We start from the raw sequence: 288,358 nt of genomic DNA, 5'->3' as shown, positions 1-288,358 counted from the left end.
ATCCCGGGATATGGCAAACCCAAAAACCGGACGTGTATTCCCGCGAAGAAGATACGACGTCAGCTAGCGAATACCCAAGAAACCTCGTGACGTCATAAAAACAAGATTCGAGATAACGGTTCCTCCCATTCATTTGCGTCCACCAGTCATTGTTTTTTTTAAATTCTTCATTCGCATGTTATTCAACTCGTGAAAATTATCAATAAAATTTCTCTCCATTTTACACAGAACCCAAATCTCCTCACCCAGAGGTCGAAGTCATTCTTCATCAAAGTTCGCGGCCATCCCAATAAGTCAAAATAATTGTCAACAAATTCTTGATATAATTCAGCACGCAGTTTATTAATAAATTGCGCAGGCCATTTATAAATAAAAATCGATATTTATTTTATGTTTGTATTCATACTCATAACTCTTAAAACAATAAACAAGGAAAAAAATAAAATTTTACAGCACTAATTGCACATACAATATTTTTATTGACAATGTGAGTTATTACCTTAGTTTTTTAACCCTGGATTACAAGGACTCGTTTAGAATCTGCACATGTAGATAACCATGCAGCCAATGTTCACTTTTGTCTGTTGGGAAAAACCCATTGTTTGATCCGTCGAATGACGCGTCTGCTATTGTATTGTTTGCCAGTGTGACAATAAACGAAATTGTCCTGCTGACTAACACCCAAGGTCCTAAAAATAATAATTATTATTTTAAAACCTATTCCGCAATTATATATATTTTATAACTTAATAATCATAATTGTCCAATTGTTGATAATTTGCCATGTGGCCTAACACTTCTGCTTGCATATTTATCATATATAGAATTATGTCATACATGTTTGAGCAAACATTTATCTACATTTAATAAAAATATATTATGAAATTAAAAATCAATAAATATTTATCGATTTTCGGAACCTTATCGATCTTTATGTTTATATATTTATTGACTGAACACATCATCGGGATTAACCACCAGAATAATTAATATTAAATAATAAAGTCTTCCTACTCTCGCCAAATTTCCCAGAATGAGTCGCGAATATCCGCAGAGTGGGGATAGAATAGGATAGAAGTCTGGCAGATTATAAAAAGGGAACCGGCTTGTGTTGCTCGTATTTAACTTGAGTTTACGATCACGTGCGTTTCTTACGCTGCTCTGCATCAGCAATTTGTTTACTAACAGTATTTTTTATTCATCACCATCAGTTTGAATTTTCCATCTTGGAATCTACTCCAGGCGTTTAATTTAAATTCAAAAATTCTACAAAATGGTAAAAATTATTTTTAAAAATTATAAATTTACTACTCAATAAATAAAACTTGATACTGATAAATATAAATTTAATTTTCAGAACAAATATATAGCAGTATTAGCAATGTCTATTGTGATTGTTAACTCACAAAGGCCACCATATGCTGGTTCAAGTGATCGTCTGCCAGCTGTACTCCCGCAGTATTTACAATCCAGCCAGAATCCGAATCAGGGCCAGGGACAAAGCACCAGCTCTTCAGTAGATAACAGAATAAATATCCAACAAGGAAATAATCCTTCAACAGTTAAGCCGCAGATGTTAAATCTACCGGTAGATGCTCACGGAGACATTGATCTAATTAACAGGATCCAATCCTGGCCCAAAGAGTCTCAGCCTTTCTGGTACCTCAACTGGAAGCAAATCGAACAACATCGCGGCGGATCTAGTTCTAATCCCGCATCTTCTACTGTCAGAAATAATTAACCATAAATAATAATAATTGTTACTGTTATTGAAAGTACTTAATTTTAAATTGATCTTTTTGTAATTTAAATAAAAATACTTCTGCAAACCCATGGATCGTAACCGGTTTCTCATGCCCTTACACATATGAGATTATTCAAATCATTTGTACCACCTGGTCATAAATCATTACACAGTAATAATAATAACAATAAAAATTAAATTAAACTCAAGATGTCTCTCAAATAAATAATTCAAACTTTCTTACCCTTAAGTTCACAGCATTTGTAGAATTTGAATTTAAATCTATAATCACAGTAGCGGCAAATGACATCAAAGACATTATTTATTGATCAGTTTCTGCCAATGAGCTGAGCTTTATCAGGATTTGGATTAGACGAAAGCTGGCTTGCTAATTAATTTATTATTATGGAATTTTTTGAATTTGAATTAACGTGGGCACCTCGTGTTCCTCAGAGAAAGAGAGAGAGAGAGAGAAAGAGGCAGGGCTTGATCACCGGCGTGCGACATTTAAAGCCATGATGGTCATGCCACAAGCGCTTCTGGCGGTTGATACACGAGTGTAGTCCAGTACTCATTCATTCATCCTGCATATATGTACATATATACTTGAGACATATATATGTACATATATATCGGACAGTTGAGTAGTCTGAGTACTTACATCTACATAGGACAGATAGCGAGATCATCACATCTAAGCCTAAAAGTATTTAGCAGTGGGGCTCGCACACCAACACAGCAGCGGCGCATCTGCACACGGGCACTACACTCACACAGCGAGAGCTTACACGGACTTATATATTAGTGCCGCGGTAATGTCGGGAAGTGACAGCCCAACGTTTTTTCACGGCCAACCTTGGTCCAGCTGGATCGAAAGAATCGGCAGAGACAAGCCACTGAGTATGTACTTTGTTTATTACTAAGTGATATATATTTATTTTATTGTTTAGATGAACATTAAAGACTCGGTGGCACTGAAAACTGGATCGGGCGTCGAGCGAACATAACCTAAACCGGGCTGGCTCTTTGTCATGATTCACAATTTACCAATACATTGGTTTTTTTTTTTATTTTACTTTAGTTTTTTTTTCTTTTAATTTTATTTTATTTGTTGCTGTCAGTGTGTCATTTTATTTTTAAATTTCATCTGTGATTTTAATTGTTATGTAATATTTTTTTTTCAAGTTTTTATTGCACTTTTTTTTAAAAAATTAAATTTTCATGTAAGATTTATTTATTTTTTTTATTTATTTATGATTGGATAATTTAATTATTTGAATATTGAATATATTTTTGAAATAATTATTGAGTGATGACGTGTTTTTAAAATAGAACAGTGTTTATATATTGAAATACTTTGCGAAGTTAAAACTTTAGTAACTTAATAATAGATTTAGGTTGGAAAAAGTGTCATTGATTTGAATGTGAGCACGAGACTGGGTGACTGCTGATAAATTTTTAAATTTGTTAGTAACGCGGGTTTATTTTGATATTTATTAATTTTTTTGAATTGTCATGTTCCAGGTGATGAGGAACCAGAAGCTGAACCAGCGAGCTCCGTTACTCGCCTCTCGGCAGATGGTAACGGTCTTATTTATTTTATTAAATAGTAAAAATAATAATAATGATAAATATAAAGGCTAGAAAAAAAAAATCATATAGTTGTATGTATAAATTAAAAGAATTGAAAGAGATTTAAATTATTTAAAAATATAAAACAAGTGCCTGCACATCGTACGAGTTCGACAGTGGCCCAAGATATTGTTTATAACTTTCAGACATTGATCTCTATGGATTCTGCCCGGAGAGAGACACATTCTATGGCGTCGTCTGCGAAATTTGCAATGCTATCGTCAAACCTCAGGCTCTCATTCAACATATGGGTAATTATTTATTTTATATTTTATAAACGAGGATTATTCCTGATATTCATAATTTTATAGAGAGCCGACATTCCTCGGGAACAGTCAACTTACCACCACCATCAACACCAGCGTCTAAAACCCCCGTGAAAACCCCATATTGCAAAGTCTCGAAGCTCACAAAAAAGGGCCAACCTACGACGCCCTCCTCGGCAGGGACCGCCGCTGGCGGGGGGACTAGCTCAAACACGAGCAATTCGAAAATCAACCACTCGTCTGTCAAAAGAAACGCCGAGCAAGCGAATCTCCAGCAGCCGGCGTTGGCAAACGCGTCGCCGCGGTCTCCGCTCGAGCCGATTGGGATCTCCGGGAACTCATCAGTCAGCGGGGTGCCCTCCAGTCCCGTCAAAAGCCCCGGCAGCAATGGGAACAGCAACAGCAGCAACAACGGCGCGGCAAACTCGATCGGCACAACGTCTGCGTCCGCGACAGGACCTGGACAGAGGCGGAAACGCCTCAAAGCAGATCGCGGACTCGTCAAAGACCGCGAGTACGACCCGGACAGGCACTGTGGTGTCTGGATCGAAGACTCGGGGAAAACCTGCACCAGGTCCCTCACCTGCAAGGCTCACACGGTCTCGTTGCGCAGAACAGTCATCGGTCGGAGCAAAAGCTTCGACAAGCTCCTCGCCGATCATCGGGCTTCGAAGGAGCTCCCGAATAGGACACCGAAAGTAACCGTCACTGGGACCGTCACCGTATCCACGGCTTCTGTTTCTGCATTGACCGGAAGTTCCGGGGTGACTGCTGGTGTTGGTGCTGTTGGAACCACCACTGACACAGATGCTCCTGGTTCACCGCCTGTTTTATCTCTGCCGGACACTTATCCACTGCCAAAGGTAGGGATTTCTCAATCTCTTTGTCCCAAACGTTTGACTGTAGTTCTTCAGAAATTAATTATCAATCAATTCTTCTTTTGATAAATAATATTTTTATGGTCAAACCTTTAATGTTACCACCACCATTATTACTACTGCTATAAATATTATTATATTTAGTTATTTTCTAAGTACCAAGTTGATTAGGTCACAAATATTTATTGTCAAAGATAGAGTATATTTTTTGTAACGACTGTTTATTGATGATAATATTTATTGAGTAGGATTATAGGAGAGTTTAAAAAAACGTTCATTAGATATTGTTATATAAATTTAGTTAATTAATTATAAAAAAAATAATTGGTGATTAATAAAAAGCCGAGTGTGTTGATTTTTGTATATAGAAAGAAAAAAAATCTAAATTATTTTTAAACCGAGGGGTTTAATCAAGTCCAAATTATGATCTATTGTTACGCTTTTATCAGCGTTTATTGTTATCTTTTTTGTTGTATTGTACATATCACCACCAGTAAATTTAAATTTTCTGTTGAAAAATTATTTTAGTTATCATGGGGAGTTGGAATTAAAAAATCAATTCAATCGTCACAGGCTTGTTACTTATTGAGCACTTTTATTATTATTATTTTTTTTTTTTTTTATTGGCGGAATGAAAAGTACAAATCGGCTCAATATTCACTGGAGCCATTTGGAGCGCCGTGTTTTAATATAAAAAAATAAAATAAAGGACAATAATTAAGAAAAAAAAAAAATGAAGAAAGTAAATCCGAGTGTCACACAGTTGATACTTGTTTTTGTTTTTGTCATTACAGGCTGTTGATTTGCTTTATCGGTGTCTGGCCCCGCATGGCTCCACTAAACCTGTAAGGCATGGTTCCTTTTTGGGTCATACTTTACGACCCGCCAATATAAGATACTTAAGCCACCGTCACTCAACAGAATCCACGTATCTCAACTCTGCAAAATCGCTCGTTTCTTATTTTTTAGACTAAGCTGGAAGAGGATTTTGCAAATGAGGAATTAAGACTGGAGGCCTCAAGGTCAGCTGCTGCCACTGCTGCCACGGCATCCTCATCCCCGTCAACTGCCCCATCATCAGCGTCAACCACATCCAAGTCAATGCTGCCGCCAATATCCGTGGTCCTGCCGTCCCTGTCGCCGATAGCCAACGACACGCCTCAGCACATAGCAACACTCATTCCCGTCACCTCGAGTCTCTCCTCGGTTGTTTCAGCGTCGCTGGCGGCTCCCCAAGCTCAACTACCCAGTACCGTGCTCGAGGGAGAGACCACTGGAGACGACGAGTCCGAGAGCATGACTCTCTACTCGCCAGTCTCCATTTTCAAAGACACAAAGTCCCAAGTTGTCATGCAAGTCCCTCGATCCAACAACACCATCACCGCCAACAACTCAATCAGTAACAGCAACAGCTTGCTCCAGTCGCCTGTGCAACACCAGTCATCAGCAGCAACAGCATCATCATCCAGAAACAGTTATCAAGGCTCGTCGATGCCCAGTCTTGCATTCGATGACCAACTGGAGCATCCTAAGCTCGCCAATGGCAAAAGGCTCAACAATAACAGCAACATCAACACAAACCATAATAATTCTCTTCTTCTCAGTCCCATTGGCAGTAGCAGCAGCAGCAGCAGGTCCTCCAAGCGTAGCAAGCATGACTACCAGGCGGAATTCCCTAGAGCTATCCAGGTAGAAGCAACCACAACTTCTACGCCCTTTTCATCACACTTCAGTGATATCGCCTGGTCAAATTGCCATCCGGAACCTCTCGCGGTCAGCCGCTGGCTCCGTATCACCTCCAGCCGTAAGCAGTACAACTTCAATATTCACTGACATAAGATCCCACCCACTCCGGGCTGAGGACTCGAACATGCAGCTGCTGATAATGATGACCGTATGCCTTGTTTGCTTCTTCGCCAGTTACTGCAGTGCCGAGTCCAAAGCCCGTCGAGTGGGGTCACTAACATTCGTCATAATCATAACAATCATCAACTCTAGCTTTTTTTTTTTTCTCAATTATCACTATCGCTACTATCAATATTCAAGAGTTTTAAATTCAAATTAAAATAACTTTTTAACAAATGACGATTGAATTGATTTCTTCCGGGCTTTTTTTAAAATGATTATTGGGATTTAGTGACTTTTAATTCGCAAAAAAAAAAAAATTATTTTAAATGTGCATGACTGCTGTATATAATCACGGCTTAGATTGTTTTTTAATACTGTAAATATTTATTATTATTATTATTATTATTTTTTATTAAATTGACACTAGGAGTTAGCTACAAGTAAAAATTACGTCGCGAAACATTCGTATTAAATGTTTATATTTTTTTATTATTAATGTGATCTCTTTGTTTTTTTTGTCTCTGTCATTAATTATGCACGCGAATTAGTATAAATTAATAATATTAAATTTTTTTTACTTTAAATGAGTACGGGTATTAAATAATTAACAAAAACACTCCATTTTTAAAAATACTTACATATAATTTAATAAAAATTGCATTTACGTTAGACAATTATTATTATTTAATTATTAAAAATAATTGCATCGAATTAATAATTAATCGCCTAAAAATGTTAACACTTTTAATTTATAAATTACGCATAACAAAAATAAATAATTAGATATAATTATACATAAATTAAATATTCGAGGCTATTTGTTTGTAATTAAATTAAATTAAATATTAATAATAATGTATAATTATATTTAGTTATTAATCAGTCTAATTAATATTAAGGCATCTTAATATTAATCACAAATAAATCGAACAAACAATTAAAAAAAAATAAGTCCATTCATAATTAACGAGTATTAGTTATTGCTAGTATTCATTTAATAAATATGTCCCGTGTGAGTTGTTATTATTATTATTATTATTATTATATTTAATTATAAATGCTCAATAAAAATAGACGAATGGCAATAACGTCAAACATATAAATAAATATATCCCACACGTTAAGTCAAGTCAGTTATGTATGTAAAATAATTTATAATAACAGTAGTGTTTGTAATTATTGTTAATCTAAGACTGCTCCTGTCCGTGTTTTTTTTTTTTTTTAATTGCAAAGACACTTATTTTCATTCGTACGCTTAAAAATATGTGTATACTCTTTTATCAAAGTTATAATGATATTATATTTGATTTATTATTTAGTTATTTTAATTATTATATGTATAGATATGTAATGTGTGTTAAATTTAATCTGAGACCTTTGGGTTTTTACAAATACCTCGATAAATCTTTGCCTCATAATAAATAATTTTTTATTTCGCGTGAATGAAAAGAGATGGAAAAGTTATTAAAACAAGTAACTTTTTAAAAGTCGAGTTCTAATTATTTAATTTTTGGTGTAAAAGCTGATTAAAATGGCAGGGTTTTAAAACTTGCAAACAATCCGCCAGAGTCGGAAATGGCGTTAGCATTGAAAAGCTATAACTTTTAACCTCAAAATTTTTGAATTACTTTTGGAAAAGTAGAGCGCGACTTTTAAATTTATTTCACGTGAATGATAAGCGATGAAAAAGTTAGTAAAAAAGTAATTATGTAAGAGTCAGGCTCTAATTGTTTAATGTTTCGTGTAAATGCGTGTTGTAAAAAAATGGCGGGGTTTCAAAACTTGGAAACAATCCGCCAGAGTTAAAAATGGCGTTAGCGGTAAAAAGTTTTAACTTTAAACCTAAAAATTTATAAAATAATTTTGGAAAAGTGGAGCTAGACTTTTATATGATTGAAAAAAAGGTATGACCGAGTAGTTTCCTCATAGATTGTGATATTTATGCGTAATGTAGGATACTGAGGAAAAATAGGCTAAAAAATGTCCCTGCTGTTGATTTTTCAGAGTTATGTGCTTCCTTGTATACTTTTATTAATTTAATTAAACAACTAATTCCTTTTGTTTAAAATCTAAACTGACTCTCTGAAAATCAACAAGGTTTAAAATTTTAAAAATTGCTAAACTTGCCATTTAAAAGTATATTTATGAGCAGTTGGGCAGCTTTACTTAAAAATTAAAGTGTTCAGTGACATTTTTATTTATAAAACTTTGTAAATCCGGTGTAAATTACAAGACTCGTCGGTTTAATTATTTTATTAAACTTAAAAAAAAAAAAAATATGCTTGTGTTAAATTTAATCGGCGAGTTTTGTATATTTGTTTACTAATTACTTTGTTTGTTATAAAAAGTACAATTAAGATGAGTGAGATATTCCAAATAATTGTGCATCTGTAGTCTAATCGTATTGGTAGTACATGTAGAATTATTATTATTATTAAAAATAAATAATTAAATAAAAAGAAAATAATAGATTGCGTGATTAAGTTGTTAGGCGACTAGTTATAAAAAACGATTGATAAACAATGAGATGACGTATTGTTCACATGTATTAGATTTAATTATTAAAAGTGTATGTACATATAGAAAGAAAAAGTAAAAAAAAACAAACTGACGTAAGATTGTAAAATAAATTACAATTACCTATAGTCTGTTTTTGTGGAGAGTAAACGCGGATTGTTGTAGATAATCTACGTAATAAAAATAAAAACAAACAAAAAAAATATTAATTATTATTAATATTGATAATTATAATAGAACATAATAGTAAATAATGTCATTTATTTTTTTACATGTCGTAGAAAGCTCTTCCGTAATTATAAAAAAAAAACACTACCATTTTTATTATTATTTTTATTTTATTATACCGCGGAATGTGAAATGAATAAGTCAAGTCATTATGGTAATTTTAGCGACTTGCGTTTTCTCGGTTATTCAAATACTTAGAAGTTTGCCGTTTGAATTATTACCTTTGCTATTTATTGTAACTATTTGTTTTGTTTTTTTATATTAATGTACTTAGATAACTAGGCGTCAGTTAAATACTAGAATTAACACTTGAATAAATAAATTTTATTCGCGTAATGACTTGGGTTCATTTCATGATCCATCAATAATTTTTTAAATTTTAACAAAACGTTTGTGGCATTTAATTAAAATATATGTTTTATATTTATTTATATATTAAGTCTTTTTTTTCCTTTTTCCTTAGGCACTAATTTATTAACACTTTTTTTAAATTTATTTATTTAAATAATTGAAAATTGTTAAGAAATAATCGAAAAGTGGTGAAAAATAAAAATTAATTAAATTTCTGGGATTATAATACAAAAACAGGATTAATTTAAAATTACTAATAATTAATAATAAATAGGCTTCATATATATGAAATGATAAAATAAATATGGCGACTTAACCTTATTTAGCCGCCATTTTGTCGACAAGTAACTCCATTTTGTGTTCGTCTACTTGTCTGCTCTTTTAAAAATAAAAAACAAATTAATCCATGAAATAAATGTAGACCACAAAAAAAGGACACTTCCTTAATTCTTTTATAAATAGTATTACTACAATAACATAAAATATATACGACATTAATAGAAAAAACATAAAAACTAAGCCAAATCTTTAATTTATAATTAAAACTAATGGATTTTTTATAAATTAATCATTTTCATAATTAATATTTATATCTTACATAAATAATCAACAAATTTATACAGATAATTAACTACAGATACATAATTTAGACTGAATTATTAATCTCTAAAGTTAATTAATTATCTACTTATAATATAAATAAAATTAATCATTGTAAATTAACGTATATATTGTAAATTGTCACGGCGTTTGTATGCCGATTACCTCAAAATCAATCATTATATCAATTAATAAATAATTGTTATACATGTGATCATTATATCTACGGTTATAAAACTATGCACTGGAGCTTTTTAAAAATAATTAAAACAATTCCATGTAAATTGTTATCTTCCTTCTTCTAAATATAATCTATTTAAAAAAAAAATATCAATAAAATTAATTAAATGGATTATTTTAAAACCAATCATGCTCATAATCATGATCACGTTCATGTTCATGTCCATGTTGTGTATTTGAAGTATACATAAAACTCTGAATGAACTGGCAGTGAGGTCCAGATCTTCCGACACAAACAGGTCCACCCACAGCAAATTCCTTTTGTACTATTGACCATTGACGTACGTGTCTCTCAGGTAAATGGTCGCTGTTAATATCACCCAGCATCTGAGCATCAGAACACACGCATGCTAAATGTATACATATATAAATATATATGCATTTAACTAAATGACATAATCCGTTAAAAATATATCTCTTGATATTTTTTCATCAATCATTTAATTTATCACAATAAATTTTAAATAAAAATAATTTCTTTTATTCTGACAACAGCCGACTTTTGATTGAGTAAGTGCTTTTTAATGTACGAATTATCCAATTTAATCATTTCATATGATAAAAGTGTTTTTTTTTCTCTAGGGTTGCAGTCAGGGTTAAGAACGCCAATAAATCTTGGTGATGAGCTAACGATAATTGGTTTTATATTTAAATAAAATATTTATTTACAAGTGGGTCTAGAAATATAACAGTAAATCTGGCAGTTGCCACCGAAATACACCAGCTGGTACACTCTCTTTGTACCAGAAAATTTACTTTCGCACTCGACAAAGCGATAACGTTGAATCATCAACTCAAATACTTTATTAGACATCCTAAATCCATGCTTTATAATCATAATATTTATATTTTAGCTCTTACACATCTTTATCTTCATGATTATTTTTTATTACTCGGATTGTTAATTTGACAAACAAAATTCGTAATATGAAAAACTGCTGATACGAAGTCGTAATTCCCAAATATCACAGCGGGAAACCATAACATCTGCCAGCATAAATTTCCGACCAATAAAAAAAGCAGATATTTAATAAAAAAAAGTCTTCAACAGTTGACCCTTTGGAGTGACCCGAAACTTCCCGCTGTTTTTCAGCTCACTCGAAAACTTTATTATTTGTAAAGTTTTCGGGTCGAAAAAACGCTTGGGCCAGAAGAAAATACATTTCGCTGAAAAAAATTTAGAGGCAAGTCGGTCAACCGGTTTCGAGTTATCCAACAAAAACTCGATTTTTAAAAATTTTACCAAAAGCAATAACTTCCTTTTTTGAAAATTTCCAATTTCATAGCGGGAAGTTTGAAATAAAACGTCTAGGAATTTATAACAGCTCAGGCTTTCTTGTGTCTCCAGACATTACTATTTCATAGCAATGGCAATAGCAATAGCAACTGAGTACACTGTTATCTTGATGACATTCTACTACAGTTAGCCGTTAAATAAAATTAAAAAAAAAAAAAAAAAAAAAATGTAGGTTTATGTCCTCTACGTGCTGGATAACAAAGTGGGCGTATATGGATGTTCTATCAAATCTCAAATAAGTGTACGTATACCCATCAACTATTTTAATAATTTATAAGTTAAAATAAATATTATTTATTACAAATTATTTAAAAATATATCAGGTTTGAAAAATTGTTATAAGGGTCCAGTATGAAGAGTAACTCAGTTTCCAGAACGTTTTCAAGTCCTCAATAACCCGAGACTATACCTGACCATCAGGAACTTGGTGTAGACCTTGGACCCCCTGAAGCCTTATTCTTCCTTTCTCTATCCCGTAAATTCTTAAGTTCTTATCCTTATTATTATTGTTATAGGTACTCTTATTCCCGTCTTGCTTTATCTTATTCTCAAAGCAACCTGCCGACTGTGTTGTAGCCACGCAGCCTCCCGCGTCCTCGTGGTATGAGATGAGGTGAGCAAGTGGGAGCCTTCTTTCTCTCTCACACTCGTAACTTATCTGTCTAGTATCGGTACTCGTTCTCCCTCGCTCTCCAGTCTCTCGATTTAGTCGCTTTTTCTTATTCGCGTTTCAAGAAGAGGGGACAGGCTTAACAGCGACAGAGTAGTCGGGAGTCGCGCACCGGATCTCACAGAATCCGCTGCAGTCACCTCTCTACAGTTAAATAATACCGTTTAAATTTTACGATACCAGTGGGGAATTGTGTACATCTATTGTGTTGTCTGCTGCACCAATAAATACATTTTTTTATAGCAAAAAAAATTTTTATTTTCCAAAACTCCGGATTATGGCGCTCAGTTACCGCCGACTTGCAGGTAATTTTTTTAAATTATTACTACAACTAATGCGTATTGCAAATTTATAATTATTACATATTTAAATAAACATTAGATTGCCAAGATAGTATGGTAATAAATGGTCATGATGTCAGATTTCTGTCAAGGTAATCTAATAATTGTATTAGATTATTAATTATTTATTTACTGAGGTCCCGCCGACGTCGGGACATTTTAATAAATATTTAATCAACAAATATATATTATATATATTTATTTAAAATACAACTTGATGACATTTATCAAGACGTCATCAGCAATACAAGGAAATATAACATTTAGTTTGCCTTGATATTTATTGTCTACACTCTACTTGTATTTGACACACAATGGGCGCGTGGGCTAGAGAAAATTTCATTTTTCTATTATTTGTTCACTTGTTAAAAAATTTTAATACAAATAGTAATAGTTAAATACATATATATGAAAATTAAAAGACATTGTGCAATAGAATTTTTTCCTTGAGAAAAAATAACAGATCTAATGGAGCTGGTTTAATTTTTATCACCAACAAATCACGTTGCGGAAATTTTTTTTTTGAAAACTACATACAAGTGGGCTGTGTACTAGCACTAGTACTATTACTATGTACCAGAACTATTTATGTGCTCGACTGAATCATTGTTCGCTGAGTATGTAGACCCATGTGGGTTATTGCTGGCCAGAGACCCAACATTGCAGGCTGCTCTGCTTCTATTATATCCGATAACTCAGCAAAATTCAACACCGTGACATATCGAGACCGATTATTCTTATCGCCTTTTTTATTGCTTTATATACATAATAACTTAATTCTCCCCTGACCTCCCCCACTCGCTATCAAGCGAAAGTTCATCAGTCTATTTTATTTAATAATAAACTAATTTTGTTATCTTCCTTTTTACTTAAATTAAATTTTATCTAATTCTATTCAATTTATATTCTAAAAAAAAAATCTTACGTAATTTAAATAAATTATTTATTTTATTTTTAAAATTAAATTTAATTAACTAAATATAATATTCAATAATAATTGAATTTAAATAAATAAATTAATATAAAATAACATACACAATAAATTTAAATAACTACAGATGTTCCGGCAATAACTTTTAAATTGGTCTTGTATTATAGAAGTACTTGTATACATTGTACGCATATGTTGCATAATTGTAAACAATAAACTCCCGATTGCTGTTGCATAGAACTTACGACTGCAATGGCCACGCTGATATATTTTTAAAATTATTTTACTATACTGTGAAAAATCCACAATTTATTCGAATACAGTCAAAATAAAATTCCTTTGGAGTAAATTTCCCTCCGGGGATTAAATAAATAAAAAATTTACTCCGGATTTAATCCGCAATTTACTTTACAGTAATTGCAATAATAAGATAAAAAAAAAACATAATAATACTTAAAATATATAGTTGATAATGTGAAACATATCGGCGGAAGTACTAGTTGTTTTAACACTACACATAACAACGTCCTTAGCTCTGCTCAAAACCCAGGAAATGTAACATAAGTAAACCGATAAGAAGGCTGTAGTACTATTCGCAGGTGCGGCTCGTACAAATTCTCTTCTTAAACATTTATTTTATTTAATGTTTTTTATTTTTAATTCTTTACCTATTGGAGTCACTCGGCTGGTTTAACAACGCGGCAAGACTTTATTTCTGACCCAGGTTAATTCTTCTCTTTTTTCTATCGTTTGTTCGCCGCACGTACCGTACATTCGTCTCATCTGTCGGTCCTTCCTCGGATTATACACACCGGGGTTTTGTAAAACGTTTTATCTGCACGTGCGTTCTCATATTGTACTTTTATTTTTTCCTGAAAAAAAAAAAATGTATAATCATTCGGAATACATTAAAGTACAAAAAAAAAAAATACTTTCCTTGAAAAAATAATAGAAAATTTTAATAAATTGCGCGGTTTTAGTGATAGTGGGCTTGAGACATATATAAAATATAATATATGTATGTGATATGTTTTAGTAGACCGCACGGCTGCTGAAAAAATATACAAAACTCAAACACCTGAGTCTGAGTACATATTTAAATAGATTAAAGTCTATTGCTTTGATATACGAGTCTTATCATTGCAATTTAAATTAATGCTCAGTCTTAACTAATTAAAGCGACGATGACTACAATTAATTACTGACATACATGTGACCAAGTTTATTAATTTAATTCTACAAAAAATTTATAGTTTTAGTTAATTGATTCAATAACTCAGCTATATTTTTTATTTCTACTATTAATTATTTATATATTTAATTGCCAAAGTGATTAATTATTTATGTCATTTAAATTTTAACTTCAACGTTCGTTTGATAGAATATATATTTCATATTTATTAAAATTAAAAATGGTTATTTTGAATAATGGGAAAAGTAAAATTGCTATTATGCATTTAAATGTGAGCATTTATCAGGATTATGTTATACGCATACATAGATGTATACATATATATATATATATATATATATATATATATATATATATATATAAAGCTTTCTCTTTATCATTAGCATTTTTTCGCGTAATCGATGCACCAGGAAATCGGTGTGAGTTAATTATTAATTATTGTCAAGTCCATGACTTTAAAGGAAATTAAATTAAATAAATATGAGTAATTGGCTTTTTGAATTACTACACATTGTAATTATATATTTATGTAATTTATTTGCGCAATTATAATTTTTTGTAACCCGCGAAAAAAGCTAATGTGTTTTTTTTTAAATCGTTGTGATTTATAATTAATGACGGGTCAAATAAATTTCCTGCTAAAATTATAAATGACAAAATATTTAATCCCGCCCATTTGTAAAATAAAAATTACTTACATACTAGGTCGGATATTTTTTACAAATTTTTTTGCCGCAATAAATAATTTATAAAGACGATGCTCATTGGCTTATGTGCGAGTGGTTTTATGACGTAGGAGTGACATTATAAATAAGCAATAAAGGTAAAATATACAACTCGTGAGCCATTTACTCCTCAATATTTTTTTTTTATTTAAAAACACGTATTCCAATTCACGGTCATATTTGCGCAATTCATTCAATTCACGTGTTATAGCATTTTTATTTAACATTTCTCATTATATTATGTACGTACAACACTATAAGGACTTTTATTACTACTTTTATCCATAAACTTTAACATCCTACTCATTAAAAAAAATATATATGCATGTTTAAATTCATATACATATTTATTATTCTCAAAAATAATTTCGGAGTAAATGGGGATTAAATTCGTGCAAATTTTTTTTTATTTAAAAACTCCTACTCACAATAAATTTTACTCTAAGGGAAGAGGAGGGGGTGACTTCATAAATAAAAAAAAAATTCTATATTTAAATTCGTACAGAAAAAATATTCCTCAGTGCAAAAAATTTTTTCTCGCCCGAAAAGTGGACGTAGACAAAAAGCTCAGGTAGTAAACACAAGGCCGAAATTTGGTCAAAATCCATTGCGCCTAAAAATGGCCGACAAGGCCTAAAAATTATCATAAGACCAAAAATCAAATTTAAAAATTTAAGTTGAATTTTTTTTTGTGCGCAAATAGTGTTAAATAAGTTGACACTTGACACGGTCGTCGACTTTGTCTGAGTTTGTCTGATGATTGGAATAAAATGTAATTCTATTTAACAGAAAATAGTTTTCTTTACCTACATGCCATTTCAGGTAATGTCTATAGAATCCAGCTATGACTGTTAGTTGTAAACCTGTGAGTTAACATAATGTGTAACTGATGAACTAAATGTTTTTCTTACACACATAACTTTTATCGTTTTATTTATATTACCTTACTAATACCTTTAGTTTCTATACAAACTCACACACTCAACTTTACTCAATAACGTTCACTCAATATATGTATATAATACCAATGGCAATGAACGCATCATTTTATCGCAATAAACATACGTACACAATATACACACGCACATCAGCATCCATTTGATCTACTGACAATTTATGCAAATTACAAATAAGGCAAAACCCAGCAATTTTCTGTTCTCTCCACATCCACAAGAGCAATTTAATGTCAATTATTATAACAAACTATCAAATCCATTTAAATAATTACCCTGTTAATTATAAAAAATTTTAAATTGCAGATAAATCTTTTATATGTATGAGCGATCGCATTAATCGATTTAATTATATGACAAGTACTTGAATTCGCTCTTAATCCCATGAACGGGTTAAACGTCTCGGGTTAATCGGAGTAGAGAACGTGACGTTTAAATGTAAATAAGATGTCTTTTAAGATAATACAGATGTCGTGGAAATATATATACACATACATATATATCACGAGTTTATTTTTATTTATAAAATTAAAATTTATTGATCCAGTTCTTAAAAGTTATTAATTTCAGTCGACTTACTATTGATATTTTATTGACAGTTAAATTTAATCTGGATTAAAAAATAAGTGACATTTTGAATTTAAATAACGAGTTGGATAAATTTTTATGACAACTTTGTATAGACAATGAGAGTGGAGTTTAAAGAGGTCGAAGAAAGTTTCCTAATTATAAAAGTACAGTGCAGTCAATGGAGTCTGTACAGCTGTAAATATATATGTATATATAGTGCTCCGGAAACTCCTACGACCACCCTCTCCTTTGGCTGACAGTTTAAGTTTGTCTTGTTTTCTCATGTGTGACTCTCCTCTCAACTCTCCGTGTATGGGAAAACGTGTAGTGCTAAAAACCAGTTCGACGTATTATATGTTCATGCTCACCGTTCCTATCCGGGCAGTTATAAGTTATTATCTGCCAGCTGAAGAAAGGAACAGAGTGTCTGACAAAACTTAAATCAAACAATTAAATTAATATTTTTGTATTTTAGTCAACAAAATATTTAACAAATTTTTTTTTTGCGTACAAATTCAAGAGAAAAGATCCCAACCCTTGAGAAAAATCACATTGTCCCTAATTGCTAAATAATTAAATTTTAATTTTTGAGTTGCGTTGATAATCTTTAACTCTAGAGTTAATATTATTAATAAATCCTAATTTATATTTAATGACTATCTCATAAATGAAATATTTTATTTAAATTAATTGATAAATTAAACGTGGGCTTAAGCTGTTTTCTTTTCCATATATTTATTAACGTACCACACAAGTTAAAATAAAAACATGTCAAAGTGTACTCTGACAAGTTTAGTTTTAAACACGAGCTAGCTCTGGCTCTACTGTAGTTTAGTAATTTTACTACGATCCAATTAAATGTATTGCCAGACTGAGTGTTACCTCAATAAACGGTTGCAATATTAAATTACTTATTATTAGTTATGGAGCATTAATTCCACCGCACAGGTGCTGATATTATATTTTAAAAGCGTATTTTTATTGACCAGTAGCTTACAGCATGGAAAGTAAAAATGAAATTTAAGCTTCAAATAAACTAGTACGCTGTATTAATGTTTAGTATTTATTGTAAACGTATTCAGTACTCGCGACAAATAAAACGCCTTCGCTTAGCGGTTAGTTCGCGAAGCAGCCTCGGGCCCCGTTTTGTTGCATCAGAGCGCAGACCACTCGCTCATGACACCAGTAGGCCCCTTTTATTTTATCCGAACCCATAATTTTGTACATATGTTATTATTTATTGTATGTATATGTGTGCTACGTACCAAGGTGCAAATTGTCGGAAAGATTATCCAGGAGGTGATCCTGAGAAAAGTGAGACGATGATGGAACTGACGGACTCTTTTATCTCAACTTCATCTCACGTCATGTGTAAACGCACAACTCACCGCGACCAAATATGGTCGCGTGTCAAAACTCATTTCGAGAAGAAAATGTCGCTGACAGAATTCTGTAATGATATATATATGTATTAATTGATATATATGCACACAAGTTATAATTTTAAAAAAAATAATTCATTGAAAATATGATACAGATCGATTGTGTAAAACTTGTCGGCTTAGACTTGATATTCTCGAGTACAAGGTCACTGCCTCCACATATTTTTCTTCTCGATACCAAAAGGAAGAGTTTTTTTTTTTTTTTTTTATAAAAAATATACAATGAAACCCACGAGATATTATTTTTTAAAAATTTTATGCATATACAATATTTTACTATCACACATTTAAATACACAATAGCAATAAAAAATTTTCTTTTCTTATTTTATCTGCCGCAACATGAGCGGCGTGTGGTGTTTGAGGTCTAATAAAAAAACGTCTGACCGAGACTACATGTTTAATATTTAATAGAATAAATTTATTTTTAAAATCTAAAATTAAAATTTATAATTTTTTTTTTTTTATTATGAATAGTAAATTAAGCGAGCTATTGGTTAATTATTTACTCAACTGTAAATTAATTTAAAATAAAAATTGCACCATGTACTTTTTATTATTACGACATTTGAATATAATTATCGGATGGATGAGCAGCAAATGTCTATTGTTATACGCTCAGTAATTTAACATCGAGACTATTGATTGCCTCTTAAATTAATTATAATTATATATTATACTTATATATTTATTACAAGATTTATGTGAAGATAAATGATGGGCTTGTGCACATGGAAAAATATTAATTAGTCGGTTGCCGGAATTAATTAGTGAGATTCAAATTTTCAAATTTCTCAGTAAAACCGAGCAGGTAAATTTTTAATAATTTAAAACATAATGATAATAATATAAGCAGTGGATTCCGTGACTCGAATACTAAAATAAAATAATCGGTAAATATGAAATTTGTTTATTTTTTATATTTTATAAATAGTGATTGTAATAAAAATGTTAAAAGGGTCACGGCATCAATCAGCCAACCCTTTTTGAGGCTTAATATTAACTGCTCTAAGCGCTGGTTATTTTAAAAATAAAAATATAAATATATATATAAGTGTATTATATATTTAGCTTAAGAAATTCTTCGTGACACCTCAAAAATCATCTTGCCCTCCTTGTGTATCTTCTTTTATTCCATTCGTTTTTCTCTTAAATTTTTTATCCACAAAAACTACTTCCGCTGTTTTTTTTTTTTTTTTTTTTTCATATTTTTATTTAAATATTAGATCGCCATTTTTATTTAACATGTGTGAAGAATAAGAGAAATATCTAAAAACTTTATCACTTCCGGACGGAAAAACTTTAAAGAGATTAAATATTTTAATATATATATAAATAAAAGGAAAAAAGTCTGTAGATTTTATTTTTAAAAAATATAAATACAAATTTTGAAATATGGGACATTAAGTATTTTACAAAATTATAAAAAATAAATCTTAAAGTTTTGTATCTTCTATTTTAGTGGCTCTGCGACTCATTAAAATCTCTCTTCTCTTTAGACGTCTCAAACTAGTGCCAAGACGCTCGACAAGGAAAATAATATACACCTTGTATATAATTTTCCTAGTTCTCATCACTCTAATATATATTATTTATATTTATATACCAACTGTAGAGTGAAGACAGCAAGACAACTATTATAAAACATAAATGTATATTTAAACATATTGTCCGTCAACTTTAATTCAACGAGCCTTCATTTCTATATTTTTAAAAATAAAAGATAACAAATTTTTTTCATCATCACCTTGGCTGCTATCGCGTTTGTCAACCGCGATACGCGATATCGCGGTCATATTGAATCTATTGATGCGCAATACCTGTGATTACAGCAAAATATCAAACTGACAATTGCCATAAAAATATATAACATCGCAGTATAAATTGACATCAGTGTAGTGGAGATTTTTAACCCAACTGGTTTCACGATCAAAAGACACTCACGATTGCGGACTTGAGCTCGTGTCGCTCTGCCATCCGACATATTTTATTTTAAAAAATATATAAGAGACTTTTAAATAAAACAATAAACGTGCCGACGTCTCGGACTGTCATCATTGGAATAAAAGAGGCCCGAACCAGGCCATGGTTTTCCGTCAGTCGTCACGACGCTCTTTACTTTCCATTCGATAGCCATAGCCGCCTTCATCTCCAGCACGACATCAACCAACGAGCAACTTGATACTAAGACACGTCCAAGAGTTGATGTACGTGAGCCGATTGCAACTAACTAGCTAAAATATATATATATATTTATATACATCGGGTATAACTTTGTCGGGTTGATGGGGATAAAACTTCAAGATGATGACCCATCTTAAAGTTTAAGTGCTGTTTAGCTCAACCCGTTACTCAATTTGTTGTAAGTGAGTACGTGACGGTTGTTTACATTTTTTATGCTCATGGGAATTTCGCATATAAAAATAAACAATTATAGTGTAGTGTAAATAAATATTTTTAGAATTTTTTGCTGATGCGTAATGAAAGAATAACACACGCACAAAGGAAAATTAAAAAGCTCGTCAGACCTTAAATCCGGGTACGGAATTAGATATGTAGGATTCATAAGACTGAGGGTTAATTTTAATCGTCACAATTTTCTTAAGACTTTTGTGTGTTGCTGTGCAGTTCTTTTATTCATCAGCAACCGCCGGCTGGATGGATGGATGGATAGATGGATGGATGGATGAGTGTGGAGAGTAATGAGAAATAGGAAGCTGCTCTCGGGATTTTAGAGTGCTCTGAGTGGTTAAAAGCGTATGGAAAAGAGTAAGAGGGAATTTAAGGAATACGGTATACAGATAGCACATGTCACATGTAACGCATGTTAAATATATGACAATTTAAAAATTTCACTCGTGGTAATTGCTCGGCATTCTTCGACTAATTGAAAGCATCCAAAATATATTTTTTACATGTCCATGGAAAATAGAAAAATTGCTAATTATTTAAAAATTTATTTTTAATGTAATTAATATTTTACAGGAAACAAGGGATGAATTGGTAACGAGGAAGCGTGAGACCCTGAAGAAATGGCACTGACCGTATCCTCACCCCGCGTTTTCAACGGAAACGGTTAGTAAATTACTGTGACTAATTCAATTTTCCTCTTGGCGAAATCGCGGACATTTTTACTTTTTAATTTTTTTTTTTTTTTTAACTGCTAAGTAATTCCTAGAGTAGATTATAAATAAATTTATATTTAAATATTTGAAATAAATTATTTTCGGTTGAGGGATTTTGGTATGACATAAAAGAATTATAATGCCAGTAAAAGAACAAATAAGATGGGTAAGAAGTAAGAACCGGCAGCCGTGACGTGTAAGCCAACGTCTTCTCCTCGCGGTGCACGCGAATTACTCTACATCTATACGGCTAACGAACTTTCATACGGATTATTATTACACCAGAATCTTAAGCTGGACACTAGCCAATGGTTACAACATATTTTGCTTTATTACGCACCCCCATTGGTCATTAACCCCGGGCTGAATTTTTTTATTGCTTTCTATTTAATTACATTGAGCGAAATAAAATTTAAAAATTTATTTCAGTGGGAAAGCAGGCTTATGGATCCACTGAATCAACCTCAGGCAGCAAGTGCGTTTGTTGTCCTTATGGATACCACATTGACTTGGACTTTGTCGAGTACTGCGAAGCAGTTGCTGCCGGAAACATCGACAAAAACACCATCGAGAGACGTAAAAAACGTGAGAGACGAAGACAATGTCAGTCTATGGAAATTTTGCTCGGCTTGGTAATTATGATTTTGTGTAAAATCTTACTGACCTTTTAAATAAACAAATAAATTAATAAATTGAAATGTCTGCAGGTGAGCCCGACATTCGGCGAACTCGAAAGCGAGCTGTCAAAAATATCAAACGAACATGGGGATGTTATTTCAAATGGAGTAACGACCTTACCGAGGTCAGGTCACCTCACCAGCCGACCCGGAGGTAACAATGCCTACCAGCATCACCATCAGCACTCGGCGGCCATGGACTTGAGTGACGTAGTCGGTGATTTTGAGGCGACCCTGCAGCGGCTGTCCAAACCGCACAAGAATCATGATCGCAGGAATCAGACCGAAACCGGTAGGTGTCACGTGACCGCCACATTTCTCTTACTTTTTGTTTTTAAAATAAAATTATTTATCACCACTCGATTTCCTTGTAAGAGAAATATCTTAATCTTAATAATCTTCTTCAGTGAAAAAAAAATTATTGTAAATTATAAATCATTTTTTAGCTCACTGTCGTTGGAAATTTAATTGGATGTGATTTAAAATATATGTCTATGTATAGTAATCTTATATTTGTTATAAATTAGCATCAGCAAAAATTTAAATACCCATTTTATCATTTAAATTTGATGCTTTCTCTCTTAATAAGACGATTACTGACTTCTGTGTCTTGATAAATGTATACATAAATATATATATATATATATATATATATATACGAAAGTATATAATAAAGTGTCACGATTTGCTTGACTTCGCTTCAGTGAAACAAATCCTCTGAGAAGATCTCACACCAACGGAAATATATACAATTAAATTAGACGAAAAGACTTTGATATCTGTATCTATATATTTGTATTTATATATATAGATACATAAATCAGGCAACAATAAGTGAACGCTCCGTATATCTTAATTTAAACTCATTTTCTCAAGAAAGTTTACTGCATATATGTATAGATATGTATACTGATGCGCATCTTCTCGTGATATTATAAACTTATTCAGTTATTTTTAAAACAATAACAAGCGGTAGTACATAAATAATTATTCACTTAAGGTCTATATATACCGTAGTGTGAGCTTCCGTTCTCAGGAACAATTTAAACAATTGGTTACTTACTAATTTTGCAACCTTATTATTCTATCGTGGTGTGAAAATCATTGCGATAATTATTTATCTTTTTTTTTAAAATAAATTACGACTTTCTTTTTAAACCGTCAAGGGATGATAGTTTCACGAGGAGGTGGCGGTTCAAAAATATGTGAGCGCATTTAAATTTTCGAAGTTGACTCGTGACCGGCAGTGCGTGTCTGGAACCACCTGCTTCCGCTTATAGCTTCACTGATTATTCTTTCGGTTTGTTTCAAGTATTTCCAGTTTATTCACTGGCCATTTTTAAACTCTTTAACACGTTAAATTAATACTTGTCAAATTAATTTTATAATAAATAAACATGTTTTAATTTTTAAAATAGAAATTAATGAAATCATGTAGAATTTCACTTTATCCAATTGAATTGATAGCTTTCGAATTATTGCAGGTTCAATAAGTGGCTTTGTCATTTCAATTTCTCTGACTGTAAATTTTTAAATTAAAATTATTTTGTCATATTTGTTAAAAAGACATATATTTATATGTATTTTTGAGAATAAATTATCTGCAGGTTGAAAGATCGGGATTGTTAAATATTTTGAGGTACATGGAGGTACTGAATATTCAGTTCTTGTCCATTGATGAGAGATTGGGAAGCGCAAGGTGAAGTTATAAACTCTAGTGTTGCCGGAACAGCTGCAAGCACCTGCTATTAAATGAACTGTACTGCCACCATTCGAATGGGACTGATATTATCTTTTACTGTCACCAGTTACAGTACCAGCATAACTTGGGGTCCTAATAATTAGCATGCGCAGTCTTTAAACTTTAAATAGCACGTGACAATAACACACCAAATGCTGGGTAAAATTCTCACGCCTGATGATACCTACTACTTGTCCTTCTATCTTTTCTTATTTCTATTCCATTGAAACAGGTACCAGCTACCAGAAAATTTTCATAACTTTTATATATTTATTTTAGAGATTTTATATTTTCAAACACCCGCCTTTATTTTCAAAAATTATTATACGGTTGTTTTTATTTTTATTACTTTTTTTTTTTATTTAATAAATTTTTAAACAATTTCTAATTAAAAAAAAAAAAAAAATCATAAAATATATTTAAAATTAAAAACTTTCTAAAAAAAATTTTCCAATTAATTTTTAGATTTTTATTTAAAAATGCCTAATTATTTAAACGGCTTATAAATATTAATGAACTATAACTACAATTGAGATGATAAAATAAATAAAAAAATGTATGTTTTAAAATGTGAGAAAGTGAAAAAGAGCTGAACAAAAACGATAATGGTTTAAAAGTATAGAGGACAAGTAAATAAGTATGGAATAAATGATCAACATCTGGTGGTAATTGCAATGACCATTATAACAAAAACGACAACGAGTTTGCAGGTCTATTAGAGATATCGAAGCTGACAATTTTGGTGCAACCTTGCTTGCCAGCAGCCACTGGCTATCACATATGGCGCGTTCTCCGATCCACCTGTCCTGGCACTACATCCGTTTCTGGCAAACAACTGCTACACTTAATAACTCCAGCTCTTTAAATGCGATCACACACTTCGAACCACCATAGCAACATCTAAATATTTAAATAAATAAATAAATAAATAAATTGTCAACAAAATCACTAATTTCGAAAAATAAAACAACCGCGAAATTTGTCACTTGAAAAAACAATCGCGGGTCAGTCGATGAGAGTTTAATTAATAAACAAACTGATTAGCTTATCAATGTCATAATTAAAGTGAAAAATATATAATTTATTGATAAATAAAATAATTTAACGGAATTAACGGAAGCAAAGAGCAGTTCCCCCTCTATTTCACCACCATAATAATAATATAATAGAATTTTTCTCTTCGTCGGTAGTTTGTTGTCCCCGGTAGCCTTTTCTCTGTCGGTCTTTCTCTTTGTCCCTCTTCGAGTCTTAGAGGTACTTGCTCGGGTACTCGTAATGTAGATTTACCGGCGAAACATAACAGTCAAACGCGGTCTCGCGGCGGCAAAACACGCATCCTCTACTAACTCAAATTTTATTCAAACCAACTTTTTTTTTTTTTTCTACTTTTACATTTGAAATGTCAAACTCAAAGACAATTATATATTTAAAAGTTGTGTAATTTATTATTTTAGTGTTATTACGAAATTTTATTATTTTTACGTAATTGTTATTTTAAATCCTTGAAAAAATATTGTGATAAAATTAAGCAGTGATCAAGTGAGAGTGAGAACAAGACGTCAGAATTAATTTATTTATTATTAAATTTTAATTTAAATTTTCAAATTTTAAAAATGGGTGTGAAAAATTTTTTTATGAAGAGATTACCCTTCTGCAAATTAAAGAAAAAAAAGTATCGTAAGTTTTACTATTAAAAAAATATGTAAAAATTTAAATGTGTAATTAAATTTATGTTGTTGAGAACATACATATATTATGAATGATAAGATAAAGTGATAAATTAATAAAAAAAATTTGAATTGCGATGAATATAAATAAATTTAATAAGTATCGTTGTAAATATTATTACACATTTTTACATTTAAATTATGGGTATTTTTGTCATTGCTCAAGTGCGATAGGGAGGTGCTATTGACCGTCTGTAAGTCTTTCCATTCACGTCAATTGCGGGGGCAAAGTTAATATAACTATACATATTATATATACATATATATGTGTATAGTTGCTCTACTCTTTTATCTCCGAGAGCCAAACAAGTTGAATTCATTATCAAGCTTTGCACTAATCCACAAGTGTATCGGACTTGAGTATATTATATATTAATATATATGTGTAATACCCTCACGCACAAATAAATTATTAATTTTTATTATTATCATTAGGTTGTTATATTTATGATTTATGGTCATGATCTCCTACTCGACTTATTCAATCTTCCATCTCATAAATTTTCATCCAACTCTGCTTACAATTACTTATGAAAAACAATCTCTTGGCCTCTTTATTGCAACAATTAATCAGGGCTGAGAATTTAACTTTTTAAAAAATTATTTAAATGGTCAATTCTTAATTAAAAAACTTTCCATTTCTAAAGCGCGTTAATTTAAATTGTGTCAAGTACCGAATTTAAAAAAAAATAGACGGAAGATTTTTTAAAAATGAATATTTTTAGATCTAACAGGATAAAAATAAAATATATTAATTTTGATGAGTTTAATGTAAAAAATACCGTTTCACATAAAGGAAAACGTTGCTAACTACTTTCACGGTAAGCTACTGATGCAAAAAAAAAATAAGAAAGAGACGTTAAATATTTAGCAAAACTCTAGACAAGAGAGATCCCCGTAAATCATTAAGTCGACTATTTTTTGCTCGCACTTTTAACTGGAGTCTCATCGCGTGATAACTCAGAGCATATCACCTATCGGAGTACTTTTACGGAGGTTATTATTCATGTATCATGCTTACAATGCTAATTAGTGGGAAAAAATATTTTTACAAACTGGGGATGAATAAACCATCCTGTATTTTATTTACATACTTACGTTACATTTTTATTTTTCCTCCCACGGAAAATTACGCAACCTTAGTTATTTAACGTACAACTATAATTACAATTACTTATTACATTATTAACTAATTAATTATTTTATTAACATTAAATAAAATGAAATTATTGTCTTTAGATGGAGCGCATATTGGGCACGCGATTCAACACACGATCCACGCGGATCAGACCACGGATTTCGATGCCGCGAGTGTTGGAAGCGGAAATTCAAATCTCAGTGCCGGGGCACTTCAGGTAAAAAGAACCGTATATTTATTTTTTTTCTTACAATACTTTAAAACCCACAATCGCAATTACAATACAGATTTGACACTAAGATACGAACATGGAGTGATAAGATCTGTGAAAACAATTAGTGAGATCTATATTTCAAAACCTTATCTCTGTTCCATCGGGTTTTTATTTTTTGACATTAATGAGCCAATATTTTAAAAAATTGCAGAATATCCGAGAGCAAATGGCGATGTCGCTCGAGCGAATGAGAGAACTTGAAGAGCAAGTAAAGGCGATCCCAATGCTACAGGTATACTTATTGTAAAATGATCCTCAATATCTATATATGCCTATTTCCGGATGAATGCCATAAGTTTTCAGCCTCAGTACTTGTAAACTCACTAACAAAAACTACGTCTCCGTCATTTCAACACTTGAATTTTTTTTTATTTTTTTAACGTATACCTGATATCCGTTTTACGGTACTCCAAACTCGGAACTATGACGTTTTAGAGCTAAAATATTTAGAATAATATACTGAGACTAGAATTAAAAAATAAAAAAATACTTGATTTCATTGTCAGACAGATAATTTAAATATTTTTGGTCATAAAATCCCTTTGGGTAAATCCCCGATTGAATTTACTCAGTCCTAGTCCAAGTATTTGATTATAAGATCCGTCTATTGTCTAATCTCTCACCTCGAGGGTCGAAGATATTAAAATACTATAGTAATAACATAAAGTACACTCTGTTAAGTAAACTCCAAGTAGTTTAAAAATATTTAAACCGCTCGGCACATTCAGTCACTCGGGAAACTTTTTACAGACAGCATCGTTTTTTTTTTTTTTTTTTTTTTTTTTTTCGTTTCGTTTTCGTAAACTATAAATATTTTTTTGAAAGTTATAAATAAATTAGCTGACAAGATGAGAATAATGAATTTTTATCACAATAATTATAAAATAACTCTGCAGGCACAGATGACAGTGCTCAAGGAAGAGAAGAAAAAACTCGAAAAGACGGTGGATGATTTCAATAGATCGCGTTCTGTGAAAAATATTGAAAACTCAGAGACCCAGAGATCGAGGAGCCAGTCATTTTCCTCGGAAAAACAGGGGAAAAAACTTTTCAATGTTCACACGAGGGATATGGGGACCATGTGTGGTGTTATGACGCGGGACGTGGGAATTTCACACCAGCAGGTAATTTTTTTTACTGTCTCAGGTGTCTTATTGTTAATTATCGGTGGTTAATTTAAAAAAAGTATTTATTGTTTAATTATTATAATAATAATTAATTGGAATTTTCTAGTTAACGAAAGAGTTTAAAAATTTTCGCTCTAATAGCTATCGCGTATATTTTGTACTTTCTAAACTTTCATGACGTAAATTACGTATTTTATTTAATATACTCTGATGTTTATTGTTATTAAAATTACATAAATATAATGATAATAATAATGATGATTTCAAAGGTTCGGACACGGGACGTTGGAATGACCACTAGCACGCCGATCCAGGTAATCGGCCGGCCGACAGAATTCACGACCGTTAAATTGGACGATATGGACATCGAGCCGAGCAAAGCCTTTGGATCTCCAACGGCTAAGAGAAGTCTCCAGAAATATCAGTCAAGAGAAAACATAACTTCCTTTTTTAACAACAAAGACTCGTCGAGTTTATCGAATTTGTCACGAAGCAGCGAATCCAGTTGGACACCGGAAATGAAACGTAAAAACTCACTGTCAAAAATTCCTTCGTACCATAGTTTGTCTTCGCCGAAACAATTGAAGGACTCGGGGACCAACACCGACAGTACGATGGAAAATTCTAAATACCAGTCACTGTCTCAACAGAAAAACCTGACCCGCAGCGACCTGTTTTTCGAGCAGATATCACCAGAGATTATTTCTAAAGACCCGGAAGTGCGTAAAACCCGCAGTTGTGGTACGGAGACGACATTTAATATGACACAAGTTTATACTTCAGAGGAAGTCGCCCGCATGATTGAGGAAGCTGTAAATAAATACCGCGATTCGGTTAAAAAAATAACATCAACAAAAGGTACCCAGTGCTTGTCAGTATTGCCGAAAAAATTGCCAATAAGACATCAAGAGATCCAGACCTCTGAGCCTTTTAAAATGAGGGCGCACGTTGGGGTGACTGTAAAACCCCGGACATCTGAAGTTGGAACTTCAATAGGACTATCAAGCCCTGGAACAAAATCAATAGCCACCGGACCAGATCCCGTTTCAATTCAGCCGATCTCCCTCAGTTCACTGAATGCCCGAAGTCATTCGTTTAATTACGGTGACACTAAACCCAAAAGAAAAACCACCAGAACCGTTGGCTCTAGTGTCGAGGGGTTGATAAAAACTGCGCCCAAGAGTACTGACACCCTAGGTCTCTCGCCAAAAAGCCGTGAGTTCGGCACATCGCCCATAAAAAAGAAGTTCGTTGATGTGTCGGTGGGTGATTCATTGAAACCACACATTTCAATATCCTGTACTGCCAACTACTGCGACAACTGCAAAGAGACAATAAAAACTCTTGCCAAACAAATTTCAAATAATAACGAAAATATGTACAAAAATATCGAGAACAATTCTAACCAGACAACCAACGGAGTGTCTAGGATACCAAGGCCAGCAAATATTAATTTAAATAACAGTGATTTGAAAAAACAGTTCAAGAGACAAGACACCTACACTAAGATTCCCATCGGCATCATACGTTACGACGCCGACAACAAAGAGACGTATGATTGTAATAAGTACGTATCTATTTTTATTATTTTTAATGCTAGGGATCAAGTTTTTTTTTTTAAATTATTTTTAACACAAAAGAAAATGTGTAATAAAGTAAGGGATGAAAAAGCGCGTGCGTGTCCAACAGCTGCATGTTCCCCACGTACTTTTCACCCCTTGCAAGCTTAGTGGTTCTGGTGTAGGCTGCCAGGATTCGCGCGTGCGTCATGCTTTGCTAACTGGTTTTATTTGTTGTATTCGTTATTTATCCTCAGTCTCCGCGGCCCACGGGTTGAGTATCAGATTATTTTTTTATCATCGCTTTAAATTATACGTCTAGTTGTTTTTTAATTCGCCTTTGCGCTGATGCGTTTTTTCAACGCGGGTTTTTATATTTTTCCCTCTCGCCAAATTACTCAGTCGCTTATTTTCGGGGGTAATGGTGCATATTAATTAGTATTTGGTTATTGGTTATTGAAATCAATGCTTCAACAACAATATATGAGTATTGAAAATGATATGGAATTTTGCAGAATTAATTCCCCGCGCTTTCAACGGTAATCATTTTTCAATAATTTATCTAATACTTTATTTATTTATTTATTTGGTTATTAGTAAATTTAGTCTGTAATATTTTAATAAAATTTATAAATAGACGAATAATCCTTGAACCTATTGATTTAAAAAAATATTTATATATATTATAATTTATAAAAATAATTACAGGCATGAGATGGTGACCGAGGACATAAAGAACGACGCCAAGGAGTCTAAAGAATTAATATCTCCGGAAAAAGAATTAAACAATGAAGAAAAAACGAGTTTACCAGACTCAGCGCTGTTTGAGCCGATACGTGACAAGTCCCGGGTGAAAAAGGAACCGTCTAAGGAGATGCGTGCCGCTTTGAAAGTATTGAATGACAACTTGAAAAAGTCTCCAAGCAAGAATTTGTCCCATCAAACGAAGAACGCGACGAACGTCATCCAGCAAGAGTGGTTTAAAATTTCTAGTATCGTGACCGCGAATCCCCTGGATGTCGAGGATTACTTGGACTGCTTTGAAGAGCACTCCAGTATCTTGCTGGAGCACATCGTCAATATGGTTGACACAAACGGGAACACGGCAATGCATTACTCCGTTTCTCACGGTAATTATGACGTAGTCTCAATACTCCTGGACTCAAAAGTCTGCGACATTAATAAACCAAATGCCGCTGGCTACACTCCGGTGATGCTGACAGCCCTCGTTGACATTAAAAACTCAACCCACGCTTCGGTTATTACAAGACTTTTCCAGTTGGCTGATGTCAATACTCGAGCTAAAATTGTAAGTAAAAATTTATTGATCAATTCATCCATCTGTTAATTAATTGGTTGGTTAATTGACTGATTAATTTATTCTAGCATGGACAGACAGCGCTGATGCTCGCAGTTTCCCATGGAAGGACAGACATGACCCGGCTGCTGCTGGACGCTGGAGCAGCCGTCAACATCCAGGACGAAGACGGAAGTTCCGCGCTGATGTGTGCCGCCGAGCACGGACACGTCGACATCGTGAAACTCCTTCTAGAACATCCGGACTGCGACCCGTCGATCGTCGACGTGGACGGCAACACGGCTCTGACCATCGCCGTTCATGCGGGCAACCGCGACATCGGGATGCTCCTCTACGCTCATGGCCAAGTCCACAGAGGTACCAGTCCCTACTCATCCATGAGAAGAAGTCGACGCGGATCCAAACCCACGACTCCCACGGGACCTTCTCCATCCTTACCAGCCAGTCCTGCTCCTTCAAGAAGATTCACTCCCACGTCAAAATACTCCGGGAAGTAGTAACTTTGCATTTGTTTTTTTGTTTTGTTAAACGCTATCAGACATCATCTTCAAGATGTTCGTTATTTCGACTTATATTTTTCTATTTATATTTATATTTCTCTATCAATTATTTCAGAACAATCTAGAGAAGACTAGTCATTTTAAATATTTCAATCTACATATTTATTATAATTATTATTTTTATTATTTTTTTTTTCTTCATATTATTGATTAATAAAATATCAAAGGGGAGATTAGTTTTCTCAGGTGCTCCTTAGGAACTCGGTGCTCTACAATCATAAAATCAAATAAATTTATGAAAATAATGTTCAACATTCCCCTCCTCTTTTTCTCAACGACTTGATATTTTATATTTTTCCATGTACCTTTTTATTGTTATATCGTCTTGGTACACAAAGTGTTGATCGATAGTTTGTCATGTCTTCCAAAGTTTTAACTATTTATTGGAACTCAATTAATTAAGTAGCACTAGACATTCCAGATACGGGGTTCAAATTAAATAACAGGCCTAAGTCATTTTAAAACCATCGGGAACAATAATTAAATTTTTCTAGCATTTGATTAAATGCTTTTAAATTTAAATTTTAAAAAATATGAAGACTAGATTGTGCTACTCAATAAAAATTTTGAATGTTAGTAAAAAAAATATGTCTGACTAGATTTATTAAATGTTGATTGTCGTACTTTAAAAATATATATAAATAATGTATCAGACTGATTGGAACTTGCAGTAGTATGAAATTTATAGAATATATATATTAATACTTGGGTAGATAAATGTCTGGATATAAATTTATAAATCGTTAGAGAAAAAAAAAGAGGAAAAAAAAATGATCGTGCAAAATTAATGTGTAATTATTTTTTATTTTATTATAATTTTATTTTTATATGAAAATTGAATCACGGACAAATGTAATGACGTTAGACTGGTACTTAAATGATGAAGGAACAAAATGAGAGGGTTTTTTATTATTTAAAATAAATTTAGAGGGTTGTGAATAGTCGAAGACGAATTAAGTTATTTAATTTTAAAAATCGGACGTTATATTAAACAAAAGTTTTATCGTGACATATGATGTTGTATGTATTTAAATAAATTGTATAAATATTTAAAAAGTAAGTAAGTTTTAGAATGGAGTAGACGAATATTAAATCTATTGTAATGTTAATGATAATAAATAATTAATGAATACTATTGATGTAAATGTGATTAAAAAATGATGTTTAGGAGTTTTAGATGATACATATATATTATAGAACATGATAATTAAATGTTTTTAATTGTTTGTGCCTTTGAATGTAACATATTAAATATTAATAAATATTCGAGTAATTTAATTTATTGTTCTAGTTATTAAATTAATTTTAATGTCACTATAAGTTTGACTGGTGAATGGTTTGTTTTTTAAGAGCTTACGTTTTCTATATTAATTTAAAATTTAAATAAATAAATATCTTTAATGTTGGCGGGTAATTTCATAAGGTTAATTGGTGGAGATGCGAGTAGATGGTTGATGTTCAATTTTTTTTTTTTTAATTTAAGTACATTAATAGCTATCTATTCGTTTCAGAAGAACTATGGATCCTACTAATATTTGTTTTTTTATCGACATTGACGCTGATTTATCATGATGGCGCCGCATATTCTCTTCCCGAGCTCCCAGTGATCCTCAATTATTCCTAAACTTTTGCATTTTGATTTCTAGGCGGAAATTCACTCACTCACATACGAGAAGAAGATTTAGTTATGCTACTCAAACTCAAGGTTATTAGAATATTTTAGTGATCTTGATGGTATTGAAAGTAACAGACAATAAAAAAATTCATTTCTCTTAAATAAACAACTAAAATACTTAATAATATAGAAAAAATTTTTAATAATTGCAAATCAAAAACTTTAGGAAATCTTTTTGTGCACATCTGAAAATTTGTATTTTACTTACAAGTAACTTATAAAAATTACGAAATTCTCTGAAGTCCGCTACTCTCCATTAGAGGTGGGTAGTTCCGGGAACATTCCGGATTGAACCTGGAACATTTCCGGAGCGAAAAGGAACTAGTTCCTGGAATCATATCCGTGGAACTATTTAATGTTTTTAATTCTCATGAAGGTTATTTGTGAAAAAGGATCACTTGAAATTGAGCTACCAAGAGAGTAAACTTTATCGAATTTTTGAGATACAAAAATCTGTACTTTGGGAAAATAAAGATAAAAATTTACCCAACAATAGTTTGACAGTGTGTCTAGACCTTACTGAGTATGACGACCCCATTACATTTTACAGTGAACTTAATTTAAAAATTTCAAAATGTCAACCAGCTGATGATTATAAACAACTTTATGAAACAAAAATGGGTAGTGATATTCTGATAAATGTCGGTGGTAAAGAATTCCAGGGTCACAAATTCATGTTAATGGTACGGAGTCCTGTTCTGACTGCAATGTTTTCTCATGATATGATTGAGAAAAAAACTAATGAAATATCTATACCAGACATTACTCCAGAGATATTCGAAAAGATCTTAGAGTATTTCTACACTGATGAAATCACTGATCTGGATGCATATGCTGAGTGTTTATTAAAAGCCGCAGACAAATACCAGATACAATCACTTAAAGACATTTGCCAAGAATCACTCAGTAAAACTTTAACTGTTGAAAATTCATTGAAAATGATAGATACAGCTAATCTTTACAACGCCAACGAGTTATTGGCATTCACAAATGATTTCATTGCATCGAACATCAAAAATTTTACTAATACATCTACAATAGTATGAATCTTTTTAAATTTTGTACTCAACGTTATTTCAATTTATTTATTTTATTTTTTATATTTTCAGATAAACTAACAACAAACACTGAAATTAAACGCAACAACTTGGTGCTCAACAGTATATCATAATACATAATTAAAAAACTAATTCAATATCTTTAAAAATGTTTAATAATTATTACTTCTTTTATATTTTTTAGCTAAAAATATCAGTTCAATTTACGAGCTATCAATTGTTTATCTACTTAAGAAATGATTACTCATTATTGTTAAAAAAACTTTTATATTTTTCTATCAATAAATCAAATTTATTATAATCGTTAATTATTCACTTCTCCGACTAAATTCAATCCCGACATTTCCAATAAAAAGTGGTGCCAATGTGGATTTTTTTAAACCTCAAATCTATCAATGATGAAATGTCGGCAATACATTTAAACAATTTAATTCATTGTTATAAAGTTGCAATCAATTAAATTTTTAATTTTTTATGTGTGTATGAACTTAATTATTGAATAATTTCTTTATCTGATAATTATATTACTTCATATTAATTCACAAATTAGATAAATCTATCGTTAGAGTAGGATGATAATTTTGTAGTTAATTAGTAAAATGACCGGACTGTGATCTAAATACGCATTTTTAAATTTTCATTTTACTTACATTTTATTTACTTACTTAAAAATTTGAAAAACTACCAATCGTTAACTACATTCACACTCATTATTAATTTTGTATTTTTCTGTCTTATAAAATCTGTAATTTTATAAAATAAAATAAAGATTTTTCTTTTCAAAATTATTTTACTTCTGTCACTTATTCGAATATAATTTTTAAAATGTCGCCACCCGCGCGCCTACAGCGCCGCCAATTCAAATTTACTAAACTAAATTCTATGGACTTGTCAATAACCAATAAATTTAAAATCACATGGATTATTTTTTGTTGTTTATTTGACGTGTCTCCTATGTCATATTATTCATAAAATGACGTGACAAATTCAATTAATCAACAAAAATTAATCGACGAGGTATTTTCAATTACTACCCTAATTATTTAAATTTAAATAAAATAACTCTCTATTATTTCATCATTTAATTATTTTTTACTAACATGATGACGTGTCATTTCATTTGTTACAACAATATATTGCAGATAACTGGATAAAATAATCCCAGGAAATGTTATTAAGGTCTATATATTTATTCTGAAGACTATTTTTTTTTCTGTTCATCAAAAGAGAAGTAAAAAATATTAAAAATGAGGCGATCACATTCTGGTGAGAGGGGTGAGACATTTACTAATTAAAATCATGTTATTCGATGTACTTATCATGTAAAATTATTCTTTTCAGCTGGTTACAGTTACGAGCCCCTGCCAACTTCATCGCGTACTCACCTGGAGCACGAGAATGACCAACTGGAAGATGATCTTAGTGATAAAATTCATGCGCTTAAAACTTTGTCTATTGATATTGGAACTGAAGTTAAATATCAAGATAAAATTCTCAGAGATATGGTAGCGATCATTTACTCATAATTATTATTTTTTAAATTTAATTTGAACCTTAAAATATCAGATACTCGACAACTTTTTTTTTTTTTTTTTAATTTATTACCAGTCTCTGCTGCTCCAATATTTTTTTACAATTTAATTATTTCTACTTTTATATTTTTTTAATATGATATTTTATCAATAAACAGTAAATATGACAATAAAGTTTCATTTTTATAAATCTGAAAAAAATTTCAGACATTTTTGTAGTACAGAAATTTATATAAATAATTTTTAAATAGAGCTGGAGACTGGGTATTGAGCTCTGCGTCTTAGAGAACGTGCAGTCAAAAATTTTCAAAAGGCTGTCGTACAGAAAAAAAAAATTTGTCTCTTGATAGTTTGCTATCATAATTAAACACTAATTATTTTTTTTTTGTTCCAGGATGATGATTTCGAACGAACAAGTGGTTCGCTGACGTCCTCCGTAGCTCGAGTGATCAGAATGGCCAAAGCTGGACACAATTACTACATAATATATTTATTTTTATTCGCTATTTTTGTCTTTTTCGTTTTATGGATCGTATTAAAATTCCGCGGGTAAATTAATTATTTAAATAAAATAATAAATATAACCAGTACTGTAATTTTTAATCAAATAAGCCAATTTTTATGATAGATATTTGTAATTTAAATATAATGTATATATAAATTATTTTTCTCTCAATTAAATTTACGTTTCCTTTATTTATTTCAGTAAATCATTACCAGATAAATTTCTCACCAAAAAAATTCCATACTCCATAATAAAATTCCTATTTTTTCCAGTGCCCGTATCGTAACTTATCAATTATCAGAAAACTGAACTCTATTCTCATTTTCTCATGAACGTTATCTCCAATTACTTCCTACTGCAATTACCACTCGCTCGACTGCTTAGTAATAACAATTAAATTTAAAAACTCAAAATAACAACGCAATAAAATTTCCTTTCTCTTTTTATTTCAATTATCAATTATTTCATTCATACATTGCAGGTCAATATATATATATCTATAAATAAAATATGCGACTTGTGCGTAAATTAATAATCGGCAACTGAATAATTAATTAATTAATAATCAATTACTAATTTCCATAAAAATTGAGTCATAATTTTAAAAGTCATATTAAATATTACATTTTTTTTTCGTATAAATTTATTTTAAATCAACATGTAAGCGCGTATAGTAAATGATATAAAGTAACAGTAACTTTTAATTTTATTTATAAACAGAATTTAAGATGATAATATAATAATAATAACATACCAACGTATTTATTAATAATTATAATTAATAATAATAATTAAATTATTATATTGTTTTTTTTTTTTTTCAGTTTTTAATGTAACGAAATATTAGGCCTTTGTTAGCGTTGTAATTTATCTTTATGATACGTAATATCAAAAAAGAATAGCTATCACTCGAGCTATGTACTTTATATATTTAATTTAATTGCAACACAAAAGCCAAGTTAAGACTCATGGTGGGCTACATACATCAATTTTCTTCATTTTACTGTCATAACAATATTTATAATCACATTTTAAAATAATAATAATAATTAAAGATACGCTGTGTTAATTAATAATAAATTACACGCTAAAATTACCGAGTAAAAATAGATATAAAAAAAAAGAAAAAAAATTATTAATTTTCATTCCGCTTGTCCGTACATAAAAAAGTACAAAATTTATTATTATTACACTACGACAAAATAGTTTTTTTTCAACTATTGAAATCGTTATGGTGATGAGCAACTTATGGGACAGAAACGGATACTATAATACGTTAAGTAATTAATAATTATAATTATAATTAATATTAATAGTAATAGTTAATGGAGTAATAATTATTATCAGATATTATACATGTATAATAATTTTTATAAGCTAATAATGACATGAATGGCAACAGAATGGCATATGAAAATCAAGTCAATTTTATTTTTTTTTATTTTATAATTTTTTTGTTTTTCCGCAACTTTATTTTTCCTCAAGTTCTTTTTCCTCTTGAAAAATAAAAAGTAGCCCACGCGATGAGAAAATAATGTATGATTATTTTAGCAGCTTATCTGATTCTGTCTGTACATGATAGAGGCGATTATGGTCCGTTATGGATGTTGACAACAATAATCTATAAATTTGTTATCAATTATTGATTATTAATTGATTATAATTATTATTATTCAATTAATTAATTACCTAAGAATGATAAGGTGTAACATAAGTTGAAGGAAATAATCCTCGTCTATTTCCGATTTCCCCATGCCACCAGTGCTGATCCGTGCGATCTGTAACGGTGATAACGTCACCTCTCCGGAACTCAAGTTCACCGGGTTCTTGTGGCGTAAAATCATACAGCGCTTGTACTAAACACTAAAAATGATATAACAAAATAAAATAAAATAATTTATCAGTGACACGTCAATATCGAAGCTATAAATCGTTAATGGGTTGATTAATTACCTCTTCTGGTATCATGTCACGCAGCTTAACGTCCTGAGAACGTGACACCGATGCCGTGCGGTGATATTCAACTAATTCGTTAAGGCTACTGAACTTTACGACCCACAAAAAAAATTTACCCTGCGCGTCTCTCAGGACTTTGAAGTGTTGGACTCCGTCAGAGCATCTATCATTTAAATACCATAAATTACTAATCAATTTCAATTATGGCATCAATGATAATAAAAAAAAGTAAATAAAATTAAACTTACTTGACAGATAATGAAAAGTCTCCGGGAGAACTCTCGCTGATTCTTATCAGAAAGGCACCCTCGTGTTTATTAGAGAGCAGTCTTTCTGCATCAGCTCTCGTTATCCGACCATAGTACCAACTAAAATATAAATTTACTCATAAATTACTTGGATTTAAGCACAAGCGTAAGGTAAGAGACCTAGTACCCGATCTATGAACTAGTACCTGATCTCTCCAGGTATTTGTATATCTATATTTAGTAAAAATTTAGTATATAAATAAATGAGAGATCGAGTACTAGGACTCATACCTTAAATATAAATAACAATATATAATTTCTTACTCATGATTTTTCATCTCAATGTAATTACTAGGTATCAAACCTTCCTTTGAATCCAACTCAGCTCTGTACCAATTCATATCATCTTCCATATTAAGAATCTGTAAATAATCAATTGACCTTAATTAGTCCCAATTTTAATACCAAAAAATAAAAAAAGAATTAAAAATAAACTATCGATAAATACTGGATATAAATTCCAATCCAGAGTAATAAAAGTCACTTGTAGTGACACCCAAGTAGAAACAGTATCACGGTATCATGTGATTATCACAAACAAAACGATAGCATATGATCTTATGTTTAAATTTATAAATAAACCCATACATCTATAGATAATATTTAAACAAACCTTTAAAACTTGATTTCTACGAAAACTCAACTCGTCCTCAGCTGTTGCTGTAAAATCATGTTTTGCCGTAGCCTCCATTCTTGATGTCAAAAATAGCAATTAAATGGATCCGGAATTTTACTGGCTATTAACTTTTGAATAAATAATTACCACAATAAATAAAACCTTGAAAAGTCTTTTTAAAATACTCGGTCACCACGATCGCGATCACGTTTCACTTATCGCTGGCAATTAAAATCCAGCAGAACAAATAACCACAGTTTAAATAAAATCTAAACGTTTTTTTAAAATTAAAATAAAGGTTATTAGTTGTGCTGCAGACAATAGACAAGGTTGATAGATTTTCTCTTGACTTATTTAGCCTCCCCCCAGGCTCCAAAGCACTTCTTTTCAGAACAAGTGTACACTGGCTATAACAATCTTGCTTATACTTAATATCTATACTTTTAACTCGTGTGTGTCCTATTTTAAAACTCGTCTACTAAATAATCACAACAATTATTTTAATTAATCCACTGGTCTATCAGTATGTAAAAAATAATTATTTATATTCAAATTATTTTGTGTACTTACTTAAAAAAAAAAAATAGTAATTTACATTAAACTGTCACTTGTAATGCAATACGCATATATTATGTATGTATATATATATATATGTATATGTATATATATATATTAATACTTATGAGCACCCATGATGGTGTTTGTCTTATTATCAGACATAAAATAATCTCTCTCGTTTGGTCTCGCGAGTTATCCTGATCTATAATCCGTGATGTCCTGATATTAATAAAATATAATAATAATAATAATAATAACAATAATAATATCAATAATAATAATAAATTGGTGTAAGATACGAGGATGAGGATGACGAGGACGACAACGACGACGACGGCGGATGCCTCGACCACCTCCTCAAATTAAATTCCTCTGCGCAGGCACCTTTGCGTCGGCACCCTCTCTCTCTTTCTCTCTCGCTCCCTCTGGATCTCCGTTCCTCAGACTCAGACTTTAACCAACTACTATATGGTTATATGGCTTATGTGTATTAACACTGACGTCACATTCGAGATTATTCCACACACACTCACCAGCGCACTAAATATATACACTACATTCGACAAAACACTTGTTTTTTTTTTTTTTTTTTTTTTATTTTAAATATCTGCTTATAAATAAACGTCACTTTTTTAAAACCATCGATACGTCATAGAATTTATGACTAGTGTGCTATGATACTTTTTATTATCATTCACGAATAATTATTTATCAAATGTAAAATTTATTTTTAAAACACGCGGTATATTATTTATTTAATTGTTGATTATTATTTTTATCGGGACTATTTTTTTTGACGTATTGATACGCATGCGCGTTCGCCGCCATTTTTCATTGCGCCATCTTATTTTTTGATATTTAGATTTTAATTATCTTTTAATTTATAATCATTTATTTTTAATTACTTTTATCAGACGTCTAGCTGTCAACTCTGAAATGAGCGCGCTGATAATTTGAATTTAAAATTTCAAAATTTAAATTTTATTATTAATATAGAGATAGAGGTATGAGTTTTTGTGTGGATGTGAGGTAATTGATGTCGGACAATAATATTTATACATGATACATATAAAAGTATATACTGGCGTAGTAATACACGTGCAGTAGCGCGGAAATTAAATTATTTGTGATACCGATGTCAGTTTGCTGCTGCGAATAACTTGTTGCCATAAATAATAAAGATAACGAGGTTTGTTATGAAATAAACAATTATTTAGCAGCAATGACGCATTGACTTTTATTTTTATTTAAATAAATAAAAAAAAATCTGTGACTATGATTTATTTAAATAATTATAAATTTGTCTTTTTGATCGGCCCCCCGGTAAACCCATGAATAATTGCGTGTTCACTTCCTGTTCTCTATATCCGCTTTACTGTTGATGCCAGACAACTTCCGCCCACACTCAATAAAAAAATAGTGAATTGTGTGCAATTCGATTAAGATGACTATCCTGCTGTCATTATTTTATTTAATTCACTTATTTATTAAATAATAAAATTCAACGAGGCGTAAGTCGTAAAAAAAATGTATTCAAATTTTTGGCGCTAGTCTTGTGGAAACAATTTTAAATTTATGTCAGAAACTGACGTCAACCTTGCGCTGGCATTAACAATCCTCATTGTAATTACCATGTACAAGTACATTACATTTACACTTTACAGCTCTTTTGCAACAGATCTCGTACTCGTGATTAGATACTCGGGTGTTAAAAAAAAAAAATGAAAGCTATGAAAAATTTTTTACTCAAGATTACTTGGTATTGGGCGCCGTAAATCTCAAGGTAGATGGAAATATCGATTGGGTCTTTGAGAAAACCTCTAAGAGAAATTAAGAAAGGTGATATAAAAAATAAAAAAAGGTACAATCGAGCTGTCAGATGATGAAAGGTATTCATGAGATACTTTACAGTTTTAAAATTTTTTAGTTGTCGATCGTAAATAAAATACAGCGTAAAAACTACGAAAAGTGATAAACACTTTTTTTCCACGTGTGCTGAAATATTACGCGTGAGTTATTTTACCTTAGGGTCAGCGATCTTACAATTTCACGTGAACTCATGTTTCCACCTTTACTTTATATTTATATATATATATATATTCATATGTATATGTATCTATATGTCTAGATATATATATAACTGATCGATTGCTCCAACAAATATTCCATGAGTTGAGATGCTCGAGTGACTCACGTGTCTTCCCCACTAGTCAGTGTCATGTTGCCCTGAAGCTAAACTCAAGATCTACAGATACCTCTCTCATATAATATGAATATGAGTAGACAACTTTTATTTTTTTCTATTTATTTCTGAAATTAAAAAAATAAATCATTATTTTTACCTGAAAATACTCAAAAAAATAAACAAGTCAATAAAATGGTGCAAATTTCTGGGTAACGGAATTTATGTCACTTTTTATGCGTCAACGAAACCCGAAGCAAAGGCACCAGACAAAAGTGACTGTTTAAACATTTTGTACGTGTAGTATAAGTTAATGGTTGGTACAGTTTAGCTTTAGCTACCTAACATAACAGCAACTAAACATAACTCAGCTACAGCTACACAGGAACATTCTGAGCTGACTCGATAAGAGTGAGACCGTAAATGGAGTTTTGCTACCTGAGAAACTGAGAAAGAGACTGAGAAATTTGTGCCAGAACCCTGACGTCATCTTCTGACGCAGGATGGAGAGTTTATAGCACAGTGGGTTGTTATCCAACGAGCAGAAACCATCAGCATCAGCCATATTCTTCACTGCTTATACTTTTTGCTGCTGATGCTGCTGCTGTATATATATTTATATATTATTCTAGATGACTTGATAGCAAATCTATAATAATATTCAGACTACAAGAGACATCGCTCATTTACATAATTCCTTTTTTCTCTTAATTTTTTTCGTGTATTTTTAAACTCCCTCAGTATTTTTATCTCGTTATTTTTTATTTCAGAATATATAACAACCGCAACAATAACAATAATAATTATTATTATTATTATCAACAAATGTTTGGTAATTTGGAGTGAAATCGAGGCAAGAAAGTGCTGCCACCTAGAATAATGAGACAGTTGATACAAGAGAAACCTGTGCGGGTTTACCTCGACATAAAGATTAAAATAGACACATATGTTGTGTTGCTGGTGGGTCTGGTGTAGACTCTGCTCTGGGAACTCAACTCGAGTGTACACTGTACGAAAATCAACAGATACTTAAATGCAAACGTCTCTGCTCACATAAATGGATCGTTGTAACAGGTGTTTTTAGCTGACAGAGAGGGGGTTTTCACAGGTGGCCCTCAACTCACTCGGCTTTCATCTGTATAAAGTATAAATGTAAACACACTATCATCACACATACATCTATATATATATTTTTATACATAAAGAAATTAAAAGCACAAAGCCCCGTACGAGTGAGAGCAAGAATTATCGCGGTACGTATTGCAATATTTTTTAAAAATAATTTTAGCTCCAAAGAATTTTTTAACTTCATGTACATAAAAATTGTTGGAAAGAGAATTCTCTTAGGATCATTAGCGTGAACCACGAAGCATGGAATTCTTGACCACTAAGAACCATCCGGTTGAGTCTACTCAACCGATCTCAGCATTTGGCCTGGCCGCAATCTGCGGCCGCTGGTTTTCCCGATCTTTCTGCTGAATTGCATTAGACATTGCTGAAGTCCAAGTATCAGCATCAACAATAACCTCATCATCAGAAGCAACAGCAGCAGCAGCAGCTAAAGACGGCTTATAGCAAATGTCCTTTGATGAATTTAATTATTATAATCACCAGTCCATATTCAAATTTATATTAAAAACATCAGCAGTCAGAGACAATTTAAATATCCTCTGATGTCTGGTATATACATAAATATATTTATCGGGCTTGGCAGTCAATCGGATTAACTGACCAGTCAAAAATAATTTCGACATATCTCATACTCTCTCACTGGACTATTTTACATTCCGTGCACATGTATATATATGTATACGCAGCCCGAAATAGAATAGAATAGGATATTGGAGTCGACTGAACCGAACTGGACTGGACTGGATGATAGAACTGGAGAATGTGTTGGTTGACATGTACATCCATATATTTCGGATACATAATTGTGTAGTTATATAACACATATGCGAGTGTATATATTTGGGCTGGACACGTTGTCAATGTTTGAGTGTTATCGACGTGCAATTGAAGCAAGGAAAGGCAATTAGTAACAGCAATGATTAATTAATCAAGTACATTTCCATGTTCCATCACGTTCATATGTCCATCCACTATATGTTTGTATGCATATATCTCTCATTCCATATATATCACCCACCCTCAATATTACTATTGACATTTTATATACATTTTCATTATTATTTCAATATACTCCTGTCATTAATAATCTCCATATTCATTTTCCTCGTTACTATTTATCAAATTATAATATTAATAGCAACGAACCAGCTACATATACTTGTATAAAAAATGGTGAAAGTGACAAATAGGCGAAAATTTAGGCTCTGCAATGGCTAATTCGGATGATAAATCAAAGTCCAGCCTCCGACTCACCTCAACTAATATAATGTACATTACATATGTGTTGTATTATATGTAATGTTAAGTGTATATATGTATATATAGGTGAAGAGCACCGTACCGTTTATCCACTGGCAGATCCCGCTATTTCATGGGAATCGAGAGGGGATGAGAAACGTTGTTGTCGCGGACTACTCGACCCATATAAACGATGCGAACAGAACAGTGAACGAACCACGCGTGGCTGATGCGACACACATATACATATATACATACATACATACATACATACTTACAATATATAAACAGAGGAGAGGAAGACAAGAGTCATCTCTCTGGTGGTATAGTAGTATCTGGCAAACGGGAGCAGCACGTGCGCGTTTACGTGTATCATAGTAGCGACTCTTATAGTATCCATGGTATGGGGATCGGGGACTGGGGATGGGTATAATGTGTTTAGTCGGATTGACCGATCATCCAGCCTGCTGATGTACAATAACTCAAAACAACTGTCTCTGCTATTATATATCTGCCTCTACTCAACTCATATCACCAAAGTGACAACAACTCTATCCCTACTACCCAATTATTTTCTTCTTACTCTGTCTCCCTCTTTCTCTCACTCCATTATAATAATAAACATTCGGCTTCGGGTTCTTTAATAACAAACTCTCTTGTTCCCTCTCTCGCTTACACAAATTCCCTCCTTGTCCTGGTGGTATCGTCGATGATTCGCCAACCAGTGTAGTATCGGTAGTCTACTACTGCCATGAGCAGGCCATTAATTTAATGTCTCACGGCCATTCACCTAGAATTATTATACTACAACACAACACAACACAGAAAACCAATACGACAACGACGCCAGGAATCATCGTATTACTATTACTACTATTATATATTATTATTATGTTCATTCATAAATTCTTATCTCACAAGTTTATTAAACGGTCGATAGAAAAATAACGTGGATCGTGGGCGAGTCATTGTTTTGCGTTTACATATTATTAGGTAGCATGCACGGATATACCATTTGCTTGTGTACATGTGTTACACATATGCACTTACGTACATTTATATATAAAAGTGTGTGTGTGTGTGTTGCTGATGTTTAATATACGAATATATAGATGTAGTACGTAGTACATGCGAGTAGCTCGAGTGATCCGAGACGTCACGTGCTCTCTTATGTTTACACTGAGCCAAGTGGTGTTGCTGACCTGGGTCAAGGTTGCCCCAATGGCTTTCGTAATCTTTGATTTAGATAACATGCTCTTTACAGTTATTGTATATCTTTACTCTTGCATATAATTTACGTGTGTATATAAAATTTAAGCCGACTGCTCAATAACGACAACCTCCAAATCAACATCAACGTCATCATCGTCGGTAATAAACACACTTGTGCCATTTACTACTCACTGTATTGATCAATTACTATCTCAAAATAAAACCCAAGTATTATTGATCACTGATCCAATTAATTGGTAATTAACCGCGAGGTATTTAATTAGCTGTATCAATACCTGTGCAATCTGATTGATTGAGTTTATGATTTGATAATAAATTAAAACGAATTATCAATGAGAATTAATTTTCAGAGAACTGATTTACTCCAAGGACAAAAGCACGTTTGTTGTGTGTCTCTGCAGACTCTGTCACTGTCACTGTCATATATCTTAATAGTTTAAGTTCCCTCAAGTTATTTATATCACATCGGCTTAAGCTCAAGCTCATTAGTAGAGTCATCAATCTGAGCGGTACCGACGGTCTCAGCCGCGACGGTGGCATATATTACACCACTCGTATACATAATACTATCGAATCCGCAGTACGATACCACCGCGACGACGACTACTACTACTACTACTACAAAAACAAGTGTACTCCACTTTCATTCAGTAATTCTAAAAATAAGCTGCTGCCGATTCACAACGCATGAATGACAATCGAGTTGTAGGGAATGGAAGGACGTAGTGCGGATACGGGGAATTGAATTCTTCGTCCTCTACACTATACATATATATACTGCTACACTCCATCCATCCATATATATATATATATATATATATATATATATATATATATATATATCTATATATCTTTTCCCTATCCCTCTCACTCTAGCTTTCTCCTTTCGTCGTTGGTTGACCCTGAAATTTTGCGAAAATCGATTAACATAGACTGTTACATAAATCTGTGTTACACCAGCTATCTATCTCACCCATTCTCTAGCTCTTGGATGCTAATTCTCAATTGGGTTATAGTAAGGGCAGTGTGTACTGTCATGGTAACTTAAATTTGAATTGTTCCAAGTAATGACTTATTTTTGAGGTAACTTTTAAGCCTTTCCCGACGGTCGCTGCGCTTGGTGCTGATGACGATGACGGAAAATGTGATAGTTTTTGCTTGAGATAACTCAGATATCGATCTCATCGAGATCCCCTTGGTACAACCATGACAAGTGAAGTAGTTCAGCGTGAGTATGACAGCACCAGCAGGGGCGGATCATCCGATAAAAAACATTTCCCGGATAGGACGTTGCTACGCTTACAACATCAGCTCATACTTGGGTCCTTCTATCTTTATATAATCGATATACACATACATCGATATATACACACTCACCCACACTTTTATTTATTTTGTATACAATAAGTTATAAAATATGTGGCGGTTCAATACATCTTTTAGTTGTTGCCTAATATATATACATATATAATACATAAATCCAATAACTTTACTCTTCCTCTTTCGCTTTACAATATATATTTTAGTTGGTTCTCGTGAAAGAATTTTTAATAAACGCATATTTTAGCCTTTATTAGACGGATAAAAAAAAATTTTACTTGATTTGCATAAAAAAATATTTAGTTGTAAGTTTTAAGAGAAAAATTGATAAAATTATAAACAATTTTTTCTATTATGGTTATTGGAGGTAATTTATTTCAAGTATGACCGTAACATTAATTTAAAAAAAAAAAAAATCGCTTCAAAGTAACGAGATTTATTAATAAAACGCCAAGTAATTTCCGCAGATCAATAATTGATAACAACTTTAATGTCATGAATTACTTTTTTTATCAATTAACTTCAAAAATATCCGAGTTCTTTTATTGATAATTTTGGCGGGTGACAGCCCTAGGAGGACGTCATTAGAAGGACAAGTCAAATTGATTGATAGAATATGAAGGACATAAAAAAAACCCGCTCATAAGTCTATACAATAATAATTTCTTTATATATGTATATATTAAAAGTTTCATATTTTTACCTGCGACAAAAATTTGAATTATTAGAAAAATATTACAATTTTAAGTCATTCGAAAAAAATTTTGGAGTTATTCGTAAATTTTCAAATAATTCGAAGTTTGAATTATTCGCACACCCCTAATATATATATATATATATATGTATATATTTATGGTAATAATAATAGTAATAGTAAGTAATAATAAATAAATAACGATTGACATTTGACACAAGTTGTTTTAATATCAAGGTCATCGTATTCTTTGTGACAATAAAATATAAAAAATGAAATAAAATAAAACAGTATCACATACAATTGGATTTCGTAGAATAATAGAGACGCAAAGCGAATGACCTGTTGCTGAGACAATAAACCATTCAACGATCAATAGCTTTATTTTTTAATTTTTATTAGATTACATCCGCGTACTACAGACTAATAATATTTATTTATCTAATTATAATTATCTATAAATATATACAGCTTTTTATAGTGCAAGTGTTTTAATAACTTTTAGTAAATTTAATTATGAGTAATGAAAATTAATCACTGTAATTTTTGAAGCGTCAGCAGCAAGAGCTTTGAAGAGTAAAGACCAAATACGAGGAACAAGTTGAAAATCACTGGCGTACTTTATCAAGCCCAGCTGCAGCGATATTAATATCTACAGATAAAAATTACTGGCTTTAAACAAGTTATAAAAATAATGACAAAAATATTAGACAAAAGTCAAGACTTTTTTTTTTTTTTTTTAACAAAAGACAACGGGTAAAAAAATGAATAAAGATAAATTCCAATTAAAAAGTATAAGTTAAAAAAATAATGAGCTGAGCCAGTGGATATGGAAGTTGTTAAATGTACCCAGTGATTCTCATGATAATTAAAAAATCACAGTATATATTTAAATCTATAAAAGTACGTGGAATATACGCGTTGGAATGAAGTCTGGCAACCCTGCGCGGAGTTTAACTTGCGGGGTTGAATTTCAAACGTTTGCAGCAGCAGCAGCAATGATACGAGGGGCTCACGCTCACAACCAGCAGGCAGCAGCACACATCTACACTCTCTACATACAATGCACACACAACACACACACATTTATGGAGACGTGGTGTGCAAAGCATTACATGTAGAGGGGAGCAAGTAAAGTGAAGGTTTCGTATTGTGTCGGTGGTGGTGTGCTGCCTTAGCTCAGCTCGTTCTTGCTCACTCAGTATATGCTGTAGCTGGTTGGTTCTATACTTACATTACTCGGTATATAATATAACGGTGCCGTCGACGGCAGTGGTGTGCTGTAGAGCTGTACTCTGTATAGGAGACGACGGCCATGCTGCGGGCTTATGGACGCCTGGTAGGCGGACAAACAGAGTGGAAAACTGACGGCCCCTTCCTTTACTTATATTACTTGCCAGGTTGGGTTCAAGTTCCGTCACCGGTTCGACGATTTTACCGTCGCACGAATATCCATACCCAACACCAGCAAGGCCTAAAAATATTATTCATCCTTACGGTGTTCCGAAAAAAATTTACCTAAAAAAAAAAAAAAATACATTTATAAAATTTAATGAATATTCTATAGCCCGCTACAAATTTATGTATCCGGGGATTAATAGTTTTCTTTCCAAGAGATGCATAATTAACTAGGGCTGACCTGTGATCTTTAACCCTTTGTTATCTATATCGGTTTATCCCAAAATACTTATTGCAGCGCATAGTAATGACTCTCTACCTGAAAATAATTCGAAAACGAACCGACTGCTATGCGAGAATACCGAAAATACCGAGTGGAGTATAGGGCTCGGATTTAAATTTAAAACCACTTAAAATAATTACTGGGCAAAAAAAAACCTTAAGTGATTTTATTTTTTCCTCAGTAAAACTATTTTAGCATTTCCTAATTGCTTAAGTAATTAAATAAATATTAGAGTAATATCTTTATGCATTTATTTTGAATGACAACAATAAAACACACATATATATATATATAGGTATATGTATATATAAAAGCAACTGTTGTACATATTTATCTATTCTATAAACGTAAAGTTAGTTGGGTGTATAGCATGATTCGTTCAGCACTTTCCATCAGTATGCCTGGCTCAAGTTAACCGATGGATAGGAGGCGAGCGGAACGCGAGGATGTTAGTCTTGGTCTTATGGCAGCAGCACAGAATACCGTCGCCGTGGTGTGCTGCCGTGTGTGTAAGTCTCCATGTACATATAGACGGGCTGTCATGCCAGCGAGGACTGAGGACTTTCAAGCAGAGAGGGACGGAGCTGAGTGTAAGATAGAATAGATAAGAAAGACGACAGCGAGGGTCCGGGTGAGAGAGTGAGCACGTAGCAGCCCGATGGTGGTGGTGTTCCTCGTCGGCTGTCACGGTGTTGGTAGAGCGCCATTGGTGTAGAGATAAAAGACTGGGGTGTGCAGTAGTGTGCAGTGGGATTACCACCGACACGGACAGCACACCATCAACCGACGAGGAGCCGTCCCACGGACAACTGCCGAGTACTTGCCGTTCGCACACTCCTAAACTCTATATATACCTCGTCCATGCGCGCGCATAACTTTGCCATCTGTGTACTTGTACATAATGTTGATCCACATCCACATGTGTACCAACACACTCTGCATCCTACATACTGAAGACTGTAGACTATAGACTATAGACCGGCATCATCATCCTACACCTACATGACGTTATATTACACTGGATAGAAGCTATACTCGGTACTCTGCTGTATGGTACTCGATGTGTCATGATCATGATATTCTTCTACATCTATTATATCTACTCTACTCTTATCTTGTCTACTTTGTTAGATGCTGATCACATGTGAAACTGGAGTATAGGAAGGATGGCGTCGCGATGTCGACGTCTAATATCATCCTGACTCAATACTACAGTTGTGTCATGTACATCCACGTCTCAAATGCTGACATACGTCAAGATATCTGGTATTAGTATGTAACAGTAGCAGCAGCAGCAGATGTAGATGATGTAGAAATAGGAGCTGACAAAGTAAAGCCAGATAGATGTGTGTATCTACAATATGTATAAAGCAAATTTACGAGGACATATCAGTGGACATTCGCACACCAGGATTGGATGGTATTTGAAATTTAACGGCAATATATATCTGGTAGAAGCAGGATCGGAGCAGCAGCAGCAGCAACCCCTGTTGTGTGGTGGCACTGGTGCTATGCTTCAATACCAACGTGTGGTGATGGAGATTGTACGGCCTATACGGGTGCAGCAGCTGAATCCCCCAGTGCCAGGACCCAGCACATACTGCTGTACGAATGAGGCTACAAGCGAAAGCTCTCTCACGTGTATTGTGCTGTATTAAGGCTGTTTGTTCCACTCGTACATGCTGGCTACCACTACAGACTACTCTAGCCTTACATTCTGCTTTATGCTTGGCTTTGTACTTGTATGTATTCATCGGTGTATTTATACAAAAGCAGTAGCGTGCACTCGCGCATATCCTTTACGTGCATTTAACATCCATCATATGTATTTATGTATTAATATATATATATATACAAGTAGAGTGGATAGGACTGGAGTCTGGAGTAGTCAAAAGGATCGAGTCCAGCAGCGTAACGAGCATGAGAGCCAGCAGAGAGCGAGTTGAAGCAAGCGATGCCAGGCATCGGTTCGGTACGGGGCTACGGCACTGGGTTGTACCTCCCAGGCAGCTTCAACATCGATTTCTAGTCGCTTACCCAGCAGCACGATCGAGCGAGAGAACGCTAACTCTACAACTACACTCTACCGACGACTACCACCAAGACTAGACTACACCAACCAGCCAACCAACCAAAGCCTTCCTATGCCGATACAACGCACACTACTCGTGTAGATAGATAACAAAATATATATATGCCCAGATATTATTATTCTCCACTAACAAATAGAGAATCCGGTTTTCATATTTCATATATTTTTTTAGGAACATACGTTTATATATAAATTGTACTGAGAGTACTCGGGCTCGGGGTCTGACGGAAAAATTTCAATTGGACCCGAAGGCTCCAACAAGGGTGCAAAGCATTAAAAGTAGTTTTGTAAGATTCTGTCTATTCTGTGTGCGTTTGTGTGAAGCAGAAGTAGTAGGGAGCGTAGAAGGAGAGTTGAGTCGGACGTTGTCGAGGTTCGCGGGGTCTGGGGGGACGGGGACGAGGGACAGTTGGCGTGGAAGGTCGGTTGCGCGAGCAACGTGATACGTGAGCAAATGTGTGTGTGTGTGTGTGTGTCGGCTTCGGCTGGCTCTTTACTTGGGGAATTATTTAAAATGATGATGCCACGGTGGGGAGACCCAGTTGGTATCGACTTTGGTGCCCTCGTTCGGGTGATGGGCAAACTATTCCCAACGCAAATGGACTTTGCTGGTGCTTTATACTCGTAGGCACTGTCGAGCATTGAGAGTTACATCCAACTCTCTCCTCATTCTCTGTACGTCTATACTAATCCGAGATCTCCGTGCTGTTCTGTTCTCGTTTCGCGAGCGAGCCGTATTATCATCAGCGCGCTTACAATAATACTAAACCAACAGCCAGCGTGCGAGCGTGTGAGTGAGAGTGTGAATATTATTATCATCGTCGGCGTGTATGCGCGTGTCTTTAAACGAACCCCGCACCTACATCACTGACTCTGATTGTCACAACCAATACAACTTTTGTGTACAATAAAAAATAAAAAAATATTATTTCACGTATACCGTAGACGCACCGAAGTGCATCGTGGCTCCAACTCTGATAACTACTGGTGAGCAATCGGTACCTACATACATTTAAATAGAAAAAAATTAAAAAATAAGCAATTGACTTTTTACTGATTCTGTTCCCATTGCTGTCGTTGTTTACAATATTTTTATAATAATAATAATTATTATTATTATTGTTGTTGCTAGTGAGATTCTGAGCAAATATTTTTTTTATTGCTATTTTTTGCTCACTCACTACTTACTACTTGTAGACTTGTTCACTTTGTCATTATCCACACACACGCACACACCTCGTTGTCATCATCGTCATGGTCGTCGTCGCGGTTGTGTGTCGTGTGTGGTGACGATGGGAACGTGAGAAACAGTATTTCAAATAACAAACATATATATATACATGTATATATATATGAATAATTACATTTATCAATAAAATTAAAAATATTTTAATTACAATATATTAAATTTTATTTATTATAATTTTTATTATTTGTTTGTTTTTTTTTGTTATTTTTAAAAAAAAGTTACCACCAGCCGTGGGAATGCTGTTGCTGCTGCTGACATACGTTCAAGTGGAGCGTAAATGGAACGAGTGACATCGCACTGAGAGACAAGGACAAGCGACTTCTACGTCGAGCAGTGGAGAAAAGTATACTGGCTTTGTGGTGATAAGCACTGACTTTAAAAACTTTAAATTTTGTGTTAACTTTTTTTTTATTTTATTCATTTTTGTAATTTTTACTCCGATACGAGTAATCATCAGTGGCTGGGAGTAGCTGTTGAAAAGTAATTGTCTCGAACGGCTGAAAGTGCGGGTAATACTGCAGAGAGAAGTATCCGCATTTTGTAATTTTTAAATTTTCCCGGACGTACGCCCGAGCGAGATTGTCGTTTACAGTTGAGGTCGGTGGCAGTTGCCACGAGTGACACAGTCGAAAATTTTATATACATATATATATATATATACATATATACATACATACATATTTATCTGGGCAATATATATATATATAAAAAAAGCAGGACGCGTGTGTGCGATTGCGACGCGCCGAGAGGAAAGGGAACGTCGAGCAAGAAGAGAGGGGGAAAAGAGGAGGCGGCATTTGCTCCGTGAAGTGGCGCCCCCTATTGGTCGAGGCTCCCCCACCAGAAGCAAGACGGCAAGGGGACAGTGAGTGTGGGGCTGATCGCACGATTTTCTCCCACCATCGGCACATAGAATTTCGCAAGGACTGAGTATCGCGCCCTATGAAGTCGTAGCGAGATTACATTTGAGTCCGTAGTGATCGGTACATCAGCGGGCTTACACTGAGGCTCTTTAAAAAAAGTATTTGAGTTTAAATCCAAAACGGCGGAGTGAGTTTGGGTATTTTTTGAAATAAAATACCCAGAGCCTGGTAGAGTAACCAGTGGTGTTTCTGATTGGTCATAGTCGAGGGAATAGTGGGTTTCACTGGTGGAAGAGAAACCAGTCGTGTCGTGAACGGCTTCGTGTTAACATTAAAGTCGTTTGTGCTGAATTAAAAATAATAAATTTATTTAAAATAATAATAATATTATTTAGTATTATTATTATTCTGTTATTATATTATCGTGGTTGTCCTAGATCTTGTGATATCAGTAACCGCGTGGATCGTACGCACTGTATGTCCATGCTGTTTGGTTGTTCCGTCACCGGCTGCATACGAGTTTACTCGTAACTGGTAGTTGTGAGTACCATACATACACATCTACATCACATTCACATCCAAACACAATCACTGAGGGATTAAAAGGAGACAGAAGGAAGAGACAGGGTGAAATACAATCCATCTCACTCACTCACTCTCTCACGCGGCGGTTAAAACGCTCACGGACACCAAGAGAAGAGGGGGAATTATTTTATTGGAGTAATAAGAACAAGAGGAACAAGCGCAGACCTACTGCTAGGAGATAAAAAGAGACAGAGACATATATTGTCTGTCCATCGCGTCACTGGCGCCCTCTATACGTCGTAAAATAAATTACAGTTTTCACAATGGCTTCCGTGAGAGATACGGCGACTTTCTTTGCCGAGGGTACGGCGAGCCAATTCGAACATGTTATTAAATTGTATCCCCAGGCATTGAGACTCAAGGCCGATAGGAAAACCAAGAAACCCGAGGAACTCATTAAATTGGACAATTGGTAAGTTGCTACTCATCTAACGCCACCATATCTAGACTACATATTTCCCCACATATATAGATATACGTACATTTATATAGAGTTTAATATATATATTAAAAATAATATTTAACACACATGGAGCTTTTGAGAGCTGTCGTGTTGTCTTGAACAGGAGTCTTCTGGTAAGTCGTATGTGTATGGTATCCATCCATCCTCTGCCTGGTTTTATATTACGAAGAGTACATACATGTACTTGAGCAAAAGTATCAGCAGCAGCAGAATAAACGGCAGACGGGTTTAGCTTTTACAAGACACAGCACACACGGGACAATGAACCCGTACCGTGCCGTGGGTACTCGTCCGCTTGCCAGCACGTAGCACACTGTGCCCGTGTGTTTAAACGCACAACTTCCAATCTCAATCTGTTTCCCCTCGTTTATCCGACACCACCCCCCGCGATCCACCGACAGATCTCTATTAACAACACACTCACTCGCCTTTACTTATGTTATAGACTTTGACAATTTGGCAGCCTTTAAATACACACACACACACACACACACTTACACATGGAGAACACACGCACGAGAGCTATCTACGTCATCAGTAATTGCTTTCCTTTCCTCATCATTATCATCACCACGAGTTTTATCCAATATACACAACTGTCACGTGCTCGTTCACCCTCTTCTTTATTTATTTATTTATTTTTTTTTTTTATTACATATTTAAATCTTTTGTCTTTGCCGCGTTTTTATTTTTTAAAATTTTATTTACTTGATCAAAAACAGCTGGCTCATGCACTCAAGCTCTCGTTCCTTTTATCAATAAAGTTTTTTTATGTTCCTTTAATTTTCTTCTTCTAATCGCAATAAAAAATTCAATAAATCACTTTGTCGCTATAAAAAATTTATGTCCACATGACATTTTAATAGAAGCGCTTTAAATACTTTTAGATCTTGTTAAATATTTAATTAATAAAATTAATTATCCGATAGATAATTTATTTAAAATATAAAATATAAATTTATTGATATAATTAACTCAATTTTATTTAATATAATTATTGATTATTATAATTATTATAACTTTATAGACTCTAGTTTATTATTAAATCAATTGATGACATTTTATTAGATGAAAAAAAAAAAAAAAAAAAATTACGGACATTTATAAAAGTACAGAGCTCGCATTTTTTTTTTATTCCGGCATCTGAAAAAATTAATAGCGACGGCTATTGATCGGGAGGTTTTTTTTTTTTTTAAATCCAACTCTATTGATTCAAGTAAATTTCAAATTTATTATTTCAATAAAATAATTATTATTACAGATTTTTTATTAATTGAAAATAAAAAGTTTTGTTGTTTGGTGTTGAGTTTAATCGATAAACGATACTGAGTTTTAATTTCTCGTTGCTTTTATTATTTAAATTCTGTAATACACATTCGCAATTAGTATTTACTAAATCCTATTCAACAGTTAATTAACTAATTACGAATCTATTGATTAAATACTGATAGATAAAATAAATTCGTGCTCGTAAAGTAACGGAGTATTATTGAACATCGAGAGCCAGATGAAAGTTTAAAGTTTAATGCTATAAAGTTTGAGTAGTTTTCGTGTACAATGCTGATGACTAGTACACAGCTAAGTACATACTCTTAGTACTAGACGTATGTCAGTATCACAAGAAAAAAATCTACTCAACTTTTAAATTTTTGTTTGCTGATCAATCAATTTTTTTTTTTTTTTTTTTTTTTTTTTTCAAAAAATTTGTCATTCAACTCCAGTTTTTATGCATTTGTTTGCTTACATAAATTTATTGACTCCAAAATTTTTTAAAAATTACTCGGGATTATTGTAACTTTTACATGATACTGAAGTTAGCCGTCTAATAATTTTTTTAAACTGATAAATTAAAACAAAAACAAAATATTTGAAAAAATTTCACTTATAGTTTTTTAAATTTTCTACATGTGCATATTTTTACTTTATTTTTTTTTTTAATTAAAGTTGAAAAACAAATTCAAAAATTTTTAAATCTGCTAACCAGGATCGTATTTTTAATTGGGCTTGAGTTTTTGCTCCATTTTTTTTTTTTTTTATGTGGTATAAAATTGTTGTGATATTTATTTATGAGTTATGAGCAATAAGTTTTGTAGAGAAGAATAGATATAATAAATGAAATATATAAAGAAGCGTATAACGAGTGATTGTGTCAAGGCTGTTTTTGTTGGAGCGCGTTGCGTGCTGAGAGCGGCTCTCAAAATGGACGCAAGCATGCTGACGCAGCATGCTCAAATGTAACTCTTTCCTCATCGTACATCCTATACCAATTACTGAATGCCTTAAATTAATTTATAAGTGGTAAAAAAAATATTTTTTTTTATTATTCGCCAAAAAAGAACAAAAAAATATCCACAATAGCTTTTAATCGAAATAATTTAACTTATCTATTAATTAATTAATTGTTAATTGTGTGTTTAATTGCTTTTTTTTAAGGTACCAAAATGAGCTGCCAAAAAAAATAAAATCCCGCGGCAAAGACGCCCATCTTAATCACGAAGAGTTGGTTCAAACAATGAAATGGAAACAGACAGTAAGTTTTATTATTGGAGAGAGACGAAACTGGATATTTATTTGACCATTAATGATTTTTTTTGTTGTAATTTTTTTATTTCAGCGCGGCAAGTTTTATCCGCAGCTATCGTATTTGGTAAAAGTAAACACTCCCCGAGCAGTGATGGCTGAGACGAAAAAAGCCTTCAAAAAACTTCCAAACTTGGAGCAAGCTATTACCGCACTATCGAATCTCAAAGGAGTTGGCACGACGATGGCATCAGCACTGCTTGCTGCCGCATCACCGGAGAACGCGCCCTTCATGGCTGATGAGTGTCTGATGGCGATACCTGAAATCGAGGGCATTGATTACACGACCAAGGAGTACCTTAATTTTGTTCAACACATCCAGACTACCGTTGAGAGGCTTAACAAACAAAGTAAGTATTTTTTCTTGTCTTGATACCCTCCGAGTTATATAAAAAACTTTTTTTTTCTTTTTTTAATCCTATTACTTGAGATATTTTAGTACTCGAGCTATTGATTTTAGACTTCAGATCAATAAGAAATTAAATTCTTTTTTTTTTTATTTGATGCATAAAATCAATAGAGTTGACTTTTGAGATGAGAAATAAAGAGTCTAGTCCATCTTTTATTTAATATAAAATATAAGTCGCGTTAATAAAAATTGAGGACCGAGCATGACTGAATTAATAAAATTACAGCGTCGAATGGAAAGACTTGGAGCCCTCATCGAGTAGAATTGGCCTTGTGGACTCACTATATCGCATCAGAGATGAAACCAGAGTTGCTCGACGGAATACCCGGAGTGACGGAAAACGGTAAAACTCACTCAGCGAGCAACGGAGACGCGACTGAACCCTCAGATGACAGCAACCAAGACACAGCAGTTGTTAATGGAAAAGAACCGGCAACAATTGATCCAGCAGCGATCGACGAGAACAGCACGACCACCTCCTTCACCGAGGACTCGATGGACAAACCGGCGACCCCAATAACCGCAGCGGTTGCCAGTGAGGACACAAATGACTCGTTAACAACAAACGAAAATGAAGATTGTAGCAACACATCACGGCCGACTGACAGCGAAGACACTGAAGATTCGCAGGACGCTCAGGAACCACCAACTAAAAAAATTAAAAAGTGACCTCAAAGCCTTAATTCATCATTAACTCAACAACACAACAACCAACACCACCACCACCACCCTGTCCACCATAGCCTCGTGTCGGCCAACATGACTCCGATCACTGCGAGACGTTTTTAATCGCGGGAGTTGCCACCAACTACTAAATTTAATTAAGAAAAATAAAATACATTCATTATTAAATAATTATCACCATCACCTCAGGGTCGCGAAAGTAATATCCGAACTAAAACTTTCCCAATTTTACATTATTAATAATTAATAAATAAAAAAAAAAAATATTCTCCTTCGTTTTCTCATCCTATTTAGGATCGCATATTTAATTATTATTAAATATAATTATAAATAAAAAAAAAATTGATACAAATAAAAAAAGGCCAATGTTCTTTCGTTTTAAAAATAAACTTTTGGCTTGTGCTCTTCTGTGTCTTTGTAATTTTATTATTATAAAATTATATGAGATTAACATCACGCTAATTAAAATGAATTATTTATAAAAACAATCTGTATATTTAATAATATTTTTTTGACTTATTTGTCTGAGTTTGTATTGAAGACACCGATAGTTTGTTGCGTGATCGGAGGGCTTGTCGACGCTGCTTAGATCCAAGCACGAACAAAAAAAATAATGCGTTATTTAATATAAATATAATTTATTTTTATTATTATATAACTTTCTTTACTTAACTTTTTTTTTCCTCGTTCTTTTAAATGGTCTACGGACCAGTTTATAACTTTTTTCTTATGTCATCGATATCGATAAATAAATTTATTGTATTATTTGTAATAAAAAAAAAAAAAAAATCGACCCAGCGTGACCACGATAAATAATTGTTTTTAAAAAACATAAACTCCCGCGGCTTATTTGACAGTGGCGTTATTAATAATAATTATTAATTAATTAATCTATTATTATTATAATTATAATTATAATTATTAATTATCGAATCATTACCATAATTTATAGTTGAAAAAAATAAATAAATAAATAAATAAAAAACTGCATGAGTGATGCATAAAGCAAACCAAATACCTTATAAGTACATTAAGGGAAAATAAAATGTTAGCTTTCAGTCCACTTGATCATAAACAACAACAACAACAACATTTAATAAATAATTAAATTAATTAACATGAAGTTAAATGAATAAGGAGAGAGATAATTGCAGATAAAAAAAAATTAACTCCACACACTGCACTGAGATTTTTTTGTACAGGGATATTAAAATAAACTAGTATTTTTGCATAATAATACAATGTGGAAATAATAATAATAATAATAATAATAATAATAATAATGATAATGATAATAGTAATTATTGAAGTAACAGGAAAAAAATTAAAATCACATGAGTACATTGATAATAATAATTAATAGTAAAAAAAAGAGTGAGTTGAAGTGCAAGAATGGGGTGAGTTTTATGTGTGAATATATATGATGATACTTTTGTATGATTGGAGAATATATGAGGGATATTGTGAGAAATAATTAATCAATAAGTTTTGCCATTGATGATAAATAATATTTCGTTATTCAGTTTATTATTATTATTATTGTTGTTATTATTATTATTACTAAAGAAACTGTTCCCATGTTACATATATATATTACTTATTGTAATTAAAATATAAAAAGAAATTACATCTAAAGGTCGAAATTAAATGCAGTTTTATTATTAATTATTTAAATAAAATAAATATACGGACTCTAAAGAGTTAATAAAGTAGAAAAAAAAAACTAAATATTCGATTAATTTTTTTTTCCAATCTTTTGTATTTTAGTAATTAATGAATTATGTGTTAATTCATTTTTTTTTATTATTATTAATTGTACAATTAATAAATTTGTGGCGGTTTTATTAAAGTAGTTAGTGTAGTTAATAAAATGTATTTATTTAGAAGTAAATAAACCCGAGAGTCGATCGTTATGTGATTTTTCATCATTAATGACAAGGTAAAATTAATATGACTTTATTTTATATATTAATAATAAACTAATTATATAATTTATAAATTTGTGTATGATTAGCGCTGACATTCCATAAATTTAATAGACATCAAGACAAGTCATTAATTTATCTATTTTATTCATTTACTGTCATTAATTAATTAACACTTTATTATACATTAAATATATAAATATATATATATATATATCTATAATTGTGTAAATGCGGTATTATTTTTTAAGTCCGTTGTCGCTATCGACTCATTCGCACTTAACTCATTTATTAAAATTTTATATCTTTACGTTTATTAAATAATTATACACAATTACTGTCTAATTAAATTTGTTTAAAAAAAAAAAAAATCTTGAAAAAAAAAAATAAATTGTATAATTAAATTTAGATCCTCGTTTAATTGTAAGCTTTTTTTTTGTATAAACAATTTATAAATAAACTAGCCAATAATTAAAAATGAAACATTAATTAATAATAATAATAATAATAATAATAAATAAATTAATTAAATGAAACTGTCAGCGATGTTTTGAATAAAAATAATAAATAAAATTTACAACCAGCGTAAATTTTTAATTTTAATAATTTGTCACAACATTTAAAATTTTATAAATTAACCGCGCGCTTTATGTAATAAATGGGATGTAAAGAAGGAGCCTTTGAGTAATTAATTATTAATTATTAGTAATAATAAGAATTAAAAATTAAAACAAATGAAATAAAACGTGCGGAGCACTGCCATGGAGCGACTCGCCGACACTTAGATCTATATTAATTATTATTATTATTATATATATACATTTTAGAGCACTTATTAATAATAACTTGCATGTAAAACGTAAGTCCAGGATATGTTTAGTAAATAATTATTATTTAATTTAAAATAAAGACCGAGATATGGATTAGTAGTAAGAAAATAAATAAAAATTAAAAAAATAAAGACTTGTCTTATTGTACCTAGGATCCTGGAACAATTAACATTAATGATAATAATAATAAATAATTAATAATAAACATCCTAGCGCTGGATATATAAATTTAGATATTTCACTTATGGCCTTAACTTGCAGTTAACAAACAAACAAAAAATAAATATACCGATTCACAATTATTTATTTATAATTATTAAATATATACTAAGTATGAATAAGGGTTGATGTAAGGACTAATTATTATTATTATTGTCAGTAACTTGTATTAGTTTTAACAGAACGGATGAGAAAGCGAGTTGATTAATGGAGAATATAAATAATCATCCCTTCGGTGGTGAAACCGCGTGATTTAAATCCACGAGCGCACTTGTATTTTAAATTTAAATTATTTTACGCCGATTGATAAGACGGCTTATGGCGGCAAAGGTAACAGCGATTAAAAAATAATAATAATAATAATAATAAATGATTGTAATTATCGGAGCGAATATTATGTACTGTAGTGAATGATTATTTAAAAATAATAATAAAAGTATCAGTGAATCTTATAAGACTTATTTAAATTTATGACCCAGAGTTGTGTAATTATTTATTGCAAGGAAGTAAATGGGCTGATACGATGACCTAATAATATCTAGAGCGACCAACACTTTAAATAAACTGGTAGGAGTGTCTAGACCTGCAGACGTATCAGAGACATATATATATATTTTATTATAAAGGATAAAGTCGGTGGTATTCCCCGAGACGTGTGGGGTAAGGGCGGTTACACTCAATACACTCACATGTACGGCCAACAATAATATATATATTTATATACTTATATATATGCAAGAGAGTAAGAGTGAGAGTACAAGAGTACGGAATTGTGAAACAGAGTATCACGTCTAGTCATGTAATAACGTGGTACTGACAACAGCAGACCGAGTGAGATGCTAAATTCTACAAGGGACATTATTGTATATATATATAGATTGTGTAGTAAGAAGGAATAGAAGTAAAACTAAAAGTATGGCATGAGGAGCGAAGGGAGAGATGATCGGATGAGAGAAGAGGAAGGAAGAGATAGAGAGGGTGGTATCGGGGAAACGTTATGTTCCGACAGGTCGTAGTGTGATACTCTGGATTACGTCACAGACGAAACAACTGGTTGTGGATCTCTGGGTGTGGGGGGCTGAGGGATGCGGGCTGCGGGAAGAGGGACTCTTCCAAAGGGGGTTTCCCGAGGTTCGCGGGATGTAATCCGAGGTTCTGGTGGTACTGCTGTTGCTGCTGCTGATGCTACTGCTGTTGTATTATATATGTATGTACACAGTGCGGCGGATAAAAGAGAGAACAGGAGACAGACACCCGGTGAGACCGAGAGTGACTGAGAAGAAAGAGATCCGCGGATGGGTAGCAGTGGGGTAAAGGGATGCTGGTTAGTGTGTACCAGACAGATGATATATACAAAACACAAGGTCACGAGTAAGGCCTTTAGTTGTATTAGTACCACACTATAACTACTCTACACGTAACACCGGTTTCTCGATGTATCTGTAAACATTTTGTGACGTAACACGTGCGACCTACCGACTTTGCCGTACACACAAATGTTTCACTTCTCTATTCTATCTCTTTCTCTCTCTCTATATATACACATATATATATATATACTTGTCCTGTAGACCTAAACCCGGACGGTACTGACCAACAACGTTGCTGATGGATACTTGGGAATGTGTGCTGTGGCCCAATGAAACCGCTAACACCCTAGTGCCCTTCATCTCTCTTTCTCCTGCTCCTCATTCCACCCCCTATCAATACTCTACATCTACTATATATATATATATATATATATCTACATACACTACTTATTCCTGTGACCTACTGAATGCCGTCAATAACTTATTCGCGGTTCCGCATCACAATCGACCACTTTATCAATAAAGTTTATGTTTCCTTTTAAAATATTTTTGACAGATGACGTGGCTCATTTTTCGGTGATAAAATATTGAGGGTAAAATAATAAGAGCATAAATAATAAAAAAAGTAATTAAAAATTTTCCAAGGAATAAAGAGCTCGAGTCCAAGGAGTGCTAGGTAAAGAGAAAGGTTTTCAAAAAAAAAATTCAAGGACGTTAATTTTTCATAGGGCCGTCTAATGCATTCCATTGAAAGTTTACTCCGAAGTTGAGTGAAAAGATACCCGGCTGTAAATATACTTTGTAGCTATAAATTTTTACTACCTGGGTAGAGCTCCGAATAGAAACGAATAGAAACCCGGGCCAGTTCCTTTGTAGCCTACAGATCCTACGGATTTATGCTACGGCTGAAATACAAATACATATATCGTTTTGTATGGATAGGATAGGAGGAATATAACTGATGGGCGATGGGTCTTCTCGTTGTTGAAGCAGTAGGTATAAGCCGGGCGTCCCTCAAGGGTCAAAGTTTCCCTTTGTCGTTCTATGCTGCTTCTCAACTAAACTAAACTCAACTCAACTGGCTACGGCTATACCATGGCTATGGCTCTTTATATTAGGCTTTGAGCGGACTGTCTCTGAACAGCTTTGAACAGTTCGTAGTTTCTAGCCCCTAGCATATCATGAAATAGCTGCTAGAGTATAGTCCTTGGCCCCAAGCTGCTGCTAATGCTGCTGATGCAGATTGCTGATGTGTCCGTACCTTTCCTTGTACGGTGTTGCCACGGCAGCTGGGTTATTTCACAACTGCCACTATATATACATATATATATAAGTTGTACACAGTGGGGTTGCTGGTAGCAATACTCTTTTTCCGAATTTCTCTCCCCTGCTAACGACACTGCGGGCTTTCAGAGCCAGGGGCGTAACAGGGCGTAGTCATTTCGTACAGTAAACTAAAACTCCAATCTACTCTGCACTGCTCGCAGCTCGTTATTTTAGCAATATGCTGGGAGAAATCTCTGTTGAGATCATGTTTAAATATTGCTGATGCCAGCGGGCCAAAATCCCAGCCAACTTCCTCTGCTACATTTTTAAGGCTTTTTAATTTCAAACTTTATCGACTCGTTTGACTTAAAAAATTTTTATCAATTCAATCAACTCGATCTGTCAATCATAATAATAATGATGGCTATTTAAATCATGGATAAATTTATTTTGTAATAAATATATCGCCTGAATTACTTGGGTCCCTGGGGTATAAAAAAATTTTGTTTATTATTAGATCTAGATATAAAAGACTGATGAATTATAAACTCGGTAGTACAGGCAGTAAGTAAACCAACCGTACAGCGGATCGTTATTTCCGCGTATATAAAGCTGCAATACTGTAAAATCAATATATGATTTTATTATTATTATCAGTTGGCTGATAATTTTATCGCTACTAAATTTTAAATTTCACTGTGGTCTTCCTTCTTCAATTAAATCTTACATCAGCTCACAAATATTTACCAGGATCAAATCTAAAAATATAAATTTATAATTAAATGAAAATACTACGGTATTGCTCAAATTGATGGGGGTTTATAAAATAATGCTGATGATATTTATCATTGATGTCAATGAATTGATATGGCCATGACAGTTAACAAGTGCAATGACATGAATACTGTTCAGGTTGCTGTAGTATTCATAATTCACAACTTGGTATTAATACACCACGAGGAAGGTAACAAATAAAGTAAACTTGGGCTTGCAACATCGTGTGCTGATCGTGTTGATACAACACGTCCACCAATAAATTAATACAACCTGTATAGATGTATATAAATATAAATATATGTGTACTACATCAGCAGTAGCAGGAACGTAGCGCGTACCAAGTGTAGTATATATATGTATGTATGTATATATATAGAGATATATGTATACAATACGAACCATTGACCAGGGATATCGTCTGTCTCGGGATGAATGAACCGTTACGTCACGCACTTGCACTCTCAATGTCCCCACGTTTCCTCCTCTTTCTCTTCCTACTCCTCCTTCTCTTCTCCCAACCACCTCATCCTCATCCTCTGACTCTGACTGACTCTGGCTCTTGTTCTACTCTTTATACTCTTGTTGCCTCTCTCCCCTTGGCTGCTTTCCTCGTCGTTCTCTATCGCAATAATTTTCATCAGCTTGCTAAGTCCCCTTGCTCTTCTTTTGGTCTCTATCAACCCGGTGCTGGTACTCTCTTCTTATTCTTCCCGCACTTTTGCTAGGCTTAAGTTGCTGTGTTATTGTGACCGCGGTGGAGTTCTCGCATCGATTGGCCCTGCATCAGCTGGAGATAATACCGCGGGTCCTGTTTGCTGTATAGGGGTCAATGTATCCATCCTTTTATATATAAATATATACTAATATAGTATGTATGTGTTTTGTCATGCAGACAGCCACTAGACGCACGCGATTAAAATAAAATATTTAATGGAAAAAATCACGCAGACTTTTTCCCTCTATTTTAATCATTTATTTTTTCCTGGTTTTTATTTTTTTATTTTATTTATCTCGACGTCAAATTTAATCACGCGCATATTTCTGGATAAATTATGATAATTAATTTTAAAAAATACTAGAGGTAATTTAAATTTTAAAAAAATTTAAGGTGATTGTCAAAAAATATTATGTATTTACAAGATAAATGATTAGTAGCTGGGGATTATTTTGGTACATATATTTAAAACTAGGTCTCGACGAGAGTTTCGCGAGGCTCCCTGCCAGTTTCTTTTAAATTAGGGTACAATTTAGCTCGCGGTCCGTCGCTGTTGAGTCGACCGTGGAACTCGGGTCGGCGATCTTTTGGTGCACTTCGTTGTAGCCAAATGTCCAAGAGACTCTTGGAGATGCTGGGCTTACGCTCTTGTTTTATCGGAGTCGCCGTGCACGCGGGCGGCGACATCGGGGAGTCGGTTGTCGCACGGATTACACTTGCCCGTGCCGTGGTTTCCTCTTTCCCGATTCTGTCAAACAAAATTAAATTATTATTATTATTATTATTATTATTATTTTTATTACTATTATTTTAAATTAAATAATAAATTAATTTATTTAAATAAATACCCGTCTAATTTACGAATCGCTGTATCAAGTTCAACTTTATCTTTGTCATCCTTGTTCCTGACTTCAAGAAGACAATTGAGTACCTCAGAGTGCATTGGAGAGTTATTGGCATGTGCTTTCAAAAAAGTTTCAAGTTCTTCCCACAGCAGACGATAATGTTCTTCTCGACGGATCGTACTTTTGCCTCCACGTCCGCCCCCGAGGTTCGGCAACGCCAGAGTCTCGTGCTTGGACTCCAACTGCAGTAAACTGAATATCAACTGCTTGCATTTGACCAGTTCTTCTTTAGTTATTTCTTCTTTGACCATCAGCTCCGGAAGTGGATCAATTATCTGTTTCAAATTGAACATCAACGTGCTTGATATCGACATCGGCCAGTAGCGCGTGTGCCGATCGAGTCTTGCTCTCATTTTAGGAACCAGTTCGTCTTCCTCATTGTTACTAGCGCGTTTTAGCGGCGCCAATATGTTGGCACGCATCAAAAGACCGAAGTCAGTGATCCGGTAGTCGGTGACGCGGCCGCCGCAGCCCTCGCTAATTGACGGCGGGTCTTCGAGGACACTGCGCGCAGTCGATAACGTATGAATAAATATCTCACCACCGTGTGATGCTAATAAGTGTGATATTGTTTTGCCGCCGCTCTTGCGGACCATTTCCAGCATCACCGATCTACCGTTAAGCAAAAAATTTATCAGGCAAGAGGAGGGACGACTATTTACGTCCACTGGAGTTATTCGGTGCATCGCCGTACAGTTTTGCATTTCCGATGCACTGCATCCCCGGGGTGTGCACCATTTTAACGTCACTGTCTCGTATTCTGATCCTTCCTCGAACCTACGGAATGTTTTCAGCAGCGCAGAGTCTTGGGGGTTGCCTACAAAATTAATTACTCGTCATTAGTTATTGCAATCAATACGAGACAAATAAATTATTTTAGAGTTAGTACCGTTTAAAATAGAGGAATGCGCATTGACTGAATGGAAAATTTCAACGTCATAATTAGCAGACGAACTGGCATTCTGTTCCTCCTTCATAGGTATTCCCGTCACTGTCGTACTCGATAAATCGTAGTGTGATAAAATTAAGTGGGATAACTTTGAATGAAGTGCCGTTGCTTTCATAGAATGAACTTCCATTGTCAGTAAAGGTGACAGCTATAAATAATTACAATATTTATTAAAAAATAACTATATAGATAAAAATAATTTGACATTTACCTCTCGGGGATTTTGATTAGTAACTTGAGATTCAATATTGATGGGAAATATATTCAAAATAACCAGATGACAATGATGAATAGGCATCAAACTGCAATCAATAATAAATTACCAATATAATAATAATAACAATAATAATTTAAGTGACTTACTGGTCGGAGCCCATGGCGACTTTATTTTGCTGGGCGAGCTGATTTAAAAAAATATTCTCCAGACTCTTCATATTTATGTCATCTCGCGCGCTGGTGATGCAAACAATGCGTCCGCGGTTCAATAATTTATTGTCATTTTCATTCAACGAAGTTCTGATAGAGTGCTGGACCTCTGAACACTCGGTCAGAGCTTCGATCGCGACTCTCAGCCCGTGGATCACCGAGTAGTCAACACCTGGCTGATGATTTCTTGGCGGTATTCCAATGATTGCCATCCCGTTCATTATCTACATAAAAAAAAAAAGCTTTAATTGAAGATCTTAAACTTGTGATGAAAAAATGAAATCCTTACGTGAGATAGATTCTGCTGAGTAGGACTCCAGGTGTTTAGAATATGCGCCGCATGATCGCTCACCACAAACCTCACCTACAATTTGAAATTACGTTTAAATGTAAGCCAATAAGAAAAATTATTGATGATTATTGATAAAATTACCAGTTTGCCAGAGGGAAATAAATCCCAGACGATGCGGCAATACTCCATTGACGATTCTACACTTGTAGTCCATAGTGATTTGCAAATTGGGGCCAGAGGTATATGATTGGGTCCGCGACTCTTCAGACATTCAAACTCCAGTGGACTTTCTGTTGATATTCCAAAGTATGGAGTGTGGTCTAACACGAAAATTGTCTTGTGATTCGCTGGATACATTTTTTTATCATAGTCCTCTCGTTATTTATTTTGATTTATAATTAAAATTAATTACTATTAATTAATTACACGTCCATTTTTATCTGAAATTTTTAAATTAATAAAATATCTACTGACATTAATGTAAATATAACCTCTAAATATATGACATTAAAAATATAATAAACTTACCAAAATTTTAAGTTTCATATAAAAATAAAAATTGAACAGCTGTCATAATTTTTTAAAACGTTTTTAAAACTAAAACATTTAAATGTTTAAATTTAAATTTGGAAGGTAATTGACTTTAGTTTGAAAAATTTATGACACATGAGCAGCAGCTGACAATAAATAACTATTTTAAATAAACTGTCATATGACCAGATTTTACTTATCATTATTATAAAAATTTAAATCACGTGACAGCGATTTAAATGAATCTGATTCGTCGACTTAATTACTGTTTTAAAAATCAATTGGTTAAAATATTATCCTCCATATTTGTTTTTCATCATGTGACAGTACCACCGCTCTCGCACTTCCGGTCAAATAAATTTATTTTACTCAGTAAAATTTAAAATTAATTACAAAAATGAATAAAAATAATTTTTATAATTAATTTTTAAAAAATACGAGTATTAGTTGCAATTTGTAGAAATAAAATTAAAAAATTGGTAACTATTTTGAATTGTAGGTCCTGAAGTATTCCCACAACATGGCTGATGGCTTTCCTTCTTTTTCGCCAGGGCTTCCAACTGGCTTCAGCAAACGTAGGTTACTTTCATTATTTTTAATTATTTACAACACAATAATAATCTTTGCCGCAAATAAAACAATAAATAATTATTTTTAAATAAGTGGTAATTATAAATATCAATACAGTTTTATTTTTATTCCTCGAAATATTTAATTTTGAATAAAACAAAAGTGAGTGCCGGACAAACGCACGTGGCACCATTTTATTTAATATTTTACTGTAATTTAAATATTCATAGTGATTAATAATTATCTTTAAATTAATATTTCAATAACAAATTTCTCTTTATTTATTTTAAATATTTTATTTATCGAAATTGTAATTTGTGTTGGATGCTTAATTTTTTTTTTTTTGGTTACGTTTAATTGCGGTGTTGATTATTTTTTAAATTTAATTTAAATTGTATATATAATTAAAATATTTGAATATTTATAGGTTCGGTTGTAAATCGATGTAAAAATGTCAGGAAGCAACGACGTCTTGGGCCTCAAGGAGGATGATACAACTAAATTATTGGCTGCTGGTGCTCACTTAGCCAGCGACAATGTTAATTATCAAATGGACCAGTACGTTTTCAAACGTCGTCCTGACGGTAATTATTTTATTTTTTATCTTATATTTAAATACTCTAAGAATTTATTGGTACTAAGTTTGAAAACTTGATCAGGTATCGCTGTCATAAATTTACGGCGCACATGGGAGAAGCTTTTGTTGGCTGCCCGTGCCATCGTCTCGATTGAACACCCTAGCGAAGTGTTCGTTATCAGCTCACGTTCCTTTGGTCAACGTGCTGTTTTGAAATTCGCAGCTCACACTGGAGCAACACCTATTGCTGGTCGTTTCACTCCTGGTGCATTCACCAATCAGATTCAGGTATTGATATAACATTCATTTACTTATTTACTTTGATGGGAAGTTATGTTGTTTAGATGATGATAAACTTACTGACTTAATCACCATGTGTTGATTTTTAATGGCTTAATCTTTTCTGAAAAATAATTTAAATACTTGAATTGTGATGGAGATGTGGGAATTTAAATTAATGCTGTTGGTTTTATTTATTTTTCAGGCTGCTTTCCGCGAGCCGAGATTATTGATCGTCACTGACCCAGCAGCTGATCACCAGCCAATTACCGAAGCTAGCTATGTTAATATTCCTGTCATTGCTTTTTGTAATACCGACTCTCCACTTCGGTTTGTCGATATTGCGATCCCCTGCAACAACAAAAGCATAAACAGCATCGGGTTAATGTGGTGGCTGTTGGCACGTGAAGTGCTCCGACTTCGAGGATCAATCCCACGTGATGTCAAGTGGGACGTTGTGGTAGATCTTTTCTTCTGGAGAGACCCTGAAGAGGTAAATTTACTAAACCGATTCACTAAATGTTACTTGATTTAATTTATTAGGATAGTTGACTAATTATTTTTAAAAAATCAGGCAGAGAAAGAGGAACAGGCGGCGAAAGAAATCGCACCAGCCCCCGTGAAAGAATTCACCCAACCGGAATCAACCGCTGACCAAGGATGGGGAAATGAAGTAGACGCCGTGGCACCAGCCACTGAAAACTGGGCTGACGATGTTGCTGGAGCACCAGCAGCTGTACAGGTACCAGCTGGAAACGTTCAGACATTCGCTTCGTCTGGTGACTGGGCAACTCAAGTCCAAGACGAGTGGTCCGCAAGTGCCACCACCCAACCACAAGCTCCACAACAAAACTGGGGTGGATCTGCTGCCGACAAGTGGACATAAATGAATTTTAAAACATCTCATTAAGACCTTGGTTACACTTTGTACATTTTTACTGTAATAAAGTGTGTTGACAGAATTTTTTATTTTTATTCATTTTGTCAAACAATAAATTTTATATTATTTTATAATTTATAATTATTAATTATTATGGGAAATTGGGTCTGGGAAAAATTTGATATTTATAAAATACTTTCGTTAAATGAGTAAATTTTATTAATTATCAGTACTCATGTCAAAAATAAACCACTAAATAATTTTTATCTAAAAAAAATTCAAAAAATCCTTAAAATAAATTTCGCGCCTAAAATTTAAAAAAGATGAGGTTTTTAAAATGAATAATGATTATCAATAATATATTTATATTTAATAACATAATTTTACAATATACAATGAATTAATTAAATAAATATATTACAATTATTTTAGTAAAATGAACAAATAATAGGTCAAGTACGTGTCCGGCTTAAGACTAAAATAAATTAGGTATCGTACAGTGCGTAGCATTGAAGCAGAATAGATCTTGGATCTATTAATCAAGCATTTAATTAATATACATCATTAAAATAATAATAAACTTATGGATATATTTGTTGAGCAAAAGACTTGAGAATTTCAAAAGTCTTAGAATAATTTTACCAACAACAATTAGGCAGCTCAAGAACCGCTTTCAGAGTCCGCTGTCGAGTTGTCGTGGTTCTTGTAAGCAGAAAAGAACGCCAGTGCTTTCATCAACTGGTAGCTTTTGCTGATAGGAATGTTACTGTCATACAAACTCTTTGATGATTTACAGTCGACGTAGAACCACCAGTTGCATTTGAGAATCGTCTGGTCGAATAGCGTCGACTCGGGACACAGGAAACTCTTCATGATCAGACCCTGGTCCGTTAATGCGCAGACATGGAAGACCATGCAGCCGAGATCTTCATCGGCGTAGAGACCAGGAAAGTGTTTCTGGTCCCCGCAGTAAAAACTTGTGTCTGGTAAATCGACTCTGCTGGCGAAGTTGTCGTCGAAGTTTTTGTCGTAGCTCATTGGATAGTACTCGCGTGGCGCGTTCATAACTTTTGTTGTACCGGAATTGGTGTAGCTACTGAAAAAAAATGAAACAATAAATTAAAATCTGATGGTTGTTTAATTATTGAACAAAAGAAAAGATTTTTAAGCTCGAAAATAGCGGGGAAATTTTGAATTTAGTCTGCAAAGTAACCGTATTCAAGATTTTTTTAGAGAAATTGGAGGGAATGAGGATGATACTGTCTGGGTAATTTTATGATGAGTAGCCCGTAACTTTGCTCCTGTTGGGAATAACTCTATACAATATAAACGTTTTTTGTTCCTTACGATGTTCCCTAGTAGAAAAAATCCAAAAAGGTCCCGAGAAAATTTTTATTTTTCACTTATGACCCATATAAGGATAGATGAGAATGACGACGCGTGTACGTTCAAGTGGAAAGGGGCCCGTAGATTCACTTCGGATAGAAATAATTCTTCATAACATAAAAATTTTTTGTTCTTTCTAGTGTCCTCTAGTAGGGAAAAATATAAAATCTACTCAGAGAGTTAAGAAACAAGAATATTTAAAGTAATTTAATTTACGTTTTAATTGGAGCTTGCGTAGTTGTCGAGCTCGTCGTAGTAGTTCCCTGCTGCTTCTCCAGCAGCTGCTGTTGTCTGAGTAAAATGGCCGCTTCGAGAGCTTCAAGAGTGATGTTGCTAGCTTCTGCAAGAGCCTTCAGCGAGGTCTCCATTCCTTGAATTGGCGCCAGTGATGGCAATGACTGACGTTTTTCATTCTGCTGCTTCGATGACTCGAGAGCTTCCGCCGTGCTCGCTGGATTGAGAGACTGCAGAGTCATTTCATTAACCGACGCAATCATTTCATCATTCGGCAGTGGTAGCTATCGTGATAATCATCAATTAATTTACAAATAAATAAATACAAATATTAATTATCAAGTACCTGGATATAGTTGTCTTTGGATAACTGATTGTCCGACTCCTGACTAACAGCCGGGCTATGACTGATCCGATCAGTCAATTGGGCAGAAGACTCAGGCATCGCAATAAAAGGAAGCCCACTATTGCTAACTGACAATACACTTGTCAGAGGTTTTGAATCAGTGGCGATTCTGTTGTTCATGTTGACGACGCTCCCTGCTGGAGGTATCGCAGCAACGATATGCGGTAACGGTTGGCTGTATGAGACGTCATTGCTATTCACTACAATCGTCTGTGGTACCTACAAAGCATTTAAAAGCATGACGGAATAAGAAAGGAGAAGAAAATTGTCGAGTTTAATTTAAACTCGAGATAAGGCCGCGTCATCTTTAGAAAGTTTAAACCGGCAGAACTTATTGACGCTGCGCGACACGACCCGATAGTTAAAATATTAACATAGCGGATGGTTCATTTAAATATTTCATTATACAGGTTCATTATTTTAGTTGATTTAGCTAGACATGAATAATAAACCGCCGCGTGACTTAATTAAAGAAGACTATTCACCTGGACGCGCTTGGTCTGGAGACCTAGTGACTGAGGCATGACCTGCTGATGTTGGAGAGACAATTTCTGATATTGAGCAAGAGCTTCTTGCTGTTGCTGCCGTTGCTCTTTCAGAACTTTTAGAGCTACTGCTTCTTGTTGGAGCCTCTGTTGCTGACGTAGTTTGGCTTCGTACTGAGCACGTTGTTGCTGCTGTTGTTGGAGCTGCTGCTGTTGGAGTTGCTGTTGTTGCTGAAGCTGCTTCTGTTGGAGTTGCTGCTGCTGGTGCTGTTGTTGCATCGCCAGTTTCTGCTGCTGTTGCAATTTCTGTTGACGCAGTGCCGCAGCCTCTTGCATCAACGTCAAAGACGGAGCTGGAATAGTTCTCAAGGCCGTCGAGTTTTTCTGGACAACTAGTCGCTGATGTTCAGGTTGCGGAGCCATTGGCCTCGACGCACCTGGAGGCAGTGGTTTGAACGGCGGTACTATTTTCGCGTTAGTTCTCGCGTCATCTCTTTTGATGAACTAGAAATTTGAAATTTAAAATTAACCGCCGAATTAAATCACTGGCCTATAATTTAAAGTTCGTTAACTTGTTTAAATAAATCAAATATATTTATATAAATTATATGTAATCATAATTTTAAGCCAACTGACCCATGAGACATGTTATGTTTCGAAAAAAAAAAATAATATTTCATTGCAAAATTTAATATTTTTATTACCAGTAAAAAGGTAATTTAGTACTTTCATAAATATTGCTGAAATAAAAAATAAATAAATAGCATCTATAATTTATATTACGAAATATTTTATCGAAAAAAAAAGCTGTATAAATTAAATAACCAGTCAATAATTAAATTAAAGTCAACTTACCCCATTACCTATACCAACATTATTTCCGGCATCGTTTTGCACACTCCGTCTCTTGCTGATGTCCAAGTTGGATAGTGACTCCCGGAACCCGAGTTCATCGCCGACAGAAAAACCTGAAATTTATTATTCCAAGTCACGTGTCCGTACAAAGATCAAGTTATTACTTTTTAGCTCAACTAATTATTTTTACGAGACTAAACAATTGTGCAATGGATTTATGTCAATAGCATATATAAGGATAATGTATGTTTTATATTAATAGATATTTATATTAATTTACATACAAGCAAAACACTTTTTATGGCAATGAGACATTTTTTACACACATCTTTTATATTACTGATATGATGAGTTTTAATGTTTTATGAATTATTCATATCAATAAATACTGAAGATATATATATATATATTTTTTAATATTATATGAGATGAAAGATATCTAGGTCGAAGAGCTGTACCTGTCGTAATCTTTGTACACGGTGTAGATATTTACTTATTATTATGAAATATTTAACAAAAAAATTTTTTTAGTGTGAAAAAAATTTGTTTATTTATAGAAAAATATAAAAAGTGTTAGAAGATTTAATTGTTTGTGCAATCAATAGTATTTATTATACAAAGTATATTTACATGCAGCAAAGATGAATTATTTAAAAATTAGTGTGAAAATTTTAAATAAATAAATTTAAAGTTAAAAGTTTTTCAAAATCCGCGGGAATTTTTTTTACATTCAAAACTGTATGGAATTTTGAAAGTGCCCTCGAATTATTTCAAGGTCACTTGCAATGACCTAATTTAGTGATACTTAGTCATATATTCATGTGGTTAATTACAAATTTACACTGTAAAAAATCAGGAGTGAATGCGGATTTTATATAAATTCAAATTCAAGTTCCGGAGTTTTTTTAAAGATCATTTCAAATACGGAGTTTTTTCGGTTATCTGGATTTTAATTAAGCCCACATTCGCTCCGGAATTTTAATATTAAAATTACCAGAGGGAATTAAATAAATATACAACCATCCACTCTGGATTTAATCCGCGTTCACTCCGTGAATTTTTTACAGTAAACAGAGAAAAAAAATCTAAATTCTTCGTCGGACACTCACCGAGGCCGACGTAGCCTTTGACACCGCCAAGATTTCTTACTCGAAAGAGGGATGATTTTTTGAAGACACAGTTAAGCATGAAACCAAAGTCTGATTCCAGTACACAGGTACTTATTGTTTCTCTCCATGTACATCCTAAAACACCAAACCGCCATTTCGTTTTTTTTTTCCACATTTCTCTACATCTGCTACTGGTTTATCTGTTATTTATACTACTCTGTGCTATGATCTTTATTATAATTTAAAATTTTTAAATCCACAATCAAATAAATATATTTTTATTAGGAAATAATTAATTGCAGCTAAATGTAAGTTTTATTAATTACGTATCGCAATATTAGTACTTAAATAATCAATCAACACGTACTATTATATTTATTAGTAATCAATATAATTATAAGAGAAAGTAAATTTTCCCTTTCATCATAAGGCCACAATGATAATAACAATTATTGCAAGTACTAAGTGCCAATAACTATTTAGCAATTTAGCTACTTGTACTTTAACGTCTACATACATACATATATATGTATATATATTTAGTAAATAGCTTTGCATGTGTTTAATAATGTGTAATGATGCGAGTTACTCATATATGTTATTTGTATGATCATTAAATATAATTCTATGAGTAAGATCAGTAGACGACAAGCTCAGTAAATTTTTCTCATCGAGCGCAAATTACCGTTACTCGAAATTCATCATTTAATATTTTACCTGATACTTTAAATCAAAACCCAAGCTACCAATTGACGTCTTATAATTTTTATTTTAGAGTAAGTAATTTTAATTGCAGAAACTATCGCAGATTTATAAAAACTCGGCAAAAAAATCTATATATATTTATATACAAAACGGCGATTTACAATAAAACAGAGGTGTGCCATTGGCCATAGCCTAGTGACCTACTTGATGTGATTGTACTCCGATGACCTGACGACAATCTCGATGACCTGACAATGACCACCAACTAATTTTTTATTTAGAAATTTTATTTTAAAAATTTTTAATTTGCCGCGGAAATTTAAATATTAAATAATTGCCGCGTTAAATTTAAATTGTAAAATAATTTAATTATCAGTTATTTTTAGATGTCATTGACACTAGGATGGAAGTAAGTGAAATTAAATGACAGTATCTAATTAAGGGTAAGGATAAAGTTGACATGATATTTCCGGATATATATGACAACGTTTTAAATACCTTTCTATTTCATCTACGTATCACGCGATCGTCAATAAGTTTAAATATTTAATTCTTTAAAAATTTCATTGCGATTCCATTACGTTGACATTGTTTGTAATTATATATTTATATGTATATTATTATGTAGTTTAAATCACCCATAGAATATTTTTTTTTGCAGCCAACTTGATATAATTATTTATATATTTTTTTTACATGACCAATACAAACTATTAATTTCCACTTTCTAGTATGAGCCCCTGGCAATCTAGTTCGTGAAATGGACAGTTTTAATTTTATATTAAAAAAAAAATAAAATAGAAGCTTTGGTTTCTTTTTAGTTGTAAAAAATGAAAGTCCTTAGATATTTATTTGAAAGATTTTTGTGATATTATCAGTTATTATTATTTATATATTTATATACAGACTATTGAGAGATGTGTGAAATAGACGGACGTGTTAGTAATCAGAAAAGTAAGAATGTGTTTTTTTTTTTAGATATAAATTAAATGTAAAATAATTGTAGTCTGAGAAAATGTTTGACAGATTATAGCACAGAATAAAATATATATACATTTTACAGAAGAATAATTATTTTTTTTTTTACCGTTGATCAAATATTTAAATTTTCTTGTCGATGAGTTTTAAATAAATAATTAATTTTTTTTCTGAATTCGAGGACATTCTAGCGTACATTCTAGATCTTACGGTAATAAAACTCTTAGAGTTCTCATTTTTTTTTAAATTAACAATAATATATGTGCAATTTAATGTTATTTAGTGTGTGACTGATTATTTAAATGTAATTTACAAAGTAACAACGTTTAACCAACGGTAAAAAAAAATTTTCTTTTACAAAATTTAAAAAATAAATTTGATAAATAATCAATAATTAAATTTTTTACATACCAATCATCAGTAGTAATAAATAAGCCGTGAACTTCATATTTAAATTTAATTCACAATTTAAATAATCATAAATTTTTTTTTAAAATCAAATTAAATAAAAAAATATATATGCAGTTGATTATTAATATCACAAATAAAAAATATGTTGTTGAACAAGTGTTTGGTAATTTAGTAGGCGAATAAAAAGTACGTGCGACAGGTATCTCGTGTTCCCGATCACTAATATCGCTCAATGCCCAGTGAGAAGACAAGCACGCGTTGTACTTTGATACTAAAAAGGCCCCACCAGGTCCCACTTGAATTTATACACACTCAATAATGGCTGTTGGTGATGATATTGGTGCTGCATGTACACGTCGATGGAGTAAATAAGTCCCGCTGACCCACTCAACGTCTTATAAAAACTATAACGGGACAGTGGTGGCAGTGGCATGTGTGATGATGGCATATTATACACCAGCTCATTCAGAAAATATATAAAATATCTGGAGAGAGATCAAATAGTGGCCCAAAGATCATCGATCATCGGTCCTCGATCTTGGATCCTCAATTTTATTTGAATTATTATTTTAGAACACGCAAAATTATTAAAACCGCAGCGATTCTTTCTCATGGTTATAAAATTTCCTGACGTAATTTGATTATTGTTTAATTTAAAATAGTAAAATAATAAAAATTATGTGGCGGTTTTAAAATTTGTGGTGAATGTGAAATGAGATTAAGGACTAATTGCAGTATTGAGATTAGATATTCAGAGAAAGTATATATCCTCTGATGCATATTAATTTAATAATAATACTTGAATTGGAAACAACAAAAATTAGGGACTTTCTGATAAGCGAAATTTAAATAATAATAATATTTTTTTAAAAATAAAATACCTTTGCTCTGCTAGAAAGTTTTTTTTATTTTTTATTTTACTTACAAATTTTTTTTAATCGGGTTCCTTGTTACTCGTGATATTAAATGACTGATGTATTACATAAATAATTTAATGAGTATGAAAAAAATTAAGTTATTGATACGTCTAGGTAATTTACTATTTCAATTGATTGTATAAATTATCTTTCATTGTTACAAATGTATTAGTATAAAATAAATTATTTCTTCCGCTTCCCATCCTGTAACCACCAAAAAATATAAATAAATAAAATAATGAAATCAAAGGGTAATAAATTTTATTATCTAGTAACTTAGTACCTTTCCCTTCTTCTTTTTTGCTGGACAGCTATTACTTTTGTCGTCACTAGTATTTGGTTTTGAGTCATCGCTATTATTTTTAATTTCCCCATCGTCTGTTTCGGGAACTTTATTTACTTCAATGTCAGTACTTGCGTTTGTATGACTTTCTGTATCAGTACTTTTAATTATTGAGCATGAATTAACGCTATCGTCATTATTTTTTTGAGCTTCTATATTTAAATTACTATTTGATGAATTTATTGACTGAGATACTGGAAGAGGTTCATTATTATTTAATATTAAATTATTATCAATTGGTTTTACTTCATTTTCATTTGTAATTGATACTATTTCAGTACTTGATGATGATGTACTTTCTTTTATTTGACTTTCCATTACATTTTCTTCGATTTTACTTTCTTCTGCTCCATTTTCTATTTTTATTTCTACGATTTCATTTTTTCCATCAACTTGTAAATCTTTTGACTCTGAAGTTGCTTCCTCTTTATTATCATCATCAATATCAGTCGTTTCAGTTTTTATTTCCTCATTGGTCTCGACAATAGTCTCCGATAAATTATCTTGTAAATGCGCCAAGTCGTCTTTGAGCTGCTGGCAATCTTTGGACAATTCCTCCACCTGTTTGATGTCCACTTTGTCCAGCTTGGTGTTATGGACACTGGAAGCTGCGGTACCATTTACTGCTCTTAGTTGGGCCAGGAGTTCCGTCCGCTCGCGCTGAAACGCTTTGCATAACTCTTGGAGCAGCGACAACTTGTGATTCAATTTAGACATCTCGGTATCCCGGTTCTGCTTGTCCGCAGCCATTTCCAGCAGCGACGCGTGACTTTTTTCCCACCTTTGCTTCCATAAACTCGTTTCTTTTTCTAGTTTTATTATTTTTTTAGACATCTGTAATATTTATTAAATATATTAATAACATAGCAATCGATAATTGATAATAATTAGTTGTTGTATAATTACTTTCTCCATTTCTTCGTTGAATCCGCTGAAGACTTGATTACTTTTAGCTAACGCGTTTTGGAAATCGTCATATTTTTCAGTATACATGCTTATTTGACTTCTCAATCCTACTTCTGTTGCTTGTAATTCACTTATTCGTACTTGATATTCTGTTAATTTCTAAAAAAAAAAAAATTTAATCAAAATTTTAGAAATATAAAATTAAGATTTTAATTTTTACACAATAATGATTTTTCATTTAAAATTACTTGGTATTTTAAAGTAATCGCGGGATAATTTTAAATAAATAATAAAAAAAAAAAGTATTTAAAAAAATTGTACTTATAGTTTTTTAAATTTTCTACATGTGCATATTTTTAGTTTTTATTTTTTCGTAATCGATTTATTGAAAAAAAATCGAAAAATTGTTAATTGTCTGTTAATTTCAGGATCATATTTTTTAAATAATTATGGAAAGGATTTTCATAAGTTTTTTGTCAAAAAAAATTACTATCTGTAATTGAAATATTTTTCTACTGAAATCCAGTTTGAAAAAATAAAAAAAAAAAACTTACTAATAATAATTGTTGTTTTTCTTTCAGCAAAGTTTCTTTTTCTGCAGTCATTTCCATTTTGGAAGCAGCCATTTTAGCTTCTGCTAATTCTATTTCTAATTGAGCTTGCTGACGTACTTTTTCCAACTGCTGTTCACTCAACTCAATCCTTTCGCGTACTGACTTTATTTTTTCCCGCATTTCCAAGTTTTCCTCTCGCATTTTGCTGTTTTTTTCGGTATTCTGATTAGTAAGAGTGCTCATTTCAGCAAACGCACTTTGAAATGTCGCCGAAATTTCTTTTCTCTTTTCCTCCTCAAGACGTAGCTTCAAATCAATTTCTTCTTTTTGCGCCTTGTTGAGTTTCTGCAATTCGCGACAGAGATTTTCTAATCGCGAACGTGCCAACACAGCTTTTGATCGTTGCTGCTGACTCTGTTCATTTTCCTGCTGCAATTTATTCGCTCGTCCTTCAGATATTTTATACGCAACCATTAATTTACGATTCGCATGCATTATTTCTGAATACTTATTGCATACTAATTGTAATTTTTCGTCTAATGAGCTGTTTGATTTAAGTATTTCCGTTAAATCGTTACCGTGATTCAATGACGAATCTTTTTTCTTTGGTTTGCTGTGTTTTTTTCCATGCGTTCCTCCGCCCCCACTCAGCTGTCAAACAAAAAATCCAATAAATTTATTTAAATATTTGCTGAAAAATAGATTTACTAAATAACATACAGCAGAGGTTAATTAAAGTCATTCAAAAACATGTACTCACATCTTCATCAGGAATTGATGGCGGGTTATTTAAAACAGTATTCAAAACTGATAAACTCTCTTTGTCCAGTTCCATTGTTTTCTATTTAAAATACAATAAATAAATAAATGTTTACCCAAAGTTTTGTCGTTAATAAACTGCAGTATATATGCATCCGGTATTTCAATATATATATAGATATATTATTTTAGTTTTTAGTTCGTATTATCAACACGAGTATTTTTAAATTTAACTCTGGTGATATTTCATTTCTCTTATTTATTTACTGCTGATAATATCTTTCATCGATAATATTTATTTCTGCACATATATGTTTATAAATATATGTATAATATATATATTTATTTATGTTTATATCCATAAATAATTGTTATTTTTAAATTACGACCAAATATCACGAAAATTTATAATTTAAAAAAAAAAAAATTTTTGTTTTGAGAATTTTAATTTTAATTAAAAATTAATTAACGAGATTATTTTAAGTATTTCTAAGTATTTTAATTACAATTTATATAAAATTACTGGAAATATTAATTAAAGTAATTAAAATGTGTGAGGTAATGAAGCAAAGATTAAAAATGAAATGAAATTATGAAACAATGATAATAATAACAATAAAATACTTACGGGCGAAATTTGAAACTTGATATCAAAATATTAATTATGGGAATTTAATATATATGTATGGTAATTTTTAATTGAGGAAAAAACGTAAAAAATGAATGTAATGAATAATTGTATAAAGAACGTAATCGACTAAATGTGACTAAGTGAAGTAAAGAAGCATGAGTTGAAAGCCAAATCCATATAGTTATTTTGGGAATAGGCATATACATTTAAAGTTAGATTCGTCGAGGTTTAAAATCAAGTAGGGGCAGCGGGATCCACGCTGCCAAAACACTATCTTTCAATAACATTTAATGCGCAACAAGGGTAAATTTTATTTTCCCCATAAATAAAAGTTAAATTCAAAAACAAGGGTGGAATTTTCTACTCGAGTCGAAAAATTTTATTTCAATTTTACTTCTTATTTGTATTTAACTAACATGTTAAATTTTATTAAGTTTTCTCTGTACTTTTCCTTATTTCAGATTTACATGGAAAAAAGAATAGTGGAAAAATTACAGATTCAAATATTGGCAGTCCCTCTACTTTGAAACTGTAAAAATTACATTATTTTTGAGACTTAGTAATTATCAAATTTGAATAATTTTAGTAAAGAATGAGTCGAAATTTTGTCGTTTTCTTCAATGAATTTCTACAATAAGTCAAAGGTTCTAATAGATGACTTGTAATTCAATTCAAATCCTGCGTGCTCATTATTGTGAATTGAATAATTTGCTCCACAAAAAGTCACAGAATTCAGGTGGGTAAATTTGAATATTTATTCATACGAAGTTATTTTTAGAACATTGTTTCTGTCCGAATAAATTAATTGCAATTAAATGTGTAAGAAATATTATTATGCAAGTATGATTTTGACTTATCACATTATTTGAATTCATTTCCTCGTCATATTTGTAAATCTCTATTGTATTTTCATTATTAAATATTCAAAATTTTTAAAATAATCATAACAGATCCAGACATGCATACAGACAATTATTTATATTTTTAAATTACGATTCAATGGCCTACTAACAATACCTCATTAAATATGTTAATTAATAAATTATATTACACAGATATATTTAACCGCATACTTTTGTAATTAATAATTAATTATTATCGCTCCTTAGTTTTCTTGGTTCCCATGTGAAAGATAAAACAGGCTCCCTAAAATATTTCATACACAGAAAAGGATTTTTGCCGCCAAATTAATTTGCATTATGAATTAAAAATAATTAATTTCTTGTGTAAGTGACAAATGTTTTTTAGGGCCAGTAAAATGAGAGGCAAAATGGACATAACACAGTTCGGATCACTTAGAATTTAAAAAAAATATAAATTGGATTTCCAATAACTTGATATTAATTTTTTTTGAAAAATAATTTAATTGATAGTAAAAATTTTAGCTGACATTGAATTTATGATAAACTACCTTGAACTCACGATATTTATTTAATTTCTTTGTTTCTTTGTACCCAATAGTCATATATATGCATACATATTTATATATGAAATTATATATGACCATCAATGATGACAATCAGGTGCATATGTAGTCAGGTAAGAGAGTTGATGGACGCATGACAAAACTAATGCAATGCAGCAGGCGCCTTACGTGCTCTGCATTATTTAATAGATTAAATACAATGTGATTTATTAATAATAATTTGAACGCTCATGCACTCGTATTCTATAAATAATAATAATATAATATTCAAAACAAGGGATGTGTGATATGCGTGGAAATAAATGCGCATTGGTACAATAATTTCGCTTGTATCATGCTCACATGGATTATGATAGGCCAGCAAGATCGAATGTAATTGAAATGTAATAAAACTCGCGCGGTTTTAACACCAGGCATCAGTAAGGCACCAACTGTGTTTAAGAAATCATGAGATAACGTTTTTACGAAATTTTATATTTATCGCAGTAACGTTAATTCTGATTTTTTATTTTATTACAAATCTATTTACGTATTTTTTTTAAAGTAGTGACGTTAATTCTAATTACTTAATTATTACTTCAACAAAATTCAATATTCAAAGAATCAATTATTGTTTTTTATCTACGAATTTCGCTCTGAGCGATGGAAAAAATTTTAGAATAATGAGACTGTAATGTAAAATTTTAAACTTACCATTCATTTACTTGAATCACTACGAACGAAACCAGTCAAATAGTTCTGAGATGCGTTGGTAAAACTCAAAAGTGCGGAAACTAATTTAAAAAGTGTTATTTCATGTATACCAGCTGGTATATATTTAAGTAAATAGTAAATATTTTGAATAAATAATTAAAATGACGAGCACATTGGAACCATGGAACAATTCATTGCCCACATGGGATGTAAACACGACGATGACAACATTAACCGAAATCATGTCCACACAAAAACGTTTAACTTCTGTTCAATTAATAATTTTAACTCTTGTATTTTTTTTGGGTATTGTGGGCAATATATCTGCTCTGATTATACTTTTTTATAAAGACAAGGTATTTATATTCATATTTATATAATTTTTAAATATACATCCATGCAAAAATAAATTACTGCCCGAGTCAAAAAATTATGACAGTTTTTGTCCTTATATTCAAAAATTTTCCTTCAAATTCAAATCAGTCATAAATATAATTTTACAATTAACTTATTTATATAATTTTAAATTTACAAGTGATAAATGTCATAAAAACCAAAATTTATTTTAAAATACAAAAAAAAGAAAAAGATTTATTGGCGCTAAGAAATTTATGAATTTTTAAATTTTTTGTATCAAGTAAAAATTTATGTCTGAGTAGTCTCCTTGTATTTATATTAAAAATTATTAAATTTTTGACAATTATTTTTGAAAATTTATATATGTATATATATTAATATTATATATTTTATATAGAGACGAAATCATAAGCATTTGCTGATGCTGCGATGCCTGGCAGTAAATGATTTAGTCGCTCTTTTGGGACAACTGATTCAAATGTATGTGGCAACTTTTGCATCTTCAATAGCAACACAACAATATTTTTGTGCATTGAGAATACTCTGGCGTACATTTGGTCTTTTTAGCGGCGGTGTTGCTATCGTAATGGCTGTTGAAAGATGGCTCGCTTTAACTCGCCCGTTTGTTTATCAGAAGGTAAAATTAATTGTTTTTTTTTTTAATTAGAAAAAACACTTAGTCTACTATAATTATTCCTTCGAGTACGTGATTTTTGTTGTGGTTAATTATTATTATTTATTACGTTTTAAAAATACTTTACTGATTATTTATCAGTAGTGCTCGGGTCATTAATGAAGCATTAAACCATTTTAAGTCTCGTATTGTTCGAATAATTACAGTTATTAAAAATAATATTATGAAAATCAACTAATAAGACAATTTATACAACTTCTGTCATTATCATTATTATTTTTATTTTATTAACTGGGTTATCATTATCAATTGTTTAATAATAAATGCGCATGGGCATTAAAGTAATGACCTATTTGAATAATTGTTTTCGTATTTATTTTTTGTAAATACATAAATATGTAAGTAGCAATCTGTCAATGAACTATAAATATGTGGATGAATTCTATAAATATGTAGGGTAATAATAATAAATAATAATAATGTAAATGAATGTTAAGCCGATTGAAAATTTGCCAACGTAAACACTGGGGACGTTTTGAGAAATCATGTGGGTCCATAAATGATTCAACAAATATCATATATATTTTTTATTGTTTTACATTTTATTTAGCACGTGACGTATCCAAGGATTGTGCAGTTTATGGTAATATTTTGGATCGCTGCTTTAACATTAACGAGTCTGCCATTATTTGGGTTTGGACTATGGTATGATAATGGACAGTGTGCTCGTTATCGCGAGGCCAAACAGCCAGTAGATATTGCCTATGCGTATCTATCATTCTTTTTTGGTAAATTTTTTTTTTTATTAATGGTGTAAGATTACACTGTAAACAATTTGGAGTTAATTCTCAGTTAATGTGGATTTAAAATCAAATAAACTTCCCTTCGAAGTCAATTTCACTCTGAGAGAATTAAAATCCACTCAGTATTTAAGCTGCGAATTTTTTACAGTGTATTCATTTTAGTGACTTAGTAATTAATGTATTTGCTGATATTTAAATTTAATTGTTTTAGGAACTGTATTATGCTTGTCGATTGTTTGGTTCAATTTGGCGGTGTCAAGAGTGCTGGGTAAATTCAGTCAGAAAAATAAATTACTGCGAAGATGTTCGCGAGCAGCTTCACACAATAAAGCTTTTTCGTCTTCGAAATCATTTACGTTGGGAGAAATAGGAACGACTAGTGAAGAACGAGCATTTGCTAAATTGATGGCTGTACTTTCGACGTCATTCGTTATTTGCTGGATGCCTCATATGGTAAAAAATAATTAATTAAAAAAACGGAAGACATTTAATATCTTAAATAAATTAACCCGCGGTCTGATCAATTTATACCTATTGTAGTAATTTGTGAAAAGAAAAAAGAAGAAAAATTAAACGTAGTAATTTATCTCTTTTATTAAATGTTGAAATAAATAGATACCCTATGGTGAAATTGATAACAAGGTACAACAAGTATTATTGTTTTTATTATTATTGTCACGTTGTATTTACGTGATTAGTTTATTGAGCCGATGTCAATATTACTAAATACAATAAAAAATTTTTTGTTTTACCGGATGTTTAAATAGTAAATATTTAGATAGTGTAGACTTACATTGTAAAAAATCAGTAGTAAATTCGGAGTGATTACGGTTTATATTTAAATCCGCGTTTACTTCAATTTGGAGTTTTAACATTAAAATGAGCTTCTCCTCAGAGTAAACTTCACTCCAGGGGATTAAATGATTAAACATCGCTCTGCATTCACTCTGGATTTAACTGGCAAATTTTTTACAGTGTAGATAAAAGAAGCCTATGATTTAAATAAATTTTTACCTTTTACAGATTACTATACCTGTGGCTCAATATTATTTGAGTTTAAAAGAGGCAACAAATTTCATTAAAAAAAGTGTTAAAGTATTTTTTCAAACGGCTGATATACTACTCGGTGTCCACTTTACTCTGGATCCATATTTCTATGTCTTATTACGCGTACCGAGTAATAAATTTTCATTATTGAAACATTTGTGCCATATTTGCTGGCCAGCACGAAGCCGCTCAAGCTCTTCAAGTGGTAAAAAATTTAATATTTATTTTTATATAAATAATACTCCAACTCTGTTATTATTATCAAATACTCATCGTAAAAAAAGATATTTATCAAATTGAATCCTTCTATTTTTCCCTACAGATCATCATGATCATGGAGAGGATCCTCCGACGCCAATTACCGAAGTACCACTCACTTCAATTATCGTCGAACATCAAGATTTACTTCACTGTGATAAAGTAACGCTGTAGATTTCAATTTATTTATTTATTATTAAATCAACGGATTTTTTTTTTTTTTTTTTTTATTATTTAAGAGACTCGAAATTTGTTTCTTACGAATGATCTTTAGGCTGTCAATTTGCTGGCGCTATTATTTTAAATGTTAACTAAAATAATTTATTTATTAAGACTGAGGCAAAATCGACATTTAAAAACAATCTACTGCTGACTTGTGATTTTAATCGTTAATTAACTTTAGTTAAAATTATAAATGTTTAGTTTTTTTTTATATAAAAATTAAGACTCCGTTTTGTCTTTTCGATCTATCCTACATAAATTTCAGGAGTTATTAAATTCTACTACTGTATAATTTAATTTTCAAGTATCTATTAAAGGTCAATGTTCCTCTAAGTGCTAATCTAGTCATAAAAAAAAAATTAATTAATCATAAATTAAGAAAATTGTAATTTGTCTAGAGACAAATATATGTACTTATTAATAATTAAAAACAAATAAATAAATGATGTAAATAAAAAATAATACACTGATACATAATCTTATAATTATAAATATATTTTATTTTTTATTAACTAATTAATAAATAAAGTTAATAACGTAAATGATACACGTAAATAATCTATATATCGTTTTTGTGTCGGATTATTTTTTTTTATTTATTTATCAACCGTACGTCAATTGTATGATAATTATTATTATACGTATTTATTTATAATTTATAATTATAATGTACGTTTTTATTTTTTATAATTTAAATTATAATAATAATAATAATAAAAATGATTAAAAATACTGCCAATGCATATATAATTTTTTACAATATCACGCTTTAAATTATTTTTAAAAAATATAAATTTGAGATTCATATTATTGGCAAGCATTTTGGCTGGTTAAATTTAAAAAACAAATATTTTCCACCCCTTATCGCTCAGCCGATTTATTAAATTTAAATCCAGTAATTAAACTGTTAAATAAATATTTATAAGTGATTACTGCACTTACGTTAACATTCTTGGACTTTACTTTTAATATATTGCCGTAAGATGGTTTAAAACAAACCCCAGCGCGTCCTCGCTCGATCCCGCTTGCCGATCGAGCCTAAACTTTCTCAGTTATGCGACCCCGCGGCCGCATTAACTGACGAAGAAAAATTTGTTAATTAAATTCCCAGAGCTCATCATTGAGCTTTTTTTATTGAGGTTATCAGACCTTCCACAGTAATAAATGATTGGTTGAGTCTTCACGACCTGCCTGAAGTTCTGCGGATGCTTGAGGACCGCGGAAGTCCTCGTACCCGTCGCCGCCTGAAATAACCAGCAGCTTTGTGCGGATTATGCTGCTTGTCTGCTGGGTCTTACCGATTTTCAATGAGTAGCGATTTATTTTAGAGTGGGTGTCGACTTTGGTGGGCGATGGCGCTTCTACGCATGTGAGGAAACGAACGTGTCCTGTATGGCCGTGAGGTATTCCTAGAAAATTTTCATTTTTATTGAGGGCAAATAGAAGTATTAAATGGATCAGTAAATGGAATTATCTATTTAAATTACCGGTAACTGATGGAGCTTGGGGTAATCTCTGTGTGGATGCTTTTATGTGCGGAATGGGTACGGTCAAAAGGACACCCGCACTCGTTCCTATCCATAAGAGATCATTGCACGCCAGAAGTGCAGTAACACGTAAGCAAGCTGCTTTATGCTGTCTTATTATGTCATCGCAACCTGCAACAAGTTTAATATTTTCGTTAAAATAAATTTCTAATTACTTAATTATATATTTTTTTAATCCTTATGGGGTTCACAATCATGGTCAATTTTAAACCCAAAATATCTTGATAACTATTGAGTTTTTTGAAAAATTATAAGATATCTTTTTTGTAGATAATTTAAAGCTCTACAAAAAAAGTTTCTTGTAATTTTTCAAAAAACTCAATATTTACAGATATATTTGCAAAAAACCAATCTTACTTTTCCGTTTTTTTGTCATAATTATTTTTTTTTTGAAATTTAAAAAATTTTCAAGAATTTAATACTTACTGGCAAGCATTTTGGTAACAGCAGGCGCAATATTTATGTCCGATAGACACTCATACGAAGTCGCATGATACAATTTAAGTACTGCGCTGTTATGAAGAGAAATCCATACACCCAAAGAACCTGACGCGGCGATACAAGATACCGGCCGCGCATTATCGCCCCCGACATTGAAAGTGTGCTCTATCTCCAAAGTCACAATATTTATTATCTTAACAGTGTTATGGCAGCTACACCACAGCTTGTTATTCACCGAAACTGGGACCATTTTGGTGACTGGGGACTCGGTGGTGCCGACTGACACAGTAAGCGGGTCCAGCGTATTCCACCCATTTTGATCGCGACTGTACACGACGATGTCTCCATTGGATAGCGCGACGAATACTTTGTTATCCAAGTAAATAATCGAGTGGACGCTGCTCCCATGCTGAATTTTTATTTTGTTCTTCTTTATTCTAATGTTGTCACTGCAATTGTAAACGTGAATGCAACCGTCTTCGGTACCCAGCCACATTGTCGGCTGGTTGGTGTCCTCGTCAGCCCCATCGATGCTTGATAAGTCGCTGTACATTGATCCCGCAGCTGTTTCAATTGTTCGAGTTATTTCGTCCGAGTCTGAGTCATCAGAACTTGAACTACTGTCCAATTCAATGTTTCTGCCACTGGCATCGGTGTCTTGGATCGAAATACTTATCCCACTTTTACTTCCCGTTAATGAACTATCATCATCCATACTATTATTATTATTATTATTGTTATTATTATTATTATTATTATTATTATTATTATTATTATTGTTTTTGCTGTTTGATTTTATCGTACTTGTGACAGAACCAGACAATTTTGCAGGAATACCGGCGACACAAAGTATCCTGGCATTGCAGACACCGTTGCAGGAAGTAACTTGAGGAGGTTCCGGACTCAAGCTCAGAACACATACCTGTCCAACATATCCATCACTGTTGCATACCCAAACGTCTGAGGAACCTTGACCGGTAGTGATCGTGGGCGCGGCGCACGTAAATTGCAATCCCGCTCGCGTTTTACGAATCGGCAAGGGTCCAACGAATTCTGGACACGGCCTTCTGTCTGAGGAGAGGGCGAGCTTCTGCTTGGCCTCGTTGAAGCTCTCTTCCCAGCTGGCACGTTTGTCTGGTTTCGTAAATATTATCGAAATATTCTCCATTCCTGACTGAGTGTTCAGAGTAAATTCCAGACAAGCAAGTTGGGAGTGGGCGGTATTACGGTCCGCGAGTTGACGCTGAGTTTGGCTCAGCATTTCTTTTATGAGATCTTCCAACTGATGTTTGGTTCCGTGCAGAGTAGCGGCAAGTTCTTGCAGTTGACTCAGAGTCGCGCAGTCTTCGCGTAAATGATCTACTTCACGAGCCATTTTTCGTAAATTTTCGTCTTTGGCTGGAGTAAAAAAAATTTTAGTATTTATTATAAAAAAATAATTAACACTCATTAATTATCATTATTAATTACCTTTCATTACTTCTAAATCATCTAAAGGAACTCTCATAAGTAACTTGTACTTGTTGGCTTCAAGAAGTCCAACTAAACTATTTGGACATGAGCTCCTAGATAATTAAAATTTTTTGAATTAATATATGAATACAAATAAACAAATATATACGTAAAAGTCTGCTTACGTCAATGGTTTTCTGATGGTCCCACTCCTACGTTTAATGCTAGTGATAACCAAAAGATCGGAAAATAAAAAAAGTGCTCTTTCTTTCCGTGTTCCTTGATTGGAAGCGATCGTGACCAAGTCATGACGAATGAACGCTCTGTAATAAAAAATTGTAATTAAAAAAATCTTGTATAAAACAATGAATATTTGTATTAATAGTACCTATCATTGGTAACAATTCCCGCGAGACCTTCGACCAGGGATTGGACCTCTCTCAAGGTAGTTTGCTGCTGTTCCCACTCTAGAGACTCGCGCTCGGTACAGTTAATCTTAACGACCAACTCGTGGACCTCCTTCTGAGCGGCAATTAATAGCTCATAATCTGGATGGGATGTGTCTGTGTGTTTCAATAGTCTCTGAATAAGCAGCTCATACCTCGGTATTTTCTGTACTGGTTTTATAAGCAACTGATCCAGTCCAAGTTTTCCCTTGTGCTCGCGCTCCATTGTCTCGAGAAATCGTGCAAATGCTGGCTTAGATTGACAAGTCGCTTTGATGGCTTTCTTAGCAGACTTCCAATTGTCGAGGAACAAAGTGTAAGTTTCCAAAACCGCTGGCTTTGTAAACTGAAGACGTATTAATAGGATTAATGATAATGATAACATAAATAATTATCGTGATAAAAAAAAAACCGAAATTTACTTACGACATCAAGAAAAATATCACCAATTGTTTGACTAACTTCCCAAGTGTCTAATCGTTTTCTAAGTTGCTGTAAAAAAATTTCATGATGACTAAGAATTGCTGGCACCTATAAATAAATAAATAAAAAAATTAGTTAATTAAATAATTGTATAATTAATAGATAAATAAAATTACCTGGTAAAATATTTCATCAACAGTTGCTGAGTCAACAAGTCCAGCATTTTCGGAACTTTTTAGAGTTTGCAGATATTTCTGAAACAATTATTTTATTTATTAATTAATATAATAAATTATTCCGGGGCGCAGAGTGATTTTTTAATAAACTCCACAATTTCAAGTGACGGAGTTAATTAGGATTTAAAATAAACGTAATTTTTCACAGCATATATGCATATACTTATATGTAACAACTACTTACATTGACTAGTATTTGCAAGGCCTCCACATATGATTTTTCAGTATCGTAAAGCTCCACTACAACGTGCGTTCTCGTGTCCTGTAATAAAATAAATATTATATTTTGAATTAAATAAATTATACGAGTGACTGATAAATAAAACTTTCAGCTGTTCACTGTCAAAAATTTTCAGAGTTAACGCAGATTAAATCCGGAGTGGACGATTTATTATTTATTTAAATTCCTCCGAGTGAAATTGACTTCGAAAGGGAGTTTATTTTATCACCAAAACTCCGGATCCAAGCGCATGCGAAGTCAAATAAAGTCTACAGCACTCCTAAATCACTCCGCTGAATAAAAACTCGATATTTGATCCTTAGCGGAGTGATTTGTTTAAAACTTGGAAACTCCGAGTGACGGAGTAAGCTCAGACTTGAATAAAATCCATATTCACTCCAAATTAACTCCTAATTTTTTACAGTAAAATCACACAAATTAATAACCACTATGATAAATATAATGAATACCAAAGCTAGGCGCATGATTGGCTCAATGTCTTGTATGATATCGTCATTAATATTCAGACGACTATCGAGGGAAGTTTTTATGACGAAATTAAGTGGAAGCAATGATGACATAAATTTTTTAAAGACATTCAGTATGTGAAAAGGCATCTCTTTAGATTGCCTTTAGATTTTAATTTGTAGTATAAATTTTTAATTGTCGATTGATAACAAGATTATTGTTTGATTGTTTGGTTATTTGTCATCAGTATAAAAACTTTGATTAAATAAAACACAGTCACAAATTCCGACAGCAATGAAAACAGATATAAAAAATCTTATGATCAGGAGGTACTGTCAACCTGTTATGGCCCACGCAGTCGAACGGAATGATATGATATGAAGTGATATTACTTTGCCCGAATTCGTACGCTTAATTGAGAGGATTTACGTCACTGCCCCGGCACGTGTTTCACGTGAATGAACAGCATTCACGGGTTGACAACTCCACGTGCTATTATTTTCCTAAGTAATTGTGCGTATGCTCAGAAAAGGGGTTTGTAATTGAACTTTTGTCTTATTTTATACAAGCATTTGTTATTAGCTTGTCTTTATTATTAATAGATTCTATAGGGGAGAGTTCGGACACAATAAATACTATGTAAGTAATCTACATTTCTTTCCTGGAACGTAATCTCTTACTATTCAGTGGATTTTTTTAAAGTTTTTTATAACAATTAAATAAAAAAATGTATTTTTACTTGTCTGCATTATTATTTTTATTTAATTAATGATTTTGAAATTAATTATTAAGTAATTTAGAGGATTAATTTGCCAGCGAATCACTCAACAGAGGTCATTTTTTTCGAATACTTAAATTTTTTATATAATGGCCGATGGCTTTTCAATATGATATTAATAGACTTGTAAATTGTTTCTTAATTACTTATTATTAAATAACATTATTAATACATTTTCGAACGCCGCATGTAATAAAGAGTACAAGTGACTGCTCGAGTCTTCAAATAGAAGGGCCGATCTTGTTCTATTTGTGTTGTTCAATTGCAATTACACCGTTACTTTTATTGCTATTATTAGTATTTTCATTAATATGAAGAAGCAAGATTTTATTACATATATGTATTTATACTCTTTATTAATAACGTATCGACATATAACAATAAGTCTGATCTTATTTCTTTTTATAGGTTTTACTCAATTTATATCTGTTGAGATTTGACATTAATCTTCTTTAATAATTTTTTATTATTTAAACAGAGCATTTACTGGGATTTTATCCATTTGCTGATAGTATTACTTTTTGTGTCATTTTCTTTATTTTTGTAACTTCTCGCTTTGAAAATTTTAAATTTGAAAAAAAGGAAGTCATAAAAAGTTCTAGAAAAAATTTATTTTTTGAGTTGAGACTCATATAAGGGTTGGTGGAGATAAGTGTACATGGGAGGAAATGATTTTCTTTGAAGAGTAGCCCGTAACTTTGCTCCTGTTGGGAATAACCCATCACACCATAAACGTTTTTTGATCATTATGATGTCCCCTAATAGAAGAAGCTCAAAAAAGTTCTAGAAAAAATTTATTTTTTGAGTTGAGACTTATACAAGGGTTGGTGGAGATGGGTGGACATGGGTGGAAATGATTTTCTTTGAAGAGTAGCCCGTAACTTTGCTCCTGTTGGGAATAACCCATCACACCATAAACGTTTTTTGTTCATTATGATGTCCACTAATAGAAGAAGTTCAAAAAAGTTCTAGAAAAAATTTATTTTTTGAGTTGAGACTTATACAAGGGTTGGTGGAGATGGGTGGACATGGGTGGAAATGATTTTCTTTGAAGAGTAGCCCGTAACTTTGCTCCTGTTGGGAATAACCCATCACACCATAAACGTTTTTTGTTCATTATGATGTCCACTAATAGAAGAAGTTCAAAAAAGTTCTAGAAAAAATTTATTTTTTGAGTTGAGACTTATACAAGGGTTGGTGGAGATGGGTGGACATGGGTGGAAATGATTTTCTTTGAAGAGTAGCCCGTAACTTTGCTCCTGTTGGGAATAACCCATCACACCATAAACGTTTTTTGTTCATTATGATGTCCACTAATAGAAGAAGTTCAAAAAAGTTCTAGAAAAAATTTATTTTTTGAGTTGAGACTTATACAAGGGTTGGTGGAGATGGGTGGACATGGGTGGAAATGATTTTCTTTGAAGAGTAGCCCGTAACTTTGCTCCTGTTGGGAATAACCCATCACACCATAAACGTTTTTTGTTCATTATGATGCCCTCTAGTAGAAAAAGCCATAAAAAGTTCTAGGAATAATTCATTTTTTGAGTAATCGACGTCGGGCGGATACAGGCCGATGCGGGCAGATGACACTCTCTATGCAATATTATAAGAAGTGGCCCATAACTTTGCTCCTGTTGGGAATAACCCATCACACCATAAACGTTTTTTGTTCATTATGATGCCCTTTAGTAGGAACAGCCATAAAAAGTTCCAGGAATAATTTATTTTTTTTGTAATCGACGTCGGGCGGATACAGGCCGATGCGGGCAGATGACACTCTATGCAATATTATAAGAAGTGGCCCATAACTTTGCTCCTGTTGGGAATAACCCATCACACCATAAACGTTTTTTGTTCATTATGATGCCCTTTAGTAGGAACAGCCATAAAAAGTTCCAGGAATAATTTATTTTTTGAGTTGAGACTCATATAAGGGTTGGTGGAGATGGGTGGATATGGGTGGAAATGATTTTCTTTGAAGAGTAGCCCATAACTTTGCTCCTGTTGGGAATAACCCATCACACCATAAACGTTTTTTGTTCATTATGATGCCCTTTAGTAGGAACAGCCATAAAAAGTTCTAGGAATAATTTATTTTTTGAGTTGAGACTCATATAAGGGTTGGTGGAGATGGGTGGAGATGATTTTCTTTGAAGAGTAGCCCGTAACTTTGCTCCTGTTGGGAATAACCCATCACAACACAAACGTTTTTTGTTCATTATGATGTCCTCGCGTGGGAACAGCCATAAAAAGTCCGGGGAATAATTTATTTTTAAACTTTTGATGATCAACAGAGAAAATATTATTCTTTCTTGAATTAAATTGTAATCACGCGGCAAAACTAGGTGATACAGTAGCATACTATAAATAAAAAAATTTCGCGTCTGTATGTCTACAAGAAAGAACAAGAAGCAAAAAAAGAGTAAGAGGGAATAAAAAATGTTGTGTGTTGTATTGGTGGTCTAGCAGCAATCCCTGTGGGCGACAGGAAATCCTTACCTGAGCCAACACGGATATGACGTTAAGTATAGTTTCCGGTTAGTACTATTTAGTCTGCACAACATAGTAGTCCGATGCCCGTTTGGTGGACCGTAAAAGGAGTAAGTAAGTTAAGTAGAGAGTAAGAATTATTATAAGAATCATTTATTCATTCATGTGTTGTTACGTTTAAATACTCATCCGCTGACGTCAATCCGCGACTAGCAGAGGCCAATTCATTCATCTCTAGCCGATTTGTTTTGTTATTCAAAGGTTAAATTATCATTTTTTATTTTTCTTGTTTTTGAAATTACTATTTATCCAGACGTACGTCAGAATGTAATTGGTGCGTAAAAAACCGTTGGTTAGCGCTTTGATTAAACGCTCGAGTGATTGCGGTAATTTTTAAATAAAATCCACGCTAATGTGGTTATTTTTTCGCCCACTCGTTTGTTGCCTCCAAGATCTGTACACAGTCGAGTCAAAGTCTGTTTACGATTTACAATCATAAACCGCAAAACAATCTCCGACATGTATCACCCGGATATTTATAGATCTCGATGCCTATGAGTGTTCACCCAAAGATTCTTATGTCACATTCATACGGAATAGAAGAAAAAAAAAATATATATATTTAAAAAAAATATATAAGTGTGTTATTGTTTTTGTTGAACGGCATAAATTATTTTATATTTAATATACTGTTATTTTTATTATTTTATTTTCTAGCGTCGTATTCAGTAGTTTATAAACTACTCAACATTCCACCGGAATGTTTAACGTTTTATAAATAACTTAAACTATCAACTATCTTGAAGCAAGACATAGAAACTTACGTTTCGATGAGTGGTAGGCGCCCGTGCTACCCGTTCAGAGGAACCACGGAGAAGCTGGGCCAGTAGTTCCGGGCTGGGTCCTGGGAGACCCTCGAGTTTGCTTGGACTGGAAGTCGCTCGGTGGTGACACGGAGTCGGGGGCTCGGAGTTGCTGTTACTTCCTGCGCTGTAAGACAGATTTGCAGATACTTTTCTCTTTGGTCCAAGACTGTCTGACAGGCTCGTATCAGCGATACGGGGCTTTGCCATTTCAGCTTCTAACATTTGCCCGTACGGTCCGCGAAGTGGTCTCTTACTGTATCTAATAATACCCACCGGTTGTTATTAATATTAAATATACATTTTTTTATAAATATGTCCGAGTATATATTTACCTTCGAGGTACATGACCTTCACAGTCTGAAACATCACTCAAGGTAGCCGGTAAGTCATCCTTGTCTTCCTTCTCCTCTTTACTATTATCGTCTTTGTCGTCTCTCTCTTCGCTGCTTTGAGCAGACAATTTGTTTCTGTCATTTTCTGAGGGTTCCGGCCACTGGGTTATGTACACGCCTTTTCTGCGTTTACTCGTGTCACCGCGATATCTGCGAACTTTACCCGCAGGCGCTACCACCTCAGGTATCTTTTCACTTGGCACTTTGACCGATTCGTTGGCTGCCTGACTCACCCGCGATTCTTCAGTCGGTGGAGTGATTATTACCTGATGTAACTCTAACCGATCTGCAGATAAACAATTTCTCAAACAAAAGCTAAAAAAAAAATAAAAAAAAAAAAAAAACAATAATAAATACCTTTAGATTCATTATCATCAGTTTCTTTAGTATGAGCTTTATCTTCCTTGTCATCAACACTCAGTTCAGGTTGGCCCGAATTCACAGGCGAGGGTTCTCGGCACTCCAGCACCGGAGGTTCGGGACTAGTCAGGGCACTGGAGGTTGCCAGGCTGTCGGACCCGTCGCTCCGGGGTCTGACCTCCTCACCGGGAGTCTGAGTTACCCCTAGACCCTCGGTGGAGCCAACGGCGCTGTCGACGCTCGCTATCGAGGCCCTCGGACTCTGGGGGTTCGGGCTGTTTTGCGAGGCAGCTCCTGGACTCGTTGCGCCAGATCTTCTTCGTGGCAACGTACTCGCTCTTACATCCTTCAGCTGAACTCGATTTACATTTGAAATTGGTTGCGTTCTATGACGATTACCTAATAGAGAACACACGCTCTTATACATAATAAGCTTATGCAATTATTTTAATTGTCTCTGGCTATTACAGAGGCTAGCAATCGATAATTGGTAACAATGCGCAGATAAGGGCATCAGTAATTTTATTAATAATAAAAATAATGAAGAATTTTTTTCTGTATTTATAAAAGAGATTATTCAAGTGTAAATAAATATCTGTCTATATATATAGTTAAGTAAGTAGTAGATGTATTAAAGTGACGGGCGCATCGGCTTCAAGGTTTCCACCCAAACACGTCGTATGTGCCAACGTTGTTATTTTGAAAGCGTCTATACTTGATAGTGTCGAGAGGTGAATTTTCATATCTATCATCGCGATGGCTACTGACTATTGCGCGACAAATATTTTAATATACAATATTATGTAAATATATCCGTAAAATAAATAAATAACAAAAAATATCAATATTTAAATTTTATTTTTGTTTAATAGATAAATGGGTCAATGACCCTCTGCTCGGGTAAACACACAAGCTGTCAGAGTAAAAGAGTATCAGTTACCTTGATTGAAGTCCACTTGGCCGAAGGATGCGCTCCTAAAGGGCACACCAGTTCGGTGAAAAGTCAGGAGAGACGTACGAGGCTCCAACGTGGTCACTGCGTCTCTGGCCTCGCTCTCGCTGCTACCGCCAGATACTGATGGATTTGTTGTTATTGTTGATGTAAAATCGTAAAGATTATCTTTACACTTAGCACTATCAACCACCAAAGAATCACTGTACTGCCTTAAGTGTTTTGGCTCACTGTAGTACGCGTCTGACGACAGTCGTCTTACTTCGTCATTATCACCACTTTTTTTGTTAATCGCACTGACGGACGAGGGCTTTGACCACGAGCTTCTCAGTGACCATGTGCTGGGTTTATCATCAATCACTTGATTAACAGACGAACACTCTTGGTAATCATCACCGTCTACACTCGTGCTTCTCTCTAATAAAGTCCTTTCGTTACTGTCATTTTTATTACTCTCGACGAACCCTGGCTCGTGGATTGAACGATCTTCACTGTAGATGTAATTTCGCGGTGTCGATCGATTGGTTATCGACTGAAAAGAAAAAGCAAACATTAGATTTTATTTGATGGACACGGGAGAGTTTCAGTTAGTGAGGGTTCAGAGCAACACGAACCTGAGGGTACTGATGATAGTGGTGATGATGGTGGTGGTGATTATTGTGGTTGACTTGCTGACCAGGAAGCGAAGGTTGAGGCGGCGGTGGCGAGGCATGGAGACGTGAAGGTTTTCGCGGCGGTGGTACTGGCGCCGTTGTGTTTTTTAATTTCTCCGTCAACTCGCGAAGACGCTCGGCTTTGTCGGTGCGGGGGCCGGAAGAGGACTTTTTCCCATTTCCTCCTCCGCCCCCACTCCATCTGAATCTGTGCAGCCGGTCCACCGCTGGTATGTTTTGTTCCTAAGATTTTTAATAAATATGAATAATAGAATATAATTTATGATGTTGTTAAGGTGTTATGGAAGAAATAGAAAAATTTTAAACGAGTGATTCACTTGAGACGGATATTTATCGTCTATTCGGTAAGCCCATCATCGTAATCCAAAAGTCAGGGATAGCACACTGAAAGCACACAGCTATGTCGTGAAAACACACATATTATATCCTCTTGCTCTTACTCTTTTCTCTCTCGACGATAAAAATAGGCCATCAGTTGGTCTCGGCTTAAATACAGACGCGAGTTTAGAGAGCGACGCTAATGTTTAAGCTAGTGGATATGTTGATACCGTACGCGCATTATTGTCGGCTCACTATTTTTTACCATCAACTATTAATTATAGATGTGATTTAAAAGCTTTACAACAAAATGCTTTTTTTCCCGAAAAAAATATTTGAAAAAAACATATATACAGATTTTTATTTTAGTAGCTTTTAAAAACACTGTGACAAATACTTTTTAATAACAATGACGTCCACTGAATGTTGTCATCCTTTAATGTCTATCGACATTGTTTTTATTTTTTATTTTTTTTTTTTTTAATTTATTTATAATTTTGACATCAAAATGATGTTTAGCGAGCAAGTAAACAAATAAATGGATGGACAGAGAGTGTTGTTGAGTATATAATTAAAAAATATATGAGAATGTAAGCGGATAAGAGTACCTGTAGTTTGAAGGAATGATGTTTGGTCCAGTGAGCAATTTGTCGCGGCACAGAGACAGCGTTAATTGTCGGAGCAAAAGCACAAGTGGGCAGGACGGCGTTGGCAGAGTTGGTGTAAGCTTTAGCTGCTGGTTTGGCGGCGGGAGTTGTCGACGACGACGACGACGATGACGAGGATGATTGCAACTGGGAGCCGTGGCTTCCCATTAGCTGCAGCCCCCCGCAGTTATTATTAGCATTTGAGTTTGACGGTAGTCGGTTGGACTGGGTTGTTGTTCTGGTGGGAGGCGGCGAAGATTGTCCTCCTACTCTTACTACTCCTCGTGCACGATCGACGGCAGCGTTGCCGATGCTTCCGCCCGAGCTATAACTGCCTCCACTGGTACTGATGTTGCCGGCGTTGTTACCTCCACTGCGTTCTCCACTTGCTGATGAGCATACACTTGGACTTGATGATAGTCCGGTGACTGTTCGCGGCAGAGGGAGCCGCGAACGTGGCCCGATGCAGCAGCAGTCGCCGATTCCGGTGATCGGCTGTGCCTTCTCCGAGGCCGGCGCTTTAATGCTCGTCAGCAGACTAGTGTCTGTCAGACGTTCACGAGAGTCACTTTTGCGACAGCAGTATTTTCTTTGACAGCTCTCGGACGAGGTGTCTGTCGGTATTGGTGACACTGCCGGTGTCGGTACTCTCTCCTGAACAAATATATATAAAAATTACAAGTGTAAAGCATACTTTTGTTTATTAAATTAAATTATTTACCTGAGAAAGACGTATCGCATATTTGGTACCACCTAAAACGACGTACGCACTTCCAGTATTTCCGGTCATAGTTCGAGTTGCTCCACCTGTATACCATCCCGCCAATCCACCGCTCTGCCTCTCGTTCTCGCCACCACCATCCCCTTCTCCGCCGACGCGGGGCATTCTTCATCCTTCTTTCAACCTTTAATTTATAAATTTACTTAGCGTTAACAAAAAATATAATAAAACAATCATAGATCCGCGTAACTAAGTAGACAAAATTATCTAAATAAATTTATGAGTCTGGATAAAAATGAATGGGCAGAGGCTTAAAATTATTGGTGATAAAAATAATTTAAAAACACATGAGTGACTTTAAAACTCGGATGCTCGGTAAATTTGTTTGTGTGCGTGTGTGTTGTACGTCTAAAAATAAATATTATCCGCAAGTCGCGAGTGGACGAGCAATTTAATTGGCCGAATGGAAGAGACAACCATTTATCTGCTGGAATCCCACTGGTTTATAAAAGACATAGGTATCCAAACACACGTGCCAGCAGTTTACTGGTCATTCTTTGCACTCAACTGTGCAACCGAGTTATTATTGCGAAATACTTATACTTTTATCCATCCTATTTGCTCATGGATATCACAGTCTTTTCATACTGCTAAGTGTCCACTCAATCAATTTAATCTACTCATTACCCTATTTATATATTTATGTCACAACAGTAATCCCGTTATAATAGCTAAGGCTCATTGTTGTTAATTTAATTGGGCACAGTCCTACTCCGGAATATTTTTCTACTCGTCTACTTATTTGTTAACTGATTAAGATAAATTGTTCCGTGATAGTCTAATTCAAAAGTATTTTGGCCTGAAATTTTGTCTGAGTCTTTACCCATAGAAAATCTTACGTATGTAGACATAATAATATTCACTGCGCCTGCGTGCAAATCAACTATTTTTCAAAAACGACATTCAAAGATTTTAAATTTTCTTAATACGGTTTTTAACTATGATTTCTGTACATCAAATATTAATTCCTTTGATTGGAGTGGATGCTAAAATGTCAAAATTTTGACATCGTTTTCCTAAAAATTTATATCAAAAGCTTATGCTATTTGTAATTTATAAAATAATCAAGAGTTGCTTAAACTTTTTTAAAAATTTTTAAGCGACAACTCCACGCGCGTGTTGAAGATTGCGACCAAGACAACAAACAATTATTTCAGATTAATATAATACTAAAGATTAAGTAAGCCGTTAAAAAGATCTATCCTCAATCATAATCCGTTTTAAGTATTTAAACATCCCGCCCGAGACCTTGAAACACATATATATATATATATTACGTCTCAAAATATCTTATTGTGTGTCGCAGATAAAAAAAACACCGATGATTCAAACAAACGCCTAAATACACATCTCGAAATTTGTTATAAAAAATATTAATAATTATTATAAAAACTTTTAGTGAGTAAAAATACAACCGAGTGATTAATAATAGATGCGATTAACGGAAAATAATTTGGAGTCGCTCCAAAAATTTCTAGTGATATCCAGTTAGTGGCACATGAGACAATACACACACACGCACACTAGTTTAAGAGAGCCCGTGAATTAAGATAATAAATAGACGTTTGTACTGAAGAAAAACAATTATATGGCGTTTTACTATCAAGCACTTTGTCATTGAAGATTTATTGCAGTCGATAAGAATCCGTTTACCTGGCAGTTGGACAACATTTAACATTTTAGTGTCTATATATAAATGACGTATTTTTTTAGCGTTACACCTCGAGTTATGCTGGGGAACACGTGAGCAAGGTCTTTCAAGGCTGCTGTTATAATTATGATTATAATTATGGTAATGTATGTTTGTTCTTTAGGACTTTATTTAAATCGGCAGCAAGACAATGACGCGGTGAGTGAACAGAAGTAACTGGCACCGGTAGTTGTCTGGTTGTTTTTATGAGCAGAGGAGCAGTAGTGTCTCGTGAGCAGGATGGGACGATCATCAACGTCAACCTACACGTTAAAAGGTGTAGGTATATTAGCCGTGTACATACCAAGTTACCAACTACCCAACTAAACTCTATCTGAGTGCTCAGTGGTGTATTAGCACAGCTGTGGGCAGCTGTGGGGCCACCTCGGTGAAAGTAACTACAAGACAAGACTATATGATCAAAAGAGTCACATTACTCTCTAGCCGTGTCGGCGCAATGACTGACTCGAAAACTTAATGTATAATAAATAATAATATAATACAATAAATCATAACTTTTGATATTAATATCAAGCTGAGACTCAAAGACTTTTTGACGTGAGTCATCTTTTTTCTAAATAGACTTGCTGGTATCCAGTTATAATATTTGGTGATGCGATGACTTTGCTCCGATCTTATATATATACCGCTGGCTACTAATATATATATAGATTTATAGATATATATATATATATATATATATATATATATATATATATATATATATATATATATAACTACTCTAGACTAAGTAGTTGTGTGTGGGCTCAGACGGACAACAGATATCGCGTGACGATATCTTGCGGTCAATCATGTCAGTGATTGCTGTTTTGTGTAAGAAGAGTCATTTTATTTACACTAGATTTATGAGCTTGTTGTTGTTATTATTTAGATTTTTATTGAATAACTTACTTTCAGCAATAATTGGTCATACGCTGAATAAAGTGGGTGATGAACTAATTACTATGATCATCTTGACCACCTATTAAGCCTTCGCCCTATAAAAATATATATAGATAATTTTTTAATGTCGGTGGTATTGTGCCGGTAAACAAAAATAAAAATATTAAATTCGCGTCAAGACAGTAATCATACCGTAATGCTATCACGCACTATCGCATCTTATTTCAACCACGCACACGTTTTTGATACCCGAGTTCGAGTTATGACTTATATATCGTATATATATATGTATATACTTATAAGTGGAGAATGCAGCGGTTACCATTCAATTGGAACGCGCCTTCTTGGCGTACCTTTCTTTTCTCTGTATCACTTTTTACAATCTCGATTGTTTTTATCACTCGTTATTCATAAATTGTAATTTTATTATTATTTATCTTGATAACAGCAGTACTGCACATGTGTGTTGAATTAAAATTTAAAACATTGTTATAGTTACCAATTATAAAGTCTTGATTCGATGTCACTGCAGGCCAATTGTTCATGTTTATTTGTTGTTGACGTTTTATTTTATCAAATAATTCACATTATGCAGAATAGTTTTGCGGGCAAAGTCGGGCCTCGGTGGTATCAAGTTGTCGCACTAATGTATGCTATGGTATGGTATGTATGATATATATGTATATGTATATGTATTATTAACGGTCAAGAGTTTTAAAATCGGTCGTAACTATTTTGGTGGAGTTGGAGTGACTATACCTGGGCCGAACCTCGATGTCAACTGGACAACTGACGTGTGTAAATGTAACCACGCAGTTTAAGTATTGCAATAAAAGCTAAGCAAACCAAAGTTAAGGCGATATGCCAGACAGTACGGGTTTTTTAACCGGACACGATCAAGAAGTAGAAGAATACGAATAAGAATAAGAACAAGTTGAAGAATAAGAAGAAGAATAAGGAGAATAACAAGTAGAAGGGGGTTACATTAGCTAATTCAGGCTTCGTACGATGAATATTTAAGTTTATTAATATGAAACAATGTGTGTTGTAGGCACATTGTATGCGTGTGTATGTGTGTGTGTATGGATGTGCGAGTATCACAAAATATTAAGTTGAGCAAATAAAGTAGACAGGCGACACTGATTTTGATGATATTTTATGTTGTCGAGTGTACTTCTGGTTAAACTTGTAGAGACAAGACACACTGAGCTGAATAAACGGGGATAATGTCATCGTCCGAAACAACCAGAGATTAAACTGATAAAAGTCGCGGTGTCATTATTAAAAAACAACTCCGAGTAATTTTTTAAGTTAATTATAGTAACAATAATGATAATGGTACTGAAAATAATGATAATGGAATGTACTAATACTAATAATGATGATAATAGTAATGAAATATTGTTGCACACAGGTGGTTGATGATGTTTTCTTCGAGTTTATGGGTAAAAACAAGAGAGCGCGAATTAAAACGCGGGGAATTATTATTATTTAACTTTTTAATTTGTTTATTTAACGAACGGGCTAAACGAGTGACGTGAGAAGAGCTTCGCGGTTTTAAAACACACCGGTCCCTGTTCAACGACACAATGAAATCAAACTCGTTGTTGCAACGACCACGGGAAAAAGAGAAAGAGAGAGAGAGAAAGATAACTGGTTCTGGATGCCAAGAATATGTATATATATATATGTATACTTATATATTCTTCATTGTATTACATATGTGTATATATGTACAAATATTGTGAGAGTAGATCCTCTGGTTCTCCAATTGACTGCAGAGTCATCTAGGCCCCGGGTCTCAGAACTCCGGATATTGATACTGTGATCCAGGATCTCTGTCTGCTGGATCAATTAATTGGATCATTATTTATTTGCCATTCATTAATTTTGATAGAAATGTAGAAAATTCAAATTTTAACGTTACGTAGCTGAAAAAATTTGGTGATACTGACAGACAATTTGAAAATTTTCTCAATTATCTACGATGATATTTATCAGATCTAGGAATTTCTTGTCATATTTTGTAAATAATTAAATCTCCAATAAATGGTTGTAGCTAAAATATTATCCTTAGTTTAAAAGTCGAACTCTCGATTCGAGATCTTATTATTTAAAAAATTCAGCTTGAGTATAAATTTCCCGCGCTGGTCGATGATAGCGCTGCGGCGGAGTCTTAGTAAACTAATCTGGGGAAATAGTGATAAAAAAAAAATAACTATGTTGTAGAGTTAACGTTAATAAAGTTGGTAGCAGTATTGTATGTAATCGAATTACTCGACAGAGTGGGTGCGGTTAGGGTTTGACCACATTTTCAATAATTTTATTGTCAACTATTAGTTTAAATTTGAAAATAAACCGTCAAAATGACGATTTTGGAATCGTGTTGGTCGCCCATTATTTGGACAAATAATATAAAAACTGGGAGTAAAGCGATAGCTTTTTACACTGTGGTAAGTTTTCATAAATTTTATTTAAAAAATATATAAACAATATTTTCGGTTTTTATTATTATTTATTTTTATTGTCATAGGCAATGAGTGTTGTTATGATCACACTTATTGTTTATCAAATGTGCGGAGGAGATTCCACCCAACTTTATAATCCACTTTTCGAAGCAGATGTGAGGCTCTGTAAGTTATTTTTTTTAAATTGATGACACATTCCTATGACATCAACTGACATTATCATTCCAAATTATATTAATTCCAAAAATATTCATTTCCAATGTGATATTTTTTTTTTTTCAGCTTTACAAGCCGTCGGAGGATTTTTTATCGTCTACTTTTTTTTGATGATTGTTTCTGCAAGGTGTATTTTGATCGGCATCAATGAACGTGTCAGAGGGTGGTTACTACCTTGGCTCATCACCTGGTTCATTTTTTGTGCCTTTCAATTAGTTTTCGGGCTGTGGTTATTAGGAGGATATTATATCTATGTAAGTGCCATTTTTATTTTGAATACAGTCGACTATCCGTCATAAGTCTGGTATAGGGGACGTAGGGGAAATTTTTCTTGGAATTTCAATTTTCCACTACCATGAGTTTAGTTTTGTCCTCGACTACTCGTTATAAGCCTGTTTTATTCTATAATACATTTTAAACGTCATATTTATGTTCCGTCATAAGTCGTTATCTCAATTTTTTTAGTGCTTGTGTGCTAAATTTCGACGAAAATTAGATAGTAAATTTTCCTTATTAATTTGACTGTTTTTCCCGATTTTCGGTTTGCAATTTTGAAAATATCAATGGAGGCTTATAAGGGGCCGCTTGGTACTAATTTAATAAAGTCGTTAAGTGGGGGATGTTTTGGACTCAGTTACGGCCAAATGAGTTGACTATATATATATTATAATTGATAAATTTTTTCTGCAGCTTCAAGTTGTCTTGCCGACGCTCATTAACTGGCTTTGGATGGGATACAATGTAAGTTTTAGAAAAATAGTTTTAATTCAAGTTTTCTATTCCGCGTCTAACATTTTCAATGACTTTTTTTTACAGTTTTACTGCTGGCTATGTGTACTGTCAGTATACAAATTATTCCAGGAAATACAGTCACCCAATATCGAATTACTGTGGCCGTAAATTAAAATTTTGCAATTATTTACAAGTGACCTTATGAAATTTTCTTTTTTTTTTACTATTTTTCTCAAAGTATTTGAAGCTTAGGTTAATTTAGCGGTTAAGTAATCAATTTTTACAGTGCAAAAGTGACAATTGTTTTTTAATGTTTATAGTGTTAGTTTTTATTTTATTATACTTTTTGTTCAGTGACGATCAAAGACTGAAAATGGTTAGAAAACCATCCGTCCAAATTTGATCTGTCGCCATTTGTAATTTAGATTTAGGAAGTAATTTTTTAACATTGTATGAAAAAGTTTGATATTATTTAGAGATATATAAGCAATGAAATTTTTAATGAACAGTGCACTTACATTTTTTTTTTTAACGAATTTTTATAATCACTGTTAAGATAATAATTAGACGATATTTTTTATAAATAAACTTTTTAAAATTTATAAGTATTTATTACCATTACTTTCAAAGTTTGGAAAAATATAAATGTTGATAATATGAAAATTTCCATATTTTTTTGACCTCCACAATTTTGTGTCAATACATTTATTTATTTTTAAATTCTTTTATTTTATTAGTACATTTTAAAAATCAAAATTAAGAATTTAGAATTACCCATTGAAATTCTCTTGAAATTTTTCAGAGCACTATTGTATGTTAGCATCGTCGGTACTTTCTATAGTGCACTTAGAAACAAAATATGGTCTTACTGTAAAAAAATAATGAATAGTCAAAATTTGTAAAATTTTCCAAGCGTTCTATTTTATAATCAAGTAAGTATACATACTCAGTTTTCAATGCATTTGCCATAAGATTTAAGTTCCGAAGGAAAATTACATTGACAAATATTACTTCTACAAGTAGAGAATCTAGGCCCGCATTGATTGTCGTTAAAACAATAATCGCCCAAAGCTTGCAAACAAGTTACTCCGTCTGATGCCAGAAAATCACTTTCGCAAACACATTTGTTATCTAGTGAACACTTTGTTTGTCTATGAATTGATTTGCAATCATAGTGACTGTTACAGGACCATCCTATGGAAGCTAAAACAAATTATAAATAAAAACTTTTAGTATCTTCAATATATCGATTTTATTATTGATGGAATGAACATGACTTACATTCCCTACATTCATTATTGGATATAGGAACATAGTTTTTTTTGCATTGACATTCATTATCAGCACAAATGGAGTTATTTGCCGCACATAGTTCGTTACGCCAACAAAATTCACCTAAAAGTGGACTACATGTATTTCCGTTTACTTCAACATATTTGTCTCTACAAACACATATCTTATCTTTTGAACATTTAGCATGAATTATATCTGCACACTCGTCATTATTTCTACAAAACTTCCCTAGTGGAGCTAAAAACGATATTTTGTTGTAAAATAATAGATTCTAATTTTTAATTGTTAACTACACGTACTTGGCACACATTCATTATTAGAATTGGATACGTAATTCTTGTTGCATTGACATTTAGAATCAACGCAAGCAGAATTAGGGGATCCACAATAGCCATCTTTGCTACAAAGTTGGCCTACAAGTGGTAAACATGCAGTCGTGCCTGCGGCAATATAATTTGGCAAACATTGACATTTGTGATCATAGCACTCTGTGTAGTCAACTTGTAAACAGTCTAAATTGTATTGACAGTCTTCGTTTAATTTTGATTGTTTAACACACATATAGAGATCATTAGATGCCCCCCATCCCATTCTTCTGCATATATTATCCTTTTCGCAACATGGTTTACGAAGAAAGCGATTACACTAGAAAAAAAATAATTATATAAAAATAAGAAATGAAAATAATAACGAACTTTTTTATCGATACTCACTCGGTTTCCATAATCAGCGCATTCATGAATTGGAACCTTTTCTTCAATCGTTTCATTTAATAGTTTGAAAATACTAGCTTCCGTTAAGGTAAATATCAGGAGTAAAAATGTTATCATCATTATTTCTTAACTTTTTCAAGAAATAGATTCTGAACAGTAGCTGCAATATAAATTAAAATAAAATACAGAGGACCGAGGGAAGAGAATTTCACGCCAAAAAAATAATATAATTTCGGTGTATTTTCGGCCAACTTTTTTTTACTCAAGTAATTGTGAATAATTTCAAGAGTTAAAATTTTTATTACCTTTATTGGACTTCAATAAAAATTTTTTCAGCTCAACCAAATAATTACTAATGGATAAATTATCTTAAACTCTTATATTACTCGAATCTTCATATATTTAATTACATATCATTAGTGCCACAAATGTTAATAATTATTTCGTAAAAAATATCGATTTAGAAATTATATCAGTTATTTGCCTAACGGGAGCGGATGTAATTAGTAACATTTTGATAAAATTTTTTTTATGAAATGTAAGTAGCATATCTCATTAAAGTAAGTTATAGCTGCCTGTTACAAAAAAATATTCATTATTCGCGCATACATTTCTTTTCCTTAACTAATTCTTATAATCACTGTTAGGAAAATTATTAGATAATATTTTTTATAAATAAACTTTTTAAAATTTATAAGTATTTATTTGCATGACTTTCAAAGTTTGAAAAAATATAAATTTTGAAAATACCTTAATTTTTATATTTTTTTGACCTCTACAATTTTTTTTTTTTTTTTTTTAAGAGTCAATACATTTATTTAGTTATAATTTTTTTCTTTTAATTAATACATTTTTATAATAAAATTGAGAATCAATAAAACGAAATAATTAAAAATTGTCTTAAAAATATAAGTTTTACTAAATCTTTTTACACTATTATATTTAAGCATCGTCAGTACTTGAGCATTTTCCGTAGTGTATTTGCAACAAATAAAACTTCTTCCTGTGAAAAAATAATAAATTGTCAATTCCAAAAAATTTTCATGATTTCCGAAGCGCTTTTATTTATAATTAAATAAATACTTACTCAATGTATACTGCATTTATTATAAGATTCAGCTTTGAAATAAAAATTACATTGACAAACATTACATTTACAGGCAGACAATCTAGGCCCGCATTGATTGTCGTAAAAACAATAATCGCCCAAAGCTTGCAAACAAGTTACTCCGTCTGATGCCAGAAAATCACTTTCGCAAACACATTTGTTATCTAGTGAACATTTTGTTGGTCTTTGTATTGAATTACAATCAGAGTTTCCATTACAAGGCTGTCCTATGGAAGCTAGAACAAATTATAAATAAAAACTTTTAGTATCTTCAATATATCGATTTTATTATTTATGGAATGAACACGACTTACATTCTCTACATTCATTATTGGATATAGGAACATAGTTTTTTTTGCATTGACATTCATTATCAGCACAAATGGAATTATTTGCCGCACATAATTCGTTTTGCCAACAATATTCACCTAAAAGTGGACTACATGCAATACCATTTACTTCAACATATTTGCCTCTACAAACACATATCTTATCTTTTGAACATTTCGTATGAAATAAATCTGCACAGTCGTCGTTATTTATACAAGACTTTCCTAATGGCGCTAAAAACAATATTTTGCTGTAAAGTAATAGATTCTTATTTCAAATTGTTAATTACACTTACTTGGTACACATTCATGGTTAGATTTGGATATGTAATTATTCTTGCATTGACACACGGAATCTGTGCAAATAGAATTATGGGTTCCGCAATCGTTATCTTTCTTACAAAATTCTCCCAAAAGTCCTACACATGTGGAATTATTTGACACAACATAATTTTTTTTACAAACGCATTTATAATCTGCAGAGCATTTTGAAAATTCTACTAGATCGCAATCAAAATCTGTCATACAATTTTTTCCCAAAGGCGCTATAAGAAAATTTAAATAAATTAAATTAATCGTAGATGAGGGAATTTTATAAATCCGGAATATTTTATTTACTTGGTACACATTTATGATCTGATTCTGGAACAAATGAAGGTTGGCATTGGCATTTGTGATCAATGCAAACTGAATTGTCTGCTATACATTGTCTATCGTTTTTACAAAATCGGCCTAAAAGAGGTAAACATGCAGTCGTGCCTGCGGCAATATAATTTGGCAAACATTTACATTTGTGATCATAGCACTCTGTGTAGTCAACTTGTAAACAGTCTAAATTGTATTGACAGTCTTCGTTTAATTTTGATAGTTTAACACACATATAGAGATCATTAAATGCCCCCCATCCCATTCTTCTGCATATATTATCCTTTTCGCAACATGGTTTACGAAGAAAGCGATTACACTAGAAAAAAAATAATTATATAAAAATAAGAAATGAAAATAATAACGAACTTTTTTATCGATACTCACTCGGTTTCCATAATTAGCGCATTCATAAATTGGAACCTTTTCTTCAATCGTTTCATTTAATAGTTTGAAAATATTAGCTTCCGTTAAGGTAAATATCAGGAGTAAAAATGTAATCATCATTATTTCTTAACTTTTTCAAGAAATAGATTCTGAACAGTAGCTGCAATATAAATTAAAATGAAATACAGAGGACAGAGGGTAGAAAGTTTCATGCTAAAAAAATATTAATATTTTTCTCGGCTGAAGAGTGACCGACAAAAGTGAACACAAAACCGAAATTTAGCCGACTAGACCTAAGAATGGTCAAAAACTTGAAAATTTTCCATTTTATAAAATTTTTCAGAGTTCTAAAATTTTATTTAAAATAAAAAATACTATTGTCGAAATTAGGCCGACTCAGTCTACCAGCCGGTTTATTATGAATAATAAAACTTCGGTGTGTTTTCGGTCAACTTTCGATCTTTTCCAATGAAATTCAACGGTTTTGGCGTAATTTCAGCGAAATATTTTTACCCAGGGGATTGTTTATAATTTTAAAAGTTAAAAATTTGATTACCTTTATTATATTTCGATCTGAATCTTGTGACCAGTTCAACCAAACAAACACTAATGAAAAAATGATCTAAAAATGTTTTGTCAGCTGAGTCCTCAGATATTAATCTTATATAATTAGTGTCATGGGCATTAATTTTTATACTGTTTCAAAATAACTATAGATTTAGGAGAAACAACAATTTGCCTGAAGGTAAGGATGTAACTAATGATATTTCGAAAACATTTTTCTTATCAAATTTGAGTAGCTCATACAAATAAAGTAAATTGTGGCTGCATGTTACGACAAATTTTCATTTGTTTCAATTAAATTTGAATATCGACTGAATCAAATTCAGGAGAACTTTTTCAAAAATTAATGATTTGTCCCTTTAAATCCATACACTTCCAAAAATCAACCCTAGGACATTCAAAATTTTTCCATGTAATTTTGCGTATACCCTAGAAATTTTTTCAGAAACAGTTTAAAATATTTGAGGTATAACTGTAGAAGTAAAAAATTCATTTTATCAACAAACGTAAGTTGGTGTTTCTTCATTACTAACAGCAGGTTGAGCAGAAAATATTTCCCATTGATTTTTAACATAAAGTCTATTACTGCGCAATATTATTTCAGTAAATATTGTTATATTTTATTTATATCACAACTTGTTTGATTATTTAATCAAAAATCTTGTAACAATTTATTGAAATAATTACTCATATTTTTTTTCTTCAACGTAAAAAAAAAAAAGAACAATATTTGCATACGAATAATATTTGCTCAAGACTTACGTGTGAAATTTTTAAAAAAACGACAAAGAATGTATGTTATGTATATACATTATTACATAATATCGTATTGGAATTAATTGATATTTTTATTTTTAATACTTAATTTCCTAGTGTGCGTTTCTTTACTTTTTTTTGTGTTAATAAATTAACAAGCACAAAAATTAGCTCAATTGCTCGAATGATATCCATAACATAACATAACATAACAGTACATAGGGATATGTAACATGCAACCACAATGATTCCGCGGCTCGGCATTTCAATTTTATCATGTTACTTGATCTCGCGTAATTAACGTCATTGTCGCCGTTAAAGCAATCGTTTTTTTTAGCACGCTCCAAGTGTACTAAAGGGAATTAAAATACTTAATAATAAATAGAGGCATTTATTAAAATTTTAATCGTTTAAAAAGACCGTCCGGTCGAGCTAAACGATCGATTTGTCTTAATGAATGACGTAATGGCCTTAAGGATATATTTTTCGTAAAATAAATCTTCGGCGGTATATCCACTCAACCAGACGGCACTAATTCGATTCCCAAAGGAATGGAAGCACCAGCAGCACCATCACCAGCATGTATATACCAGATCTGAACCAAGCCGAAACGAAATAAAAATAAAAATAAAAGTATATGCCTATTGGTATTGGTTACAGAGACCCGAAACTCTCGAGAATATTAATCCTGTGAAATATTTCGTTGCACCTGAACAGCAACGCACGCGGCTATCGGCCCAATGCTTGAATTAACATAAGCCTTTATAGGTATTTATTGATGAAATCAAACCACTACGACCATGTAGTCAGTATATATATATATATATATATATTCACAACACATATATATTACAAAGCCAGACAGTCCTCGAATAGTATTTCTCGCGAAATTTATCCCTCGGTAATTATTCGATTGTCGAACCCTCATAAATAAAAGCTCTCTACAATTATGCGTCTATTATACTCTATAAAAAAATTTATCTCCAAAAGTAATCTAGGGACTTGTTAAACTATCGCCTTATTTAACTTCTTTATTCATAATAATTTAAGAGTGTCGCAATCAGCTGAAAAAATAATAAAAAAAAAAAAAAAGACACTGACAGATATTTATTCAAAATTAAAAGCTAAGTGTAATTTTTCATGCTTATTAACTCCGTTAAATGTAAGTCGAAATTATTTAAATATATATAAATACTTATATTAAATGGGGGTTTTAATTTTCCAGACAAAACTTTCATTAATCCATTAATCGGCTGGGAAAAAGAAAAAGAGGCTTTAATTTATTTAAAAATTGAATTAAACATTTAAATCGGTGATTGATGATTTGTAATAAATAATAAAGGTTTTTGGGAATATCAATGATTTATGGCGCGTAAAAGATCACGGACATATCCATGACTCAAGATCCGTTCCTCAGCCGCAACTATTAAGTTACTGCTACAGTTAAAGTCTCTGTCATCGTGTTGGGTTCAACACACACATATATACATATGTATGTAACATTGGAGCGTCACGGGTCTATAAATGTATAAATATAGTATTAGTATACAACATAAAACATACAGCGAACTGTTGATTTTTTTGTGTCTATTTTTTTCGAACCCGTACTTGTGGTAACATCTGGCTAAGTCTTAACCGTTGACACCGAGGTCATGGCGCAATGCGTGGGACTAACGAATATGCGGGTATTACAGTAGGCAATAATTTATAAAATAATGCGTACATTACTTAAAAAAATTTTCCCTCCATTATCATCGTAATAATTTTATTTATTTTAAAAAAACTCTGGCAACTTTAGATCGCGCCATTATTTATAATACCCGAGAGCTACCAGAGTCGAGGAATAGGAAGTAAACACCAAGCTCATTAGAGTGACGTAATGCGTGTGCGAGCTTCGTAGCTTGAACAACAACAATATTTTTAATTTTTATTTTTTTGTTGTTTTTATGTATGGCAGTTTAAATTGGGCTTGTAGTGCAAGGAAAGGAAAAGGAACTCGTTATTTCGAACAACATCCGTCTCACATGGTACATTGGACTCCAATAGACTCGAATCCACTCACTAGACCTCTGTTCTGAGCTCACGTCCTGCATTTAAAGACGTCAAGACGACTCCTGTTCTCCAATTCTTCCTATCCTGTATAACTAACAGACCAGAGAGTCTCCCAAGACCAGAACGAGAACCAGAATGAGAACCAGAACCAGAACCAGAGACCAGAGTCCAGAGTTTCTTTCATTTGTACTGTTGAGAGGACGCAATGCCGAATAGAACCTCTTGAAGACGATAAAAATAATAATAAAGGACAGCGAGAAGGAGAAATAAGCAAAAGAAAGAGAAGAAGCCTCGAGACTCTGTTTAGTTGTATGGTTTGTCAATGTAACAGAATAAGAACCAATGGGTCTTATTCTTTGTCGGGCTTTGGTGTACTCGGGCGCGGGTTCCTTCAACTTTTATCCCTGGTGATTTTTCATGATGCAAGTGTACGAGGATGTCATTGTCGATCGGTCCACGTTCTCGAGTCCGACGCTAGGCTTGCATATTAAGTGATCTGTCCGAGCAATGCTACAGAATGAAAAAGTTTTTAAAAATAATAATAAAAACAGGCGGTTATTTAACTTGCCGTCAGTATCTTTGTCTCTTTCTGTTCAAACTTCGGGCACTTGTGGCCTGACATTTTTCGGTAAAAAATTTATCTGCTTTTAAATAATTACAATAACGGTTTGTAAACGAGTTTCCATTGAGACTTTTTAGTCACTGGTGGAAAAAAAAAAAAAAAAAACAAAAAAACAAATTTTAATAAAACATTTAAACTTAATGGTTAACGTTTTTATTAATTTAAGCCTACAATAACGCGGGTAAAAGGTTAAACAGTTAGTTCACGTAAAACCGTTTATGGCTGGTGTTTAGTTGGGGAATAATAAAAAAAGGACAATAGAGAGTGGCTACAATAGTTAGCTTTTGCGTCCTCTCCTAGCACTGTGACGAATCGTGTAAATTGTTGGAGGAGAAATTGGTCCGTGATATCGCTAACGTCTTCAGGTGCAGTTAAATACATATATATATGTATGTACATATACATATATGTATATATAATACAGTCTATCTTATACATGGTTTTGCTTCCCACGTATATCCAGCTAAGTCTAAAGCTAATTTCTCTCTGTTCTCGTAATGTCCGCGTCCCGACATTTAAACCTCCGGTTAGAGACTTAAACTCAGCTCTTAAACACTCTACTGTGTATAGAATTAAACATAACCAACTTTGGTGTCCTCTTTTATTTCACGCTGCTAAATGTAGTGTAGTGTAATGCAAGGAAACTTGACAATGGCTTAAGTCCCGGGTATGCAGTCGCGTGTTATTGTAAATGTCGTGAAAGCCGGCCCCACAAAGTCTCTCTATTATTTATTTATATAACCCGACATGGACAATTTCAAATTATGCAGATTAATGGTAGCCATTGTAATGCAGGCGAAAAATATTTTAAACCCATACCAACTAGGTTCTGTTTCAGTTTAATTAATACGACAATTGACATCAAAAATGATTCGGTCAATTTTTAAAAAAATATTTTTCTAGACAATGGGAACTGGCGGTAAATTTTTTGATGGTAAATTGACATCAATTGTCTGACAATTTCTCTGCCTTACATTACTAGTAATAAGTAAAGCGTATGTACAAATGATATGGAAGGCATGATTCTGATAAAATTGACTGTATACAAACGCGTTCAGAAACTCGTTGATGCTGATGCTGATGCTGATGTGAGTTTGTTTTCCTTTGGATGTATCAACATCTCGGATTCATTCACCAAGTACGTGTCCCATTGACAACCGAGTTATTTCTTTGAGCATGTAGAGAAAATGGGTAAGCTGGTGTGGGTTTTACTCTGGTTGAAGGTACTCGTCTGTTGGTTGATCCGAGTAGTCGGATCGAACGATCGATTAAAAAAGTAACCGATCCAATGGAGGAACTCGACTCGTACGGCTGGTGAATCGACAAGGGAGATCTTGACTTGCCGAGACGTGTCATCGGATAGCTGCGAGCTGATGCTCATTCAATGCACCGAGTAAAGAATTCGAATCATCTCTTGTTTATTTTATTCTCCTTCTCTTGGTACTCAGTCACATTGCCATGGTCTTATCTTATTATTTGTCTGTTGGTTTCTTCTCCCGTCTTATCCTCAGTCTCCAGCAAACCAACAATTAATCGGTTGGTATTTTATAAAAATTAAACAATGCACGTAAGACAAACAGCCACAGGTACATATGGAGGATAATTTAATAATAGTAAGGGAATATTTGTCATGGTTATTTGTTTTATTCCTTCTCAATGACATCCAATACGCGGAGAAGCAACAAAAGCTTCAGGTTTCACTCTCATTGCTCATCGGTCGTTTCGACGAATAAAGAAATTCAATTTAACGAGATCGTGTCGCAAAAACTGGTAAGATTGTCCAGCGTGAGCTGAGTTTACGTTAAAATTTTTTCAGCAACAAACCACACAACAATAATGACAAAATGAATTTAAAGTTTAAATCGTGCGTTGCAGTACAACTAACAATCCCCATTAACTTTATTCTTCTGTATAATATGTTTTTTTTTATCCAACAATCACAAAGTCAAATTACATAAAAATTTATCGTATAAATGTAAGTATGGATTTAAATAAAAAATTTTATTTTTAATAACAAAAATTATTTTTATTGAAAGTTACTTAAACGAGTATCAACGGAAGTTGAAAAACAGCGTCCAGTTTTTATCTGAAACTCCAATCGATCTTCGTGGAATCGGATGTGATGCCAGAGATCGCGCGGCGGATTGGCGGCAAATCGATAATTTTAAAATATAAATTTTAAAATCGGAAAATTGCTAGTGGGTGTCAAGGGGTGAGAAATTATTTTATGTGAAAAACAGGATAAGTATATGTATTTATATTTGTATTTGTATTTATATATACATCGGGTATAAAGAAGAGTCATGTGGGCATATGAAGCGTGACGGCGAGTGGAGCCATCAGAAATCCATTAGATCCTTTCACCGTGTGGGCACACTTGCGGGTTGTGTCGGTGCAGTTACACCCACATTATTATCCTTCAGTTGTATACAAACTAGAGTGTATGTACTTGTTGTCTTGCCATCAAACCCATCCGCAGTGTATTAGCATAAGACATGAACTGTGTCTCTCTGGTTATTATTACAGATATAATATACGAGCACATTGAGTCGAGTCGAGTCGTAAGTTTGCAGAGTACGTGCCAATGCTTAATCTTTTATCTCAGAGTTTACTCTCATTCAAGCTCATTTCTTTAATTTACTCACTCCACAAAGTCAACACAGTTTACTCGAATCACAACCAAACAACTTTTATCTCTTTTAATTTGTAAGTGTAAATAACTTTTATCGAGTTTCGATATTTATCAATAGAGGCCTGATTAATTTCATTAGCTCAGTAGGATGGGATGACCTCAGACTCATATGGATATGGGAAAAGAAGCGGCGGTGGCCCTTATATTAGGAAATTGTGAGAAAGTGACCCTTCAGGTCATTTTCAAAACTTCCCGCTGTTTCGATTAAACTTTCCATTGAAATTGTGATTCCTCTGCTTTCTAAGCTACCCCCTATTTCAAATGTCTACTAAAAGTCGGACACTCGATTAAATTTCTGTTCCAAATAAGAAATTTTACTTGTAAGCCAATTAAATTGTCATCAATTTATCAGCGAATAATTTACAAGCGATCATTTTTTGAATTTAATTCTGGTTCCCGCGCTAGTTTCAAGCTGCCCAGAAAAATTTCAAAAAAAATTCACTGAATCATTTTTGACATCAATTGACAGCCAATTACTCACGATTTGAAGACTTGAATTGAGTGACCGAAAAATTTAATTCAATAGTTCAACAAAATATTTTTTTGTGTGATCTCTATATATATAATTATATATATATTTGTATATATGTGTATACAATAACTATAGAAATGTTTTAAATTTACCGCCATTGTTAAAACTGACATGATAGCAGACTTGATTCACCGTGATTGCGAAAAAATTTTAATGTTTATCCATAAAAGGCAGTCGTGAGTTTATATATATATATAAATGTATGTATATAGATTGGCGGTGTTGAAAGAAAGATGAATTACAGCTCGAATGTGATTCATAGTACGTGAAACCCGAGTGTCAAAGATAAAAAAAATTTTCGATTGTTTTGTTGTGCATTAAAAGTGTACAGATAGGTCTACACGCGAAAGAGGGTGTAGAGAAGGGGTAGGGGGGGAAGGATCTGTGAAACTCGAAGAAATAAATCGTCTTTCCGGCTTCATTAAGGTGAGGCGCCGAGCGATTCGCTTTATAAATCAATTCGTTCGACATCGACACCGACAAGTTTGCGAGTAACGAGAAGAATGTCCAGTTCACGCCTGTACGCTTGTTTCATGCCAACTTCTAGTTACATTATTCTATTTTATCATCACCCATTCCCATTCAAATATATACATGCTCCATTTACAATAACATAAATAATAATAACAGCAACAAATTATAATATATGTACATATATTTTTTAGTCTGGTTCAATTAATTGCCGGATTGTCTGAGGAACATACATTGATGACTATTCAAGGAAGCTTGTTAGGACATTGACACTCTTGTTGATCTTGACGCTAAAAAAAAAAAAAAAACATTTAATCTCAACCTGTTTAATAAAAATCGCCTTGAATTATCGTTAACACAAGAAAATAATAAATATATAATTAAATTTACCTTTAAGACCAAAAAATATATTTAATTATGATAATGTACACTATAAAAACTTATACCATTATTCAAACTTTTATTTTCCTCAAACGAGTGATTCATTCTAATGGATATACACGTATATATGTATATATATATATAAATCGACTTTGACCCCGACTACAAGATTATTTCTAGAAATTCGATTATCGTTTCCACCGATGATGCATCTTAGCTTCTGTACTATTCAATGTATATATATATATATATATATGTGTGTTTTTTATAGATGTGTGTGATACTGATGGTTGGGAATAATATAAAAAGTTGATAACGTGTTCAGCCATCTGGGTAAACCCGATAATCGACAGCGAGATTTAGTTTACGAGCTGTTACTTGGGAGTCGCTAGAGGAAGTTGATAAGACACTTATTTGTAATCAGTAATCATTAATCACAAAATATATATATTTATATAAATTTTTTTATTGTATTCGATGAATATATTTTTTCTGATACATTAATAATAATTTATAATTCAAATTACGATTCCTGACGGGTTCGAGATTCAAATACGGCAATCATACGCATTAATAAAATTATAATTATGGTAAAAAATGTAAAAGGTGAGTGTTGAATGAATATTTGTTGAGGTGTATAGAACGTTAGACAGGTTGTTACGAGCTGTCGACGTCGTATGCTGCGCTGGTTAAACTGTAAAATGAATAAAATAATAATTAAATGCGGATAGGAGCATATGTTTCGATAGACTGACGTTTGATATCATGCGTGACGTGTGTGTTGACCGAGCGGGCCATACGTTGTATGTGCCATCACATCACATATTATATATATTATATTGTAGTATAATGAAACCTTCGATCGTCGGACTGATGACGATGCCAGATGAGATCTCTGCTATCTAGCTGCTACGCTGGACTTAACGTTGACGTATCTTATGACGTAAACGATAAATGATACCTAGATCGAATGTACATCATTTTACTTTATAAAACTTGTTCAAGTATCAGTTATTTATGGGCATGGGCAAAATGGTCACAAAAAAATGTCTACTATTTCAAAAAAAATTTTTTTGTCATCAATTATTTTCATATTTTATATAAATATCACTAGAAAAAGTTAGGTGAGGTAAAATGGGTCAGCTGAATTTTTTTTTAACTGATTTGGAAATAAAAAAATCTTAATGGGGTAATTTGGTCAGTTACTTGATATATTGTTGATAATTAAATAGAGCATCTCTGGTAATTTGTTGAGTTAAGAATGAAAATTTGCCCTTTCTGATTGAATGATAAGCCGAGTGACCGCAGCAGCTGCTACCATATGTATGACTAACGTCTGCAGTTATTAATTTCACGGATAATTGGTTAATCGTTGTCTGGTATAACAATACATCTTACTGAACAATTGTTCTCATTTATGATCTCAGCTCTCCCTTGCTTCATTGTATTCACTGACTGATAAATAATTTAAAACAATAAACATAAATATTTAATTTAATTATTAATTAAATGTGTCCTTGTTATTACAAACTTAACAATTTAAAATAACCGCACGGTTATTTTCGATTTCACATAAACTTGCGGTCATTAGTCACGGTCTTTAGCGTCGTTAATAAACCTCCATATTATGAATTTCTTTTTCTCAATCTTGGGAATTCGCTCCCGACTAACAATTTAAGTCTCACTGCATACACTTGACGTTAAGGTAAATACCCAACAACCACAGCAATAATAGTTAATACTCGACACCATTTTCTACGCACATATTTTTTTAATTTGTCTTCTGATTAAGCGACCCGTCGACTAATAACATTTAATTCGCTTTATAATTACCAGCAAAAAAAACTTACATTAAAAAACATTACTTTTTTTTTTGTATTGTGTCTCTATATAATCACCGGATATTGTACTCGTACAGGATATACGTTCGTTAGGCATCTATTGCGTTATATCAATCTTCTATATATATATACATATAAGTACGTATGGTGTTTAAATAGAGCCATATACAGTAATAATGTCAAACGTGATAACTGTCGTTAAAATATTTTTTTTCTTTGTCGGTTTTTGAACTCGATAAGAATTAGCATAAATAAAAGCGAGTTTTTTTTTTTTGTTAAAGTTACCGTGAGATAAAATTAGTGGATTATGTTATCTAATAATTAGTTTTAAATATTGGAGTAAATGTTTAAGAGCTGAGTGGAAATAAAATAAAAAATGTATCGGGTGAGTAAGTATTTTGTGCAGCAATAAAGTTTTCGTGCGCATGTGTGTATATTATTATTATAAGTGCAAGCGGAAATATTATGTAAGAGAACGGTGGTGAGATTATGGTGGTATTAGTAAGTAGTATCGTGAGTTTGTCGAGTTGGTTGGGTGAACATTGGCCACCGCACACGCGCAAGTAATCAACAATGTTTTATGTTAAACGGTCCATGTAAAATAAGAATGAAGCCGCTATACATAAGCTATAGATATATGTATAGGAGGTAAATATATGTATGTGCTTCGACAAAGCTTGTCTGGTTTCTGCATCGCCGGATGCGGTCAGTAAGAATGCGCGGATACACAACGGGTGAAATCTACAATGAGCTACCGCAATCTCATTGCAAGATACTTTTTAAACGTATATCTATAAATGATTAGAATATCAACTGACTTTTAAGCGATAGTCGACTCGAACATAGACTGGGTCTTTGAACTTTTTATCCCTTGTCATGTTGGATTAATTAAATAGTAACTGTTTCACTAAATTCATTTCATTACATCACTGGAAATTAAAAAAAAAATTATTTTCAATTATTCTACTGGAAAATTCAAATTAATCATTTTATAGAAAAAAAAAAAAAAAAAAAAAAAACTATAAACAAGTATAATAATGACAGCTAGTCCTGAGTAGACATGCGGGTTAACCCTTATACTTAGTCATGACTTATTTTCTCACAGTTATTGTCATTCGTCACTCATTTCACAATTTATTTAATCAACTGGTTAATTGACTTGTGCATGATGTTATTTTACAGCCAGTAAAACAATACCGTGAGATTATTATTGTTGTTATGATTTAATATTGATGTAAAAAAAATAAAACTCGGAATTAAAAAAACAAAAAAAAAAGATATATGTATGTAAGAGAATTGAATGTACGGAGTCTGGTTGTGAGACAATATATAATACAAGTGCAATGAGCATAACTTTAATCAATGTACGTAATGTCGATTTGATTTGATTCTCAATCGATTGAATTCAATACAGTTGCTGATGATAAATAACTACAATGCACCAGTGAGTGTAAAGTGTGATGGTTATTATTCACATTATTGGCTATTAAACAGCATTAACATTTGCATTTATATTTAATAGCTCGGGAAATTACTTATTCATTAGCATCGGGCCCGGTAATTTTTAAACAGTTATATTACTGTCGCTATTATTGTTTTATCTGACGGCGCTGCGGAGTAAAAATGATATTTTTCCCTTCACTGGGACACGTTAATGACGAGAAAGAATGTGGTAGCAGAGAAATCATCAATGACTCGGATTTACGATCGGGTCGTTCTGGAGTTCCTGAATAGGTTTTCTATTGGCAGTAAGACCGCCACTGGCGGATAACTTATATGTCTTCCGTGATATCCTCGTCCTCATCATCCTCGTATACTATGCTCGTCTAGTTGTCGTTATCTCACCGACCACCACGAAGAGTTTCTACTCTCATCTGGTTAAAAAAGAGTGCGAGCAAAGACATTCTAACTTTTCAATCCTATCCTATCTACGGGCACTTATACTAGACTCTCTGATGACAAGTGTTCGCGTTGACCCAATTCTCGCTAACTGCTACTATACAAACAACTGACTCTTATTGCCAGTTTAGTTAATAGATTGTTTGCTTGCTTACTTGCTTTCATTTTTATTTACAGCACTTTCGAAAAATTATTTCCTTTTTATTACAATTATCCACTTTGATAATTTAATGACAACAAACTATTTTAAATTCATTATTCATGAGAAGGAGGGGCAAGAAATAGACCGCCTGCGGCTAAACAAACTCCTTATTTGTCTTAATAATTTTTAAATAAGGCAAAATAAACATGTGGGGTAATTCGGACAATTTCGAATAAAAGAAAAAAAATTTCACTCGAAATTTTTGATTAATTTTTTTATCACTGATCAAAATTTTGAGTAAAATTAATTTATTGATACTTTTAATATATCGCGTTACTAAAACCAAAAGGGCGTATCTCAAAATATACGCCCTTTTGGTTCTGCAGAACCAAAAGGGCGTATAAAATTTTTTTTTTTGCTCCAATCAATGTAAAAATATTGAAAACATTAAAATCTATGGAAAAAACGAAAAAAAATTTTTTTTTGTTTTACGCCCTTTTGGTTTTAAGCAAAAATTTTTTTAAAGTCATAAGGGCGTATCCTATTTTTTCGGTTTATTATTAATTATAGGTCAGAGTAAGAAAAAAAATTGCAAGGGTAATAAGAATTATCACTCCACAACTTGATTTATCTGAACAAATATTTATTTGAATAAAAAACCAAATTTCTTTATTTAATTTTGATCGAATCTTAAGTTTGTCACAATTTTTTTAATTCAACAATTAATGTAAAAAATATGTATAATTCGGGAACGAAAAAATTCTAAATTCTATGAGTGCTGTGAAATTTAATTTAATCAAATTAAAAAAATGCACATTTAGATTGTCCAATTTTTCAAAGGTGCATTTTTTCATTTTTCAATCAAAGTTTCATTTTCTGTTTCCTGTTTTTTTTTTCTTTTTATTTTCAAAAATCAATTACCGTTGTTCTTGAGAATTGTTATGGCTCTAGAATACCAATATATCAAAGCAAGTTTAATGACCTAAATCATTTTTGTGCATCAGGCACCGTCCCACAAAAATATTATCAATATTATTAAAGATTAATTTTCAGCGATGGTAATAGTTTATAAATTTTTTTATTATTGTCAAGTTATGTTCTAAAAAAAATTAAAAAAATTTTTTTCATACTCTTAGGTACAGATGATTCTGACGATGGAGATGGTATAGGACTAATACCCTGATGAATTTATTTTTTCTCTATTTTTTATTTGTTTTTTCACTTAAATAAATATTTGTTCATATAAATTAAATTGTGGAGTGATAATTTTTATTACGCTGGCAATTTTTTTTCTTACTCTTACCTATAATTGATAATAAATCGAAAAAACATGATACGCCCTTATGATTTTAAAAAAATTTTTTCTTAAAACCAAAAAGGCGTAAAACAAAAAAAAAATTTCTTTCGTTTTTTCAATAGATTCTAATGTTGTCAACATTTTTACATTGATTGAAGCAAAAAAGTTTTTTTATACGCCCTTTTGGTTCTGCAGAACCAAAAGGGCGTATATTTTGAGATACGCCCTTATGGTTTTAGTAACGCGATATTTAGTCTATAGGTATAAAAATTTTTTTGTAAATTTTTGAGCAGTCAGAGATTAGTCTCAGAATTTATTTTTCATAATGATCTCATTGATATAAAATATATGAGATCTTTTAGTCAACTAAAAGCTTCCTTTATTTATTAACATATTTATTTGTGTACTAATTGATACGTGGATACAACTAGGCGTATTTATAAACATTTTAATCGAATGTATAATATTATTAATTAATTGATAGTTGCTTATAAATAGGCGTGATAAAAAATATTTACAATCGTGAGTATTAAAAGTCAGAGTCCGGTGATGACTCACAATACACGTTTGACAATTTACATAAGCACATATATATATATGTATATGGATAATATAAAACATCCATTAATATGCAAGACCGAGTGCGGGAAGTGAAGAAACTTTTGAAGGGGATGAATCATGTCTCAAATATCTCGATGACATTTAAAAGAAAAACTTTTCCAACAAAGCCGGTTACAATGAAAAAAAAAAACTAAACAAAAAATGAAATAATTGTTTATTTAATTTTAAATAATTATATTTTTCTATGAACACCCATTAATTATTCATAATTCAATATTTTGCTAGAGGAAGAAAATAATGATAAAAAAAAAAAAAAAAAAAAAAAATTACAATTTATAATCGGCTGTTATTACAGAGAAGTCTGAATTGACTCATCGCTATTGAGAATAAAGCACGTGTGTCTTGACGTCTTGGCGTGACCATCTGCTCTTATCAAAGTTTTAATTCAATGAGGTACATATATTTATATATGTATATATTTATACTTTTTATCCATATTTTTAATTAGTCATAGTTAAACTTTCCTTCATGGCCGCGCTGCATTATCCCCAAACTTTTGTTCATTTATACGAAGTGAAACCTACTCTGTCACAACGCCGAGCATAAATTTTAATTTAAAAAAAAAAAAAAAAAAAAAAAAAAAGAAAATAATAAATAATTATCCGATTGAATAATTTGTCGATTTATTTTGTTTATGAAGTTGTGTTTTCCTCTATTCGTTTATGCAAATAAAGTTTTTTAAATACGAGATGATGATTGATAAATTACTTAGGCCTCGGCTCGTCACCAGCCGGATTATATTAATAATATACAAGAGATTATTTAACTTAAGAGGAGAATACGATTATGAAGATGAAGATGAAGTAGTAAGGATCGGCTATTGAATTTAATATTTTGATATTTATTAACACCAATATCACACACCGAGTTTTTATTTTATGTGAACCAGGAGAGCCACATACCTAACTGTTATGCACGATACGAGGAGTAGGAAAACTAGGCAGCCTTGAGGGGTCCGGTTGCGAATTCAATCCAGGTATACCCACCAACCTTAAGAATACCATTCTTTCTTTATATATATTTAAACTCCTGGTCAATCGTGTCATTGATTTGCATATATGTATATCTGCTATTGCGATCTTCTGTACATCTCAACATCTTAAGTTTATACTCACTCACTTATTTACTCACACGCGAATAAAATATTTATGTCTACTAGACTGCGTCATTCTGAAACTTTTTTACGCACTGTCCAAAAATTCTGATATTCTCTAAATAAAATCCTCGATTACATTTTTTTATCGAAATTTTGTTTTTTTATGATCTATAAAAATTTTTTCCCGTCTTAGTATTCATATGCTAAAGAGACTTGGACAGAATCAAATTTAAATCTTTTAAAAATTATGTTAATTTTTTTTTTATTTTTCTGAGCTCAAAACTTTGGAAATTTTGAATTTTAGCTTTGGGCAACCGATTTTTTTAGAGAATGGAATTTTCAAAAAATATGTTTTGTATTTTTTTGTGTCATTAAAAATTTGAGCAGAGACGAGTGATTTTGAAGAATTTTTTTGAAAGAATAATTTCACCCTCGGCGGCTCAAAAATTATCTGGGGCACAGGTTTTACTCAATAGGCCTTTTTTGTAAATATTTTTTACGCTTTATAGCGCGTTATGATTGACAAGGCCGATAATTATTTTATTACAAAAAATAACGGTAAATAAAAAAAAAAATTTGTTTTTTTTTGAATGACAAATTTTAGAAAATTCCCGCCTTTTTTTTTGACATAAATATGCAGGTATAATAAATAAAAATCATGTTCTCTCGCTTTTGAAATTGTAGTAACGTGATTAGACACGCATTAATTAACTCGAATAAGATGATTATAATTTAAAATTTCCTCGCATCGATTGCAACATCTGTACATTAATAATTAATAAACAAAAAAAAAAAAAATTAATATTTTATTGGCAGAATAAAATTATAATAAATGTTTAGTTTATAGTTCGCGCAACCGATTCGGCTAAAAAAAAATCTAAATAATTGTTAAACTATTAGTGGTAATATGAGCTCATCTACAACGCGCAGGTATTGCAATACAGCGGTACTTTTGTTTATGCTGATAAAATGCCATTGATAAGCGTAATGTGTTACGGCGACTGCGGTTATAATAATCAAAGATGCGCTGCGTTGGCATGTATTTCATTGAATTATTTTATTTTTTTTTTTTACAGTTATCTTTTCATTGTAAATTAAATAATATGTAATTAATTCTCCTCTTTATTGTAGCTGTCTTTTAAATAAATTAATTGTTTGTAAATAAGTGAGATTAGGTACTTGGAGTGTTAACATTTATTGCAATAAGTAAATAAATATGTTTTTATCTATACATATATATGCTTGTAGATAGATGTAAATAAATAGTTATATATATATATTCTTGGAATAAAAAATTGCACGTCAAGGACACACAGAAAGTGTTTTATCTCGTCGGAGAATGTCTCAGTGATATAAGATGACGTTGTAAGACCGGCATGATTATCATAACGAGATAAAATAGACGGTTCAATCGTCATTTTAGACTGTAATTTACTCAAAAATTTTTTAAATTTTATAATATTTGGTATAGAGTAGCTCAGAAATAAACTCGAAGTTGTGAAATTCTACACAGAAAAAAAGGATCAAGAAATTTTTATAAATGGAAATTTTTTAAAAGATATATTGGCGCTGAAAACTAACGAGATTGGCAGTTTTAAATATTTAAAAACTGCAGTACAGGTTACGTGAGAGTGAGAGTAATAGTATTGTATGAATACACACGAAATATTGTTAAGAAAGGAATAAGTCATTGCGCGATATTATCTCTGGTGCGACAGGAATGAAAAGACCTGAGGGCGACCGCCCGTCGCGACAGAGCTCAGGATTCTCGGATCCTCGGGGGCTCCTCTTTTCATTTCACGGCAAACGTTTGTCTAGTAGTACTCGAGATTAGACATGACAGGGAACACTCGGACTGTCTTTTTTTAGTTTTTTTTTTTTTTAATACAATTTAAATTTAAAGTTTACTGGGTACCCAGCACCCACTTTCCATTTACAAAGAACAGTTGGACCGTAAACCTCAAAATGTCTCCATCCTGTCAGCTAATTCCCTATATCCTCATATTTAATTTTTCAAACAGAAAAAAATAAAAATAAAAATAAAATAACGAACCAATAAAATCCATAAAAATTTTACCAGATACTTTATCCATTTAAAATAACAATTTAATAGCTCCATGATTTATACCTCATATACATTTTATTATAATTCTCTCGCGAACATACCCCAACAATTCGAAAAATCCGTTTTCAAAATAATTACATCAGTTTATAACTCATAAATCTCCAAGCACTTATTTACCAATTTTTTTTAAATTCCATATCTCGATTAAAAATTTTAATTAAAAAACCGGGAATATTTTTTTTGCATAGATCTCGGTTGAAGTAACTCTAATAGGATGAAACAGCCGAAAAGGCATATCACTAAATTTAAAGTTAAAAAAAAAAAAAAATAATTTTTTAAGCCCGCGTTTACTCAACAGTTAAAACCTGGACGGTTACCCGGTTTGACAGGACGGGCTATTATACGCCGGGTTATATGCAACACGTCGCGACTCGCGAGTCCATGAGTTGTATGAGTAGTCCATCCACGGGTCCATGAGTAACATCATCAGTCTATATACATATATGATTAAAACTAAGCCCAGGACAGTAGTAACAGCCTTCTAGTGCAGCCCTCATACTCAAGAATACATAAGATTGCGTACTGATCTCTACTACTTGGCGTTCTTGCCAAGTCACCATATAATACATTACACTTACACTTACATATATATTTATATATATATATATTACATTTAATACTTATACTTATATATTTACAGTACAGTAGTGTGTAGTACTTGGGCAGACCTTACATTAGTACAACACATGCCGTGTGCGGGACAAGCTCTTGCTGTTGCTGTTGCTGTTGCTGTTGCTCTCAGTCGGCGCGTTTCTCGCACTACGTGGCTAAGGCTCTTGGTCTTGGTCTTACTCGCGGGTATAGGGTACATGCGATGCTATATGCTATGCTATGTCAGTACTGCTTCGGCCGTCGTGTTATGCGGATGCTGTTATACCACGCGGTTAACCGTATTCAGTATAATAAACGCGCGCATGCGTTCTTGCTTGTAATTTAAAAACACACTTTATTATCCAACAACATAATACTTTTAAATATATTATTTGTCCTTAAAACCGTAGCTTTTAAATACTCGCATACCGGTTTACCAACTAATTGTGACTATTAAAATTAATTGCTGTTTAAATAATTGGCTTTTCGAGGCAGATAAATTTTGAGTCGTTCGGATCAAGCTGTGGGTTTTATCAAAAATTGCTGACGGTCACGTGGATGTTTTAATGTAATTGGGTGGATTGTGTGGACGAGGCGAAAATAAAGTGCCCGTGATAACGCAGACACTGTGCTGAGTAAATGTGCGGTTGGTACATTATTTATTGTATCAACCACGTGGATATTGGCTAGTCGCGGATGGACGCTGAGAAAAGGTTTCATTATATTTGAAAGGTAAATATTTATTGTTATTGTCATTACGATAATAATAATAAGTGTACATAGTAGTTAAATATTAATATTTATTAAACTGCGGTAAAGTTGTTTGCGATTGTGAGATAACTTTGTGTGTATATTAAATGCTGACATCACGAGTTGTTGGTCATCACCGACATCATGATCATCAATTCATCACGTTGGAATTTATAGACCAATTGATTCCCATATTACAATTTTTTTTTTTTTTTTTTTTTCAAATTTATCTATGTGTATAACATTTATATATATATTAATATATGAGTCTAGTAATTTACAGTTGTTTTCATTTAAACAGAAAAATACTTACAGACCTTGACATCTTGTCTACCTCACAGTTGTACATTCAAGAATGCAAATTGCCACAAAACTTTTCTTACTCACATATGACTAGATTCTGACATTTACCCGGCAAAATTTGAATTTTTTACTGCGGCCCTTTCTGTATCGTGTATTTTACCTTTTATATAAAAAAAAAATTGTATGACAAGAAAATATTTATACGGACGTCTTTCGTTTCCGGTGCTCCGATATTATTTAGTTGGAAAAAAATAACCGATGAATTATTAATAAAATTGTAGTGATAAATTATTCAACGAAAAAAAGAAAAGGAATGAGAAAAAAATTATTTATTTATAACAAAAAAGTGTTTTGTTAAATTAACCTCTTATTGTTGTGTCAAGTGCGTTTAAATAATATGTATATATGTATATATGTATGTACACAATTGCGTTAGGTTAATTTCCTGAATATTAATTCGTAGATAACTGTGTCGCCAACAAGTCGAAACATTCTTATTTTATTCATTTGTTGTTTGCTCTTTGGCTCTAATTATATCTATGACTTGTAATATATATCATTCACTAAATAACTTAATAAAATATGTAATATATCATTTGATAAATAAATAATTTTAAAATTATGTACTAGCCAAGGTATTTAGGGAAATGTCCAAATTTTGGGGACAATTCAGGCTGCCGTTAAAAAAAAATTCATTTTTCGCGCGCAAAATGGAGTATCCCCGAAAAAAGGGGAAAAAGTTAAATTGAATTAAATTTTCTTATAAGTAATTTACATTAAAAATGTAGAATATAAAATATTTAAATAAAATTTTGAAAAACGTTTTTTTTTTTATGTACCTGAAGATCGTAACGTTTTTTAAGCATCGAAAATGAAAATAATTAGTAATTTGAGTCCAAAGGTGACTTAAGAGATATTTGGGGGTGGCCTGAAATTTTCGGGTGTCGTGAAACATTTCCAAAGTCTGGATCCAGTAGAATTTTGCTTTTCTTTTCTTTTTTTATTTCCGTTATGTGAAAAACGTCCCTATTTTCAGGTAAATTTTTTTTGTAAAATTTTGGAGGCACACCATTTTGCCCCTGTAATGGTAAAATTAAAATAATGATAACAGTAATAAGTAATGCAATAAATTGCTAACAATAGCTCTGTCCATTGAGTCTTTTTTCGCGATATCTTTTGCGCGAGACCTTTTGCTCCGTTCACGCCTCGTTGACATATCGATTGATGACTTTCTGATTTCATTGTAATGTCTATCATTATTGTACCATTATGTACACTTTTTTTTTTTTTTTAAGTCAACTGGTACGTTTAAATTAAAAATAGGTGTAAACTACAGCAATAATAATAGTAACAGTAATAGTGGAGTAACGACGCAGACGTTGCTATGATAGTTTATTTAATAAACTTTTCAACGGTTGTTAAATTTATTTTAGTGACGGCGCCGGACGGAGTAAGTGGTTACGGAAGAAAACTCACGTTTATTATAATTTTAATTTTAAGTTTTACTGTTTCTCTACTAAACTACACACTGTCGATATTATTTATATATATATACATGTATACATATATAGAGGGGCAAAACGGCTCGATTTTACTTTGTCTCAGCTGCCAAATAATTATTTCATACTAATATATGACTTGGTCATTAAAAGAAATTTATGGCAGCCAAAATCGTCCAGAAAAAAAATAAAATTTGAAAATAAAAATTGGGAAAATAGTTTTCGTTTTTTTTTTTTGTGGAAAATTTTTAGATGTTTATTTTATCTAAATTTTCTCTATAGAGTCTTGGAATTTATATTTAAAGTGCAGTATAATTAAATGTAAGCGTCAAGTTTTTGAGTAAAATTTTTTTTTTATGGCTTTTGTGACATTGTGTCGTCAAATGCCGAGCCCTCAGCCTTCAGTTCGCTTTCCGCTTTGTTAAAACACGTGACAAACACGTGCGACAACTTGTTTATTTTTATTGTTATTATTTTTACTGTACATCGTAGTTTGAAAGTTCAAATTTCGGGGAAGATTTTATTAATTTTCTTGGGAAAATTAAAAAAACATCTGGTTTTAATTTCTTTGAAGAGTTTCCGTTGTAAAAACTAGTTAAATATTATTTTCGTTTAAATATTTATTTTTATAAGAAACGTTTTCAAATCAATATCTAAAAAAAAAGTTGATCTAGTTCCAATGCTCTGATGAAGACTAATGAGTCTAAAGATACTTATCGCTTTGAAGAATTGAGTGAGAAAACAAGCCCACGATTTTATCTCAAAGATGAAAATACAAGATGTCCTTTCACATATTTCCTCTGACGTTTTTTTTGTGGACTGAAATTTTTCTCAAATTCCCCGAAAAAAAATTCGAAAAATTTTATTTGTCAGTCCATTAATATTTATTTTAAATTAATGTCAATTGTGGTGTTGCATTGCTGCAGTGAGTCGAGGAAAATAACTTTTAAATTGAATTTATAATTACGTAGATTCTATATTAGAATAGTGAGGTCATATAAAATTAGACAAATAGAATGGGTCGAAAAAAAATGTGTAGTAATAATAAGAAAAAAAGAGTCTAAAAGGCAAGGCCAAGCCGGGAGGTCGGTTCTGTTAAGATTAATACTGATACACATATACGTATATACATATCTTGGTATACATATATCGAAATATATTGGAATTGACTGGGTGTAAAACCAGTTTAGCAAGCGCACGTCTTGCATACTGGCAAGACATCTCGTTGGTAAGTAACCGCGAGGTGTTTTCCCCATTGCCCACAACTAAACGATTCCTGACCCTTGACAACCCGCATATTTTTCCCCCACAACTTTTCACCTCTTTACGCTGCTCCACCTTTTTAATGTTTTCATTTAAATTGAAAGTGCTCTGGCACTGATTGCGTCATCGGCCCGCTTGAATCAGGCCTCGCTGGAATGAAAACAAATTAAGGCCGCGATCTATTGTTTGCTGCAATAATAAAATGAGAATGGGAAAAAAAGTGTGTATGTATGTATGTATGGTTTTAAATAAAGGGAATCCAATATCATTTGGCCATGTGCTCGTACCGGTTGAGCATGAAGAGTAACTTGATGTGACCTGGTGTAACTCTAGACGTAGACTAGATGAGCGTATCCCGTCTAAAATCAGATGCTACGGATCTTTCTTCCTCGGCTCACCTCCTATCCATTCTGTTTTCTGTCGTGCCAGAGCTCCTATCTTCCTATCCTCGTATCATAAGGTTTACTATATGTATATGTATATTTTGTGGTCTCTTTTCATTCCAACACAATATAATTCTATAACTCCCGTCCCGTTTCTTTGTAAGCCTAAACAAACATCACGCCCTGACCATATGCCCAATTTTAAAAAAACTTAAAAAAACCCTCTTATGTATGCATATACCCATCAGAAAGCTAATGTGAGAGCACATATGATCCGTTATCATTTTACATTATACACTCATTTTATTTATTTTTTTTCTTTAATAATAAATTAACAAGGTACTTGTAATATTTTTTTTTTAAATATTATCATGGACTACACATTTTTCTAAAAAAAATAATTTAAATATTTAATAAATTCTTTTCCAAAATTTCAAAATAAATATAAATTGTATTTGAAAGTTAGAATAAATCTTTCTTATATTTTTTAAAATTTGAATAGAATTTAAGATTATATGATAAGAATGAGTGTAATAAAACAGTCAAAAAACACGAGATGAAAATTACCAAATAAAAATAATTAAGATGTAGAGATAAAAAGTTAGATGTCAGTATGAGCGTCAGGCGCTTTAATAGTTCGCTACGTTACCGTATACGTAGTGTATTTAATAGAGTGCAGTATGATGTGAGTTGAGTGTAAGCGTTTTGTAATTGCCACTCGTCATTATCGTGCTACTCGAGTTGACGCGATGATTATGGGGCATGGACGGAAGTAAATCCGAGACAAGAGGGTGCACGCCCAAGGTAGCTGCAATATCTACCTCTGTACGCTGCTGCTCAAGTACTTAGCTCCGAGTACCATTACCCACACACACACACACTTACACACACACACACATGCATGTTGCGGTAACTGCATTATTACGATGTATAAGACAAGACAAGACAAGAAAGAACAAACGGTACTTTGTATATCGTGCAGTCAGATTAACACCTTGATGGATAATATCATCGAATTATATCCAGCAGTGAATTAAATGCCCGTGTTAGTATTAGTAGTCTAGCGGCACAGGCAATTGTCTCGCGGTATCGAAATAACTGTCTCGGCAAACTCTCTCTCTCTCTCTTTCTCATTCTTTCTTTCACTGGATTGTCATACTTAGACTTAACTATTTTGTCATACGGTATATTTATTGTCTTTATCTCGAAACTGATAGATGCTAATAATATGACTCCCACTCTTATGGACAAATAAAACGCATGGGTGATTTATATTTTGCTTGATTTTTTGTTTGGACTTAACATGGTCCGGTGTAATAACAGAGTTATTATTTTAATTACGGTTAATGAACCTGTATTTGAATAATTTGAATAAACATTCTTGTTTGCTCGGCAGCGGGTTTTTATCGGGAATACGCGGATTATTATTATTATTTATTTATTATTTATTATGCAAATAATCTTACACTCGGTAATACATATTTTATAATTAATAACGTAATTGAGATGTTATTATAGATAAGGGAGTAAAAAGTTATCGGATTATTATTTTTATTTACATGCATACTTTAATATTTTTAGATTTATTATTAATGTATTGATGGTTATATAAATTAAATGAGATGGTTATCTTTCTCGCGGTGCGGTGATATTGAGTAGATTTATTTGGAAGCGAGTCATCGGTTGGATATGACAACTCCAACTGAACCGGTCGTGAATATGTTCCATTGAGTGAATCTGCATCTTATATTAATTAATGCTAGAATTTGAATTTCGCGCGCGAGCATTATTTCTGTGACTCTCTCAGAGTAAAATAATAGAAAATACTGGAGGAAAAAAAATATCAGAGTCCTAGAATAGTCCCAGACCCATTTGTCAATCGGATTTTTCCTCATTTTACCTTCTGATTATCATCTGACATTATGTCTGAGGCTCTCTGAATGTCAAATAACAGAACATCCCGGAGGGAAAAAGTTATTAGATTCCTAGACCATCGTCAAAATTATGTCAAGGGCATCTCGATGTCTTGGACTCTTTGGGTCCAATATTTTTTTTTTCATTTTACCTTCTGTTCATCGCCTGACATCATTCCTGCGGCCTTTTTTTACGTGAAATAATAAAAAATACCGGAGGTGAAAATTTCTTTCCTTCACTCCTATGTGCTAGCGTTTTTCCAGAAGACTTGTCTGATACCTCCGAGGCCTCGAAACATCCAACAGATGCCGCAATTTTGGTCGGGATCGTCTAAAAAATTTAATCGAAAATTTATCAAGTGTCCAGATTTTAAGTGACGTTAAAAATTTCAAGTCAACTCTGTACTTTTCTGCAACATAGTAATCATTGAAAGAAATTTTCCTGCAAGATAACATATTTTATATATATATGGATGGATGTACTCGTGTCAAATTGTAGACTCCAGGTGCTCACAAGACCGAGAGAATGTTGGTTATATTGAATACGACAGGAGTATCAGAGAGCTTTAGCTTGTGCGCAGCTGATCGTGACTTGAGTTAGATGGATATGAATCGGATGTGTGAATTAATTACTCGTCCATTGACACTTGTATACTTTATCTCATTTATATATTTATACTGTAGCACCCCAACTCGTCCGTGTCCCGTGTTATTTAAATCCCTCATTCCCTTTGTAAAAAAAAAGTTTGAGTCAGTGATATTTATAATTAAAATGAAAATAATAATTATTTATTATTAATTAAAGTTGGGTTGATGTGCGACGTTTTCATTTCCCGAGACGGCTTATCGAGTGATGGCTATCTCACGGCGCCGCCTGTGGATTTGAATCTGCTTTTGATAGTGCTTTATCGAAGACTTTGTGCCGATGAAGTATAAGCACAAGACTTGTTGTACATCTCGAGGATAAAAACAAGACGGAGGCTAAAGCGTTTAAAAATAAACAAGTGTCGTTGCTCGTAATCGTAGTCGTGGACTCTACTCGATAATTTCTTCTTTTACTTGCATTGCATTACATCGGGCCTCTGACTCATCGGCATCGGTCTTTTACCCACACCACCGCGTTTATACATTTAAATTGCGACAAGCAAACCCTCGTGTACCAACGCTTCGAGTAATGCTTACTACTGCGAATAGGACAGAGGATACGACTAGACTCCGGAGTAAGTGTGGAGTCTAGATGGAGATAGAGATGGAGATGGAGATCCAGTCGGAGATGAAGAACAAGTTAAATGTATAGTAGTAGGAAGAGACTTAGGCGTGGAAATGGCAATAAGATTCAGCGGCAACTTAAGATTCATATCTCTATCCTCGACTTTCTAACTGATGTGCAAATCATCGACTTTTCCTTTGGCTTGATTAATTTGCAACAAGTTATACCGCCGTTACAAGACAAGTTGCAAAATATATGTACGTGTGTACATAAAAAAAAAAGAAGTAAAAAAAAATCAACAACTTTGTCATCATTCAGTGGGCATAAGAAAAAGAGATGTCGGGGAATTGACTTGCTGTGTGCACCATTGCTTATATATATATATATATATATATATATATGTGTGAATGTATGTAGACATATATTTATATATATAAGTATTGTACCTGTCACGTAGGCCACAGGAATTTGTGGGCTGAGATAACGACGGGAAATATTGTAAATTACTGTCGATATCGATGCCCTCGAGAATAAAAAGCAAAGTATGTTATGTATAATAAAGTTTAAGTTAAGTTGTGTTGTGCTCTGGTATGCGTAACTTGCCCGTGCCGATGATCAAATATACGCATGGACGCCTCGGGGCTCACGTTTGTACGATACTCTATAACCAACTGGTCTGTAAATTCAATCAGACTGGATCCAATTGCTCGATAGTGTGGTATAAGTAGATGAGTATTTATACTCCCCAGCCCTGACTCCATTAATTATTATCATTATAATTATTATTATTAATTGCTGTAAAGATTGTGGATTAAATTAATTTACGATCCAGCTCATAATAAAAATAATAATAATAATAATGAGATAGCAGCAACTAGTCGATCAATCTGACGTCTAATATAATTATATTAATTAAATTGATTAAATGCGCAGCTTGTTTGACAAGCTTTAATATCAATGTTTGGGCTCTAGCCAGCGACTAAAAATTAATAATTCATTTATTTTATTTATTTATTTAATTAATTAGTTTGATGGTGATTTTTTCAGGTGAAGATGAAAATACAAGTGGACTCTAGGTAGCGGCAATGGACCTCAGCAGCGTTGGAGACCGGCAAGTCGATGGATCGACATGCGCTGCAGTGGTCTCGTGTCTACAACAGGCACGAGATCATAAAAAGAAGAAAATCAGCATCAATAATAACAATAACAATAGCAATAACAACAGTCGTGCTGATAGATCGATAATCGATGAAAGAAAGAGTCATCTCGGGCAGATCCCACAGTCTAGGAAGAAAGATCCTTACCAGGAATTGGAACTTTACCTCGCTCGAGTTATTGTAAGTTTGAATTTTAATTTATAATCAAGTGCAGACTAAAGCAGACGACTGTCTAACTCCGGGAAGATATGATGAGTAATGTTTACATAAAATAATATAACGCGGCACAGTATAATGGAGATTTATAGTCCGATCATTTAGAACAATGGACACTTGAATGTCCGGATGAGCAAATATATTTCTGACGGGGGCGGTTTATATCTGCGTGGAGAAAACATTCTCGATTCGCGATCGGGTTTTTTAAAATTTCGAGCGTGCAGAGTAGAAGGCATCAGGAGCTGGCCGGAAATACGGCAACGACTTGGAGTACATGGGCAGTATCATATAGACAAGAGTTAAGAGTTAAGAGTTAAGAGTTAAGAGCATGGAGTGAGGTAGCAAGACAGAGGCTGAGGTAGAGGCAGAGGTTTAGTTATAGAAACGAGTTTAAAGTTGGCTGAGGCTGAAATTGCCTCTGGCGATATGGCCTCCTCCCACTACTTATATACATATTGCCAACGATATTATCCACGTGTCTTGCTACTGCTCTCAGATTTCCATCTTGCTCTACAGCTCACAAGCTTTAAACTCCCGGTGTAGTGCCTACTTAAAACTTAAACATTTAATCCTTATTATTTTTTTCGCCCTCGTCAATTTAACTTGACCTTTGCCAAGTAAATAAACATTAAATACTTGAGTTCATTTTTCAATACGCAAGTTTCGAGTTTTATTTTTCGATAACCAGCTGCGGATGTGTTTTTATTATTTTTTAAATAAATATATCAGTTTTTAAAAGTGAAACGTCATTTATATTATTTTGCTGAATGAAAGCTAATCATATGTTTTATTCCATTCATTATATATTTATATATATTAAGTTCAAAATTTATTCTCGGAAGTAAAATCGTCACGTGAATTATGCAGCGACGGAATTCCGCATCGACGTAATCGGATCGCGTTTTATGTTAACTATTTTTCGACAAATAGTTGGAAATGAAAATTTTTAAATTATTATTATTATTATTATTGTTATTAGTTATCTATGTAATTTTTAAAAATATATCTCCGGCCATAAATTATCGCAGACTACTTTAAACGATAAACTACTGATTATTTAATCACAAACGACATAAATTATCATACTCTGAAAGCCTACTCACTAAATAATAAAAAAATATTTTTTATTCACTTAATTATCTTATTTAAAATTTTAATTTTATTAAAGATAAAAAAAATAAAATAAATGATTGAGAAATAACGAAAATTATAGCTCGTAACAAAATGATATTTTAAAATTAAATTAATTAATTTAATAGTTATTTTATTTCGAGCATAAAAACGTGACACAGTTAAGACACGAGAACATATTTACATTTTATTAACGAGACCTTTCTGCCAGAGGGGAGGGGGGGGAGGGTTATATTCGCTGAATAAAAAATATAACCGAGTAATGATTCAATCGGGAATTGCATGCGCAGTTCTGTTTAATATGTACTCAATCCAACTCTTTTGTGTATTACATTATACGGATACTGTCATGTCCCAAGGACACTTTGAGCCAGAGAACGTTGTGGCCCATATTTAAGAATACGCGACGTTCCCTATATAATATCGTAATAGTCTGTCTCTGGTCTCCAGTCTCGGGTCTCTGGTAATTCTCTTTTACACAACACATGGGCTTATAATATAATAATATATATAAGAACAGTAGGCATGCCTACACGTCATTGTCCTCAGTATTTTAATGTATATATTTCCCCGCATATATGTAGTGATGTAATGTATACACAAACCAACAACAACAACAACAACAACAACAGCAACTTACAACTCATACTTATGAGGGGCTACGTTAAGTTTCGTAGCAACGCATCGTGATTGTATGCAGCCAGATGCTCGGAATCAGTGATATGCCGTAGGTATATGGGCCTGTACTAGTACAGTAGACTACATGGGTAATGGTTCTCTTTAAAACCCCTTTTGCTTGGTAGCACATCAATGCAACTTACAACTTAACAGAAACAAGAACAACAATAACAGCAGCAACGTGGTCTGCGATGATGGAAACGTGTCGGAGAATGGCCATGGGCATGCAGAAAAAGAGAGTGTAACGATGGAGAGAAGTGTAAGTCTTACTGTGTGGGAGTTTAAGTGTAGGACTGCCGGCATCCGGTTGGGTGTGTCGGATGTTTAGTTTCGTCCGATAGAAACGTCCGGCCGAGCTGTCGTTCGCTGCTGCTTGGCTTTGTTGACATCGATGCCCCCATAGACTTTGAGCTCGCGGAATACGAGATAGGGAATGGGGTTCTGATACCGGGGACGAGCCCGGATCACTGGAGATTGGTTTTTTTATTTTATTTTTCCTTGATTGTGAAATTATTTATTTTTTCAAGACGACTAATTGCACTTGAGGAAATATTTAAATTTGTTAATTAGTTCACGCGGATAGCAGATGTAATAGGAGACTGGTCTCGCGAGTTTTTTTTTTTTGGCAAAGTTTAATATTTATAAGTGGGGGTATGCAGAAATGTCCCACTTAAAATAATGGGTTTGTTTATATTATTTAAATGTAAGAGTTGTTATTTATTTGTAAAATATAGTCACGTGTCCGGGAATTGGTCGGAAAGGGAGTAGAGCATTTACAATAATTTACATCCCATCGGCATTGCAAATGAAAAAAAAATAAAGGACGGGAGATGTGAAGAACGAATAAGGAACAAACGTAAAAAATAAAAATAAAAGTAAAAAAATATTTTTTTAAATGAAAATAAAAAGATGATAGCAGTTGATGCAAAGAGGGCGAGAGATCTGCTCTTGGAAATTTATTCGATGGTTTTGCTTAAAGGACGAGTGTTGCATTAATGTGCGCTGGTAATCGACCCCTTTGAGTGGGTATACATGCCGGCTGAATTTCTATCTCGAATCAATGGACAGCAGCAGCAGCAGCCGAGAAACAGCACCAGATATACGTTTAGTCACATTTACGTCGTCATTTCTCTTACCTCGTGTCTTTTTACGATTTCAGATTATTCCTCCTGAATAAAGATAATCAACAAACCGGAGAATTATTTTCCTAGTAATGTTCTAAACAGCTGTCTCTCTGATATCACCAGCATTTTTTCTCTTTTTTTTTTCTTGTACTTTTTGTTGGCTCGTTGACATTGGATGCAGCTTGCCGCAGATGTGCAATTCACACTCTATGTTCTCCCGCTGGGTTTTCATTTTTCCGTTACCCGCTGACATATTTATTTTCTCATCTTTATTTATTTTACCACCACATTTTATTATTGTATTTTTTAATTAATTTACCAATAAAAAAAAAAAAAAAATTTTATTTTCGGCAAAATTGGGACGCAATATCATTTTTTATGAAATCATTGAGGAATCTCATTAGCCTATTACCCTACTGAAAAATTAAAATATCTTAAAAATATATATAAATTAATTTCGAACGTCACATAAATAGTATATTTTATTGCATAAATAAATTAGAAACCGAATAAAATCACGTAGCAATTTTACGGGAATAGAAATGAGCTAATTGATTTCTTTATCCACACATACTGTAAAACCGTAAAAAAAAAAAAATATATATATATATATAAATATATGAAATGATGTGATTAACAAGAGAAAGCAGCTGAAAAGAAATAGCATCAGAATTGATTGGCAAGAACAATAATTCCATTTAGCTATTACACACAACTCACACACTTCCACCTGTGTCTATGTGTTACTGTGATTACCGTGTGAAAGACAAAGAAAGATAAAGAATAAATTACAGCTGAGGGCAAACACCTTACACACCATGAGGAGGAAAATAACGAGCTCTCTCTTCTCTACCTCAGGCATATCACCCTCGCTTCATTCTCCCGGTTGTCTTCGATATCCACCATACATACACTATTATCTATACATCCATATATATATACCCCATATACAAAAGCAAGCAACTACTACTCCCATCCGGTGTATTTCGTAATTCTTCTGGCAAACGTGCAAATCGTGCCGCAAATTGATCGTTTGGAAGTAAAACCTAACTGGCTAACAGGTAAAGAAACAAGGAGGCATGCTCGTTTAGTCACAGTCGATAGATCCAATGCTATACTACTCTACTCCTTGTTAATATTTCCACTGTTACGAGATCATCTCAATGGAATTATTTCTTATTATCAATTACCTATCAGTCCATTACCAATTTCATCCTCTTTCCACGAATTTATTAATAAATTATTTTGCACCAGTAACCCATAACCTGGAGCATCGTCGCCAGTTTTGTGTATCCATTATAATGTTTACTTAAATTAATAGTCTGGGAATTTAAATTTATTGCGGAAGTTTTAATTTACACGTGGAACACTTAATTTTTATTTTTTATTTTTATTCAATGACTTATTATATACGTTTACTATTGTATGGTAATCTGAAATCTATATTCACAGTGAGTAGATGTAAAATTAACAAAAGTCCTGACGGTGTAAGCGGCGATGTGTGTGTGTCTTTGTGTGTTGAGCTGTCGGTAGAGAACAATAAGAATGTTCTTCATTGGTACTTTTTATCGTTGAGGTTTTTAATTATTTTTTAATAAATTATCTCATGTTGCATTATACTTGCAGCGATGAGTAAAAATAATTTCAACGGTCACAAGGTCATCATAGCAGTATCTAATCAGTAATAACAGATAATTTTTATTTTTAAAGGCTTTCACAAGTGCGCATGCTGTGTTAAAGTGTGAAGGGAGAAGAGAAGAGGAAATAAGTATAAGAATAAGTAGAGTTAACAACGATTTAATATTCTAATACCCGATGGGGGTCACCGACCCCTACTTGAATTACTCTTTTGTAGTAGAATATAGGGACGGATAAGACGGGACAGCACGTAAGATATTTAAATTCATTTTAGTCTAGGACAGAATAAACGCGCCACAAATCATTCTCTCTTCAATCTCCAGCTCAACTTCCTCTTTTTGTTGTACGTCTAAATAGAGGGGAGGTTGGGGTACGATGGCCCTTCTAAGCCGATTTTTTTGTGACTTTTGAAAACTGGGGACAAGTTGTTTTTATATATTTCTAATAAACCCATCATTATTTTCCTATAATTTATGAAAAAATTTTTTATCGGGGCACGATGGCCCCCCGAATTTTCGACTGAAAAATATTTTTGTTCAAGTGGAAATTTATAAATTATGTCACTCATAAATCTAGATTATGGAAAAAAAATTTTTGAATTTTTGAGAGGATGTTATGCCCCGGTCTTTTTTATGTATATAATATGTTTATATATTTTGATTTATTAATTGCTTATGTTTGTTTTGAGTGTATCGCCGGGGCAGAGAATGTGAATTATGTAAAAGTTTTAAAATAAACATAATGTTAAATAAAATAAAAAGGTGGCTCTTAGTGACACGACAGATACACTAAGCACAAAGGCAACATGATCCTTTCGTTGAGGATCCGGTAATGTAATCTTGGTGCAAGTCTGTGTGGGAAGATTTCTCAGCGACGATCATGAGGATCATGACTCTTTTTCTGCCCATTCAATTATTTATTTATTTGTCAGTTGTTTGTTTTTTTTTTGTCTCCACGGAAAAATTAAGGAAAAATAATTGCAATTTTAAATTAAAAGTTTAACTTTTTCAATTGGCTGTAATTATTTCGCCGATTTTTTCTCAGAACGTGTATTTTTGTAATTAAAATAATTGCGTAAAATTTAAGGATAAATAAATAAATTAATTAGCTAATGAACCTGGAGTAAGAGTAAAAAAAAAAATTCCAAGACGGATGGCTTTTAAAAGTAGTCTATGAATGGAGTGAAGAAATTGTTGATATCGAATGTAGAGCAGCGAGAAAGAAGAGTAGAGTAGAGTAGTTGAATGACATGGACGGGTTCCAACACTTGTGAGAAGATGGCGTTAAAAGTGACATAGGAAAATGAAATTCAAACGCGGCCGATCAAACAGCATTTAATTAAAAGGCTATTATTTTTCCATTCGACTCGTAGCAATTTAAAAAATGAAACACTGCTGCTGCATTGATTTATCTAATGAATTCAGTGATAGATAGACATCTAGGTAGAATGAGGTTAAAATACTTGTCAGGAATTAAAAAGGTCGTAAAAAATAAAAATGTAATATCTTTAACGTGAAATCGTCGGGTCGATCGGAACGGCATTCTTGATGATGATCGTAAAAGCCACCTTGGATCGTCAACCCATCATTGAGTCAGTCAGTCAGTCAGTCTGTCTCAACTCGAGTCAGGCTGGCGATCTCGAATGTCGTTCTTCGAGATCGTATGATCCATCCCCGATTCCTGTTTTATTCTCCTCGACGACAGTACTGGAAACACTAAAGAGCTCTTGCTTGCAAGTTATACTGCAACTGCATACCTGCGTGCCTGCATGCGTGTCGCATTTCTTGTGTCTTGGTCCCCATTGGTCCCCATTGGTCTCCATTGGTGTCTTGGTGTCTCGGTGGCTTCAACAAACGACAAGATACCGTATTAGGGCACGCTACGGCGCTACCGTCGTCAATAGAATTTACAATGAGCTTATTGATATGAGTTTCGTTCAATTTTCAATCCCAGTTACAGTCCCAGTTATGAAACATCCCAAACTTTTATCCATTATTTATTATATTTATGAATTATTTTTTATTTCATCACTTGGTCTGATAAAAAACAAACCTGTCTGACATTACCAAGTCGATAAATTTAATAAAAGCCACAGTAAATAAAATAAAATACCGATATTTATTCCGATAATGATGACCATTATTTCAGCCTGTATTGTTCTTATTACATCTGACCAATACTCTATTGTTTTTATAACATTTTTACTACTTGCTTACTACCATTTGACGTTTACAAACTGCTCATTTTTTTACAAGTTAAATAATCCAACCGAGACAATGGACATGAAAGAGGCCTGGGATTTTAAATCCCCGGCATGTCAACGCGGAGATAATTGACGATAGTCTCTATTTCATAGATAAATATCCAAATAAATTTCCATATTGTACTGCAATTACACCGAAACATTTATTGCCTTCAGTAAGAGTCTCATCCTCGTTAGGTTTTTTTTTTTTTATCACCGCTAATTTGACAGTTTTATTTATAATCAGAATTTAACAACCGCTTAATCATCGGCAGTAACGTAAAGTCATCTGATGAATTATATCAGCCGATCATTCAGCATTCAACATGCCTATTATGTATATATATATATATATTATTATTATTATTATTTATATTGCATACAAGTTTTAAAAATTGTTCAACACCACACGTTCTCAAGGCGTTGGCGAACAAAAGTCCATGAAGTAAAGGAAACAACATTAAAGCTGTTTCTTTTCCTCCACTACTTAGAGTATAAGAACGTTTAGTCCGGAGAAGGAGGATCGAGTATAGCCTCAGAGACCCACATGCGGTTATAATTTAACAGTTCCACCGCGTCGTTTCTCGTGGAATGTAAACATTTAAGTTACTTAACTCTACGATAACTTTAATCCGATCCGATTTATCTAAAGTCAACAGAAAACTTTGAAAAAAAAAAAAACGAAAACTTTAAATCACTTGCAGACTCCGAAACTCCTTAATCTCATCAGCCAGAGTTTCGGAAACTTTTTAATCTCGTTGACGAATTTACAAATTCGGTAATTAACACCGTGGGTGATGAACATGCCTACGTAATGTTTACAAACAACTGCTTTTAAATGTGACACCGAAATATAAAACTTTGTCGGTTATCGTGATAAATATAATTAATAGAAACAAAATATATATGTCAATCTTTATTAGGATAATTAAGTAAAATAAATAGGGTTTTAATTTAAAAATGTCTTGATTAATGATTAATGACTAATGACGTAAAGATAATTATTTACAATTTAAAAAGTGATGTTTGGTGTTATTGAATTATCATCGACGGTGCGATTGAGGCGTGATTGGTAATAGATGTGTCCAAGTAATTTAATCCCGCCTACGCGTGTGTGGCCAGGTGCTGCTCTTAGTTACGTATACATATATGTCCTTACATGTTTGATACATGCGTGTAAGTGTGTAAGTGTGTAAGTGTGTGTAAGTGTGAGTATCTATAATAACAACGCTGAATAAACAACTTTTAATTCGATTGATACGTTCAATCCTGGGCAGCTCACCCGATGATGAATGTCGCGAACGTTTATCGCGGACGTCGACCGCCACCGGCCACGCTGGAATTTAAATTATATTGGAGTAAGGAAGCCAGCTATGAAAGAGAGAGAATGTACGTCGTCCAAGGTGCGTCGTACATGATAATATTATTCCGAGAGAAAGGATTTTATTTTATTTTATTTTATTTTATTTTATTTACTTACTTAGTTGCTTGCTTGCTTGCTTACATACTTATTTTAAACGCATGTTACGTTAATTGTGTTTCATAATTATTTAATGATTAAATGATTAATCAACATTATAAAGAACGACGTTCACTCGAGCGCTAGATGCTGGCTCTACTTTTTTTCCTCGCAAATGTCATCGGTCATGAGCCCAAGAAATTGAGTCAATTAGAGCCGCGCTCGAGACATGACATCACGAGACAGATATTTTGCGTTTTAATGAAAATATGTTTTAGTCCATTTTCAATGGACTGATGGTTGAAAAATTTCAAGGAAACACCCGCATTGAAAAATGATTACTTCTATATATAAACAATGTCCTCGAATAATCAATCGAGGTTACGAAATCTAAAAACTGATTTAATTTCCTATCGGACAAATGTTATTCTAAAAGCGGGGCCAAGGATCACTGGTTAGTTTACTAAACACATCGTTTGTTCTTATTTGTCATAAGAAAAAATATAAAATGTTTTATAGAAATACCAGAGTCTCGTGAAAGTAAATCTATAAAGTTTTAAATTAAATTTCCTTATCGTTGCGATTTGTTTTAAATTCAAACCGCGGTTGATATTAATCATCAGCTGGGTAAACCCAGTGATTATAAAGTATTAATTAAAGAGTTGTAGCTATTATGGTGGTCCGTTAAAAAAATAAAAAAACTAAAAAGGAGTTTTAAAAACAAAAGTGGCAATTAGACGAGCTTTCGATTCGTCCGCGCTTTCGCGTCCGCTTTAATTGGAACTCGATTATTGTGAGATAAACGGAATAATTATCTTGAGATTGAGTTACTCAATCACTTGATCCTCACGTTAATTGCTATTTTATTTACACTATTATTTATTTTTATCAGCAATCAATTATTGCGCTTTATCCTGGATTTTAATAAATTAACACCTTGGTATTTATTTTTTTTTTCAGGAGGAAATTGATGAAATTATTGTCACGTCACTGCCGTCGCAATCCATTCAGACTCCGACGGATCCAGTCGAAACTACAAATAGCGTCAACAGTATCAATAATAATAAGAATAATGATAATTTATCTGATGATATTATAGGAGATAATTTAATAGATAAATCTGTTGACACAAATCAAATTAAACAGACGCAGTCTCTGAAGGCATCTCTGGTTTCCAATAAATTAAATTCATCAAGCAAAACATTATCTGTTTACGTAGCGTCATTGATTCCTCATACCCAGCCTTCAAATAGCATCGAAGCTGCGGCAAATCAAATAGCAGCTGAAACTAAAACTAAAACTAAAACTCCAGTTATCGAATATCGCGATTTGCTGAGTGAATTTGGAATATTGGATAGCGATGGTACCGAAAGTTGTACTGACAGCAATAATTCCTCGGAATATGAGGATAAACAGCTATCGATTAGTGAAGATAGTATTAGCGAGAGTAATATTAAAGAAAGTAGTCATGTAACTTTGATAAATAATAATAATAATAATAATAATAATAATAATAATAATAATAATAACGAGTCCAAAGATAATTTAGCAGAAAGTGCGGGGGTAAAAAAAATAAGCGGAAGTTGGCCGGGTATTGACGAAGGTAATAGCAATAAAAATATAAAAAACTCTGGTTCCCAAACAGATAACAAATTGATATTGTCATTGAGTAGTAATAGTTCTAGTCTACCAGCGAGTCTTGATAACAGACAAGACGCGAGGTGCAAGGATATTCAGCCAAATAACTTGTCAGAATTAAGTTTCGATAAATTAAATAATAGTAAGTGTAACTGTAAGCCTCCGATACGAGTTAATGAAGGCAGTAGTTGTAGTAATAGTAGTAAAAATAGCTCGAGCCCAATGAGTCGCAGATGTAGATCATCGACGAATTCATTCGTTAAATCAAAACTGTCGCCTTCGCGCACTGAAGAGGAGGCCACAGATCCCGATTATGATGACGTCTTTATTATAGACGACAAAGCCAATTCGCGGCTGCAGTTTGTCGACAGGACGCCAAGATCGGCACCGGTCACGCCGACTGATGACAAAAGTCTTCCGTTTAAATTATTTCGCAAGAAGTATCCGGTCACTGGTAGCAGTTGCAGCAACGGGAACTGCACCGGGAGAATGAGCGACGCGATTTTGGTGAGAGTCTCCTCGTTGCCGGATCAAGATCTACTGGATCATCATCATCATCATCATCATCAGGACTTTAATAGACATTTAATGAAGAAAAATAGACGTGCTATTTCACCTCTGACACTTAGATCGGATATCACGGCCAAGAGACTATCAGAATCGGATAAAGACGTCAGTCAAATAAGTCCCGTTCAACTGAAGACATTTTTTCCATTAAATGAACAAAATAACGCGGCTGTCGGTTGTGATTTGCCAGTAGGGAGTAAAAATTCCTCGGACACCAGCATCGAGAGTGGGAAGTCGGACAAATTTATAAAAAACGATTTGAGAAAAGTTGGCAGTGAGGATTCGCGATCGGTATCGGTGAGTATACTTTTTATTTGATGTTAGTTCTCATTGATTTTTATATATATTTATTTATTTATGTTGTTTGCTTTCAGTTACCAATATCACTTACGGCATTATTCTCACGTCTGCGCAATGGCGGGTCGTGTTGCCCCAGCAGCCAGCCCATTGAGAGGTTTAACAGCTCAAACATGGCGACCCAAACATCCCCGGCGATTTCACGGAGCTCGAGCTTTACGTGGGTCAGCGATTGTGATTCGCCTCGAGGTATTTTAATTCACGATCGAATAAGCAGTGATGTTGGGGTTCATCACCAGCTTCATCATCATCAGCCCTACCATCAACATTCTCACCCTGACCCGTGCCACGAAAATAATAACAAGTGCCAGCATCTCGAGCTAATTAGAAAATTTAACTTTTCAGCAGAGTCGCATGTCGATATGCACTCGCTAAGAGATGAAAGTGCACTAGATCTAGCCTCGCCTCAAGACACCGTCGACGATGATAATAGATCCTCGTCCTCTTCTCAGGACCTCGTGCAAAGTCTGGACGAAATTTCCTCGGGCAGTACTTCGCCCGACACGACTGACCGCGCTTCCCCTCTGGAAAGTGGAATTGGCACCGCCAGCCCTCCAAGGAGTACAGATCGACGCTCAATCAAACGTAAATTTATAAAATTAACACCGTCATTATTTTTTTTTTTTTTCTGTAAATTTAATTAGCAGTCAGTATTGTCTGCTTAACGCTTCAATCAACTAATACTCGGGCTCTGAAAAATTAACAGTCTCCAATTAAATTTTTTTCATTAATATAAGTATTGATTGATTTGTTTTTTTGACTCAGCGTTAATCAACAACAAATGTTGTCGCAAAGAAACTTGGGAACGAATACGTAGACGGCCGTCAAAACTAAACTCACGTTCGGAAAAAGGCTCCACTGATGTATGGGTTCGTAGAGAGAGTGTTTATACTCAGACGAGACGAAATCAAGATAAAGACTCCCAAGAAGCCGTTGATAGTAGCAGTGGAGTCGATGATACATTACCTCGGATCAAGCCTTCAAGGCCAACAAACTTAATTATTGGTAAATGTTTGTTTTTTTTTTTTATTAATCAATAATAATCAAGCTATCGAAAATAAAAAATAATTTGACAATTAATTACAGACACCAGCAGTTCATTGAGCTCTGGAGAAATGCTCGAAACGTTGGCACTTTCATCGCCAAATTCGCTATCACAGCCCACGGAGCCAACCGAAAACACACACGGCGAGACCCAGGTATTTTAATTTATTACTTTATCTAGAGAACATGCTAAAATTCTAAACAGCCTGCGTCAGAAATAAAACCCAGCGGACACTAAAATTAGTCATAACAAAAAAAATAAAGTTTTAATGTGACATAAAAAATAGAAAAAAGTATCACGAGATCATTAATCAGACGGTTAGGGCCAGCGGTGGCACTTAGGACCGATTAGTCTCCAGGTATATTTTATATTATATTAAACACACTGAGAGAAAAAATCGGTTTTCTGAACTAAGAAATCGTAGTTCACAGACGACTCAGCTAAACTAAATCAGTTTCAGTAACTAATACACCATAGTAAAGTGATCTACGACTACATAGTCATTCTTACTATTTTTAGTTACATATACTAAGATAAAGTTAACATAATTATAATTTATATTGTAGTAAATAATTTATTCTTAGTCCAATGAGCAATAAAATTATAGTGATGTTAATAATGTACACTTAGTTCTTCAGATCATTTATAATTGTAGGAATAAGTATTTGTGTCTAGATGTACACACTAGAAAATCGAACTTTCTGAGAATGTACTGATTTGACTTATTGTAACTAAATATTCATAGTTACCATTTCCATGATTTAGTACTACAAGAAATAAAATTATTTAATTTAGCGATCTGTACTGTAGATTTTGGTTCATTATTACTGGATTTTTTTTTATTTACTAGCCAATATTTACGTGACAAATTAAGAAATTTTTTTTCTTTCACATTGAACGTACTTGATATTTTTTTATTATAACAAAAATTATTTTAGGAAACATTAATGTTTTCATGTAATTTAGTATATATTATATTACAATCAAAAATGATTCCTGTCACTCTGTCGGATAACAGAGAAGTATTTATGCCAGGATCGTTCTCAAGCTTGGAATATAATACTTCTGAAATAAGTTTCTTACCAGGGACACTATACAAAAAGTGGGCGCGATCTGGTGGCGAGCATCAAACTACTCCCGCTGCTGTTGCTTTGTTCTGGTGACTTTTATCTCTTAGTTTAAGCAACTTTTTTGTTTTGGTTGGAGCATAAAAAATTCTTGCGTTAAATAATAGTACTCATTGCGATAAATTTTATATTCTTCAAACAAAAAAGTGCAGATTGTTACAAAAACTCATATATTTTGCTTCAAAAAATATCTAATATTAAGAAATAAAAACTTTTGTAACAAGTAAAAATTCTTCGCTTTAAGCATAAGAATATGTTAACTTGAGAAAAAATATTTGAATTAAAAATAAAAATTTCAAGATAATTATTTATTTAGGGCAAGAAAATTTTGATTTCCCGAATCGATTTTTAAAAAAATTTCAGGATTCAAATTATCTGTTTTTTCTGTGCATTTATAATTCTCAAAAACAGCAGATAATTGAAAAATATATGTAGGATTAATATTAATAGCTGGAATTATTTTATAATATGAAAATCGTAAAACTGCTTCGATTCAAACATCTTGTCTGATTATTTTGCTATAAAGGGTTTCTCTTTAACTCATAAGGTTATTTATTTGTACGTTATAAAAACTTATAAACACGGCTTTGAAATTTGAGTTTCTCTACACACACTGATAAAAAGAAACCTGTGAGTCAACTTGGTTTGAGTTGAGCCAAAATACGCCACGACTTCAAGTACGGCGAAACACGCTACGACTTTGGCTCAAAAGCCACACGTATTTGGAGGGAATTATCTTAGCAACAAAAAATTTTTACACGCCCTTTTGATATAAAAAATTTTTTTTTTTTTCACTTTTTTAATCGACCTCCACATGTTTAACGATTCGGAACTGATAAGCAAAAAAAAATGTTTGATACGCTTCTTTGGCTTATGTTTTGCACTTTTGGCATTAGGAATGCAATTTAGAGGCAGGGAAACTAAATATTAATGGTATTTATAACGATATTCTCTTTTGAATTTTTTTTTAAATTTGATTACTAGTCAGCAGAAATATTCTATAATTATTAAATTAACTAGAAATCGACTGTTAAGAGAACTAACATGAAATAGTACGGTTGATACTTTTGTTAGTAGTAAAAGGAACTAAATAAATGATATTGTATGAGACGACAACTAAATTCTTAGTTGTGTCAACTATTAAAATTATTTCTACCAACTATCACACAGTCACTAAGCTAACGTAGTTACTGTATCTATTTTATGTTAATTGAGCCAACGATAAAGATTATATTGTGTTCACTACTAAGCCTTGTTTTAGAATGATTAAAGTTATGTAGTGACCATAATAAGGCAAAAATGGTTTCTTAAATTTAGTTAATGTAACTATTTTTCCATGCTGATTCACACTAGTACATAGTTCCAGTAACAATAAAAATTGGTTAGGGAGACTATATTTTTATATCTGTCGCTGCATAGTTCAGGTTACTAAGCACTTTTCTCTCAGTGCATAATATATAAAGCATGCCCCGTACTTTCGCCTATGACAACAGCGACAAGAGTGAGTCTGAGACCATTAGTTTTTCCTTGATTCGCAAGATCCGTCTCTCTATATGTACTAACACGACGGCATTACTCACTGCCCACGCGAGGTGTGTACATGCACTTCAGTTGCCCGTTGCAAATGCGGGTATTTGTAGTTAACTTGCAAGACACACCGTCTACAATCTTAACTCCATACTTGGCTTACATACACGATCGCTAATTTTCTAACCTCCTTACTTATACTCCTTCTTCTACATAAACTCCTATCTTGTATATAAAGGAGACCGGGGCACGACGGACCCCTCCAAAAAATTAAAAAAATAATTTTTTTTTAATAACTTTGAAGTTTCTTATTGGCTACGTCATGCCCCGGTCTACTGTAAATTTTTTTATTTAAAATTTAACTCGACGATAAGCAGCTGACATGAGATTTCAATCAACATCGCCCGTAACCTTACTCCGATTATTTATTTATACAGAGTAGAGTTGAATATTAACCTTGAATAAATTTCAATGGAAATCCCACACAGGAGTTGAGTAATTTTTTTTTTTTGGTTAATGTGACAGAAAAAAAATAAAAAAAGTAACCTTAAATACACAAGGTATCAACTGGCGACACACTGACCACCCTTTGACGTATGCATGACCGGATGTCCGGAGTAATTCCGGCTTCAGGGGTGACCGGTACAACCTTGTATGTATGTAGATGTTTTGTGTAGTTTAGTCTTGTACTTGACCAGTTACCAGCTGCCTCTGTGGTAGTTAACACACTTTGATATATATGTCGTAGCTCTGTAGTGTTCTCCGCATATATATATACTACAAGTCTTGAATTGATAGTGTGTTATATAATAATAAAAGGGATAAACGCTCACAAACACACGTGTAGGTGAGCGATCAAAGCGAATCGATCAGTGAGCTGTGTCGCGCATTAATCGGTTGGCATCCCGCGACCCTCCGATAAACCGATCGTAACATTCTATACAACGTCAGTTTACTAATCGAGTGTCCGTCAAACAAACGGATTAATTATTTAATTTAAAATTTCACGATATTAATGAACGTGTTTTCATTACGCGCTAATGTGGAAATTTCTTTTTCAATTTTGTTTTCCTAGAAGATAATAAAATTTGTCGGTTTATGGGATCGTAGAGTTAAAGGAAATTTTTTATCAGTGTAAAAAAATTAGCGGGCATGGAAATTATAATAATTGGCGGGAGAGTGACAGTAAGAGGGATTTGAGTCAGGGAAGAACTTTAGAGACGTTAAAGTAATTTAATCTATGACACACAAGTATAAAATATTGAAAGTGTAACCTATTTCTGAAGCTATCGATTAACTGGTTATATTTAGGGACACGCTGTGGCCTTGGGTTTTTCTTTTTAGTATCTGAATACAAAGAAAAAGAATAAATATAATAATAATAAAAATAATAATAGAGGGGATGAATAAAAAAGAGAGTAAAAAAAAAGATAAATTACTGTTTACAAGGAAAAAATTTAACTTGAAAGTTAATAATAATTAGAGGCAATAGAAAAAATATTTCGTCAGTAAAAAATTACACCCTCGAATAAATAGTAATTATCGTCCTCATTAAAAAACAATTCTTTTTAATTATAATTAGAGTGTAAATTAATATTGGGTCGATGTAAAAAATGTTGCCTATGCCTGAGTAACTTTTCCTATCGAGTAATTAAAAAAAAAATTTTAACCGTTTTTAATTCGCTTGTTCAAATATGTTTACTTTAGCAAAGCCATAAATTCATTTTTACGCGCAGGTATAATAATTCAATAGAAGCATGATCTAGTTTGTGTAACGATATCATTATTTTTAATACCTCGAAAATCCCTTTGTTAAATTTAAAGGATAAATATCGTCGGGTTAATTAAATAAAGTTGGGATGTACGTAATAATATTTTTAAAAATCAAACTTCAAAGAGATTTAGCAGCATTCGCTTTATTTTGCAGATCCAGCCGTCTGACTCGCAGCCCGACCGGTTGTCTGGTGAGTACTTTAATTAATTTAAACTCAAAAAATATTTAACATGAACGAAGTATAATTAATTTTATGCATTAAAAGTTAAAAAAAAAATGTGTGCGTAGAACCTTGATGCGGGTTTTTAAATTGCAATCCAACTTGTGCGCTATCCATTTTAATCTATCGCATATTCCGGTAGCAATATATGAAAAAAGGTGATATTTTATTTACTTTTCAATGGTTATTACGTGAGGATATTTGTTAAAGGTCAAAATGATAGAGCTGACGCATGAAAATAATAATAATTCATGTATGGTTTTCAGCGAAATTGAAATATGCGATTTTTATTCGCCTAGATGGGGTCGTTGGGAGGAAGAGGGAGGGGGGGGGGGAGAAAAAATTAAAAATAGAGGTTTTGTAATATACTTAAGCTTTAAATATTAACGGACATTGACTTGGGATTATGCAACATAACTTCCTTGCACGTGGCGAGTAAAAGCTGCTACAACACAACATTAATACTTACATTAGTGTACACAGTAGTGATACAGTTTGATGCGACCCGACCACTTGGTTATTCTAACACGATTTTAAATTAGCATATGCCATTATACTTAACATAAATTATTTTAAATGTATAACACGTTTAAATTTATCTTACTGTTTATTATAAATATATAAAGGGGCGGGCGATTAAATGGGGCAATAATGATCGCCTTTTTTTTCTTGTCAACATCCTAGATAGTTTACTCCTCATTTTTATATAGAAAAAAAGTTCCCGATAAATTTTCATTGCCGAAAAAAATTTACATAAAAATGGCGCGAAAAATTTTTTGAAATTAATTATAAAAAAAAACCATAAAATTCAGAGATTTTGTATCTTGCTCGGGGTCAATAAAAAAATTTATTTATTTCTATGACTATTTATTAAAACAATAAATGTCAAGTTTGATTGTCATATATATATATATTTCAAGGACTATCTAATAATTTTTTTCCTCAAGAGTTAGTGTGATTATGTAAGTAAATATTTCAAGGGTCCTTATGATGACAACCATTGCGAGTTGATAAATATTATATATAAGTATATATATTAATAGTTATCTTAATATAAAGTGAAGGTATTAAGTATAAATATGAGGTATTATTATAGGAATAATGAATAATTATCGAGTTAATTAAAAATATGAAAGTGAATGGTCTAAACTCGGTCAATAAAGACATAACCAGTGTGTCGTATCCTTTGACGATGACACCCAGGTGTGTTTTAAGACAAAAAGCTATTGAGACGCCTGCGCCTGGATTCTCCATGCGCTTCGGTATTCGACGAGGAGGCTTTGAGTTTCCTCCGTACCGCTGCTATCACAACCGTCGTCGGATAGTCCCGCAGTTTATACCTAGCATTCACGCGATACGTCCGCCGATTTTAAATTATCAATAAATCCACGTTTAATCGCCGACGATGTAATTACCTATTACTTATATTTACATCCCACAGCTGTAAAACATACACCATAAACAATTACAATCATTCATTTTTTTGACACCGACTCCAAACTCGACTGAGATTGACCCGATCGGCGAGATGTGATGTGGTTTTTTAAATTTGTGGGCCTCTATTAATAAAAAAAAATAATTACATACTAGCAATTGATATTTTTTATTTAATTTCTGTCAAGGTCTTTACTATGGAGTAAAAAATTGGGAAAGAAACAGCAGATAACAGAAATAAAACTTTTGGTGAACTTGTTGAATGGTCTTAAGTGAAAGGTACAGACGAAAATAATGAATGATAAAGATAAAAAAAAGTTGTTAAATTATATAGACATTGTATGAGGTCTTAAAAGTATCACTTAAAAGTACTTAACTTTATTCCAGGTGAAGAAATAATTTAAATAAAATTATTTTAAAATAAAAACGGTTGCCTCGGGTCTATTATTCTTTCAAACGAGTGAGAGTTATTTTATAATTTCGATCTTTTGTACTTTAAAACACAATCTCCTGAGAACTTTGGATCTATTTGATTTCCATTAGTTTGTTATTAATAACTGAGTGGAAACTTTCGAGTTTTTCCATTTCGCTCATTTTAATCTTTAATTTCTCCGGGCTTTTGTGTATCGACGGTTGTTGTTATTGCTTTCACTTTGAGCGCCATTAATACGAGTAAACATTTAATAACACTAGTTTCAGTAGTTAAATTGCTATTTTCTAATCGACACTTTACCACCAAACATTTCATACTCAACTCTGTCACTTTAATCAAATATTTACAATTCGAAATTACATTGGGAAATTTATGATTCTGCGTTAGTAGACAATTAATAATTTTTAGATTTTTTTTTTTATCAAATTTATTACAAAAAAAAAAAAATAAAAAAATGCACATGTAGAAAATTAAAAAATCTATAGGTGCAATTTTTTCAAATATTTTTTTTTTTATAATTTGTATTGAAAAAAAAATAAAAAAATAATTAGACGTCGACTAACCAGTATCATGAGAATTTTCATCTCATTTGAATCATCCGCCATTTTTTTTATCACTCTTGTTTGATTTATTACTGAGCTAAATGTTTTTTTTTCTTTCTTTGTTGTAATTAAAATTATTAATGATGAAAAAAAATAATGATAAATAGTGGTGATTTATATAGTAATGCAAATAGTATATATATTAAATGGAGTATTAAGTCGCGTTAATTATTCAAGTATTTAATCTTGTCTTGAGAAATTTACTCTATGCATTAAATGCACATACGCATTTACTCTTCTGTTATTACTTAGCAAATAATAATATTATTCATGCAATTAATAAATTTTTTAATTAATACTCTATTTAAAATAATTAATTATCAGGGATTTAAATTAATATCGAGGCATTTTTAAACGAATTGTCAATTAAAATAAATTGCAGCTGAATATTTATTAAAAATATAAAAAAATGATAAATGAAAATTGATGTTTGTAATTTTCTCTCTTCATAATTCGTGCTATTTATCACTGCGTTAAAACAACTAGGGCATAAAAATTCAAGAAGCGCGACTTCCTGATAAGACAGTGCCTATTCGTGTAATCTTTTTCTTTAATACTTTTTTATATTCTTCTGGCTTGACACCAACTCACAAGGAAGAGACACAGTCACCGACAACAAAAACTAAACTATTGTCGTATAGAAAGTGTCGAGCCACAAATAAATCACCGTCAATTCTGCGATTTTTTTTTCTTATCGTTCTGTTAAAGTATCACTTTTACACAATAGCGATAGTATTTATTTATACAACAGAGTGATTGAATAATGTCGGGTGGTTTTATACGCAAGTCGATCATACGTCACAATGACAGTGAAACTTTTAAAACTAATTAATTAAATGTCAATTTTTATTTTTTATTTTAATTATAAAAGTTAATTTTTTAAATCAATTAAATTTTTTTGTTTATTATTATTATTATTGAATGTTACTCATCTGCTTGCACGCTCATTAAAACCACACATTAATATGCGGTATGAGCTTATTAGTTACTCATATGGTTACCGAAGTTTAAACAACAGACTTAGTCTCCATTTTTATTAATTTTTTTTTTATCTTCCCACAAAATAAAGAAAACTGAATTTTTATTATAAACTCTATCTAACTAATTAAATATTTATTAATAAAACACATCACGTTTCGCCACCGAGGCTTTAATTATATTTATATGTAAATATTTAAATTTATTTCAGTCAGTATTAATTTGGAATGGTGCCATACAATCTGTGATACGATGATAAAAGATATATAAATTATATGAAACATATAATTATATAATAACCTTAAAGTTAAAAGCAGTGAGAATATATAAATTTAAAGAGGAAAAAAAAAAAAAAGTAAAATGTCGACGGAAGATATTAAATCACGCGCATCACCCGCGCCATCAGCAAACATTGAAGACACGTCAGGAATAAGTTCGCGGAGAATGTCTTCATTTAAGGAGTACAAATTTTTTCGTAGCTTCAGCGCTAAAGTTGAAAATTGGCCGATGCGTAAAGCTGAAGCTTTGTGGCGGAGAATGAGAGAGAGAAAAATTGCAGGTACCATTAAAATATGTTATTAAATATTCATTTGTAAATATTTTAGTTGCAGTAACTAATAATAGGGGAAGAAATTTTTAAAAATATTCATTGACTGGATTTTTTTTAAAAAAATAGTTATGACAAAAAAAGTGACATTTTTCATAAAAATAAATGTAACTTTGGTAATTTTTAACACTTTTAATTAAATATTGAAGCAAACTATCGGAAAATTAATTACTTTGACACAGAAACACTGAAAAGTTCAAAATTTTCCATTGGAAATTCAAAAGTCATGAAAAAATAAGTATGATTGTTTTTTTTGAAATATCTCTGTAAATATCAAGTTTTTCAAAAAATGATAAGAGATCTTTATTGTAGAGCTTAAAATTTCCTACAAGAAAGGTATCCTGTACTTTTTCCAAAAACTCAATAGTTATTGAGATATTTTGAATTTAAAATTTCCCGGGGTCTTCTGGACTTGTGACCGTTGGGGTTAATGCAGAGAATTGTCGCGCATTTGTATTGGGGTATTTATTATAAAGTATATATAATATAAAGGAATGTTAGTAGAATCTAACCACAGACCAAGACGTTGTGTAAGAAACATGTCTCGAGGTTTAATGAAATGAAGAGGCGAGATACTTACATGCCACCGTGTCACCTCCATCTGAGGACTTGTGAGTATCTAATTTTTTTTACCGACGTTTCAAATGACGCCGACGCTAATAGACCGATCTAGTGACGCACAATAAGAAGTAAGGCTAAGGGTATAACTATATCCTGTGTCCAAGATGTGGTAGAGAGTGCGTGTGAACTGGAGATGAAAACAAGTCCTCGCTTAACTTAAATATCCTACTAGTGTTATGTAGCTCGGATTGATCTCTTTTGCGGTCTAGTCCGTCTCCCTGCGGGCTCGATGTTCGTAAAATAAAATTAAAAAAATGAAATACACTAAACACAATAAAAAAAATTTTCATTGCTGTCCCATCATATTCAATGACATCAGCTGTTAATTCTCACGTGCATACTGATTTATGACGCTACCGTGTTAAAAATAGACATAACACTCTCAAAATATATATTTTTCAAGAGCGCGAATTGACCTTATGGTTTTATTACTTCTCCTGTCGCTGTTATTGTTACTGTTTTATATTTTATTATTAAATTTTATCGAATTTCATACAACATACGTATACACATATGACGTATGAATTAATTTCCGAGGACACTGGGAACTATTTCAATAAATTTAAATTAACGCGAATAGATTTTAGGAGAAAGAGTCTCGGCTGCAGGTACTGAGTTTTATATAATGATCGGGTGAGTAGGTTGTTTTTTTTTTTGTATAGAAGTTTAATTGTTTCTCAAACAATGATCAAAACAACGCTCCGCTGAGTCCTTCGTCGAGTGATTTAGTTCAGGCCCGCTTGCTTTCAATGCCGGGTTTTTTATTCGCTGATGTACATGCCGATTTAAAAAGCTACACAATTTCCATTAACAATAACCATTTAATAAATAATAAATAGTGCTCTTACATTTAAAATTTTCCTCTTTCATTATTTTTTTAAAATTTCAATAATTTTCCCTCTCAAATTTAAAAAAGTAAATCTTTTGCTGACTCGGGTCAGCTTAACGACACAATTAGTTCTGAGGAGATTAAAGTATTAGAGATCGAAAGTAAAAGGATTTAAATATTTATATATTTATTAAATACTTAAGTGTATTAACTTTAGAATAACAATTGTTATTTTATCGACGGTGACTAGTAAGTTAACTTTCTTTGTAATACTCGTCCTACGACATTTCTTGTGGTCTTCAGCCACAAGCAATCCCATAAATACACTCATACATCCATACACATGTATCTATGTATATATATTTGTGTACAAATATTTGCATTAACATGAATAGGCCACACTAGGAGTAACCGGCAGGATTAGCCAGTGTAGTTAAATGTAGTCTGAGAGCTGGGTTGCGTTGCCGTGTAGTTTAGCCGGACTCTAAGAAGGTATTAGACGTCTAATGGCCCATTGACGTTAAACTCTCGATAAGGATAATATTAATGAGACCTTGATTGATATCCATCAGCAGTTTGATAGCGTCGTCTATTCCCTTTAACGACCCACCGTGTCCCAGTTAATAGATTACCGCTTTCCATATATATTTTTATATAAATAAATTTTTCAGCATCGACGGAATTAAAAAGTTTTATTAGTAATGATAATAATAATAATGATGATGGTATTTTTATTAGAGAGATTTACGGTTCGGGGCACACGTCGATCATCCCACTCGCGAACCTGCCTGGCACACGTGCGATACCATGACGTGGCCATATAGTAGCGATGTTATCCCGTCAGCGGAGGTTCTCTTATAAAAGCTTTATTTCCCTTTTTTTACCAGTTATTTTATTATATTTTTTGTTAAACTTGGCTGTGTTGCGGACGTGGGCGATATTTACGGGGCGATCAGCTTGCCCGCGGACCCGTCGATTTATTTGTGGAGCCCCTGGAGTGCTCGTAATAGATTAGAAAATATAAACCGGCAGGCGCCCGGCTTCGGATCGCCGAGGATCGGCTGCCAAGCTTTACACGTACGGTTTATCATCAGCTCTCAAAAGGCATATTGTACTTCACAATTTCTATATATATATATATATATATATATATATTCTGCTGCTAACTCCCATTCATTGTTCTCGATATTTATTTGTCCAATCAACAAATCGCCGTTCATTCATTCCACATATATTTCAACTTTCAGGTTTTCTGTTTCGCGCTTTGAAATCGCGAATAAGTTTCCCTATCAAAATATTCAGTGGAAAAAAAAAAAAATTTATTTATTATCTAATAATGAAATATAAATTTTATCGCAGAGAAGAGAGATCAATTTATTGAATACTCATGTATAACATTTATGAATATGTAAATATCAAAGTATCAACATTTAATAAATAATATAGACCGGGATGGTATATGTAGACTGTCACATAAAAGTTTTCAATACTTTTCATCATTTCCTCTGGTTCTTTCTCCATCAAACACACATACACACACTGATTTAGCATTCAATAGTTGATTCATTTTCATTCTACATCACATTATATTGAATTTTTCAAGGATTTTTTTTTGCTTCTATTTAATTCCGTACGACAGATGTTCGCTAACTACCCGGCAAAATAGGTCAATCTATCTAATTTTGTTTTATTTTCTTGTCATTAAAATAATTTATGCTTAGACTGGTAAGAAAAAATTTCGTAAAAACATGTTTCAGTTTACGAGCTAACAAAACACAGGAGATGTTGTGAGTTTGATCATAAAACGTGAAAGCTGACATTTGTCACGTCTGAGATGTTAAGTATGAGGATAAATGTCAAAATGTTAGCTCATAAAAATTGATGCCCGCTCAAAAGCGCATTCCGAGTAAGCTACGGGTTGAGGCTGGCTCTAGACTGCCAAACAATTTTGTCTAGAGCTTAAATAATCTTTTTTCAATTGTTTGCCCGCTAAATCTTGCTAAATAGTTATTTATTGGTAATATCATATATATATTAATATATACCCAGGCTTATATGTTGGACATAATTTATGAATAGTGTTTATGCAACGGCTGGCGCCTCTTTCTCGCCTATTTTTGTTATTCATTTATTTTTCCTAAACGTTTTCCTGCCGGTTAAATTTGCAATGAAAAAGATAAAAGAGTTTAATTTTTTTAGCGCGAACAAGAATCACAAAACCCACCCGGTTTTCCCTGCAAGCGCCTCCAGTTATTTACATCCAGAGTAAGGGAATACTCACATATGTGGAGATTTTATTGCCATCGTAACAATCATTTTATGTTTCAACACTAAGATGGCTACGAGACAGTACTTTTGACTTTTATTATTTGATAAATGCCGAGTAGAAGGGTTAAATGATGGCATATTTGGTCATTATCATTACTCACCGAGACGCCGAGTGAAATATTATTTTTACCGCGGGTTCTAACGCTGACGCGGAAATTAAATTTTTAAAAATAAAGATTTTTGTTTTTTTTTTTTTTTTCGGTAAAGAAAACAATGAGGACGGAGATAAATATTTTGTTTTAATAATCAATGAGGAAAAATTAAAGGCGTATCACAAAATCTCGTTTACCTTCAACGCATCCGGTGGTTTTCTCTACAATGATTACCATAATCATCAGAATTATATGTTTAACTTAATTATATGGTTTGTGTACGCATATTTGTATATTCGCTCTCGTTTATTTTTACTGTTTTTGGTAGATTTTTATTTTTTTTAATACTGCCTCCAACCATTGTCGATGAAAATAAAAAAAATTAATTACGAAATTCAATTCACCGGTTTATTTACATTTTAAATATATTATTTATATAAATATTATTATTATCTCGAGTCTAATAAGCGGATAGTGAGAAAAAATTACGATAATCCGCACAGCCATTACTTGTTTATTTTTTTTTTTTTCCATAAAAATAAAAATGAAAAAAAAAAAAAAAAAAAAAAAAATACAGTGTTTTTGAACCAGTAAATCCCACGACAGTTTTATGGGTCAAAAAGTTTTCGTAAACTCGAATTTATAATCAAAATATTTTACAAGTTTCGTAATCTCGGAATTTGCACTAAATAACTCTCCCAGATTAAAAAATAAAAATAATCTTACATAAAAAATTCACGAAAATGGGGCGCCAGCTCATATTTTTATTTCAAAGGAGCGAATCGGGCTTCAAAAATTTCCATTGAAAATTTTTTCAGTAAAAAATGCTCTTTGCTTCTTTATCAATGTACACATAAAATTATTGAATATTCATATTTCTGATATCAGCATTATTGAAATACCCGCAGTCGTACAGATGACGGATAAGACCGACGCATCTCTTTTTTCATCCGAGGGTCGCTTATAAATACTAAATCGAAAGAAATCTTTGGAAAAATATAAAATATCATAAATACGTTTTGCGTTTTTAGTCCGAAGGTCCGACCGCGGGCCTTCAGACGCGCATTTAAAACCTCTATTTCCGTTACGTCAGAATTTTCTTTGATGTTAAGTAGACTCATCGAATTACTTATTGATGGAAGGAAGCAATCGTTTGAAGCCAGCAAGGAGGTTAAATCACATAATATAAATAATAATTAACACCCAAGGTAAGGACAAGGCAAGGCAAGGAAAGCCGCTGGACCTTAGAGGTGATAAAATAAACCCAATGAAATTCAAAATAAAGTGTTCGCCATTAGCATATATTTTAAATAGAGATGTTAAGGATTAATCCTCAGTTGTATCTGTTATCTTCTTCGGCAGACATCTTTCCCACACAGCTGGTTACATATTAAATGCAAATGTGTCGATATGTGTGAGTGCGTCTGTGTGTTATGTATGGGTGTAGCTACATATATATATATAAGAAAGGCAAACGCGAATAATGGCCGTACCCAGATTTCTTATCACGTTAATTGAACGTCCGGCAACTCGTTTCACATGCTGTCTTTGTAGTATCCTTTTGCATTAAGCTCGGTCTTGTGCTCAACTCCATTGGCAGGTTTGCTGACGTGACAAATGGACTTGGGGCTCGAAGAAATTAGGCTTTCTCGCCTTTTGCTTTACCACTCGTAAATTTTTCAACGTCTTATTGGAAATTCACAGTAACCTACTCCCGCTTAATCTCTTCACATGCATACTACACATATATATTTAATAGTGTAGTAAATATGTGTTGTTACTTAGTTGTATACGCATGTATTTAAATCTCACGCCTATCCATCTTGTACAATAGACAGTTATTTATTTATTTTTTTTAGGCCAGACTGTGGATGGGTTTTAAAAACTTACGAGACAATTAAAAGCATTTTGCCTAGAGCCATCGGTTATTTATTTGATATATACATATATATTTAACAAAAGTATTATTTTTAAACAGTTATAATATTTATATTTATCTATTTACACAAGGGAATGCATCGGTCTTGAGTCTCTTGATACCTGAGATCGGAGATACTGAGGCCTCTCATGAGAGTCTGCTGAAAAAATCTAAATGGCAGTTATTGCCACTCGAGTTACCCATCATTCCATCAGCCCATCAGGAAATGCTGTTTATTTATGTATACATTGCTTACGGGATAAATTTTAATTCACATTTGCATTAGTAATTTTTAAAATATCAATGAGTATTAAAAAATAACGACACGGAAATGAATGGAGCTTGAGAATCAATAATAATCACTGGCAATAAAAAAATACTGTATTTAATGGACAATTACTATCTTTGACGTATAAAGTAAAAATAAATAATACTGCGCCTCAATATTTATAAAACGTTAATTAAAATTGTTGGATAAAAATATATGAGCAGATATAGGATTTTTTATGGAGGCATTGGATGCCACGAAAATAGATATCCAATTGCACTTGATCACTATTGGAGCTGTTAGCATCGTGGTTTGAGATAAAAAACGATCTATCCTACGTCAGAACGCAAATGAATTTGTATTATACACATATGTATGACTGTATGTAGATACATTTGGTAAGAGTACACAGAAACAGTATAGAGTAGCTGATATGGGTTCGACGAACTGGCACACGCGCAAATCGCACAGCTCGAATGTTATTTTCAACTTTGCCTAGAAGTGTACTTTTACCCCTTTTTCAACTCCCCCTCCTGGCTGTGTATCGGCACAAAATAAATCTCACTTGAAAAAGTAAAAATCAAAGGATTTTAATTTTTAATGTTTGAATAACGAAATAAAGTTTTTTCCTCAATAAATTTGTAGTGAAAATAATTACGGGCATTAATTGGAGCCAAAAATAATCCGATTGTATCAAAACAATCACTTACATTTCATACGTTCATTTGATACTGTATTCCTCTGGCAGTCTATCGGCCTCTTTGGAGATCTCTCTTCTCGTTTTTATTCTCATCCTTTTATTTAATTTTTTTTTTTTTTAATTTTTTTAGTCGGCATGACGTTTGAAAAATAAATTTTCGACGAGTATACTTTGGTGCGTGCGTTGTTTACGTGAATAAAACTTACGGTCTATTGCACGAACACCGATGACGAGTAAGTCGTTTTTTCGAGAACTACGTGGTGGGTAAAAAATTTTTGTTTTAAAAAAAAAAGAGCGGGAAGGAAAAAAAATATGAATAAGAACAAGACGAAGAATGAGAAGAAGAAGATGGAGATGGAGTTGGAGGAACTAAATAGAACTGGACCGCGAGCCGCTTATAGTGTAACGGAAAGACGAAATGAGAGGCCCGATACGAGTGTTAACAACTATTTTGATGATATATTTATTAAGGTATCAAGTGAACGAGATGAGAGAGGCCGTAATAACGCTATCGTTAACCCATTAACCATTAACCCATTGTGCCCCGTTCAATTTCAGCTGATAAAATCAAACGCGTGTTTGTGAACATGAGGAGGTATATATATTTTATATATATATATGTATATAATAAACTAACCCGATATACTTGTTTGGCTGGATGGTGTTGATTCGACTGCGTCTATCGACGTCAATTGCCGGCACTTGGATGTGCCGCGGTTACCGCGAAGCTTCAAATTTAGAATGTCGTAAGTGAACATGGATTTCTCGGAAGAGAATTTAAGCGAACGTTCGTTACGAAAAAATAATAAAATAAATTAAATGAAAATAATAAAAAAGTATCGGCCGAGCTTTGCACTGGTGGCACGAATAAAATGTTGCTCGAGTTTCTATTCTCGATACCCGTCATCTGAATTCTCGGGCTTTTTTCCCCGAGTTAAAAAAATTAAGTAGAAAAAAATTAAAAACCCCGTTTAAATAAAAATACTCGCTCTATTTTCAGCCACAAAAGACCATTTTTTTTTTTTTTGTTAATTTTTTTTATCAATATATTTATATTTATATTGAAAATCGATAGCCGCACAAAGATGATGCAGGAAAATGAATAATGGAAACATCTTCGGCCTCAGAAAATGCACCGACGCATTTTCTGAGGCAAAATCATACCGAGCAAGCACTAAGCCTGTCAACGGGATCGGCCAGCTCTTATAAACTCAGCACACAAACTAAAGTACTTTTATATCAACGACATGATATCCAGCGTGCTATTGTTAACAGTAATGGGATATTTTTTTCTCGCTCGTTATTTCCTCGTAAAATAAAAATGTTTATTTAGATAAAAATAATTAAAATGTTTGATAGTTTGTTATTTTATTTTTCATAACACTAGTGTTCCTAGAATGGTAAATTGACTTGGTCGTTTCTAAGAGAAGATTTTAATGAGCTGCTAAACGTTGCCGCGAGCAAACGTTGCGTAGGCTGAGTACAGACGGGATGCATTTGCATCCTGGCTACTGACTGCGGCTGTGAGATTGTGGATCCAGTATTATCGTCATACTCAATACTCTATTCCTTCTTACACAATATTATATATGTATATGTGTATGTACATGTATATATATATGAATACGATAGGAGCAAGAATTAAAGGTGTGTAAATTTTAAGTTGAGCCAGCATTTAAATACTCCCGTGTATTTATTCAAATAAAAATATTGTTGTTGGGTTCATATATCTTTATACTAAATGCAGATAAGTGAGCTCGTGTGGGACAGTCGAACACGCAACCTTAACCAGGAAATATCTTCTGGGGACTCGGTGGTGTCTGGGTGGTGGTTCAACAAGTCGAGGACATGCTCAAACTGATACCATTCGGTAGCTAATGCAATCTACTGCAATGCAGCCAATAGAGCTGTGGACATTTTATTAGTGGGAAAATAAAAACTCCTGCTCAACAAGTCTCGAGTGTATTTTCTAGTCCATAGATTACTGGACAGTGTTATGTGTCCGCGCTCAAGTAAATATCGGGCTCTACTTTGAACTGAATAAGACGTGAAAAAAATTTAGTTACACTTCTTGGTCTTTTGTGAACGAATTAGTTTTTGTTCTTCGGTCGACTGAGACATTCAGCTGACGACTTTACAACAGATTATCCGTTACTTTGTATACGGGCTGGATAAACAAATCTTCGCATGACTTAACTGGTACTGTTTCGATTTCTCTTCTTTTTGTGATACCTTTAACGGTTACTCTGTTTATGGATTACATATTTAGTATTTTTCATTCATTGTTATGATGTTACGTTTCTTGTCACAAAAACAGCTCATTAAATTGTATGATTGTTTTTGTTTACTTGTCAGTACTGAAAACAATAATCTTCATTGAAACCATCTTCTGTATTTTAAGAAAATGTAGTTGGTACAAAAGAAAACAAAGTCCTGTTTTGATATCCTTTTTATTTCCCTCGATGATGACAGAAACAAACTGGAAAAGGGTTGACTCGTCAAAAGAGTCTTCTCCAACCGACCCCGAAATTTTGGGTTAGGATCAACGTCTAGGACTTTCTACAAAAAATCCATAGAAAATTTAAACCCAGAGTTCAGTGTTGGGGAAAAAAAATTTTTCCGTTACTCCTGACAATATCTATTTCATATTTAGAAGCTGAGATTTTTTTCAAACCACCTAGACAGTTGTGATATTTTTTGATATGTTTTCAATATGATAATGATTATCACTATTTTATTATGAATAGATATTCAAATGATTTGACTTTTGACTGGGGTTGTAAAAGAGGCTTGGGAAAGGCGTGGCACTTGAAAATATTAATAATTGTACACAATGTGACTGACATCTTGTCACGAATGATCAAAAGGCCAATAAACTTTTCCAAAATGATTAATAAATAATTTGAATAACAATATTGTGTCCTCTCCCATACGACCGAATAAAATAAATTAAACGTTTTTCCATGGTAATTTTTTCGTAATATCGTAACACAAAGAAACATCTCATCAAATCTTATGATCGATAATAACAGACAGCATACATAAATCCTCATGAATAGCTCTTTCTTCGCGATACTTTGTATATACAGACGACTGTGTTTTCTAACAGCCAGCAGAACCAGAAGCTCTGTTATTTTTTGCAATCTAATGTTGATTCGCACGGTAGTGATTAAACGAGACTCAACGAGTCCAAACAAAATAACAGTTTTTTTAAAAATTTTTTAAATTTATATTGTGACCAAGGACAAAGTAATCGACGGTACATTAATCGAGGCATGGATAAGTCCCGTGACTAACCCAAGGATTCTTTAACATATAAAAGGATACTTTATCTCGTTATAACCCACCCACGCTTTAAAAGTCACACGTTGTGTATTGTAACTTTGTATTTGTAAGTGCAAGCACATCAGTAAATGACCTTTCAGAAAACTCTCAACTTTTGTCTCTTCTCTTTCTTATTCTGCCTACGACATTATTTTATTTTATTTTTCTCTCTTCATTCTCTCATATATAAAACTAGTTTACATACATCTTGTGTCCAAGTAATTTCTCTTATTCACTACAACCGAGCTTACTCTTCTCTATAATTCAAAACCACTCAAAACTTTATCAAATCCGGCATGAATTTATTTTTCTGTCAAAACAAATGCTGTCATAAGACAACAACTGATTCAAATTATCTCCATTTTTTATCCGCCATTTTTTTCAACCTTTTTCCGGTCCCTCAGGAACAGTGAAAACTTCAAGCATCTATTTATATATTTACATATTTAAAATATAAATTCACTTGAGTTTTTTTTTTTTAAAACTTTTTTTTTATCACAAATTTTCGAAAAAATTTTGTGAGGTGATTTTTCTGTTTATTTTTTTTATACTTTGTCTCAATGAAAATTACGGCAGGGATCACGAAATGGATGTATGTTTATATATTTACATATTTTTTATAAAGCAAATCCTCGTATTTAGACATGACACGGTAATAAAATAAGCATTAAAGAGGTTAATAAATATAAAAATGTTTAAAAATAAATATATATTCTTTTGTACGGTTAATTTGGTCTCTGTTTTCGGGCACTTCGATAACATCGTTACGTAGACATTTTATTTTTGATTACTACCAAGGACGTGTGAATTTAAAGTTCCATATTAAACAGCGAGTAGGTCAGGGATTTTAAATAATTGATGGCTAAAAATCCTTAATAATGATCGATGACGATATTTGTTGACTGGAATTGTCATGGAATTCATTATTTTATTATATATTGTATTATATTATATAACTCAACTTTCCGACAGTCACAGACTCATAAATCATGCCTCGAATACATCAGAGCAAAAAACAGATAAAATAAAATTTAAAAGCCTCAACAAAATAATTCATGTATAAAAAATGTTGAACCTTTTTTTCGCTGTTGGGTTTATGTTGGCCTATGAAAAACTTCAAAATCGATGTTTTTCATTTTTTTTTTCTCTTGAAATTGTTTCCCGGGATGGCAGATTTATGAAAAAATATGCTGCGAAGACATAACATACATTTTTCATATATTTCAGAGAGATATACTATTATACATACTTGAAAAATTCAATTTTTGTATTCTTTTAACTATAATTTGCTTGAAAATAAATATATTTTGATATTTTTTTTTTTCAAATTCTTCTTCTGACCCCTGGATTTATGAAAAAAATTATTGTAATACCAACAAACTCATATTTTATATTTTTCATGCAGGTAAACGGTTGACTATATTGGAAAATTTCAATTTTTCTCCTAATTTTGGCTGTTACTCGACTTGAAATTAATATATTTCGATATATTTTTTCAGAATCATTCTCCCCAGTGTCTTATCTATGAAAAAGAGTATGACACGATCAAAAAACTTATATTTCATACAGTAATATAGATATGACTGAAAAAAAAACTCCAAATTCCGTTGGAATTTTTGAGGAATTGATAAATTTTGTTTTAATTTTCGGATTGCTGACAAGTAAAAAAATAAGGACGACGTAAAAGGAAAAAAAAATTGATTGAAGGTTGAATAAATCGATTTGGAGTTCCTCGAACCCAATACCAATGTTTTTTATCAGTGACGTAGATTTAAATCTTGGGTTCTTGTGTCACAGAAGTATCTCAAGTCTCAACGAGAGTCGTCCAGTCGTCGAATGTAAGTGAAGCTCGAAGCTCGTAGCCCTTAGCCCGTATATTTCAGTCTGTTTAACGACAAAAGAATATAGCGTGACACTGGTTTATGTCGTATGATAAAAAACAAAAGTTTGTTTTAGTTTTTTTAGTTGTCCCTTGGGTTTTTATTTTTTTTTTTTGTTTTTTTTTTCTCTTTGTATTATATCGCTGGACTCGTATGGTAGTAGGCACAGTCTTGTATGTCCAGATATCTTGGCCGCTGGTACACATGCAGTAGATGTCACATAACTGCGACGAGTTACAACTCAAGTGCTAGCTCTTGGGCGATACCGGTACCGAGTGAATGAGTGAATGGGCTGGAGACAAAGAAAAAATAAATAATAAAATGTAGACGGGGTTGGGAGATAAAAGAATGTCGAGGACCGGTTACGTGTAATGTCGACGGTATCGTCCGCGTCTTTGTCGTACTCACCAGCGGTATCATCGGTCCAGCTCCAGTTTTATTTATTCCTTATTCTTTGTCGAGCTGAGTAGACCCAGCGCACCGAGTTCTCGGCAGGTTACAAAGAACATGATACACTTTTTGTCTCTCATATGTGGTAAACCCTCATCATATATGTACATATATATATTCCAACATCAAACAAGATTTATTTTTATTTTTAAGTCGCTTTTCTTTCGCTTCCGTTTTCGTCACCATAAATATATTTCATTTACTATCCGAGTCTGCCATTGATTTATTTACTCAAAATTTATGAAATTTTTTTCCAGGCTAAAATATTTCGAGCCATAAAAATAATAAAATGTTTTTTCGGTCAACAACTGGTCGACAAAAGGCCCCGGTAGTGAACTCAAAGCCGAAATTTGGCCTAAAAATCACCGAAAACTTGAAATTTTTTTGTTCTATTATTTTATTTAAAAAAAAAGAATCCTAGAGTCACCCGAGAGATCATTTTGAAAAATTTTTGGCCTTTCAAAACTAAACGACTTTGGTGTGATTTCCGCTAAATTTGGACCTTTTTGAAAGAAATTGTATGATTTCAATGTCTTATATATTATTTAAATTTTCCGCCTTAAAAATTCGATTTTTTGAACTCAAGTTTCAGGAAAATCTTACTATTTAAAGAAAACCGATCTGATTAATTTCCAAGTCAAGGAAATAAAATTAAAAACAAATTTTCTACAGTAATTTTAAAGCAATAAATCATTTAAGCATTGCGAGGTAATTTAATAAAAAATAAATAAATAACTTATAAATTGAATTTTTATATAATTGAAAGATATAAAACTTAAAGTTAACGATGTTACCTCGTCGCCGGTCACTTGAGTACTGAAGTTCGTAACCTCTTTATACCCCTGGCTTAATAGTCTTACGTGATTGGTTTATTGTTCGCCGATAGTTTTACAAGAAATAATTGAATATATAATGAAATATTAATAAGGGTCACGAACCCTCAGTACTTTAGTCTCGAAATAGATTCATAATTTAAACCTCATCCTTAAATAACAAAAATATCATTTTTATAAACTACCGATTTTATTTTAAACTACAAAGAAACCAAATTTCGATTTTCAGCCTTGTAAATTTATGGCAATATATTTTTAGTTATTGTCATGTTTAAAAAAAAATAAAATAATTGATCGTTAAACGAATTTGTTTATTGACATTAGCAACTAGTGTTTAACTAAAGAAATCTTGTAATGAAAGTCTTGAGTTGTACGAGGTCTAAAAATGTCAAGGCCGTTTATTTCCAACAGATAATCAATAAAACACCTGATGCATAAAACTACACGATTTAAAGATTAATTAATTAATATAACTAATAGTAAATAGAAAAGTAATAAAAATATCAGCAATAAAAATCTGTTTTTCATTTAGTTGTTTTTTTAACAAATAAAATTTTTATTATTCCAGAAATCGAAGCCCAGGAAGCGTGCAAATGGTTACGAGCCGCCGGTTTTCCGCAATATGCACAGATGTATGAAGGTCAGTTATCTTTATTACCTTTATTAATTCACATTTATCATTTTCTAGCTCCGTTTTAATAACAAATCATTTTATTCTTCCAACAAAGTGTCTGTAAATATTTTTTTTGTTTTATTAATTAGATTATACAATCGAGATGTTTATTAAATTATGTAATCTTGAGTAATATATGGTAATTAGATGTAACAATAATCACTTTCACTATTTATTACCAATTGGTAATTACAATAATTCATACTGCGTGATTTATTTAAATGATTATTATTTTTTCTACTAAACATATTTATTATTTTGAAATAGTGAAAGAAGTATTTGATATTTATTTAGAATTATTAAAATTCAGTAGCTTCAAAAGTATTAAATTACCTTATCAAGCTGTGTGATTAATGTCAATAGTATATATTATTTTATTTGATCTAAAATTATATATATTTTGAAATAGAAAAATTTAATATTAATATTCAAGTAAAGTTTCAAAAAATTTTTAGGCAGAAAAAAAAAACATTTAAAATTACTCGATCAATAATCTGATTATTTTTTACTCTCGGGTAAAAATATTTGGTCGAAAAAACTAGATCTGGCAGAAATCACGCCGAAATCATAAAATTTTATTTAAAAAAACCGAAATTTGACTGAAATTACGTCAAAAATGAAGAACTTTATTGAAAAAGGGCAAAAATACTCTGAAATTTAATTATTGTCAATAAACAGACCGAAAATTGGCTGATAATGACTCGGCCTAATTTCGGCGATTGTTTTCTTTTCAAAGTATACAACTTGGAAAAATTTCAAGCAACATAAAACAAAACAGAAAATTTCCGGCCATTTTCAAGCCTAGGTATGGCCCGAATTTCAGCCTTAGATAGTTTTCAGCCTTGTGTTAACTACCTGGGCTTTCGCCAGTCACTTTTTGGTGGAGAAAAAAAATGATTATTATTTTTGACTTGAAATTTTTTAAGCCTGGGTGTAATTATTCAGTTTATTTAAAAAATGTGTCTTCAAATAGTAAAGAATAATTTTATTATCCAGGTAAAAAAAGATCCGGTTCTAAAAAGCCTAAAATAAAAAAATGTCACGCACGTGTACGTGAAAGAGATTTTCCAGGAACGAGATAATTCCTAGAGCAAACTCGTACAAAGATACCTTGAGTAACTTTTCAGTCCTGTCTATTTCTCGATATTGTGTGTGTATCTAAACTCTCTATACCAGTCTAGTTTTCCTGTTACTCGCAAAATCCATCTTGCCTCTTGCGCTCCACTATATTTGTATTTCCTACTGTCCATTAAATACAGACTTTAAAATAATGTCATATGTCTACTGACTCTGCTCAGTTGATCTCTTAACTAGAAATGTTTTTCGCAGCTGTTGATATTTTTAATTTTCTAGACATCACTTTGCACACTTTTCCCTATAGCCTTTGCCTCCGATTTTACTCCTGCTTCTTCTTCTTTCACTTCCACTTCTTGAGCTTCTCTAGTCTGATGTAACAGATGTATTTTAATTAGTTATTCCAAGTAATTCATATATGATGGATCGTTAGATTAAAACTACTACACCAGACTATAAATATATTTACATATATATATATATATATATACATATGAGGATTGCTTTCGTAGAAAGAGCTTTAATACAATAACAGCTCGGTACTTATGACATTGAGACAAATCGACAATTAGATAAACGATTTAATCCAGTCTGATGCCAATTAAAATTGACATGTGAAACAATCTGATTTAAATCAATTCGAAGGCTATCATTTATTATATTTATACCTTACATTCAATTACTCCTTCATTGTAATTAATATTTCCACATAAAAATTTATTTAATTTAAAAAGTAAAACTTTTTACTCCGTTCGAACTTTTTTAATTGAGCGAATCATGAAAAAGTTTTAATTAATTGTTTTAATTACATAAAGCTCCAAGATAAATAATAAACATTTCCGTTTTTAAATAATTAATGTTGTTTTTGTTATCGCAATCTGACGGGTTATTTTGTCCAAGAAATATATACAATAAAACTAGGTGAAGGTTTCTAGATCTGTGATATTTCTACAAAACAGAATTATATATAAGCGTTACTTTATTTTCTCATCTCATCCCAGCTCATCCTATCCCGTCTCTTCTTTTCTCTATTTCCGCTAACAAATATCATTTATGTTTTTTCATACGCCGCATATTTTTAAAAACAACAGACTATTATTGCTCGTAAAAGTCTAACGACACGCGAATTCGTACGAAACATAAAAGTTTTAATTTTCCGATACTGGAACTGCGATTTTGTCGATATAAATAATAAGTATAAAAATCGGGGCCACGAAAAGAGATCTGGTGATTCGTCGAATCGAGTGTATTTGTAGGAAGAGATATAAAACGAAAGATCAGATGCAGAACAAGAATAAGAAGCAGCAGACGTTCGTCCGACAATAAATCTTGGTCTTTGAGTGGAGACCAACTGTCTACAGTTTTTGTTTCTATTCTCGTATGTGCGTTTTATATATGCATTTATAACATCTATTGAGCGCCCAACTAGATCATTCTCGAGTAGAGTTTAAATCTGATAGTTGGCGCTGTTTATTTAAATTTATAAAAATCAATATACATATATATATACAGAAAAAAATAATTTCTTACTCCAGGAAAATTTTTGCTTTCAATAAATAATACAAAAAATTTTCCTGGGGTATTTGAAAATTTTTCGCGCCAAGAAATCATTTTTTTTTGTATATGTTAATTTTATTCGCGACAGGTAGTTTTGAAAATACCCGACCTCGTAGCAAGTTTCGCGTGATCTTCCCTGGTACCCTGGCTTCGTTAAATACGTCACACGTATGATGAACCGCTGACGCAAAAGCTCTACTCAGATCTCGCGAGTAAGATGAAGAGCGGCATTGAAAAAGTTTCGATAACGGGCTTAAAAAGCCACTGACATAGGTAATCAGGTCAATGACGATACAATTCTCGCATTGTCGCTATTTTTATTCTAAGCTCACTTACCTTGTTACAATTTTAACTACCTTTTACTTCCAATCACGTCAACAATATTTTTTTTTTTCACTTTTTATTGCTATTATTACTTTACTTTATTTTATTAATATAAATACTTACACCTACGGTCAATATTGCGGCTTAAAATTAAGCCCCAGCACTTTTTCCACCGGTTGGCTTTCAAAGTGCCACCGAATTATTACGAAAATAATTTAATGGCTTTGAAATAAAAGTACTAGAATTAATATAAATAACCCAAGATCTCGTTAAATGTCAACAGAGTTACACTTTTCAGGATTCAAATTATTTTTTTTAATAAAACGAGGAAAATAAAAAAATTACCATGGAGTAAAATGAGAATAAGCATGATCATGTCAAAACTTATATTAAACCTAGAAGCGTCTATGAATAAAAAGTATCTCTGTAAGTATGAAAATCAGCAAAGAAGGTTAATATAATTCTGGAAAGTAGTTTTCAGTATTCAGTGCTTATTTTAAAAGAGAAAATAACCCGAGTCTAGAGTAGTCTTGTTCTTGTAGATTTAATTCGAAAAAATCATGATATAAGAACAATATTCACGGAAGTTATATTTATGTATATAACGAAGGTTTTTTTTTATTACTGAAATTACATTTGAGTAGAGTTGGGTTGAGTGAAAAAATATATAAGAATATAAATATAGATGGACATAAGTTGTCGGGTGGGTTTTTTAAGCTACGCGTTGGTCTCTCGGGCTCTACGTCTTCAACAGATAAAACGAAAACAACGTAATAATAACTGGTAGGCTATTCTTATCTAATATACTCTAATAATAGATACAGTTTCTTCAAATAACGCCAGTAAATTATTACAACTGGGCAACTTACCAAATTGTCAATGACCATCACTTTCTAATCACACTAGATTACATGAGTATTATTTTAAAATTCTATAGTAGTGGTGGTAGTGGCGGTGGGGGAATGATTTGGTGATAAGAGAAAAAGAGGTTTCAAAAATAATGATGGACAGTTTAAATAATAATTTGTAAATTTAAATATAGAGTAACGAAGTAGCACACGAGTGTTGTTCGCGTATGATTATTTATAAAATAACCGAAAAAAGATATTGTTTAGTGGATGTGATGTTGATGGAGAGCCAAGAAAGAGGGAGAAGAACAATCAGCATCATCATTTCGTAATACAAAACACTCCTATAGTTGAACTCAATTCGACTGCACTCCTTTTTTACAACTTTTTTTAAACTACTCTCTTTATTACACAACCGAGAGCTTTATTCCATGAAATGTTGCATTTAAATTTCGAGATGTCAAATAAAAGAGCTGTGAAAAATTTATAATTTAACGAGAGGGATTTATATTGAAAAAAAATATACTCTTATAAATAAATTGGCTTTAAAAATATAAGAGTGCCTACGTGACTTGATAATGATAATAAATTCGAAAATAAAATACCCGGGTCTTGAGTGGGGAAAATTAAAAGAGTTGAATTAAATTTTAAAATAAAAAAAAATATAAAAAACTAAAATGATTGTTCCTGGTTGGATTCTCTGGGTCCTTAGGGCATTTCGCAGTGCAAGTAAAGTAAAGACGTAGAAGAATGAGGAGTAGAAGCCAAAGCTAAAGACCAAGAAGGAGGTGGAGGAAGAGGAGGAGGAAGAGGTAATACAGAAAACGCAGGGCATGCACCCATTAGCTGTCTCACTCTTTCACTTACGTACTTAACATAAGTACACATGTGTTATCTCTTACTCACAACTACAACTTCTCGACTATTGCCTCCCTCCAGTTTTATTTAACCGCGACAACTTCCCCACTTACTCCAACCGAATCCCCACTTTTTAGCCTCACGTTCTCTTGTATATGGGCGCTCACGCTTCAAGACCGCTAGTTTAACGTCGACCCACGCCGACCACTACTTATTACAACTTAAAACACGCGATAATTAACTCATTTTTATTATTAAATCGACGTTTTGTTTAACTCGCGTCAATTAACGCCGCTGCGTTCTCTTAAAAACAAATCATCCAACCCATCAAACTCTTATAGCAACTTTGTTAATTTGGCTGTTTGTTTATTTGTTTGTTGATAATTAAATCGCTAGCTCAGACAGTTCAAGTAAATTAAAAAACAATGTGCCCAGTGTTTGAATAAATTAAACGTGTCGTCATCAGCACACGCAGTAATTTGTGGGTGAAAAAATAAGCAAAGTAAATGAATGTGAAGATTGCTGTGTCAAGGACCTCGCGTTACCGTACATAGGTGTGACAAGTCAACATACCATCTTCGCATCACATCTCGTCCAACGGAAAGTAGTCACATCCACATGCGCACATACATGTAAATAAATATATGAATGCATGGATGTATGGGTGCACTTATACTGGATGCTTCGAAGATAATTGAGAGAGCGTTTCCGTTGGTAAACTTCCGGACTCGACGGTGCATAACACAATAATAATAAATAATATTCTATCCAGCCATCAGTCCAACGATCTGTTCACACATACTGGGCCCAGACATGTGTTGCACCTGGAATCGACAGAAGCTTTTAAATGTCCATTGATACCAGGGTATTTTAAACCGATTCAATATGAGAGGCTAGTATTTGTTGTTGTTTATTTTCGCTTACATAATTTTGACGATCGGTAGGCGACGAAATATTGTTATTATACCTATATATATGCCTGAATAATATGTTGTAATAAGTATAAATAGACGTGTTAGGATCTACAAATGTATATTAAATATATAGATGTACAAGATAGACGAGCGCGATTTTTAGCGAGAGACCACTGATTTAATCCGACAATCATAACTCGATGTTGTTTTATAGCGATCACAAGAGCTTGCCATTTTAGTCCACCGATCTGTGTGTATCACATCCTGGATCGAGAGAACTCGTTAAGTCACTGCAGACATACAGGCTTGACATATGCATATATGTGTGTGCATGTGTGGAGAGTGTGTGTGAGCAATGTACAAAGAAACGGTTAAACTATGACTTAAGAATGTATGTAACTATGTGAGTATAAATTTATAACTTGCCCCTCAGCTGGGTACGATTCGGCCACACACATATTCACATAAATACTAAATATTTATATGTTTGTAAATAAACAAATCAAGCCAATTAGATTGAACGGTATATAACGAGCCCAGTAATATCGGGAATGAAGTCATCTGGTTGTCAAACGATACCAATGCATACCTTATATACAACCAACCGACCAACCGACGTAGGTGTAATTACATTCGAAGAAAGTCACGATCGCATTTTGTGTGCGTGACCAATTTGTCCACTTTGCTGTTCATCTACCAGCAATTTACACATGCACACATGCACACATGCATATCTGCACACATACTTGCGGTGCGTGTATTTAAAACTGAATAACACATGTGTGTGTGTGCGTGTGTGTTCTTTGGGCGATGATGGCTGCGCGTAACAGTTTGTTACGTGCTAGTTATGTCATCATTTTTTTTTGTTACTAAATTTATTTAAATAAAATAAATAATCTCACGGTCTCAGGCCATTTAATTGACATTAAAAAATTTATTTATGTCTGTAGAATAATCGCCGTTGCATTTATTTTTTTTTTTTTTTACTGAATAAAAGACGTGACTTATTAGTGTGCCCATAATGGACACACAAGACAGTGTCCGGCTCTCATTGTCAGTAAAAGTTACGTTTTTTAAAATACCCGCCGATTATGAAAGACTTGGAATACAATGAATTTTTTCAAAACCATCGATTCAAATTATGAAATTTTTTTTTTATTTTAAAATTTGCTATTATTAATTAAAAAATTAAACTTTCAATGAATACATCAATTGATCAAAAACAAAAATTTGTCACTAAAATTGGACAGTAAAATATTTTCAGATACTGATAACACATGATTTTTGACAATAGATTAAATGAAATTTATTGATGAGTAGTTTACAAAGGAATGAAACTGACAATTAATTGTAACTCGGAGTCTCATGTGATTGTTTTTAAATTTAAAATCGTAAGTTAAATTATTGTTTTAAATTAAATGGTGTATAGATATGCCCAGGGAATTAAACAAACTGTACTATGAATAGCAACTAATTGACCTAGTTGAACTTGACGGAGGTGCGGATTGCTATCACAGTCAACATATATGAAAGACAATTGTGATAAAGCTCGAGTGGGAAAATACAAGTTTGTGTGCAAGTGTTTAAGCCACTGGGCTGTATCTTGTATCTGATTAACGCGAGGAGAGACAGTTTGGCGTCTTTCTCACTCAGCGACAGGATTTATGGATTAGTGGCTACTGGCAAGGACCGTTATTGATCCAAATCGAGCCCATATACATACAAATAAATGTACATATGAACAAAACGCATCGACCGCACTACATACTATCCTGGCATCGATCAAAACATTTCTACGACACATTTAAAAATAAACTAAAAAAAAAAAAAAAACAAATAAAAAATGAGCTGCTGATGTGACCTTCAGATTTGTCCCGTCCAGTCTGAGTCACTTTAAATGGAGTAGACATCGGACCTGGGATATATGTATACATATTATCTTTCGAAAACATCTTTAGAATAGAAATTTTATTCCTGGTAGTCGACTGCATATCGTTAATTGATTAGTCATGCTTTATCATTGTTTAGATATCACTTTATTGATAGTAACTCAATTCTAGCTCTAATGCATTCATTACTATTCATTTATTTCATTATCTTAATTTAATTTATCTAAATTATCGAATTAACTCCGTTGTAAAAGAAGGCTCCGGAAAAATGGAGCCGCTTTGAAAAAAATAATCAAGTCAGATTTTTGAAAACGGTTATAAATAATTGAACATCTAATAGATGTCAATTTATGAAGATTTTAAATGTAAAAATTTGGAGTATCTTTTCCCGGCCCTTCCCTAATTTGAATATACAAAACAAAATAAAATAATATTTATTTGGTAGGATGATTTATATATTAATGTTATTGTTTATGATGGATATGTAAATGATGTGTTTATTTGCATTACAGATTACCAATTTCCAATAGACGTGTCTGGTGTGGCAAAGGATCATCCGTTTCTCGAAGCAGACTCACTGCAGAGTTTGTATCGGAGGCTTGACGCTCTCAACCGATGTGCAAACATGAAGCTTGATACCCATCACACCCACCATCATCATCATCATCATACCAACCATCATCATAATACCAGCCACAGCAAAACCGTAAGTGTCTACGCCCAGTATCTACACCCGATGCATTAATAAAAACATATATGTTGTATTATATCTCAATGGCAATAATAACTTTAAATCCGGGCCAGCTCTTGCGTTAGTGCTTCTAAAATAAAACCAGCCCAGCTTTTTATTTACTTTTTAATTCTGCTCCAATACTTTTTATTTATCAAAATTTCATTTGCGAAACGTCGGACTCATTTCTCTCATATTTAATTGACATTTAATTACCCAACAGTAAACAAAATGTTGACAAAAAAAAATGCGTATTGTACAATAGACCAGTTTGCGTTTAATTGTGAAAAAAAAAAAAAAAAAAAGTTATTGTTATAAAAATAAATAAATAATGCAAGCTTGCATTTAGCATGCAGCGAATTATTTTTTTCGCTCATTCGAATGCGAGTGAGAGGACAAATGTCGTCAGCATATGCACGTGCTCGTAGTATAATTTATAATTTACATTCTCTTCCACGAATTCTGTCTTCAGTCTTCTGATGAACGTTAACTAAAATTGATTGTTTTTACCATCGCGCGGATAGTTTGTTGGTCCCTATCTCGGAAAAAATGTATACTATAAGTATCTAAATAAATAAATGAATAGTAAAATATTTTTTAGTGAGAGATCATCAATCAGAGTTAATAACGTCTTTTAATTTATCAATTCGCCGAGCGCGAATGCAAACTTTTGGCCAGCTTTCTCACCTTTTATAAGAAATAAAAAAAAAATAGCGCGATAAATCATTCGATAGATCCTTTGATAGATCATCTCGTATCAGAGTAAACTTTCATCTCTATAAAAGGTATTCAGCCGTCTATATACTCATATATAAACACACGTGTCTCTTTTAAAACCACTACTGTATATTCTCATTCTCTAGTACTCAGCAGTTCAACACACGTCCAATGACGCATACGATTTAATACTTTTACTCGACAAATACATCGGACTGTTATGTTGATACAGTTCACCAACAGTTCCGGCTCTCATCTCATCCCATCTAATCTCAATACCTTTTTACTCCCATCTTATACTTCTCTATAAATATTTTATTTTCACACCTCAATTCTTCCTCAGTTTACCTTTTAAATTTCCATTTTATTTTCTCTTAATCAAACACTATTTTTATTTTATTATCAAATATTTTGAGACCCACCAAAAAATGGGCTTCAAAAATTTTTTATTTTATAATTTCGTAACATATATATTTTACTAATAAAAATATATGAAATTTAATGGATTAAATTATTGGATCAAAAGCACTTTCGATCTTGAGATGGTTAAACACAAGAACCGTGACCATACGATGACCCTCGAGCATCTGCCTTTCACTCTTGGAAAATTTTGTCCAACACTTTCTTTCCTCATTACCTTGTATTTGCCCAAAAAAGATTAATGTATCAGCGAGCTTATAACTTATAATCATACATACCTACAATTTTTTTTTATTACCCTCATTACTGATATTATTATTATTATTATTATTATTATTATTATTATTATTATTATTATTTATATAAACTTTATCATCAACACTTGGATTATTTAAAATTTCACAACTCGGCGGTTTTTCATTGTCTACATAAAATATATAAGTACATTGATATACATATGTCGAACACATATGTGGATTACAATACCGTAGGCTGTAATTACTTAGTCGTTGGCCTGCCAGGAGTAGTTATGCGTTTAAAAGTAGGAAACTGGTCTCCAGTATGTCTACCAGTGAGTCTACCCAACTTGTACACATATCATAACCAAAGCTTTTACTTTACTTATATATACATTACACATTACTTACAAGTACGACAGACTGCGCGGTACGATTTCAAGCACCTGCGTTATATACTTACATACTTTTATTTCATATTATATATATATATATATATGTATCTTATATCTTGTATCTATATATCTATATAATACCGATTGCGATTGGGATCATTTATTGGCTGGTACGAGTTTCAAACCCGGTATCAATGAGGACGACCATATAAAAAATTTTAAATGTATTATATTGTATATTATATCGTCAATTTGATATTTCAGATCATTAAAAATCGGCAAAAAAGTAACAGACGATTAAATTTATATTTTACTTTAATAAACTTTATTTTATTTTATGGAGATTTTAAACGCGAACAAAATATCAACCATGATTATGTATAAGTATATATATTTTTAATGGGTATAATAAATATGTTTGATTAATCGTGGAGGCTAAATAGCAAAAAGATGAGGTGGTAGCAATGATTAGCCGTTACAACGAGTTTTCAACTGGTTGATTATTTTTTTAATTTTATAGATGTTATTATTATTATTATTATTTTTATTTCGTTCTGTGTTTCTTCGACGCGGTTTGTATGTCACACCGTTATAATGATCGTACCCTTGGCAGATTGCATCTAGTTTTCGAGGACGATTGATAGTCATGAATTCACCTTGACGTTAAATTCGTGATCTTTGATAACTTTTTTTTTTTTACTTTGGGCTCCGAACAAAAAATTTTTTTTTCGCTATTTAAATTTCTGCAAATTTTTTTTTTGTTTTAAAAAAAAAATCTGGGCAAAATGGGCCGTCGAAAAAAATTTAGCATTAAAATAAAAAATTCTAGATAATAAAATTTTTTTGTGGCCTATTTTACCCCAGGTAAAATCCATTAATAATAATACCTGTTATTTACAAGTATCTAAATATGAATAAAAAAATAATAAAGTGTAAAAAGTATATATTTAATTTCACAATCTTTAATAAGAGATCTCTTAATCGTACGTTGCTACCAGTTTTCTCGATGGCTATGATAATCTCACGCAATTATATATGATATATAAATTGAGTTGGGTTTATAAAGATGGACATACAAACGCTTTCCACGCGTCTACGTTGATCTATCGTATCATACATATAGTTAATGGACATTAAATAAAATCTACGATGATTTCTCCTCATATCAGCTCACGTTATTAGCAAAAACAAAATTTCTCCATTACACCTCAGCCATCACCAGCCAGTCCAGACTGCATGGCATCTGTCTACATCTTTTTTTTCCTTACCCACAATATTTAATAACTCTTTTCATTACTTTCCTTTAATAACTCCGAACAATTACAAGCAATTTGCAATTTCGTTTTTAAACCGCTTTTTAATTTCGTAAAAAAAAAAAACCCGGTAATTAATCTTGCGTAACTCGTATATTTTTATTAAATCACCCGGTGATATTAATATATATCAAGTTTTTTTTTACAATAACGAAATACTTTTCCTGTAAGCCGGATGATTAACTGGCAGTATGTAAAAGTGATTGGGATTTATGAGGAGTAAATGGGTGTGCTATTAGAGCCTGGGTAACTAAATGCCGTTTAAAGAAAATGTGTACTTGCAGTACATGTCTGCTAGTGAGTTAAATAACAAAATAATTCATTCAAAGTATAAGTATCATAATCATAAGTATAAAACGGGAATTGGAACCGTTGGTACATTCAGCCAATTAATGGACGTTGATAGAATGCTTTTTAAATCCTGAGCAATGACAAGAGTTTTTAATTATACAAATAAACAACAAGTGTTTATTATACCCTATACTTCTTGCTAGAAATATATATATGCACATATATAGATATTTATATGTAGATGTAAATTATGTACGCGTTAAAACAGGACAACTATGAGAAGTCTATATGATGAAGGAGGTCTTACAAAGTTATTATACATATATATAGATATATGTATGTATGTATATATGAAGGCGGATGCGATCGTACAGCAGTAGATCCAACGATATGAGAAAATCCACTTTGCTTCTCGGTGGGCCCTGTGCAGTGTATGCACATTGCGTGGATTTTTTATTTTTTTTTGGTCTTATCATCCACGCAATAACCGGTCGTTGGTTTAATACGAACCGGGTGCATGCCGGATGCATTCCGTTCATGGACTCATTGCTCAGAGGGCGGTGCTTTTAAGCTAGACTTTCCGGCACTAAACTTTATACTGCTGCTACTATTCCAATACTGATATTATAGTGGAGCTCGGTTAACTAAACAGAACAACTCATTATTAATTATGGGCTGCTATCTAGTTATGTTAGTTTTCCTCGGTCGTAAAGTTGCGTTTCGACGCTCGATAACAGAAAAGTATTTATTTAAAAAAAAAAAAAAAAAAAAATCTGAAAAACGGATGATCCTGTAGGCCAATCTTAAGACTTCTCTTAATTAATCGACCGGTCCGGCTTAAATTTAGACCTCATTTAATTTTGAGACAACTCGATACTTTGAAAAAAACTTGATTTTTTTGAAAATTTTCACGGCGGGAAATTTAAAAAAAAATAAATAAATTAATTATGAATTTAAATTTTTAAAAAATTGGCGCGAATACGGTTGAGGTAAAAAATGTTACGCGTAATTATTACGAGTAATAAAATAAACATGAGTAAATTGTTGTGGGTAATAATAAAACATAAGAGAATGTAGAGCAATAATAAGACAAGTCGTGATTTTTGTTAGAGGCGAATCAAGGGCAAATGAAGAAATCGAGGCGTTTGTATAATGCGACTTTAAACTCGGATAAGATCTGTTGCATTGCTCTAAAGTACTGTGTGTACGTGTGTAAGACAAGTAAGTCGATTTCTCGAACTCGTTTGATCGATCTTCTTGGAAAGTACCCGTCTACCCCAAAAAATAATTTACAATTAAATAAAAGTGCCGATAAAAAAAAAATTAAAAAAAAAAAGGCTTTATCAAAAATTATCGCGTTCGATGGAAGAATTACGAGTTGATGTACCGTATAGAAAGTATGTAATGTTAAATGGGATAAAAAATATAATAACGATTTAATAATAAAAATAAAAAGGGAGATAAAGATGAAAATAAAAATATAAGTTGAGTTAAAAAATAAAAAAAAAAAAAAAAAAAAAAAACATGATATGTTTCTTGAGAGATTCCCTTTATAAAATGTTTTGCCGAAAATACCCGACGTAAGAGCGCAGGCTGCAGTTAAGTATCGCGCTTACGGATGAATCAAAAGCATCAAAGAGAGCCGTTAAAGTCTTACGCGGCAATTACAGAGCATCCTTGTCGATCTCAATGACACGTAGATTCTCTTGGTGGCTAACAGCTAACAGTTACGAGCAACTCCGGGACCAAGTGAAACGTTAATTAAATAAATTAAAACGTCGTGGTGTAGTCAAGCACGTAATTGACGATCTCATATCGCAAATATATACGGCACATATATGTATATATTTATATAGAGATCTCTTTTACACAGAATGTAACAGCGTCTTTGATACTCAATGAAAATGTCGCCGTTGTCATATTTCCCTGGGACAATTTAATACACACCCGTCAATTCATCTAAACTTTCATTTTAAATGTTAACAACTTAATTGATCATTAGATAAACATGTAGATGTATTTTCTCTGCAAAGCGGTTGTGACATTGTAGCTAAGGTAGTTATTATAAATTAATTAAAAAAAAAAAAGAAAAAAAGAAAATAACTGACAAAAAGAGCCGGTGTCTTTTAGCAAAATGGCAGAAAAATAAAAGGAAAATGAGGATAGTAGGGCTGAGGGTGACGAGTTTGCAGTGGCGTCGGTTTTCTATGCCAGTTCTCGGTACACTACAACTTTTTGCAAATAAAAAAGATTGCAATGCGGCTAACAAAGCTGGATGTCTTTGAAAGACGTCACGAGTCATAGTCTGGTGTGTGGATGAAAAAAGGCAATAATCGGTGTAGTATTATTATTAAAGTAGACTTTCCGTGTTGAGAAACGATTGGCAGGAAAGTAGGAGAAGAGAGAGAGAGAGAGAAAGAGATAATAAGTGCGCGCGATCCACACATAGGAACGGTGCACATGTACACCGAGAAACTAGGTCCATTGTCACACGAGGTCAGGTCACACAGCCCCATACATTAGCTTCTCTCGTGACAAAGGCGTCAAGTTTCGTAACGAAACTTGTGCGGGTTTTCGAAAGCCGCCCACCCACAAACAAATCAGCTCTTAGGACTCGGTATCACCATCAGCTCTTGTTATTTCCTATCCGTACTCACATCATACTTGTCTGGTATTTTATTTGTACTAGTGTTGCTACAGCAATAACGCGGCTCGTTTAAGTTATATTCGGCTTGTTAATAATTTGTGAATTGTGTCGATTTCTTTGTTAGCTCTTATCCGTCATCTTTACTTTTATTTTTTTTATCTTTATCTCGATCTCGATCTTAAAAATTTATTTTTATTGACGCCATTACAATAATGTTATAAATGTCATGGTGAATATAAATAAAAATTTATTACAATATTTATTTATCTGTGTGTGGGAACTTATTTATGTTTATGTTTATATTTATCTTTTTTTATTTTATTTGTTTGCTTCAGGGAGGCGGAGGAGGTGGGGGAGGAGGAGGAGATGACTCAGATGAGGATACACAGTGCGCATTGAGTGAGAACTGGACGTTTGAAAAGAAAACGAGAAGATGGTCACGAATATGCGATATAAGTCAAGCAAATGTCGAGAGATTGCAAGCAATAGCCGCGGGACAGCTTCCTTGTCCCGATGACTCGTTGGAAGATCGCTTGGAAACCGACGAACCTGAAGAAACGATGATAGTACACGGCAGTGTCAGGTTTGAGAACATCACGAGCAATCCAAACTCGGATGACATGAGTCCCAAGTTTCGTCGCACCGGTTCCGAGCGGCTAAGAGACGGCGCTAAGGCATTTTTACGACGGGTTGAGTCGCTTAAATCACGCCGTCGAAAGCGTCAGAATCGCGAGGGCGTTGTTATCAGCGGACCTCAAGTGCTAGATGTGATATCGATGCAGCAGAAAATGAAAGATCTCAACTGCGTTGACGTGTCACCTACTGGACTTGCTCCGATGTCATTTGGCGACGCATTTTTGCTTCCGTCGCCCAACCCACCGTCATCACCGGTTACTTTACCCAACTCGCCCTACCACTTGCCATCAGTCAATTTGATGACCACAACAAGCAGTCCATTTGGCGACGACTCATCGAGTTACTGCTCGGACGGTTCTCAGAGCGGCGGACCCACAAATACGCCGACTATCACCACGAGCTCATCAACAACCGGATCAACAAGGACTAAATTAAATAAAGCCAAGAGATTTCTTTATCGCGGTGGCGGTATGCGGGAAGATCAAGGCGCCTTGAGCGACTCTGAGTGCCAGCCGTCAAACTGGCGACACAAGTACCTGAAGGATGCCAACAGCAATCACACTAAAGTGCTCGAGTACCTAACGAGTCACTCAACAACTCCCGGTGGAGAAGCTACTCATCCGTCGTCGATAGGCACCAGGGGTGGGAGCCTTAATCTTGGCAAAGACTCACAGCGTTATCGCGACAAGCTGTCTGGTCAGTCAAAGCTACTTGACAAGGAGCTAAAAGTTGTTGCTCTAAAACGCGAAGACAAGCTCCACAAGAGCTTCCGTCATGCGCGCGATGATCTGGTGATTGATCGCAAGCAACAGCAGTTATTGATCAAACACCATCAGCAGCAGCAGCAGCAACAAGTTACTGTTTATCGGGAGAAATCGCGATCGCGTAGCTCGGAATTAGTCGCTAGTCAGGAGAGCAGCTCCACAATGGCGAGTCGTGATTCAGATCCTGAGGATGAGTCACCAAGACACAAGGGAACTGTTGTTAGGTGGCACAGTTTTCAACGCGGCTCTTTGTATCCTGAGCCACTGGATCCTCTCTGCCCACGAGCAATGGCCTCTATGTCTTGCGGACAACTGCTTGTTCTGCGAAAACTTGCTCTGCTGAAATTGACCGCCTGCATGGAACGTTACTGTCCAACTCATCGCACCGGTTGGAATTGGGAGCTGCCTAAATTTATCCGTAAAATAAAAACCCCTGACTACAAAGATAAAACAGTATTTGGTGTTCCACTTCTACTGTCATTGCAACGCACTGGACAGGCTCTGCCTAAATGCATTCAGATAGCGCTGAGATGGCTCCGTGCCAACGCACTCGATCAGGTTGGAATATTTCGAAAGAGCGGAGTGCGTTCCCGCATACAAAAGCTCAAAGCGATGACTGAAATTCAAGGTGACAATATTAATTTCGATGGCCAACAAGCATTTGACGTCGCGGATCTAGTTAAACAGTACTTCCGCGAGCTACCTGAGGCATTGCTTACCAACAAGTTGTCCGAAACATTCATCGCGATATTCCAACACGTACCAGTCGAATTGCGGCCCGACGCAGTTCAATGTGTCCTCCTACTGCTACCGGACGAACATCGCGAAGCGTTGGAAACTCTTCTCGACTTTTTGAATCACGTCGCCAGCAACTCGCCGTACAATCAAATGACCGCGTCAAATTTGTCAGTATGTCTTGCTCCCAGCTTGTTTCACCTGAATCACAACAACTCGAACACTAACAATCGATCATCTAGTGTTTCACCTCGACGCAGGAAGACCGTTGGTATTCCAGACCAACGTGAGCTCTCCGAAAACAAAGCGGCACATGATTGTCTTCTGTATTTGGTTAAAATGCATCGTGAATTGTTCATGGTAAATTTTATTCACAGTTACTTCTGATGATTATTAACTCTTATGATTAAAACCAATAAATTAATTGATTAATTTGTTTTGTGTTTTAAGGTTTCATCAGATATGTTGACGCAGTGCCACTTTAATTACATGGAGGAAAGTGTTCCCGTTGGTTTAGAAGAACTGGGATCAGAAATGAAACAAGACTGGCGTGGTTATATGTATGCTTGTACAAGTGCTCTATTAAAGGAAGCACGTGAAAAGTAAGTGCCTAAATCTTAATTACTAAGCAATGAATTCATTGATTATCAAGTAATTTTATTAATTGATTAATTAATTAATTAATTATAGGAGCCGCGGTTGGGTGACAGTGAGCAATCCAGCAGACAGCAGCGTGGAAATGGCATATAAAAAAGTTGGAGACGGACATCCTTTGCGTCTGTGGCGAGTATCGACGGAAGTGGAAGCGCCACCACATGAACTGCTGCAACGGGTGTTGCGCGAACGGCACATATGGGACCCGCAGCTATTGAAGTATCGCATGGTTAAAAAATTGGACGCGAACGCGGAGATATTCCAGTACGCGGCGGGCAACATGAGTCCATTACCGGCACGTGATTACTGCGTCCTGAGAACCTGGCGGACAGACTTGCCGAAAGACGCTTGCGTTATTGTTGAGACATCAGTTCAGCATCCAGACGCGCCGGTGATGCTGGGAGGGACTCGTGGGATCGTCTTGGCTTCGCGTTATCTAATCGAGAAGTGCGGAAGTGGAAAATCACGTATCATGCATTTGTCACGTGTCGACACTAAAGGAAGAACGCCTGAGTGGTATAATAAAAGCTACGGTCACATCGCCGCTCTTTATTTAAGTAAAATACGTAATTCATTCAAGCACACGTCTGATGGCCCGGAAAGTAAGGTCTGAGATTGGGCCTCCGTACAATGCTCGTCATTGTACGGATTCCAAGAGTCAAGCATCTCTGACCACTCTTCATCATCCAGAGATGACATGGATTATTTAACAGTACCTCTGGCTATTGACGAGGAGTAAATTATTTTAATTAAATAAATACATAAATAACCAACAGAGTATATTATATCTAATAATATATATATATATATATACATATATATATATATATATATATATCATGTGAATCTCAATGTCAATGTCTCCATGTCAACTTTAATCCGCTTTATAAAGACAAAACAAATTTTTTTTTAAATTACACGGATTAAATTATGAGTAATTAATATCAAAATGTTATGTAATTTATCCTCAGCACTTTTTTTGATTAAAATTCTCCATCTTTATGGGATAGTACAGAAAAATTACGGAGATAAACGAAAAGAGCCGAATGTAACCAATTATAACTTTGATTCAAAAATTTCGGGGCCAGTTTTTCAAAATTTACATTTCTGGGGTCAACAAAAATATTGAAGTTATATTTATGAAAAATATGATATTTTATGAAGATTTTAAAAAAATGTGTAATTATATTCCATTAAAAATATGAAAATTTGATAAAATTTGAGTGCTGATAAATTTGAGATAAAAGAAAGTAAGATCTGAATGTTATTAAGTTAAAATATTTATAATTATTAATTAAGAGTTTATGATTAATATCAACTGAAAAGTATATTTTTAATTAACATAAGAATTTTTTATATTATTTTCTTGGACCAAATACACCCTTTTTTTATATTTAACAAATAAATAAACAATTAAGATATTGTTAAAAAATTGATAATATTTTTTTTTGTAGAGCGTTAAAAAATGTGAATATGTGTATAATAATAATATATAAAAAATATATATATTTTTGTGTGGACGAACGTGTGCGGTCAGTTGGGTAAAATGGGATTGATAGAGTGATTGACGGAGTTTATTTGTCTGCCTCTATTGGTAGAGCCAATAGCTTTACCAAATGTCAAAGAAAGTATTGAAACTACATTGAGAAATGTTTTTAAACTCAACTAAAAAAACTTTAAATTAACTATAATAAAATTATTGATTTTATTTAGAGCCATTAGTAGATTATAAGATGCACTGCATTAATTTATCGGTACCTGGGAAGTTAAACATTGAAATTATTCATCACAAAGCCTCTAATGAATATTAATGCCTCGCGCATCCTCAAAAAAAAATATAAAACAAATAACATATACATATGTGAACAAAATGAATTAGAGATATATTTATCAATGTATTTAAAGTTAATACTAGTCATGAAATAATTATTAAAGTGAATTATTGAAAACGCCTATGAGTGTATGAAATAATAACATGTAAAGTGTTCCAATATGTTGTATTTAAAATATAAAAGTATCTGTATGTAACACATTATTAAAAAAAATAATAATAATAATAATAACAAAATATATTGTATTTTTGTGATGACAGTGCGTCAGTGGCATTAAAGACATGATAAAAAGAATAATGATAACAATAAATGAAATCTATGTATGATATTTGTCATGTCAAAAATATTACATCTATATTCTTGTAATCAATATCTTATCGACTGTAAATATGTATCATATTAAAATGACGAATATATATAAATATATATTATATTGATTAAAAAATAATCACTTGGTTGTGTTATTTCTTATTTTATGCATTTGAAAAATCTAACAGTAGCATTTTTTATTTTCTCTATGGAAATTTTTATGAAAATTTTCTGTGGTTCGTCTGGGGTTTTAAAAATACCAGTACAAAAGTTTATACTTTGGTTTCCACCCAATTCAAAAAGAAATATAAAAAATTTGATTGCAAAGCTATGGCGACAAGCAGTCTGCAGAAGTCTACACACTACATATATATAGTATATATATATAGTACAGTGTAATCGTGTAGTGATACGAACACGTACATTTATAAAATCATTGATAATAAAATAATTAATATATTAATTATTATTATTTGCGCGGTAAATTTAAATATTTGAAAAATATATTAAAAACTGGAGAAAAATTAAAAATTGTCTGTCAAAATAAAATGGCGGCATATGATAGAAAAATATTAAAAAGAAAAAAACACTTGAGTGTTTGAACAAACCTTGGTGGAGAAATAATATGCAAAAGGGTGTCCTAATACACTTGGAGATTTGAATTAAATTGCTCCAAGTGTATTGCAGCTAAACAAACGTCACTTGACTGCTATTTCTCACCAGACGATGCCAGATGATTTTGATCAGGAACTAGGAAGTTATCAGCATCAGCCATCAGTAACACTTTACATTACCACTGAACACTCAACACTTAACGACACCACAGACACTTTGCACAATTTAAATTTTACAAACACTGCACAATTTAATTAAACAATAACTATGAGCTACAAATTCAATGGATAATTACACGACGCCATTGCAATACTGTGTTTCAATTCAAACGTAAAGAAGGATCTGGACTACTGCTGCCATTTTCGATGATACTGTCTGCCGCTATCGAACCGTCAGTTGATACAAAGCTATCGATTTTGCGATTCATCGACCGCCCCCACTCTAGCAAAAATTTGAACGCCGAATACAGTGACGCGCAGTAGCGGCAACTTGGCGCGAAATTTTATTAAAAATTATTTGCGTATAATTATATTAATTAAAGTTTATTTATTTTTTTTAATTTCTAATTTAAAAAAAATAATTATTCTAATCACCCTAAATTCACTATTTATTTACGACGCCATAAAAAATAAAACACGAAATCACTAAATCGAATAAACAAACCGTGACTTTATACTGATAAACTCACTAGCACTTTTTAAAATTTTTTAACTTTTCAAATTCACTTACTTCACTACTATCACACACACATTTTTTACTGAGCAATTAAATTAAATATCTTATTTATTACAATGACACTGAATTTAAATAAATTGACAATGACGAGCTCACAATGCTTACGCTAAACTGTGAAGTGTGGAACTAACTTCTCCCTTGATTTTAAATTACCCACAAGACACTGAAGTCCGTTCAAATTTAAATAAATTTTATTGGCTTACAGAACATCAGCCAAATAAATTATTCGATTTGTTAATTTTGAAAAATTTAAACCAATGAGAGGCCATGAAAATAATAAAGCTCCAGCCAACTTCATATTGATGCTCATCAGTACTCCATCATTGCCATTGTTCACATCTCCGGTTGTTTTTCTTGATTCAATATTAAAAAAATAATTAATTAAATAAATTCATTAATTAATATTTTGACAGTGATTTAAAAATAAAGTCAGATTTAATTTATTATTTAATTATAATGAAGTTGTAGTGTTTGAATAAAAGTGCGGGCAACGACAATGGATCGGTCATTGTAAAAAATAAAAAAAAAAAAAAACCAAACACAAAGAAGTAGACGTGATTAAATAAATGTGTAAGTAAGATTTAGTCAGTATTTAGTGAAGTGAATAAAAGTAAGAGATTTCATTTTATTTTTAATGACTAAATCAAGTCAAGAGACGATCGATAATTTCGTGGAAAAATGCCGGGCTAGAGGTCTTCAAATTTCTTTGTCTACAGGTTTGTGTTGCATTTCTATTTACTCTCATTCTATTTTTAAATGTTTGAATGTGAATGTAGCAGACATCAGACAAATTCAAACAATTTATAAATAGAGTAAATAATTAATAAAATAAAATTTAAAAATTAATGTTAGAATTTTAAATTTGTCTGATGTCTGCTACACACTCATTCAAATGTTTCAGCCTCAGCTTTATTTATTTTTTGTTATTCTAAAAGTCTAATTAATTGATTTTTTTTTTTTAATTGAAAATTATATTTTTTATTTTTCCAGAAGACGTCTCCGAGGCCTTCAAACATCCACTGGACGCCTTGATGTTGCTCAGGATCGCCGACTAAGATTTTCTATAGAAAATCAATAGAAAATCTAGACTAGAAAAAAATCTAGTGTTGAAAATTTCGAAGCTATTGGTTTTATTTGATTTGAATATGACTCTTTTCAATCTATACTATAGTATTATTAGATCAATTTACAGTCGTCAAGGAAACTGTTTAACTTAGTTACTACCTTTCAAACAATCCTAACCCCAGACTAGTAGATCAAATTTTCCGAGCGCTTTATTATTCAATCAGCGTTAAATTTGAATTTACCTTAATTAGAGACAAGAAAAAATGGTCCGGCTACACGTAAAAAAAGGTGACGAAAGTCAATTTCTCTATGATACCACCGTTGATACACCCGTCGACGACGTCATTCAGGAAATAACTGTTATTTACAACGGTCGGCTAAAGATAAATCGCATTGCTTATGGTACGTATTTACTTTTTTTTAAATTAACTAATTAACCAAATCATTTTAAACTAATAATTACTGATAATTAATAAAAATAAATGATTAAAATTTAAATAGAAATAGAAGAACTGGCAAAACATGGTATAATGTTGCCGTCCAACATGATGGGATTAACGGATGAACAAGTCGTCGAGTTAAAATTAAAAGACGAGTGGGCTGACAAGTGTTCACCTATGGGTGGATGGACGTTCAATAAAGATGTTATAGGTATTAAATATTTTAGTAATAATAAAATAAGATGATTAATTATAGAAAATAATAAATAATTTAATAGGGCGTCGGAATGGCCGTCAGCCGAATGAAAGAATGCAAGAAATTTTGAGGAAAGCTGTCAAGGATTCGCAAGCTATGATAACTAAGGTAAAATTTTGCTGTGAAATATTGATAGGAGGAATGATCAATAATAAAAAAAGTAATCATGGTAATTTATATGACAGAAACTTGTTGCTGATGATAAGCTGATGACTTTAAAAATAGTTAATGAAGCGTTGGACGAACTAAGAGGTGCAGTGATGATAGTCTATCCGATGGGATTACCACCTCACGATGTTATCCGCAAGGAATTTGAAAATGCTGAAGACTTAACGGGAACCCAGGCGTCACTTGAGGTAATCCGGGTACCCGCGATTCCGGCAATCTTATCTGGATAAGCCGGGATAAATAAATAAGTTTAATATAAATATGTATGTGTGGATGTGGATACTGATATGTAAATGTTTATCTAGGTGATGGACGTCCAGGTGACTCAGCTGTGGTTCTCGGGCAAGGAAATGATACGCGGCAAGAAGTTGAGAGATTATTTGGGCGCGAATGAGAAGACGAAGATTGTCGTCAAGCTCCAGAAGCGCGGCTCCGGTAAGCCGGCGCGTGAACCTCTAATGAATGATGACCAGCGCAGGGAATTTATGATGCACGCTTATCGACGACAGGAAGAAATGAAGGTAAGTTTTTTATCTATCCTATGCGGGTGATACGGATTTTGGTCGGTTGGTATAGAAGGAATTTTGTTGCAATTTCCAATGAAATTTTTTTCATTGAATTTCCGTAGTCTGATTGAAAATGTGTTTGGAAATTCCGAAATTCAGATTAAAATTGCGGGAAATTTTCGTATCTCATATTTCCAAATTTTTTTTTTAAACAGAATTTAATAAAAAAAATTTTTAATTTATGGAAAAAGAAAATTTTCCGAAATTTTTGAAAATAGTCAATTTTCTTAACGAGAAGTTAGAAAATACCAAGTTTTTCTTTTTACTTCTCCAAAAAAAAATTTACTCAATGAAATTATCTCCCAAATTTTTATGAAATTTAAAAAACGCACTAAATACTAGTCTATTTTATTTTCAATTGAAGTATAAAAAAAAAAATCTCGTGAATAAAAAGCAAAAGTTAACTTTATCGAGCCGCAAAAAATTGTGATAACAGATAAGATGATTGATAAGGTGAAAATTGAAACCAAGGGTAAAAAATACAATAAAAGTTACGTGAGTTGAGTAAATAATAAAAGTTTGTGACAAACGAAAGTAAGAACACAAGAGCAGCATCGATTATTTAAAAATTTTCCAACGGAAAGTAGCACGCTTTTTATCGATCCCTCTGTCCTGAAACGGCAGCTATATCTAGGATAGTAGATTACAGAAACATGTTTTACTGTAGTCGGCCTCTAATTTATGAATCCAACTACAAACTATTAATAACATCAACATTGAACCATACCATTGTTTGGTTTATTATCTTTATTCTTGTCATATATTTTTATTAGCGTCGCAGAAAATATTACAAGTATTAAATGATACAAGCAATCCATATTCTACAATGTAATTATAATTATTATTTTAATCGATTACCTGTTAAATGAAGTCTAAAAATAAAAGCTAAGTAGTGAATTAACATTTAAATTAAATGGTAGACATACTCGTAACTTAGTTTTATATTCATCAAAATTGTCTACTACTTTCATTGATAGTTTAATCGTGTGGCCATTTTTATCTCTTCTATTCATTTTGTACAAAAATTATATCATTGATCAGCCCACAATCATATCAAGACTTTAGTCTACTGATGATTTCGTTCAAATTTGTACGTTTGTTACAAAAAAAGGAAAAAAGTTATAAATTAAGTGGCAGGTGTTGAGATCGATTTCATACGAGGCCTCATTAGACCATACGTGATACATTTATTAATTATTATTATTATCATGGTAATTCTTAACGCTGAATATGGACAAATTTACATACGTACACAAGAAAGTATAGATTAAATCAATGGAAGAAGGCACATAGATTACAGTGAATATTTTTATCATTTTTTTTTTTTTTAATATAAATTTAAATTAACACAAGTTAACTTAATATTTTATCTTCAAACATATATCGACATCCTCAGTAGAAAACTTTTGAATTTTTCGCATCCTTAAATTTTTGGCGCCTAAAATGATAACTTTGACTTTAAATATTTGAAATATTTTGTAATTTTGGAAAACATTAACTATAAGAACTGCTAATAGTACTCAGAAAAAAAATATTTCTTGCTTTAAGAAAGTTTTTGTTTCCAATTCATAATTTGAAAAATTTATTAAGACAACTAAAAATTTTTCGCGCCAAAAAATCCATTTTTTCTGTGTTCATATAAAAAAAATATTTTTATATGAATTTCGATCAGTAAATTTTTTATTGAAGACGCCGATATGCATAATTGATATTGATTCAGTATAGTTGTGATTTGTCATAATTACATATAATTTATTTAACAGTATTTATAAATTACTGTGGGTAAATTACCAATTCTGGACACTGGGGGACTGATTACTATTTGGGCACTAATAATTTTGATAAATTTATTTATACAATGTATGAAAAACATCACTGATGTTCGCATCGTATTGAACGATACCAATTGCACATAATAGTAGCAATAAATATTGTATAAGTAAAAAGTAGCGTCCAAAACTGGTGCTTCTACCCTGTATAGACATTCAAAAATTTATTAACAATATAAATCTTATATATATAAATGTTTAATTGTTATAGTACACGAGTCAGTTGAATTGATAAATATTTTACTGGAACAATTGATAGGCCACAAAAATGTTTATATTTTTTCATACAAATATTAATATGAATTACAATGTTAATATTATTAAATCGTAAACGGTATCTCATACATTTTTTATTACAATTCCCAGATAAAATTTTAATGAACTTGTATATCATAATTTTTTAAAAACTAATTATTTTTTAGCGTGTATATTTTTTTATCAAACCGATAAAATATTAATCGACCTAATTACGATTTAATAATGCGAGAATATTAGCGTATAAAATTTTACGACGGTTTGAATTATTTTAATATTTTTTGATAATCATCATTATTATTATTATGTATATAATATATATATATATATATATTAAAATTTGAATATGCTGACGTAAATTGTCAGTAAAAATGCAATTTCATAAATCGGTGCATCAAAAGCCAGCCGTAATCGAGCATATCTTCTACATTTATACTTATTGCGGATATATATAGAATTGATAAATATATGCACGTATCTAGTGACCGGAATAAGGAATAAAAATTGATTACTATGAAATATTGGACAAGGTGAAGTTGTGTAAAGACTTTTTCAATTTTCTTCAACTCACTCTGTCTCTTTCTCTCTTTTCCTCTCGCTCTTATATATTTCTTTGCCGGCGTATTTACTATTGATATTTACTTTTCTTGGATAATATTTTTTTAATTTCCGCAAATAGAATAAAAAGGCATCGCGGTTACGTAAATATCAAAGTTAAGCTTTATTGGCCCCAGGGAGCTAAAATATATATAATTACATTCATATTTTTTATAATAATAATGATATTTTATTGAGGAAAGATAAAATACGCTTCCTAAATTTAATATCCTGCAATCGCATTTTAAAAAATTAAAATTTTATTTGTAATTAAAAATAAATCTCATAAATTTTTAAATTTTCATTTTCGCAAATAAAAAATTACTTAATAAATTTATGAAATACATTTGACATTTAATTCAAAAAGGTTTTCATATATTTCATTATATTTATAAGCCACAAAATAAAAATGTTTATCGTCCCTCTAATTTAAGTTTACGACTCATGCCGTTATTTTATCTTCCAAGACTTTCTTGAGATCACGCGAACCTTTTATGACAAAAGCTAAAGAAATAAAAATTACTTTTTAGGAAGTTATTTTACTTTTCCTCAATAATTAAAGTTAAATATCGCATAAATTTTTGTAATAAATGAGGAAGACACCACTCGATCTCAACGCGATATTAATGCAAATTAATAAAACTACTTTATTATTATTATTGTGAATAAAATCTGATGCTAGCGTAAAGTATTTTTAGACTAAAGTGCACTCTAACTACTCAGATCTTTTTCTTCCTTCCCTCCCACACACTCTAAACACAGGGAGAAAAGTTTTATGAACACCAACTTAATTAATCAATCAATAAACTCACTAATTACTTAAAGCATTAATTTTAAATCAATAAAAAAATACAAAATTAATGTTTTAGTTAAAAAAAAAAAATTATTTATAAAAAAATTAGTCAATCTGCGCGTGACAGAATTTTTCTACTCCCGATTCAAAATTGGCTTTATTAAAATACCCGCGGAAAAAATAAATGTGAAAAAATATTCTTATATATTTGATATATTTTTATCACGACTAATATATGAAAATACTTGCTATTTTTCCCCTCCGTTATTTCGCGCGGCATTCAAAAATTCGGTACCTGTAAAGTTTTTGCTAAGGGCGTAATTAAATATTTTATTTTATTTATTGATGACAATAATAAATAAAATAAGTTGTGAGCCTTCAACCACCGACATTTAATTATAAATTGCAGAGTATTGTTTCAATAGTTAACTTGTCATTTATTATTATTAAATGCCAGGAGCGTACGCTCATACAAAGTTTCGTTGGTAATCGATTATTAATTTAGTCGTTATATCGCGTACGATGTACAGCGAGGGAGTAACAGAAGCCGACAAAGCTAAATGCCAATAGGTCAAGTCAAACGACGGCCTATAGCTTCTGTAGTTAATAATCGATTATTGATTTTAAATTTCTTTAAGATTCTTTTAAGTTTCAGCTTAATGTTATTAGATAGAGGGTGGGCAAAATGGAACCGACGAGGAAATAATACATGTGTGCATTTCAATACGGCGAATCTTTTTTTTTTTTTTTTTTTTTTACCAAATTTCTAGTTCCTAGAAAAGAATCTTTTCTCCGGGAGGACAAATCGAACCACTTTCAAAAAATGACTATCATAAAATTTTTTGTATCGAGTATAAGTAAAAAAAAAAGATTTACAATATTGTTAGTAAATAAAAATGCCGAAAAAAAATTGAAAAGAAATTGTTGACTCTCAAAATTTATAAAAAAAAGTTTTTACCCAATTTTTAGGGTAATCCATTTTGTCTGTCCAGTTACGTTTTGCCCGCCCTTCTTTTATATTTGTATATATATATTTATATATATGTAACTTTGTTCAAAAGTTTATCGATAAAGTATTTGAGTTTGAACTTGTAGACTTGTTCTCTCAGACGAATAAATTTATAAAAGTTTAATAAAAAAAAAAAAATAATTTAAGTGAAGAAAAGTTGTATTGTATTGGATTGGGAGTGTTGGCTTAGTTACGTATTCAACAAGAGTCCTCGGCTTCGGTGTCGATCAATGGTAGTTTCTCGTACATTGACGAGTTTATGTTAAGTTTGAATTGCTATAAAGCCATACTGCGTATCTCTGTAGCCGTGGAATTGGCCTGGGTCGTTGATCCCGAGCTGGTTTGGACCAGACCCTCGTCCTCGCCCTCGCGGACCTGTCGCTCGGTGCAGTATCGGCACCGCATCTTTGTGTCGTCGCCGACTTGGACTGAACGTGTTATTATTACCAGTGTCACGAAACTTATTAGAAATAATACTGATGGAACTATTGTTGCTATCAGCAGTTCGGTACGTGTCTTGTTAAGATCGAAACGTGCCACGACGAATGATGAATCATTCTGTAATTTAAATATTTTTTTTTTTTTTATGGGTGACAGGTAAACATTTTTTTTTCATGATTAATTGATAAATATTTCAAATTCGCTTTTTTTTGCTGTCAGTTAATGGAAATTTAAAAAAATAAATATTGACAATTACTCTTTTATGAAAGCAAGGATAGCGGCTCTGTGCAGTTTGATTGTCACCATCACGGCCATGAGTTTGGAGAAAATCGCGGCACTCGCCCTTCAGAGTGTTGACACAGCCCTCGAGATTGATGTAGAGCCGCGAAGTATTGTAGATCGTGAGTGACCGCTGAGAGGGAAGATACGCATTAGTCGGGTCCAAGGGCTTCCCCAGGCTCTTGTCGTAGAGACTCAAGAAGCTCGTCAGGTTCATCCACAGCCCCGGGATCTTCGCCGGCTCGATCGTCGTCCCATTCACGCAGTCCTCCGTCCTGTAGAAAAAATGAATTAAACCATCTGTTTCCATTTTAATTATCCCCCACTCGCTCCACCTTCCGCTCCACTTTTACTTTTCTTTCATTACTCGGCTGTTTTATTTTTTCTACGGACAAATTAAACTCCCACAATTAACTTTTTTCATTTACTTCGTTTTAAATGTAAATTAAAAAAGTTAATTGTCCGGAAAAAATTTTTCTTTTTTTTTTTATTGGATATCTAAAAGTAGAACTCATATCAACGTCTACTCCATGTAAACACTACTTTTACAAGTATAAGTAATCGATCGTATGACTAAGCTTGTTTACTTTTTAGGAGGAGTGTCCCACTAACGCGATAATAATCATCAATAAACTTTTTTTATTCTTATCCTCAATTTCATTCCTCACATAAATTATTCATTTTTTTTTTTTGTGTACAGAAAAAATTGGGCTAATTATGATTTACTAATTTTTACTGTCTAAAAAGGAAAATCAATAGATTTTTTACCGCTCCTAGTTTATTTAGCCGAATACCAGCATATATGCGTATAAAATAAATGTTAATTAAATTTCAAATGTATGTTGGTATTTAATTACAATTAATTGCAGCCACATCTGTACGGACATCAATGTCGAAATTTATATGTACGTTTACGTAAAATATATTTTACGCAATAAAATTAAATGGGTAATTGCGCGGAAGTAACGGCTAACTAATTTTCGGCTGTGAAAAATTTATTTCTATTTATGAGGGAAAATAGAGGCAGTCTCAGCTCGTAGAAAAAGGTTTTGACTCTTTTTCGGGTAATTTTCCAGTCTGTCAATGTTTCATATCAAACATGTTGACCCTAGATCGTTTTTACGTCAATCACAGGGACTGTCGTTCTTCAACCGGCTGTGGAATAAAATTTGAACAAAAAAAGGTTGACATTTAAATTTGAAAATTTTTTTAGTCGGAAATAAGTGAAAGTACTTTTAATTAATATCCAATTTTCCGATAATTTGTCTGAGTAAAAATGAATTAAAAATGGTATTATTATTGATGATGAATAATAAACAATAACCGATACCTGATGACATTTCCCTGGAATTTGACAGCAAAGCAGCTGGCAATAATAGCAGAATCGTTATTAATATCCTCCCAAATTTGAATTGGAGTATCTAGTCGAGTACCGAGGGCATTTCCATTAGCTTTGTTGAGTGCCGATGCACGTGAACATTTAGCCGTAATAATATTATCGTCCTGCATGAGATAGACGTTAATATTGTTTGAATTTATTTTCGGACAGTAGCGGTCGCAGGAGAAGGGCCGCTTTATTTTGGTGCACCTTGAGTTTTGGCAATCAAAGAATCCATTAAGTTTCATGTTATCTTTCTCGCTGTCGACGATAATCCCGTCGGCTTTGTGGTGACACAGCACCAGCTCGCTCATATTTGCACAGTGACCGAGACTGCAATTGAATACACCCGTCAGAGATCCGCACTCGCTACCATTGTTGCAGTTGTATCTCTTCAATTTCAGAAGATTTACCTGCAGAAATAATTTATTTATCTCAATTATCCGCTCTTATTTTAAAACTCAATTAATTTAAATTTGCGTACTAGTACTCGAGTAATTAATTAATTTACTGCTTGTTAAAAGTTCTGTCTTAGACATTAATAAACTAGAGTATAATTGCGCGAGCAAGTGTTTTATCGTATCGGTTAAATGGGAATTCTAGAGCGAGTAAGAGACCGTCAAAGCGACGGTTTCTATGGAAACGGAGGGATGCCCTTCTGGCATTAAACAGCACCCTGGTATTCGTGTATATAAATTATCCTACGTGTGACCTTCATCTTTGTTTTTTTTTTTTTTATAACATATCAATAGAATCCCATATACTCTCGATAAAAAAAAAAAAAAAATATTTTTCTTTTTACAAACTGTCAGGAAAAAAAATGATCAGAGAAAAATTACTTTTCTTTTACAAACTGACAGGAAAAAAAAATTATTAAATTTTTTTTATGAAAAGAAAAATTTAATTTAATTTGTTGTAATTTTTTTTTTGGACAAAAAAAATGTAATTTAGATCTACGTAGGACCTTGAGCTAAAATGAAGTTTGAGAATACTCGAGTAAAAACATTTAGCTGAAAAAGGGCTGGAAAAGCTAAATCTGACCGAAATCACGCAGAAACCATACGATTTTAGTCAAAGAGACCTAAGTTTGACTGAAATCACGACGAAATTCTATTACTCTTTATACAGAGACCGAAAATTGGCCGATAAATTGAATCGGCCTAATTTCGACCAAACTTTTTTTTTTTTTTTTTTTTTAATAAAATTATAGAATTTCAAAAAATTTCAAGCAACTCAATATAAAAGAGAAAATTTTCAAGTTTTCAGTCATTTTCAGGCCTAGGTATTGGTTGAATTTCAGCCTAATTTTGGTCTGGCAAGTTTTCGGTCTAGTGTTCACTCCCTGGGCATTTTCTCAGCCACTTTTTGGCAGAAAAAAAATTGTATAGTTTCTTTGGTTTGAAATTTCTTTAGTCTGAATAGAAAATTCTTACAGATCAATGAAAATCTAAAATTTGAAAAATTAGATCCTAGTTTAGTAAATTTGAATTACTTTTTCTGAGCGCGCATTTTGATTTTAAATTTTTGAGTAGGTGTCGCTTAAAATATAAAACTTACTTGAGGACATGCAATGCTACCAAACTTGGTACAGTTTTCTAGAATTAAATCAGTGCCATTACGTCGGACAGTGGCGTGAATTTGCGGACAGAATCCTGTCGTTTTGGTCAAACACCATTCCCCACAACTCGCCCACGCGCAATAATTTACTAGTGTAGCATTAACTGTTTGGCACATTACGGGTTCAGGATCGATACCTGCGTTAAATGCTCTGCAATTATAAATTATTTTTATTTTTTTTTATTTCCTTCCGGCACACGGAAATTTTTTTTCAAAATTAATATTGACATTTTAAATTTAAAAATTCCCAGGCTCAAATGCAATTAAATAAAAAAAAATCTCTTCTTGAGGAGATTGAAATTAAAATATAAATTAATTAGCACAAACTGGGGGAGCAGAACGTTTGAAAAAAAATAAACTTCCATAGTTTTCAATACAAGTATTCAAAAAAAAAATATAATGCAAATTTATTCACTTTAATATTTAAAATTAAATTTTCTTTCCATTTTATTAAAAGTTTATGAAAAATTTCTTGACTTATTATTTATTACTGACATTTTAAATAAAAAAATTTCTTAGACCTGGAAATCATATTTTTGAAAAAATTCATAATGCAAATTAAATCACATCAAAATTTTAAAAAATTATTTCTGTATGTTTGATAAATTTAATATTTAAAAAATTTTTTATATAAATTTAAGAATATTTATATGCAAAAAATATTTTTACAAGTCGACAAAAAAAAAAAAAAAATAAAATAAAATAAAATAAAATAAAAGTTCTTGTTAATCTAAGCGAATTAGCATGAACATTTGAAATAAAACTTTAAAAAAAATAAATTAATTACACAAGTTTAATTGGTAGATTAAAAAGTTAAATTACCTGTGGGATGGCATATATATAGCGACAGTAAGATAAACCAAAGAAACACAACTTATTACGATAGTGAACTGACAAAAACAAATACCACCACAAATCCTTCGGTCCTGTTCTGGTATCGAACGAGATTTGAATTTTCGGCCCATATTTCAAATGTTTATTTTATTTTTCCTCAAATTTCAAAAACGAACGAATCGTGTTCTACGTCAATGCCAATTATGAAATGCAATTTAAATTCAAACATCCATTTTTTCAGTTATCCGATTAAAAAAGTAAGTATTTTAACTTTTTTCGCTATTTCGTTACAAAACCCATCACATAACAGTCAAATATTCATAATAGTATTCCCCCAGACGAATGTTACGTTCCTCTGTATATTTCTCTAGAGTATCGTATCCCATTTATTATTAAAATAAACATATCCATTCGAATGTATGACACGCGTACTCAAGTATTCATAAGAACTTGACATGTTTCCAGCTAATTCTCAAGTGACTTTCAATTAAACAAAACTTTTTATTTTATAGATCAATGGGTCCGCGTTCGCGTGTTTACTTGTCGTGCAATAAAATAAACAAATATCTTATTAATATATATTTTATCTCAATTTATTAATCCACTTCATAGACATCATTGATTTTTATTTTTTTAATAAATTTCATTGCCAGTAAAATTATTAATTACAATTCGAAAAATTACAATGACATAAATAATAAATTTGAGAAAAAGAATGTGAGGGGGAGAGAAAAGTGCTTGGAAAAATTATCACGTTATTTTATCTGATTAATGTCTACAGTTGATGGAAAAAAAAAAAAAAAAAAAAAAAAAAACAAAGAAATGTAATTATTAAATATTTAATTAGAAAAATTTTTTAAATATCCACAATAGCACAAGACACTGATCTCATTTCCGTCCATCTTTGACGTTTGCTGTACATCACACGACCGAAAAAACGGTCTTTTTTTTTAATTATCTCAATAATTATAATTTTTTAAAATTTATTATTTTTAAAATTTAATTACGCGGGCGCGAGAGAGCACTAGTACGAGAGATTCTTCGCGACTGGAGCTACTGCCGGTTGTTTGAAAACAGAGCTCGGGTGTCTGGGATGTGCGTATCGTGCAGCCGGTTTGATTGTAAATATATGAGTGCGTGCGCGAGCGCACGAGCTTTCAGTCGAGGCTGAGCTTGCGCGGAAGTTCGACTGTTTCCACGCTGGATAAGAATTAAATTTATGTTTGAGTAGTGGACTGCCAGGATACAACTGTGCTGCTGTACAATTGAGATACATACTTTATTTCGGGTAAGACAGCATCTGAAAGGTCACGTACCCCCGAATGTGGTTCAGAGGTCACTCTCCTGAGCTTGGGGGCACGGGCTGAAGAGAGCGCGGCTTCAATCATTTTTGGCTTTCATCTCAATTTTATGACATGATGCTCATTTGATATTTATTTTATTCCGGGTTTCGCTAGAAAACATGGCTGCTTAATTATGAATTATGGAAAAAATTACTCTGCTCTAGAAAATTTTTATATTTTTTTTTGTTTCAACGAAATTATTCATTTTTTTAAATTTACATTTTTCTTCACCCTTGCACAACTCGAACGCGAAGCGGTCGCCATTTAAATAATTTTAGTAGATTACAATTTTTGAAAGATTGAAAAAAAAATTTATTTGAGATTTTAATAAATTTAATTAAACATCGATTATAATTAAAAAATTAAATGTGTCTCATGTTGCAATTAGAAAATTAATTTTTATTTGATGATACATTTAGCCGGATGATTATCAGACTTTTCTACTTGTGCTGATTAAAAAAAATTTTTTAACTTAGTCGAGTAGAAATTTTTATGAAATCTGATATTTAAATTGCTCGGGATATTTATTGCTTTAGACTGAAGTGTTTGTGCTTCAGTTTCGAGTTAATCGGCTTAAATATATAAAGAGATTTAAACTATACTACTCTAGTATTCAGCAAATCATCATCAAGTTTAATAAAAATTTAAATTATTATGAGCGAGGAAATTGGAAAATTTTTAAATATTTTTTGGCATATCGATTTTTGAGTCTTACAATTTTTGCAAAGTGTGAAAAATTTGAAAATGTGTCGTTTAAATTCTGAAGAAATTTTTGGATTTAAAAAGTCATAATAAATTTGCTGAGTTGAGATATATGACAGATAATTAAAAATAAAAGGATAAATTAATAGTCGATGATAATTTTAAACGGAGAAAAAATGTGATAATATATTTAATAAAATTATTATACAATGAGTTATTTACAATAATTTATCCGTAAACGAAAATGATATATTTACAGGTTATTTTTAAAAAACCATAAATAAGTAACAATAAAAGCTGCGAATATTACAATTATTTTATTTATAAATCTCAGTGCCCGCGGCGGTAGTTTCGGGTGCCACGAGCACTTTGCGATTAAAGGCTGATTTAATATCAAGTGCGTCCGAGAAACGAGACATTATCATGACCCTAACTTAACACTAGAGCCAAAAAAATTTTAATAAACTTCGTACTTCGTAGTCTCCTACAATTGCGCGTTACTCATAAAAATATCATTAATTTACTTATTAATTACTCATACATTTATATTTGTATTAATATAAATATTTATTTATTTATATATTTATAAAGTACTTGAATTTATAATAATTATATACTCTATACATGCGGCTTAATCTTTCACTCTAATTTTATTTTTTTACTTCCAAAATATTTATTTATTTGCTTAAATTTTTTTTATCTGAAATATTCATGACAAATTTCGATTAATGCGATATCTTGGCACTAATAACAAAAAAAATATATTCATATATATTTATATATAATTCATATATATTTTTTTAGTAAATAGATTAATTATCAATAATTAAAATTCAAATTGGATCATAATTTTGTTGCGTTAGATAATTTATTAATAGATTGTCAGCAACGTCTAGTTAATTAGGCAGGATAATAATTAACGTTAATTATTAAAACGTCAAACCATGCAATAGTTTTTAAATTAATTAGTTCTCTTATCAATAAAAAAAAAAATAATTAAATTAATAAAGAGAGTCAAGGTAAGGTAGTAAGTAGTAAAGTGAAAAAGGGTAGTAATTGGATTACTAATTGTGATGAGCGATACGACTAAAAATAATATAGTTATATTTTCTTTTTTTTTTTTTTATCGTTGACTATGTTAAGTAGTTCATAATTAGCTCATTATGACTGATGTATTTTTCCGTCTATACTTTAAAGCCTTTTACGGGCTCTTTTAAGATTCACAACCATTCTAGATGTTTAGGACACACATGCTTTCAGTACTTGTTCGAAACGATCTACTTTTCTCAAAATATTTATTCAATTTTTTTTTTTAATATTTCATATATATATACATATATATATATATATATATATTTTTTTTTTTGAAAAAGAGGCTAAATGTCCATAGAATCTAGAAGTAAAATTTTTGATTCAAATTCAAAATAAATTTATTAAATTGATCTACAGAAATCTGATATTTGAATTTTAGACAGATTTTTGTCATTTATATATTTATATTAATATATATGTTTTTTGGTATAGATTTATTGATCAAAATTTGAAACAAGGCTAATTATCAAATGATGAAAATTCCAAATTTTGATTTGGAAAAAAATTTTGGAACTGAAATAAAGTTTTTATCTCAATTTTAGATTTAAGATCTACAGATCTAAAATTTGAAAAACTACTTAGTGGACATTTGGTATAAAAACCATAAAATTTTTTAAATTTCAAAATTTAGTCACAAGAAATTACTGCAAAAATTTTAATAACAAAGCTCAATAATTTTGATAATATATTAGATATTTGGGTTTTGGAACATCTAGCCATAGAATTATATATTTTTTCATAGTTTACATCAAATATAATTAAAAAATATGTTTGCGAAAAGAAGTTCGTTACGAAAAGCGCAGAAAACATTTGACACGTCCCGTTCAAAAATTCAAAATAAAAAAAAAAAATTTATCATAATTTCAATACATATTACGTATTACTTATACCTATATTTATATAACACGCGGCCAGTTAATGATAATTAATTTTAATGATCCGCTTACGTATGTACAAAAGTCGTAACAATTATACATATATTATTAATTATTAATTATTATTATTATTATTATTACTTTTATTATTATAATTAATTATTCACAGGCGACATTTTAATTAATTATTATCTAGCGTACTATTTTATTTAAATGCTTAAAGATAAAAATGTGAGCTTTTCAAAATTTTAAAAATATATTGATAGATAATTTAGAACATAATTTCAAAATAAAACAACATCTAATTAATGGATTTATATTAATGAGGTCCTTTAAAATTTAATTAGCATTTAACGCGTAAACGATTGCGTATTAATTTACTGGCAGACGATCGAGTCTTTATATCTATTATTATTAAAATTTACATCATTAATTTAAAAATTAAAAAAATTTACCTATAACTCAAACTAAATATTATTAATTAGACTCTAATTGCTTGATGATTAGCAATTATGGGCCAATTAGATAAATTAATTTCAAATAAATTTGATTGGCTTTTTTTAAAATTACTATTAATATTTTTATCATTATTATTATTATTATTATTATTGGGGGTCACTCCCTTGCTGGGGGGTGAGCCCTCGGTAACAATCAGTACTCCTCTTCGTCTTCCTCGAATTCGTCTTCCGCTAGAATGCTGCAATAGTGGAGTGCAACTAAATTATTACATTGAAGTATTTTTTCTTTAAATAATTATTCAACTACTGAATTACAAGGATTTTCTATCAGTGGCTTCGATAAATGTCTGCTGACTTAAATCGATGTAATTCAGTAGATAAACTTTTATCAGGAGGTTATCGGTTTAATATTATAAATATGATGAGAAAACTTACTCTTCTTTTCTTGAATATTTATCAATGAGATTGCGACCTGGACCTCCGCAACTTTTAGCCATTGGGGTGCAATGCCAATAAAATAATACGGCCAGTGATATCACGAATATTAATATCGGTATCACTATTGCCAGTACCAAGTGCCTCAAATTTTGATTCCATGAATATCTATAACATATTTATTATTTGTTAATAATTCAAAAGCCACTTCAATAAATTTTCAATAGCTTGAGAGTATCTTTATAAAAATCTCACGAGTTTAAATGGTTTATTGAAAAATTTTATTAGTTATTATCGAAGGCTGATTGGAAATAGTGATTGAATTCTATAGACAAAAGAATTCAATTTGAATCCCATTGAATTTTAATCGGAATTATATTGTTTTCGATGGAATTCAATTGAGGATATTAATCAGGTTTATTTATTCAATTTCCATTGAAAAATTTTCCATTTGTTCTGAAGCTTAAAAGAAAATAAAATAAAACAAAGTATCAATTCAATCGGCTTTAAATTTTAATTCCATTCGGGAAAAAATAATTTCGATACAGTCAAATGCTAAAAAGTCAAAATTTTGGTTTTCCAATTTTGAAGCCTCATAAAAACTTGAAAATTAAAAAATCCAGAGTTTTCATCTGCTCTAGAAAATAAAAATTAGGTCTCTTGAACTAATTTACAATCTGCTAACAATGTCATCAGTAACTCGCAGATTCGTGTAAAGAATCCCCCAAGTGTTCTCTACTCAACCAGCTAATTAAATTGTGAATAATTACCTAGAAACAACAGTTCCTGGATACGTCCGACTGTAGTAACAAGGAATTATTTTACCCATGTTACTGTAACCGAATCCCTTAGCAAACTCGGAACAATTGACCCGCGGCGGGTATCCGCATCCTTCGGTATTTATGAAGAACTTTGTGTCAGTAACATCCCAGGGTATGGAACCCAATGGCTTTGATGTGAATTCCTCAAATGTTACCCGCGAATAGTTTACTCGTAGCTGGTGGCATCGCGTTGCCGCGCTGGTACAACCTGCAAACAAATCCATATATTTAAATAATAATAATAATAATAATAATAAATAACAAATAGTAATAATAATTGTAATAATAATAACCTTCTCTGCAACTGGCCCAAGAGCAATTTTTAAGTCCTTCAGCGTAAACATGCTCGCTAACAACGCACGCGACAGGATGCGGTGAAAAGTCAGCAAGTATCGTTGTGATTGCCGGCTCTACGACGAACGGTATTAAAAAAAGAAAACCGAAGACCGCGAGTATTGCCATTGTACCGAGAAATAGTGAAGTATAAAATTTAGCTTTTTCTAACAACGTGAGAATTTGAATTGCTGGCAAATCTCCAACTCCCCCGACACCATTCGCCGTCGAATTCGGTTCGTCTATGATACTGGACTTGGTGTCCTCCTCCTGGGCACCCATTATCACAGTTGACTCGTCGGAATCAATGATTGATCTTTTTTTTGGGTCAATGAGACCCAACGATTTGCGTTTTAATTTATTTAATTTCTCCAGTTTACTTTATTTCCTCACACTCGGTCACTCTCGTTCCCCAACTTCTATCAGCTGCCACGAGTCTCTGTCTGTGTCTGTAATTTTTTTATTCAACATCTTGATAAATATTAAATAAAATAATTTATTAATTTTTATAAAAAAATATATGATGTAAAAATTAATTATTCGAGTCGGTCTACTGCCAGTCTACACTAACGATTATCAAGCTCATAAAAATATGTGTTTATTATAAATAACAATCATAATAATAATTATGGTAATTATTATTATTATTTTTTTCTTTTTTCCTATCTAAGGTCCATCGGTGTGTTCAGTGTTTACTGTCTAATCGATTTACATTTATCAACGTAGATATATATTTATTAAATATAAATTTGTGTGAGAATATTATATTTATATTTAAAACTCGAGCTGCTGCATTGACGTGAAAGCGTGACTAGTCCGCGTAATTAATTATTTAAAATCCTTCACGTCCATTCGTTAATCCCCGTCCGCTGAACACGTGGCTACTCTCCAAAATATTTATTTGTCCTCGAAAGTCATTAAATATATATTCATTTAAATATTGTTACATATTTTAATATGTTACGGCAGTGCGAATTTAATCCTGCACCAAATCAGATAATAATTAGAATTTATTTATTGTTTTTTTTTCGTTATTAACTTTTTATTATTTATTTTATTTGCTTTGTTTTTTTTTTTTTTATCAATTCAATAGTAGATTATTTAATAAAGATAATTTGAATCACGCGTTCCCCTCCCACTCCCTCTCACTCTCTTGCACTCTTTCAATAGTGCCCGCGTAGGGAGAAAATCGATTGGCGAGCCGGGCTCTCCTCCAAGAGGGGAATGCCTGCAATAAAAATATATTTTATTAATTTTTTAAATTCTCATAAATATAAAACTTATATATTGATGAAAAAAAAAAAAAAAAATCTTACGTGACGGATCTCAGAGCGCCATGACAGAATCTCCTCCCCCAGCGTCAGCCAAATTGCCCGAGTTACTTTTATCAATTTCGCTCTTTATTCCGGGAATTTTAAACCGCATTTTAGCGTCGTCGCCCACTACGACAGTCCTCTGACACAGGATCAATGTCAAGCAACTGACAACAAACAGGACGCTGGGAAAAACCAGCGCGACGATAAATTCTTTCCAAGTCGTTTCGAGATCAAATTTGCTGACAACTATTTCTGTTCTGTCCTTGGCAAAGAAACAGGGAAATCTGGCTCTTGCATTGTGGTCCGACCCGTCTTTGCCATACTCATGAAGAAACTCCTTGCACTCGTCTCTGAGTGTATTAACGCAGCCCTCGAGGTTTATCATCAGCCGACTTTCGTTGGCGATTATCAGGGTGTGTTCCGGTGGGACCGCGAAATTCGCGTCGTCGAGGGGCTTTGACGCGTAGAGATTCAAGTACGACAAGTAGGTGAAGTTGGTGAGATCAGTGAGCATAGTTTTCTCCAAGACCGAGCCGTTGATGCAGTCGACGGCCTCGACTCCAAGACTGCTGTTGTAAATACCGTAGCAAGACGCCATCATAACATCCCCCCGATTCTCGTTCCAGATTTCGCGATTACTTCCGACGTCAATAGCGCGCTCACACTGACTCAAGTAAACCTTATCGCCGCTTATCAGAATCATGTTTTTGTTGCGGGTCGGGATATCAACACACCGGCGGTCACAATTGTAGGGGGTGCGAATACGCTCGCAAGTACCTCGGACGCAATTAAACAACCCGTCTATTGCTATACAAGTTATCTTCCCCCGTCTCCCTGAACACTTGAGCGGTGGATCTGTGTCTCGGAAATTGCACTCGAACGCATCGGTAATATTTATGCAAATTCCAGCGCTGCAATTAAATGTCCCCGTCAAATTTCGGCATTCGTCGGCGATACACTTTGACTTTTTAGCGTTTTCCTGGTCGATGCCGTAGCAGGTTTTGTTGGTGATATTCGTGCAATTCCCCAGTAAAATTGTCGAGCCATTGTTACGCAAATTAACGTGAATCTGAGCACAGGGTCCAGATGTTTTCGATAGACACCACTCGCCGCAGCTTCCCCACGAGCAGTTGTCGGCATTGATGGTCCTTATTGTCGTGCACATAGCCGGGACTGGTGATATACCAGAGGCAAATGCTCGTGTGCTCGGCATGTAGATAGCAACGGTCAAGTAAACCAGAGCTACCGATGATAATACTGCTGTCATCTGACATATACAGATGGTACCACATATGCGACCATCTTGAGGTGGTATCACCAGGTCTTCAACTGGCGTCGGTTTTCCCATCGTGGCTCCAATCCCTCGACAATGGAACCAAGTCTTTAATCACTGCTTAAATTATCACCATCACTGATATATTTTTGTTTATCATTTACTATTAAATATGAGTACTTATTTTTTATATTATATTATTATTAATTTTTTTTAGCAAAACGGATTTATTTTTGGGCTTTAGCTCCCAGTCAGTCGCGATTATTTAACAATACGCGAGCCACACCGGTCACATTACATTAAAAAAGGGTTCGCGACGACCGTGCCACGGACGTTTTTGCCGCAGCAGAAACAACTAATGAATGCATGTTAATTTTAAAATGCGCAGTCGCGACCTGCACCAACATCGATCTGCGGATGCGCGTGATCCTCGGCTCTAGATAATACTCACGGTTAAATCAATAATCGGGCTTGCGCACTTTTTATTTTATTTTACTTTTTTTTTTACCTCGGGCTTTGCCGCAATGACGTCATCATTTTTTATTAAATCATTGGCTATTTGGTGATAATGATTTTTCATTGATAATATTTATGTAGATCCTAGATTAACTAATTTTATGTTTACTCATTCCCGCCGAAAATTTCATCTGTTTAAATTCTAATTATTGATAATAAATAATAATTTTTTTTTTTTTTTAAGAATATATGAATATGTAAATAATTAAATGGAAATAATTACTTTGCAAGTGGTACAAGAATAAAAAAAAAAAAACTTGTTAAACTAAAGTATTACGTGCAGAAAAAAATAAATGAGGACTTTGAAGTAAAGCACGAAAGTTGGTTTTTATCGAACACATATATATGTTTTAATATTATAAAGTAGACAGCGTGGCGCCGGTATTGTACATTGTGGAATAGTTTGCAGTTGCAATTATGCGTGTCGCGTGTGCACGCTCACTTTATCATACGAGGCCTCATTAAAAAATCTCATATTTATAAACTCGTTTATTATATTTCATAAACTTTCAAGTTATATTATTACATATTAATTTATCTTATTAACCGATTTTATTAAATTTAAAAATATATATATATATTTATAAATATATCAAGCATTTTACAACTTTGTCCTTTAATTTATTCAAATCGAAAAATCGATTTATTGGTTTTTTTATTGTCATACTTTTAGTTGACCTCTTAAATAATATTTGCGTCATAAAAATATTTTATTGGAAATTTAAATCGATTCGCATGATAAATTTATATTTAAACTTGAAAAAAAAAAAATATATAAATTTTTTATTATTTAATTTCAGTCATACAAAAAAAAAAAATAACAAAATTTTTATTTATAAATTTTAGTACAAAACAATATTTAGAAAAATTTATTTAATTTTATCAATTTTAAATTTTTCAAATTTTGTGTTAAAAAAAAATTTTTTTTATTGTTATATTTATTAAATAAAATAAAGTAAAGTGTTTGATAACAGAATATGAGCAAAAAAAGATTAAACGTTAACAAAACGCGCCACGTGACAGCTCGTCGACATAAAATAAAAGTTAGACAGTGCGATATATGTAAATCGATGTATTTCCGGTCACTACCACTCGACGACACTCGTGTACGCTCTAATTATGTCAATCAATTATTATTTCACGGCTATATTACTATTCAAAGATACCATCTATGCATTATCCTTCCGCGACTTAATATTTACGATCCCCTTTTTTTGCCTCGTGATCAAACACCCGGCCGTCAGTAAACCGATTCAAATTTTTTCAACCCTCACTTCTCCGATTTTTGACTCGAAAACTCCACCAGGAAATAAAACAAACATGAAAAAAAATAAATATGATTGTTTACATGAGCTGGAGAAGGAGCTTGCAGAACCGCGTGCACGTCACATGTTTGTATTTTTAAAATTCACCCCGGGGTGGAAAAAAATAATTTAATGTCTCGTCAGTTAGATAAGTAATTAATTGCAGAATATTAATAAATACTTACGTAATTTACAAGGAGTTGTTAGCTGGTGCACCGAAAAATGCTTACTTAACGCAGTAAAGCTTCATTGAGCCAAACAAATATGGCGGTTGCAGGGCTTTCGACAGCGCCGCCTGGAATTTGCCGTATCTCACTACTAAATCAATATCACGTTATCAATATACATATATATGAGTTCATTTTTATCACAATTATTTCTAACCCTCGGGCTACTTTTTAAAAGTGTCTCATGGCTACTTTTGACCTCCGTCTCGTCAGTCTTTTTGTCTGCTCATTTAAATCTCAATCTCAATTTATGTAAAAAAAAAATTCACATAAAAAATTCACCCACTTACATACCAGGCTCTGACTGACTAAAGTCTGTCTTCACTACTTACATAATTTTTACTTCAACACTTAATTACAATTTTTTTTTTTCGAATAAAAAATTAATAGCAAATTTTTTGCAGCTTTTTTTTTTTTTGTTGATAAGAAATTGACGGGGAGAAATTTTTTGTATATAAAAATTTTTGAAGAAATACGAGCTGGATCGAGTGATTTCTTTAGGTCACCGAAGCTTTCGTGACACAATTAGACGTTTGAATAAACAGAAAGTAATTAGTGTCATTTGGTTGGTTTACGACATTGAAAATTTAAACTTCGGCATCATCCTTTGACCCATTTAGTAAAACTGGCGGTCTGCCAAAAGCCTCATGGCTTCCTTAGTAAATTTTTTTATTTACGAAGGCTTAAGAAATTGGAAGCCAACGAAAATTAATTGCCTTCGATTTAAAACTTTTTTTTATCGATGATAAACAAAAAAGTTTTATTCATTTTTGGCTTATGACCAGAGGATCTGTTCCGCGGATTTTAATAACTTGGGATTATTTTGGGAGATAATTAAAAATATTGAGCGATTTTCAGTGGATGGGTATATTTGTGTATAGATTGAGTAAAAAAAAGTAAAGACGACACTATGTGAGTACTTGCACGAACCACAGCCCTCGTTACCCGCCAACAATCTGGCAGTGTCTCGAGAAGGCCAAGTGTCATCGAGTTTGAATACGCTGGCTTAGAGTATGGATGGATCTCAAGAGATCTCGAGGACCGGCTTCAAGCAGTTCGTTAGGATGTTGAGCGCTGAATTTTTGTTTGTATCGGTATTTTTTTTTTTTTTTTTAATTGACGGTATCGAACGACGTGCTGGAGTCAAGGCTCATTTAAAACCTTCAGATTAAATCTTGAGACCGATCGAAGGCATTAACGCGATTACTTTTTATAATTAATGTAATAAGGGCGGTTGGTGTTTGCGAATAGTGCTTGAGTATATAGTAAATACTTTATTTATTCTTATTTATAAACACGGGGTGAGAAATGAAGTATGAAACCCGAAATAAGACACCTACTTCGGCGAACTGCCAATCTCGATGCCGGAGATTTCCCCGGAGTATAAAAAGTTGTCATTCTTTTTTTTTCGTATCCTATTTCTTGTCAGCAGCCTCTGGATTTTATTGTTATTATTATCTATTGATCTTTATTAGTATTTTATCAATTGTTACACCAAAATATTTTATCATTTATTATCTGTAATTAAGTAGAAATGATAAATTACGAAATTAGTAAATTTTTAATAAAAATTTCGATAACTTTTTTTAAAAAGTATTAAAATTTGTATTCTGGTCACGGTTTCAAGCAGTGACTAATTTATTTGCATTAAAAATTTGAATGTGTAATTGCCAAAAAAAGTCGCATTAGCGGAAAATCAATTAATGAATTTGAAAATAATTATGATAATAATATTTGCATATGAAAAAGAATATTAAACCATAATATGTAATGTGATTTCGTAATATACTTTGATAGTGATTATAAATTTATTTGGTTGCCTCCAGCAGCCAGCAACCAGTACACAATAATTATTGAATTAATTGCGTGGTTTACATACTCCCTTAAATAACTTAATTATAAATATATGTTAAAAACTGTAAAAAAAAGATATTTATATATTTAATGATCCAGTTGTCAGAAATAAATAATCTGTAGATGATTAAATAAAATAACAATACATAAATTTATAAAATTTGTTCTGGACTGAAAGATGAAATGTAGGTTTACGATTGTACTAAATCTCAGTAAATGATTTATATATATAATATATAAATATATATGAGTATAGTGGAAACAATATCTCGTACTGTAGGTTGTTCTCACAGATATATTTCATCGCCTTATAAAATGTATATGTGTGACGAGAACGCCCTGGAAGTGTGACGGTCGATGCTACTAGATGCCGTCGCCGGGGCGCTGCGATCGTTGGGAAAATAAGCTCGCCCAAAAGCTCCCTTGGACTGCAGTAGCCCGGCATCCGCCGACGCACCGTGTGTACCGTGAGCAACCACTCGTGGCCTGCCATGGTGCGCTGACATCGGTGTTAGCCAACCTCTGTTATCTCTTATCATCCCACTTTAAACAATAAACCAACACATCGACCATTTTTAATTTTAGTTGCCCTTCTTCCCATTCATCCATCCATCCATCCATCAGCCCACCCACCCACTCTCCGATCCATCCACTTTATCGCCCATTAAATTTATTGTTACACGAAAAAGCCCGCGCCAAGTAGCCTGACAGTTATCACTTGACAGAATAAACCTGTCAAGTATGAGGACACTAATTGACAAGATCATGATATAGGGGACAAAGTATTTCAAGAGTTAATAAGTGAAGGTGTTATCAGCCAACGGGTTACGAGTTTCAGTGCTGGCAGATCAGACAAATGTGCTTAGTCGATAGTGTTAGATAAAATATGTGAAGAGGCCTGAGGGCTCTTGAGTGTCCAAGGACAAGGAACCAAACGATTCAGGAAAATAATTATATATATTCCGATGATGCGGGGGAACAGGAAGAGGGTAAGTTATATTTACTTAAATTAATCTCTAATTACTAGGCATAAGTAACTAAATACTCTTATTATTGCTTACTAATTTATTTACATTAAGAAATTTTCAGAACCTTATCGGCAGTAACTCGGCAAAGACCGCGGCAACTGACGACTGTCGGAAAATAAAAGTTTTTATCACTTAAATCAGAGCTTTGACTAAACCGTCGATTAATAAATATGTTTATAAATCTATAAGTTTATTTATCAAGTTATAAATTAGCAGGCATCCCTCGGATCCGGAAAACTAATCAGGTTACTCGGAAGGGGATTGGAATTGATGAATATCTTTCGTCTTTATTTAGACGAATCCCGGTGCTGAAACAGAGCTTGGGGTTGGGTAAGAAAAAAGTTGCGGCATTTAACTCGATACGTTATAAAAATAAACGGGTTATAAAATTAGAAAAATCAATAAATTATTGAGTTGTTTAATAATTAAATTTAATCAAAGCCTGTAACAGTCAGTATATTTTTTTTCCTCGCGTGATACTCTCACGTGCTGATGTTTAATTTTAAATACGGTAAATCATGGATCTTAACCTGGTTGCTCGTCTCTGCTAATGACCGTCGAACTGCACAGTATTTATCATCATATATATTTATATTCACTTATGCGACAATAGTAAAGAACAAACCTAGTCGATAACTGAAATAACTCGCTGAATAATAAAATATATATATATATAAATAGTTAATTCTCGATATGTAGAGGCATCGATTTTGCTAACCCTGAAGAAGGAATCGATATGTCAGTTGACGCGGCTAAAAAATATGTCTATTATATTTTTATAATACATATAACAAGTTAATTAAAATAAAAGAGTGGGTGAGAATTTAAAAAAAAAATATTTCAGATGAATCATGAAATCTCGGACGTTTGACGTTCGGACAGGAGATTGATAGCAAGTCTTAAGAAGCATAAACTTATTCACTGCCCCCGTTCACCAAGATGGCGGACGAAAAAGACCAGACGTTTTTGGAGAAGCTGCTGTTCTACACAACCGCGTTCTTCATCCTCCTTGGCACCTTCAGCCTCTTCGCCTTCCTCTTCTTGGTCCCCTTCGTCATCGACCCCGCCTTCACCACAATATTTATGGATTTTGACACACGACCCGCCGAGTGTGTCACCATAGACGTTGAGTCACGTAGAGGTGAACAATCTCACTCAATCACAACAAAATATATTTATTTTTAATTATTTTACAACCACTGCCCACTTATTGTTGCCACTGTTTCGTCTGCCCCTGTAAAAGCTTGCCCTCTGCATGTCTGCTTTCTCCAAAAAAATATAATTAAAAAAGCATCCCCTGTGTTTGCTTAATACCGCCGATCTCTCTTCCAATCGACTACCCATCAATGTTTTGTTTGACGTAAAATATTTGTCCCGCGTTGTCTCAACTTAAATGCTTCCTGTGCTGATGGCGCCCGACAATTCCGAGCCGAGCAGAACCTGAGTAGCTTTGTATGCTCGATAATTAATGGTATCACGAGTAAACTATCTGATCTAATGGATCATTCTTACAAGTAAACAAACAGTTTGGATTGTAATTACATTAGAGACTTTTAAAAAGACAAATAGATACTTTAGTAGACGATGCTCATTGATTTTCGATAATAATTCAATATCACTCTTGACAAATGGATCTCTGGACATTCTCGCTCTCGACTTTTGGCATCCAAACGCTATTTGTATTGACAAGTGGGAGCTCTTGAACAAATAAAATATCTTTTTTAACCCAGTCACTTGAAATAAAAAAGCTAGAAAATTTATATGACGAAATAATAATCTAGAGTAAACATAAAAAAAAATATATATATATGTATATATATGGAGTAGAGTCTTTGGTAATATTTGAATAATTCAATATCTCGTGATATCGTCCACGTGGTCAATGTCTACGCCTGCGTAAATATTTCCAAGCATGTATGTGTATATATGTGTATATATATGAGTATTTGTGTGTATGTGTGTGGGTGTTTGTGTTTGTGGTGGGCGATTTTGGTGGCGATGATGTTGATGTTGATGTTGATGGAAGCAGATTGTTTAACTGAAACTGAGCGTTGTCTTGTGTGTTATATAACAATGAGTCTAGGTGCTAGCAACTGTTCGTGGACCTCGTGTAGAGAAGGTTGTACCAAGGAACTTTATGATTGTACGCAAATACGCGTTAATTACAAACTACCAGTTAATGAAACTCAGTTAGATGGGACTGACAGGGAGGGCAGGGCGGGAGGAGGTGTCGAGGGTGACGAGGCCGGGTCCAAGTTGAGATATGAACGTTCGCCGAGGGATTACAATAATTACATCGAGGATTTCGACGACGAGTTTGATGAAGATGACAATGATAATAATGATGGACTGCCGAAACCTTTTCCTACAGGTATGTTTTATCAATCATATAAATTATTATGTGTTCGTAGCTATATATGAAGAGAGGGAGAGGGGAGAGACGGACAAAAAAATCTTTCCGGTAAAATTAAAAAAGTTTAGTGATTTAGGAGTAGATTTGAATAAATATATGACTTGCAATTCAATTTGAGTAAACAAACATCGAATAAAATTTTTTGAAAGTTTTCTTTTATTAAAATTTTCAGTAACTCCATTTTTACGGACTCTCTTCAATATTTTTTTAATTTCATTTGAAGAAGTAGTAAAAAAAAAAAAAGGGATTTTCTATTAAAAGTAAACTTCAATATTAACTTTAGAGTAGGTTGTTATTATTATTATCATTTTTTTAATTTTACAAAGTAGAGCGTAATAGATTTTTTAAAAAATTGAGTTTGCTGAAAAAAAATTTGTAAACAAAATTATAAATAACTATTGACCCAAAAGTAGTAGGATAAAATTTCTCCATAGAAGATAATTTAATTACGTATATATACAAAGCTGATGAGCTACATGCTGATAATTTAGTTTTCAGACCATGGGAATTAAATTATATGAAACAAATTTTCGATGTAAATTTAAATTTTAAATTTATCACTTTTTTCTAAAACAAAATGTATTTTATACTTTGCAATAATTTTATTTTTTTTATAATAAGTTACAAAAACACTGATATATATTTTTTTAGGTCTTATGGGCAACGATTCCGAGTGGTATTTCACTGGTGCTAAATTATTTCCCAATGTAAAAGGCTGTGGATACCCTCCAATACTCAATTGCAGTATTTTTTACCGACAGTACACTAAAATAGGACATAATTTTAGTTGTTACTATTCTAAAATTGATCCTGGGATTGTGTTGAGTGATCTCGATATGTGGCAGGTCTCTATTTTATTATTTTTAACTCGACTTTGAATCTTAAAGCTTCAGTATCCTCAATATAAATATAAATATATATATATATATACATATATGACCCAATTATATTTTTTGTAATTCGAAAGGAAACCAAAATTTTGGCTTCAGAATTTCGAAAAATTTTATTGGGTGAAGGAAAATTCTTAAGCACTCTTTTTTGTTATATATATATATATATATATATATATCTACGTCAATCACCTCTTCAATACTCACTCCATAAATACTTATCGATAAATTTGCTAGCAAGTTTTGTGATAAAAATCTTAAGCGGCGGACATTTATTGAGGAAAAAATAAATGGTCAAGTTTAAAGTCCCGGAAACAGTAACAGACGATTTCAATTGTCGACGGACAATAGCGAGCCGATGGAGAATAGAGCTTAGAAAAAACTCGGAAACCGTCATCGTAACGATAAACTTTCATCAAAGGAACTTTATAATTTTTTTTTATTATCATCTTTATGTTTTTCATACTATTTCTTTATAACTCGGCTACAGCTTTTACTCTTTTCCGATCTAATAGAATATCCCGCTCGTAGGTTTGCTTCGAAACGTCAAGTTATCGACAATTATTATCCACTGCCCTGGTTTTAATATTTAATATTATCCTATCTCATAACATAAATTTACAATAAATTTTTTTTGTTTTTTATTATTATTGTTATTATTGCGTAACGTAAGTAAACTCTTGGCAGTGGATTAAACTTTTACACTTAACCAGACTCGCTAACATTCGTCACATACTTTTCACATCTCGTTTATAAATAATATATATATATAGAGACATAAAAACTAACAGCATAAATGTCCGAGGTATTGATTAATGTGTTCTAGATTAAATTATTTATAATTATTTGAATTACTGGTCGAGTTTTTCGCGTAAACTTTTTTAAAAGTAAATTCTCGGTGTTTTAATTTAATTTTTTTTTTCCAAACATGAAAGGGATCCTAGTTCGCGACATCGGCTTTATTATACTGGAAAGAAGGAAAAAAAAAAAATGATGATGAAAGAAAAAAGATGTTTTAGAAACACGCTAAGTTTAACAAAATGCTCAATGGCTGAGCGTAAAAAATCTGAAAGGAAAAAGAACGCAAGTGCTGAGTATTGAAGTTGTGTTTCATTTATGAAAGTTGACGTGGAAATTTAAAATGGAGATAAATAATTTTCAGTAGTACTAGTAGCATTGTTCTGATTGTTGTTGTTGTTGTTTTTGAACTGTGTACGTGTTGGTATGAAACTGGCGAAGACTAAATAGAGGGTTGATCTCCAGGTTTATATGAACCTAGTGTTTGCGATGGCAATACCAATACCGTCTTTCATTATTTCGGTGATATATCTCACCTTCGCCTACTTCAAAATTTACAACGAAGACGAACAGATTCTGGTGGACAAGAACAGCGAGACGGGAGACAGCGGCATGGTGGGTGACAATGCCAACGGCACGCCGTTCCCGCCCACGAGCGGTGCCGTGACCCCCGGAAGCGAGGCCTTCAGAGAGGATCTCGCGAGTTTCGGGCACCAGCTAAAGGTCGCCATGGCCGATGAGGTCAGTAGGGAGAGCCTCGATGGGATACCCAACTCAATATCTGCTCAAGGGTAAGATACATTTTCATTATACTTTTTTTTATCATTAATCTTGTAGTTCCTAAGCTTTGACATTTCTCGTACAGTTCTACACTATTAGTGTAATCTGAAGTACAGTTTATATTACTGGGCTAGTTTGCGCTACTTTCACTACTAGGGTAAATTTACTCTACTAGTGTAACTTTGTGCTACTAGTACTATTTTATAACACTGTAATCTATCGTCGAGAACATAGTTTACACTACTAAAGTAAACTTACTCTCCCATGCATCGAAATTCGCTCAAAAAATATTCAAAAAAACGTTGATAGAGTTTTGAAATTTGCAACCTACTTATTGTTCGATTCCAAAAAAAAAAAAACTGATTTTTTGTAATTAATTATTGATCAATATGTTTGAGATTTTGGGTCTTTCTGACAGCAGTCGACTAGAGCAATAAATATTTTCATAAGCCCGGGTAAAAATATTTTATCTAAATCACGATAAAGACGTTTTTTTGGCTTGAAATTTTTTTACCCAGGGATTTGCTGGTTAGAAATTGAGAAAAAAGTCGAATTTTTTTTAAGCTTTACATATTGGTGTGAAAAAAAATTGTAAACGTGCGACGGGAGGGTTAAGGGTCGGACATTGGAACCCGGATTTTTGTAACTCGATCCGGAGGCAATGTTTTACTTTCCTCCCTGGATGCGTAATGTTCTATTTCCACATTATAAAATATATAATCATTAAATAAAATATTTGAATTTATGAATTACTGTGATTATTATTGTATGAAATAATAAAGTTGATATTTAATGTAAATAGTATTAACGTATTATGAAATCCAGTTATAAGAATTTTCGTTGGAGAAACGATGAACGCGAACACGGAGTCTAAAGTATTTTAGTTTATTGGAAAATCTTTAGCGTACTATTTTCTCCGTTCTCCGAATGCAATTTACTCAAGTTGAACATTTACCGAGAGAGGTACGGCGGTGGAGGTGATGATGATGGAGGCGGAGAAGTAGGAGTTGTAAGATATATAAATAGATGTGGTGAACTTTTAGCGGAATATTGAATGCCTGCGAGTTTCCAAACCAACTCAATAATTCATTTATTTGTATTTCGTACGTTCGTTATCGGATTTATATTTTTGAATTTTTTTTTTTAAAATATTAAACTTTAAATCAAGAGATTGTAATTACGGAAATGGTGTTAATTGTCGTTATAGAGATATCGAGTGCTCGCGAGACGGAGAGTGATCGTGAGGGGTGGGGGCGAATCTAATAAGGAATCGAGGGTATATTGCACAAATGGGAAAACTAAGAAGCAAGTTTAACAATTATGCAACTCTCTCGGGCGACGTTTGGTGGCAATTTGCCTCATGCTTGTCGCATAACACGTTACATAAATTTGTATTATGTGCACTACATTTCACAAATTGATGTTGGTTATCGAAGGTATCAATAATCAATTGACCCAAATTATCTAAATAGTCACGTTGCGAGTTGCTAATCATTATTTTTTAATTTCGTTAATCGCTCTGATACGACATTTTAACTACTAATTACCATACCATTATTTTTATAAATTATAAATTAGTCTGACTGATGAATAAAATTTTTTCCTTCAATATCGTTTAAATAAATAAAATAAATTCAGATGGTAATACGCTATTTTATTTTTTTATTTTACTGCTAATTGATTAAAAAATTAAATATCGTATTTGATAAATAAAAACTTTTTTTTTTTTAATTAAATTGAAATATTCATTTATTTAAATCGGCAGAACGTATGTGATATATATTCATATTTATATAGAGATGAATTTAATTATAGAAAAATAGTATCATGGTATTTTGAAATAAAATAAATTCCTGGAAACAAATATTCGGATCTGATCATATATGACATATGTGACATATATGACATTATGATCATTTATGATTATATATGCCATATATGATCATACGTGGCATAGAGGACATATATGACAAATGGTCTTATCTGATCATATGTGACATATATTACATGTATGGTCATATATGACATTATGATCATATATGATTATATATGCCATAAATGTCATATATGATCATATATGACAAATGGCTTCATCTGATCATATATGACATATGTGACATATATGACATTATGATCATATACGATTATCTATGCCATATATGATCATACGTGGCACAGAGGACATATATGATTATATATGACAAATGGTCTTATCTGATCATATGTGACATACATTACATGTATGGTCATATATGACATTATGATCATATACGATTATATATGCCATAAATGTCATATATGATCATACATGACATAGAGGACATATATAATTATATATAACGAATGGTCTTATCTGATCATATATGACAAATGGCTTCATCTGATCATATATGACATATGTGACATATATTACATGTATGATCATATATGATTATACATGCCATATATGTCATATATGATCATACATGACATAGAGGACATATATGATTATATATGACAAATGGCCTTATCTGATCGTATATGATAAATTACTAGGTATCAGTCTACACTCACGCCTGTGTTTTTTATCATATATATTTATATGTGATCATAATTTAAATACATATATATGATCATATTTGATATTATTTTTCTCAGGAAAAATTTAATTATTTTAAGTTTTAAAACTCAGACTTGTCTTTATTTTTTAATTTGATAAGAAAATTGACGTAATGAATATGTAATTAAAATTAAATGTTATCACGTTATTACTTTATAAATGAATACAATTTTTTTTTTTTTCAACTTGATAATTAGTAACTGCTGCTAGTATTAAATAAATTTACTTGTTTCCCTTAACTTTTGAAGTTGATAAATTGAGCCACTGGTATTTAATTAAATCGCAATTTGTTGAGTTACAGAATCAATGGATTTATTTTATAAAAAAATTCAATAAACTTTTAAAACCCTTGAATTTAAAAAAAAAATTTAATTTTATACAAGTTTTGACATTTTGCTTTCAGTCATGACTTTTAATTAGTAAGTTGTTTAAAAATACTTGAATTTGAAAAGTTTTAAATTGCGAATATTTAAAACCCCGTTTCTGCAAATGAATACCAGGAGATTGAGATAAAAGTATTTTTATTTTAACGAGTTTAGAGCATCAACTTGTCACATTATTAACCGTAAATAAATTTCAAATGCGATACTATTGAAGCACAAATATTAAGCCCATTATACTTTATGACCTTCTCGCCAATGTCTTACACACTTAATCCGATAAAAAAAATAAGTGCCAACATACTTATGCGTCTATGGACTGGGAAGTATTAAAAGGAATTTAATACAAAGCATTTGCTTTAATCGATCGGCAGTCTAAGGCTTACACAGCTGACTACCCCTGCCTTTAAATATTTAGATATTTAATAAACCTCATATAACTTAATTTTACATACTAAAACAACAATCGCAATTCGTACGTACGTCTTTATCCTAAATGTAAAGGTGGTGCGAGTACACTAGGTAAACTTTACTACATATATATGTACAAGGACATTAAGCATCGATTCAAAACCCGCACGACTTCTCCATTATTTACTTGTATTTACTTATTCCAAATAAATATCACTCGTCCCTATATTTTATCAAATATATATACATATACAACATATATGACTGCCATTTTGCAGCAAATTTTTATTTAAAATTCACTTCTCAAAATCATTTCGCATAAAATATTAAAAAATTCTGTCATTTGAATCCTTAAGTGGAAATTCAAAATTTTGAACCATTTACCGAAAAAATATTTTTTTTTCATATATTAGGTTCTATAAAAAATCAAATATATGTTATATATTTTTATGGAGCACTTAATTTAAGACGATTACGACTTTCTTATAAAATGACCAAAACTTTTGAAATTTTGAATTTATCAAAAAATACAATCAGACCTTTTTTGTAGCCCATGGAATTCTGGACAAATTTCGTCTGAAGGTTTTTTGTCTAACTAGAGAATTTAAGGAGTGGCGAGAGATTTTTATCAAAATTCCTGTAAAAAATTAAATTTTTTTCGCGGGTAAAAAATTATCTGAGCTACAGATTTTATTTGAAAAAATTTTTAGTTAATAATTTAACACTCGAGAGTGAAATATAATTAACAGTGGGAAATTTAAAAAATTAACAATAAATTAGATGAAAATGTTTATTTCCGCATTTTAAATGAAAAGTTTCCGCTTTTGAAATTTGAATAGGCCGCGCTAAGGATTTTTTTTTCAATGAATACTAAAAGATCTGTAAGGGTGAGCATGAAAAAAAAAATGTAAAATGAAAGTCTCATTTGTAGGGAGTATCGAGTAAATAAAGTATTTATAAAACTCGGGTCTATTGAATTTTCAGTATCTCGAAAAATACGCGGGTTCGTAGTTGAATAAAATAGTAAGTAAAGAGAATTGAAAAATAAAAAAATAATATGGAGCATTTAGCATTGAGACAGGTGAAATTAATTGGTTTACCTTTAGCACTTGATCGTGATATTGCGAGCGGTGTAACTCTGTCCTAGTCTATACTTGGAGCATAGCAGCATTAATAGCCATTCTCATGTTCATGTTCTACTGACATTGTGCTCCCATTGTTCCATGCATGTTATACTAGCATAGATTCCAATCACGAATAGGTGATGCTATGTTTACCATCAGTTATAATACTGTTTTCTTTTTATTTTATTATTATTTTCATTACTTATCTATGTTATTAAATATTCAGGTCAATTATTTCCACCACTGCCATTCAATCCTCGCAATCAAATAATTCCATTCCTCATTTGTGACTCGCAGTCGCTAATAGTTCAACTGCCCCAATTCTAAGCGCAACTTTAAATATTTGTATAAAAAGTCACTGATCTTTATTAATAAATTTCATCATAATTATCCTTAATTAGCTTAGAATGTGCGCTTTTAACATTTGAATTTTTTTTTTTATAAATTAATATAATTATGTTTTAAAAGTCAGCCCTTTGAATTTAAAATCTCAATCGATCCCTATTGATTTTCAATTATTTCAATTAATTTTAAAAACTTTTATTTTACGCGCCCTTTGAATTTTATTTAAAGTACCCTCGCCTGCATTGAAACGGTCAATGCCTATTAGGACCGTCGAAATGACGGCATCCTTGATGTATTTAAATTTCAGGTGAAAAATTGACAGCAGGTTGAAAATTGTCAGTTTCTTCCGTAGGGTAGAAATCGTCGGCAGATTTTGCCTTCGGCTTCAATTAAGCTTACCCTCGTCTAAATCAATCATTTTATCCCTTATCACAATATTTTACACGGCAATTCCAAAAAATTTTACAAATATAATTGTCAAAAAATTTTTTGAATAAATTTTATCATAAAAAATTTATCTTAATTTTATTAAAAATATAAAATAATTTTAAAAGATAAAACCCGCAATTTTTTGAAAATCAGTCCCGCCATTTTAAAAAAATTAGACCTACGATTTTTGGAAAATAAATTTATAATAAATATATATAAGAAAATAATGAATAAAAATTAAAAAATTGAAATTTTTTATTAGAAACTTGAGCAAGATGATGACGACGAGTATCTTAACTCCAGCTGGGCCGACAGCAGCAGTCTGAAGCGTCATTTCCAAGGTTTGAACAACATTTCATGGAAGCCCAAATAGATAAAGAAAAATATAAATAATAAAATACAATAAAAAGTTATCGATTTGGTTCCGCGGTCAAGAGGAACCCACTTGGCACCGGTACAATCGTTTCTCTAGATAGTTATCGCGATAAAATCGAGAGCACTTGATTGTACTCCCAAACATTACGGAGTGAACCAGAAAATACATAAAACTACCGAATAAATATCAGAGTCTCGACTCTTACCCCATTGTACTCGAGATTCCTCCGTTATCTGATAACCATACGGGTAAATATGAGAAACATATTGGACATTCAACGAATTTTTCGAGTTTAAATACCAAATAAAAATATAAATCAAGTGATATTCGTTGATAACGCTGAGTAACGATAAAATAGGATTTGACGTATTGTTTTAAATAAATATATATATAAATAAATATAAATAAAAATAAATAAACGGTCTGGTTCACTCTGATATTAAATTTTATAAGAGAGTATAATTTGCAATATTCATATTTAATATATGCTAAAAATAAATAAATAAATTAATGCATAAGAGAATAATAAATATAAAGAATAAATGATTACTCATGTTAAAATTATTAAATAAACATTTAATAATTCGCTTGTTGTGGGATCATACGCGTTCATTCACCGGCATCTTAGTATCGATAGTTAATTTATAAAAATTCGCTCCACGCCACGATTTATAAATACAAATATATATAAATATATAAGACTAAAAAAGTATCTTTAACAATTGTAATGCTCATTACAATTAAAACCACCAACAGTCCATTGAAATTTATAATTTTACTAAAAAAATATACTAATTAATTAATTAATTAATCGGACAAAAATTACCTTGACTTTTCCCGGCCGTCCAATAAAACCAGGCGTCATTTTTTTAAAAATAATAACTACTGTGCATTTGTGAGATTTTTTAAAATTAAATGCGTAAATGTCGATGCGTAATTTATTTTAAAATTCAGGCGCCCTCATTTATCAGAGCATTGATTTTTACTGAAAATTTTTTTTTTTTTTTTTTTATCTAATTATTATAGACTTTTCAAGTACTTAACAATGCTCAATGACGTCAGTATTGTTATTGTTTTATGTACACAATGGTATTGAGTGCTTGTGAATTTAAAAAAAAAAATTAGCCTGGACACGCACATTACAATTACACGTCATATGTACACACACGCTATCATTAATTACAAAATAAAAATTTAAATAAATAAATAAAAAAAAGTAAATTGTTTTTATGAATTAAGAACAAGTTGTCTGTGATCTACAATAATTGAAATAAAATAAAATAATAAAATATGTAAAAAGTATCGAGTTTAACAAAATGTATAAAAATATAATTGCTAGCGAACAATTACCGGATTTAACGTACAAGTTTTTAAAAAATGCTTGAAAAGCGACGTGTATGCAACGCGTTTTAAATAAATATATATTAATATATATACATATGTATGTATATATAGGCATTACATGTAATTAGATGCCGTAAGTTAATTGTCAGCTTGGTTAATTTCCGAGTGTGAAATAATTGCGCAAGAATCGAATTTGGTAAAGCGGCGTAATGTGATTGATTGATTAATTAACTTATTGATTAATTATAGAGATTTTTCTAGATAAATAGAAGCTCAAAATACCAAATCATTCCTTCCACCCGCTCCGGCCGTGTATTTACTGTACTTGTACCGCATCTCATATTATTTTAATATATATTAATGCACATACTTACTGTACATCATGATCATGAATTTTAAAAAAAAATAAATCACCGCCAATTATTTCATAAAGTTATTAAATGTTTAACATAATTTTTGTACTGTTTAGCACACATTTAATATAAATATATGAATATATTATTGACTTTATATTTATGTAATGTATGAAAATAAGTTGTAATTTTGTCGAACCGGAAATTATTTTTTTTGTGTGAATATGAAGGGTGTAAGTGAAGGCTTTCTGCGGTTAATTAATAAAAAATAATGTTGTCAAAGCTTTGATATTTGTTTATATTTATCCTGATTTTATTTATCATAATATATGACAATACATATTTTTTTATTTTTCAATTTATAATTTTTTTTTTTTTTTTTTTTTTTTTTTTTTTGATGGTGATGGTGATGTTTGCTGAAACAAATTTTTTAAATTAATATGGGAACTAAATAATTTTAATTATTGTAAGGAGTAAAAAAAAAAATCAGGAAGTGAACGAAATTGTGTCATCTTTTAATCAGGACTCTAGCCAATTACTCATCAGATAAATTTATATTTTTTTTTACAATAATATGGGGTTGAAAAATTGAAGGAAATTCTTACCAATAAAAATTCTTTGAAATTTGGAGGCTGGTATTTTATTTTCTTGCTGAAAGTTGGAGCTGTAAGAAAAATTTTAGTTAATTTTCAAATGAAGACAAAAAAAAAAAAAAATTTGTTTAAAGAAACGAATCTGAGAAAATTTTGACATCAAATTGAGGTTATCAGAAATGTATATCAGATAGACATATCGTTATTCATTGAACAAATTGAAGACTAAATATAATTGTCATCAAAATTCTTACCAAGTACTTGCATATTCCGTCTTGAAACTTATCTGCAAACGCCATTTCTATTTGAGGTCTTCGTCACTGATGACTAAAAGAGAAAAATTATTATTTAATTTTTAATTGTATTGAGAAAAAATCTAGTGATGTTTTTATAAAATAATCAGTTTAGATTTCGACATCAATGTTAATCAGTCCCGAAAGATGTAAGCATCACATAAAAAATAAAATAAATGAATACAATTTTTAGAAATTTACTTACCAACTATTAAATAGACATCCATCGAAACTCAATCTCTCCTCCATCATCACTGGTCTGAATCAAAAATAAATAACAATCATGTAAAATTTGATTTCCATAAGTGAAAATAAAATAATAATTTTAAAAAGTAATCTGTGTAAATTGAATTGACATCAACTGTTAATCAGGGTTACAGGCACCTCATACTTCGTCATTCATTGAATAAATAAATGACTAAATATAATTGTCATTGATATTAACTTACCAAGTACTTGTACATCCCCGTCTTGAAGTTTATCTGCATACATCATTTTTGACTCCTATGAAAAAAAAACTCATAAATATTCACTTGCATAAAAAATAAAATTAAATATAAAAAAAAATATAAGTCAGTAAAATTTGACATCAATATTAATCAGTCCCGAAAGATGTAAACATCATATAAATTTATCAACTTAAATAAATATGACATTTAATAAACTTACAAAAAATATGAAATTGCTTCTTTCTACCCCGCGATTAAATCTTGCGGCGTCCTCGCTTGCTATTGATCTGTAAAATAAATATATTTTTTTTTAGTAATAAGAACAATAACGCATATTAATTACTGGCAATTGAATTGATTATCTTTTCAGTACACGTTGGGAAAATTTGACATCAATATTTATCAGCCCCGAAAGATGTGATCATCATTTTAAAAATAAATTTGAATTTAACAAAAATATTCGACCGATTTTTTTAAAAATAAATAATAATTATAATAATAATAAAAATAATACGTACTTATTTATAAATCCAATGGATTTGAAATGTCGACAGTTAAAAACATCGATTTGAATATTAAACATCTGGGATTAACTTTTAAATAAATCCATGTCTCAACCAGCTGCTATCGGTATTACTGTGACCTGGAATCGAGTTAAAAAAATAATTATAATTTACACTTAAACAACTCTATTATACTTCAAGTTTTATTTAAAACATTCACTTGTATTTTTATTTTTTTTTTAGACTTATCGTTTATCGATATATTAAAGAAATAAAATAATAATGATTAAGTAAAGTGAAATATTTATGGTTGAGAAAACCAATTTCCAAAGAATACGGCTCATTATTTATGACGACAATATAAAAGTATCTGCGGCATCAATTTAAAGCAAAAAAAAGTATCAGATGAAATAATTGTGATTTGTTATCAGTACGAAGAAGCGCTATTGAGAAGACAATTGCCATCGGCAATCTGATACTGGAGTAGATGTTAAGTCCTCCCACCCCCAGCCCATCCTTATTTTTATTTATATTTCTATTATTTTAAATTTGAAGCTCACGTTTATTAATTGTGTCAACAAGTCATTCAACTGCCTAACACAGCTCAGATTTTTAAAAAACAAACCGCGACAACCAGATATTAGCTAGTGTATAAATATATATATATATGTTTAGGTTGTCTTCGGTATCAATTCAAGCTCTGAGCTGCTTGTACAACAACAAATTAGTTAGTTTTCTCGTTTATCATTTATTATATTATCAGTGATAGATTTTTAATTGGTCATTGTTCATATTTATGAATCATTGTTATGATTAATTATATATAGATTATATACCTACATTTTTATTAGAGTTTTTCTATTCATTCTCCATAACTGCAGACGATAGAAGACGCAAAATATTATTTTGCATTAAATAAATAATAAGTTTTTTTTTTTTTTTTTTTTTTTTAAAGTACTACGGTAGCTTTTAATTTTTTAGTTTAATTTAAAAAAAAGAAAACTAATTAAAAATAATAATTTGTAGCCAGTAATTAAAATTATGACAGAATTAATTACAAAATTTTTAATTTTATAGGAAAAGTTTATAAAAATACTGAATTTTATAAGTCGAAAAAAATTATCAAATATTTGGAAAAATACTTTAATAATTTTTAGTCAAATTTTGACTCAGGGGTTTAATAAATAATTTTTATTTAATTTGTCTTTCGTCTAGGAAAAAATAAAAATTGATTAATTTTTTTTTTTTGGCGCGAAAAAAATAAGTGACGTTTGACGATGACGAAAATTAAATGTAAGTCTACCGTAATACCTTAAGTATAAAAGATAAAAATTTCAAATAAAATAAAATAAAAAAGTAGTTGCTGTAAAAAAATATATATTACAAAAAAAATTCACTCCCCCCCAAAAGATCATTAAAAAAATGTCAATTAAATTTTCCTGTTCTGAAATAAAATATTTACAGATGTTGGTCAGACAAATCTATAGATGTATAGAGAAACCCCACCCAATTTGAATTCAATATTATAAGATTTTGAAATAACATTTTGTCAATCTACTCACCTCATAATTAGTGGACTAGTGGAATTCATTGACTAGTGGATTCAAGAAAGAAAGATTATCTTGTGATTGATGTCCCATCCGCCGTTAAAGAATGTTGTAATAACAAATGCTCAAAATTCATATTGTAGTATTTTGTAGTTACTGTAATACTTTTGTTCTTTTTTTCCAAAGCTAGTTTTAGTTGCTTTTGTACTTGTGATTTTTATTTTATTTAAATAATTGATTGATCAAGAGAAAGATTTTTGTCAATCTCATTAAATGTTTAAAAAAAAAAAAAAATAGTATTGATGAAAAAAAAAAAAAAAAAAAAGGAATATAAATGTTGGTTTGCTTTTGAGATTTTATTGATAAATTGATCCAAGCAAATTAATAATAAGTATTAGCGTGAGACAGATTCACATCTAAGGTGAAGACAATTAAATTAAAAATATATCTCAGTTGATTACTATATAAATAATTATATGTCTTACTAGTCAAAAAAACTCTAATTAATATCTATTTAATATGTAAATCATGTCATATATTTATATGTATTGATACCTTTGCGTACTTAATACATGTACTTATTTATGGCATAATTTATTTTGAGAATAAATTCCTCAACGAAAAAAATAACGGACAAAAATTTCCTCTCATTACTAAACATAATAATTAAATTATAATTTCGCTTCGGTTTATCAGACTTATAGACTAATTTTCAAAAAAGAAAAAAAAAATTGCTGATTTTTTTTCTGAGCTTACAATGACGTAATCATTGAATTTTTATTTATAAGTTCAAGTTTATTTTATTTATGATATAAAATTATCATCCAATCAATTCAGTGTCAAGATAATTTGATGAATGCTATTAATTTCCGCCTAATTACTTTTTTTAATTAATTAATTTAATTAAATACCCCCCAGAATTTTTTTTTGCGTAAAAATAATAAAATAAATACATATAGAAAAATAAATAGTGAAAAACTATCGGAAAAAAAATACTGCTAAGTGGAATTGAATTAAATTTAAATTACAAGTATAAGATCAATTTTAAAAATTATTGGAGAGGCACCGTTTTTAGGACACTTTAATAATTTAAATAAATTAATTTGTAAAAGACACAATCACAATTAATTTTTTGAATGATTAGAGATATTTTGCTCCCACTATTAAAGTGGAAATTTTATTTCTTTTTAAGAATTAAAATAAAATTCTAAAGGTCCAAAAATGGTACCTCTACTTAATTTTCAAAGTGACTAGCTATCAGAACACATTTACCTAATTATCTTAACTGTAATTGATTGAAATTAAAACCATAATTACTTGTTATTAAATTAATCAATTACTGTATAATTAAAAGGATTCAAATAAATCGATGATATAAAAACTAATCGATATTTATTACAATTTTTAGTATCAATTAAAAATTTCTAAAATATATAATCCCTTTAATTATAAACGTACTTATTAATTTTAATTTCTCTTTGTTTAAATTTAAACTTAATTTGCCTTTAAGTAGATAACATTGGAAACGTTTCACGGAAGATTTATTTTGCGTGCTCATGCACAGTAATTACTCATTGTTCTAATGAATAAATTGAAATATCTAAGACTTAATATAATAATAATAATATAAACCATGTTAGTAATTAATATTTGTTAGTTAATGTGATGATTTAGTCATCAAAATAAACCTGATGATAAATTTAAATGACAGATAGATCCTATTAATAAATATAGATCTAGATCTAGGTCAAAATCTAGACTAGACCTGGATCTCTAGTCTAAAAATTAAATATTTACTTTTTCTGTACGAATTTACAGGAAATAATTACGGCCGATATCAATCAAGACGGTAATTTTCCAATTGATTGCATTGAAAAAAAAATAATAATGATAATAATGGAGTCATGATAATTAAGATTATCAATTTATAATCGTTCTACACACATATCGGTAATACTGTCCTTTTATCTGAGTTTATCCTTTTCCATATTTCGTAATCATATTATCATTATTATTATTATCATTATAATAAATGATTAATTGTTTATTAATTAATTAATTAATATATTAATTTATCAGGTTTTTAAATTAGTGATCGTGTCTAATAACGTCGTCGTTTATTTGGAAATTCTTCCTGACGATTACGGTCATTGCCGCCTTGCCAACGACCACCACCACCAACTCCGTTATTACCACGATTGTTACCACCGCCGCCAACGCCACCCATGTTGTTCATATCAACCCGCATATCCATAAGGTCCATTATTGGTCCACGATCATCATAACCCCCGGTACCGTGATTCGCACGATCCATATTATTATACGCGTCCATGAACGATTTAGGATCCTAATTGTTTACAATTTTCATATTTTTTTTTTTTTTTTTTTTTGTATAAAAAAATAATTTTTCAAAGTTTAAATATACGACGAAGTCACGGTAATTAAAACGTTTACATTTAAACGTTTAATAGTGTAATTGCATTGAAGATTATTGGGATGTTAACCATAAATAGATTTATTATGGTTTTTTGATTAAAGGTGACCATCCATCACACAGCAGCAGATCATCGTCAATATCACATAGAAAAGAAAGGGGAAAAAAATAATGTTAGAGAATAATTTAACCGTCATAACAATCTTTTTTGTTAACATTAACACGCGATTTCATTACGATACTTAATATATTTAAGAGGTTCAAAGCAGATCGCTAGATCGCTACTTGTTAAAGTCCTTCGGATTTATCATAAGTTATACAGTATATATTTAACCGACAAAAATGCCCAACGACGCATTGCCGATAAATAATTATACTTTTATACTATAAAGTTCATGCACCACGTCAACGAGACTATTCATCACAGTTATGTCCCATTTGTCGAAAGATATCAATTATTGTAATATATCAATGTCCTAGTAGAAAACCTCCTAGCTCGAAATTTTAAATAAAATTGTCATTTTTGTTTACGATAATTAGTCAGTACTTTTGGAATTTGAGGCAGTTGTATTATCTAGTGTGCTCTGTCTTCAACTCCAATCACCTTAAACATTTGTAACTAGGATAGTTGTTCCTACAACCCATTGGTCTGTGGAATGATTCTACCAATAGCTATTCCAAATATATGTAAAAATGAATTTGTTTAGAGTAATCCGACCTACATGTTAATTACGCGCACTTTGATGTCTCTCCCTCATTTTACACCAGCCAAAATATATAAAGTGAAATATTTGCCACTAATATCTCAATTTCTCGATTGGTAGGGGCGTAAATTAATATTTTTACAGAGATATTTCACCTAATATACTTTGACTAAGAGATAAAGGAGACACCCACTTTGATTATCAATATGTCGCTCCCAATTAGTTAAAAATTATGATTTTTTACCGCTTAATTAAAATAAATTACAGTAATAATTTAATCATTTCATCCTGTGAAAAAAATGGAGTTTGAAGATTTACTGACAAGGACTTTGATATATTTATATTAATTATTTAATTAAAATGAATATTGAAAGATCAATAATTACAATGAGTAGCTAAGAGACTTGATCAGGGTCACTTTGTCAACTCAAAATAATTAAAACTTTCGATAATAAATTTGTATATATTAATTCAACTCTAGTCTACCTAAGACGTAAAACACTACGACGCAATTCCTTATGATTAAAATAAAAATGGTTGGGCATTTTTTTGTGGTCTGTATAATTAGACAAGATGGTTGTAAACCTGTATAAAAATAATCAAGTATCATTACAGCTAGTTTTTTTTTTACCAGGAAACAAATGCACTCAGAGATATAAAACAGAGTCTTTGCCTGCACACATGGAGATATCGATCCTGACATGTTGAAATTATTTTTCTTTCTGTTTTAAATAAACAATCAAGAGATAATTAATCTTATCATTAAGCTGCCTATTAAGACATACGAATTGCGCGGTCCATTGTAACAAAAATTGATTATCAATTTTATATAAAAATTAAACTCCTCGACTACTGGTTTGTACATTTGCTGTACGTAGTCAGATTTTTATGGTCATTAAATTAAAGAGTGAACTCTTTTATAAAATTTATAAATTTTTCGTTTATTTTTTTCCCTCCCCAAGAAAAATAATTCTTATCAATAATCAACTGCTCAGCAGTTAAAATTTTCGAGCCGACTACCGGGAGTACAAAATTTAATGTATAATTTAATATACATAAATTTATTCATATACATATATATGATATATATACATATATTGTATTCAGGGCAGCCGATTAAATTCCAAATGATTTATAAAAATAAATGTTTAAATAAAATAAATTTTTTTGTGCAAAAACTTGCACGCTGATGTTGAGGCATAAAAATATTAATTAATTTTGTTTGAGTAATTTTACCGATGGTATATATAGATATATATTTTAGTAATTGTGTAAGCGAACGTATCGCAAATCAAGATAAATGCCAGCCGATAACTCCATGCGGTTATGTTCTAATTTAAAAATTTTATTTCAACAGAAACCAGATAATTTTTTAAAATAATTAAAAATTACTTTGCGCAGTGAGCAGAGAGTAATGAACTGTATTGCAGGCACAAGAACTCTGTTAGCATCATGTTCATCAGAAGAGTTAACGCGCATTTAGATTACGGACAAATTTATTCATGTCTTTCATCTTATCATGCAAAAAAAAAAAAAAAAATTAAAAATTAATATCGACTGTTATCGATAAATAAAAATAACTACGAGCAATTTCTAGCGATTATTAAATTTCGATCCTCGGATTATTTAAATCGTAATTTTGTTAAAAAAATATTACTTTTTTTTTTGACTAGAATGTTAACACTGAAACGTCAATTGATTTCAAGTGATACGAGTATGAGCATGATTATCAACTAATGTATGAGAAAAAGAAATTTAATTCAAGAAAAATAATTTTTAGTTTAAAAGAATAAAAATACGTTACCACTGGCAAGTTGTTTCCGCCTGTAACATAAAAAAAAAAATTGTTTTAGCTTCAGAATCGCGACAGAAACAAGTGGGCGATGAGACTGATTGTTGGGTTTTATGAGTATCAAGTTATAGAAAAAAATATTTACCATCTGGTCCGGGATAAACGTCTCGGTCGTTGGGACCAGCGGTGTCGTAATTTTTGTTACCACCGCCACCACCACCTCCGCCGCGCATTGCCTGTTCCTGTAAAAATTAAAAAACGTTCATTAGTAAAATAAAATTATTGATCAGAAATTTTCCTGAGTGAGATTACGAACCTGCATGAAAAGATTATTTTCTTGCTGACGTCTGTGTAATTCTTCTTCTTGACGACGAATTCTCATGGCCATTTCTTCTTGCTGACGGCGTTGAACTTCTTCTTCACGTGACCGTCGTTCCTGAGCTTGTCGCTCCTTCATTTCCCACTCGCGCTTCTGTCTTTCGCGGTCTGCTTCCCGAATACGTAGCTCTGTAAATGAAATCATGAGTAAAAAATAGTAATTTATTTAAATAAAATAAATTATTTAAATAGTCGATTGTTCCCAAAAGTTTTGGCACACGTAAAGCAATTAGAATACAATCGTGCTTCCTGATTGGGACTTATTTTACTCTACCCTGGTTTAATTATACATTTGGCACTTGATGATTATAAAGTAAATCACTCAAGCGTGGCGGCAGGGATGTGATTTGAATAAATTTAAGAGCAGGGAAACTTACGTTCACGAAGTAACTCGGTTTCGTGCTCGTATCTAGCGAACTCCATTTGAGCTTCGAGTTTTTCTTCCTCCATGGCCATTTCACGTTTGAGCGCCTTTTCTTTTTGTTTGTACAACTCGTGCAATTGCTTCCATCTTGTTCCGTACTCGTGTTCAAAGCTGCCGGGTTGAGCGAATCGTGGTCCGATTTCACGGGCTTTGAAGAAGTCAGGATTTTTCCGTGGAATATTTTTGTCTGGGTAACCGTCAATGTCATCTTGTTGCTCGAGTGACTCGACAACGACCGGTCTTAATGATCTATAAAAATAATAAATAAATTTACATAAATAAATAAATTATAAGAATAAAAAAAATAATACTAAAGTTAGCCGACGTTCAATAATTTGTGGAGTTTTTAAAAAAAAAAATATTTGAAAAAATTGGACATATAGTTCATTAAATTTCCTACATGTGCATATTTTTAGTTTCTTTTTTTTGTAATTTATTTGATAAGAAAAAAAATCCGAAAATTTTGAATCTGCTAACTTTAGGATCATAAAAAAAATATATTGATATTATTGAAAGTGTATCCGAATTTTTGGCACACAGTAAAATGTAATAATTTAAACCATGCTTCCTATTCGGACTATTAATTTTCCCCTAATCAAAAGTAATATTTGGCACTTGTATAATCAAAAATAAATCAAACAAGCGTGGCGTCGGGGTACCTATTGAGTAAAAATAAAAAAAACTTACGCAGTGAGGAAGTAACAGCCTTCGTTACATTTTCTGAGAGCCATTTGAGCAGATGGTTTGCGTACGTATTCGACAATCCCCTCGCCCATGCTCTTTCCTCTGTCGTCAACGATGACAATAGCTCGTTCTATTTCACCGAAAACGCTGAAGGATTTCTCCAGTAACTCATTGGACACCCAGGGTGTGAGATTTTTGACTTTTATCGCCGAAGAGTGTGGAGAAAATCTCACTCTTATTGGACGGCCTTTGCGCATCGTTCCATCCAACTCATGCTTGGCTTTCTCAGCATTTATTCTGTAATCCTATAAATTTTTTTCGTTACTCCGAAGTCCAGGATTCAATACAATAAATATTTTTTTTTGTAACAGTATCATAACTTTTAAAAAAAAGCAGCCGTGGGGTATTATCACTAAAGCTCAGACGGTAATTTTTATAATCATTTAGATCCAGAATTCTTTGGATTAAAAAAAAAATTATAATAAGAATAAAATTGAGGAAATTTACCATTCGAAGAAATGCGAAATTCTTTTCCTTGTTGACAAACAGCTCGGATATTTCTCCATACGGGCTGAACATGCTTTTGATCTCTTCCTCGCTGATGTCGTTGGTCAAATTACCCACGTACAGACGGTTGCGGCCACTGAATTTTTTTTCCGCGGTGTCTTGAGGCGGAAGATCGTGTGTCGGTCCATTGAGACTCATTATTCTCTCCATTAATCGGTCCTACGACAGAATTAAAAATAAATTTCAAGGTATTCAGGTGTAAATATATATCAGCAAAGTTGGCGGGCATCTGACAATTTTTTACATTTTAGAATAAAATATAATTTTGACAAAAAAATTTAAAAATGGATTTTGTCTGCTAAATTTACACTCATAAATATTTGAATTTGAAAATCCTAAAAAAAAAAATTTACCTCCTGAGATCTGTTTCCCATATTCCTGTCACCGCCACCACCACCTCCACGACCACCGCGTCCGCCTCCACGGCCTCCTCCGCCGCGGCCACCGCTTCCTCGGTTATCACCACGACCATCACCTCCGCGGCCATCGCCTCTACCATCACGACCATCGCCACCATCATGACCTGGCGGTCCTGCACCCATGATACCCGCTCCCATGTTATCAGGCATACCCTGATCGTCCATCATAGAGTCGTTCATTTTCATCTTTAAAAAAAAAAAAAAATCAAATGAAATTACAATTAATAACCTACTGAAAATAATTTGCAGATAATTAAGTTTAAAAAAATTAATGAATTAAAAATGGCAGCCATACTGTGCACGCACCGCGTGGTAAAGAAAATGGCGCCGAAAACCGACGCTACAAAATTCTAATTAGGTGGAATTTAATTTTTGAAAAAATGAATTACCTGCATGTCATTATTTCTTTGTCCACCTCCACCACCTCCACCTCGGCCACCAGAAAATCTGGAACCTTTACGACCACGTCCTCCACGGCCTCCTCCGCCTCCACCACCACCGCCACCACCTTGATTCTGTCCTTGCCGCTGATTATTGTCATTGCTATTTTCCTGAGACGGATTCACGTTTTCCGGTTTAGTCTCAGTGTCCATTGTTAATTAATGACTGATATTTAATATTTATTACTTATAATTTATCAGTGAACCATAAAAAAATTTTAATTCAATAACAATGGCTTCATAAGCACGACGCGGCTTATGAAGACGTAGAAAATATAAAGCTAGTACTGAGCACTAGGATACGAAAACGAACTGTACTCGACGGCGACAACGGACAAAGAGAGAGCGGAAAGGGTGAGCTGTGAGCTGATGGAGGGTAAACTTCCCACTCTTCATTACTCAAACGCAAAGAATTCTGGGATCACTGCTAGCCAATCAAATCCCATCACGTTGACACGTCATTGGATTAATTTATAGCAACTGCGCAACACAAAGTATCCGCACTAGCGCCGAATTTGAAAAGTCAAATTTCTCACCGGCTGACTGTCGGTAATTTATCATAAATTTCAAGAAATTATTCTGTAGTTGGTGCCATTGTCGAGTACTCGGTTATCCCGCCTTTTCTACACTCGTGAACAAAGAACGGAATAAACAATCGAGCTTGTATTCATTCTTGCACTTGCCGCAATTAATTGTCTTAATGATGAATAAATTAATATCTATAACAATCTACACTGCAACCGGATTAATTACCACAGAATTAATTTGGAAACTGTGGAAAAATTATTTAAGAGACAAAGTACTGAGTATTGAAGATGAAGATAAAGATAAAGAAGATGAAAATAATAAACTGATAAGTGAAGTATTTTTTTTTGCTGAAGATTCAATGGGATGCCGAGCGCACGCATCGAGGAAACGACCATGTGGTTCAAGATGTCCTATCAATTGTATCAAGTAATTTTTCAATTATTTATTATTATTTTATTTTATCAACAAATTTTCTAAATACGAATTTTTTCAATTTTTTACGCATATTTTTAAATGATACTAAAGTTAGCCGACGTTCAATTTTTGATTTTTTTTTTTTTTTTAATTAAATTTAAAAAAAAAAAAGTTTGAGAAAATTGCACCTAAAGTTTTTTTAATTTGCTACATGTGCATTTTTTTATTTATTTTTTTTTTTTTCCAATTTATTCATTGAAAAAAAAAAAAAAATGTTCAAATGTTTTTTTTTTTAAATTTAAAATTTGTATTATTTATTTTCAGTCGCATAATTCATTACATGGACAGCAGTACCAAGACCCTGGATGTCTGTATGTACATCGTAACATGTCAGGAAATAATAAACGCGATTTCGCGTGCCCACAAGAGGAAAGTAAACGTCCGAGTTATTGCTGACGCCAGTATGTCAGAAAATTCAGCATGTGGAGATCAGTTGACGCGTCTGAGACGTACAGGTATTTATTTAAATTTAAAAAAAAAAAAAATAATTGCCACTCAATCGCCAGCACAATAATTATTCTCAACACGGGTTTATTTATTAGGCATTAAAGTGAGGATCCAGCGATCAAAGGCCTCATTAATGCATCATAAATTCACCGTAAGTGATAAGCAGACTCTGATTTACGGGAGCACTAACTGGACAATGCAGGCTTTCTTTGGAAATTACGACGGAATAATTATTACCAACCAGAAAAAACTCGTTTATCCTTTCAATGATGAGTTTGACAGAATATGGGAAAGATTGAAATAAACTTCCAACACTGACATATATATATTTTAGATGATAAGTTAAATCAAGTATTGATAGATTTTAATTATCGCATTATTTATACGCTGAGTTCATTTTGATGCAGATCCAATCACTTAAATTTTTTCCCCTGACATTTAAAAATATCTGACAATTTTAAAAAGCAATTTTTTAATATCTCAATAAATATTTGATGAACGTTATCAATCATTCATAAGGTTGATAAATGAAATTAAAATAGCTTGATAAAAAATTAATCAGTAATTTATAATAATAAAATATAATTTCCTACTCGAGCGGATGGCAGAGCAATTTTAAATATTAACAGATAATTTGATTTAAACATCGGGACATTAAATGTATTACTGGTGCATTTACCTCAATATTTATAGCCATCTCGTAATAAATGTATGAGTCTATATATATTTATATATGTTGGGTAATTTAAAAGAGTTAAAACCATTTCTTTACACGATGCGCTCCATTATTATATCAGTATTACGACATGAACTTGAAAAATATACTTAAGCATAGGCCAGTTGCGTGGGTTACTCGTGTCTAAATGTATGTGCAAAAATACCCACACAATTTGTTATTAATATGCATATTAAATATAAATATACATATATATTTATCAGCCGTTAATTATTATTTAAATAATTTACCGAGTGCGTGATGCTGAGAAAAGTAAAAGTTTACGCAGGGAGAGATTTTCTAAGCCCTGGAAAATTTGATTGTTAATCGTCGATTAAATATATGATATATAAGAATACAATGTATGTGGATAGTGATGGACATGACATTTGGACGGCTATTCCTAATGCCAGATTTCTTTATAGTCGATGAGAGCAGAATGAACTCTACAATCAACACACTGTGAATATACTGCTGAGTACTTGGGGGTGTTGCCATGACAATCCTGACGTCACGCGCTCACTCCTTTCCTCCCGCTTTTTTCATCTCAATTCTCACAAGCTCTCACCTATTCGATCTTCTGAATATATATATATACATGTATTTTTTATTTTATTTATATGTATGTATACATTTACCGTGTCTCGAAATGATATTTGTCATCTGTATTTTTATTGTGATATAAAATTACTCGCGGTCGTGGCCAGTATTTAAATTTATATGTCGACTCATTTAATCCTTTTTTAGAACCCAGGGTTTGATAATTATCACACTTTCTCTTATGAAATTTGATATTTGTTTTACGCACTGTCGTAATTTTTATTATTGTACCCTTTACTCTGCTCGACTTGCATAAGTATTAAATTACTCAATTTTATTTATCAGCTTGTCATTTCAGTTTCCTAATTTATAATAAATGATAAATAGACATGTCCGTTTTGCCCCTTAGTTAAAAAAATTCTGGAAGGTCCGTTTTGTCTGTAAATTTTAATTTATAAATTTTGCATGGCCATCTTTCCCCAACTAAGATATCTACATATATTGAATTTTAAAAATATAATTTTCGCGGGTAAAAAAATTTAACTGAAAATAGTCGGAGTAAATATAAAAAAATAATTGGCCGTTGGTTAGATTTAATTAAATAAAAATATCTCGGATGCAGATTGAAAATAAAAAAAAAAAAATGGGACATGATACGATCTGATGAAATTAACCGTCGGTTAATAAAATATGTCACGGGTGGTTTTAAAATTAAAAAAAGATCAGTAACTATTACTGGGTATATTTAAAAATATTTAGTTAATTTGGTTTACTGCAAGTTAAATAAATGAAGCAGAGCCGAGAGTTTGTACTTTCCGAGTGTGATTTATTGTCGTGCTTGAATAATTCATATAGGAATTTATAAAATAAATATTAAGTACTTTTCACACAATCTAATATTAGAAATATTTAAAATATTGTTATATAAAGTATGATTTTATCACTCAGAACGAGAACGAGTGGCTTACATCGGCTAGTCTGGATTTATTTGTTCGCGATCACCGATTCGTTAAGCGGATTCCCCTTTTGGATATTTTTTTTTCTTTTTAATAAAATAAAGTGAAAGCAAGCGAATGTTGATAGTTTGAGAGGAAATTACGATAGCGCTTTGGTTATTTGAACGTTTAAACGTGAGGATAATCTCGGGTGTTAAAACCGTTGATAAATACCGACTCGAAATTTAGTAACAATTTAATTAGAATTTATGGATCGGTATATATATTTAGTTTGAGCCGTTGATTAAATTAACGGTAGCGTTAAAAAAAGCATTATTTAATCACGTTTAATTTAATTATACTCTGGATCTTATACATACATATAACATATATAAATATATTTATAACGACGGGAAGCTGCTCTCATAAAAAAATATAAAAGAAAAGAAAACTTACATCTTTTATACTTATTCTACGAAAATATATATATTTTTAGATTTATAAGCACGGGCTCACCCTCGGACAAAAAGTCCCAGCCCTTCTTAAAATAGAATTTTATAGATCTCATCATCATCCCTTAAAACCTGGCCCATTTTCTTTTTATTTTCTCCTATTCTATGTATCTACATATATATATAAATATATATGTGTATATTTAATAATAACGGTAGCAGTACAAGTATCTTGTCATTAGTTCCGTCTGGTTAAATTTGCTTTAAAAATTATAAAGCTCGCGGGTGGTCATTGGCTTCTGCTTATTTATTTACTTGTTCATCATATATGTAAAGTAAATAAATATATAGATATATAGATGTATATGTATTTGAATATATAAGGAAGAAGGGAATAAAGAACTCGCAGAGATTTAGTCAGCGAAAGATAAAATTTGTCATGGCTGAAAATGAATGTTTTTTTCTGGGAAAATATATAAATATGTATGCATGTATGACAGGAAAATATTTCAATTAATTCATGGAAATATCTAAAAGCCTTTTTACGATGTATATAAAAAAAATAATCCATCATATGGAATTTTTTTCCTCGTAGATTTTTCTCCGCGACGAAATTATCATTAATTTTCCCGTCTCGTTTACTCTTTTTAAGTTAGCTGAGCCATGACGTGTTTTAGACGTTATATTTTTCGTTTCTTTTGTACTTAGCATGTGGTTTTAATTTATTTAACCGAGGATTTAGTACTGCAGTAGTCACTCTTTTGTAACTTAGTAATCCTCTGGTGTATTATAAATTATAATGGTACGAGTGTTTGGTAAAATAAAATTTAGCGGGGTATTTTTCGCGTTTGCCTCATCGTTTTGATCAGTTAGTGTCCGGGTGACGTGCGTCACTCGAGATTATTGATGATAAAAAAAGTTTATTGCTATCAATCATGGAAACGCATCATTTCTTCGAGCGTGTCCACGTTTAAATTTTCTGGCAATAGAAAATGTTCTGTGAATTAAAACGTGTGTCCTTACGTTTATTCCCGCGAGAGCATCATCGTCGGCATCACAACACATCACGGTGACACATTTTAACACTTTGTGGCCTAGATAAATATTACTAGCCGATGTAATCAGACTAAATAAAATCTAATTATAAATTACTCATATATATTTTATTTATCTATTATCTGCTGCATTTATAATTTTAAAAAACAAACTCGTCATATCAGACAGCTCACTAAAAACAATTATCGCTTGTAATAATAAACTATAAAATATATTTACCTGATAATAAATTCCGCTAGTATTTTTAATAAAAAAATAAATAAGTTTATATTTGATGGGCTAATAAATATTTAAATCTTGTTTATCTTATGATGTTATGCTGCTGGCAGATTTTTATTTATAATTAAATTTATTTGAGTGAAAAAATATCCTCAAGTAGACTCGAACCGTCGAGCTTACGTTAATTAATACCTTGATATAACCATCAGCGAATTTCATAATAACTTTTAACGATTACTAACCGGCAATTTAATTTTCAAGTGTCATTACTCAACATTATTTTTAATTTCACTACAAATTTATATGATTATGTACTTTTAAATTTTAAAAATAAATAATAATTTTTTATATTTTTCTTGTGAGAAAAAAAATATAAATTCTTAGAAATAAAAGTTATGTAAGATAAATAAAATTATCAAGTTTGATATATTTTATTAAATAATAAATACGTAAGAAAAGTTATAAATCAGGATAAATATATATAGATATATATATTGGAGTGATATTATGTACGTGCAGACATAGACAATACAATAAATGTCAGTGAAATTGCACGTAGCATCTGTTATCATATATCGTTGATATATAGATCTGCGGAAATATATATATAAATATAATGAGGATGATGAAGCATCTTATGTTTGAGGATTTTGAACTCGGACATAAAAGAAGCACACGAGGAGTGAGTTCGCGTGAGTGTGAACGGCCTTTGAAAATCGAATTCTGTCACCGAATGCTCGTAGATATTATATATATGTATAGATAAAGTAACTGGTGGATCCTGGGTGGGTACAGTGCGTCTCCGCAGATCTTTGACGTCAGTAAAATAAAGCAACGTCGTAAAACGAGACCGGCCACCAACAGAAATACACGACTGCATCACGTCGGGTGGTTAAATATTGCCGCAACCGATGCAAGATGCCGGGTCGTAGACTGATAGAAGTGGAACATTGTCCGTATGATGATTTATAAATAGTACTTTATGTTACTGAAATAGATGGCGGGCCGTTGGACCTCACCGCGTTCGTAGATCGATCATAATTGTTATCATCCCCCGTGACGTACGAATACCAAAAGCTAAGTACCAGTTACTACCCTCCGTAGGTGCTGAAATTCGTCTCAAAATACTTCTTCATCTTCTTCTCCTTCTTCTTCTGCTTCTTCTTCTTCCTCTTCTTATTCTGAGTATCATTCACCACTTTTATTATTATTGTTATTATTATTTGATGCCGTAAAAAAAACTATATATATTGTATGGGATCAGTGCTCGATAATAGGCGGATTTTTCCATGCAAGTCATTCAAATGCGTCGAAGAATACGTCGACGGTAGTAGTGGGAGTAAAATTTTAAATTTTATTTTATTGATATGACTAAAACGGAAAAAAAAAAAAGACAATAAAATAATTCAGTGTATGGGATTAAATTTGCGGGATTAAACACAGGCTACAGTGTTTGACGGGTCAAAATAGCAGCGCTAATAATAGCAAGCGGGTTTGATTATAGAAATAATAATCCCAAATATAATTTTCTAAAATAGATTTCTGTTAAACAGTAGTATAAGTTGTAGTAATTCAAGTAGTAGTAATAATAATTAATCTTACAATAACTGCTGCCTACGTTGCTTTCATTTTTAACGGCCTTGTATTTTTGTAATAATATCAGCAAATGGATATTTAAATATATACTTAATATATAATACGTCTTGTGTATTTCGGTCTGTCGTAAAGTAATTCCGAGTGATATTCACATGAGGTTTTCAAGTATTTGTTGGTCTTAGGATAATGAGGATGAGAATGACGATATATATAGTAAATATAAAATAAAAATTTTATAGAGGCATTGTCCTGGGCGTTGACCACCTGCAGCTGGATAATTTTGTTATGTTTTGTCAGATATTTAAATCCCGAAATAATTGTTATAAATATTTTGAAGAGTTAAGTGAAAGAGATTTATGTAGTTATCGTGTAAACACGATAAAAAATTTGAGATGCGCATTGTTGGTTACCGGAGGTTGAGTATCATAATAATGCCGGGATTGATCAACAGAACACAAAGGCAAATGCACTATAATGCTCAAGAGATTCCTGTACTGCTGTGGGATGTACTGTTGTATGATCATCAGTGTAGGCGTGTTTAGGATGCCAAGCTCTAAGATAAGATGATGCTCGCATCCTCAGTCCGCGGTATTCAAAACCGCGTATCCGAGGATTATATATTTAACTATCTTCCTGGAATATATATATTTTATTTTCTTCCATCAGTTTTCTCTTCTCGTCGGTTCGCTTGTCGTCGTGTATTCAATTAGATGACATCAGCTACTTCTTAAAGAGTAAATACGCGGAATTATTTTTTTACTCAAAATTTACTACAACCTAAATCTCTCGATTTTTATTTTTAAAAAAAAATTTAACGAGAAATTTATTTCTGGATTTTTAAATATTTTTATATCGGTAATCATCAATTATTTTTACTTGCCGGATTAATTTATGAACGAGAATAAGCGGCTTCAAAAAATTATTTTAATCAATTAAATTTTATTTCTTGATGCAGTGAGACGAAAAATTATCTGTCGTGATTAATTTTTTTTTATGGAAATATATAAATTAAATATTGATTTTACTTGATAAGTTTTATTGCCGTTCATTATTTTTAATTCGACAATTTATATGCTAAGTAACTTCTGATTATTTTCTCCGACAAATCAATATGATAATTTCTAATAAAAAAAAATGACTTTTTGAAGGTGAAATCCAAAGCAGAAGCTTTAATAATTTTTTTTTTTTTATACACTACAGGAAAAGATTGAAGGATCAATAGAAAATTCAAAATTTTTGGGTGATTTTCAACAGACCGTAACTACGAAAAAAATGGTCGTACAAGGAAGGAAAAAAAAGTAAATTGTAGCTCCGAGTGTCTACTTTTTTGATAAAAACTTTGAAGATTTTTTGCGTCAGCGGTTTTTAAGTAATTTTAGAAAAACCAGCAACAAAAATATTTTCAAATTTTTTTACTTTTTTTTTTTTTGGTCTACGGGGGTGGGAAATTTTTTTTTTCGCTTAACGACTCTGAGGATCAGATACCTTCATTATTTAGCTTTAATTTCATTTTTAACAAGAAAGGATCCGTTTGTATTTTGAAATTTAAAAAAAAAAATTTTTTTTTTATCAAGCACCAAGTCTGTACTGAGTCTGTATTGAGTCTGTATTTTCTCTGGAAACTTTGACAAGGCCTCTAAAATCACGCTAAAACATGAAAATTAATGAAAATGATGATTTTTTTCTATATCAAACACCAAGTCTGTACTGAGTCTGTATTGAGTCTGTATTTTCTCTGGAAACTTTGACAAGGCTTCTAAAATCACGCTAGAACATGAAAATTAATGAAAATGAAATTAACGCTAAATAATGAAGGTATTCGATCCTTTCAGTGGTTAAGCGAAAAAAAAATTTTCCACGCCCGTAGACCAAAAAAAAAAATTAAAAAAAATTTTTAAATATTTTTGTCGCTGGTTTTTCTAAGATTATTAAAAAATTGCTGTCGCTTAAAATTTTTAAAGTTCTAATCCTAATGTAGACACTCCAAGCTACGATTTTCTTTTTTTTTTCTTCTTTCTATGACCATTTTTCTCGAAGTTACGGTCTGTTGAAAATCACCCAAAAATTTGGAATTTTTTTTCGTTCTTTTAATTTTTTCCAGTAGTGTAGTTCAAAAATTATTCACCTTCAAACCAATAAAGTTTGCAATAAAAAATTTTCTTAAAAAAAAAAATTCTAATCAGAAAAAATTGATCCAAAAATGTGTAAAAATATAAATTATAAAATTTCTGAACCTTTGACATTAAATAAGTTTCCTCATTAGCGTATTAAAAATAAAATAATTTGTTTTTGACTGAGATTAAAAATGTTCTGAGTGTAATTGAACTTGGAAAGTTGAATTCGTAAATAAACTCGAGTACCAGAAGTAAAAGGTCACACTGAAGAGTTCGCAAGGCTTAATTAACCTTTGAACTTATTAGCATCGGCTCGTTAAAGTCCCAAGTAAAAAACATATTCCCGTCTTCTTAATAACTAATTAATTATAGTGCGAATAAATAGAGATGTTAGTAAAAGTAAGATAGTCGTTTTATTTGTGGATACAGGAAGCATAATTCACGAACGAACAAAGTGGGAAATGATGGGTGAGGTCGGGATTCTAGCCCCGGGTATCTAGGCTCCGTAGTCATGGAAACGCCTCCTCTAGAAGTCATCCCCGGTCATTCGAGAGTGAGGGTGATTCGCTCGCGTGGCTCTTAAAGCTCTTAAAAAATCATTGTCTTATCAATTGATCGGATAAACCCCCGGATGCGTGATTGCACACCTGGCGACCTTCAGTAAACTCAATTAAAATTGTTATTCATCTGTAACTCACTTACGAGTCGATCGATCGATCGCTGCTCGCTCTCTGAGGTTTGCTCCTACCCCGACTCTCTGGCTCCGGATTATTTATCACTGACTTTAGGATTTCGGGTGTCTTAATTAAAAGATCTTTTTTTTTATTACCAACATTATTTAATTAAATATATACAAAACGTCATGACATACATATTTATATATATATTTTGTTCTATTATTAATATACTTACAATAATTAACATAAATTATTTCTACAGTAAATTTAACTCTGTCTGCGTACCTTAAAAAATAAAGTGTCATTTGAGATCGTTTCAATAAACGTATAAATGTAAAAACGTTTTTTTTTTCACGCAGACATTTAGCTCGTCATCATCATCATCATCATCATCATTAATCATTTATTCTTAACAATAGTCAATCAAACAATTTTGTTTCCTATTTTATAATTAGTACATAATCACAACATATATAAACATTTATATACTTTATTTAACTATCACTTTTGTACCTTTTTCTTACAAGGTACTTTCACTACTTTGTCATTTCTATTTATCGTCTACTTGGTTTTTATCTTTATACACACACTGATGCACAAATAATACTATGACCTTTTTTAAATTCATATAAATAAATTATTCATTTATTTATTTCGCGTTGCAGGTCCCAGGAGCATGAGATGCCATTGCAAAGGCATAAGGGTGTAGAAATTTTTTTTCATCCCACCCTATCTCGGGAACTGTAAGGGCGTATGAAAAAAATTCAAAATAAAAATTAGTTTTTTTTTAATTTTGAATGAAAAAATTCATCTTTTGGTAAAAAAAAATTTTATACGCCCTTATGGTTTCCGGTGTCACATACGCCCTTGTGTAGGATACCTGCAAGGCGACATTAATTAAACATAAAGATAAATCGTTGATACTGAACGCTCTAATTTGGCTCTCACACATTTTATTGACCAATAAAAAATTTTATTTATTTTTTATTATGAATTACAAATTCGTGAGTTTATTTTTGGACCCCATGTGTCAAATCGATACAACACAAGTATCACTGAATTTTTATTATAAATTCCCAGCATTCGAACTATCGCTGTCGTTTAATAAATAAATAACGTATTTTTAAACAATTACTCGTAAAGTGCTTCGAATCGATTGTTTTATTTATTTTCTATGGAAGGATAAATTTAAATTTACCTTCGCTACAAATTGAATCAGTCTTTTAAATTCATATTTATTTGGCTGTTGTGTGAATTTATATCACACGTCAATTCAAGACGTTCAGTTTCAACGTATACACTTTTTATTTATTTTTTTTTTTTTCATTACTGTCGTTACCATTTTCCTGCTTTTCCATCGTCTTATATATTATCTTATCAACAATTTATTTACACTCATCTAAACGTTTATTAATAAAAAAAAAAATAAATTATATCCCATCTTAAAAGCTTATGCTCCACATATATATATATAGCGTATCGTACAATCTACATAAATTTCTACAAGAATATATTTGCGTGGTAACGCGTTCGTTCTAACGTGCAATCAACTATACACATATTTAATATTATTATTATAAATATTAATTAGATTTATTTAAATATAAACCTACACTGTTTCCAAACTACTCTGCATGGTCCTCGTTGAGCTATGACTAGTCCTATTTATTTATATATATTTTTTTTTACTTAAAATTTATCATCTTTCGGAAGAAATAAAAATATATAAATATAAAAGCCACTTGGACTTGACTTCCCTTAGGCCTTAAATAAAATAAAACTAGAGTTACTAGTGTATTAATTTACTTAGAAAATAAATTACATGACTTATTGTCCGCGACAATGTCCGTCCCTGTACAACGATTGTCTCATTACGTTGCGAAATATAAATTATTAAAAAAAAATTACTTATAAGGTAAAGTGATTGTTTATAGAATTGGCACATAAATTATAATTGTTTGGTAAAAAAAAAAGTTTGTTTTACTTTTCACTTATTACCGGGGAGTATTGAAAACTCAGCGAAGCGGCGTGCAAGCTTCTGTCATCGACGGGAACATGTAAAGTAGTGAAGCTCAAGTGTCTGACCTCGCGAATAGAAGGATTTAAGCAGGGCTCGCTTGAGGACTTTACCATGTCTCACATGGCTTCAGTACCGTACGCAGTGCTGACGTGCTGATGATGGATGTCCTCGATATTTGAGTCGCACTGCATTACCCACTCCCAGATCCTCTTGGTGACGACCTTCTGATCAACGGCCGTTTCTAATCCGTAGCTATTCAATAATTTTCTCAGCTTATTTTTGTTCTCGTCGATATTCAATCTCTCGTCGACGATCGTGTCCAAGTAGAGGAGGCTGTCACCTCGTCTGGGTATTTGCGTGTTCTCGCTTACTTCAACGCTGGTTGAGGTCGCACTGTGACTTAATTTGCTTACACACCAAGTGTCCTTTAGATATTTATTTATCTCCGTAACAACTGCACGTTTCTCGGGCTTGTGTTCAAAGACTCGTCTGAAGTAACGCAGCAGACGCGGAGTAAATCTACGGAATGTCCCGGGAATTTTAGTCGTCCGGCGCTTGAGCCATCTCTGAAATGACGAGTAGTCGGGGTCTTGAATTGGGTCAGCACTTTGCCACGGCGGGTTACCCGTCAGACAAACGAACAAAACTATACCGAACTGCCAGCAATCGGCACTGCGCTTGCAAGTGTACCGCTCATTTTTAATTACTTCGTGGATTTCCGGAGGCAAAAACGGCACCCATGTGCACCGGATCTTGTTGACCAGGGTCCCTTCGCGTTTTATGCATCCGAAGTCACACAGTTTTATTTTCGACATGTCTTGAGCGAACACCAGAACGTTCTCCAGCTTCACATCGCGATGGGCGAGTTGCTTAGAGTGCAAAAAGTCAAGCGCCGAGGCCAATTGACTGGCGATTTTCTTGCAAACGTCCTCGTTCAAACCTCCCGCCTTTACGTTGCCAGCCAGGTCACCAAAGGGTGCGTACTCCTGGGCAAATATGTAACATTTCTCTGCCTTGAATGCCACTGCGTATGAGCTGAGGATATTCGGATGCGGGCTCAAGTGGTATGAGTAGTGAAACTCCCGGTAAAAATCTTTTTCTGTTGTCAATTCCTGGTGCACGGCTTTCAGGACGACCCTTGTTTGAGTTTTGCGGTGTGTCGCCAGTAAAACTTTGGCAAAACTACCCTCGCCTAGGGTCTTTTCTACATTGTACTCTTTCAGAAGATCTATTTCCTCTAGTACCACTTCCTGTACCCGGTGAATACTTGACTCTTTTTCGTGCAGCTTCATCTGTAAAATTAAAAATATAAATAAACTTTGTGCTAATTTACTACTATTACTACTACTACTACTCTTATACAAATAAAAAAAAAATTTTTTTATTTAAATAAAACAATATTGCGCGTCATCCTTTGACCTTAAAGGTAAAATTACTTTGAGCTAAAGCTCGAAGCCCATTTCCCTTTATCCCCTTACATACAATATCTATCACATCCCCCTTGTATATATTTATTTACGAACGCACTGAAGATAACAATCGATTTACGTCAATTTATGTTACGTCACTGGTTCTTTGTTTGCGCATTGTTGACAATCGTCAATTCAGATTATTGAGGGAAGAAAAAGTACTCAAGCTATAAATTTATACTTTTCAATAATTGCCACTTGCTTTATTAATTACTGACAATTATTGAAGCAATACTTTTTTATTGATAATAAATTAATAATAATAATAATAATAAAATGTGTACGTAAGCGGTGGCACTGAGACGTAACGCGAATAATGCCGCGGTGTCTGGTGTGTTGCAGGCGCTTTTATATTATGTACCGGGAGAGAGGGTATCAAGACAAAAATAGTTTTCCTGGAGAATAAATACAACATCACACGTTAGTGAACGACGTGATGCTTGTGTAAAGAACCCAGTGAAATGTATACTCGTCACACAACATACAGCTCTTCCGACACTTTACTCTGTTGGTTATTTCTTAAAGTTTTGTATAAGAGGGCTTTCAAATCAACTCGCCTATCTTTGTAATGCATCTCCGATATACAACATTCTACAAATTGAATTTCATGGATTGTGTGCTAAATATATATATATATATATATATACTTTGGTACTTTTCGCAAATGGAGTAAAAGCCGTGGTGGGCTTACGCTTTCCTATTTCACGTGGGCGAATTCAATTAAGAGTAAACTTTTTTTTTCGCTACCATCTGGGTGTAATTAAAAAAAAAAAATATCTTATACATATTAATTACTGAGAAATTAGAATTTTCCGTGTTCATAATTATTTTTCAAGAATTTTTTTTTGTTGCATTTTAATAATAATTAAAAATAAAAAAAAATATTGTGGGTATTCATTTAAAAGGGAATTTAATCCTTGACAAATTTTATTATTATAAAAATAAAGTAAAATCAATAGTTAAAAATATATAGCCATTTAAACTCTCAGCCTGATTAAAAAAAAAAAAAAAAAAAAACTAATTTAACAAGCAATTGAACCTTTTAAATAATTGATTTTTATCTATTTTTCAATCAGGCAAAAAAACCAGACAATTAAATTTCCTTTGAAAAAGTCCTTGCGTCTGGTTTATTTAAATTACGGCCATTGAAAATTTTAGTTGATGTGAAATTTGTCAAAATTACCAAAAGCAATAACCATAAATATGATACATTGACAATACACTAAATTTAAACGGCAATAAAATTTTAAGTATTTACTTAAACAAATATAACACGAATAAGAATCGATATTAAGTTGGCAAGTGGTCAACACACGAGTTGATTGGAAATTTTCCAAACGTGCTTTTTCGTATATTTTATTTTTCATCCCACACTTGCACACCCCTCAATCTCGCTATCTTTTGCTCTCTTTTTAAATATTCCTCGCTAAAAGAAGACAACGACGACATGGTTCGCATACACTTACACTTGATGGGTTAATCAAGAAACCTTATTGACATTATACAGTAATAGACTAATAGTATTCTTGGCAACGTAATCTCAAATTCAAAAGATCCCGACAAAATCAATAGCAAGGACTCCATAAATAATAATAATTATTACAAAACATGGATTGCAAATGTAAAAATTACCCTAAATTCGGTGTTAAATTTAGACGGTGTGAATTTAAAATTTTTACACCACCGAACGTGTAAATCTATACAGGCCATCTTAATTTTCCGTTAAAAAATTAAATTCAAATGTTTAAATATTGCGCCATTAATATACTTATTAATTAAGGATTAAAATTAAGTAATTAAAAACATTTAATGATCAATTGTTGATCATTAAACAAAAATATACTGAGTAAGACGGAAAGGTGTAAAAAAAGGAGATTACACCAAATTTTACACCATTATTTCACGACACGGCTGTATAAAGTTCTCCGGGTCCAGTTTTACACCGAAATTTTTGACAGTGTACCATAAACTTTGTTATTTATTTTTCACGCTTTGACATTTTTATTGTTTTATTCAAATATATATTACACTAGTTTCGACTTGTGAGATTTAAGATGTTATTGTTCTATTAGTGGGTCACTGGATCAGGACATTATCCAGTTTTATTGATTTAACTTAAAAGTTTTAAAATTTATTAATACATAAATATATATGCATACTCATGCATCGATTTGATAAATCTAGCCTTGACTTTATTTTCGTAGCTTCCTTATCCGAAATATAATAATAACATTTAATAAAATGTTGTAAAATAAATAATAATAATAATAATAATATCAGCAACGTCTGAGTACACGAGGTCACATGCTCTTATGTATGATCTCAAACAATTCTCTGCCATCATATTTTATTTCGAGTTGTAAAATTAATCCGTAAGGGTCTATTTTAATCTGTTTCAAAAACGCTACACACGTTTTTGACTACACGCACGTGTAGTTACGTCCAATAATATGTAAATTATTTAATAAATTACCAGCATTTATATATTTACATATACATATACGTAATGACGTACGTAAGGTGTCAATAAAAACCGGTTCGTTAAATAAATGGTTAAATAAACAATATCCGTTTAAATTTATAATTATAAAATACATAAAATAAATTATTAACTTACCGTTTAATCCCGTGAGATTTACTGGAGATCCACGTTATTAATTATAGAAAACTTAAAGTTCGTCAACAATTATTTATAAAATTACGACTAAGAAATTTTTTTTTTTATTTAAACAAAAATAATCGCGGGTTTTTTAATCACTTGTAATAACAATAACATGTTACTGCTAAATAATCACTTGGAAATGAATTAAAAACTCAACTGACGATGTAAAAATTTATTGAGAACGTAAAGTGGCGAATTACGTGATATATTTTCCTTAGCTTGGTTACATTTTCAGCGATACGCGTATATCTCGCGTCTGGAGTGGGTATAACACCCGGCGTTGCTTTTATAGACCCGCGGGGCCGCGCAGACGTGGAATGATTATAGACAAATGAGAGGAGTAAGTCTACGTACGTACGTACCTTGTATGATTTATTATGTGGTGAAGAAACAATTAAATGACTACGGGGGTTGTTTGTTCAGGGGTAGCACTTTAACCCTTGTGGTCAGTCGGGGGAAATTTTCCGGTCTGTTAATTATGTTTTTGTCGTGAATTATCGACGCCCGGCGCCCTTAAACTCTCACGATTATCGGTGACGTAGATAGGTACGTCATCAAGGGAAAGCTTTGTTCACAGCTTAACAATTTATAACGTCATTATTTTTTTTACGCAACGATAAGAAACTCAAGGGATCGTTATTTATTATTTTTTCACAAAATCTAATTTATTCTTATACATTTTATTGTTAATTGTATTGTAAAAAATCTAGGGTTCATTTTTTAATCGAATTTACTCCGTCACACAGAGTTTGGAGTTTACACAAAAAAATAATTTTTTGGCGCAAGGAAAATTTTTGTTTTTAATTCTTAATGTAAAAAATTTTTTGAAACAAGTAAAAATTTTTCGCGCCAAAAAATAATTTTTTTTTTTTTTTTTTTTTTTTTTTTGTGTAAAAAAAAAGTTACTCCAAGTAACGAATTTTTTGTCATTGGAGAAAATTTGAATTTGAATTATTATCAACTCTGATTAAAAAATTTGAATGTTGAAATAAATTTGATATTTAATAAAAATGAAAAATCATAAGTTAATTATTTCATTTAATTAATAAACTTCCTCGGGGTAAATTTTACTCTAAGGGTAATAAATAAAAATTTATCAGCGCAATTACTCCTCTAATATTTTCACAGTAATATTATTATTATTTATTGATTTAATTGATATAAATATTTAAAAACAGATATAGAAAAAAAAAAGTTTTCTGAGTATAAAAAAGTTTTATAATTGAAGTATAAAAATAAATGTAGGTACATAGAATTTCTAGACAGTGATTCATGTTCCAGTTAAATACAACTAACAGGAATAATAATAATAGAAAAAATAAGGGTGAGGTATGGGCTTGCACGTGGACTCTTGGAAAATAAAGAATAGAATGGAATATACCGCAGGTGGTTAAAGCTGACTGTCAAACGAACTGTAATGCAAGCTCATGTATTATATCTACATATATATTTTATATAACTTGATGGTCCGTGATGAACACGTGGCTGAACAATAAGACGTCTGGTAATCAATACATCGGACAATCAAAGTTGCTCTCTGGTCGTGTCACATGTAAATATAAAGTCCCGTCCACGTTCTATATAAAAAGTGTGTTGACAGAAGCCAGAAAAAAGGCAAAACTAATTTTATTATTTTCGTGTCTTTTCATTAGCGTATAATAAAATTCACGTTGGGAATATTTTGGGTCAATAGGTTGACGAGCTCATAAATTTATCCGTAGATAAACATTTATTGTGTAACTATTATAGTCAGAGCTATTTCGTGCTTTCATTAAATCACGGGATTTCCTAGTCTGTGTAATAATAGCTGATTTTTTACAAAAATAATTCAGAAAAAAAAATTTCGCGTGAAATAAATGTAGGATGTAAATAAAAGGGATTAAATGTCAGTTGAATAGTCACCGAGTATCTAGATATTAATGGACACTTAAATATATTATCATGGTTGCTTGTACACGGCTAAATCCCAAGTACCACGATTTAGTTCTCTGGAAATAGGCAGAGCACATGTTTCAGCGAACGCGATCGGTGGTCGAGCTGACTTTTATAAAATTTTTTTTCCAGCTGTTAAATTTCTTTATTTTTTACTTTAATTTAACTCCATTCGTATGATTTATTTATTCTGTTTAATTGTTAGTTTTTTATTTTGATTTACAGTCCTATTATTTGATGATTAATGCTCGGTCTCAAACCAAAATGATAAATATAAAATATCTTTAATATCTGAAACGTATGTTACACGTTTAGAAAGTTGTGGGCGAGTGATAGATGTTTTTGCGATGGCAACGGAAATTTGCCCCATTTTTCCTGTTTGTTTTACCCTCATTTCTTTTTATTTATTTATTATTGATATTATTAATCTTTTTTTATTTAATATCGTTTACTAATAACAATTATATTTTACAAATTTGTCCGATCAATCCTGATAAATTAATCATCAAGTTTAATGATAAAATATTTTATGGCAGACCAAAATACCACAGACATATTTAAATATTAACTGTTTTTAACAAAAATAATAGATAAATTTATTATTCAAATCATCATGTCTCGATTGTTGTTTCTTGGTGAATTTTATTTTTGGATACCGCTAGCGATAGTTAAATGGTCGCATGTATATTCCGTCATTTTAATTCATCAGAAGATACCGGAATTATATTTAGCGGGAATTTAATTTTTCATGGTTTTGTTTTAAGTCTTCGCAAGTTTGATTGACTTGTCTTTTGATACTGCAAATAGATGTGCTCATGCAGTTGAATTTAACAAGTTTTCAAATATAGCATGATAAAATTATATTTCTCCGATAGGTCGAGTAGTGTCACTTGAATTATTGATAACTTTTAGCTTTTTGGTCGTTTTTGAATCAACTTTATTCTCATTTTTAGAATATGTATATGGCAGAGTTATGGAGTATTGTCGATAAAAATGGCCATAGTCTTAAGAGGACAAAATTCCGAGGGCCCATTCCCAACGCCCGTGAAGAAGCTTCGCTTCAAAAATTTTCTCAAGATTAAAAAACATTTCTTAGAAAAAAATTTTCTCTCACCTCGGGAACTTATTTTGAGCGAGTTAAAATTTTGGAATTTCAAATATTTAAAATTTTTTATTACCTGTAGTAATCATGACGATAAGAGAGATAAGTTACAAAAATAAAGAAAACGTTTGTACGATGACTTGCTCACGATTCGCGATAAAGTACTTGAGGGACGTAAATGGATTAGTTAAGAATCCTGTTTGAGTGTTAAAAATTCATAAATAATGATGATAATAAATGCTGTGTTGGGATTCTGCTCGAGGCGACAAGTGGCCAGGTAACACGAAGAAAAAATAAATTGAAATAAAAAATAGAGAATCTGGTTGTCGAACCGGTGTCGTGCATTCGTTGAACAGTGTCTTCAGAACCTATATAAAACAGAGGCTCGGTCAAGACCCTGGTGTTTAGTCGAGTGCGAGCTACGAATGAAGATGTTTAATGTGAGTATTTTTATTGTTTCAATTATATTTCGTCTTTATTCTAATAGTTGTGATTACATTTAAATTTGAAGACTGTATAATTTCTGATGATTGTCAGAGTTGTGAATAATTAAAGTGTCTGAAATTTTTTAATTTTTCAGTTCGTGATACTCTGTCTCTGTATCTACGGAGCGACATGTTCTCCGACGGTTTTGTACTCAAAGCCAACGGTAAACGCCGACGAGGCTGGAGAATCTGCAGTATCGGATGTTGGGATTATTACTGACAAAATGTCGGATTCAGAACGTGAATTATCAACGCGAATAGAAGTACCGGGAGCTAATAATACTGCTGAGAAAATACAAGTTTATCCGCAGTATCTGCCAGGCACGGAAAATCTTGCCGAAAAAGCTATACCGGAAGCTGTGATACGACAAATTGGGTACCCTTCTTACCGCCAACAGTAACCAACAATGAGATGTTAATTTACGTCTTGAAAAATTTATGTATGAATACTATTTTGTAGAATGTAATGTCAGCGAATAAATTAATTATAAATGTATCCAATAAACAAAAAATAAAGAAAAATTAAAAATTTTTCGCTCTGTTGGAGATACATCACTGCAATAGCAACGTTATTTTTTCCTTAAGGTGTAAGAAAAAAAAAAAAACTACGAAATCCTAAACAAGAATCCAAAATTTTTAAACTTCCCGCTGAGAAAATTAAAAATTTAAAAAAAAAAAAAAATGGTTATTGGTTTCGGTCCAGTTTTCAGAAATCGAATTTCTAATAAATCTTGACCGTTAGATCTTCTGGGAAGATATTCTGACTACTTCAAGATGATGTCCGAGTGTATATTCGTGGGGCTACCTTCGGTGACTAGAACCGTCAAACATGTCCACGTTCCGAAACGGCCCGTATCAAGGAGTCTGTATTTTTGTCCCTGTTGGAGATAGACAACTACAATATTAACGTTTTTTGTTCCTTAGGCTGTAAGTAAGTGGAAAAGAATATGAAAACCTATATAAGAAGCCAAAAATTTTTCATATTGGCAGATGTGGGGAGACAAATTAAAATTTGTACTTTAAAATAAAATGGCGGCATATGATAGAAAAATATTTAAAATATTAAAAAAAAAAACTTGAGTGTTTGAACAAACCTTGGTGGAGAAATAATATGCAGAAGGGTGTCCTAATACACTTGGAGATTTGAATTAAATTGCTCCAAGTGTATTGCAGCTAAAAAACGTCACTTAACTGCTATTTCCCACCAGACGATGCCAGATGATTTTGATCAGGAACTTGGAAGCCATCAGCATCAGCCATCAGCAACACTTTACATTACCACTGAACACTCAACACTTAACGACACCACAGATACTTTGCATAATTTGAATTTTACAAACACTGCACAATTTAATTAAACAATAACTATGAGCTACAAATTTAATGGATAATTACACGACACCATTGTAATACTGTGTTTCAATTCAAACGTGAAGAAGGATCTGGACTACTGCTGCCATTTTCGATGATACTGACTGCCGCTATCGAACCGTCAGTTGATACGAACCTATCGACTTTGCGATTAATCGATCGCCCCCACTCTAGCAAAAATTTAAACGCCGAATACAGTGACGCGCAGTAGCGCCAACTTGGCGCGAAATTTCAAAATTGAAACTTAATGATTCACAGCAAAGTAACATCGACCGTCAGAAAACTAGCTCTCGTGGCAATTTAACCTCTGGTGAACATCAAAATGCCTATTTTAACTTTGTTAGCAATTTATCATAAATCATTGAGGTCAAAGAAGTCGTGAGCGTTAGTGCTGCCCTCGTTCGGTAGCAAGAAAACCTCTCATGGATATATTTTTAACTTGCTCCATCCTTCCTAACCAATTGACTGACATTTGTCATAAGTCTAACATTTTTTTATCCTAATTAACGATTATTTATAAATATCAAATATTATTTTAAAGTTTCTCAAAACAAAAGACTAGATTGTAAATAAAAAACTCATGATTATTTTATCGAGTTGATTTTTAAATATTTCATACTAAAAATTAGCGATAAGTCAGGGCAGGTTCACGCAGATTTTTGCAATTGTGCTGACGATTTTCAAAGGATTTAAATTTTGTTCAAATCGTCCATCGATGATACGTAACATTTATTATATATGAAAATAAGGATTTGAATCAACGAAATTTATTAAACCAACATTGACATTTAAAAATTACTGAGACTTCTCCGGGATAACAAGAATGGAGGACATGCAAGAAGAGGTTAGTAAATAATTAAATATCAAATTATGAGCTATCAGTTAAATTTTACTTGTTTATTGCAGCCACAATTTGTCGTCGATGATGTCAGTAAAATAATAAAAGAAGCTATCGAAGTATCCATAGGCGGTGATGCCTATCAACAGAACAAAGTCGCTCAGTGGACCTCTCACGTCGTGGAAAGTTGTCTAGGAAGTCTCACTAAATTACAAAAACCCTACAAATATATTGGTAATTTTATTTTCATATCTTCTGTCATCAATTCATATTTTTTTTTCAATTCCTGGATTAATATCCGTGCCTCTAATTGACGATAGTTTTCAATGATGACCTGAGCCCCAAAGTTGGGGTTTGCAAAATTTTTTACACTGACTCATATATTTTGATATATTTAGACCACCAACTTCCGGGTTTAGCATTAATAAAATAATTTATTTTTCGAGTACATTGTGCTCATTCTTTTAAAATCTAATCGCACTATGATGTTAGTATAAATAAATATGCAAATTTATATTCGGGTGCAATCAATATATATATTTTATATTGCATGATTGTGAAAGCAGCAGTCATTCGACAGTTTATTCATTTTTAATAGAGAAAGTAAATTTCGATAGAAATAAATTTTTTAAATTCAAACTTAAATTTTTATGCCCATATTTTTTAATTTCACGTAATTAACATCAAATTTATCAGACGTCTATCCCCAAAAATATGACATATTTACCATAAATTTACTTATCAGTTTCAATTTTTATAAAAGTGTCATTTTTATTTTTGCTAATCTTTAGTTAAATTTATCTGTAAAAAAAATTAATTAAAATTTTTTTCATTGCTAATTAAAAGATTAGTGTGAACATAGCAGATATCAGATAAATTAAATAAGTGTATTTTTTTTTTTTTTTTCAATTTACCCCATATATTTAAAATTTTAAATTTGTCTTATACATTCAGACTCGTAATTAAAAGTTGTTTTGGTAAAAAAAAATCGCATAATAAAAATAATAATTTTATTAGTTATTAATTTTTTTATTAATTAATTTTTTAATCAATAAAATAAAATATCATTTATATTTTCAGTGACGTGTACAATAATGCAAAAAAATGGAGCCGGATTACATACCGCGAGTTCATGTTTTTGGGACAACACAACCGATGGCAGTTGCACAGTCAGATGGGAAAATAAAACCATGTACTGCATAGTGTCCGTTTTCGGTCTCGCAATCTAGAGTATCCATAAATTTTATTCCCTTAACTTTAAAATGAACATCCTCAGTCTTTTATCTTAAATTGTTAGCCAGCATTATTACTTGCTGCTAAATTTATTGACATAAATTAACTCCTTAGATTAATTTTCCATTTTATATAAAATTTTATTGTAAAACTGCACAAATTTAATTTAAAATTATCGTCATGTCTCAGCACCTCTTATCAATTAAAATCTTTCTATTACCGCTTATAAAAATAACTAATCATTTACTAATTAAATTAATTATCAGTTATATTTATATATGAAATATTAATTAAGCTGCGAGCTGTAATCATAAATGTTTATTTAATTTAATTATTTTTTTATACTTATAATTGTTTATAAATGTAAGAATTTATTTTATTATTCCAATGGTGGCTTATAAAATTAAAAAAAAAACGTAATCAATTATTTAAAATTAAGTCAATAAATTATAAAATAATAAGTTTGTATAAATTATATGAGTTCAGACTGGTCTGCTAAATGAGGATAAATGTCATGGCTGTCAGTGGTCGAGTTTCTGTCCGAGAGAATCATATTTGGTGCCAAATTATTTTCGTTGAACTCGTCGTCAATGTAAATGTCTTCAACAGTTTCATCAGTGAGGTCATTTGTTTTTTTACTCGTTACTTTAGTTAGCGGTGACTCATTTTTGCTATTGCTATTACTATTAATTGTCAACTCGCACAAACTAGGCGGTAATGACCGTCTGCGTGACAAAGATATTTCTGAGTACGAGGTGTACTCATTTTTTTTATGCTTCAGATGATCACCAAACAACTCAAAATTATTTTTTTCACGATACACTGGCGGTTTTTCAGCAAAACTACTACTGGAGTCATTGCTCTTTAGCCCGTTGATGTTTACTATCTCGTGTCTTATTACTCCCGAGTATTCATTACAACTGCGAATAGGAATTCCGCACTGCAGAGCCGTCTGTACCTCGACCAAAGTAGGCGAAGTCCGTTCTTTACTCCGTAACTGTTGATCTGCAGGACAATTATTCTCAGTGCCGTCGTAGAATTTTTTCAACTCCATCGTGAAGGTCCCGGCACTCTCGGATCTCTCTATCGGACGAATTTCTTCGTCGACGTTGTCGTTCAACTTGTAGAGCTCCTCAAAAATAGACTCTGGAGTGCGCAGAGTATCGTGAGCCTCGCCATAGTTTTCAAACCCTTTGCTTCCAGGTGACGTCAGCGACTGGGAGGACGAATTATTTGCGTTAGCGGAAGCCTTCACCAGATCGGTAACGCGTTCCAGAGTGTCCTTGAGAGCTTGCAGTGAACTGCTGCGGGGAATTTCATTAAGTGCTTGATCATTTACGAATTTCTGTGCGGTAAATTTGCCGTTCCCGTTGCTACTGAGGCCGGGCGAGTTGTTGATGACGAAGGTCTTGTTGCTCGAAGACGAGGAGGTTTTATTTCGGTACTCCAGAGAGTCTTCAAACTGTCCGCTGGATGTGTACTGAGATTTTTCTTTTCTCCAGAGCGATGACTCGAAGAAGCTCTGAGAGCTCGAGTTCAAAACCTGCGGCTGTATCACGGCGCTTCTTATCGGAGGTGGGACGTAGGAGTAAGGCGGCCTGGGACTGGATCCTTTCCTGGGGGTTAATTTAGTCTTGGATTGTTCAACAGAGGAATTCAACTTGGGTGCGATGCTGGTCTTGTGGCTCGCCGGTTTGTGCGGCTCGTAGTCTCTGCTAGCTACTTGGTTTATTATTTTACTCTTCGTGGACTCGTATCTCTGGAAGGGGTTGTTCTGCATCTGGGTGATGTCGGTTGTGAAGAACGTGTTCCTGCGATTCGCCAGTATCTCTTTTATTTTTTTTATGTCAAGTCGAGGATCTCCTCCCGCCTCCTCGGGTATCGATTCGTTCACATTTGAAATAAAATTCGGCCTGCGCTGCACCACCGGAGTTTGCCGGAATTCGCGGGTGTAAATCTCAGAGTTTTTTGTGTCAAGCAAGTCAATACTCTTGAGACTCGAGCTGTCGAAGGATTGGTTCAGCAAATTTTTGTTCTCATCTGAAAATAATTTTCGCGATTCTATTTTTTTTCTCGATGCCGGCGTTCTTTGTAACGCGAGGGAATTTTTTAGACGCGGAGTTTTTTGTTGGATTGAAGCTGAATTTTTTTTATGGACTAATGGAGTTTTTTGTTTTATCAACGCAGCTCTCTGTTGAACTATTGGAGTCCTCCGTTGCATCGCGGTAGTTTTTTCTCTAACTATTACTGGATTTTTTTGCTCGACTGTTGTTTTTTGTTGGTCAGGTGTTTTATTGCTCATAACTTGAGGGACATTAGCAGAAGAAACAGACACAGATTGCAAAACAAACGGCGAAGTGTTGCTGGTAATCATCGAGGTCTCGGACAAATAACTGAACTCATTAAGAGTATCGCGGTTATTGACAAAAGATTGATCAACATAAAGAGGTTTCTTATCTTCGTACTGCATCTCGAGTCTGAGCAAGAACCGGCTCATCTTCATCATGTCCAGTGTCCTTTTGTTAGCATCCAGTACCAATCCAGTTTCCAGTAAATTCTTTAGCAGAGGCGGAAAGTTGTAATTACCCGTCATTATGCCTCGTTTCAAATCAATATATTGATGCTCAAGCTCTTCTTTATTCAAGTCCGCCCAGGGCACGCTCATCGTAGACATTTCCCACATCACCAGCGTAAGTCCGTAAACGTCAGTCGCCGTCGTCGCTCTTTGATGGCTAAACAGTTCCGGTGCTTGCCATCTAAAGATCTCCGACCTCAACCGATCTTCGTACTTGCGTACGTCAACAGACATCTGTAATTAATTCATAAAATAAATTCATTAAATATTCATTGATAAAATCATTAGCCATTAAATAAATAGACTTTACTTACTTTATTAATATCAATAGCCAGTTCCCAGGCCCCGATTTTCATAACTCCATTGGACGTCAAGAATATAGAGTGTGAACTAATGGCAGTATGAATGTACCCTCGCATGTGGACATACTTCAATGCCGAGGTGAGTTGCCCAGCGTTTTTAGCGATACCCTGTATTGAAATCGGGTTGCACTGCTCGTGAATATAATGATAGAGTGTGCAGTCAATAGGTTCACAAATTGCAGCAATATCATGGCTGCCGCAGTGTGTCGTTCCCATTAACAGGACGAGATTCGGATGCCGGATCGCGCTCAGGATTTTAATGTCAGCCTTGACAGCATTTTTGCACTCGTTGCTGAGATGTCTGCGCAATGATACTTTAATACTTTGCCACTCTGCGTACATCATCTCGATGGAGTGGTCCTCGGTACCAGCAAGCCATCCGATTTCGATTATCTCCGATGGAGACGCGTATGGTATCTCACAAATAGTCATCAAGTCTGTAGACTCGCTCTCCTCATTGTTCTTCGCCGTGTTCTCGTAGTTTTTTTTCCACAGTATTGATGGGCTCTCTGTACGCGCTTTCTCTGGGCTATTGATAATGAACCCTGGGTCTGATGGGTCACGTCGACGGTCCAGAAACGCTTGGAATGCTGTGCGGTAGGCATCGCTGTTGAAAAAAATAAATGAATGTCAACATTATCTTCATCATATTTAAATAACAATGAAATTAACCAACAAAATTTATTGATGACACTTGGTGATAAATAAAAATATTTTAAGGCTTGGAAATTATAAAAAATTCAAAGTAAATTTATTTTTACCTCTGACTTGGTTTATTTTTTACACGAATTGATGTCGTAATTATGACAGTCCGACCACGTGAACTTTTTTTTCTCAATCGGTTGCCACAATAACAATCACTTTCATATGAAGAATATGACAGCAAAGAAGACAGAGATGAGGAGGATGATTTATAATCTGATGACGTGTCGATTGAATTTATTAAATCGTCAATTGAATCATCCATAATTAATTTTTAATTAATAAATTAAATTAAAAGTAATTATAATAATGGATATTTACATTGACAGGACAATGGTTAATTTAATTGGCAAGTGTTGTGCCATAGAAGACAGATGGCGCAATTTCAAATTTTTTGGACCTCCCGCCAAAGAGTTTTACCACAATGGCGGCGTCAGTAATCATCTCGCGTTAATTAAAGATTTTTCGAGATTAATTGAAGTGTTTTAGAGGGTAATTAATAATTGTGTGTATTTATTCTTTATAAATAATTAGTGGGGAATAAAATAAATTGATTGAAATAATTTATTTAAAGTAAAATTGAAAATTTTGGTCCTGAAGTTGAAAGACAATCAAAATTTTTCGAATTTTTTTGCCAAATTGAGTACTAAAAAAAATAAAAAATAAAAATATGCGCATATAGGAAATAAAATAAAAATTAGAGTTGTAATTTTTTTTTTTAATTATTGTTTCAAAAAAAAATTCGAAAATTATTAGACATCGGCTGACTTCATAATCCTGAAGTTAGCAGGCAGGTGAAAATTTTTTAATATTTTTTTTTTCTTAAGTTTATCATTTTTAAAAAAATTCGAAAACTAGTAGACGTCGACTAACTTCAGTATCATTAGAAATCTGAAACTGTGAATTATAAATGATGACAATGGATTTTTAGTTTTTGTTTAATTAAAAATAAATAATTGAAAGTGATTGTTTAATTGTGTCGTAATTTTTTTTCGCGGTAGTGTTTAACAATAAATGAATAGTGTAATTTAAATTTAAATTAAATGGGTGTGATATTTATTTTTAAAATAAATTTCCGGTGATTTGTGAGTTAATTATTTTATCAGTGAATTGTGTTAGTGAGTGGTTATTTTTTTTTAATTTGTGATAAAAAAAAAACTGACAATGAAAACAGCAGACATCGACACTTTTAAAAAAAAAAAAAACTCATTACGTATGATTAGAAAAATTTATATGAAAAAAGACACGAAATAATTGAGTCATCTCCTTCCTATGGATTTAAAAAAAATGTCTGCTGATTTCACTGTCATAAAAATATATAAAATAATTAGTGATACGTACTTATTGAGACCAGTTAAATTTGGCGGCAAACTTTGGCGGCTTGTGTCTCTTTGAATCATGTCTCTAAGGTAAGCAAAAAAATTGTGTTTATTAAATATTTAAATATTTATGATCTTGAAAATAGCAGACAATTACTTGGTTTTTGTAAATTAATTGTTACTTATTTTTAAAAATTAACAAAAAGTCCGCGAACGCAAAACTAAATTCAAAAAATTACTGTTTGGTCAAAAGCTCCAGTTTCTGATATTATTTTTAAAATTTATGTGGTAATAAATGTATCATAATCTATAATAATGAATATTAGAGTCTGAAATATAGTTTTGAATATCATAAAAATATTTATATAAAAATATATGATTTAAAATTACAAGATCGCGAAAAAAATTCAAATTTTCCGTTTCGGATTCGTAGTAAAAATTTTTCTATATAGAATATTTATGGAATTTATTATTTTTACGAATATATATATATATATATATATATATATATATATATATATATATATATATATATATATTCGAGTAAATTCCTACGCGAAACTTTTTAGAGTTTTTTTTTTCATGGATGAGTTTTTTTTGTTAATTTGAATTGTTGGTTTGAAAATAATAAATTATTAGGGTGTCAGGTGTCTGCTGCTTTCACAATCACTATCATTATTAATTGCATGTTTTAATAAATTATCAAAAGTACATAACATGTAGTTTCGTAAATGTTTAGCATAAAAATTGGCAACAGGAATTTTAGCTAGTGAATTAACAATTGTTCGATTGAGTAAATATATATAGATATGTAGGCATTACAGAGGATCGGTGAATTCATTTCATCATCCTGTCTATTGAAAACTCACTTCCTGACATTAATTGTGTAATTTTACAAGAACGGATGTGTTTGTAAATGTTTGTTGTATAATAAAATTTAAACTTTTTCAATAGTTAGGAAGAGTACAGTATAGGTACTGTCAGTTTATGTTTGTAATTATTATTATTATTGCGATAATGTCCAAACAGCATGCGTCATTGATCAAAATGATTTACAATCTGTTTTTTAAATGGTAACCTTTTTATTGTTTTGGGGATCGGCTCGTCAGCTAAGTTGCTAATATGTACTTGAGGACTTCAGTTTAGAGCAACACTATAATAGGTTTAAGTTTTACTAGGGTTGCTGGGAAATTCCCACCTTGGCAGGTAAATGGATCCTATAGGTTGAAGTAATGAGGGATTAAAATTGTAAGAGTGGATTATTTAAAATAGTGAAAAAGGTATTACTTTAAAGCAAGTGCGTAGTGCTGAGGTAAAATAATATTTTATTTAGGAAAGTGAGTCTTAGCATTTATTCACATTTGAGATATCATAATTCTACGAACCGTAAATATCCAAAAATTAGACTCTAAGTAACAATTGTTAGCCATCGACCATGACATTCACTTTTACCGTTTAATACCCATAACTTCCTTTACTTTTAATTTGTTTCAACTTTCAGGTAGATTTTGTTATTTTTCACTCCGTACTTGAATTCATTCATTTATTTATTCATCCATACATTTATATATATATATATATATATATATATATATTATTTATAAACTACACTATCCAATTAATATAAAATCCACTGGATATTTTATTTTATAAAAATTTTTCTAATTCCACTGACTCCAATTTTAAAATTAATTTATTTAAAAATAATTTTATAAATTCTTACCGTCTAAACCATTTGAATACACCAGTCATTCCCATAACTGATTCCACACTGAAACAACTGATTGTTAATAATTAATTAATCAGTTAATTAAATAAATAAATAAAACTTAGACCGAAAAAAAAAATAAACAAAAAAAATTACGAATGTTAGATAATTCGTACAAGCGTGTCACGTGGACTCTCAACAGAAACTGAAAAGTAAAATTTGCGGCGAACTACGTCAGCCGAGCTGCACTGACTACTTACTCATTGTCAACAATACTATTGACCCCCACCAATTTATGAATTACTCTAGGTACTGGGTTGGTACAGTTGTAGGGTACCCAGGCAATTATCTTTTACTTTCTCTCTTCCGGCTCTACCTTTCGCCATCTATTAACAAATTTTACATTAGAACCCATTTTATTTTGTTGTCCAAAATAATGTAAGCCCGGGAATATTTTTTTTTGAAAAATTTTTATGAATTTATTTAATGGAAAAAAAAAAAAAATGATATAGAGACATTAGGTTTAAATAAATTGTAAAAATGAATTCAATTAATTGTTAAAATAGTTTGTCTGGGTTTAAATCAACGTCTTTTAAAGAGGAATGCAGTGAATTTCCTCAAGACTTGTAATGTGAGGATGTGAGAGTTTTTTTTTTACGCAATAAATTTATTTAATAGATGACAATTAGATGGATGATAACTATACAGATAGTAAAAACATGTTTTATGACAATAAAAGTGTGTAAATAAAATAAAATAGTTAGTTTATAATTTATTTTAAATTATTTACATAAATTGTTAATTTAAATTTCTAATAGTTAATTTTTTAAAATTTATAATTGAGTATTTTGGATTGACAGTTAGTTCCTCAAGTTAATACTTAAATAAATTTATTAAAAAATAAATAAATGTTGGCACTGAAAATATTCGATGACTGTAGACAGCGGAGGCTTTTAAACAAACAAGTCTATAAATTTTTCAAGGTGCTTTCAATTCTTGCTTTACGCAGAATTTAAAACTTTCCCATCCTTCGTTTCTTGGCTGAGTCTGAAAAAAGTAAATAACGTGTTCAGTTAGTTTGGGATTTTAATTTACTTTTTTAAAATGTTTATTAGCTTTTTTTTGTTTACTTTGAATCCGCGGTGCAGACGGTCTTTCATTATGGCGATAAATTCTTTGTAGGACAATTGTCCGTCACCATCTACGTCAAATATTGCGAAAACTGTTTCAATTATGTGCATTGGGATGTTTGTTCCTGTGCAGATTTTCACTGCGCGTCTAAATTCCTCTGGAAAAAAAAAATCAAATTAATATTTCAGTTTGAAATTTTATTTTTCTGATGATTCCACTCAGTTAAAAAATTACCTTTGGAAATTGGATGATCAGCAAGAGTGTACATTCTCATGGCAATCGCGAAATCTTCTAAAGAATTCAAAAACTGATAGAAAAGTCGAAACTCTGGAAAATTAATATCTTCATGCCGCTCTGAACGTTCTAATAATCTTCCCAAATATTTATCATACTCGTCAGTATCCAAATCCGTGTAGCGCAGCAAAATTTTAGCAAAGTCCAGTTCCGAAATAGTGTCGCTTCCTTTGCTGAATTCCTGAAACTCGAGTTCCAGCACTTCGTGCTGAAGATTTTCCATAAATTGTCTAAACCCATCGTACTTAAGTTCCTTGGTTCCGTCTTTTCCGAAGAAGTGAATCATGATCGTGGTATCTACCGCGTGCCTGCGTTGCAGTCCCTGAAGACATTAAAAATAAATTTAAAAAGAATTTTTTTAAAAGCAATGATTAACTTAAAAAACAATTTACTTCGTCATTTTCTTGAGGCAGAGCCACACTGTCATCGGATACTAATTCATCGGTAGAATTTACAACATTTCCGCCGTGTCTTCCTTTCCACGCGTGACTGAAAATTTTCTCCATCTATTTTACATAAAAAATATTAATATATTAATAATCATCGTATTCAAATTATTGACAGATAGTTTTATTACGGAGGCATTAGAGCTGACAAATATAAGATACGAGTAATTAATAAATTATAGACAATTAAATACACAGAGGGTTGATAAAATGATAAAGTTTGGGATCAATCCACCGGGTTTATTTTTAGCTGCGATAATAAATTAACAAGTGTTACATACATAGATGGTAGAGTTTGTTGATGAAATGTGTATGAAGAACTTACATAAGAACTCGATGTATTTTCACTCTTTGATGAATTACTATTTTCGTGGCTGTCTCGCAGTATTGTTTTCATGGCAAGTGTCATCTCTTCGCTTGGGGTAACTAGTTTTTGCAGCTGATTTTTTGTGAATAAAGCAAACATATAATTAAAAATGAGCTTTTTTGATTTATGATTATAATCAAATTAAACAATTAATAAATAAATAAATAAATATAAATAAATATGAGTTGTTTAAATAAAAGACAAACGAAAAATGTTAGTAAAGCGTGTAATGAGTAATAGCTTATTTTTTTTGTAAAATCAAAGGAAAGCGGATGTGGAGTGCTTGTGCAATGTTTTTTTTTTGTTTTGTTTAAGTAAATGAAATAAATTAAAATATTACTTAAATTAATATTTTTAGTTTATGATTATAACCCGGGTAAAAAAATTTCACGCCAAAAAAAAAATACAATTTTTTTTTTTGAATTGTTGCCGACAAAAAGCCTGAATAGTGAACATAAGACCGAAATTTGGCTGAAAATGAGACTTAATAAAAGCCAAAAATAGGCCGATTCAAATTATCGGCCAATTTTCAACCTGTTTTTTTGAAAATAATAAAATTTCAGCGTGATTTTGGTCCTTTTCAATAAAATTCGACGACTTAAGCATGATTTCGGTCAGATTTACGTCTTTTTGTATGAAATTCTGTAGTTTCGGAGTGATTTTGACCTTTTCCAATAAAATTCTACGACTTTGCTGTGATTTCGGTCAAATTTACGTCTTTTTGTATAAAATTCTGTGATTTGGAGGTATTTCGGTCAGATTTAGTCTTTTTGGGTATTTTCGGCCACATATTTTTACCCGGATATTGAACAATGATTTGTTTTATTCACTTGTGTAAAATGTTTATTAAATTTTGACAAAAGCGTTTGTTGTGATTTTGATGTAAGTAATAAGCAATTAGAGATGTTAATTATTGGGCTGATTAATAGTTTAGATTTAAGGGAATCTTATTAAATTTTAATTTAAGTGATCTATCAGACATACACGTAAAAACACAGCAGACGATTAAAAGTTACAAGTTCCAGCGTCTTCAAAAGCAAAAATCCAATTTCCTTCGTAGCGTCACCTAATTTATATATATATAAATGTATTTATATGTAGATAAAATATAGGTGAATGTTTAAAATATAAACTTTGTGAGTTATTGTTGTTGTTGTTGTTGCTGTTATTATTATTATTATATCGTTCACGTTGCGAAGCGTTTTAAATTCCGCGGCTTTAACTCACAACTCGTGCAGTTGTCTCGTTGAGCTCACGATCTTTCACTCCGGAACCGAACAGCTTCCTCATCTGTGAAAAAATTAATTTCATGCAAGAACTAATGACAGTGCTGGTCGTCCCCACAATTCGTTTTATTTTATTTTAATGAATAAATGTATCCGTGAATTTTGTTGATGGGATCTATAAATACAAGCTTTCATTTTTAAATCGGGGTAATTAAATTCAGTCTTAATTGAATTATATTTAATTAAATAAAGTGAAATAAAATAAAATAAAAAATTGAACTGTTTGGTTGCAACGATTTCTTCAGAGTTCTTACCACAAGAAATTCATTTTTGTCGACTATTTCATTCCCATCGGTATCAAACATATTGAATGCGATTCGAAATCCTGTTTGTGGTTCTGTAATATTAAATTTGTTTATTAATAATATATATTATATATGAGGAATTTATTTTTTGTTAGTCGTTCGTTATAGATCTCATTATTTTCTCATTCAAACTAAAATGTTTATCCTTCAATGGGTATCAGAAATTGTATAATTTAAATTATCTTGAAAATTTACGTCAGAAAAAAAGGCACCAAAGTTTAAAATGCAAACTCTTCCCCATTGATGAAATAAATTAAAGACTTTATTGTAAGATAAATTTAACTTTTTCTCTCAATGTTTATTTTTAAAATTTTCTTTTCTAATCCAATAAATTTTATCGAATGTATATTTTTTCAGCCATCAATTTATAATTATTTATATTTTTTACGTCAATTCGTTTCCGTTATACCCGTCAGCAATCAAACGAAACTTTTTAAATTTAAAAACTATCTTATAATTTTATCCCTCTTACGATCGTAAATTCATTAGAAAAATAAAAGCCAAGATCAGAAGCTGGAAAATTTAGTTTTTTTTTATTCCAATATGTTTATTCGGCGGGAAGTTACGGCAATTTGAATTTAAGTAATTTAATAGATGGTATAAATTAATAACTGAGATCGATGAAATCTCAATTATCACAAGAAAACTAATTTGCGGAATAAATTTATCGCGAGTAATGACATTATGGAAGTTAATACATAATAAAAATATCTATAAAATGTATATTTATTTAGTATTAAATTAAAATAAAGATATGATAAAGTTAAAAAGACAATTGATATATAATGTACAAGGTATAAGCTCGTTTATAATACAAGTAAGCATCTTTTCGCAAAGATAAATGTACACAGAAACGGGTTTTAATATCAGGGTATTGGAAATACGATAACTGATGTGTCTCGAAGTTTGTTTAGCGCAGTAATTTGCGCTATAAATTAACTATAGAATACTGCTGAGATACTTACTCGTGAGTATGGACAGGAGAAACAGGTACTCAGTGTAAGAAATAATTCCTGAAACCGAATAAAAAATAGTATATATTAAAAATAGTAATGATAAATAATAAAAAAAAAATAAATAATCAAACTAAGACTCGTTAATTTCTTACACTCGCAATAAATTGCGGAGTAAGGTCATATTTAAAGATCGCCTCTACCCGCAATGATTTTTATCCTGCTCAATAAACCCGTCGCACTCTACTTTATACTCCTGTAGCTCAATAAAATTATAGACGTGTACGTGATGTCAGTCTAGGTCCATCTTTATTTACATTTGATGTCTATGACACATTGCCGTGTTTAGTTTCAGCAAATAAAACGCATTTGCGTTTATTCTTGACATATGTGTTTTGATATATATCCACATGCTTGTATACCGATCTGTACTCTCTTTGTGGTCGTCAAACCATCAATCACTTTCACAGATGTCCTATAGACATACGACGTCTTACTTTCAATCTAGTTGACGACTTGTAATGTTAATTCAACCGCCATAAACAGTATGCAATAAATTTATCATGGATAGGGATATGCTATTTATTTTACAAATGAGTTTATGTCAGATTCATTTTTCTGATGTTTATAACGAGTTATTTAAAACGAGTTTTTTTTTTTAAAAGGTTGTAAAATTTTTTAATGACTGATAGTTCTTGAGTTTTCTCAAGTGCTCCCGATAGTTTTGAATTTTTGGATTGTCTACAATATTTTTAAAATTTTTATTAAATTTCACTGCAGTTATAGATTTTTTTTTAAATATTTTAATTGTCAAATTTTGAATTATAAAAATTTTATAAAATTTTCTGTCATTTTGATAAAAAAAATAATTTATTTAGAGACTTCAAATTAAATATATAAATAATTATAATAATTTTTTTTTTATTATTGAAGGATGTTATTGTTAATACCTTTGTCTTTGAGATTTCTGAACATATGTGAATTCCCTCGTTGCAATAAAGGCGTCGTATTTTTAATCATTTCAAGATCTTTGTTAGTGAGAACTCTTCGTTTATATCTAGCTAAAAATATATAAAAATTATTTTTACTTCAAGGTTTATGATTATACTTTTTTTGAACATCTATCATAAATTACGCGCAAATGAGTTAATGAAAGATGAATAAAGTAAACAATTAGATTACTTACGTCTGGGCTCGCACTCGACGATGCTGTCAAGGAAGTCTTGAGGTGTCATATATAGCTGCCCATTGAATTCTACCGACGCGAACTTGATAAATCTTCTCTCTCTCATAGTCAATTTAACCGCCTTGGGAAGTTCATCCTCGCGCTGTAAAAAGTATTTTCTTTGTATGTAATTTTACTAATCAGTGATCTCGGGAGCTCGCGTAGTAAATGAGAAAATGGGTACTTAATATAACAGTAGATATAAATTTTAAAAATTTTTTATCTAAATTATGTTTGGAGTAAAAATTATACCCATCAAGTCTGAGGTCAGATGTCGAGGAATTTTTGAGAAAATTATATTGAATAGATAGAGAAGCGATAAAGAGTGCCGAGAAAATCTTCTCGCAAGTGGTCTTGCTCGTGTAATTTTGAATATAAGATAGACCGCTGTATGGGTGAATTGTTTCTTCGAACCGCACGGCGGAGCCACTGACTGGGTTTTCATAACTCAATTTGCTCTGAGGAAGGTCCCTGGATCCCTGGCAGAAAGTGTCGTAGTTTAAGACTACTAGCCTCCACTGTCTTCTCAATACAAGATAGGACGCGTAATTCCTGAGATTAATTTCTCAGGTGCGGATCTTTGAGATTGGTGTGAGTGTATTGGTCAAAGTTAAAGTAATGTGCGTTGATCGATTCGACAACTCAACAGGGCCTACTACGAAGAAACTTCTTTTGACTATCAATTAAAATAAATTTTTAATAATTTATTTATTTAAGAGACTTTTTTAAAAAATGAGGATAATAAAATTTTATTTAAAAATTATTAGATAAAATAATAAAAAAATTTTTAGTTGAAATTTTTACCGTCAATTTAATTTTATTTACGATAATATTTTATTTAAATATTCAAAAAAAATTTTTATTATTAAATATAAAAATTTATATATTCGACCTTGTGGTCTTTATTTAATTTTAATTTTGTTTTATTTAAGAAAAATGTTTTTTTTTGTACCCAGTTAAAGTAGTAGTAGTTTTATTTTTAAAAATTATAATATTTTTAAAAATCCGTTAATGTGTTTTTCGCGTAAACGTGTTACGTGCGTTTAAATTGAATTTAAACACGCACGGAAGCGCCAGTTTGGTTGTCGAAACGATCGCTCTGGGAGCTAACGAGCGCACCGAGGGGCGCCAACATATAACATATAAAACACATAACACCACACGGTGAGATCAAATATAATAATAAAAGTCGACCAACAAATAATGCAAAATATTCAAAAACTTGTTGGTATGAGACACCACTCGGTAACAAACTTCCACAAGGTTAATGGGAGTTATTTATGATAACCCAAGTCAATAAATTTTTTTTTCTCACTTTTTCTATGACAACAGACAAATTATTATATATTAATTATTTTAAAAAAACCTCCACGAATTAATTATTCCTCTCTTCTAATTTAAATATAAAGATAACACGTGTATTTTACCAGCCCCCGTCGACTAATCGATAAATCGCTTTCTCAACTCCCACCGTCTTCTCTAATTTTTGTTCTCCCTACAGGAAGTGTTTTATCGCAATTACTTTGTCACTAAAATTTTACTTTTAACTGTAGATCAAAATCAGTTTTTTTTTCTCAAAATTAGGCTATTCCTGTCTATTATTTATTTTTTAGTCTGTTTTTGATTGTCTTCAGATCAAAAAAAGTTTAAAATTTTCGTAAAAATTCAAAAACAGATCAACTAGTTCAAATACAGAGCAATTAGTCCTAATTATACCGAAATCAATTCAAATTTTTCGGCGCGGAAATTTAAATTTAAAAAAAAAATTTTAAATTACCATTTTCGTAAAGTGAAAATTATAGACATGGGTGGTCTGGTATTTTAATAATCACCCACGTTAGTTGATATATCTTTTAGATGGAATCGTATCATTGGTAATCGACTGGTACATGTAATACATTAACATGTATGTGAGTAAAGAAATAACTTAAAACAAGACGATGCCGCTGATAAAATCAACCCTCTCAATTCGACGAACCCGTTGTCAGAGTATAGTTTTATTCTGTTGAGTGTGAGGCCACTGGCATGTGCTACTTTTTAACTACACGACTTACAAAGACTTTTACCTTGATCACACTCAACTTGCACCTTCACTAAACTATTACCAAAACAAAGACACGTGACAACTGACTTTAAATAATCACTCTTGAGATAATCATCTCATACATTTATTTATCCAAGGCCTTTCTTTTTAAAATATTTGATTTATTTATTTAAAAAAAAAAAAAAAGTATATTTTTTCCACTTAACATTTGAATTTAAATATTAAATTAAATTTATAAATGTTTATTAGATAAAAATAATATATTCTATTTCCGAGCTCTTGATTTTGTAATTTATGGTTCAGCTAATTGGCTGTATAGGAATAAATAAGTTTAGTCTTCTAATCAGCCGTGAAATTAACAGATTGCATGGGGGATTAGTCAAAAATATATATAATATATATGTCCGTAAAATAAAAGCGAAAAAAAATTAAAAAAAAAAAGCCGGGATTTATATTTTCGGTTTATTTGTTTTTGATGATTGCACTGATAAATCAAAGGAAAGCAGTACGAATAATTGAATTTAAAATTTGAGAGGGTAATGAATTTTAAAAATCACCTTTGGCAATTCGGGATATTATATACAAACGTTAATATAATATATAATATTTGGCATTATAATATAAATTTTGCGTGTGCGCCTATACGGCAGACTGCCGGTGTGAGATTATTATTCATCGGTATTATAAATAATGACTTGGATTCGCGGGTACGTACTTACGTGCTCACCTTTTTATAATATTTAAGTGTGAACGTGATAACTCGATAATATAACTCAAAATATTTATAATAACGATTTATTTAAATTGATTCCTTTATAAAAAATTCCACCAGCACTTAATAATATTTTGTTACACTAAATTACACACCCCGTATATATATCATATATATTTCAATCAATTGCCTCGTTCAGCTTTTTCTAAAGATCAGATAAATAAACACAAAAAATTTTCATATACATATACATATATGTAGACATATATCGGGCCTTTAGGGCTGGAATTTTTAGTAATCCGATAATCACAGGTCCAAGTAAGATTTATTGTCCTGTATGCAAATTGATCTTTGATCTTTAGGAATTTTTTTTTGTTTGTAGTAATTTTTTTTATTTAAGATCTTTTTTATTAATGAACGGGATAGTGATGAAGATTTCCTTGGGGATTATAAAATATAAAAGTATCATTCAAGATCCATTAGTCACTTCAGCGGCTCGTCAAGCTAAAACTCGGTAATAAAGACGATGCCTGAGTAATGTTAAATGATAATATAAAATATATATACACGTACCAAGTGCTAGATACATTAATTTCAAGTGCGTATATGTGTATGTATATGTATATATATATTTATGGACGGTATATTATGTACGAGGATGAAAATTGAATTGCAATGTCATTGGAATATATTCATTTTATTTAATCGGAGTAATGTACGATGTTATTTACTTGTAAACTGTCAATGTCCCTTACATGCTATTTATAATGAAGGCAATATTTTTATTGCTGACAATAGACGCCTTGTCAACTTCATTATATATATTAATTTATTTATCTGTTATCAATTATTTATTTAGCGACTTAATTGCTGAGGACTTTTGAGCGAAAATAATTTAAAGTGTTGACAGTGAGAAATTTAAGTAATGAATGAAGCTTAAAAAAGGTATAAGTAATTTAAAGTCACAAGTGGATTTTTTTCTGGCTGAAATCGATGATGGAGTAGAATTAAAAAATAAGAGAGTGAATAAAAAGGGTAAAGTGTCTTATCGATTGGTCCGAAAGAGGCTTAAACGAGAATGAGTTGAGCAAGTTGAGAGTGAGAAAGGGTGGAGTATGCTCCCGCACCCGGAGGCGTCGAAAACTGGTAACGACTCTCTGGCTTGTCGAGACATGTTAAAAAAAGAACCGGGTAAAGTTTGAGAAAAAAGTTTAAAAGTAAATGAGAGTGAGAGAAGAGTGAATAAAAGATTTGCGATTTGTTAAATACGGCAGAGCAGTTACACTGCAGGGTCCTGGCGTCTCGCGAGTGTCTGCACACTTGGTCCCATTCCGTGTACAAGTACGTCTTGTTCTGTTTATATGGTACAGGTCTCTACCTGAGAGCCACAGACTCAGGTTGTACCTGGTTCACTTGCATTGATAAAGAGTCTGATCGTGTAGTTGTTACTTTGCTACGCTATATGTCCATACTTGTCTTTTTTCGCAAATAACATCACTTTATTGTGGTGTCGTCAGAGTGTGCCGCGTTTTCTTTACCCCGATTCGTAAAATCTTACGAGTTTATACATCCGAGTATTTTAGCATCTACGTGAGGTACATACATCCACGTTAGTTACTATTATTTGTATGTAACTCTGTGATTCTTTGGTTATCTCATTGAGGTATCAAGGAAAAGAGATAACTGGTTTTGTATCTTGTCGACTTTTTCCACTCTCGAGAGTATACGAGAATTCAATGTTGTTTTAAACTAAAGAACTTATTTTTTTATTTTTTAACATCAAGGCTTTTTAGTTTTATTTTAGGTTTTTATTGTAAATGAAATTCTTCTTGTTTTTTCCCCGGCACTAAATCGAGAATCGACAACTTCAGTATACTCTCTTTGGGGCATGATATATCTATTGGTTAATATTTAGTTCCGCCCCTAAGTTTGTTTTGGAAGCATAGAGATTAATCGATGATACGGTTTATTAGCCTTTGCTAAAATTATATCTTTATTAAATTCTGAGTGGGCTTACATTAGATCCCCACTTACAGAAGGGTTTTTTTTATGTATTATAATTATCCTTCAGCATACAGTACCTTTAATTATTTATTTTACTGAACATCTTGATTAAAAAATTTATTATTTTAATTTACATCCGTAAAAAAAAATATTTCAATGCAAAATTAAATAAAGTTTCGAGTATCAGGTATTTGAGGGAGATAAAAAATAAAATTATCATGTTGATGGGAGTAAAATAAAGTAAAATTGGTAAAAAATATATAGATTCCGAAGGTATACACAGTAATAGACACTTCAAACAGACGTTGGGTTAAATATAAAGGCTGTCAACGCGAATCTGGTCAAATTTAGGTTTTTTCAGAGCTTTCATTTGCATACTATACTTATAAATTCACTCTGAACAATTTTACTGTTTTACTTTTACGAGCGAAAAATTTGTGCTAATTAGCCGCAAGAAGAGGGGATTGAACATTAAATTTAATAATTTACGAATAATTGAGAGTGACGAAAATAATGAATTTAAATGAAAAGTTTTTTTCCATTTTTTTTTTTTTCGTCCATTTAAAGTATTTAAAATAATCCGTTGGTAAGCCGAAAAATTGAATAAATTTTATCGGATTGTCATGTTTTCTACTTGATATTCTTATGCCAACCTGCTTTTATTTCTCGCCGATTGCACTCGGTGTTTTTTTAGTTTTTTACACCTGTCTATCTTATTTCGCGCCTCGTCGACTGCAAGCTGGTTATTCTACATCACTTTAGCACGATCAACATGACGCCCAAAAATTCCGGCCGAGATTTAGCATAATAATATTCACCCTAACGTCTCTTATTAGCGTAATAACTTGTCCATTCACATTTATTTCTTTTTAAAATTTATTTCTATTAAAACAAAATTTAAAAAAATATCTCGTACACCGTTTCGAATTTCAGTATTTTTTTTAACTTAAAATTACACCGTTTTAAAAATAGTAAAGGATACTTTTTTATAAATTTAAATCGTCTATTCCCAGAATAAATAAAAAAATAAAAGCGATAGTAATAACAATAATTTTAGTAAAAAGAGAAGACATTAGTCGAAACGATTCAGTTCAATGTTCAGTAGGGACATAAACTTTTCCGGCGACACGATCTTAAGAAGTGTTAAAGAATTTCCGGTACAAACTTAAAAATAAATAAAAACAACAGAACCGAGCCCACATAACAAGGGAATATCTTGTTTACTTAATTTATTTTTTATTAAATAGTAAAACATATAAATTTGAATAATATCAGCTCGAGATAATAAAATTTTTGGTAATGTTGTAAACAATTTTTACAGAATGTTTTACGATCGATTTAACAGACGATAATTATAATAAATTAAAATGATAATAAAATTAAACAATAAATTATTAAGTTTAAGAATTTCACAACTAATGTGTGATAATTTTTACTTAACGACTTTGTAATACTGTTGACACAGATTGTGATGAGATATTTCTGTAAAAAAACACGAATATTTATAATTTAAACATTAACTCCATCGCTTATTATTCATAATATTAAATCCATGGGGCACAAATTTTTTATATAGAAAAAAGTTACACAAATTCATATATATCTGTATCCATATATACCACCTGTGGTGATGGTTTTTATTTCACGTATATATTTCGGATAATAGAGACATTGCCGCACTGTTTTTTAAATTAACCATCGGTTCTATATAACCCACCCAAACAGAAGTTGACGAAATTTTCTATTTTTCATTTTAAAGCCGAATTAATTCCTCCCGAAACCGCGTGATGGATGTCGGGGTTAACACTATGGTGCCAGGTTCTATCAAAATATTTTCATTATTAAATAGTAGACGTGTCGATAGATACCTTTTCTAAATTAATTACCGTCGCCGCGCGGGAAAAATTAAATCAAAGGCATTTACATACATAATATATAATATATACCCATATATTATTTAAATGTATCAGGATCTTAAATCAGTTTGAGTTTTAAAATTGAATAGAAATTCAAATCAGACGGTGGCTGCTGCAGAATATAATATATATATGTTTAATAATATATATAACAATATATATCTGATCTCTTACTTGTGTTATCTGCGGTGATGATCAAAGTCTTCGCACCAACCAAACGGGCTTGTCTGATTTAGTGAGTCGAAAATTGGTCGGCACAGTCAACGACTTGAGAAAAATATAACGCACATATATATGTATGTATATATAATTCGCGAAAGGTAAAATTGAAAATTTAAATGTCTACTTATAGTCTTTCACGATACATCGCGTGCAGCATCCTTTCATTTTCTCAAACCTCGTGTTATATATATCGTTTATCCCAAATTACATGTGTTCTTTATCGAAGGCGGAACGGTATTCAATCGGTCTTTACTATCGCTACGCACGTCACATATTCTTCCCGAAACGGCAAAGTTAACTAAAAATTTATTTAAAAGTATGAAAAAAGGAAACGGAGCTGAAAAAAAAAAAAAAAATGAAAAAAAAGGTGATATGATATATTTTAAAAAATTTTTAAACAATATTTTGACTTTATCGCGATGGCAATGTGTCATCGGACCGCACCGACCTCCACGATAGTGTCTCAGTTTCTTTTTTTTCTTCGCAGAATAAGATGTCTAAATTCACTAGATCCTGTGGCTCCAGGTCACTATTATAAACTTTTTTAAATTATTCCATGAGAATAATAATAAAGCAATTTTATTTTATTTATTTGTTTAAAAATTTTTGTTTATTTTATACCCACTTTAAACGACACACTAATGACGTTTAAATTATGGCCTTTTTTTATTTTATTTATTTAAACATGAATATTTAGTTTTTGTTAACACAAGACCAAAAAGTATTTAGTTATCGAATTTACGTCTTTATTGAGTTCTTTGTCACTAAAGAATGTCTTGTATCTACCCCTCAGAAATAAAATTAAAAAAATACAACCGTCTTATTTTCTAATCTCCGTGTGTCCCGAGCTAGAAAACATTCCAATTTAAAATTCCACTTTAATCCGTTTGAAGTAAATTCCAACCAATTTTCCCTTATCTTTTTTTTCCTACATCCTTTTGTTCTCAAAATTATTTTTTCTTCGCCTTTTTTTTTTTTCGTCAAAGTTTTAATATAGAAATAGAGTAGACTGAGTTAAAATTAATTTATTCATTTATTTTTTCTCAATTTTATAAAATAATCAAAGTCCAAAAAAACTTGACGGGTTTTTGGAATAAATTTTTAATATTTTTGATCATTATTAATAATTGCCTTTGAAAATTAAAAAAAAATAAATTTTTAAAATAAAAGTATACATAAATATAAATGTACAGTAGCGTGGGATCGACAAAAAGTTCAAAAAATCCTCAATAAATATATATAAATACATATATATTGTCAAACCGTTGGTGCAAAGGGCAACCGAAAAAATAATGAATCACAGAGTGAAGGTATATAGATACAAAGTCGTCGCTCATATATATATGTATATTTATATTTTACAGTAGATATAGAGGATCGACGGCGTGTTTAACGATTTTAAATTCTCTTTCATATATCGCGATGCGGTGCGGCGGATTTTAAGCAGTTTTAGATATTAAAAAAAAACTATGGTGCCTCTTTTTAGGGACCTTAGAATCTATACGGTAAAAAAGAAAGATGATATTATTTACGATAACTTTGGGTGGCACTGCTTTCTACACAAAAAATAATATTTCAATTTTATTAGTCGATACAATGATAAATTTATTATAATCTTAAATTAATAACGTCTATTTAATTATTTTTTAACCAGACAAAGATGATTGATTTTATTTAAATAGACATCGGTAACTTATAGATATAGTATATATTTAAATAAACTATAATTACTGAAATAAATATTTAATAAATTACTAAAATGTGTTACACGCGTGACTTAACATATTAAATCGCACTTAATAATTATTATTTATCGCGTATTTCAATTCATTGATTCCTATAAATGTCTCATATATCTTTACCACCGTGTTCTTTCGCGTATTCAAAAAAAAAAAAAAAAAGAAATAAACTCTAAACTAACGAATGGAATCATTAAAAAACACAAATAATTTATAGGAAATAAAATTTAATAATCAGGCAAATTTATATGAAGTTTTTTCGCGCCCTATCTCTCCCCTTCGTGTCTTCCACTCGCGACTTTTTTTTTTTTTTTGATACTTATCATCATCATTATTATTATTATATTTTAGCCCTTCCGCATAAAGTAATTGCTTCTATCCACAATAAAAGTTGATGTAAAAATGATGATTTATATCACAAGCCAATTAGGAGTCGGTTGAGATCTTAAATCAGAGCAACACGTATATTCCATTTAATTCCTCTCGTTTTACTTTGCGCCTCTTGGATGATGAGTTGAGAAATAAAATGAAATGAGAGACCGAGAGAGAGAAAGCTTTGAACTAAAATAAAAAGGATAATGACAAATGTATACAAGACAAAGAAAACCGATGTACGAGGGGGTTTATATCATTCCCACCCACGTGGAAGACGTGGCACTCGTTATTATGGACTCTAATGTATCAACAATCTCTTTAAAGCCTTCAATAATTTTTTTTTATTTTTATTTCTAGTCGTTATGAACTCTAATTGAAATCAATTTGTATATGAGCGATGCTGTTAATGTCAATAACCCATTGACAACTAATTTTATATACTTGTATATAAATATATACATTGTATGTGGATGGTTTCTTTTGAGATGGTTTATGAGCCTTGAGTCTTGAGTGTGATAATTTACCCATGTCATTCGAAAAATTCTTTCGAGTAGTAATAAAATAAAAGTAAAGTAGACAGGCGCCATTACTATCTTTGCATTAGCTGGGTGGCAAGTGGGATGCACTGGTCAACATTTCATTGAGTTAGTGTCTTTATTTGATAACTTGAGGTCGCATTTTTATTCAACACATCTCTTTGCGTAGGACGATGATTAATTTTGATTTAAATTTAGATTAACATATTGGCTTTTTCGGGAAATTTATTGGGTTGTGAAATTAAACTCGCTGTCACCTTGACTGTGATAATAAATCATCGGTTTTAAATTTAATTTGTTTTTATTTCGAAATAACGCAATTAATAGTCTACCCATAAAACAATTAGCCGTTAATGGAATTAAACTGATAAAATTTGACGCACTGACTGACGCTAATGGGACAAAATATTACGAGAGGTTATTAGTAAAAGGTTCGTGACCCAGATACGAGACTCGATTCAGTGATTGACATTTTAGAGTAAAAAAATATAAATTTAGGTGCGTATGTCATTTTTAAATTTAATGTTTCGGAAACACTGATAAGGTGGCATTTGTATAAATTATATTTTAGAGATTTAGTCTGTTATATATGTACATATATTGATATTTATGCATTTGAGTAAACTAAAAATGTAGAGCCTTAACAAACCGACAAAGAAAATTCAGAGCCAGTACGCTAATTAACGACTTCCTTCTATCGACCACCCGGCGGCGTAAAGTAACCAGCAGTTTAAACATCAAAAGGAAAATACAGTAAATTACAACCTGTTGCGGTTAAAAAAAAAAAAACATTTATAATAACAACAACAATTCCATGTAGAAAATGATTTTTTCATGTTCTCGTTGAATTCCAAAAGGTTGTCGTCATTCGAAAAGACATATCAAAAATATATGTGTAATAGGTTTTTATAGCCGTGTTGAGATTGTAGAGGAGATTCTATCAGAAAAGACATTAATGAATTTTCCTTCCGAAAGAAATCCCCATTAGAATACTTAATCACCCTTATCTGTTATCTAGAAAGATTTTTTTTTTTTTTTCGTGTAATTTATTATGAATATATGTGCGTGATAATCTTTAAATAAATGATTGAAACGGTTGATTTGAAAACGTCTTATCACGTGTCCTGCGCGCGCATAACGGTGAAAAATCAAATCATTATCAATGTAAGATTGTATGGATTGTTTTTTTGTCCAAGTACAATAATTGCAAAGCAATAATTAGCTGATAAAGAGAATATTAATCCACATAACGCAGATAAATATATGATAATAGTAAATTTAAAATTGTGATAAGATAAATGATAAAAAAAATGTAAAAAGACAAGACGTTTTCCGGTAAAACTGGATACAAGAAAGTTACCTTGCGTGGTCGAGCTGCTGCATAGACGACATTGACACTGTGATATTTTTTTCCAGCGTATAATACAATGCCACCGATGGCAATCAACCCAGCACTTGTTTTTATAAATTTAATAACATTGTGGTTAGTTTTAAAACTGTAATTACTGTTAACAATGTTGCTGTAACTATTTTTGAGCGGTCGGAATAAACGTCTCGTGATATTCGCCATATTTGTGGCGCAATACCGACACGATAGCTAGTGGTGCTGAGTGTTGTTGGAAAACGATGTGAACTCTGTTTGCGCGCGCGTACTAAACGTACCGAATGTCTTTATATAAATATATAAACTCTACTAATACCACTTGAACATGTTGGGTTTATAAATAGATTTAGACTGACGATATGTAGATATCTATAGAAACAAATTGTCGTTTTCCTCAATCCTCAATACACTGAGGAACAGCGCTGAGGTAGTATAGAGAAAATGTTTGCTTCTCTTGAAATTTTTATCGAGTTATTCTTGTACTAATCACTACATATATTTACTATGTCAAATTTAATATCAACTTGTGACCTCTTAATCGTTGAGGCAATTACTGATTAATATTTAAACTTATTTTCCATGTCTATGTCCATGTTTATAAATAGAAATAAAATATTATTTTATTTTCTCTTTCAAGCTGACAATTTTCAGATATTTTATTTTTTATTTTTATCAGAAACTAGGCATGCGGAGACTTAAAAGTTTGATGATTACGGTTATTTAATGGCACTTCCGTGTTATAAAAAAATTAATCTAAATAAAAAGGCTCGAAAATTATAAATAAAAGGGCGCCGGCGGTTGGTTTATTATTTTGTATCCTGGGTGAGGACATTCCAGAAGTGTGGACATAAACTAGTCCTGATCGATCGAACGTAATAGTCGATTAATTACCATTACATCGTGATAGAAAGTACATGCAACAGATATCTACGAGTCATAATCCGTACAATGAACTTTCAAGGCCAATTATTTCTTAAAAGGAAAACCCTAAGGATAATTATGACTATTTGTTGTTACCCTACGCGAGTCATACTGACTGCAGCCACTGAAAACTGGGAAAAATCCGAAAAAATTTTCCAAACTCTCCCGTATGAGATCCGGATACTTTTGTTTTGTTAATC

At 32.1% G+C, this 288,358-nt stretch overlaps 29 protein-coding genes across 46 annotated transcripts in view; 14 read left to right on the top strand and 15 right to left on the bottom strand.

Moving 5' to 3' along the window:
- The window catches only part of LOC103569454 (vitellogenin-1), a 4,446-nt gene extending 2,209 nt beyond the window's left edge, over positions 1-2,237 (bottom strand). Inside the window, exons 1-3 of one of the 2 annotated variants that reach the window (XM_053740590.1) lie at positions 1,989-2,237; positions 500-689; positions 1-414 (exon numbers count right to left, since the gene is read on the bottom strand). The exon at positions 1-414 is cut by the window's left edge and continues 1,042 nt beyond it. The gene's annotated coding sequence lies outside the window, so the exon portion shown is untranslated. Of the gene's footprint in view, positions 415-499; positions 690-1,406; positions 1,468-1,988 lie in introns of those variants that run through there. The other variant, XM_008546758.2, reaches the window with a different exon arrangement.
- LOC103569456 (uncharacterized) lies at positions 780-1,953 on the top strand. Its single transcript, XM_008546762.3, has 2 exons — positions 780-1,276; positions 1,358-1,953. The coding sequence occupies exons 1-2, from the start codon at positions 1,274-1,276 to the stop codon at positions 1,739-1,741; spliced, it is 387 nt and encodes a 128-aa protein (XP_008544984.1). The 5' UTR covers positions 780-1,273; the 3' UTR covers positions 1,742-1,953.
- Positions 2,238-2,294: 57 nt separating the features above from the next.
- Positions 2,295-10,062, top strand: LOC103569455 (ataxin-7). 2 transcript variants are annotated; one of them, XM_008546759.3, is made up of 6 exons: positions 2,295-2,644; positions 3,269-3,325; positions 3,523-3,627; positions 3,688-4,505; positions 5,315-5,365; positions 5,490-10,062. In XM_008546759.3, the coding sequence occupies exons 1-6, from the start codon at positions 2,560-2,562 to the stop codon at positions 6,351-6,353; spliced, it is 1,980 nt and encodes a 659-aa protein (XP_008544981.1). In that variant the 5' UTR covers positions 2,295-2,559; the 3' UTR covers positions 6,354-10,062. The 2 variants fall into 2 exon arrangements, with proteins under 2 accessions (XP_008544981.1, XP_008544983.1); XM_008546761.3 differs by lacking the exon at positions 5,315-5,365.
- A 2,320-nt stretch (positions 10,063-12,382) lies between these two features.
- Positions 12,383-32,882, top strand: LOC103569458 (KN motif and ankyrin repeat domain-containing protein 2). Of its 5 annotated transcripts, none has more exons than XM_014441759.2 (10): positions 12,383-12,576; positions 21,410-21,499; positions 21,979-22,181; positions 22,257-22,518; positions 26,934-27,049; positions 27,258-27,338; positions 28,003-28,230; positions 28,503-29,800; positions 30,501-31,101; positions 31,179-32,882. In XM_014441759.2, exons 2-10 carry the CDS (start codon positions 21,457-21,459, stop codon positions 31,605-31,607), a joined length of 3,261 nt encoding a protein of 1,086 aa, XP_014297245.1. In that variant the 5' UTR covers positions 12,383-12,576; positions 21,410-21,456; the 3' UTR covers positions 31,608-32,882. The 5 variants fall into 5 exon arrangements, with proteins under 5 accessions (XP_014297245.1, XP_008544987.1, XP_008544988.1 ...); XM_008546765.3 differs by lacking the exon at positions 12,383-12,576 and adding an exon at positions 19,029-19,235; XM_008546766.3 differs by lacking the exon at positions 12,383-12,576 and adding an exon at positions 19,229-19,317.
- Positions 32,883-33,569: 687 nt separating this feature from the next.
- LOC103569459 (speckle-type POZ protein B-like) lies at positions 33,570-34,519 on the top strand. The gene is made up of 2 exons (XM_008546768.1): positions 33,570-34,385; positions 34,455-34,519. The coding sequence occupies exons 1-2, from the start codon at positions 33,963-33,965 to the stop codon at positions 34,461-34,463; spliced, it is 432 nt and encodes a 143-aa protein (XP_008544990.1). The 5' UTR covers positions 33,570-33,962; the 3' UTR covers positions 34,464-34,519.
- A 790-nt stretch (positions 34,520-35,309) lies between these two features.
- Positions 35,310-36,605, top strand: LOC103569460 (BET1 homolog). 2 transcript variants are annotated; one of them, XM_014441762.2, is made up of 4 exons: positions 35,310-35,420; positions 35,546-35,678; positions 35,745-35,908; positions 36,330-36,605. In XM_014441762.2, exons 2-4 carry the CDS (start codon positions 35,651-35,653, stop codon positions 36,486-36,488), a joined length of 351 nt encoding a protein of 116 aa, XP_014297248.1. In that variant the 5' UTR covers positions 35,310-35,420; positions 35,546-35,650; the 3' UTR covers positions 36,489-36,605. The 2 variants fall into 2 exon arrangements, with proteins under 2 accessions (XP_014297248.1, XP_008544992.1); XM_008546770.3 differs by having other exon boundaries at positions 35,546-35,669; positions 36,330-36,604.
- A 744-nt stretch (positions 36,606-37,349) lies between these two features.
- Positions 37,350-40,434, bottom strand: LOC103569461 (growth factor receptor-bound protein 2). Of its 2 annotated transcripts, XM_008546772.3 has the most exons (7): positions 39,891-40,434; positions 39,318-39,798; positions 38,969-39,066; positions 38,645-38,764; positions 38,394-38,559; positions 38,130-38,303; positions 37,350-38,061 (listed from the first exon to the last, which is right to left on the bottom strand). In XM_008546772.3, the coding sequence occupies exons 2-6, from the start codon at positions 39,393-39,395 to the stop codon at positions 38,130-38,132; spliced, it is 636 nt and encodes a 211-aa protein (XP_008544994.1). In that variant the 5' UTR covers positions 39,396-39,798; positions 39,891-40,434; the 3' UTR covers positions 37,350-38,061. The 2 variants fall into 2 exon arrangements, with proteins under 2 accessions (XP_008544994.1, XP_053596341.1); XM_053740366.1 differs by having other exon boundaries at positions 39,318-40,434.
- An 11,588-nt stretch (positions 40,435-52,022) lies between these two features.
- On the top strand, positions 52,023-60,528 carry LOC103569462 (uncharacterized). Its single transcript, XM_008546773.3, has 5 exons — positions 52,023-52,437; positions 52,918-54,559; positions 57,044-57,140; positions 57,225-57,540; positions 57,826-60,528. Exons 2-5 carry the CDS (start codon positions 54,411-54,413, stop codon positions 58,266-58,268), a joined length of 1,005 nt encoding a protein of 334 aa, XP_008544995.1. The 5' UTR covers positions 52,023-52,437; positions 52,918-54,410; the 3' UTR covers positions 58,269-60,528.
- Positions 60,529-65,722: 5,194 nt separating this feature from the next.
- LOC103569463 (integrator complex subunit 13) lies at positions 65,723-68,592 on the bottom strand. Its single transcript, XM_008546774.2, has 8 exons — positions 68,426-68,592; positions 68,039-68,337; positions 67,895-67,969; positions 67,543-67,829; positions 67,391-67,481; positions 67,120-67,327; positions 66,174-67,047; positions 65,723-66,073 (listed from the first exon to the last, which is right to left on the bottom strand). The coding sequence occupies exons 2-8, from the start codon at positions 68,252-68,254 to the stop codon at positions 65,797-65,799; spliced, it is 2,028 nt and encodes a 675-aa protein (XP_008544996.1). The 5' UTR covers positions 68,255-68,337; positions 68,426-68,592; the 3' UTR covers positions 65,723-65,796.
- A 350-nt stretch (positions 68,593-68,942) lies between these two features.
- LOC103569464 (40S ribosomal protein SA) lies at positions 68,943-70,816 on the top strand. Its single transcript, XM_008546775.1, has 5 exons — positions 68,943-69,003; positions 69,426-69,582; positions 69,658-69,863; positions 70,060-70,347; positions 70,429-70,816. Exons 2-5 carry the CDS (start codon positions 69,450-69,452, stop codon positions 70,738-70,740), a joined length of 939 nt encoding a protein of 312 aa, XP_008544997.1. The 5' UTR covers positions 68,943-69,003; positions 69,426-69,449; the 3' UTR covers positions 70,741-70,816.
- Positions 70,817-71,047: 231 nt separating this feature from the next.
- On the bottom strand, positions 71,048-77,645 carry LOC103569465 (uncharacterized). Of its 2 annotated transcripts, XM_008546776.3 has the most exons (7): positions 77,304-77,645; positions 75,210-75,344; positions 74,101-74,213; positions 73,246-73,749; positions 72,701-72,979; positions 72,337-72,638; positions 71,048-71,830 (listed from the first exon to the last, which is right to left on the bottom strand). In XM_008546776.3, the coding sequence occupies exons 1-7, from the start codon at positions 77,338-77,340 to the stop codon at positions 71,395-71,397; spliced, it is 1,806 nt and encodes a 601-aa protein (XP_008544998.1). In that variant the 5' UTR covers positions 77,341-77,645; the 3' UTR covers positions 71,048-71,394. The 2 variants fall into 2 exon arrangements, with proteins under 2 accessions (XP_008544998.1, XP_008544999.1); XM_008546777.3 differs by lacking the exon at positions 75,210-75,344 and having other exon boundaries at positions 77,304-77,644.
- Positions 77,646-78,195: 550 nt separating this feature from the next.
- LOC103569467 (alpha-taxilin) lies at positions 78,196-81,552 on the bottom strand. Its single transcript, XM_014441726.2, has 6 exons — positions 81,411-81,552; positions 80,784-80,864; positions 80,024-80,674; positions 79,470-79,628; positions 78,504-79,397; positions 78,196-78,424 (listed from the first exon to the last, which is right to left on the bottom strand). Exons 2-6 carry the CDS (start codon positions 80,856-80,858, stop codon positions 78,404-78,406), a joined length of 1,800 nt encoding a protein of 599 aa, XP_014297212.2. The 5' UTR covers positions 80,859-80,864; positions 81,411-81,552; the 3' UTR covers positions 78,196-78,403.
- A 1,595-nt stretch (positions 81,553-83,147) lies between these two features.
- LOC103569468 (rhodopsin, GQ-coupled) lies at positions 83,148-87,289 on the top strand. The gene is made up of 6 exons (XM_014441730.2): positions 83,148-83,888; positions 84,287-84,526; positions 85,134-85,311; positions 85,538-85,779; positions 86,350-86,578; positions 86,696-87,289. Exons 1-6 carry the CDS (start codon positions 83,694-83,696, stop codon positions 86,803-86,805), a joined length of 1,194 nt encoding a protein of 397 aa, XP_014297216.1. The 5' UTR covers positions 83,148-83,693; the 3' UTR covers positions 86,806-87,289.
- Positions 87,290-87,457: 168 nt separating this feature from the next.
- Positions 87,458-104,562, bottom strand: LOC103569469 (uncharacterized). Of its 4 annotated transcripts, XM_053740870.1 has the most exons (18): positions 103,437-104,562; positions 102,947-103,032; positions 100,285-100,468; positions 99,525-100,217; positions 98,539-98,820; positions 97,913-98,456; positions 96,970-97,371; positions 96,553-96,898; positions 96,179-96,479; positions 91,583-91,660; positions 91,339-91,416; positions 91,166-91,270; positions 90,682-91,085; positions 90,479-90,616; positions 90,312-90,406; positions 88,827-90,239; positions 88,341-88,511; positions 87,458-88,262 (listed from the first exon to the last, which is right to left on the bottom strand). In XM_053740870.1, exons 3-18 carry the CDS (start codon positions 100,447-100,449, stop codon positions 87,997-87,999), a joined length of 5,481 nt encoding a protein of 1,826 aa, XP_053596845.1. In that variant the 5' UTR covers positions 100,450-100,468; positions 102,947-103,032; positions 103,437-104,562; the 3' UTR covers positions 87,458-87,996. The 4 variants fall into 4 exon arrangements, with proteins under 4 accessions (XP_053596845.1, XP_053596844.1, XP_053596846.1 ...); XM_053740869.1 differs by lacking the exon at positions 102,947-103,032; XM_053740871.1 differs by lacking the exons at positions 102,947-103,032; positions 103,437-104,562 and adding an exon at positions 101,998-102,406.
- Positions 104,563-105,194: 632 nt separating this feature from the next.
- Positions 105,195-106,887, top strand: LOC103569471 (uncharacterized). The gene is made up of 5 exons (XM_008546785.3): positions 105,195-105,390; positions 105,471-105,570; positions 105,688-105,875; positions 106,312-106,362; positions 106,438-106,887. Exons 1-5 carry the CDS (start codon positions 105,304-105,306, stop codon positions 106,519-106,521), a joined length of 510 nt encoding a protein of 169 aa, XP_008545007.1. The 5' UTR covers positions 105,195-105,303; the 3' UTR covers positions 106,522-106,887.
- A 165-nt stretch (positions 106,888-107,052) lies between these two features.
- Positions 107,053-108,759, bottom strand: LOC103569472 (protein draper-like). Of its 2 annotated transcripts, XM_014441733.2 has the most exons (6): positions 108,665-108,759; positions 108,360-108,519; positions 107,946-108,291; positions 107,635-107,883; positions 107,300-107,556; positions 107,053-107,221 (listed from the first exon to the last, which is right to left on the bottom strand). In XM_014441733.2, exons 2-5 carry the CDS (start codon positions 108,477-108,479, stop codon positions 107,300-107,302), a joined length of 972 nt encoding a protein of 323 aa, XP_014297219.2. In that variant the 5' UTR covers positions 108,480-108,519; positions 108,665-108,759; the 3' UTR covers positions 107,053-107,221. The 2 variants fall into 2 exon arrangements, with proteins under 2 accessions (XP_014297219.2, XP_014297220.2); XM_014441734.2 differs by lacking the exon at positions 108,665-108,759 and having other exon boundaries at positions 108,360-108,620.
- Positions 108,760-109,282: 523 nt separating this feature from the next.
- Positions 109,283-111,535, bottom strand: LOC103575880 (prion-like-(Q/N-rich) domain-bearing protein 25). The gene is made up of 7 exons (XM_014441735.2): positions 111,385-111,535; positions 110,829-110,988; positions 110,415-110,760; positions 110,093-110,341; positions 109,782-110,030; positions 109,447-109,703; positions 109,283-109,362 (listed from the first exon to the last, which is right to left on the bottom strand). Exons 2-6 carry the CDS (start codon positions 110,946-110,948, stop codon positions 109,447-109,449), a joined length of 1,221 nt encoding a protein of 406 aa, XP_014297221.1. The 5' UTR covers positions 110,949-110,988; positions 111,385-111,535; the 3' UTR covers positions 109,283-109,362.
- Positions 111,536-128,653: 17,118 nt separating this feature from the next.
- On the top strand, positions 128,654-190,983 carry LOC103569473 (rho GTPase-activating protein 7). 2 transcript variants are annotated; one of them, XM_008546788.3, is made up of 13 exons: positions 128,654-129,242; positions 136,879-137,168; positions 146,437-147,978; positions 148,056-148,227; positions 148,384-148,623; positions 148,804-149,043; positions 149,125-149,237; positions 153,665-153,701; positions 171,597-171,668; positions 179,678-179,871; positions 186,250-188,409; positions 188,500-188,651; positions 188,740-190,983. In XM_008546788.3, exons 2-13 carry the CDS (start codon positions 136,917-136,919, stop codon positions 189,314-189,316), a joined length of 5,751 nt encoding a protein of 1,916 aa, XP_008545010.1. In that variant the 5' UTR covers positions 128,654-129,242; positions 136,879-136,916; the 3' UTR covers positions 189,317-190,983. The 2 variants fall into 2 exon arrangements, with proteins under 2 accessions (XP_008545010.1, XP_008545009.1); XM_008546787.3 differs by having other exon boundaries at positions 148,056-148,623.
- A 1,770-nt stretch (positions 190,984-192,753) lies between these two features.
- Positions 192,754-228,676, top strand: LOC103569474 (cilia- and flagella-associated protein 298). Of its 2 annotated transcripts, XM_008546790.2 has the most exons (7): positions 192,754-192,910; positions 193,185-193,661; positions 193,761-193,910; positions 193,978-194,063; positions 194,141-194,311; positions 194,429-194,644; positions 227,730-228,676. In XM_008546790.2, exons 2-7 carry the CDS (start codon positions 193,523-193,525, stop codon positions 227,838-227,840), a joined length of 873 nt encoding a protein of 290 aa, XP_008545012.1. In that variant the 5' UTR covers positions 192,754-192,910; positions 193,185-193,522; the 3' UTR covers positions 227,841-228,676. The 2 variants fall into 2 exon arrangements, with proteins under 2 accessions (XP_008545012.1, XP_008545011.1); XM_008546789.2 differs by lacking the exons at positions 192,754-192,910; positions 193,185-193,661; positions 193,761-193,910; ... (1 more) ...; positions 194,141-194,311; positions 194,429-194,644 and adding exons at positions 216,726-217,259; positions 218,143-218,439; positions 219,382-219,669; positions 220,363-220,556; positions 221,865-222,190.
- On the bottom strand, positions 199,389-204,181 carry LOC103569478 (uncharacterized). The gene is made up of 5 exons (XM_014441769.1): positions 203,710-204,181; positions 202,828-203,038; positions 201,223-201,683; positions 199,870-200,167; positions 199,389-199,730 (listed from the first exon to the last, which is right to left on the bottom strand). The coding sequence occupies exons 1-5, from the start codon at positions 203,850-203,852 to the stop codon at positions 199,449-199,451; spliced, it is 1,395 nt and encodes a 464-aa protein (XP_014297255.1). The 5' UTR covers positions 203,853-204,181; the 3' UTR covers positions 199,389-199,448.
- Positions 208,039-228,719, bottom strand: LOC103569477 (protein tipE). The gene is made up of 6 exons (XM_053740860.1): positions 228,670-228,719; positions 214,375-214,484; positions 209,741-210,229; positions 209,397-209,655; positions 208,627-208,794; positions 208,039-208,430 (listed from the first exon to the last, which is right to left on the bottom strand). Exons 3-6 carry the CDS (start codon positions 210,060-210,062, stop codon positions 208,385-208,387), a joined length of 795 nt encoding a protein of 264 aa, XP_053596835.1. The 5' UTR covers positions 210,063-210,229; positions 214,375-214,484; positions 228,670-228,719; the 3' UTR covers positions 208,039-208,384.
- Positions 210,896-212,623, bottom strand: LOC103569476 (uncharacterized). The gene is made up of 2 exons (XM_008546791.1): positions 211,097-212,623; positions 210,896-211,008 (listed from the first exon to the last, which is right to left on the bottom strand). The coding sequence occupies exon 1, from the start codon at positions 212,442-212,444 to the stop codon at positions 211,107-211,109; it is 1,338 nt and encodes a 445-aa protein (XP_008545013.1). The 5' UTR covers positions 212,445-212,623; the 3' UTR covers positions 210,896-211,008; positions 211,097-211,106.
- Positions 228,720-229,911: 1,192 nt separating the features above from the next.
- Positions 229,912-241,136, bottom strand: LOC103569479 (protein no-on-transient A). Of its 2 annotated transcripts, XR_008404029.1 has the most exons (15): positions 240,717-241,134; positions 240,262-240,513; positions 239,849-240,067; positions 239,345-239,646; positions 238,611-238,906; positions 238,172-238,362; positions 238,001-238,097; positions 237,868-237,887; positions 231,394-231,518; positions 231,096-231,162; positions 230,876-230,930; positions 230,632-230,685; positions 230,388-230,460; positions 230,146-230,204; positions 229,912-229,956 (listed from the first exon to the last, which is right to left on the bottom strand). XR_008404029.1 is itself a non-coding variant. In XM_053740858.1 (9 exons), the coding sequence occupies exons 1-9, from the start codon at positions 240,918-240,920 to the stop codon at positions 235,027-235,029; spliced, it is 1,827 nt and encodes a 608-aa protein (XP_053596833.1). In that variant the 5' UTR covers positions 240,921-241,136; the 3' UTR covers positions 234,301-235,026. The 2 variants fall into 2 exon arrangements, 1 of the variants encoding a protein (XP_053596833.1); XM_053740858.1 differs by lacking the exons at positions 229,912-229,956; positions 230,146-230,204; positions 230,388-230,460; ... (2 more) ...; positions 231,096-231,162; positions 231,394-231,518 and adding an exon at positions 234,301-235,272 and having other exon boundaries at positions 240,717-241,136.
- Positions 241,137-241,413: 277 nt separating this feature from the next.
- LOC103569481 (uncharacterized) lies at positions 241,414-244,767 on the top strand. Its single transcript, XM_008546797.3, has 3 exons — positions 241,414-241,721; positions 242,034-242,224; positions 242,312-244,767. Exons 1-3 carry the CDS (start codon positions 241,468-241,470, stop codon positions 242,518-242,520), a joined length of 654 nt encoding a protein of 217 aa, XP_008545019.1. The 5' UTR covers positions 241,414-241,467; the 3' UTR covers positions 242,521-244,767.
- Positions 244,768-250,791: 6,024 nt separating this feature from the next.
- On the bottom strand, positions 250,792-256,909 carry LOC103569482 (serine/threonine-protein kinase meng-po). The gene is made up of 2 exons (XM_008546798.3): positions 256,627-256,909; positions 250,792-253,832 (listed from the first exon to the last, which is right to left on the bottom strand). Exon 2 carries the CDS (start codon positions 253,830-253,832, stop codon positions 252,657-252,659), a length of 1,176 nt encoding a protein of 391 aa, XP_008545020.1. The 5' UTR covers positions 256,627-256,909; the 3' UTR covers positions 250,792-252,656.
- A 3,165-nt stretch (positions 256,910-260,074) lies between these two features.
- LOC103569483 (uncharacterized) lies at positions 260,075-260,721 on the top strand. The gene is made up of 2 exons (XM_008546799.1): positions 260,075-260,145; positions 260,286-260,721. The coding sequence occupies exons 1-2, from the start codon at positions 260,131-260,133 to the stop codon at positions 260,589-260,591; spliced, it is 321 nt and encodes a 106-aa protein (XP_008545021.1). The 5' UTR covers positions 260,075-260,130; the 3' UTR covers positions 260,592-260,721.
- A 1,267-nt stretch (positions 260,722-261,988) lies between these two features.
- LOC103569486 (dynein light chain Tctex-type) lies at positions 261,989-263,947 on the top strand. Its single transcript, XM_008546800.3, has 3 exons — positions 261,989-262,405; positions 262,468-262,633; positions 263,480-263,947. The coding sequence occupies exons 1-3, from the start codon at positions 262,385-262,387 to the stop codon at positions 263,626-263,628; spliced, it is 336 nt and encodes a 111-aa protein (XP_008545022.1). The 5' UTR covers positions 261,989-262,384; the 3' UTR covers positions 263,629-263,947.
- A 36-nt stretch (positions 263,948-263,983) lies between these two features.
- LOC106693063 (uncharacterized) lies at positions 263,984-270,593 on the bottom strand. Its single transcript, XM_053740736.1, has 5 exons — positions 270,559-270,593; positions 270,314-270,370; positions 268,613-268,675; positions 266,522-267,176; positions 263,984-266,441 (listed from the first exon to the last, which is right to left on the bottom strand). The coding sequence occupies exons 2-5, from the start codon at positions 270,346-270,348 to the stop codon at positions 264,105-264,107; spliced, it is 3,090 nt and encodes a 1,029-aa protein (XP_053596711.1). The 5' UTR covers positions 270,349-270,370; positions 270,559-270,593; the 3' UTR covers positions 263,984-264,104.
- Positions 270,594-271,050: 457 nt separating this feature from the next.
- Positions 271,051-287,642, bottom strand: LOC103569487 (calcium uptake protein 3, mitochondrial). Of its 2 annotated transcripts, XM_008546806.3 has the most exons (11): positions 287,214-287,642; positions 276,267-276,408; positions 276,031-276,141; positions 275,093-275,140; positions 274,077-274,159; positions 273,764-273,826; positions 272,495-272,608; positions 272,116-272,229; positions 271,664-272,045; positions 271,429-271,586; positions 271,051-271,345 (listed from the first exon to the last, which is right to left on the bottom strand). In XM_008546806.3, exons 1-11 carry the CDS (start codon positions 287,421-287,423, stop codon positions 271,277-271,279), a joined length of 1,494 nt encoding a protein of 497 aa, XP_008545028.1. In that variant the 5' UTR covers positions 287,424-287,642; the 3' UTR covers positions 271,051-271,276. The 2 variants fall into 2 exon arrangements, with proteins under 2 accessions (XP_008545028.1, XP_008545029.1); XM_008546807.3 differs by lacking the exon at positions 273,764-273,826 and having other exon boundaries at positions 287,214-287,639.
- Positions 287,643-288,358: the final 716 nt, after the last annotated feature.

Source organism: Microplitis demolitor, chromosome 7 (assembly GCF_026212275.2).
Source record: "Microplitis demolitor isolate Queensland-Clemson2020A chromosome 7, iyMicDemo2.1a, whole genome shotgun sequence".
Classification (NCBI taxonomy): domain Eukaryota; kingdom Metazoa; phylum Arthropoda; class Insecta; order Hymenoptera; family Braconidae; genus Microplitis; species Microplitis demolitor.
Note: the sequence above shows the minus strand (reverse complement) of the source record. Positions and strands in the feature narration are given on the sequence as shown.

What these genes read in the sequence shown, in the direction of transcription:
- LOC103569455 (XM_008546759.3), top strand. Translation starts at nt 2,560, where the DNA reads ATGTCGGGAAGTGACAGCCCAACGTTTTTTCACGGCCAACCTTGGTCC. An exon ending in CGGCAGAGACAAGCCACTGA is followed by an intron (nt 2,645 to 3,268) that starts GTATGTACTTTG and finishes GTCATGTTCCAG; the next exon opens with GTGATGAGGAACCAGAAGCT. An exon ending in ACACTTATCCACTGCCAAAG is followed by an intron (nt 4,506 to 5,314) that starts GTAGGGATTTCT and finishes TTGTCATTACAG; the next exon opens with GCTGTTGATTTGCTTTATCG.
- LOC103569458 (XM_014441759.2), top strand. Translation starts at nt 21,457, where the DNA reads ATGGCACTGACCGTATCCTCACCCCGCGTTTTCAACGGAAACG. An exon ending in CCGCGTTTTCAACGGAAACG is followed by an intron (nt 21,500 to 21,978) that starts GTTAGTAAATTA and finishes AATTTATTTCAG; the next exon opens with TGGGAAAGCAGGCTTATGGA. An exon ending in GAGACGTATGATTGTAATAA is followed by an intron (nt 29,801 to 30,500) that starts GTACGTATCTAT and finishes AAATAATTACAG; the next exon opens with GCATGAGATGGTGACCGAGG.
- LOC103569459 (XM_008546768.1), top strand. Translation starts at nt 33,963, where the DNA reads ATGGGTAGTGATATTCTGATAAATGTCGGTGGTAAAGAATTCCAGGGT.
- LOC103569460 (XM_014441762.2), top strand. Translation starts at nt 35,651, where the DNA reads ATGAGGCGATCACATTCTGGTGAGAGGG. An exon ending in ATCACATTCTGGTGAGAGGG is followed by an intron (nt 35,679 to 35,744) that starts GTGAGACATTTA and finishes TATTCTTTTCAG; the next exon opens with CTGGTTACAGTTACGAGCCC. An exon ending in ATAAAATTCTCAGAGATATG is followed by an intron (nt 35,909 to 36,329) that starts GTAGCGATCATT and finishes TTTTTGTTCCAG; the next exon opens with GATGATGATTTCGAACGAAC.
- LOC103569461 (XM_053740366.1), bottom strand. Translation starts at nt 39,395, where the DNA reads ATGGAGGCTACGGCAAAACATGATTTTACAGCAACAGCTGAGGACGAG. An exon ending in ATTGAGATGAAAAATCATGA is followed by an intron (nt 38,765 to 38,968) that starts GTAAGAAATTAT and finishes TTTATATTTTAG; the next exon opens with TTGGTACTATGGTCGGATAA. An exon ending in GACTTTTCATTATCTGTCAA is followed by an intron (nt 38,560 to 38,644) that starts GTAAGTTTAATT and finishes TTTAAATGATAG; the next exon opens with ATGCTCTGACGGAGTCCAAC.
- LOC103569462 (XM_008546773.3), top strand. Translation starts at nt 54,411, where the DNA reads ATGGCTTCCGTGAGAGATACGGCGACTTTCTTTGCCGAGGGTACGGCG. An exon ending in CTCATTAAATTGGACAATTG is followed by an intron (nt 54,560 to 57,043) that starts GTAAGTTGCTAC and finishes CTTTTTTTTAAG; the next exon opens with GTACCAAAATGAGCTGCCAA. An exon ending in CAATGAAATGGAAACAGACA is followed by an intron (nt 57,141 to 57,224) that starts GTAAGTTTTATT and finishes TTTTTATTTCAG; the next exon opens with CGCGGCAAGTTTTATCCGCA.
- LOC103569463 (XM_008546774.2), bottom strand. Translation starts at nt 68,254, where the DNA reads ATGTATCCAGCGAATCACAAGACAATTTTCGTGTTAGACCACACTCCA. An exon ending in CTAATCAAAATCCCCGAGAG is followed by an intron (nt 67,328 to 67,390) that starts GTAAATGTCAAA and finishes AATTATTTATAG; the next exon opens with CTGTCACCTTTACTGACAAT. An exon ending in GCATTCCTCTATTTTAAACG is followed by an intron (nt 67,048 to 67,119) that starts GTACTAACTCTA and finishes TTAATTTTGTAG; the next exon opens with GCAACCCCCAAGACTCTGCG.
- LOC103569464 (XM_008546775.1), top strand. Translation starts at nt 69,450, where the DNA reads ATGTCAGGAAGCAACGACGTCTTGGGCCTCAAGGAGGATGATACAACT. An exon ending in TTTCAAACGTCGTCCTGACG is followed by an intron (nt 69,583 to 69,657) that starts GTAATTATTTTA and finishes AAACTTGATCAG; the next exon opens with GTATCGCTGTCATAAATTTA. An exon ending in CATTCACCAATCAGATTCAG is followed by an intron (nt 69,864 to 70,059) that starts GTATTGATATAA and finishes TTTATTTTTCAG; the next exon opens with GCTGCTTTCCGCGAGCCGAG.
- LOC103569465 (XM_008546776.3), bottom strand. Translation starts at nt 77,340, where the DNA reads ATGAAGTTCACGGCTTATTTATTACTACTGATGATTG. An exon ending in ATGTTGGTATAGGTAATGGG is followed by an intron (nt 73,750 to 74,100) that starts GTAAGTTGACTT and finishes TCAAATTTCTAG; the next exon opens with TTCATCAAAAGAGATGACGC. An exon ending in TCCAGACCAAGCGCGTCCAG is followed by an intron (nt 72,980 to 73,245) that starts GTGAATAGTCTT and finishes AATGCTTTGTAG; the next exon opens with GTACCACAGACGATTGTAGT.
- LOC103569467 (XM_014441726.2), bottom strand. Translation starts at nt 80,858, where the DNA reads ATGGAACTGGACAAAGAGAGTTTATCAGTTTTGAATACTGTTTTAAAT. An exon ending in AAAAACAACAATTATTATTA is followed by an intron (nt 79,629 to 80,023) that starts GTAAGTTTTTTT and finishes TTTTTTTTTTAG; the next exon opens with AAATTAACAGAATATCAAGT. An exon ending in TCAACGAAGAAATGGAGAAA is followed by an intron (nt 79,398 to 79,469) that starts GTAATTATACAA and finishes TAAATATTACAG; the next exon opens with ATGTCTAAAAAAATAATAAA.
- LOC103569468 (XM_014441730.2), top strand. Translation starts at nt 83,694, where the DNA reads ATGACGAGCACATTGGAACCATGGAACAATTCATTGCCCACATGGGAT. An exon ending in GTATCTATCATTCTTTTTTG is followed by an intron (nt 85,312 to 85,537) that starts GTAAATTTTTTT and finishes TAATTGTTTTAG; the next exon opens with GAACTGTATTATGCTTGTCG. An exon ending in TTTGCTGGATGCCTCATATG is followed by an intron (nt 85,780 to 86,349) that starts GTAAAAAATAAT and finishes TACCTTTTACAG; the next exon opens with ATTACTATACCTGTGGCTCA.
- LOC103569469 (XM_053740870.1), bottom strand. Translation starts at nt 100,449, where the DNA reads ATGCCCCGCGTCGGCGGAGAAGGGGATGGTGGTGGCGAGAACGAGAGG. An exon ending in ATCATTCCTTCAAACTACAG is followed by an intron (nt 98,821 to 99,524) that starts GTACTCTTATCC and finishes TAAAAATCTTAG; the next exon opens with GAACAAAACATACCAGCGGT. An exon ending in GAAGGTCATGTACCTCGAAG is followed by an intron (nt 96,480 to 96,552) that starts GTAAATATATAC and finishes GGGTATTATTAG; the next exon opens with ATACAGTAAGAGACCACTTC.
- LOC103569471 (XM_008546785.3), top strand. Translation starts at nt 105,304, where the DNA reads ATGACGATTTTGGAATCGTGTTGGTCGCCCATTATTTGGACAAATAAT. An exon ending in CGATAGCTTTTTACACTGTG is followed by an intron (nt 105,391 to 105,470) that starts GTAAGTTTTCAT and finishes TTATTGTCATAG; the next exon opens with GCAATGAGTGTTGTTATGAT. An exon ending in TAGGAGGATATTATATCTAT is followed by an intron (nt 105,876 to 106,311) that starts GTAAGTGCCATT and finishes TTTTTTCTGCAG; the next exon opens with CTTCAAGTTGTCTTGCCGAC.
- LOC103569472 (XM_014441733.2), bottom strand. Translation starts at nt 108,479, where the DNA reads ATGATGATAACATTTTTACTCCTGATATTTACCTTAACGGAAGCTAGT. An exon ending in GCGCTGATTATGGAAACCGA is followed by an intron (nt 108,292 to 108,359) that starts GTGAGTATCGAT and finishes TTTTTTTTCTAG; the next exon opens with TGTAATCGCTTTCTTCGTAA. An exon ending in TAATAATGAATGTGTGCCAA is followed by an intron (nt 107,884 to 107,945) that starts GTACGTGTAGTT and finishes TATCGTTTTTAG; the next exon opens with CTCCACTAGGGAAGTTTTGT.
- LOC103575880 (XM_014441735.2), bottom strand. Translation starts at nt 110,948, where the DNA reads ATGATGATTACATTTTTACTCCTGATATTTACCTTAACGGAAGCTAAT. An exon ending in TAACCATGAATGTGTACCAA is followed by an intron (nt 110,031 to 110,092) that starts GTAAGTGTAATT and finishes TATTGTTTTTAG; the next exon opens with CGCCATTAGGAAAGTCTTGT. An exon ending in CAATAATGAATGTAGAGAAT is followed by an intron (nt 109,704 to 109,781) that starts GTAAGTCGTGTT and finishes AATTTGTTCTAG; the next exon opens with CTTCCATAGGACAGCCTTGT.
- LOC103569473 (XM_008546787.3), top strand. Translation starts at nt 136,917, where the DNA reads ATGGACCTCAGCAGCGTTGGAGACCGGCAAGTCGATGGATCGACATGC. An exon ending in TTTACCTCGCTCGAGTTATT is followed by an intron (nt 137,169 to 146,436) that starts GTAAGTTTGAAT and finishes TTTTTTTTTCAG; the next exon opens with GAGGAAATTGATGAAATTAT. An exon ending in TTAAAGGAAGCACGTGAAAA is followed by an intron (nt 188,652 to 188,739) that starts GTAAGTGCCTAA and finishes AATTAATTATAG; the next exon opens with GAGCCGCGGTTGGGTGACAG.
- LOC103569478 (XM_014441769.1), bottom strand. Translation starts at nt 203,852, where the DNA reads ATGGGCCGAAAATTCAAATCTCGTTCGATACCAGAACAGGACCGAAGG. An exon ending in ATATATATGCCATCCCACAG is followed by an intron (nt 203,039 to 203,709) that starts GTAATTTAACTT and finishes TTATAATTGCAG; the next exon opens with AGCATTTAACGCAGGTATCG. An exon ending in ATCCTTGCTTTCATAAAAGA is followed by an intron (nt 199,731 to 199,869) that starts GTAATTGTCAAT and finishes TTTAAATTACAG; the next exon opens with AATGATTCATCATTCGTCGT.
- LOC103569477 (XM_053740860.1), bottom strand. Translation starts at nt 210,062, where the DNA reads ATGGGTGCCCAGGAGGAGGACACCAAGTCCAGTATCATAGACGAACCG. An exon ending in CCAGGAACTGTTGTTTCTAG is followed by an intron (nt 208,795 to 209,396) that starts GTAATTATTCAC and finishes AATATGTTATAG; the next exon opens with ATATTCATGGAATCAAAATT. An exon ending in AAATATTCAAGAAAAGAAGA is followed by an intron (nt 208,431 to 208,626) that starts GTAAGTTTTCTC and finishes CCACTATTGCAG; the next exon opens with CATTCTAGCGGAAGACGAAT.
- LOC103569476 (XM_008546791.1), bottom strand. Translation starts at nt 212,444, where the DNA reads ATGGGAAAACCGACGCCAGTTGAAGACCTGGTGATACCACCTCAAGAT.
- LOC103569474 (XM_008546789.2), top strand. Translation starts at nt 218,238, where the DNA reads ATGGCGGACGAAAAAGACCAGACGTTTTTGGAGAAGCTGCTGTTCTAC. An exon ending in GCCGAAACCTTTTCCTACAG is followed by an intron (nt 219,670 to 220,362) that starts GTATGTTTTATC and finishes ATATTTTTTTAG; the next exon opens with GTCTTATGGGCAACGATTCC. An exon ending in GTGATCTCGATATGTGGCAG is followed by an intron (nt 220,557 to 221,864) that starts GTCTCTATTTTA and finishes GTTGATCTCCAG; the next exon opens with GTTTATATGAACCTAGTGTT.
- LOC103569479 (XM_053740858.1), bottom strand. Translation starts at nt 240,920, where the DNA reads ATGGACACTGAGACTAAACCGGAAAACGTGAATCCGTCTCAGGAAAAT. An exon ending in ATTTCGCATTTCTTCGAATG is followed by an intron (nt 239,647 to 239,848) that starts GTAAATTTCCTC and finishes AAAAATTTATAG; the next exon opens with GATTACAGAATAAATGCTGA. An exon ending in CGTTTATCCCGGACCAGATG is followed by an intron (nt 237,888 to 238,000) that starts GTAAATATTTTT and finishes TTTATGTTACAG; the next exon opens with GCGGAAACAACTTGCCAGTG.
- LOC103569481 (XM_008546797.3), top strand. Translation starts at nt 241,468, where the DNA reads ATGATGAATAAATTAATATCTATAACAATCTACACTGCAACCGGATTA. An exon ending in TGTCCTATCAATTGTATCAA is followed by an intron (nt 241,722 to 242,033) that starts GTAATTTTTCAA and finishes ATTTATTTTCAG; the next exon opens with TCGCATAATTCATTACATGG. An exon ending in GACGCGTCTGAGACGTACAG is followed by an intron (nt 242,225 to 242,311) that starts GTATTTATTTAA and finishes TTTATTTATTAG; the next exon opens with GCATTAAAGTGAGGATCCAG.
- LOC103569482 (XM_008546798.3), bottom strand. Translation starts at nt 253,832, where the DNA reads ATGAAGCTGCACGAAAAAGAGTCAAGTATTCACCGGGTACAGGAAGTG.
- LOC103569486 (XM_008546800.3), top strand. Translation starts at nt 262,385, where the DNA reads ATGGAGGACATGCAAGAAGAG. An exon ending in TGGAGGACATGCAAGAAGAG is followed by an intron (nt 262,406 to 262,467) that starts GTTAGTAAATAA and finishes TGTTTATTGCAG; the next exon opens with CCACAATTTGTCGTCGATGA. An exon ending in AAAACCCTACAAATATATTG is followed by an intron (nt 262,634 to 263,479) that starts GTAATTTTATTT and finishes TTATATTTTCAG; the next exon opens with TGACGTGTACAATAATGCAA.
- LOC106693063 (XM_053740736.1), bottom strand. Translation starts at nt 270,348, where the DNA reads ATGGGAATGACTGGTGTATTCAAATGGTTTAGACG. An exon ending in GTATTCAAATGGTTTAGACG is followed by an intron (nt 268,676 to 270,313) that starts GTAAGAATTTAT and finishes TGCTTACCTTAG; the next exon opens with AGACATGATTCAAAGAGACA. An exon ending in TGGCTATTGATATTAATAAA is followed by an intron (nt 266,442 to 266,521) that starts GTAAGTAAAGTC and finishes AATTAATTACAG; the next exon opens with ATGTCTGTTGACGTACGCAA.
- LOC103569487 (XM_008546806.3), bottom strand. Translation starts at nt 287,423, where the DNA reads ATGGCGAATATCACGAGACGTTTATTCCGACCGCTCAAAAATAGTTAC. An exon ending in CGTCGAGTGCGAGCCCAGAC is followed by an intron (nt 276,142 to 276,266) that starts GTAAGTAATCTA and finishes ATATATTTTTAG; the next exon opens with CTAGATATAAACGAAGAGTT. An exon ending in ACGAGACAACTGCACGAGTT is followed by an intron (nt 272,609 to 273,763) that starts GTGAGTTAAAGC and finishes ACAAAAAATCAG; the next exon opens with CTGCAAAAACTAGTTACCCC.